At 44.6% G+C, this 253,845-nt stretch overlaps 1 protein-coding gene across 1 annotated transcript; it reads left to right on the forward strand.

Annotated features, from left to right (window-relative positions):
• The first annotated feature begins 122,043 nt into the window (after positions 1-122,043).
• On the forward strand, positions 122,044-232,430 carry c1ql4b (complement component 1, q subcomponent-like 4b). Its single transcript, XM_060920311.1, has 2 exons — positions 122,044-122,598; positions 232,251-232,430. The coding sequence occupies exons 1-2, from the start codon at positions 122,050-122,052 to the stop codon at positions 232,428-232,430; spliced, it is 729 nt and encodes a 242-aa protein (XP_060776294.1). The 5' UTR covers positions 122,044-122,049.
• Positions 232,431-253,845: the final 21,415 nt, after the last annotated feature.

Consider the following 253,845-nt stretch of genomic DNA (forward strand, 5'->3'; position numbering starts at 1 on the left):
TAAAAGTAAGAACAGCATTCAGAAATGTTATGTAGTCTCAATACTAATTGTAGAAACTTCAGACTATCTATGTTTTCTCCAAAGTCAGTTGCGCTTTCAAATGAATATTGATGAGGTAGGTGTAATTCACCTGTAATCCCCCCTGCCCCCTGTCACTGTCAATAGTCCATTTGTCAAAGACAAAGACCCTGGCCCTGGCCACTGTACCTCCCTGCCCCCACACCTCTCTGCTTGGAAAGTTACTGCAAAGAAAAGAAGCCCTCAAAGCCAAAGCTACATTTCATAATCTTATGCATAGACTTACAGTGGTGCTTGAAAGTTTGTGAACCCTTTAGAATTTTCTCTATTTCTGCATAAATATGACCTAAAACATCATCAGATTTTCACACAAGTCCTAAAAGTAGATAAAGAGAACCCAGTTAAACAAACAAGACAAAAATATTATACTTGGTCATTTATTAATTGAGGAAAATGATCCAATATTACATATCTGTGAGTGGCAAAAGTATGTGAACCTCTAGGATTAGCAGTTAATTTGAAGGTGAAATTAGAGTCAGGTGTTTTCACTCAATGGGATGAAAATCAGGTGTGAGTGGGCACCCTGTTTTATTTAAAGAACAGGGATCTATCAAAGTCTGATCTTCACAACACATGTTTGTGGAAGTGTATCATGGCACGAACAAAGGAGATTTCTGAGGACCTCAGAAAAAGCATTGTTGATGCTCATCAAGCTGGAAAAGGTTACAAAACCACCTCTAAAGAGTTTGGACTCCACCAATCCACAGTCAGACAGATTGTGTACAAATGGAGGAAATTCAAGACCATTGTTACCCTCCCTAGGAGTGGTCAACCAACAAAGATCACTTCAAGAACAAGGTGTGTCATAGTCGGTGAGGTCACAAAGTACCCCAGGGTAACTTCTAAGCAACTGAAGGCCTCTCTCACATTGACTAATGTTAATGTTCACGAGTCCACCATCAGGAGAACACTGAACAACAATGGTGTGCATGGCAGGGTTGCAAGGAGAAAGCCACTGCTCCCCAAAAAGAACATTGCTGCTCATCTGCAGTTTGCTAAAGATCATGTGGACAAGCCAGAAGGCTATTGGAAAAATGTTTTGTGGACGGATGAGACCAAAATAGAACTTTTTGGTTTAAATGAGAAGCGCTATGTTTGGAGAAAGGAAAACACTGCATTCCAGCATAAGAACCTTATCCCATTGGTGAAACATGGTGGTGGTAGTATCATGGTTTGGGCCTGTTTTGCTGCATCTGGGCCAGGACGGCTTGCCATCATTGATGGAACAATGAATTCTGAATTATACCAGCAAATTCTAAAGGAAAATGTCAGGACATCTGTCCATGAACTGAATCTCAAGAGAAAGTGAGTCATGCTGAAAGACAACGACCCTAAGCACACAAGTCATTCTACCAAAGAATGGTTAAAAAAGAATAAAGTTCATGTTTTGGAATGGCCAAGTCAAAGTCCTTACCCCAATCCAATTGAAATGTTGTGGAAGGACCTGAAGCGAGCAGTTCATGTGAGGAAACCCATCAACAACCCAGAGTTGAAGCTGTTCTGTACGGAGGAATGGGCTGAAATTCCTCCAAGCCGGTGTGCAGGACTGATCAACAGTTACCGGAAACGTTTAGTTGCAGTTATTGCTGCACAAGGGGGTCACACCAGATACTGAAAGCAAAGGTTCACATACTTTTGCCACTCACAGATATGCAATATTGGATCATTTTCCTCAATAAATAAATGACCAAGTATAATATTTTTGTCTCATTTGTTTAACTGGGTTCTCTTTATCTACTTTTAGGACTTGTGTGAAAATCTGATGATGTTTTAGGTCATATTTATGCAGAAATATAGAAAATTCTAAAGGGTTCACAAACCTTCAAGCACCACTGTATGCATGGACTATAATAAATCTAAAGTTAGCAATGAAGATAAACTATGACTATGCAGGGCATGTTGACTTAGGTAACTAATTACTGTAAATCAGTAATCAATAAATCAGTGAAACTTAGTTTGGCAACAGAAAATTTTTTCAAAACTTGACGAAAATAACACAGCACATTTTGATCAACTAGTTCTTTCTCTTCAAAGAGCACCTCCTATCCTAACAACCAACTAACCATCTAATGTGCACTCTCTTCTTCTTACTCTATGATTTCCTATGTTTTACTGTAGCTTGATTGTTTTTCTCAATTGTAAGTCGCTTTGGATAAAAGCGTCTGCCAAATGTAATGGAATGTATTTCTCCCTATATGCTAACTGAAAAAGCATGACAACAACCGCTAGTGAGACATCTTCCTTGCATTGGCCATTCCTCAAAGTTTCTCAGGTGGGGTTTGCATTAGACCGTCTCAGCGGATCATCAGATTAACGTTTTTAAAAACGATTCGCGTGCACACAGCAACGCCAATACACGGATACGCTAATCACATGACTAATTCGGCACGTAAGTTGAAATGTGTCAGTGCGGCTCATCGCTTCCTCCTCAGCGGCTGCGCTCCAAATCACTCCGCCCTGAACAGCGAGTGCCCTCTGGAGGGTGCGCACTCCGGCCCTGCGCAGCTCACAGAGCATGCGAGTGTAGTGCACGAGCAGTGATTCGGGACTGAGCCGCTGTGCGCAAGTCACTTACCACTTGCAAGTGGAAGGATGGCAAGCCTAAAGACAATCATAACTACACAATGGGCAGTATTTGCATCAGTATTTGCAGTATTTTCAGACTTTTATACTCTTTAATGAAAGGTGATACAAGGCGGAAGTCCACGCCATTTTTCAGCAGTCGCGTCACATGACCAACGCCAGTGCATCAAGAAGGTGGATGTCACAGTGACGTTGTCCAATGACGACGCCAGCTAGAGCTCAGCACAGCGTATTCGCGTATTTTCAATGTTTACACAGCACCGGATCAGACACGATCTGGATTGAATACGTGGACCCTGGCGGATTCCCGTTTCCCGGCGTTTCCAGGCTTTTTAATGTAAACGGACAGTGCATCCGCGAAGAAAACGAGACAGATACGGTCTAATGTAAACTTGGCCTCAGTTGGTATGGAAACAAGTGAACATGTGCACTTGTTTATACCAGTGAAATGGGGCGTGTTCTCACCTCCCCTTGCTATACAATGAGTGAATGACGACACTGATGTTCCATGTGCTTAACATGTGAATAGCTGATGGGTGTGTCGTTAAGAGGCTGCTGCTGGCTGAAGTACTGAAATTCGTAAGATTTATTTTTATTCTCTTTACAAAGTGCTAAAGATAAAGTTTGTTTAAAAAAATTTATATATATATATATATGAAAACTAGAAGATTCAAGGTTTCTAGTGGTGTTACTTGAATGTTTCTAGCACAAAAACTCGCGGAGCTTCAGACGTGTGTTTGGAACAGTCCAAAAAGTCCCCCCGGGGGGACCGCGACCTCAGAGTGTTAACCCATGCTGGCAAACAGATCTAGAACATTCTGCAATAACAGTGTTGAGAAACAGGCAATGATCAAGCAAGGCACAGAGAGGATATCAGAGATACAGATGAAGGGCAAAATCCAAGAACACAAATGCAAGTCAAATCCAGCAAAGCAATACAAAATACAAGACACAGGGTACAGAGCGTATACTTCAAAGTCTGTGTATTACTGAGAGTCCTTATATACATGCTGTGACTGCGCTCTGATCAGCAGCAGGTGTATGGCAATTAGTCCTAAAGAGCTTGAGCGTGATGCTGTGCACGAGTTACAGTCTGAGGTGTGCACTGTGTGCTCCAAGAGCTAATGTGTTCACAGGTGTGAACTACACACAGGTGACTTTAATAATCTGAATGAGGAGATCAGAAAATCCACTTCATCGTCTGTGTAACCCGACTCTAAACACCAGGAACTTTTCTCATGTGAAACTGCTAACTCTGAATACGACTCACAGTGGAGTGAAAAACACTCCGTCAAGGAGAAAATTAAGACTCAGAATTATTCTCTATCGCTCTCCATTTTGTTCATTTTAATCAGCAGACTTGAGCGTTATTAACAAGCTCAGCCATTTACACTTTAATTATTCTAATGTAGTCAATTTTTATTTTCTAAATTACACTTGTATGAGACAGAAACATGTGTAGGAATCTCTCATATTAAAATACTCTATTTTAGATATTATTCAAAATTATTTTAAAGTGGTTCCTTATAAAACATAGAATTATACTACAAATAACACACACTATCCTACACATTATTTTATTTCCATCTTTATCAAAGTTTCCTTTTTCTGTTCTGCTCCTGACTTTCTCTTTTTTTCTCTTTTGTCTCCGTCTGTCTCTGTGTGATCTGTCTCTCTGGACCTGCTGTGATGCGTTCAAGCGCTCAACTGCCACGCACTAATGAACCTCCAACATCTTGTCTCGTCACGGCAATTACACACACACACACACACACACACACACACACACACACACACACACGCAACCATGCTGCATTATGCAATACGCTACATAAATAAAATTATAAACAACGCAGACATTAAAATTAATTATCCATATATTACACACCTGAAATATCTCATTAGACCATGTTGTTCTAATAATTATTTGTGCATGCATGGTGGAATATCTTCTCTCTCTCTCTCTCTCTCTCTCTCTCTCTCTCTCTCTCAAACACACACTGATTGACAGTTTCATCACAGTGACATCACATCCCCTCCCTCTCTCTCTCTCTCTCTCTCTCACACACACACACACACACACACACACACACACACACACACACACACACACACAGTCTTAGGGTTAATCAAGGCCCAAACTTTAATCAGACATACTTAATCATTTATAGCCCCAGAGACTAGCCCAAACACCCCTCACACGCGCGCGCACACACACACACACACACACATGCATAATTCAGATATATTTTCCATTTTGCACTCCAATGCTAAGTTAGGAGATGGACAAGCAGAGCTTCGGCTGAGATTCTGTTCGAACAGGAAGTCGAATCGACAAATTCTCCTTCCCACTTCCTGCCTATATTTAACTGCCATTAACTCGCTATGTGAGTGCATACTCACACATGACCACATTCTGACTCTCTTAAACTGCAGTATTTTTTGGATACCACAGTGATTTTGAATTCTGGATTGTGATTGGTCAGAAGGTGTGACTATCATTAATGCACTCATTCTAATACGTTATGGTTTCTATAGTAACAGCTCATTCACATGGACATGTACAGCGGACACTCCACATGAACAGATTACAGGAGTGTGTAATCATTGATTTTTTTGTAAGATGTTTATTTAACATATGGAAGGAGTCTCCAGTGTCAGCAGTGTGTAAGAGTCAGAGGTAAACAGCTGGAACGTAAATGAGAACAGGAAGTAACTTTTTACAAAGTGTGTTTGTATGTGGGAATCATATTAAATCAATAAAAATGTGTCTTCCACATAAATTTATCAAGTTTTTTTCCAAGCATTCGGACCTACGGTTCATCATCAGGGACAGAATGGAATGTGTATTTACAAACATCAACAAAGTAATGTAGCTAAAAATAACAACAACAGTAACTAAACTATTGCACGTGCACTATAATGTTATGTTTGTAAATACACATTCCATTCTGTCCCTGATGATGGACTGGAGGTCCAAATGCTTGGAATAAAATTTTATAAATTGATGTAGAAGACATGTTTTTATTAATTTAGGAAGTACCCTGTATCACCAAAATTAAACATAAAATTAAATTGCTGTGGTATTAGAGAAATAAAACACTTGGGAGCATGCTGTTATGGGAAATTAATAAACTATAGGATGGTAACAGTAACGCTGATTCTCAGCATTAAATCAGTGTTTTACACACCCACATGCACACACACACATGGAGAGAGAGAGAGAGAGAGAGAGAGAGAGAGAGAGAGAGAGAGAGAATTAATGTATGAAAATGAAAAGAAAAGTCTATCTAAATCTCACAATAGCAGTAATAATCCAGTGAATGTGGTGTTAATGTGGTAAAGAACATTTAAATATACGTACAGTTTAATAGTGGAACTGTCTTTGGGAAAAAGTTCCAGAATATAAAATCACTCATAATAAATAAATGTATGTTAAAAGGTAAAGGTTTTGTTAATAAACAGCTGTATATTATAAACTCACAGCTCTGAAACCTTTCACCGGAATTCTGTTTCTCTTCCTCTGTAAAACTGATCAGCTGTGTTTCACACTTCATATGCATAAACTCATTAATATTCATGATGATTGATAGATTCTTTATGAATATTAATGAGTAGTGGGTGTGTCTCTGCATGCTGCAGAGGCAGAATAAGGTTTGTGACATTGGAAATAAGATTTTATTTGACATTGCTGTGACTGTACGAAGTTAATCTATAAACCTTTAAGGTTAAAGCAGATAAAATAGTTTTATTGAAAAAAAACTAGTGAGCTCCATTACCACATCAACAGCGTCCTCAGAATAATGTGTTCATTATGCTTCCATAAACACTGCATATTTACGTTTTATTCTTCTTCTGACAATTATATTAATATTTCAGGTATAACTCTACACTAACTGCATTTCTCATCGTGTGTGTCTGTGTGTGTGTGTGCGTGTGTGTGCGTGCTGCAGTAGAGTAATACTGCACAAAACAAAAATCACAAAAAGCCAAGAAATATTTAGGTCTCTCTCTCTCTCTCTCTCACACACACACACACACACACACACACAGTGAATTTATGAGGTGTGTCTCAACTGAAGGTAAACGAGTGCTTAGTGGCAGGATAAAGAACAGTATGTGTGTGAGTTTATATTTTTACTGTAGGTGTGTTCACTCGTCTTGTTTACAGATGATTAATGTGTGTGTGTGTGTGTGTGTGTGTGTGTGTGTGTGTGTGTGTGTGTGTGTGTGTGTGTGTGAATTATACAGTAGACTGGCATCAGTGTGTATTTCTGCCATAGTCAGTGTTCCCAGGACATACTCCAGATTCAGTTTTAGATATATATAAAATCAATCAGGGGTGGCTCGTATCACTGAGCTAGCGGGACGTGTCTTTCAAAGATAAAGGGAAAATCAATATAAGGTTTCATATTTTTGGCATCTACATCATCTTATCTTCAGTTAACAAACATTTTAAAGAGGATTATTTGATTGGAAAAAGGTTTTGGGAGAGGATTGGAGAGAGACTTGCCTATAAGTTTGGAGATAAGATTGGAGTTAGTGGTATGATTAGAGATCGGATTGAAAAAAGGGTGAGGGAGAGGATTGGAGATTGGATTGGTAAAGGTGTGAGGGAGAAGATTGGAAAATGGATTGGTAAGGGGTTAGGGAGAGGATTGGAGATTGGACTGAAAAAGGGGTTTGGGAGATGAATGGAGGCAGCATGGTGGTGTAGTGGTTAGCGCTGTCACCTCACAGCAAGAAGGTCCTGGGTTTGAGCCCAGTGGCTGGTGAGGGCCTTTCTGTATGGAGTTTGCATGTTCTCCCCATGTCTGCATGGGTGCTCCGGTTTCCCCCACAGTCCAAAGACATGCAGGTTAGGATAATTGGTGGCTCTAAGTTGACCGTAGGTGTGAATGTGAGTGTGAATGGTTGTTTGTCTCTGTGTCAGCCCTGCAATAACCTGGCAACTTGTCCAGGGTGTACCCCGCCTCTTGCTCATAGTCAGCTGGGATAGGCTCCAGCTTGCCTGCGACCCTGTAGAACAGGATAAGTGGCTACAGATAATGGATGGATGGATGGAGATGATTGGAGATGCGTTTAAAGTCAGTGCAGTGGTTTAGTTGTGCTTGTGGATCATCACCACCATGATCTGAGTTTGATTCCCATCCAGGGTCATCAACACTTACAACAGGACTGAGTGATCAAGATGGATACAGCTGAGCAGAACTCCCCAGAGACCACTGTTCTTGACCAGCTTAATGTTACAGTGGCCAGTCATGGGGCCATAATAGAAAGACATGAGACAGCACAGGCCAATTAAGGAACAGCTATACAGTGACATGAGCAGCTGCTGACCCAGATTGTGTGGGGTCTGTCTACACATATTGACCAACAGGCCTCAGCACCCTTTAACCCAGTCCCAATCTCCCAGACTCCTTCTAACATCCACAGCTGAGCCAAGCCTACCTGCCCCTCAAAGGTTCTATTTGAGTCCAGGAGGGTGCTGTGGGCTTCTGACCCAGTGTTCCCCTCACCTTTGAGCTCCAGGCATTCACCATCCCTTCTCACCAGTCAAAGATCATCATGCTCCTCACTGGGAAAGCATTGCCCTGGGCCACAGCCATGTGGAAGGGGCAGGGTCCTCTGTCTTTGGCCATCCAGTGAGAGAGGAAGATGAACACATTGCTTGACCTCTCAATTCGCTGGACACCTGGCTCTGTGAGAGATGAAGGGAATGCTATTCCTCTTGAGATCAGGTCCTGGACTTCACCTTGAGACAGCTCCCACACCTCCAATTCATCAGAGGATCCTATGCAGTTGGGAAGGACATGAATATACCAGATTGAGTGGAGCCAGGGCATGTGAGAAAAGTGTTGCTTCTACTGTGGGAAGCCAAACCACTTAATGTGCACTTGCCCAGAGTTATCAGGAAAAGCTCAAGTGGCATACAGTTCTTCCCCAGTTCATGTAGATCAATCCTACCTTCCATGTTTCTGGTCTCAAACCAGTGGTCACCAGCCCTGTTTACCCTGCAACATGCCTTCCCTTCACCCAGATCTCATCAAGGGCTAGCCTGTCTTCACTGTCTACTGCCTGCTGGACTCTCGGGTAGTCTGTGGGCACATCCAGTACCTGGTGGATTGGGATGATTTTGACCCAGAACAACACTTCTGGGTTCCTACCCAGAACATTCTTGACAAAATTAATTCAATATCTTTCATTCTTAAGTACTTAACTTTTGCTGTCTGCCTTTTTGACTTTTGGGATTTTTTTTCTGATTTTTGCCTTTTGGGGGATCTTTTGTGATTGTTGCCTTTTTGGAATCTGTTATTTTTGGACTCTTTTGATCATTTGTGAATTTTGCCCCACTTGATTTTTTGGAATTAGTACTGGTATCTGTTTTTTTACAGTTGGATTATTTTTGGATCTCTGTTTCCTCTTTTGGTGAAATTATCTGCAGTAAAAAAAATCCCTCTTTTATCCCACTATCTCTGTCTCCTGGAGTTTCTCTGCAGTTGAGTCCAGACTAGCCTGTGGAGCACCATGACCTGGATTTGACTTCAGTCCAGGATCACCAAGCATTTCAGAAAGAGGTTTAGGGAGAGGACTTGGGAGAGGATTGTAAAGAGGTTTAGGGACAGGATCAGAGAGAGAGAGAGAGAGAGAGAGAGGTGTTCAGGGAGGGGTTTAGGGATAGGATTTGGGAGAGGATTGGAGAGAGAACAGAGGGGTAAATTTTAATTTTATATCTGGACTTTCTGCACAGCTGCTTTGTGACAATGTCCATTGTTAAAAGCACTATATACAGTTGTGGTCAGAAGTATACATACATGGATATGAATGTGATGACAATTTTGGGCTTTCATTGATTTCACTGAACTGTTCTTTTTCTGTGGAAGAATAGAAAATAGAATAGAAAAAATAATTAGGTGCACTAGTTTTAATTTATTTTGGGTTTTCTGAAATCAACACAGTGTCTCAAATATACACACACCCACTTAGATTATTAATTCAGTTGTGATGAAAATTCCAAAAAAGAAGAAGCCTTTGACCTCTGGTCATTGTGGCCAAACAACTCAATCTTTGTCTCATCTGACCATAAAACTTTCCTTCAGATTTTCTTCTTCTTTGTCCATGTGGGTGGCATGGTGGTGTAGTGGTTACCATGGTTGTCTCACAGCAAGAAGGTTCTGGGTTCGAACCCAGTGGCCGTTGAGGGCCTTTCTGTGTGGAGTTTGCATATTCTCCCCATGTCTGCATGGGTTTCCTCAGGGTGCTCCGGTTTCCGCTACAGTCCAAAGACATGCAGGTTAGGTTGATATGGGATGGCCTTGGGCTGAGGTACCCTTGAGCGAGGCACCTAACTCCCAACTGCTCCCTGGGTGCTGTTAGCATGGCTGACTACTGCTCTGTGTGTGTGTTCATTGCTCGCATGTGTGTGCTTCAGATGGGTTAAATGCAGAGAGGAAATTTCACAAGTGTGTGATGAATAAAGTTGTGCTTTCTTTCTTTCTTTCTTTCTTTCTTTCTGTTCAGCTGCAAACTTTAGTCGAGCTTGAAGGTGTGGATTTTGAAGCAGGGGCTTCTTTCTTGGGTAGAAGCCTCTCAGTCCATGGTGATGTAAAACTCTCTTGACTGTAGTCAGTGTTCCAGCAGCTTCCAGTTCATGGCAGGTCTGTGCCTTGGTGGTTCCGAGGTTGTTCCTGACCATCTGAACCATTTGAATTTTCTCTCAGCTGATGGGGACAGTTTGGATCTTCTTCCAGCTAAGTGGCTTCACCTCCCAATAACTTGTGCTTATGTAAAATTGTTTGAACTGATGATCTTGGAATCTGCAGTTGTTTAGAAATGGCTCCAAGAGACATTCCTGAGTGTGTAAATCTATGATCCTCTTTCTCAGATCTGCACTGAACTCCTTGGACTTTCCCAATCCAATAAGTGCCAAACCCATTTTATGTTGGCACAGAGAAGCCAGCATATTCCAGTTTGTTGGAGTCAGAGCACAGGGTCATCCATAATATAGCACCCCTGGCATGGAGATGGTTAAGGGCCTTGCTCAAGGGCCCAACAGTGGCAGCTTGCTGGTGCTGTGGCTAAAATCCCTGACCTTCAGATTAGTAACCCAGAGCCTTAACCACTGAGCCACCACTGCGTCTTGTGGCTTTCAAAGGTGTAGCAATTCTTGATATGGGTGGAGCACAGAAGCACAGCAGGCAAGAGTTGATGGTCACACACAAACTCTTTATTCCGCTTATTTTAGATTTTCAGCATTCGTTCTTTCACTCACTCACTACATGCACACATGCGTTGTGGTCGGGAGGGAGCCTCTTTTCTCTGCTCTCCCCCTCCTTTTATGCTCTGTCCCTGTAACAAACACACACACGCACACACACTGACAGCAGGTGGAATGACTTAGCCACTTATCTTCCCCGACCCTACTCCACCCCACCCCACCCCACCCCACCCTCCATTCACAGACTGCTGTTTGGCCATGCCCCGGCTGCCACAAAAGGTCTTAAATGTATTTTAACATTCCAAGGCCAAGGTTGTTAGTTATGATGATTGACTGCAGCTGGTAGCTTCTCTGTGCCAACATAAAATGGGGTTGAATTGGGAAAGTCTAAGGAGCTCACTGCAGATCTGAGAAAAAGGATCTCCCTCAGGAAGAAATCCAAACCTGTCACAAAGAACATTAAAACCTGGCCTGAAAGGGTACTCTCCCAGCTTCAAGATTGCTTTGAGCGCACTGAGTGGAGCATATTTGAACATCTTGACCTACAGGAGCACACAGAGACTGTTCTGTTCGACATAAAGAACTGCACTGACAGTGTTACTGTGGAGAAGCGTATCCAGATCTGCCCCAACCAAAAACCATGGATGACCTCGGATGTCCGGACACTCCTGAGAACCCGAAACTTTGCCTTCAAGTCAGGTGACACGGAACAGTACAGCATGGTGAGGGCAGAGCTGCAGAGAGGCATCAAAGCTGCTAAGGCTGCTCATAAGAGGAAAGTGGAGGACCATCTCGCCAACAATAACCCACAGCTGGTGTGGCAGGGGCTACAGAGCATCACCAACTACAAAGGCTCCACACCCATCACTACCATCGCTGACGCATCGCTGACTGAGGAATTAAACAGTTTCTTCTCCCTCTTCGAAGCAGAGGCTCCACACACAGCTGCACAACCACCACAGACCTCCAGTCACAGCAAACTCACACTCCAGGAACACCAGGTGAGGCAGGTGCTGAAGACTGTGAACACCAGGAAAGCAGCCGGACCAGATAGGGTACTCGGAAAAGTACTCTGCGCCTGTGCTGACCAGCTGGGGGGAGTCCTGACCAGGTTGTTCAACCTCTCACTGTCACAGGTTACCATCTCCCAGTGCCTGAAATCAGCTACCATCATCCCTGCCCCAAAGACTCCTGCCCCAAAGTGTCCCAATGACTACAGACCTATTGCCTTAACATCAGTAGTCATGAAATACTTTGAGAGGCTCATCCTTCACCACATCAAGGCCTGTCTCCCCTCAAACCTGGACCCACATCAGTTCGCCTACAGAGCTAACAGATCAACGGAGGACGCCATCACTACAGGTCTGCACACAGCACTCAGCCACCTTGAGCAGCCAGGGAACTACGTCAGGATGCCATTCATAGACTTCAGCTCGGCATTTAACACCATTATTCCTGACATCTTGGTGGAAAAGCTGACCAACATCACTCTCTCCCCCTCCACCTGTACCTGAATCAAGGATTTCCTGACTGACTGCCCTCAAATGGTTAAGGTAGGCACCACCTGCCTACCACCTGCTTCTCCACCCTGACCCTCAGCACAGGCTCTCCTCAGGGACTGAGTCATATGCATGACTGCACACCCATCCACCCCTCCAATACCATCATTAAATTTGTGGATGATACCACAGTCAGCGGCTTCATCAGCAGAGGGGACAAGACTGTGTACAGGGACAAGGTCAACATGCTGGCAGGTTGGTGTTCTGCACACAACCTGCTGCTCAACACCAGCAAAACTAAGGAGATGGTGATTGACTTCAGGAAACACAGGGGGGATCCAGCCCCACTGAGCATCAATGGGGACTGTGTCCAGCGGGTGTCCTCCTTCAGGTTCCTTGGGATACACATAGCTGAGGACCTCTCCTGGACTGCTAACACATCTGCGGTGGTAAAAAAGGCCCCAAGTGACTCCACTTCCTAAGGATACTCAGAAGGAACCATCTGAAGGAGAAACTGTGAGTGGCCTTTTACCACAGCACCATCGAGAGCATCCTGACGTACTGCATTACAGCTTGGTATGCCAACTGCTCTGTGGCAGAAAGAAAGAACCTGCAGAGGGTCATTAAAACTGCACAAAACATTACTGGCAGTCCCCTACCCTCGCTAGAAGACATCGCCAGTACACAGTGTCTCAGGAGAGCGAAGGCAATCACTGCTGACCCCTCACACCCGGGACAGCACCTGTTCACCCTCATGCCTTCTGGCAGGAGATACAGGTGCCTCAAAAGCAGGACAAACAGACTTAAAAACAGTTTCTTTCCCTGGGCCATCAGGTCCCTGAACTCATAAAGAGAGTGTATGCTAGTGTATTGTGTAAATGATGTAAATATGCATTCCTTTCTTATTCCTATTTTACTGTTTTACTGTTTTCTTTTAATATTTTACTGTTTTGCTGCTTTCGTTTTATATTTATGCACTGGCCAGAGAAGCATTGCAATTTCATTGTATACCTGATGTGCAATGACAATAAAGATTCTATTCTATTCTATTCTATGATCATAGATTTACACACTCAGGAACGTCTCTTGGAGCCATTTCTAAACAACTGCAGATTCCAAGATCATCAGTTCAAACAATTTACATCAGGGGTGTCAAACCTGATCCATAAAGGGCCTTGTGGCTGCAGGTTTTCATTCCAGCCATGCAGCAGCACACCTGACTTGGCTCATTCAATCAACTGAACTGTCTTCACACAGTCAAATACTTGCAGCCACACCCACCCTTGATTAAAGGGTGGGTGTGTCAGTTGATTGAATAAGCCAAATCAGGGTGCTGCTGCATGGCTGGAATGAAAACCTGCAGCCACACGGCCCTTTATGGATCAGGTTTGACACCCCTGATTTACATGATGATGATGATGATGATGGATTCTCATGTCGAAGGTAAAGCATGAGTATCCGGCGATATTGGTGATGACTCTTTTCATGAGTGAAGAGAGCAATCCTAGCACCACAAGCCCTGTCACATATGCTACACTGGTACAAAGGGCTGGTAGTGGTGTTAGTGGCCTTCCTCTTGGCATGCTTCTCATTAAAGGAATAATCTGGAGTCATATGCTTTCTAGGTCTATTTTCGCATTATTGGGAGTGCATACGTTGAGTTGCTACCACAATCACGTCAATCAGATGTGTTTTGAGACAGTTCGTTTTTTGCAATTTCAACCGGAAAGTGCTAACACGGCAGTGAATGAATGAATGAACCCTTTATTATCACTGTACCAGTGAAACTGACCATCAGCCTGTCCTTACATACATACATACATACATACATACATACATACATACATACATACATACATACATACATACACATAAGTGACAGAGGGGGAGTAGACAGGACAGGAAGACAGGGATAAAAGAAAATTACAGAGTAACATGAGGAGAGGGGAGGAGAAAAAAAGCAACCCCCACACTATGCTCCTGTGAGGAGTACAGTGTGGGAACATTAAAATAAACCTCAGCACATAAGCACAAAATAACACAAGTACACTTTTTTTTACAACATGAAAACTCGGGACTTGGGGGGGTGATCAGGGGTGTGGGGTAAAAAAGGGGGAGGGGGGAGGGGAGGAGGTAGAGGTAACCCAGTGCAAGCAAGCAGCCGTCCGCTCCTGCAGCCATGATGGCGCTGGTCATGCACCCGCTTGTCACACTGGGGGTGAAGCAGTGACCGCAGGAAGAGGGGGGAGGAATACGAGAGAGTCTAACAGCAGTGTTCTCCAGGGGAATTGTTGTCCCAGCAATGACCTTGGCCAAGGCCAGTGCTGGCTAAGGGAGCTGAAAATAGATAAGATTGGAATTTGTTTGGTCTTGGTGAGCAGACGCATTCTTTTGCATGCCTACTCCATATGCCCATTTTGGTCTCTAAAATGAGCCAATTTCCTTTGCAAAGCCGAAAGCTTCTCCATGATGTTACCCATGTTGTGGTTCAAGTTCTGAATAGCCACAGTCTGAGTGCCGACAGCTCTGCCCACCGCTTCAATCATGTCGGGCAGCTTTACGGGGCTTTGAACAGCTGTCACCGTTTTCTGATTTCCTCGATAAACCCGGGCAATGCCTAATCCAATCAGCAAAAGTCCTGTAATCATGGTTCTAAATAGGTAGATGTCTTCAATGTCCTCCACAGAAAGAACCACCAGGCACATGACCCACCACCACTGGAAATGCACAATTGTGGTATGTTGTGCATTTCCAGTGGGATGGGCTCTGCACTCGGCACTCGACTTTTACGGACTTTCCCCTGAAGATGGCGTATGGAGAAGAACAACTTCAGGTAAGGTACTGGCTTTGTATTTACTCTTCTACAAACTCTGTCCGTACACTTGCAGAGCTAGGGACACTTTGTTTTGTTTGTAGGAACCCTCTACTCACTTCCACAGAACTGTCATGTTGTTTTGAGCTTTGCAATGGTTTTAAACCTAGCGTTTTGTATCGGCAAAAAGACATGCCCCTCGCATTGCTGTGCTAGCGCTTTCCGGTTGAAATCGCAAAAAACGAACTGTCTCAAAACACATCCGATTGACGTGATTGTGGTAGCAACTCAATGTATGCACTCCCAATAATGCAAAAATAGACCTAGAAAGCATATGACTCCAGATTATTCCTTTAATTAGACCAGTTCACTTCTCCTCAAAGACCTGGATGCACTTTCTGCAAGTGCTGTGCCATGTTGCACAGACTTTGGCAATGCTTTCTCAGGCATCAGGGTTGATTCCACATCTCTTGAGGTTGTGTTTGAGCATGCCCTTGTATCTCAACCTTGGCCTGCCCACTGATCTCTTTCCACAGCTCAGTTGACTGAAGAGAAGCACTTTAAGTATTCTCATGTCTTTCATTCTGGAGACATGTCCTACCCAGTGAAGCTGTGCCTTGATGATCTGGCTTTCCACACTGGGGACACTGTAATGCTCTAGGACCTCGACATTAAAAACCTTGTCCTGCCACTTAATGCCACAGATGGACCTCAGGCAGTGTTGTTGAAACTGCTCCAGAAGTTTGATGTGGTGACAGTAGGTTGTCCATGTCTCACAGCCATACAAGAACAAAGTGAGAACCACTGCTTTATACACATTGATTTTTGTACACAGCCTTACACTATGCTCATCCCACAGTCTACGTCTTAGCATTCCAAATGAGCTGCTTACTTTAGCGATGCTCTGTGTGAGCTCATCATCTATGGTTGCAGAGTTTGACAGAATACTGCCCAGATAACAAAATTTGTCTACAGACTTGAGAGGTGTGTTGTTGATGGTGATGACTGGACTGGTGTAACTCTTGTCTGAAGCTGGTTGGTACATGGCCTCAGTTTTCTTAATATTGATTGTCAAGCTGAATCCCTCTGATGCACGGGCAAACATGGATGTTATCAGCTGGATATCCTCCAAGGTATGGGCGGCTAAGGCACAATCATCTGCATAGAGCAGGTCATTGATCAGCATTGACATTATCTTTGTATGGGACTGGAGGCGTCTCAGGTTGAACAGGCCACCATCTGACTGAAACTGTATGTAAACACCCTTTTCTAAGCCCTGAAAAGCATCCAGCAGCATGAGAGAGAACACAATGGAAAAGAGGGTTGGAGCAAGAACACAACCTTGCTTTGTGCCATTGGTAACAGGAAATGGGTCAGATGACTCTCCAGACTCCTGTATTCTTGCCAGCATACCCTCATGAAAGGACCAGATGATTGTTATGAACCTGTCTGGACAACCAAGTTTTTGTAGGATTGTCCAAAGGCCATCGTGGTTGATGGTGTCAAACGCTTTAGTCAGGTCAATGAACACCATGTAGAGGTCCATGTTTTGCTCTCTACACTTCTCTTGAACCTGCCTTATGGCAAATATCATGTCTGCTGTTTCTCATCCTGGGCTGAAACTGCATTGTGATTCTGGATATATTGACTCAACAAGCTCCTCTAAACATCCTGTTTAGGACAACTTGTGCCAGTATCTTTCCTGCGATTGAAAGAAGAGATATGCCTCTGAGGTTGCCACAAATGGTCCAGTTACCTTTATGCTTGTAAAGGTGTACAATGGAGGCATCTTTGAAATCTTGGGGTACAGTTCCCTTGTCCCAGATCAGAACAAACAGTTTGGTAAGTTTCTTTGTCATGTAGGTACCCCCATACTTGTATATCTCAGCATGGATGCCATCTGCACCAGGGGACTTCCCTGTAGAGGTCTGTCTGATGGCTCTGGTGACCTTGTAACCTGGTGACAGTGGCAGATTTAACTTCTCCAATAATTGCCTTTGGGGAATCACTTCTAGAGCTTCCTCTGACATTGCTGAAGGGCAGTTGAGTAAGGTGTTGAAGTGCTCTGCTCAATGACTCAGTATTGCCACCTTGTCAGTGAGAAGTGTCTCGCCATCTGATGAACGAAATGGGTGCACTGCCATTTGCCTTTGGACCATACACAGCCCTAAGACCTTCATAAAACAGTTTGGTGTTTTTCTTGTCAGCTGCTTCTTGAAGCTCCCTGGCCTTTCTATCCCACCATGAGTCTTTCATCTGCTGAAGCTTTTTCTGGACAGTGCATTTTGCATGGAGGTATGATGACTTTTTTGCAGGAGATGTTTTATTTGCAGTATAGATTTTATGGGTACTGTACATCTTTTCTAATATCTCTGAGATCACATCGTCATTTTTGTCAAACCGGTCTTGATGTTTACATTTGACAAAGCCCAGGGCATCCGCACTAGCAGAGTAGGCAGCATGTCTGAGCTGCTTCCATGCTGCTTCAACATCAATGATCTCAAATTCCTCTGGAAGATCTGCTTCCTCAATCTTTTTCTGTAGTTCCACTTGAGTGGACATTTCCTTGATACCTGGAATGCTGAGCTTACGTAATGGTTTCACTCTAGTGTTCTGCCTCTTATGAGTCACATGGAGAGACATTTTTCTCCTGACCATCCTGTGATCAGTCCAGCACTTGGCCCCCCACAGTGCCCTTGTCAGCTTGACATCATGGACATCCCTCTGTCTAATAATGACATAGTCAAGTAAATGCCATTGCTTGGACTGGGGGTGGATCCAGGTAGTTTTAAACTTGTTGGCCTGTTGGAAGATGGTATTTGTAATTACCAGGTTGTAAGAGGAGAAGACCATTAGGATTAGTTTTACCTATGCCATGTTTGCCGACTATGTTTCTCCAAATGTTCAGCTCACAGTCAACATGGGCGTTAAAATCACCAAGAATGATGAGTTTGTCACTCCAAGGTGTTCCTTTGATACTCCTATCCAGATCCTCATAGAAGGCTTCTTTCACGTCATCACATCAGCGTGAGTCATAGTAGGAACATAGGCACTGAGTATAGTTGCATGTCGGCCCCCTGAGAGATTGATATGGATACTAATCAGTCTCTCGCTGATGACCTTTGGAAGCTTGTCTAGACTCCAAGCAATTGATGTATGGATAGCAAACCCAACACCTCCAGTCCTGATCTGACTCACAGGCTTACTGATCCAATAGAATGTGTACCCTGCACCGAGCTCCTCCAGAGTGGACTCTCCAGAGCATCTGGTTTTGCTGAGAGCTGCTATATCGATGTTATATTTGTTGAGCATTTTTGCCACTAGATTAGATTAGATTAGATTAGATTAGATTAGATTAGATAAAACTTTATTGATTCCTTTGGGTGGGTTCCCTCAGGGAAATTAAGATTCCAGCAGCATCATTACAGATAAACAGAGAAAAGAAATAGAGAAAACTTCTAGATAAATTAAAATAAATTAAGTATTTACATATACAAATATATAAAAAGAATAAGATATGGGGAAGAGAGGAAGGGGGGAGGAGGGGGAAGAAAAAAAAAGTGGGGAGAAGGGGGGGTGGCAGTAGGAGAGATATTGCACTTTACAGTATATTGCACATTGTCTGGTATTGCTTAGTGTTAGGCTAGGCTACTGCTCCTTCCCGTCCTCTGTCCTCCTGTTACCCCTCCTCCCCCCCAGAGAGGAGTTGTACAGTCTGATGGCGTGAGGGACAAAGGAGTTTTTAAGTCTGTTCGTCCTGCACTTGGGAAGGAGCATTCTGTCACTGAACAGGCTCCTCTGGTTGCTGATGACGGTGTGCAAAGGGTGACTGCAGGGGTGAAAGTAAGCCAGTCCTGGCTGGTCTGACATACCACTAAAAGATTTGGCCATGCCGGAAAGAAAAATATACTGTCTCTGAAAAAAAATGCACTTTCAGCATAACAACACACCTGCTAACATCAATTTACCAAAAGCAACACGTTTTCCTCAATATACATTGCATATAACTCATTCTGACCTGTCTCTGAATAATGTCTGAAGTGAATTCCTTCCGTGTTTCACTCAACAGACAACGTGCGAGATAGTGCGTGGAGCCCACTGCTTAACCATCTTGCGCCAACGTGCGCAGCTGGTATCCAAAGTGTTTTAGTAGACAGATGTTTGTTACAAAGTCACCCAAATAAAAACAACATATACAGAAACATATGTTGATGTTTCAATATTCTATTATGTGTGCAGTGTTTTGCTGGACAAACAACGAGCGAGCTACAGTGCGCGTATGGCTTAACCAGATCTTGTGCTATAACGTGCGCAGGTGGTAATCAAAGTGTTTTAGCAGACAGACGTTAGTTGCAAAGTCTCCCAAATAAAAAGGCATATAAAGAAACATGTTAATGTTTCATGATAGGCTATTTAAAAATTAGTTTGATCAGAATTCGTAAATTGAGTGGAAGTTGGAGCAAAGATTCTAGATTACTGTCTGGTTGGAGCGAGCAGAGTAACTAGGCTACCAATGCATGGCACACGCACTTACTGTTCAGCTAAAATAAATGTTATTAAAACGATTGTGTTGTTGAAATGATGTGTTTGCAATTTATTTATAATCAAAAACTGATACAGGTGGATGAAAGAGTGATAGTGTGATAAAAAAGTACTATGCTAGTACTACTGAGTGATAAGAAGTCCTAGTGAATGCTTGATAAGTAGACAATAATAAATAATTAGGTGTATTTTTCGGCGCGTGCTGTGTGCGCGCACTATGACTCAAAATAATAGTACCAGCAAGAAATAAAAGTTACTTTCACCCCTGGGTGACTGGCATCGTCCATGATGTTCAATAGTTTGTCCATAGACCTCTTCTCTGACACCGTCACCAGAGAGTCCAGCTTCATGCCATTAGGGCCATTTGTCATTCTGGCCTAGAATCACTATCCAGAAGGGTCCGGAAATTCCATGACACAAAGTTCATGATGTACTTCTGTGTAGTTTTTCGACCACAGATGTGGATGCCCAGCCAGGCGCGGTGAACTGGCAGGGTTCATATGGAGGAGGCATTATTTAGGGTCCTTTTTCAGTACCTTTCCCCATGTGGGGAGAGCATCGCTGTCCCTAAAAAGGGGTGCTGTGTTGCCTGTGCAGGATACGAGTGCCACATCTACCCCGGTCTACGGTAAACAACCATCACACATGGGCCGCCTGAGTGCAGGATTGTGGCTAGGGACTCCCAGCAGCATCCTCAGCCTGTCCCCATCATCCCTCACTTTGTCAAATAAATAAAAGGTCAGATGGATGGAAAGTCATCTAGTGTCGCAGGATAACCTGCACCTGAGTTGATTATAGTGAGAAAGGTGTGTGCACTCCCAGTCCCACTCTCTCTTCCAATATGACTGCAGATTCCAAGATCATCAAACAATTGTACATAAGCACAAGTTATTGGGAGGTGAAGCCACTTTGCTGGAAGAAGATCCAAACTGTCCCACTCAGCTGAGAGGAAATTCAGATGATTCAGATGGTCAGGAACAACCCAGGAACCACCAAGGCACAAACCTGCCATGAACTGGAAGCTGCTGGAACACTGACTACAGTCAAGAGAGTTTTACATCACCATGGACTGAGAAACTGCTGCCCAAGAAAGAAGCCCCTGCTCCAAAATCCACACCTTTAAGCCCGACTAAAGTTTACAGCTGAACACATGGACAAAGAAGAAGAAAGTATGAAGGAAAGTTTTATGATCAGATGAGACAAAGATTGAGTTGTTTGGCCACAATGACCAGAGGTACAGAAGGACACTGTACTAACTGTTAGGCATGGTGGTGGTGGTGGTAACATCAGGCTCTGAGGTTGTTTTTGCAAGAAATATAATATTGATATTTTGAGTAAAAGGCATATTTTGAGGGAAAGAAATATATATATCGAGAGACAGAGAGAGAGAGAGAGAGAGAGAGAGAGAGATTCGGGAAAAGAAAAAAACGTGAGAAAAAAGGACAGAAGGAGAAAACTTTATTGTGAATTGAGTTTATGAGCTGTTTATGTTAAGGACAAGTCACTTCCTTGTAATGTGTGGTTTTCAGTTTAGCTGGGCAGAGGGCCATTTTGAGTTGTTTCCCACCTCACTGCGGGGTTCTTTGTGTTGATCTCTATCCTTAAGTTAGTTTTTTAACAAAAATTATTCTTCGCCTTGGGCATGCATGCATGCGTGTGTGTGTGTGTGTGTGTGTGTGTGTGTATACATGCTACATATTGAAGACCGGAATATGTTTTGTTTTGTTTTTACCAGCAGTTTGAACATTTTTAGGAAGTGAGGACATTTTGTCTGGTCCTCACCTCTTCAAAGGGTTGTTTGAGGGTTAAGACTCAGTTTTAGGGTTCAGGTTAGAAAGAGGTTTAGGGGGGCGCTGCTGAGCAGTTAATGGAGTAGGACGTGAGTTTGAGGGCTCCTGCCGATTTCGAGTTAAATTGTAATTAATCTGCGCTTTTTGGTCACAAAATTTGTCTAGTCTCACTTCGTTTCATTTTTTATTTGCAAAGTTAATTTTGGACGACGGTAAAATGGCCGGGAAGAGCGTAAAAACTCGCAACACTATTCAGACGCAACTGAGGCCTAGCCCGCAAGCTTCGACCACAGCCTCGAGTGACCCATCCAACCCCGCCGAGTCCGTCCCGTCGCAGGCTGGCCCTGACGTCGCCGCTCTCAAGTTCGAGTTGTTGGCTTCGTTGAGGGCTGACATCGCTGATATTTTTAAGAAGGAGCTACAGGCGTCTCTTGGGGATGCTTTGTCAACTATCCAGCTCGACCTGCAAACCGTGAAAGCACAGTTGGCTAAGGATAAAGCTGATACGGATGCTAATGTGGCTACACTGAAAGGTACTGTTGTGGAGATGGAGAATGTACTCTCCGAGTGTACCGACGACATCGTCCAGATGAAAAGCGCCATCGAGTACCTCACTGCTCGCGTAGCCAAGCTGGAAGATAAGTGTGAGGATTTGGAGTCTAGGTCACGACGTAACAACGTGAGGATAATTGGAGTACCGGAGGGCCCCGACACTTGCACCACCACTGCTGTAGCTGCCATGCTAAAGGAAGCGTTCGCGTTGGAAAAGGAGCCGCTTTTGGACCGGTCCCACCGGACTCTTCAACCTAAGCCCAAGCCCGGAGATCGACCATGAGCTATTGTGTGCAGATTTCATTATTATAGTGATTGTGTGGACATTTTACGCCGCGCGAGAGAGCTTCGTGAAATTAAAGTCCAAGGTTTGACCATCTCAGTCTTCCCAGACCACACTGCAAAGATAGCCCGGGCTTGGGCTGCATTCAACGATGTCAGGCGGCAACTTCGTGGCATTGACGGTGTTCGATATGGGCTGTTTTACCCGGCGCGGCTTCGCATCACGTATAACGGAGTGGAGAAGGACTTTGTTTCAGCGGAGAAAGCCGGAGATTATGTCAAAAAGTTGACGGATGGGTGAGCTGTAATGACTCTTTTACACAGCCGATCTTTTTTACTCTTTATCGCACTCAGGCTTGATTTTTGCTCTATTGTTTACAGTTGTGGACTCACTTAATCTCAAATTTGTCATTGCATTAATGAGGGTTTTTCCGACTTGATGCACTAACTAGGTTAGTGTAGCTTTTGTTTGTTTGTAATATACGCCGTTTTTAAAAAAATGATTTATTTATATATATAATTTATTTTCTTAGGAGTTATACACACTATTTTGGTTATTTAAAGAGCAATGGAAATTACTGTATTTTCACTACTTTTTTGGAGACTTTCGCAGTGCTGTGTATAACTTGGTTTGTTATTTAGAATATTTTCCTTTGCTGCCATACTGCCTGTATTTCTCGTGATCTCTATGGAAACTTGACGGGATGTTTATCATTGGTATTTTGGTGGAATGTTTTCTATCGGACGAAACAAGTCTTCGTGTGAGTTTTTTTATATATATATTGTAATTGTCATTTTGCGCATGCTGTTAATCTGATTTGAAATCGGTAGGAGTTTTCGTTTTTTTTTTTTCTTATTGTACTCTTGGTTTTTTCTCTTACTCCTGTTTGTTCTGCTTACTCTCCGAGTCGTTTTCACTTTGTTGTGGACGACCTTTTGTCACTTTGGGGAACACCGCTGTCTCCTTTGTTCTGGGGTTATGTGGAGACTTTGGGTGTATGTGTGTTTAGGGGTGTGTTGGGGGGAGGGTGTCCCACCACGGCTTGTTATGACTATCTGTATTTTTTTTTCTTTATTTACTTAAATGGTTAACCACAATAAATCAGGCACATCTCTCAGATTTATTACTTGGAATATTAGAGGCATGGGTAATCCTGTTAAGAGATCTAAGGTTTTTACACACTTGAAACGTTTAAACTCTGATATAGTATTTTTACAGGAGACTCACCTTCAGGTTAAGGACCATCACAGACTACATTGCTCTTGGGTGAGTCAGGTCTTCCACTCAAACTTTAACTCAAAAGCAAGAGGAGTCGCCATCTTATTTAGCAAAAAAGTACAGTTTACATCCACTAATGTCATTGCTGATAAGAATGGCCGTTACCTCATAGTTGCCGGAACATTAATGCAAAAAAAGGTTTTGTTGGTAAATGTGTATGCACCAAACTTTGACGATGTTGAATTTGCTAACAGATTATTAAGCAACCTCCCCTTTTTAAATACTCACCTGTTGATTTTCGGTGGGGATTTAAATTGCGTGTTTGACCCAAAGTTGGATCGGTCTAACCTCCGTAATCTGGCTCAATCTGCTATGGCTAAAACATTCTTTGATTTTATGAGGCAGAATGGTCTTGTTGACCCATGGAGATCTCGTAACCTCTCCATTAAAAAATTCTCCTTTTTCTCTCAGGTGCATCAATCGTATTCAAGGATTGATTATTTTTTTATAGATAGCACTCTTAATTCATGTGTAGTTTCCTCTGATTATTTAGGCATCGTAATATCTGACCATGCACCTTTGTTATTAGATATTCAATTATCTACTTACAGACGTAGCCCCCCACTTTGGAGATTTAACCCTCTTCTTTTGTCAGATAAGGAATTTTGTGACTTCATTTCAAATTCTATTGATGAGTTCCTTTCTTTCAATCAGAATGACTCCACTTCATGTTCATTGTTATGGGAGACATTTAAATCTTATATTAGAGGACAGATTATTTCTTATTCTGCGCTTTCCAATAAAAGGCTTAATGCTAGGCTTAAAGTACTTACTTCTGCGATTGGTGACCTTGATCAAAGATGCGGTCTGAACCCTTCTCCAGAACTTCTTAAACAGCGTTTAGATTTACAGGCAGAATTTGCTCTTATGTCAACTAAAGAAGCAGAGCGCTTGTTATTATACAGCCGTAGCTCATACTATGAGCATGGTGACAAGGCCAGTCGATTACTGGCACATCAATTACGGCGACAGGCCACTTCCCGATTGATACTTAGTATTAAAAACACGACTGGTATAATTACTACAGACCCTCAGGAAATTAATGCTACTTTCAAATCATTTTACTCATCATTATACAAGGCTGACTTCCCTGCAGACAATACTAGAATGAATGAATTTCTTCAGAATCTTTCTAATTCTACGATTGATTCCGATACTGCCAAACAATTGGACTCCCCTCTCTCTGTTGAGGAAGTGTCCAATTCAATTAAAGCTATGCAATCCCATAAAGCCCCTGGCCCCGACGGGTTTCCAATTGAATTTTTTAAAACATTTATTGGAAAACTGGCACCACTACTCTTATCAGTTTTCAACGAATCCTTGGAATCTGGTTCTTTACCACCAACCCTGACACAAGCCACTATAGCTCTCCTTCTTAAAAAAGATAAAGATCCAACCAGCTGTGGTTCTTACAGACCGTTATCTCTGCTTAATGCTGATGTGAAGGTGCTGGCTAAAGTAATCGCATCTCGTTTAGAGAACGTGCTCCCTTCTATTATATCTGAAGAGCAAAATGGTTTTATAATAGGACGCCAACTGTTTTTTAATACCCGTACACTTTTTAATATAATCTACTCCAAGTATTCATCTAAACTTCCTGAGATTGTAATTTCATTAGATGCTGAAAAAGCTTTTGATAGGGTAGAGTGGGAGTACCTGTTTGCAGTTCTGAAGAAATTTGGATTCGGTGATAAATTTATTTCTTGGATTCGCCTTCTTTACTCATCCCCAAAAGCTAGTGTCCATACTAACGATATCTACTCTGATTATTTTGTCCTGGGTCGCGGATGTCGCCAAGGCTGTCCTTTGTCGCCCTTGTTCTTTGCAGTCGCTATTGAGCTTTTATCTATTATACTAAGGTCCTCCCCTTTATTTAGAGGAGTCGTTCGAAATGGGATTGAATATAAATTATCGTTGTATGCTGATGATTTGTTATTGTATGTAACTGATCCTGCAACTTCTGTCCCTCCCGTTTTAAATATTCTGGAGAACTTCAGTTCGTTTTCAGGTTATAAATTGAATTTGGAGAAAAGTGAATGTTTTCCCATTAACACTGCAGCATGTTGCCTCCAACAGTCAGACTTGCCTTTTCATTTTAATTTGGCGGGGTTCAAATACCTAGGTATAAACGTGACGCGTTCAATATCTGGCCTTGCAGCAGCTAATTTCACTCCTCTCATTTCAAAGATTACATCGGATATTCAAAGGTGGGGTAACCTACCCCTTTCGTTAATTGGCAGGATTAATGTTGTCAAAATGAATATTTTACCAAAATTCCTTTTCTTATTTCAGTCAATTCCTCTTTTTCTGCCAAAAAACTTTTTTGACTCCCTGGATAAGATAATTTCTTCTTTTATATGGGCTGGGAAATCACCAAGGGTTCGTAAATCTTTATTGCAGAGATGCAGACTTAGCGGTGGACTTGCATTACCCAGTTTTCAATCTTATTACTGGGCTGCTCACATTCATAAACTTTGCTACTGGTTACAATCTCCTGGAACCTGCTGGTGTAAATTAGAACTACCATCTTGTAGGGGATCCTCCATAGCCGCTTTACTCTATTCTTCTTTACCTACAAAACTCTCTTTATACACTGATAACCAAGTGGTTCTGAATACACTAAAGGTCTGGTATCAATTTAGACGACACTTTAAATTCACAGCCATATCTTCTTTGGGTCCTTTAAACAACAACCACTTATTTCCTTCATCACTCTTAGACTCAACATTCTCAGGGTGGTATGACAAGGGTATCAAACAATTTAAACACTTATATGTAGATGGCATTTTCGATAGTTTTGCCAACTTGTCATCTAATTTTGGACTCCCTGCTACTCATTTGTTTCGCTATTTTCAAATTCGTAATTTTGTTTCTAAGTGTTTCCCTAATTTTCCCTCTGTACCTCCAGAGCAACCTTGGGAAAGCTTGCTCTCACGTTCTCCACATCAGAGAGGAATGATTTCAAATATATATAACTTCATTTTGGCATTAAACAGTCAGTCAAATGACAAAATTAAGAATGCATGGGAAAGGGAACTGGGAATTCAATTAACTGGAGAGGTCTGGGAACGCGCTGTAGGTAGGATACAGTCTACTACTTCTTGTGCTCGTCTTGGACTTATCCAATTCAAAGTTTTACACAGGGTCCATTTTTCCAAGTCAAGACTTTCTGAAATATATCCAGAAGTAGAAGATACATGTGATAAGTGCCATGGCTCTCCCTGTCACCTCAGCCATATGTTTTTTCTTTGCCCTGAGCTGAATAGTTTTTGGACAGGCTATTTTTCCATTATGTCCACTGTTCTTGGTGTAAATCTGCAGGCTTGCCCGTTGGTTGCCATTTTTGGGATTCCTGATGCCTCACTTGCATTGAATTCTATACAAAAGGATATTATTGCTTATACATCCTTACTAGCAAGACGTTCTTTACTGTTGCATTGGAAATCTGCTAAATGTCCTTCCATTTTCAGGTGGCTTAAAGACACCATGTTTTTCCTAAAACTGGAGAAAATTAAGTATACATTGAGAGGATGTACGGACAAGTTTTTTCACAAATGGCAACCCTTTATTTCATATTTCACTAATTTGGAGGTACTGCCCAACTGAGTGTGTCTGTTGTACTCAGGAATGCATCGGTAACCAGTATCTTTTTTTTTTTTTGTCAGGACGAGCCGTGGGAGACGGGAGGGGCGGGGGGTGGTAGGGTAGTGTTTTTTTGTTCATTGTTCTTTTGTTTTTTGTTTTTTTTATATATATAATTGAAGTTTTCATGTGTATGTAAGTATGTATATATTATGTATATATATTTTGCTATATTGTATGTACATATGCATATACTGGTATGTACGTGTTTAACTATAAAAAATAAAAAAAGATTTAAAAAAAAAAAGAAAGAGGTTTAGGCTAGAGTTAGGGTAAGGGGTGGGGTTAGGCATTTAGTTGTGATGGTTAAGGTTAGGATAAGGGGCTCAGCAATGTATTGTGTCAATGAGAGTCTCCACAAAGATAGAAGTACAAGAGTGTGTGTGTGTGTGTGTTTCACTATGCCAACATGTCGTCTTCTAGTTTGGGGTAAAGAGAGGAGACAGGGTGCATCATGGGAGCTGCTCTATCGATTGTGAGGAAAAATGGCAGATAGTTCTCTGAGGATTCATCCTAATGAACTTTAAGCAGGAAAGAGACAGCATCTTACACACACACACACACACACACACACTCACTCGTTGACACCATGAACCTCAGCGCATGAGTGTGTGACAATAGTAAGAATATTTTTCCAATTTTAATCCATTCCACACATTCTGCTCTCTGATAAAATCACATCAACAATTTATTAATGATGATTTTATTCTAAAATTCTAAAACTTTTTTCAAAACTGTATTGTATATCAGTTCAATATTGTTCTCATTTACTTCCAGGTGATACTGTCTGACCTCAACACTGGATCCATATCAGTTCACCAACTGGTCCAACAGGTCACCAGTGTTCTCCATCACCACAGCACTCCACTCTGCCCTGACCCACCTGGATAAGAGCATCTCCTATGTTCAGATGCTATTCATCGACTCCAGCTTGGTCTTTAACATCTTTAACCCTTCCAAGCTTAGTGACCTTGGCATTAGTCCCTCCCTCTGTCCCTCTGTTATTGGACCCTGGACCTCCTCACTAACAGACTGCAGTCCGATAGGTTCAACAGCCACATGTCCAGCTTGAAGGTCCTGGCTTCCTGGCCACATCTCTGAGGGCCTCACCTGGGCCATGAACATCTCCACCCATATCAAGAAGGTGCATCAGCATCTTTCCTTATTGAAGAGATAAGGGAAACATCATCTGTCTACTCAGATACTAGTGATATTACATCTATCACTGTACCCTCAGGATCAAACTGATGAACTACAGCGTAGTGTGGAACCACAGCTGCTCAGTCTCCAAAGGTCCTCTAGAGAATGGTGAACACCACATACTGGTGTCTAGCTACCTTCCATCACAAACATCTACCACAGGTGTTATCTATGGAAGGTGAAAGGCATCATCATCACGGACATCTCTCACCCCAACCAGAAACCGTTCATCTGTGAAGTGTTCCAGGAACCTCCACTGCCGTACCAGCAGGCTGAAGATCACCATCTTCCCCTTGGCAATCAACATACTGAACTTCTCACAATTCAATTCAATTCAATTTTATTTGTGTAGCATTTTTAATAATGGACGTTATCATGAGACGAGCTGCGCTGGAGTCTCAGTTCAGTAACCAGCGTGCCATCCAGGAGTGTTTAGTGATCATTGAGGATCCCATTAAGACAATCTTATGGGATCAAACACTTAAAACAACACTGCTAATCCTTCACACAACTCCAACCCACTCACTGAAGTTTAAATTCTGCACACCTACACACACACACACACACACACCCTAACTTCTGCACCTTAATAAAATAGAATAGAATAGAATAGAATAGAATCTTTGTCACTGCACATCAGGTATACAATGAAATTGCAGTGCTTCTCTGGCCGGTGCATAATAAATATAAAAAGAAAACAGTAAAATAGGAATAAGAAAGGAGTAAAATAGGAATAAGAAAAGAATGCATATTTACCTCATTTACACAATACACTAGCATACACTCTTTTTATGAGTTCAGATACCTGATGGCCCAGGGAAAGAAACTGTTTTTAAGTCTGTTTGTCCTGCTTTTAAGGCACCTGTATCTCCTGCCAGAGGGCATGAAGGTGACAGGTGCTGTCCCAGGTGTGAGGGGTCAGCAATGATTGCCCTCGCTCTCCTGAGACACCGTGTGCTAGCGATGTCTTCTAGCGAGGGTAGGAGACTGCCAGTAATGTGTTGTGCAGTTTTAATGACCCTCTGCAGGTTCTTTCTTTCTGCCACAGAGCAGTTGGCGTACCAAGCTATAATGCAGTACATCAGGACACTCTTGATGGTGCTGTGGTAAAAGGCCACTAACAGTCTCTCCTTCAGATGGTTCCTTCTGAGTATCCTTAGGAAGTGGAGTCGCTTTCGGGCCTTTTTTTACCACTGCAGATGTGTTAGCAGTCCAGGAGAGGTCCTCAGCTATGTGTATCCCAAGGAACCTGAAGGAGGACACCCTCTGGACACAGTCCCTGTTGATGCTTAGTGGGGCTGGATCCCCCCTGTGTTTCCTGAAGTCAATCACCATCTCCTTAGCTTTGCTGGTGTTGAGCAGCAGGTTGTGTGCAGAACACCAACCTGCCAGCATGTTGACCTCGTCCCTGTACACAGTCTCGTCCCCACCGCTGATGAGGCCGATGACCATGGTGTCATCCGCAAATTTAATGATGGTATTGGAGGGGTGGATGGGTGAGCAGTCATGCGTATACAGGGAATACAGGAGAGGGCTCAGCACACAGCCCTGAGGAGAGCCTGTGCTGAGGGTCAGGGTGGAGGAGCAGGTGGTGCCTACCTTAACTGTTTGAAGGCGGTCAGTCAGGAAATCCTTGATCCAGGCACAGTTGGAGAGAGAGAGAGCGATGTTGGTCAGCTTTTCCACCAAGATATCAGGAATAATGGTGTTAAATGCCAAGCTGAAATCTATAAACAGCATCCTAACATAGCTCCCTGGCTGCTCAAGGTGGCTGAGTGCTGTATGCAGAGCTGTAGCGATAGCATCCTCTGTCGATCTGTTAGCTCTGTAGGTGAACTGATGTGGGTCCAGGTTTGAGGGGAGACAGTACTTGATGTGGTGAAGGATGAGCCTATCAAAGCATTTCATGACTACTGATGTTAAGGCAATAGGTCTGTAGTCATTGGGACACTTTGGGGCAGGAGTCTTTGGGACAGGGATGATGGTAGCTGATTTCAGGCACTGGGGGATGGTAGCCTGTGACAGTGAGAGGTTGAACAACCTGGTCAGGACTCCCCCCAGCTGGTCAGCACAGGCACAGAGTACTTTTCCGAGTACCCCATCTGGTCCGGCTGCTTTCCTGGTGTTCACAGTCTTCAGCACCTGCCTCACCTGGTGTTTCTGGAGTGTGAGTGCTGTAACTGGAGGTCTGTGGTGGCACTCCCAATAATGCGAAAATAGACCTAGAAAGCATATCACTCTGGATTATTCCTTTAAATATTAGATCTCTTGCATCTAAAGCACTAATTGTTAATGAAATTATTACTTATCAGGAGTTTAATGTAGTGTGTTTAACAGAAACATGGATTAAGCTAAATGAATATATAGCATTAAATGAAGCTAGTCCTCCTGGATACATTTATATACACCAGCCTCATCTAAGTGGCAGAGGAGGAGGCATCATGGTTATTTATAATGATTATCTAGGTGTAACGCACAAACCTAGTTATAATATAATGGTGGTCACACCCTCGATCTAATACTAACATTCGGATTAAACGTAGAAAATATAGTCACACTTCCACAGTCTGAAGTTCTCTCAGATCATTATCTCATCTCATTCAAAATATGTCTGACTAATGATATATGCACCTCACCACGCTACTGTATTAAATGTACATTCATGTCAACTACTGCACAGAGCTTTATAAATGATCTCCCAGAGCTGTCAACTTTGGGTCACTGTCAGCCCCTGCAGAACTTGATCAGGCAACTGAATGCTTAGAGTCAACGTTCCGCCATACTTTAGATAATGTACCTCCTCTTAAAAGGAAAATGGTCAGAGACAAAAAATTAGCACCCTGGTATAATGATGACACTCGCGCATTAAAACAGACCACTCGAAAATTGGAACGTAAATGGCGTCAAACAAAATTGGTAGTGTTCAAATTAGCTTGGAAGGAGAGCTTCCTGAAGTATAGAAAAGCTCTTAGTGCTGCAAGATCAACATATCTCTCCTCCCTAATAGAAGATAACAAAAATAATCCTAGCTTCCTATTTAATACTGTAGCAAAATTAACCAGGAATAAGTCCACTATAGACACATGCACACCTGCAGTATGTAGTAGCAACAACTTCATGAATTTTTTTTAATGACAAAATTGAGAATATCCGACAAAAAATTCAAACTACTAATTTAAGGTCAGACAATGTAAGTGACCCTGTAGTTAACAATATACAGTTAGGTCCATAAATATTTGGACAGAGACAACATTTTTCTAATTTTGGTTCTGTACATTACCACAATGAATTTTGAACAAAACAATTCAGATGCAGTTGAAGTTCAGACTTTCAGCTTTAATTTAGTGGGTTGAACAAAATGATTGCATAAAAATATGAGGATCTAAAGCATTTTTTTAAACACAATCCCTTCATTTCAGGGGCTCAAAAGTAATTGGACAAATTAAATAATTGTAAATAAAATGTTCATTTCTAGGGCGGCACGGTGGTGTAGTGGTTAGCGCTGTCGCCTCACAGCAAGAAAGTCCGGGTTCGAGCCCCGTGGCCGGCGAGGGCCTTTCTGTGTGGAGTTTGCATGTTCTCCCCGTGTCCATGTGGGTTTCCTCCGGGTGCTCCGGTTTCCCCCACAGTCCAAAGACATGCAGGTTAGGTTAACTGGTGACTCTAAATTGACTGTAGGTGTGAATGTGAGTGTGAATGGTTGTCTGTGTCTATGTGTCAGCCCTATGATGACCTGGCGACTTGTCCAGGGTGTACCCCGCCTTTCGCCCATAGTCAGCTGAGATAGGCTCCAGCTTGCCTGCGACCCTGTAGAAGGATAAAGCGGCTAGAGATAATGAGATGAGATGTTCATTTCTAATACTTGGTTGAAAACCCTTTGTTGGCAATGACTGCCTGAAGTTTTGAACTCATAGACATCACCAGACGCTGTGTTTCCTCCTTTTTAATGCTCTGCCAGGCCTTTACTGCAGCGGTTTTCAGTTGCTGTTTGTTTGTGGGCCTTTCTGTCTGAAGTTTAGTCTTTAACAAGTGAAATGCTGCACAATTGGGTTGAGATCAGGTGACTGACTTGGCCATTCAAGAATATTCCACTTCTTTGCTTTAATAAACTCCTGGGTTGCTTTGGCTTTATGTTTTGGGTCATTGTCCATCTGTATTATGAAACGTCGACCAATCAGTTTGGCAGGATTTGAGCACACAGTATGTCTCTGAATACCTCAGAATTCATCCGGCTGCTTCTGTCCTGTGTCACATCATCAATAAACACTAGTGACCCAGTGACACTGGCAGCCATGCATGCCCAAGCCATCACACTGCCTCCGCTGTGTTTTACAGATGATGTGGTATGCTTTGGATCATGAGCTGTACCACGCCTTCGCCATACTTTTTTCTTTCCATCATTCTGGTAGAGGTTGATCTTGGTTTCATCTGTCCAAAGAATGTTCTTCCAGAACTGTGCTGGCTTTTTTAGATGTTTTTTTAGCAAAGTCCAATCTAGCCTTTTTATTCTTGAGGCTTATGAGTGGCTTGCACCGTGCAGTGAACCCTCTGTATTTACTTTCATGCAGTCTTCTCTTTATGGTAGATTTGGATATTGATACGCCTACCTCCTGGAGAGTGATGTTCACTTGGTTGGCTGTTGTGAAGGGGTTTCTCTTCACCATGGAAATTATTCTGCGATCATCCACTACTGTTGTCTTCTGTGGGCATCCAGGTCTTTTTGCATTGATGAGTTCAACAGTGCTTTCTTTCTTTCTCAGGATGTACCAAACTGTAGATTTTGCCACTCCTAATATTGTAGCAATTTCTTGGATGGGTTTTTTTCTGTTTTTGCAGCTTAAGGATGGCTTGTTTCACCTGCATGGAGAGCTCCTTTGACCGCATGTTTTCTTCACAGCAAAATCTTCCAAATGCAAGCACCACACCTCAGATCAACTCCAGGCCTTTTATCTGCTTAATTGAGAATGACATAACGAAGGAATTGCCCACACCTGCCCATGAAATAGCTTTGGAGTCAATTGTCCAATTACTTTTGGTCCCTTTAAAAACAGGGTGGCACATGTTAAGGAGCTGAAACTCCTAAACCTTTCATCTAATTTTAATGTGGATACCCTCAAATGAAAGCTGAAAGTCTGGACTTTATGTCCATGTCCATTATATAAATATAACGTTTCAGTAAACAGGTAAAAAAAGAAAAATTGTGTCAGTGTCCGAATATATATGGACCTAACTGTAACTGTATCAGATCAGCAATTAGAATTTTTTACTCCCCTTAGAAAAACTGAATTACTTTCATTAATCTCAGCATCAAAAGCCTCAACTTGTGTACTAGATCCCTTACCTACATGTCTATTCAAACAGATAATACCTGAAGTAATTGAACCGCTTCTAAAAATAATAAATTCTTCTCTTACGATTGGCTATGTACCCAAATCCTTTAAACTAGCAGTTATCAAACCCCTGATTAAAAAACCTAACCTCAATCCCTGTCAGCTGTCCAATTATCGGCCAATATCAAACCTCCCGAGGCGGCACAGTGGTGTAGTGGTTAGCACTGTCGCCTCACAGCAAGAAGGTCCTGGGTTCGAGCCCCGGGGCCGGCGAGGGCCTTTCTGTGTGGAGTTTGCATGTTCTCCCCGTGTCCGCGTGGGTTTCCTCCGGGTGCTCCGGTTTTCCCCACAGTCCAAAGACATGCAGGTTAGGTTAACTGGTGACTCTAAATTGACCGTAGGTGTGAATGTGAGTGTGAATGGTTGTCTGTGTCTATGTGTCAGCCCTGTGATGACCTGGCGACTTGTCCAGGGTGAACCCCGCCTTTCACCCGTAGTCAGCTGGGATAGGCTCCAGCTTGCCTGCGACCCTGTAGAAGAATAAAGCGGCTTGAGATGATGAGATGAGATCAAACCTCCCCTTTATCCCCAAGATCCTTGAAAAAGCTGTGGCACAACAGTTATGCTCATATTTACATAGGAATAACATCCATGAAATGTATCAGTCAGGATTTAGACCTCATCATAGCACAGAGACAGCTCTGGTTAAAGTAGTAAATGACCTACTGTTGGTGTCGGATCAGGGCTCTGTCTCGCTGCTTGTGTTGCTTGACCTTAGTGCAGCATTTGATACCATTGATCATTCCATTCTTCTGGATAGACTAGAACATGTTGTGGGAGTTAAATTCACGTGGTTGAAGTCCCCAGCTATGATGTGTACAGCCTCTGGGTTGGTATCCAGGTGGGAGGTGATGGCGTTTAGTAGGTAGCCTTGTACTCTGCTAGCATTAGCGTCCGGTGGAAACAGCTGTGACAATTACAGCAGTAAATTCACTTGGAAGGTAGAAGGGCCTGCACTTAATCATCAGGAACTCCAGATTGGGAGAACAGTGCCTTCCTACGATGATGGCATTGGTGCACTAGTTGTTGTGTACGTAAATGCAGAGCCCGCCACCTTTGTTCTTACCAGAGTCTTTGTTTCTCTCCCAGCAAAACATTGTGCGGCCTGCTAGCTCCGTGGCAACATTGGGAATGTGTGGGTTTAGCCATGTCTCTCTTATTATGAGAATGCAGCAGTCTTTTATGAGGTTGTTCATGGAACTCTGGAGATGTAACTTGTCCATTTTGTTGGTGATGGAGCTGGTGTTGGTGAGGAAGATGCTGGGAAGAGGGGGTTTGTGTGGTTCTTTCTTTAGCCTAGCAAGTAGGCCCAATCAGCATCCACACTTTTGTTTCCTGTGTCTGCACCACCTTCGATGCTTGCCAGAGCCGATAACAATCCATGGAGAGCCCGGTGTTCTGGCTATCTCCTCTGGTATGTTGTGTGTCCACAGAAAATCATTTGTAACTGCTTGATTGCATCAATATCCGATGTTCAAAATATCCAATCGACTATAGATGGAATTCACCTGACTAAACTTCACATTAACGAGCAGACAAACAAGAACACACAAAAGAAGCACCAGACCAGAGAGGAAAGAGCCGCTGCATCCGTGTGCAACGCCATCTTGAAAGGAGTGCAGCTACTACATTCAGCTACTCATCTTTGACTTGTTCAGCATCATGCTAGCTGAATGGAATATATCTGATATACCACTCAATGTCAGACAATATTATTTAAATGTCACTCAGAGCCACAATGTATTTTGTATGAAAAATGTGAGCTTTTCAACACGAGAAGATAAACTTCATATCTTCAATCCAACATGTGATTTTCTTTTTATTATATCGACACATTCACAAACAAAAAGTCCCCAAATTTATCAAAACAATTCATTGATTTCCTCACAAATGACATATCGAGATTTATGTCACGGTTTTGGTTCTCCATGTCCCTGATGGAGCTCGGATGACAAATACAGTGGTGCTTGAAAGTTTGCGAACCCTATAGAATTTTCTATATTTCTGCATAAATATGACCTAAAACATCATCAGATTTTCACACAAGTCCTAAAAGTAGATAAAGAGAACCCAGTTAAACAAATGAGACAAAAATATTATACTTGGTCATTTATTTATTGAGGAAAATGATCCAATATTACATATCTGTCAGTGGCAAAAGTATGTGAACCTTTGCTTTCAGTATCTGGTGTGACCCCCTTGTGCAGCAATAACTGTAACTAAACATTTCCGGTAACTGTTGATCAGTCCTGCACACCGGCTTGGAGGAATTTTAGCCCGTTCCTCCGTACAGAACAGCTTCAACTCTGGGATGTTGGTGGGTTTCCTCACATGAACTGCTCACTTCAGGTCCTTCCACATTTTGATTGGATTAAGGTCAGGACTTTGACTTGGCCATTCCAAAACATTAACTTTATTCTTCTTTAACCATTCTTTGGTAGAATAACTTGTGTGCTTAGGGTCATTGTCTTGCTCCATGACCCACCTTCTCTTGAGATTCAGTTCATGGACAGATGTCCTGACATTTTCCTTTAGAATTCGCTGGTATAATTCAGAATTCATTGTTCCATCAATAATGGCAAGACGTCCTGGCCCAGATGCAGTAAAACAGGCCCAAACCATGATACTACCACCATCATGTTTCACAGATGGGATAAGGTTCTTATGCTGGAATGCAGTGTTTTCCTTTCTCCAAACATAACGCTTCTCATTTAAAACAAAAAGTTTTATTTTGGTCTCATCCAGCCACAAAACATTTTTCCAATAGCCTTCTGGCTTGTCCACGTGATCTTTAGCACCCTGCAGACGAGCACCAATGTTCTTTTTGGAGAGCAGTGGCTTTCTCCTTGCAACCATGCCATGCACACCATTGTTGTTCAGTGTTCTCCTGATGGTGGACTCATGAACATTAACATTAGCCAATGTGAGAGAGGCCTTCAGTTGCTTAGAAGTTACCCTGGGGTCCTTTGTGACCTCACCGACTATTACACGCCTTGCTCTTGGAGTGATCTTTGTTGGTCGACCTCTTCTGGGGAGGGTAACAATGGTCTTGAATTTCCTCCATTTGTACACGATGTGTCTGACTGTGGATTGGTGGAGTCCAAACTCTTTAGAGATGGTTTTGTAACCTTTTCCAGTCTGATGAGCATCAACAACGCTTTTTATGAGGTACTCAGAAATCTCCTTTGTTCATGCCATGATACACTTCCACAATCATGTGTTGTGAAGATCAAACTTTGATAAATCCCTGTTCTTTAAATAAAACAGGGTGCCCACTCACACCTGATTGTCATCCCATTGATTGGAAACACCTGACTCTAATTTCACCTTCAAATTAACTGCTAATCCTAGAGGTTCACATACTTTTGCCACTCACAGATATGTAATATTGGATCATTTTCCTCAATAAATAAATGACCAAGTATAATATTTTTGTCTCATTTGTTTAAACTGGGTTCTCTTTATCTCCTTTTAGGACTTGTGTGAAAATCTGATGATGTTTTAGGTCACATTTATGCAGAAATATAGAAAATTCTAAAGGGTTCACAAACTTTCAAGGACCACTGTACCAGTGGTCTATTTCCCACTAAAACACTTGTGACTGTGTAATATTATGCTTTATTTTGAATTAAGCTCACTAGTGTTCGAAAGAATGAGTCTGGAAGTTTAAGTGTCTGAACATGTGCATGTCTGCTTTTCATGGCCACTGTTTAATAAATGAGGAAAATAGAACCAAACTAAATAATAATTTCAGTGAGATTTCTGAGTCATTAACACTCAGTAGGATTGTTTATTTTAGTATGAACGAGTGCTAAAATATGCTGTACTCTTACACTGAGGGGGAAAAAAAAGTCTATCACTCTCTCTAACTACCCTGGGGGACTGGGGACCTCAGAGATCTCTTCACTTAAAAATCAACACAATTAGTGAGTTCATAAGTGAAGCTAGATAGAATAATAATATTATAACTGTGAATGAAGGTGATGTGGGTTTGTGTTTATTTGGACAGGAACATAAAACTCTATAATTGTAAAAATAAATAGGTAGATAGATAATTTTTAAAAATGAGAGAGAGAGAGAGAGAGAGTGTAATATCTCTGAAAAATGACTGAACTCAGTAAAACATGAAGAGTGCAGCTCCATTGTCAGGCTTCATGGTTCAAATCCCAGTTGTGCCATTTTACTGGTCATGGCCAAAAGCTCACGAGAGGACAATTGACTGCAATTCCGAGGAAGGACGGCCATGTCCTTGTCTCCTCTGTTACTAAGCGATGTAGCAGGACGACGGCTGTCTGTGTGCTCTCAGGGGCAGCCAAGACCAACAATCACAATCATTAATCTACATCACAGAACCATCATTCACTCAAATGCTCTGATCTTTATATTTGTACGAGTGATAATTAGCCCTGTAGTGAATGTGGAAGTGGGTTCTCCTGTGCATAGACACATCACAGCTCAGGTTCCTGAAAACACTGAAGATTATGTCATCTGAATTGGAGAGTGTTTAAAGTGATGCTCGTTTTATCATTTAGCAGGGACCTTTGTGCTAAGATGCCTTTAGGAAACAGACATGGAGAAAAACAGGAAATATTTTATTTATGAAACAGTTATGATCTGTGAAATTCTCTATGTACACCGTCAAATCATCATCATCTTTAACATTGGAAATTTAATGACAAACATCACCACTTTACTGTGATTAAATTTATGAATTTATTTTTTATTTTACATATCTCCCGTTGGTACACATAACAATTGGTCTTTAATGGGTCCTTTAATAATAATAATAATAATAATAATGTTTCATTTATATAGCACCTTTCAGTAAGACAGGACTTTAACATGTCTATTAATTTACTATGCAATGAAATGAAATACTTACCCTGTAGCACAGACTGTGCTGCTTTATCCGATAGTGTTACTGTACATATTTCTTGTTTTTCCTGGGTGGCACGGTGGTGTAAGTGGTTAGCATGGTCACATCACAGCAAGAAGGTTCTGGGTTTGAGCCCAGCGGCTAGGGAGGACTTTCTGTGTGGAGTTTGCATGTTCTCCCCGTGTCTGTGTGGGTTTCCTCTGGGTGCTCTGGTTTCCCCTATAGTTCAAAGACATGCGGTTAGGTTAATATGGGATGGCCTTGGGCTGAGGTGCCCTTGAGTCAAGTCAAGTTTATTTGTATAGCACTTTTAACAATAAGCATTGTCGCAAAGCAGCTTTACAGAATTTGAATGACTTAAAACATGGGCTAATTTTATCCCTAATCTATCCCCAATGATGAAGCCTGTGGCGACGTTGGCAAGGAAAAACTCCCTCAGATGACATGAGGAAGAAACCTCGAGAGGAGCCAGACACAAAAGGGAACCCATCTTCATTTGGGCAACAACAGACAACATGACGATAACATTAGCTTTTCCGTGCTCTCGCGGAAGGCAGTCGCATTCTCTGTCTCTCCCTTCCCTTATCTTTCCTGCTTTTGCTTCTGCTGTCTCGTCTGTCTAGTGTCTATACTTTTGAGAGATTCTCTCCACACTGCTCTCCAAACTAAAAACCATGGAATTGATAAACTGGTCTCTTCACGCAATTGACACAATCTTCTCGACGAGAAGCCTGGTGTAACAGTTCGTATGGGTGGGTGGAGCACAGAAGGACGGCAGGCCAGAACTGAGTTCCCAAAACTCTTTTTATTTCCACTTTTCAGTGCAAACTTATGACTCTCCCAGCCACACATGCATGCACACACACAAGTCATCTGGTTGGGGAGAAAGCTCCCTCTGCTCTCGCTCTCTCTCCTTAAATATGGCGCAGTCACTGGGGAAGACACACAAACATTAATTAACGTCAGGTGCAGTGATTCTGCCACTTACCTTCCCTGACTCCGCCCTCTGGTCACAGACTGACGCTTGACCACGCCCCCGCTGCCACATACTCCCACTGCCCAACTCAGGCCGGGCGGCCGTCCGGCCTGCAGCCGACTCCCCCCCCCCGACCTGTGGATCACCTTGAAGTTAAAGGGTTGGAGTGCCAGATACTAACGGGTGATCCGCGCGTTGGCATCCTTCATGCGGTGGAGCCACTGGAGGGGCGCATGGTCCGAACAGAGGGCGAAAGGGCATCCCAGCAGGTAGTAACGGAGGGCGAGGACCGCCCACTTGATTGCCAAGCACTCTTTTTCAATGGTGCTGTAGCGCCCCTCACGCACCGACAGCTTTCTACTGATGTACAACACTGGGTGGTCCTCCCCCTCCACCTCCTGGGACAAAACAGCCCCCAGCCCTCTGTCTGATGCATCCGTCTGTAACATAAAGGGGAGAGAAAAGTCAGGGGAGTGTAAAAGTGGCCTCCCACACAGTGCAGCCTTTACCTCAGAAAAAGCCCGCTGGCATTGCTCCGTCCACTGGACCGGATCTGGTGCCCCCTTTTTAGTCAGATCAGTCAGTGGGCTGATGACGTCCGAATAATTAGGTATAAACCTACGATAATAGCCAGCCAGCCCCAAGAACTGTCTCACCCCCTTTTTGGTCTTGGGCCTCGGGCAGGCCGCAATTGCTGCTGTCTTGTTAATTTGGGGACGCACCTACCCGTTGCCCAAGTGGAAGCCCAGATACCATACTTCCACCCGCCCAATCGCACACTTCTTCGGGTTGGCTGTGAGACTCGCTCGCCTCAGCGACCTAAGGACGGCCCTCAGATGTTGAAGGTACCTCGGCCAGTCATCACTATAGATAATAACGTCGTCGAGGTAGGTGGCCACATACGTGGCATGGGGGCGGAGGACCCTATCCATCAGCCGCTGAAACGTAGTGGGCGCCCCAAACAGCCCAAAAGGAAGTGTGACAAATTGGTGTAAGCCGAACGGTGTGGAAAAGGCCATTTTTTCTTGGGATAATGGAGTCAAGGGGATCTGCCAATAACCCTTTGTTAAATCCAGTGTCGAGTAAAAGCGAGCTGTGCCTAGTCGATCAAGCAACTCATCAATACAAGGCATTGGGTATGCGTTGAATTTAGACACCGCATTAACTTTCCTATAGTCTACACAGAACCGGACCGACCCGTCGGCCTTGGGAACCAAGACCACCAGGCTGCTCCAGTCACTGTGAGACTCCTCGACGATGCCCATTTCGAGCATGGCCTCGAGTTCTTCCCAAACCACTTTTTTCTTGTGTTCGGGTAGCTTGTAAGGGCGGCTACGCACTACCACCCCCGGGGGCGTCTCAATGTGGTGTTCTATGAGGTGGATGCGGCCGGGCAGGGGCGAGAACATGTCCGAAAACTCGGTCTGCAACTGGGCAACCTCCACGAGTTGGGTCGGGGAGAGGTGGTCTCCACAGGTGACCGGAGAGGTACATGATGCCAATGTTCCTTTTTGAACCTTTGGCCCCAGCTCCGCCTTCTCTGGAACCACTGACACCAACGCCATGGGGACCTCCTCGTTCCAGAGTTTGAGCAGATTGAGGTGGTAAATCTGTAGCGCCCCACCCATCTGTTCGCCTCACCTCATAGTCGACGTCCCCGACTCGCCGTGTGACCTCAAAGGGTCCTTGCCACTTGGCGACTAATTTGGAGCTTGATGTGGGCAAAAGTACGAGTACTTTATCTCCCGGTGCGAACTCTCTAAGGCGTGTACCCTTGTTGTACAGGCGGGTTTGTCGTTCTTGGGCCTGCCGCAAATTCTCCTGGGTTAGGTGGGTGAGGGTGTGGAGTTTTGCACGCAGGTCAATAATGTATTGGATTTCATTTTTACTTGGTGAAGGTCCCTCCTCCCAATTTTCCCACAGCACATCTAGAATGCCGCATGGCTTACGCCCATATAACAATTCAAATGGGGAGAACCCCGTGGAGGCTTGGGGGACCACTCACACTGCAAATAGCAAGGGTTCGAGCCATTTATCCCAATTACGTGCGTCCTCACTTACTAATTTTTTAATTATATTCTTGAGGGTGCGATTGAACCGTTCAACTAAACCGTCCGTTTGTGGGTGATACACGCTGGTGCGGATTGGCTTAATACCCAAAAACCCATACAGTTCGTTCGTGTACGTGACATAAACGAGGTGCCTTGGTCAGTCAGAATCTCTTTCAGGATTCCAACTCCGGAGATAACGCTGAAGAGTGCTTCCGCAATACTGCATGCTGAGATATTGCGAAGAGGCACCGCTTCCGGGTATCGCGTTGCATAGTCCGCCAGAACTAATATAAAGCGGTACCCTCATGTTGACCAATCTAATGGCCTGACGAGATCCATCCCAATTCTTTCGAACGGGGTCTCGATTAATGGGAGAGGGCGCAAAGGCGCTTTTGGAATGGACGCTGGATTTACTAACTGGCATTTGCGGCACGTCATACATCACTTACGGACATCGCCGCGAATCCCTGGCCAATAGAACCAAGCCATTATTCGGGCTCGTGTTTTATCCTGCCCTAAGTGTCCAGCCATGGGATTAAAGTGAGCCGCCTGGAATACCAATTCCCGGCGGCTCTTCTAAATCAAAAGCTGCGTGACTCACTCTTTAGTCTGAGTGTCCTGCGTCACTTGGTATAATCTATCCTTCATAATTGCGAAGTAGGGGAAGGACGGGGTGGCGTTTGGCTGGAGCGTTTGACCATCGATTACTCTCACTTGGTCAAACGCATGCCGCAGAGTCTCGTCTCGCAACTGCTCTAATGGAAAATCCGCGAGGGATTCCCCAATAGAGAGAGGAGGAGCCGGTGGCTCCTCACTCTGACGCGGAGATGACGTAGATGGCTCTGTGACAGCTGTTCCCACCAACGTGACACCGGGACCTCCCCCTACTAAACTATGGCAGGACCCACTCTTCACTAAGTGACTCATTAATTCCCCAAATCCCGGCCAATCCGTCCCCAAAATTATCGAGTGGGTAAGGCGAGGATTAACCGTCGCCTTTACTATAAATTTTTCCCCTCGAAAAAAAATGTGGACCGACACTAAAGGGTTGTTGTGAACATCCCTGTGCACACACAACACTTTCACCAATTGTGCTCCCCCCAATGCCTCATCTTGCACCAGGTTTTGGTGGATTGAGGTCTGATTACAACCAGAATCCACCAACGCCTGATATGTATCCCCTTGGACACTCACCGGTATGCAATACGCTCTGGCCCGATCGAGGGTGGCTCCTGGCGCATCAGGGATCTGAACCACCGTGCCCACCTCCATCACCAAGCACTGCTTGGACAGCCACCAAATGGTCCTCCGCCAGCTCGATTGCCTGATCCAGCAACGCCGGGCAGTGGCACTGGACCCACTCTGCGGCTCCTGCTGGTAAACGCATGATGAACTGCTCCAGTACCACCTGGTCGATGATTCCCTCGGCGTCGCGGTTGTCGGCCCTCAACCACTGACAGCAGGCGTCCTGGAGTTGCTGGCCAAACACGAACGGCTGGCCGACTTCCTCCAAGTGCAAAGCGCGGAAGCGCTGACGTTGTTACTCGGGGGTGCATCCCACACGCTGGATGATGGCCTGGCGAAGGTCCGCGTAGGCAAGCCGGCGGTCGGCGGGGAGCTGTAGCGCGGTCAGTTGCGCCTCTCCCGTTAGCAGGGGGAGGAGGCGTGCCGTGCGCTGTTCCACCAGCCACCCTGAGGTCTCTGCTACCTGCTCAAAGAGCGTGAGGAAAGCCTCGGGGTCGTCCTGCGGGCCCATCTTCGTTAGGGTGAGGGGGAAGGGCTCGCGGCGGTGGAGTTGGTGGACCCTGCCGACGCGAGGAGGTGCCGGAACACCTGACGATCTTCCTGTTGCGACAGCACCAGGGCCTCGAACCGTTGTTCTTGCTCCTTTCGGAGAGCGAGCAGCGCTTGGTGCTGGCTCTGTTGGGCCATGGTGAAGGCATGGATCAGGTCTGCGAAGGGGGAGGACTCCATGGGGCTGTTCTCTTCTGTGCTCGGCCCTGGGTTTTGGCACCACTGTGACAGTTCGTATGGTTGGGTGGAGCACAGAAGGATGGCAGGCCAGAACTGAGTTCCCAAAACTCTTTTTATTTTCACTTTTCAGTGCAAACTTATGACTCTCCCAGCCACACATGCACGCACACACACAAGTCGTCTGGTTGGGGAGAGAGCTCCCACTGCTCTCGCTCTCTCTCCTTAAATAGGGCGCGGTCACTGGGGAAGACACACAAACACATTAACCATCAGGTGCAGTGATTCTGCCACTTACCTTCCCTGACTCCGCCCTCCGGTCACAGACCGACGCTTGACCACGCCCCCGCTGCCACACCTGGGTTCGGGGGAACCAGCCTGTCCTGCCCGAATGTTCGCAGCTGGCTACACGATGGATGCGTGGGAGCGGTGGCAGGTCGTATGCCTGGCGGTTCTTTCTGTGGAGGACATTGAAGACATCTACCTATTCGGAACCATGATCACAGGACTTTTGCTGATTGGATTAGGCATTGCCCTGGTTTATCGAGGAAATCAGAAAATGGTGACAGCTGTTCAAAGCCCCATAAAGCTGCCTGACATGATTGACGCAGTGGGCAGAGCTGTCGGCACTCAGACTGTGGCTATTCAGAACTTGAACCGCAACATGGATAACATCATGGAGAAGCTTTCGGCTTTGCAGTGGAAAATGGATTTGAGAGACCAGTGTGGACAATCAGAGTAGTCGTGTAAAGGAATGCGTCTGCTTGACCCAAAGACCAAACAAGCTCAATCTTATCTGCTTTCGGCTCTCCCAGACAAGTCAAGTCAACTTTATTGTCAAATATGCTATACATGCTCGACATACAGCACAGATGAAATTTCAGTCCTCTCTGACCCACGGTGCAAACAGGCAATGCAATAAATAAAAATAAAAATATAATAATTGAAAAAACAAACAATATAAACAGTATAAACACTAGATAAGAACTAGACGTAGACTAAACACTCATATATATACACACACACACACACACACACACACGTAAATTGGTGCAAATAAACAAACAGTCAAGGGCACTTGAGGTATAGCAGGTAAACATGAAAAAAGCAGTATAAACAAACTAGCAGCTGTTAAGGTGAGGTAGTGCGGAATAGTGCAAATGAGCGAGGTAAAGTGAGATGTGCGGTCCCTGAGTTCAGTGTGTTAATGAACGATGAGATGTATGTATGTTTGTGTGTGTGTGTCTGTGCGTGTGTGTCTGTGTGTGTTTCAGGGGGGAAACTGTGAGGATGACATGTCAGATACTGAAGGGGGGCAGGGGGGTGTGCGAGCAGAATCTGTGGCAGGGGGCAGAGGGGGGAGGAGGGGCAGAACAGGGAGGGAGTTGAGCCTCCTGACTGCCTGGTGAAAGAAACTGCTCGAGCCTGCTGGTTTTGGCCCGGAGACTCCGCAGTCTCCTCCCCGATGGCAGCAGACTGAAGAGGCTGTGAGATGGGTGGGTGGGGTCACCTGCAATCCTGATGGCTTTGTGGGTGAGGCGGGAGTTATAAATATCCATTAGAGAAGGGAGAGAAACACCAATGATTCTCTCAGCTGCTCTCACGATGCGCTGCAGAGACTTGCAGCAGGACACGGTGCAGGCGCCGTACCACATGGTGATGCAGCTGCTCAGGATGTTCTCGATGGTGCCTCTGTAGAATGTGTGCATGATGGGTGCCGGGGCTCTTACTCTCCTCAGTTTGCAGAGGAAGTACAGATGCTGTTGGGCTTTTTTGGCCAGTGATGTGGTGTTGTTGCTCCAGGACAGGCCTTCAGAGATGTGCACACCCAGAAACTTGGTGCTGCTCACCCTCTCTACTGCAGCACCGTTGATAGATAGTGGAGCATGCTGGGTGTGCTCTCTCCTGAAGTCCACAACAATCTCCTTCGTCTTCTCCACGTTCAGATGTAGATTATTGTCCTTGCACCACATGGCCAAGCGGCTCACCTCACTCCTGTAGGTTGTCTCATCGCCATTGTTGATGAGACCCACCACAGTCATGTCATCCTCAAACTTAATGAAGAGATTTGAGCTGGATGTTGGTGTGCATTCGTGGGTCAGCAGAGTGAAGAGGAGGGGGCTTAGCACACATCCTTGGGGGGCCCCCGTGTTCAATGTGATGGTGCTGGAGGAGTTGCTGCCAACCCGTACAGTCTGTGGTCTCCCCGTCAGGAAGTCCAGCAGCCAGTTGCACAGGGAGGTGTTGAGTCCCAGCTGGTCCAGTTTATGAATGAGCTGCTGAGGAATGATTGTGTTGAATGCTGAGCTAAAGTCTATGAACAGCATTCTGACATACGAGTCTTTTGTCTCCAGGTGGGTGAGGGCTGAGTGGAGGGCAGTGGAGATGGCGTCATCGGTCGAATGGTTGGACTGATATGTAAACTGGAAAGGGTCCAGGGTGGGGGGGGGAGGGCAGACTTAATATGCCACATGACTAGCCGCTCAAAGCACTTCATGAGGATGCATTCATGAGACAGCACTGGCCTTGGCCAAGGCCATTGCTGGGAAAACCATTTCCCCCTGAGATCACTGCTGTTAGACTCTCTCATATTCCTCCCCCCTCTTCCCGCAGTTGCTGCTTCACCCCCAGTGTGACAAGCGGGTGCGTGACCAGCGCCATCATGGCTGCAGGAGCGGATGGCTGCTTGCTTGTGCTGGGTTACCTCTACCTCCTCCCTCCCCCCTTTTACCATACCCCTGATTGCCCCCCCCAAGTCCCGAGTTTTCATGTTGTAAAAAAGTGTACTTGTGTTATTTTGTGCTTATGTGCTGAGATTTTTTTTTAATTGTTCCCACACTGTACTCCTCACAGGAGCATAGTGTGGGGGTTGTTTTTTTCTCCTCCCCTCTCCTCATGTTACTCTATATTCTTTCTTTTTATCCCTGTCTTCCTGTCCTGTTAGTCCACCTCTGTCATTTGTGTGTATGTGTGTATGTAAGGACAAGTTGATGGTCAATTTCGCTGGTACTTGTGACTGGTGATAATAAAGGGTTCATTCATCAACATTAATAGTTTTAACATGAAGTCAGTTTCGTTGATGTTATAAACTCTTCATTGATGGAAACTTGAGTGCAAAACTGTTCATGACAACTGCAGTCCTAAAGTTAGCAAGTCAAATGTAGTCCTCAGCCATAAAAGCATTACTGTAAGTGTCCAGAGCGTCTTCCAAGTATGACTTTTAACTGTCCATATGGGGCCGTCCTCCACAGGAGCGATGCGATGAGACTCCAACCAGACACAGGGCACCAGGATGGATCAGGCAGGTCCAAGGAGCAGAAGAGGTCAGCATCTCAATCTCAGGATTGACATGTAACTCAGAGGGACAGATTTTTTTTGGGGGGGAGAGAGAGAGAGAAAAAAAAACACAGATTGTTAGGTATGCCCAATGTCACCTGAATAAGTAGGAACAGTATATATTTTGAGCCGAGTACAAGCAGGGACTCCGGCAAAACTAACTACCCAGGGCTCCTATTGATAGCAGGTTTGCTCTTGTGGCTACCTGATTGGACTACCCTGGGTGATTTATCTTTTATTTTTAAATAAAGGTGTTATCTATCTATCTATCTATCTATCTATCTATCTATCTATCTATCTATCTATCTATCTATGACAGCATAACTAAAAGGGGAGAGCCAGAAGGTAACACAGGCATGAGGGAGCCCTGGAACATAAAGCAGCCAGTCACTACATGGTCAATAAACTTGAGTGAGCAAGTGAGTGGGGGACTGACAGCATCCATACATCCCAGTTTACCAAAACACTATGTCTGAGGACCCTCCAGATCTACTCTTTCACCTCATAAAACACCATTAACAAAAGGCTTGACTAAACAGATATGTTTTCAGCCTAGACTTAAACGCTGAGACTGTGTCTGATTCCCGAACATTACTTGGAAGGCTGTTCCATAACTGTGGGGCTTTGTAAGAAAAGGCTCTGCCCCCTGATGTAGCCTTCACTATACGAGGTACCAGCAGATAGCCTGCACCTTTTGATCTAAGTAGGTGTGGCAGGTCATAAAGGACCAGAAGTTCACTCAGGTACTGTGGTTCAAGTCTCAAACAAAGTAAAGAAAACAATCTTTAACACCATTTTAAAACCAGGCCTTCTATATACAGTAGCTGTGAATCCTGGGTGTTAACCAAGAAAGACATCAGTAGACTACAAGCTGCGGAAATGAAAAGTGGTCCATACCATGCTAGGGAAGACAAGAGTGGACAGACTGAGAAATACCCACCTAAGAGGAATCCTTGGTATAACATCGATAGAAGAAGACATAGAAAGGGCAGCCCTTAGATGGCTAGGGCATGTCGAAAGAATGGAAGATGGAAGGATTCCAAAAATAGCATTTAAATACAAACCAAAGGGCAAGCGCCCTCTAGGCAGACCTAGGAAAAGGTGGAAGGACAATGTAGCATACCCTCTGAAAGATAGTGGACTCGACTGATGGTTTTCAATATTTATTTCCATAAAACCAATGTGAGAACTTGTAAAACACAGAAAATACAACAGTTACATTTTATTTCCACTTAGCACTATATATTAAGCAATACACTGAAGCTTCACTACACAGGTGAGCAAAAGAGTTAGCATAGCTTTCTGACACAAATCGTCAAAACAAATAAATATGACCATAAACAAACACACTAACCTTGTGCCTCCTCGGTGGGTTGCTATAAAACATTCATCCTCCGTCGCTTTGTTATTAAATTACCCTTACTGCTTTATTGCCTCATTTTCCTTTGTTTATCTTGAACCTTTACTGTTTTTACCGTTAGCTAGGTCATTCCGTGGCCAAGTCCCCTTTTTTATACCACAAAACTCAATGCAGCAAGGAAGTAGGAAGTCAATTAGCTGTCTTCAAAATAAAAGCTTATTATAACCTTAAGCTCCAAAACGGGCAATATACATATAAAAACAGATGAATTACATTTTCTTATAATAAACTCAATCATAAAATATATTTATATACAAAATCATATCAAAATGCATTTAAAATAACTATTCGTTTTTAAGATTTAACCTTACAAACAATACAAGCTGCCTTCTAATAAACAAAATGAGAGACAGCAATCATAAAATAAAAAAGGGGTTTGCTACACTCCCACCAAATTATTTGTGTTCCACATTAAATGCTGTGACTGTGAACTAAAAATAATTTTCTCAATACGAGTGTCATTGTCTTTGTGTAGCCACAGCTTAAGAAGCTTCAAACAGCAGAAATAAACTCTGCACTGGGCGTTCCAATATTGAAGGTTTGGCAAGACGCTCACCTTTCTTGCTCAAACTCTTATCTCCTACTAAGATGTTCACTCTCCTTACAAGTCCATCCTTACCACTGACAGTCTCTATGACTCTTGCGAGTCTCCATTCACCTCTGGGTAACAATTCATCTTTGTCCATCAGTATATCACCCACCATTAAATTCCTCCTCGGCGTGTGCCACCGCTGTCTTGTGGTGATATTGTGTAGATATTCTTATTTCCATCTACTCCAAAACTGTTCGAATAAAAACTGTACATGATGCCATCTTTTTACTCCGTATAGGTCCTCTCTAGGGAACCTGCCTGGTAGAGGGAGTGCTGTACTGGACTTCATGTTGAGAAGATGATTGGGGGTGAGAGGTTCAAGGCTGTCAGGGCAGTTCAAGTTATCCACAGTGAGGGGTCAACTGTTGACTATGGCCATAGCTTCATATAGTACAGTCCATAATGAAGCATCATTAAGTCTGCCTTGAGAAAGAGACAGGGTAGAGCTCAGAACACTTTTAACGGTCTTTATCTGGTGTTCCCACACGCCCCCTGCATGACTGGAGTGAGGTGCATTCATAATAAAATCACACTGTTTCTGTGACAGGGATGTACTCAGTCTCTGTGTGTCAAGCTCTTGTAAAGCTGTCTTGAATTCATTCTTAGCACCAACAAAATTAGTGCCCTGATTTTGATGAATTGAATTTGATGAATTCATCAAACAAATTCATCAAACACTGAATTTGATGAATTGCACCTCGAACAGCGATGAAACATCGCAGGGCGTTAATGAAGGTGTCCGTGGACATATCCTCTAACATCTCGATGTGAATGGCTCGTGAACAAAAACAGGTAAAGAGCAGGCCGTATCGTTTATGCTGTTTTCTTCCCTGTGTAGTTGTGAAAGGGCCAAAACAATCCATACCACAATATGTGAAAGGAAGGGAGGGCTCAATGCGTTCCACAGATAAGTCACTCATTCTTTGATTCTCTGTAGCTCTCCTGAGTTTACGACAGATCACACATTGATAGATGTATGATGCTACTACTCTGCTCATTCCAGGAATCCAGTATCCACTGGCTCTGATTTCATTTATTGTGAATCCTTTTCCTTGATGTTTTGTCTTTTCATGGTTATGAGCTATTATTAACTTTGTCACATGGTGCACTTTAGGAATGACAATTGGATGCTTGAAGGAATCAGTGAGTGACGAGTGGCGAAGTCGTCCTCCCACCTTGAGGAGACCGTCTGTGTCGAGGAAACCATCAAGGCAGTGCAATTTGTTACAACGCTGTAGTTGATTACCTTTCTCAATAATTTGATTTCCTCTTCATATACTTGTCTTTGCAGATCCCGGATTATGACACGCTCAGCACTTTCTCTTTCACTCACTGTTGAAAGAGCATGTGATGTGATCTTTTTAACTCGTCGAAGCAGAAGGGCTACGGCTCTGGTAGCCTGGGACCATGATGAGAACTTGGACAGGCAGTCGACAAGACTCATTATTTCTATGGTTTTTGTATGCAAGGCTTGTGTCTTTTTGACCTCTGGATCCCCTATGAACAGGTCTGGCACTGCATCATTTTCTATGGGTAACTCCTTTTCCCAAAGAAACATGGAGCCGGTGAACCAGTCAGAGGTAAGTAGTTCATTTACTGTTTTACCTCGGGATGCTCCATCTGCTGGATTCTCATCCGTAGGGACATAGCACCATTGCTGTGGGTTTGTACAGTGGTGGATCTTCTGGACCCGGTTGGCTACAAAGGTGTGAAATCACTGCGCATCGTTATTTATGTAGCCTAACACCACCTTTGAATCAGTCCAAAAGTATTCTTTCCCATCAACAATTCTCAATTCTTCTCGGAGCATGTTGCTGATGGCGACTGAAACCACTGCTGCAGTTAATTCGAGCCGTGGTATTGTAGTCACTTTTGTTGGAGAAACACGGGCCTTTCCTATCACTAGTGAGCAGTGAATCTCTCCTTTCTCGTTCTTGGCTCTTAGATAAGAACATTGCCCGTATCCGCTGGTGCTTGCATCTGAGAAGTGGTGTAATTCAGTTTCAACAACTTCTCCAAAGTCAACAGGTAAGTAACAGTGAGTGATGTTTATTTTCTGTAGGTTGGTGAAATCATGTTGCCAACTCTCCCACCATGGTTTTAGCCTCTCTGGCAGGGGTTCATCCCACCCAGTGCCCTGGTTACACATCTCTTGGAGGATTCTCTTTCCGTTAAGGACATATGGTGCGAGAAAGCCAAGAGGGTCATATATGGAAGCAACAGTAGATAATATGCCTCTCCGTGTGGCTGGTTGGTCTTTTAAGATGTTGTTAAATCTAAAGCTGTCCTCCTTTATACTCCATTGAATTCCTAAAGCTCGCTCCAGTGTGTCATTGAAGGTTAAGTCCTTTATGTTTGCCTCTATTGCACAATCTGATGAGGGCAAGCTCTGTAATACAGCATGGCTATTTGACACAAATTTGTGAAGACGGAGACCACCTTTGCTGCATATCTCCCTTGCTTCCTGTGCCAACTGAATGGCCCTTTCCACATTGTCAGTACTTGTCACTCCGTCGTCCACATAAAAGTCTTTTGCAACAAATTGGGCTTCTACTGGGTGTGAGTGACTGTGTTCTTTAGCTAAATATTTTAGTCCATAGTTCGCACACCCAGGGGATGACACTACACCGAAAAGATGTACTTTCATACGGTACTCCTAAAGTTGTGTTGTTGTATCTCCATCCTTCCACCAGAGGAACTGGAGGTAGTTGCGGTCTTCCTTTCGGACATGAAATTGGTGAAACATTTTCTCTATATCACATAGAAGAGCAATGGGATGCCATCTGAACCTTATAAGAATACCTGTTAAGTTATTGATCATGTCTGGCCCTGGAAGCAGGTGTTCATTTAAGCTTGTGCCACAGTATTTTGTTGAGCAGTCAAACACAATGTGTAATTTGTCAGGCTTCTGAGGGTGATATATGCCATGATGTGGAATATACCACTGCTCACCTTGAGTTCCATCTGTAGGCACCTTTTCCACATCACCCCTTTCTATGATTTCTTTTATGCATGTTGTATAGTCCTTTTTGTATTTCTCATCCCTGCTGAACTTCCGTCGAAGATGACTAAGCCTGATTTCAGCAAGCCTTTTGTTATCAGGTAGGGAGGGCCGTTTTTTAAATGGAAGAGGCATCTCATAATGTCCCTGGGCATTTTTCTTTATACCATCTTTGAGTTTGCTCAAGAACATGAGGTCTTCTTGTGAGACGGTTTTATCGTCTCCTTTCATGTCCTTAAAGTCTGACTCCAGGACGCTTATCACATCCATTGGCGTTACTGGAGGAAGTTCCTTTACTGTGACTCTGTGACACAAGCTGGATTGTCTTTCATTAAGGCCAGGTGTAGAGCAGCCCACAATGCTCCACCCCAAGTCTGTGAGGACGGCATAGGGCTCATTGTCTGCTCCATCAATCATTTGTCTGGGTTTTATACCGTAGCTCTCAGGCAGTTGTACCCAACGAGGAGTCCCACCTCACAGCTGAGGAGAGGTGGTATCTGATCTACGATTGCTGCTAGGTGAGGCCATTGTTTCACTGTTTGATGGGTAGGTAATGTTATCATGATTCATGGGGATACAGTCTTTTGTATACAAAGGAGGAAGATCAGTGTAAATACCTGAATTATAGCCTCTGACACGGAGTCCGTCTACTCTTTCACTTTTCATCATCATGCTCTCTCCCATCATAGTAGTGAGTTTCAGTTGTACAGGGAAAGCGTTTAACTGTAATTGATCACTTACTTCTCTCTCAATGAAGGTGCTGTCGCTCTGGGTGTCCAACAGTGCATAGACAAGCTGTTCTTTGGATGACTGGGTGGCAGAGGAGATCCACACAGGGATGATCATGGAGGTGCTGTATGACTGACCCTCTTTAACACAGAGTGGGCTAGCTGTCACGATTTCATTTGTACAGTTTGAAGCTGTGTTCACATAAGCTGTAGATTTCTTTCTTTCCGTGATTACAGGTCTGTCTTTCTCCTCATGCCCTTTGTAATTTTCATCATGTAAACAGGTGGGATGCCTTCCCTTACACAGCTCACAAGTGTGACAATGACAACATTCCTTGATGCTGTGACCTAGTTTGACACATCCATAGCACAGTTTATTGTCTTTTATGAATGTTCGTCATTCTTCGAGGGAATTTTCCTTGAATTTTGAGCACTTTGACAGTTGATGCTTGTCGTCTTTGCATCACATGCAGGGAGGCTTTTCTTTTCCATAGTTTGACCTTGTGTTTTCAGTGTTTGCATTTGTTTGAGTGCTGAAGACGCTTACTTTGCTTCCCTTTGTTTCATTTGTGCTTCTTTTGATGTAGGATGAGCTAGATGAGTGTAGAGCATGCAGGGAAGTGATTGGATTACATGCTATCTCCGCGTCTACTGACACAGACATGGCAAAATCTTCAAAAGTGGGGAAGTCTCTACCTTCCATAAGAGCTGTTGAGACTTGACGGTTCCAGCATGCTGCTAGCCAATCTGGGACTTTCTGTGTCAGCTTTTGATTCTCTTCACAATCATTCAAAAATTCTAAACCTCTCACATGAGGCATAGCTTGAAGACAGGCATTTAGGAAATCAGAGAAGGCCCTTAACCCTTCAGCGTCCTTGGTTTGCACTTTCGGCCATTTTGACAGTTTGTCCCTAAAGGCCCTTTGAATGAGAAATGGCTGCCTGTAGCATTGATTAAGTTTATTCCATGCATCTCTGTATACTTCATTATCATCTCGATAAAAGGTGCCTTCAATACATTTGTGAGCAGGGCCACTAACATATTTCTTTAGATAATAAAGTTTGTCAGCTGATGAAATGCCTTTTCTATCTATCAGTGACATGAATGAAACTCTCCATTCAATGTAGTGTATAGGGTCTCCTCCAAACACTGTGGGCATTGGCATGGGGAGTCTTAATAGTTATGCTGTCTTGTATTGCTTGAGCTAAAGAGGAAATGTCAGTGGAGGGATTTGGTGGAACTATGGAAGGGTTTTGATGATGCACAAAGGGGATGGCAGGATTCTGCCTGTTGTATCTAATGTCTCGTTGCTGTGTAGGCAGACTGTTCATTTGCTGTGAGGGCAGATTGTCAGATTCCTGTCTGATTTCTCTGTCGTAGCTTTCCAGTTTGACACGTGCTACTTCTCTATCCCTTTCTGCTTGCAAACGCTCTAATTCAGACTCCATCATCCTTATTTTTTCCTTCTGCTTTCTTTCTTCCTCCATTAGTTTACATTGAACCTCTTTTGCAGCGAGCTCTGCGACTGCTTCAGCCCTCTTTGCAGCCATGACAGATGCTTCAGTGAAATGACTACTAGCTGACTGAGAAGCAGTCCCATATATGGAGTGGGCGTAGTCATGAGCATGAAGCTCACGGAGTTTGCGCCTTTCGCTCTCTGCATCAAAGACATCATCTATTCTGGATAAGCATTCATTGATTATTTTCATAATGTCTTTAGTGACTGCCTCACAAGCATCTATTTTATGTCTTAAATCAGCAGATGGAGTAACACCCTCTTATTTCGTAGTAAATTTTCATAATGTCATCTTTTCGATTTTCAACAGTGTCTGCCATTTTAGCCAGTTCCATATCTGATGTGTTTTGCTTTAGGTTTTCTTTGGTTGATCTGATTTGAATTTTCCATTGTTCATAAAGACTAAACAGTCTCCTTTCTTTTTTACTTTGCTCCTCCTGTTGATAGGCAAGAAATTTCTCTGTGGGTACACTTTTGCGTTCTAAATGACGTGGTATTTTTATTTCCTCAGTGTCATTCATTTCGTATTGAAGCTCAACTAATAGTTTATTTTTGTTTTCAGTTAGCTCTTTTAATTCCTGCCATGACAAGCCTTCTTCATCCCTTTGATTTAATAATCCCCCACTTTCTTCAATATCTGCTTGTAGTTTATTTATCTGTTCCTTTAAGGTATCCATTTTTGACTGTATTTGTAGTCTTTACCGTCACTTTACCATACGATGCTATAGCGTAGCTCCATGCTGTGCTGTTTGACCGTGGCGTTCACAGACAGAGTGGTGATGCATGTGATAAAGTTGTCACTGGTCCCTTACTAGGTGAAGTTCTCACTGTAGCATACCCTCCGAAAGAGATTGGACTCAACTGATGGTTTTCAATATTTATTTCCATAAACCAATTCCATGAAACCAACATGAGAACTTGTAAAACACAGAAAATGCAACAGATACATTTTATTTCCACTTAGCACTATATATTAAGCAATACACCGAAGCTTCACTACACAGGTGAGCAAAAGAGTTAGCATAGCTTTCTGACACAAATCGTCAAAACAAATAAAGATGACCATAAGCAAACACACTAACCTTGTGCCTCCTCGGTGGGTTGCTATAAAACATTCATCCTCCGTCACTTTGTTATTAAATTACCATTACTGCTTTATTGCCTCGTTTTCCTTTGTTTATCTTGAACCTTTACTGTTTTTACCGTTAGATAGTTCATTCCGTGGTCAAATCCCCTTTTTTATACCACAAAACTCAATGTAGCAAGGAAGTAGGAAGTCAATTAGCTGTCTTCAAAATAAAAGCTTATTATAACCTTAAGCTCCAAAACAGGCAATATACATATAAAAACAGATGAATTACATTTTCTTATAATAAACTCAAATCATAAAATATATTTATATACAAAATCATATCAAAATGCATTTAAAATAACTATTCGTTTTTAAGATTTAACCTTACGAACAATACAAGCTGCCTTCTAATAAACAAAATGAGAGACAGCAATCATAAAAAAAAAGGGGTTTGCTACAGACAACATACAAGAAATATTAACAAAGTACAGACTGGGCAGACTAGACGGACTTGAGGAGGAGGGGGTCTTCCAAGACCAAGAGGAATGGAGAAGGCGATGCTCTCAACTGATAGGCCCTAAGGCCTATCTGGGAAGGATATAAGGATGTAAAGGCCCGGTCCCACTGCACTTACGGATGCAAAGAGGATGCAAAACATAAAAAAATCTTTGCCATCCGTTGGAAAACGCTATGCATCCATTGTGTACTCATTGCATACGTGCTTCATACGCTCTATCCATCGAGCATCCGTCCACTGTGATTTCATCCGCGCAAAAAGTTTTGAGCTGTACAAAACTTTTAGAACGGATGAACTTTCCGCCGTGTATGATGTAAATCCGCGACATATACGAGCAACAAACGTTCTATGTCCGTTATCATCCATTAAACGTCTGCTGTATCCTCTCTGCATCCTCTGGGCATCCTCGCAACTCACATCCGCTGCAGCTGAAAACGGAAAGAGGGAGGAAAGATAAGGTACATGAAACGTCTATTCATCGTTAGTAGCACGGAAATAGAAAGGATGTAAGCGTATGCATCTCGTATATAAAGTATTCAAAACGGACAAAGCGTTTATATCTGGGATGTATCTCGTATATTTAGGATGTCTGGAATATGTCTAGAGTATGTAGAAGGACACCTAGCGGACAATCGATATTTTGTATAAAAAGGGGAAGAAAATCATCTAGTAGTAGAGATGTATCGATGTAGCCGCCAGCACGACTTTCCGCTTTATGCTGACGGCGTGCGTGCTGCATCCCTTTATATCCGTGGAGCAGACGCAATTCATACCCCCCGCATGCGCAGTGAACGGTCTGCATCCGATATACATCCCCGCAACATCCCCTTTGTTTCCGTTAGGCGTACGTGATGCATCCCCTTCATCTGCTATGCATCCGCTCTTTCTGCTATGCGTCCGCTTCTCAGTTATCACCGGTAACCCCTTCGGAGCTATCATCCACTTCCATCCGCTTTCATCCGCTAGGCTTCCTATGAACATGCGTTTAACATCCCCGCTATATACTACCCACGTCCGTTCTTTTCCTTTCTGTTTTCGCAAATTTTCGCCAATTTTGTCCATTTCTGGAGCGGATGAAAATGGATAGAGCCACCCCCGAAATTTTGCTCGTCCGCTGTGTCCTTTTTGCATACGTTTTGTGTCCATCGGCCGTGGGACCGGGCCTTAACGATGTAAGTAACTGTGGTGCGAGACCATTCAGTACTTTAAAGGTCAATAGTAGTATTTTATAATCAATACAAAATTTGATTGGGAGCCAATGCAGTGTGGATAAGACAGGGGTGATGGGGTCATATTTTCTAGTTCTAGTAAGGACTCTTGCTGCTGCATTTTGAACTAACTGGAACTTGTTTATGCACTTATTGGGACATCCAGACAGTAAGGCATTACAATAATCCAACCTGGAGGTAACATAAGCATTAACTAGTTTTTCTGCATCGTGTAGTGACATTAAATTTCTTATCTTAGCAATATTTCTGAGATGAAAGAAAGCTGGCGGCACGGTGGTGTAGTGGTTAGCGCTGTCGCCTCTCAGCAAGAAGGTCCTGGGTTCGAGCCCCGGGGCCGGCGAGGGCCTTTCTGTGTGGAGTTTGCATGTTCTCCCCGTGTCCGCGTGGGTTTCCTCCGGGTGCTCCGGTTTCCCCCACAGTCCAAAGACATGCAGGTTAGGTTAACTGGTGACTCTAAATTGACCGTAGGTGTGAATGTGAGTGTGAATGGTTGTCTGTGTCTATGTGTCAGCCCTGTGATGACCTGGCAACTTGTCCAGGGTGTACCCCGCCTTTCGCCCGTAGTCAGCTGGGATAGGCTCCAGCTTGCCTGCGACCCTGTAGAAGGATAAAGCGGCTAGAGATAATGAATGAATGAATGAATGAATGAAAGAAAGCTATCCGGGTAATGTTATCAATGTGAGTTTTGAATGAAAGACTGGGGTCAATAATCACGCCGAGGTCTTTTACTGCTGCACGTGAAGAAACAGAAAGGCCATCCAGAGTTACTGTGGAATCAGAAAACTTACTTCTAGCTGTATGTGGTCCGAGTACAAGTACTTCAGTCTTGTCAGAGTTAAGCAGAAAGAAGTTAAAGTGCCATTCCACCATTGGATGTATTCTTTGGCATAAAATACAATATATTTTGACAACATATATAAATGGTATCACTAGATAGAGAAATCTTTTAGCTTCAAAATGATATATCAAACATAATTTTTTGACAACGACAAGTATATTAATTTTGCGACCAAAGTCACCTATCCTTTTAATTTCCGCGCGTGATGTCATCGGCAGGTTCCCCTTCTTGTGTACCATGTGACGTGTGACGTGGCACATATTATCAGCAATGGCGGATAGAACGCGATAAAAATAATACCAATAAATCTAGCTAATACCAATAAATCTAGCTAACTGAAAGATTAACTCAATTTTTTGCAATTTTTTTGGCCCCCATATACGAGGAGAAATGACTCTCTCACTTTGGGGGTTTCCTGGTCTAAAAATAGACCGACACGTGGTACACAAGGGGAACCTGCCGATATCATCACGTTTCACTACAGCGCGGAAATTTAAAGGGTAGGTGACTTTGGTCGCAAAATTAATATACTTGTCATTGTCAAAAAATTATGTTTGATATATCATTTTGAAGCTAAAAGATTTCTCTGTCTAGTCATGTTGTCATAAAATATATTGTATTTTATGCCAAAGAATACATCCAATGGTGGAATGGCACTTTAATAAGCATCCAGTGTCTAATGTCCTTCACACATTCCTCAATTCTATTGAGCTGGTGTCTCTCACGAGGTTTTGCAGAAACATACAACTGTGTGTCATCAGCATAACAGTAGAAACTAATACAATGTTTATGAATAAAATCACCCAGAGGGAACATATATAAAGAAAAAAGCAGTGGACTCAAGACAGAACCTTGTGGAACACCAAACTTTACTTCAGTATGTCTAGAAAAATCATCATTTACATCAACATACTGATAGCGATCAGTTATATAAGAGCTGAGCCAGGAGAGGGCTGTTCCCTTAACTCCCACAACATTTTCTAGTCTATCCAGAAGAATGGAATGATCAATGGTATCAAATGCTGCACTAAGGTCAAGCAACACAAGCAGCGAGACACAGCCCTGATCAGACGGCAACAGTAGGTCATTTACTACTTTAACCAGTGCTGTCTCTGTGCTATGATGAGGTCTAAATCCTGACTGATACATTTCATGGATGTTATTCCTATGTAAATATGAGCATAACTGCTGTGCCACAGCTTTTTCAAGGATCTTGGAGATAAAGGGGAGGTTTGATATTGGCCGATAATTGGACAGCTGACAGGGATCGAGGTCAGGTTTTTTAATCAGGGGTTTGATAACTGCTAGTTTAAAGGATTTGGGTACATAGCCAATCATAAGAGAATAATTTATTATTTTTAGAAGCGGTTCAATTACTTCAGGTATTATCTGTTTGAATACACATGTAGGTAAGGGATCTAATACGCAAGTTGAGGCTTTTGATGCCGAGATTAATGGAAGTAATTCAGTTTCTCTAAGGGGAGTAAAACATTCTAATTGCTGATCTGATACAGTCATATTATTAACTACAGGGTCACTTACATTGTCTGACCGTAAATTCGTAGTTTGAATTTTTTGTCGGATATTCTCAATTTTGTCATTAAAAAAATTAATGAAGTCGTTGCTTCTACATACTGCAGGTGTGCATGTGTCTATAGTGGACTTATTCCTGGTTAATTTTGCAACAGTATTAAATAGGAATCTAGGATTATTTTTGCTATTTTCTATTAGGGAGGAGAGATATGTTGATCTAGCAGTACAAAGAGCTTTTCTGTACACCAGGAAGCTGTCCTTCCATGCTAATTTGAACGCTACCAATTTTATTTGATGCTATTTACGTTCCAATTTTCGAGTGGTCTGTTTTAATGTGCGAGTGTCATCATTATACCAGGATGCTATTTTTTTTGTCTCTGATAATTTTCTTTTTAAGTGGAGCTACATTACCTAAAGTATAGCGGAACGTTGACTCTAAGCATTCAGTTGCCTGATCAAGTTCTGCAGGGGCTGACAGTGACCCAGTCAAAGTTGATAACTCTGGGAGATCATTTATAAAGCTCTGTGCAGTAGTTGACGTGAATGTACATTTAATACAGTAGCGTGGTGAGGTGCATATATTATTACTCTGACATATTTTGAATGAGATGAGATAATGATCTGAGATAACTTCAGACTGTGGAAGTGTGACTATATTTTCTATGTTTAACCCGAATGCTAGTATTAGATTGAGGGTGTGACCACCATTATGGGTCGGTCCTATGACAGTTTGATTAACCCCTACACAGCAAATTCCCCAGTGTTGAATTAACACTTTCAGAGTTCATTTGTATCCAACTGGACACATATAAACACAGTAGGGTGTTAAATCAACACTGAGTTTTAATTCAACACTGGGGAATTTGCTGTGTACTGGCCATATCTAACAACCTGTGTTTTCTCTCTCTCTCCCCTCCCCCCACCCCAATCTGTCCCTCTGAGTTACATGTTGGTCCTGGGATCAAGATGCTGACCTCTTCTGCTCCTCGGACCTGCCTGATCCATCCTGGTGCCCTGTGTCTGGTTGGAGTCTCATCACATCGCTCCTGTGGAGGACGGCCCCATGTGGACAGTTGAAAGTCACACTTGGAGGACTCTCTGGACTCTTACAGTAATGCTTTTATGGCTGAGGACTACAGTTGACTTGCTAACTTTAGGACTGTGGTTGTCATGAACAGTTTTGCACTCAAGTTTCCAACAATGAAGAGTTTATAACATCAACAAAACTGACTTCATGATATAACTGTTAATGATATAGTCATGTTGTCTGTTGTTGCCCAAATGAGGATGGGTTCCTGTTTGAGTCTGGTTCCTCTCAAGGTTTCTTCATGTTGTCTGAGGGAGTTTTTCCTTGCCACTGTTGCCACAGGCTTGCTCATTGGGGATAGATTAAGGATAAAATTAGCTCGTGTTTTAAGTCGTTCAAATTCTGTAAAGCTGCTTTGCGACAATGTTTATTGTTAAAACCGCTATACAAACAAACTTGACTTGAATCTAAAATGGACACAAACACTGTTTTCAAAGGGTCTTCTGGGTTATCGAAGTGAATATTAAAATCTCCGACAACTAAAGCTTTGTCTAAGGAAATAACCAGGTCTGAGATAAAATCTGCAAATTCAGAAAGAAACTCAGAATATGGCCCCGGGGGCCTGTAAATAATACAGTAAGTAATGGAATTAACTGGGTAGACTTATTTTTCGAGACTACATACATTATATGAGTATGAAGAACATCAAATGTATTAAATTTATAACCAGGTTTGTGTGTTACACCTAGATAATCATTATAAATAACCACAATGCCTCCTCCTCTGCCAGTTAGACGAGGCTGGTGTATATAACTGTATCCAGGAGGACTCGCTTCATTTAATGCTATATATTCATTTAGCTTAATCCATGTTTCTGTTAAACACAGTACATTAAACTCCTGATCAGTAATAAGTTTATTAACCATTAGTGCTTTAGATGTAAGAGATCTAATATTTAATAGCCCCACCTTTAGATCAAAGGTGCTGGCAGCGGCTGTACAGTCAGTCTGATCTAATTTTATATTGATTAGGTTACTGGAACAAACACTCTGAGTATTTCTACTTTTTTGTTGAGCTCGGGGAACAGACACAGTCTCGATGTAGTGGGCCTTGAGTGATGACTCTGTGCAGCTAGCAGACAGTCAGTTTGAGCGAGGCCCCTAACTCCCAACTGCTCCCCAGGCACTGTTAGCATGGCTGCCCACTGCTCTGGGTATGTGTGTGTTCACTGCTTCAGATGGGTTAAATGCAGAGAGGAATTTCACAAGCATGTGATGAATAAAATTGTTGTTGTTGTAAATATCTGGAAATATAAACATCTGGACATACAACTCTACATACTCTCTAATTCTGTCCACTTCCTCTCTGTAAATATGCTCTTAAATATTTACAAACATAATATTTGTGTACTGTAACTCTCCACTGTCCATCACTCTATATACTGTAACATACACTTGCTGGCCACTTTATTAGGTATACCCACCCATCCACCTGCTGTTTTCTGCAGTTCTCTCATCAGCTAATCCCTCAATGTCAGAATGCAGGCACTTACAGATGTAATTGCAGAGGAGAGCGCAGAACAAACAGTGACGAAGCCAAATCGTGAGACAAGAATTGTGGTCAAAGACAGGCAAGGGTCAGTCAATCGGCAAACAGGACAATGTAGACAAGGCAGTTAGAATAAATGAGGAAGGACAGCAAGAATCAGAATAACAGTATGCAGTCAGAAAGATAAGGCTCGGTATGCACCTACATGCACTGTTATATATATATATATATATATATATATATATATATGCACTGGAGAACACAGAACAATACTTCACAGTGAGTGTGTGAGAGGGGTTTAAGTCACGTAGTGCTGATTGATGATGAACTTCAGCTGTGTTCAATACTCCAGTGACAGGGGGCTCTGTGACTCATGGGCATTGTAGTCTTGGGCAGCCATGTTTGAAGTTTGTTCAGTGTTGTCATTCTCAATACTCATACTGACAGAAACAACCCCCCCCCCCCCCCCCCCCCCGAGGAGCTCCCTCTGGGAGCTACATTCTTCCTGGGGCCCCATCTCCCCCTAGGTGTGGGTTTATCTGGGTGTTGAGCATAGAATTCCTGCTTTAGCAAAGGGTCCAAGGTGTCCTTGGCCATCACCCAGCTTTGCCCCTCAGGCCCGTAGCCCTCCCAGTCTACCAAGTACTCAACTTGACCTCTTCTGCGTCTGGAGTTGAGTAACCTGTTGATTTGGTAGATGGGTTCACCTTCGAGGCTTAGTGCTGGGTACACTTGAATTAGGGAGTTTTCTGTGAGGGGACCTGGAATGGCAGGTTTTAGACAGAAGACATGAAATGTAGGGGAGGCCTAGCCACCTCAGCCCTTTTTTGATAAGGATATCCGCCATGGATGGTAGACCTGCTCGATTTAGGATGTCAATGTTGGTGATCTTGTCCTTCCATGTGACTCCCATGATTGCCCTCAGGTGTCGCATCATGAAGGCATGAAGTTTTTTGACTTGGTGGCAATAGTTGGTCCAGGTTTCTGCTCTGTAGAATAAGGTTGATAATACAATGGCCTTGTACACTTTGCATTTCGCTTTAGTAGAGACGTGTTTGTTGTTCCATAAACGATTTTGCAGTTTTGCGAAAGCAGCGCAGGCCTTCCCCATCCTATTTAGGATCTCTTTATTGATTTTGTTGTTGCTCGAGACGGTGCTTCCCAGGTATTTGAAATCTGAACATGAAGCAAGCGGTTTGTTGTTGACGGTGATGGTGTCATGTTCAGGTGGTGGATTGATCAATTTCACTGGCTGATAGAGGCACTCTGTCTTTTTAATGTTGATCTTCAAACTGAATTGTATGGCAGCTCTGGCAAATTTGTCAATCAGGTATTGCATGCCCTCGGAGCTGTGAGTCACGATCGCACTGTCATCAGCGAAGAGCATTTCTCTCACTAAGTTTTTAGTAGTAAGGGTTTGTGCTTTGAACTGGGATACCTTGAACAGGTCTGCATTTTGCCTTGTCTGGATGTAGATCCCTTCCTGGATGCCATCAAAAGCTACCTCTAGCATGGCCGCCAGGTACAATGAGAAAAGCAAGGGTGCTAGGACGCAGCCCTGTTTAACCCTGTTTGTCACTTTGAACTTTTCAGATGTGTTTCTTTCCTGTGCAACTTGCGCCTGCATTCCGTAAGGATTTCAGCAGATTAATGATTTTGTCCGTGCATCCGTATTTCTGAAGGACAGTCCAAAGCACTTCCCTGGAGACGGTGTCAAAAGCCTTTGCGAAGTCGATGAAGATAGCATACATTGGCATGTTTTGTTCCGTGCATTTCTCTTGTACTTGGTGAAGGCTGAATATCATGTCTATAGTACTTCTACCACTACGGAAGCCGCACTGTGTCTCTGGTAGTATGTTGGGGCCGAGCAAAGCATCTAACCTGTTGAGTAGTATCCAGGCCATAATTTTACTGGCAATTGACAGAAGCGATAATCCATGATAGTTTCCACAGTCCTTTCTGCTACCTTTCTTGAAGATAGGGACGATAGTTGCATCCTTCCAGTCTTGTGGCATTTCCACATTTTCCCAGATTTTCAGAACGAGTTTGTAAAGTTTCCTTTTCAACTTTGTTCTGCCGTACTTCCATATTTTGGTAGGTATTCCACAGACGCCTGGGGCCTTATTTTCTTTTGTTGCATTGATGGCTTTCAGCATTTCATCAAAGCTCAGTTTCTCGTCAAGTTCAAGTATCTTTGGTCTCTGGGTAATGCTGTTTAGTGCTTGATGGTCTATGTCACTCGGTATGTTTAGCAGCTGGCTGAAGTGTTGGGCAAATATGTTGTGAGTATTTGGTTTTTGTCATCTAAGATCGTTTCCCCATCTACATCCAACAGCTGTGTCGTACTCTTCTTTTGTGGTCCGTACACCTCTCTTAGGCTGACGTAAAAGGCCTTCATGTCGTTCTTGTCAGCAGCTAGTTGTAGTCCTTCAGCTTTCTTTTCCCACCACTGCGATTTAAGCTTTCTCATATGCTTTTGAAGCCTCCTTCGAGTTTCGATGAGTCTAGCTCTGTTCCTTCTTGTGCTTACTTGTACCGGTAGGTATTTCATCTTCACCATGTTATGTTCGTGATCAGTTTATTTAGCTCCTTGTCATCGTCATCGAACCAGTCTTGGGTTTTCCTTTCTGGTCTCCCAAGGTGTTCTTTGGCTGTATCAAGTACAGCAGTCTTAAGTGACTCCCATTCACCTTCTACGCTTGTGTCTGGGGTACTCAGTTCGTCCATTGTCTTGTCCATGTGTTCTGCGAAGCTCACCTGAAAAACCTTGTCTTTCAGCTTTTGAACGTTGAGTTTGGTCGGTGATCTGGCCCCAGTTTTTGAGCGCTGTTTTTTCAAGGAGAAGGCAAACTTTGATCTTATCATGTTATGGTCAGTTGAGCAGTCAGCACCCCTCATCACTCTTGCATCGAGGATATCTGAGCAGTCCTTTTGCTTTGTGATTATGTAATCTAGGAGGTGCCAATGCTTTGATTGTGGGGGCATCCATCTAACTTTATGGTGGGGTTTGTGCTTAAAGACTGTGTTGGAGATAACTAAGGAATGTTCTGAGCAAAAGGTTAATAGCAGTTCACCATTTGAATTGCACTTTCCTATTCCGTGTTGCCCAAGAACTCCAGGCCAGTTTCCAGTGTCTTTTCTGACCCTGGCATTGAAGTCACCTACTAGGATCAGTTTATCATTCTTTGGGACGTGTGTCATGGTCTCTCTAAGCTTGTTGTAAAATTCCTCCTTTGTCTCCTCAGGGTTTGTCATTGTAGGGGCATATGCACTGATGATGGTTGCAAAGGTATTTTTCTATAGAGGGAGTCTCATTAGCGTGAGTCTGTCATTTATCGGTACCGAATCTTGTTCAAGTTTCAAGGCAATTTCATTTCTCATTGCAAAGCCGACTCCCGAGTCACATTTTTCGTTTTCATTTCTTCCGCTCCAGAGAAATGTGTATCTGTGATCTACAAGGCTGCCATGACTAGCCTGTCTTGTTTCGCTTAGTGCTACTATGTCGATGTTGTATCTCTTTAACTCTTTGGCAACTAATGCTGTTTGTCATTCTGGTCTTTTAGAGCTATCAAGAAGTGTCCTGACATTCCATTCTGCGATATTGATCATTTTTCGTCTTCCTAGCTTACTTTTCGCTGGACACCGGAAAGTGGATGTACCAGCGTGAACCTTTTTGACCCGGGCAACGTTCGATCTGGTATGAGAAATAATATCGATGTCCATATCCATAAACTGCATGCAAGTTTGTTTTTAAGTGAGACTGGCTTTTGCATTAACAGAACCACTCTCTTGGCATGACTCAACTGTGGTCTAACTGGCAGGAAAGTTGACTGAGACTTGTTAGCAGTTTCAACATGCTGCAGTGGTTGGCCGGATGATAGGTATGTTTATCACCACCCTAAGTGCTACCACAGGGCACTGGCTAGGTTCAGCAGATGACATGTGTAGGTTTCGCGAAAGAAAAGCTTCGCTGTATCCCTAGCATAGGTGGCTGCTGGGTGCTATGCCTTGCCAAAGGGCAACCCAGGAATTTGGTCTGGGACAGCTTATTTCCATATTCACTGCTAACCTCATGGAGGCCATTTCCCTATCTGCCACCTGGGGACCCGGTGGATGGGTGTTATCTTCACCACACCATAAGTCCATAAGCATCAGATAAACTGGGGACCTCTGTCACTGACTATGTCCTCAGGGATACCATAGTATCTGAACACCTGTTGGAACAATAGTTCTGCTGCCTGGAGTGCAGCAGAAGTGGGAAGAGTTTCAGTGAACTGGAAGTGGGAAGAGTTTCAGTGCCTTGGAGAACCTGTTCACTATCACCATGATGGTGGTATTGCCCTGAGATGGTGGTAAGTTGGTGATATAGTCAATTGCTATGTGTGACCAAGGTCTCTGAGGTACTGGAAGTGGACAAAGTTTATCCGCTGGAGGAGTTCGTAGAACCTTTGCTTGTGCATACTCAGAGCATGATGTGATGAACTGGTTGATCTCTGTGAGCATGTTCTCCCATCAGTACTTGTTCTTAAGCATCTGATGAGTCCGATGGCTGCCAGGATGTCCTGTGGCAGGAGACGTGTGTGCCCAAGTGATGAGTCACCCTCAGAGATGCTTGGGTACATAGAGAAGGCCTAGTGGAAGACTGACTGGAAGTGTTCTGGGTTGAGACCTTCTTATTTCCTAAGTCCCACATAATGGACTGCAAGAAGCAGTTGGAAGGGAGAACTGGGTGGATGGCAGGATTTTGATGATCTGAGATGAAGGTGCAGGACAGGGTATCTGCTTTCATGTTCTTAGAGCCTGGATGAAATGAGATGGTGAAGTTAAAGTGTGTGAAGAACAGTGTCCATCTAGCTTGGCAAGGGTTTAGTCTTTTAGCCTTCTTAAGGTACTCCAGGTTCTTGTGGTCTGTGAGGATTACAAAGGGATGAATCGCTCCTTCTAGCCAGTGTCTCCACTCCTCAAGAGCAAGCTTGATGGCTAATCGGTTTCCAACATCATAATTTCTCTCTGCAACAGTGAGTTTTTAGGAAAAGAACACCACAGGGTGAAGTTTTTGTCATTGGGACAAGACCCCTGCTACTCCTGTGTCAGATGCGTCAACTTCCACTGTGAAGGGCTTGGTTAGGTCAGGATGTTGTAGAACCAGGGCCAATGTGAACTTGCTCTTGAGACAATTGAAGGCTTCCTCAGCAGACAGGTTCCATTGGAACTTTTTGGGTCCCTTCTTGAGCAGGGTCATTAGGGGAGCCATGATCATGCTGAAGCCTCTGATGAAGTGACGGTAGAAATTCACGAAGCCCAGAAACCATTGAAGCTCCTTTATGAATGTGGGAACTGGCCAAGACGTGATTGCAGTAACTTTGTAGGAGTCCATGCTGACTCCTTCTGAACTTATTATATATCACAGGAAGGAAATCCGTTTACAATGAAATTAGCATTTTTCTGCCTTGATGTAGAGGTGGTTTGCTAGTAGGCATTGGAGGACTGTTCTGACATGTTCCACGTGGCTCATCTCGACAGAGGAGTAGGTCAGAATATCATCTATGTATGCAATCATATACCTTCCTAGCATATCCCTTAATACGTCATTGATTAGGCACTGAAACACATTGGCATGGAAGCAAGACCATATGGCATTACCCAGTACTCAAAATGGCCAGTGGTAGTGCTAAATGCAGTCTTATATTCATCACCCTTCCTAATTCTAATCAAGTTGTAAGCACTACGTAAGTCGAGCTTGGAGAATATCTTGGCTGAACGAAACTGTTCTAGGGCAGATGGGACAAAAGGAAAAGGATGGGGTATTTGACTGTGACTTGACTGAGACCTCTGTAATCTACGTATGGTCAGAGCCCACCACCTTATTTCTCCACAAATAACAAGCCTGCTGAGGCTGGGGACTTGGATGGACAAATATAACTCTGGTTAAGGGCTTCTTGGATTTATTCCTCCATGGCAGCATGCTCCTTCTGAGAAAGAGGGTAGATTCGTCCCCACAGAGGTGACATACCTTTGCCCAAATGAGGATGGGTTCCCTTTTGAGTCTGGTTCCTCTCGAGGTTTCTTCCTCATGTCGTCTGAGGGAGTTTTTCCTTGCCACCGTCACCACAGGCTTGCTCATTGGGGATAGATTAGGGATAAAATTAGCTCATGTTTTAAGTCGTTCAAATTCTGTAAAGCTGCTTTGAGACAATGTTTATTGTTAAAAGCGCTGTACAAATAAACTTGATTTGATTTGATGATACCTGGTAGAAGGTATATGGCACAGTCATATGGTCTGTGGGGCGGTAGCCTGCAAGCTTTCCCCTTACTGAAGACTTCCTTCATGTCCTGCTAACACTTGGGGATCTGAACCATGGAATCTGGTTGAGGGCTCTCAACCAATGTTGATGCAATGCACAGTCATGGATGTGAAAGACAGTTCTGAAAGCATGTGGGAGACCATTGAAGAATTTCCTTATTCTGCCATGAGATCAGTGGGTCATGAAGTTGCAGCCAAATATAGCCAAGAATTATGTTGTGATGTAGCATTGTTGTGACATAGAGGGAGATATGTTCTGAATGGAGCACTCCCACCTGGATGTGAAGAGGAGCGGTTCGGGTGGTGATGAAACCATCACCTATGGGTCCTCCATCAATGGTTCAGATGCTAAGTGGACTCTGCAGAGGGATTGTGGGCAAGTCATACCTTTCGATGATCATGCTGCTGATGAATGTGGTGGCTCTCAAACTCTGCCTCATTGCGAAGTATCATTCTGCTTTCCAAGTCCATACCAAGTCTTTGTATTCTCTGTCTGATCTCTCATTATTTTGACTCTCGCTATCCTTCTCACATTTCTTCTTCATGGTTTTGTCTATGTTACTCTGTTTGCTGATCGACTGACCCTCGCCTGCCTACTGATTATGATTTCTGCGTTTCAATTTGGCTCTACACTGTTGGTTCATTGCTTCTTCCTGTGATTACATCTGTAAGTGCCTGCACTCTGACATGAAGCCTTTGCTGTAAATAAAATTTGACTGTTTTTAAAGGACTTTCACAGCTCCAGTGTATTCTGTCCTGCACACTTCATAGTTTAATTTTTTTTAAATCCATAGCACATGAGTAAGCATGGAGGGAGAAAATATTGGCACCTGCCCACAGAGATAGAAAACAAGGAGTCTGAGGATGATAGAGAGGCGAGGAGGCGGAGGGTGTAATGAAGAAATGAGGAATACGAGACGGTGAGGATGGATGGCACTGAGCTGTATGAGGTCTCACACACACACACACACACACACACACACACACACACACAAGGAATGACAGACAGTTTCGTGTTAGTTTCGAGGATGTATGTCAGTGTCTGTGTTTCTACTGCAGTTCGTTAGTGATGAGAGACGCCTTGTTCCTGATGGGTTCCTTGTTCTTCTGTATCTCCAACTCAACACTCACTCATTCATCATCCTGTATGACTCCCTCTGTGTGTGTGCGTGTGTATGTGTGTGTTCTTCTACAGCCTCTCACGCTGTCCACATCTGTCCTTCTGATTGACACAGAAACTCCTGTTTGAAAAGAAAGTTTAAATCTAGAACCCTTAATTATTCTTAAAGATGTTTTGTAAAATCCTGTAATGCAGTGTTTCCACAAACAAGACAAATCTCATTATCATCTCTGTTCCAGAGAAACATCAACATCTGCAGTTTTTCCACAGTAACACAAATAACAAATTGTCACTAAGATCACACTAACTATGGCAGACGTAAAATTTTTCTGGTTTCCCGTATACTGAATATTTTAACCGTTATTTTTATTTATTATTTATATTTGATCTTCTGCAGTCTTGCACTGTAATATATATATATATATATATATATATATATATATATATATATATATATATATATATATATATATATATATATATGCATGTAGGTGCAGACTGCAGAAGATCAAATATAATTTTATATATATATATATATATATATATATATATATATATATATATATAGTTGGGACAAAGTACAAATTGTAAATAAAAACGGAATGCAATGATGTGGAAGTTTCAAAATTCCATATTTTATTCAGAATGGAACATAGGTGACATATCAAATGTTTAAACTGAGAAAATTTATCATTTAAAGAGAAAAATTAGGTGATTTTAAATTTCATGACAACAACACATCTCAAAAAAGTTGGGACAAGGCCATGTTTCCCACTGTGAGACATCCCCTTTTCTCTTTACAACAGTCTGTAAACGTCTGGGGACTGAGGAGACAAGTTGCTCAAGTTTAGGGATAGGAATGTTAACCCATTCTTGTCTAATGTAGGATTCTACTTGCTCAACTGTCTTAGGTCTTTTTTGTCGTATCTTCCGTTTTATGATGCGCCAAATGTTTTCTATGGGTGAAAGATCTGGACTGCAGGCTGGTCAGTTCAGTACCAGGACCCTTCTTCTACGCAGCCATGATGCTGTAATTGATGCAGTATGTGGTTTGGCATTGTCATGTTGGAAAATGCAAGGTCTTCCCTGAAAGAGACGTCGTCTGGATGGGAGCATATGTTGCTCTAGAACCTGGATATACCTTTCAGCATTGATGGTGTCTTTCCAGATGTGTAAGCTGACCATGCCACATGCACTAATGCAACCCCATACCATCAGAGATGCAGGCTTCTGAACTGAGCGCTGATAACAACTTGGGTCGTCCTTCTCCTCTTTAGTCCGAATGACACGGCGTCCCTGATTTCCATAAAGAACTTCAAATTTTGATTCGTTTGACCACAGAACAGTTTTCCACTTTGCCACAGTCCATTTTAAATGAGCCTTGGCCCAGAGAAGACGTCTGCGCTTCTGGATCGTGTTTAGATACGGCTTCTTCTTTGAACTATAGAGTTTTAGCTGGCAACGGCGGATGGCACGGTGAATTGTGTTCACAAATAATGTTCTCTGGAAATATTCCTGAGCCCATTTTGTGATTTCCAATACAGAAGCATGCCTGTATGTGATGCAGTGCCATCTAAGGGCCCGAAGATCACGGGCACCCGGTATGGTTTTCCGGCCTTGACCCTTACGCACAGAGATTCTTCCAGATTCTCTGAATCTTTTGATGATATTACGCAGTGTAGATGATGATATGTTCAAACTCTTTGCAATTTTACACTGTCGAACTCCTTTCTGATATTGCTCCACTATTTGTCGGCGCAGAATTAGGGGGATTGGTGATCCTCTTCCCATCTTTACTTCTGAGAGCCGCTGCCACTCCAAGATGCTCTTTTTATACCCAGTCATGTTAATGACCTATTGCCAATTGACCTAATGAGTTGCAATTTGGTCCTCCAGCTGTTCCTTTTTTGTACCTTTATCTTTTCCAGCCTCTTATTGCCCCTGTCCCAACTTTTTTGAGATGTGTTGCTGTCATGAAATTTCAAATGAGCCAATATTTGGCATGAAATTTCAAAATGTCTCACTTTCGACATTTGATATGTTGTCTATGTTCTATTGTGAATACAATATCAGTTTTTGAGATTTGTAAATTATTGCATTCCATTTTTATTTACAATTTGTACTTTGTCCCAACTTTTTTGGAATCGGGGTTTTGTATATATATATATATATATATATATATATATATATATATATATATATATATATATATATAACAGTGCATGTAGGTGCATACCGAGCCTTATCTTTCTGACTGCATACTGTTATTCTGATTCTTGCTGTCCTTCCTCATTTATTCTAACTGCCTTGTCTACATTGTCCAGTTTGCCGATCGACTGGCCCTCGCCTGTCCTTGACCACAATTCTTGTCTCACGATTTGGCTTTGTTACTGTTTGTTCTCTGCTCTCTTCTGCAATTACATCTGTAAGTGCTTGCACCCTGACAGGATACTTCGCCTACAATGGATGTAGCCAAGGAGGCAAAACAAACCTCACTGAACGCTCAGGGACGTTTGTTGCGAGAACATCAAGAGATGCTTGCAGACCTCAACACACGGATGACACAGCTTGCAGCTGTTATGTCGCAGGCCCTCCTTCCACACCCTGAGACATCTCCCAGCTCCACGATCCAGCTCCCCATCCCAGAGAGATTCACCAGTGATGCTTGCGCATATATATATATCATAGGTTTTCTGCTTCAGTGTTCTATGTATTTCTCCACCATTCCTAATCTCTCAGACAAACATAAAATTGCAAAATTTCTCTCATTTCTCACTGGTAAGGTGCTACAGTGGGCAAGCGCCATGTGGATCAGTGGAGGAGATCACATGACTTTGTGGTGGTAATTGACCTTATGACAAACAGCTGAGTTCAGTATTCCGGTGACAGAGGGCACTGTGAATCTTGGTCATTGTACTCTTCTGTGTCCATGTTTCTAGTTTGATTAGTGCTGTTGGTTTCAATGCTCCTACTGATAGAACCAACCCCCTCCCCCCTTTTTCTTGGGATGCCCTCTGCCCCTAGATGCGGGTTTGTCAGGATTTTGAGTGTGGAACTCCTGTTTCATCAGGGGCTCAAGGACATCCTTAGCACATTCCCAGCTTCTCTCTTCAGGCCCACAGCCATCCCAATCTGCCAGATATTCAATCTGACCTTTTCTGCGTCTGGAGTCAAGCAATTGATTTATCTGGTCGATGGGTTCTCCCTCCAAACTCAGTGGTTGTGATTCTTGAATGAGGGGGTTGCATTACAGAGTGTTTCAAAGAATTTTGTGCATACTCAGCCCATGAAATGAAACATGCCCAGTCCCCTGGGTTCCTCATGCAATAGATCCTTAGGAAACATTTGATTTCTTGGTTGGCTCTTTCCACTTGTCTGTTAGACTGAGGGTGATACCCTGATGTGAGACTGATCAATACTCCAAGTTGTTCCATGAAACATGACCATAGATGGGAAATTAACTGAGGACCTCTGTCGCTGACTATGTCCTCGGGAATGCCAAAGTACCTGAATATGTACTGAAACAGAAGTTTGGTGGTCTGGAATGCAGTCAGGATGCCAGGTAATGGAAAGAGCTTTAGTGCCTTGGAGAATCGGTCTATGATCACAATGACAGTGGTGTTTCCCATAGAAGGAGGCAGGTCTGTGATAAAGTCAAGGGCTATGTGTGACCATGGTCTCTGTGATACAGGAAGTGGACAAAGCTTACTGACTGGCTGAGTATGAGGCACCTTGGCCTGGGCACATTCTGAGCAAGACGCAATGAACTGGTGGATCTCTGTGAGCATATTTTCCCACCAATACTTGTTACTTAGTAACTGGTGGGTTCGTCAGCTACCTGGATGTCCTGTAGCAGGAGACGTGTGGGCCCAGATGATGAGCCATCCTCTGAACTGCTTTGGGACATAAAGAAGACCAGATGGAAAGCTTACCAGAGCAGTTCTGGGCTGAGTGTTGCGTATTTGCTAGTCTAAGTCCCAAGTGATAGACTGAATGAAGCACTTGGGTGGAAGAATTGCAGAAGTGGTGGATTCTTGCTGTGAGGAAGTGAGAGTGTGTGACAGAGCATCTTCCTTCATATTTCTTGACCCTGGATGGAATAAGATGGTGAAATTGAATCAGGTGAAGAAGAGGGCCTATCTGGCTTGGCGCGGATTGAGACACTTAGCCTTTTTCAGATAGTCTAGGTTTTTGTGGTCTGTGAGTATTGTGAAAGGATGAGTGGCTCCCTCTAGCCAGTGTCACCACTCCTCAAGTGCAAGTTTGATGGCTAAGAGTTACCTACGTCATAATTCATTCTGCAGATGTGAGCTTTTTTTGAGAAGTAAGCCACGGGGTGAAGTTTGTGCTTCATTGGGACAAGATTCCTCCAACACCCGTGTCAGATGCATCAATTTCCATGACAAAAGGTTTGGTTGGGTCAGGATGCTGCAGAACTGGGGCTGAGATGAACATTTTCTTTAGCCAGTTGAAGGCTTCCTCCACAGAGGGGTTCCATTGCAGCTGTTTAGGTTCCTTCTTAAGCAAAGCCATCAATGATACTGCAATGGAGCTAAAACCTTGGATGAAGCGTCGATAGAAATTTGTGAATCCCAAGAAACGCTGAAGTTCTTTGATAGAGGTGGGTACTGGCCAAGACATAACTGCGTATACCTTGGAGGAGTCCATGCTGACTCCTTCAGAACTAATTATGTATCCTAGGAACGAGATTTGCTTCTTATGAAACTCACACTTTTCAGCTTTGACATAGAGGTGGTTCTCCAACAAACATTGGAGAACTGCACTGACATGTTCTTGATGGCTTTCTTCATTGGGGGAATATATGTCATCTATGTACGCTATGACGTGGCAGCCTAGCATGTCCCTCAGCAGCTCATTGATCAGACATTGGAATACACTGGGAGCCAAAGAAAGACCATATGGTATTACCCGGTATTCGAAGTGACCAGTGGTGGTGCTAAACGCAGTTTTCCATTCATCACCCTTCTTGATTCTTATCAAGTTGTATGCGCTGTGCAGGTCGAACTTGGAGAACATTTTTGTTGAGTGGATTTGTTCTAGCGCAGATGGAACAGGAGGCAAGGGATATGGGTATTTAACTGTGACTTGATTAAGCCTTCGATAATCAATACATGGCTTATGGCCGCCACCTCACTTCTCAACAAAAAAGAAGCCTGCCGATGCTGGCAACTTGGAGGGATGGATGTATCCCTGATTTAGGGCCTCCTGAATGTACTCTTCCATAACCATGTGTTCCTTCTGGAAGAGAGGGTAAATACACCCACGGGGAGGTGACATACCTGGAATAAGGTCGTACTTCTGGACGATCGTGTCGTTGATGAAATTCCCCTCTGCTCCCAAGTCTATGAATGCAAACGTGTGTGGAAGATACCAACTTTAACAAAACAGGCACTTTAAATGATTGTGCATTAAATCTTCGATCGGGACTCCCTGCCTGGGTGGTGGGTTCCACGGGCTTGGAGTGCACATGATGGAAGGGACATTGATTTATCTGATGAGTAGAACTTCCACAGTAGAAACAGAGACCCTTTTTCTTTCTCCTTTCTTGCTCTGATCTCTTCAGGTGAGTGTGAGAAACTTCCATGGGTGCACCTTCTTCAGTGCGTGGAGCAGACTTAGAGGTTTCTTTGATAGAGAGTCAGCTGGTAAGCAGATGGTCCAGCCAGATGGCAAGGTCTATCAGGGAATCCAGTGTCAGGTTGACATCCCTACATGTCATTTCACTCGGTATCTCAGGACGGAGGCCTTGACGAAAAACGGTTTTCAATGCTGGTTCATTCCATCCACTAGCTGCAGCAAGTGTCTGAAAGTATAGGGCATACTCCAAAACTTTTCTAGAGCCCTGCCTTAGATCTCCAAGATGGCGCTGGTGAGGCAGGCAGCCGTCGTACCTGCTCCGGTCATTTTTCTGTATTTAGCTTTAATTATTGTTATTTTCAGCTTTTTTTGCACAGCCTGCACTCTGTCTAACTACATACACCAGACAGACATTGGATAGAAGTGCAATGTTTCTTTATTTTTAAGGGAATTCAGCTCCACACTGCCGGACGAGATACTGCGGGGGTCCTACAACAACGGAGAACACGCCAAGTTCAGGCCGACGAAAAGACCCAGAGGCAAACGAGTGGGAACCAGGAACCAGCTGAGGAGAAGGGCACATAGTCCACCTCTGCCTAGCATTCTGCTAGCCAATGTCCAGTCCCTGGAAAACAAGCTCAACGACCTCTGGGCTAGACTCAAATACCAGCGGGATATATGAGACTGTAACATTATTTGTCTCACTGAGTCACGGCTGTCCCCCTCGGTCCCGGATCATGCTGTGCAACTGGCAGAGTTTCTATCAGTCTACTGTATGGACTGCACTGAGGAGTCGGGCAAGTTGAAAGGAGGCGGAGTGTGCTTAATGGTCAACAACAGATGGTGTGATCCCAGGAACATAACACCTTTAACCCGTTCCTGCTCACCCAACTTGGAGCTCCTAACTCTCAAAGGCCGGCCATTCTATCTCCCTTGAGAGTTCTCATCAGTCATCTTTAGCGCTGTTTATATTCCACCTTAAGAAGACACAGACACTGCCCTATCTGAACTCCACAAAGCCCTCTCCAGCTATGAGATTAATCACAGGGACACAGCTCTCATAATAGCTGGCGATTTCAATCGAGCCAACTTAAGGACGATAAGACCGGACTTCCGGCAACATATCATTTGTCCTACCAGAGGAAGCAAGACTCTAGACCACTGCTACTCGCCATTCAAAGAGGGGTATAAAGCTACATCTCTTCCCCCCTTCAGTAAGTCAGATCACTCCGCTATTTTCCTCATGCCTAAGTACATTAAAAAAATGAAAGTGGAAGCCCTGGCATGCAGGGAGGTGACGCGATGGTCTGACCAATCAGTGGCGATCCTACAAGGCAAGGCAAGTTTATTTATATAGCACATTTCATACACAGTGGCAGTTCAATGTGCTTTACAGAAGTAAAAGCAGAACAGTAAACAATAGAAAATAAAATTACATAAAATAATTGGGGAAGAAAAATAATAAGAATTAAACAATAGTAGAAATAAAATAATAAAATGAAATAAAAAAGGAATCAGCCTCGAGATTAATTATTATGGGTTTAACTCATAAAGCGCGCTCTTCCCGTGGCTCTTCCACGAGGATCACCAAAAATCGTCCCGCAGACAAAATCTACGAGGATCACCAAATAAAATCGTCCCGCAGACAAAATCTACGAGGATCACCAAAAATCGTCCAGCAGACAAAATCTACGAGGATCACATAAAGCGTGCGCTTCCCGTGGCTCTTCCACGAGGATCATCAAAAATCGTCCCGCAGACACAATCTACGAGGATCACCAAATAAAATCGTCCCGCAGACAAAATCTACGAGGATCACCAAAAATCGTCCCGCAGACAAAATCTACGAGGATCACAGCAACAAAGAATTAAAGTAAAAGTAAAATCATTAAAATCCAAGATTAAAAAGAAATTAAAATAAAGAAAGTAAAATCATTAAAATCAAAATTAAAAGAAATTATATTAAAGGAAATTAATTACAAGATGCACTGAACATCACCAATTGGGATTTGTTCCAGCACAGCTCAGGTGATGACATCAACGTGTTTACGGAAGTGGTGGTGGGATTAATTGGGAAGCTAGCGGAGGCCTGCGCTCCCAAAAGCATAGTCAGGACATTTCCCAGCCAGATGCCGTGGGTGGATAACACTGTTCGCGACGCTCTGAGAGCACGCACCGCTGCCTATAACACCGGGCTGTTAACTGGGAACTTGGAGGAATATAAGGCTGCTTCTTACAATGTTTGCAAAGCAGTGAAGGAGGCTAAACAGTGGTATGGGAGGAAGCTGGAGGATCATTTGTACCAGCAGGATCCCAGGGGGCTATGGCAAGGACTACAGATCATCACAGACTATAAATCAGCTCGTGCTCCTCTGATGAATGCTGACAAACCTCTCGCCGATGAACTGAACAACTTTTATGCCCGCTTCGAGACAACCTGCAAACGAGCCAACATAATCACCAGCAGAGAGGAGACGGCGCTCACCGTGACAGAGCACAACGTGAGGATGGCACTCAGGAGAGTGAATCCCAGGAGGGCAGCAGGTCCAGATGGGATCTCAGGTCATGTCCTTAAGGCATGTGCCAACCAGCTAGCAAGTGTCTTCACAGTAATATTCAACCTCTCCCTTTCTCAGTGCATTGTCCCCACCTGCTTTAAACAGTCTGTTATAGTTCCTGTGCCTAAGAAACCCCAGCCCAGCTGCCTGAACGACTATCACCCCATAGCCCTAACATCTGTGGTGATGAAGTGTTTTTCGAAAGGCTAGTCAAACCCCTCATCACCTCCTCCCTGCCTGCTACCCTGGATCCACTACAGTTTGCCTATCATCCCAGTGGATCCACAGATGATGCCATTTCTCACCTACTTCACACCACCTTGGCTCATCTGGACACCAAGAGGGGATCCTACGCTAGACTGCTATTCATTGACTACAGCTCAGCGTTTAACACCATAATCCCCTCCAGGCTCGTCCAAAAACTGTGTGATCTCAGCCTGCACCCCTCATTGTGCCGGTGGATCCACAGCTTCCTTACAGGCAGACCGCAGGTGGTACATGTAGGCCGCCACATTTCATCTCCCCTCACCCTCAACACTGGTTCCCCCCAAGGATGCGTTCTGAGCCCTTTGCTGTACTCCCTGTACACTCATGACTGCATGGCCACTTCAGACTCCAACACTATCATTAAGTTTGCTGATGATACAGTTGTAGTGAGCATCATCTCCAATAACGATGAGTCTGCCTACCAGACCGAGATTAAACATCTCATGGACTGGAGTGAGGAGAACAACATCACACTCAACACCAGCAAAATGAAGGAGCTGATAGTGGACTTCAGTAGGAAGCAGCAGAGGGATCTCCAACCCATCTGCATCAACGGGGCCCAGGTAGAGAGAGTGGACAATTTAAAATACCTGGGTGTCCACATCTCACAGGAACTCTCTTGGTCCTGTCATACCAACAGTCTGGTTAAGAAAGGCCGCCAGCGCCTCTACTTCTTAAGGAGACTGAAGGACTTCAAACTCCCACTCAGGGTACTAAGGAACTTTTACTCCTGCACTATTGAGAGTGTCCTGAGTGGGACCATCACTAACTGGATGGGAAGCACCACCAGGAGAGATCATCTGGCTCTCAGGAGGGTGGTTCACGCTGCTGAGAGAATCATCAGGACCACCCTCCCTAACCTACAGGACATTTATTCCAACTGCTACAGGGACAGAGCCAGGAAGATCGCCAGTGACCCCAGCCACCCAAATAATAGACTGTTCTCCCTGCTGCCTTCAGGGAGATGCTACTGACAGCTGAAGGCCAACACTGAGAGAATGAGGAGGAGCTTCTTCCCTCAGGCCATCAGACTGTTGAACTGTTCACAATGATAACAAGGTACACTACTATGCACTACTGCACTTTGGACTTTAAGGACTCATAACCGCACAATCATCACATCTCTGCCATGCTTCCACTCATTAATATAGTTTTTTTCTTTCCCCCTTCCCCTTTATTTCTATAGTTTTTAATTTACGTTATCTATATACTTTTACACTTGCAACGACCTAAGGTACATAAGAATTTCACTGTAATTACTTGTAATTATATGTGACCAATAAAACTTGAACTTCATGTTGAGGATACTCTCTCCAATTTCTATGCCCTCGGGTTCATGATCAAATACTCGTTTGAAACAGTGGAGAAATTTTTCATATGAAGTTATATATTTACCTCCTTTACTCCATACAGCACTGGACCATTGTAGTGCCTTACCAGTGAGGAAGGACAAAAACTTGGCAATCTTGTGTTCATCTGAGAGATGGGGCATAGTGGAGAAATATAGTGAACTTTGAAACAGAAATCCCTTACAGGCAGTGGTGTCTTCGACATACTTCTCGGGAACAGGAAGTTGTAGCACGGCATTCAAAGCTGTCTCAGGGTGTAGAAGGAGGGCCTGCGACATCACAGTTGCAAGTAGTGTCATCCACGTGTTGAGATCAGCAAACATCTGTTGATGTTCTCCTAACAATCTTCCCTGAGCATTAAGAGTGGTCTGTTTTGGCTTCTTCTGCTACATCCATTCTACAGTGAAGTATGCTGTCAGAGTGCAGGCATTTACAGATGTAATCACAGGAAGAAGCAATGAACCAATAGTGTAGAGTCAAATTGAAATTGCGAAATCATAGTCAGTAGGCGGACAAGGGTCAGTTGATCAGCAAATGGAGTAACATAGACAAAACCAGGAAGAAGAAACGTGAGAAGGATAGCGAGAGTCAAAATAAGGGGAGATCAGGCAGAGAATACAAAGGCTTGGTATGGACTGGGAAAGCAGAATGATACTTCGCAATGAGGCAGAGTTTGAGAGGGGCTTAAGTAGCGTGGTGGTAATAGACCTAATGACAAACAGCTGAGTTCAGTATTCCGCTGACAGGGGGCACTGTGAGTCTTGGTTGTTGTAGTCTTCGGCGGCCATGTTTGTACTTTGGTTAGCGCTGTTGGTTTCAGTGCTCTTACTGACACTTCATATGTAAATGCATGAATATTAATGAGGGAACATTAGTTAGGGAACGCTACAAGTTTTTTATAAGAAAGTGCCCATTGCACGCCATACATGCATGCTCACATACAATACAATTTTCTGACATCAAGGAGGAAGTAATTTTGACAAAACATTTTATATTAAAAGAAAAGAAAACCCATTTTTAAAATACAGTTATGAAGATAGATTATGATACAAACTAATAGCGAGTAAGACTTGAAGCTGCCCCTGGCTGGAGATTATTTCATTAAAAGTTTATATGAAAAAAATTGAAATTCCATTTCTCTAACAAAAAAGTGGAGTGGGGAAAGATAATACTGATATTGCTGATAAACAGCAAGGGAATAGTGAACAGCTGATCTACTCCTATGTGACTGAATGAGAGAGGTAACTTTTCATATTTATATCCCTGGTACAAGTAGTGCTGCCATGACAGCCTCATTCTGTGGACTGTAACCTCAAACAGATCTGCATACAATCTGACTTACCTAAATCTGTTGAAGAGGCAAGTGTGCAAGTTTTTGCATGTTCCTGGCAGCATAAGCATTTATTAGCACGCTTAGCATGCTCTCGACTTATTCATGAAAAACTTCCTCATCAAGACGTCACAAGGCTAGCCTACCAATAATTACTGTAGTAGACAGTCCAACCCCCACGGCAACGCAGAAAGAGGGTAAACAAACACTGCTTTATGCAGCTCGTGTGTTCGGAACATTTTGAAGAAAATTGTTTCACTCAAACAACTCGGATGCACTGGCATTAGGAATACCATACAAGCCAGCGTTGAATCCAGATGCGGTTCCCACAATCTTCAGCCAAAAAGCGGACAAGACAAACAAGACAACATGGTCAGTAGTCCACAAAAGAGAAGCTCAAAGGGTAAGAAAACACTTTTTATGGCTTCCCTAACTTTTTTATTAAGCGTGATATGTTATTTTGGTTTGCTCCAGTACTCAGCTGCAGATCTTCTCTGGCTACGTTTCCACCTGTCTGCGCCTCTGCCGGCTTTACTTCACCTTCATCCAGACATCGCCTCCCAGCCTCGCCGGAGATACATTCACCATGGATCCCGCCAGAGCCTTCATCAAGACACTTCAACAACAATAAAATCCATCTGGTCCATCTCTTGTCGCCCTCCACTAAACACCGGTAGAGTTGTTGACCACAGTGTGCTAGCCAACCCGGCTCGATTGGCTAACACTGCTGTCATAGGCGACAACACCACTGTCAACTTCGGTCTACTCAGCATCCGCTCCCTTACGAGCAAAGGGTCTCTCATCCAGGATCTCCTCATTGACCATACGTTTAACTTTCTCTGTTTAACCGAGACATGGCAACAACCTAATGACTTTTCCCAACTCAATGAATCAACTCCTCTGGAGTTTGTTTATATCTGTCAACCTCGTGGCTCCGGCCGGGGAGGTCTCGCGATAATTTACCACGATAAATGGAAAGTCTTGCCAGTGTCTCTACTTGCCTTCAGCTCCTTTGAATTTACTGTATGTCAACTGTCTGGATCTACTCCCACCATCATTGCAATTGTCTACCGCCCCCCCCAACCAAACAAAAACTTTTTAAATGATTTTGCTGCTCTGCTGACACACCTCTCCACTCTCTCACCAAACATTATTCTGTTGGGAGATTTCAACATCCACATGGACAATATCAACAACACTCTTACCAGAGACTTTTCATCCTGCCTTGAGAGTTTCGGTTTTCAGCAGCACGCCAATGTTCCCACTCACTCCAAAGGTCACATCTTGGACTTAATTTGTTGCTCTGGTATCTCCCCCCTTGACTGTACAGCAGATGAACTCCCTATAACTGACCACTTCCTCCTCTCATTTAATACCAAACTCTCTCTCTCCTCCTGCAAATCTCTCTCTCGCAATATAAAGGATATCAACTTGAATTCTCTCTCCTCTAGCATTGACTCCCTCTTGGACATTCACAATTTAACCACCCCGGAACAGCTGGTCTCACAGTACAACACTGGCCTTCACACCATCCTTAATTCCCTTGCTCCACTAAAAACCAGGTCTGTTTCCTTCTCTCATTCTGCTCCCTGGTTTACATCTGAACTTCAGCTCATGAAAGCCAAAGGCCGACAACTTGAGCGACTTTACAAGAAAACTGGACTATCTGTTCATAAAGACATGTACAACAATCATGTACTTCATTACAAGGACTGTATTGCTCAAGCCAAATCCAACTATTTCTCTGGTATAATCTGTTCTAAAGGCCCGGTCCCACTGGCCGATGGACACAAAATGTATGCAAAAAGGACACAGCGGACGAGCAAAATTTCGGGGGTGGCTCTATCCATTTTCATCCGCTCCAGAAATGGACAAAATTGGCGAAAATTTGCGAAAACAGAACGGAAAAGAACGGACGTGGGTAGTATATAGCGGGGATGTTAAACGCATGTTCATAGGAAGCCTAGCGGATGAAAGCGGATGGAAGTGGATGACAGCTCCGAAGGGGTTACCGGTGATAACTGAGAAGCGGACGCATAGCATAAAGAGCGGATGCATAGCGGATGAAGGGGATGCATCACGTACGCCTAACGGAAACAAAGGGGATGTTGCGCGGATGTATATCGGATGCAGACCGTTCATTGCGCATGCGGGGGGTATGAATTGCGTCTGCTCCGCGGATATAAAGGGATGCAGCACGCACGCCATCAGCATAAAGCGGAAAGACGTGCTGGCGGCTACATCGATACATCTCTACTGAGATCCAGATGATTTTCTCCCCCTTTTTATACAAAATATCGATTGTCCGCTAGGTGTCCTTCTACATACTCTAGACATACTCCAGACATCCTAAATATACGAGATACATCCCAGATATAAACGCTTTGTCCGTTTTGAATACTTTATATACGAGATGCATATGCTTACATCCTTTCTATTTCCGTGCTACTAACGATGAATAGACGTTTCATGTACCTTATCTTTCCTCCCTCTTTCCGTTTTCAGCTGCAGCGGATGTGAGTTGCGAGGATGCCCAGAGGATGCAGAGAGGATACAGCAGACGTTTAACGGATGATAACGGACATAGAACGTTTGTTGCTCGTATATGTCGCGGATTTACATCGTACACGGCGGAAAGTTCATCCGTTCTAAAAGTTTTGTGCAGCTCAAAACTTTTTGTGCGGATGAAATCACAGTGGACGGATGCTCGATGGATAGAGCGTATGAAGCACATATGCAATGAGTACACAACGGATGCATAGCGTTTTCCAACGGATGGCAAAGATTTTTTTACGTTTTACATCCTCTTTGCATCCGTAAGTGCAGTGGGACCGGGCCTTAACGAAGGTAACACCAAATCACTGTTTTCACTGCTCAAGAACTTCAGCCAACCCCCAGACTCCCTACCACCTCACCTGTATTCACCTGCTTTCTGTAACTCCCTCATGTTATTCTTTGCTGAAAAAATCCAAACAATTCACCAGCATCTCGGTTCACAATCCATCCCCATCAGTTTATCTGAACTTCCTCCACCCTCTCACTCCTTCTCCTCCTTCCAGCTTCCCACCGCCTCAGAAATCTCAGATCAAATCAAGTTTATTTGTACAGCGCTTTTAACAATAAACATTGTCGCAAAGCAGCTTTACAGAATTTGAACGACTTAAAACATGAGCTAATTTTATCCCTAATCTATCCCCAATGAGCAAGCCTGTGGCGACGGTGGCAAGGAAAAACTCCCTCAGACGACATGAGGAAGAAACCTCGAGAGGAACCAGACTCAAAAGGGAACCCATCCTCATTTGGGCAACAACAGACAGCCTGACTATAATATTAACAGTTTTAACAGGTATAACCCTCAACTGTCCTCATGGGGCCGTCCTTCACAGGAGTGGGGCGATAAAACTCCGACCAGACACAGGGCACCAGGATGGATCAAGCAGGTCCGAGGGGCAGAAGAGGCCAGCATCTCAATCCCAGGATCAACATGTAACTCAGAGGGACAGATGGGGGGGGAGAGAGAGAGAGAGAGAGAGAAAGAAAACACGTTGTTAGGTATGCCCTAAAAATGACAAGTATTAAATCTGTGTGGTAGGCTCGCAGAGACGAGAGTCTTTACATCAGGCATGACGCACAATGGCATGTTAATATGGTAAAAAATATATCATGACCTGCTCTGGCTGGATGCTTGATTGGGTGATGGGAGCACACTCCTCAGCAATGATGAGATGCAGATGGGACCCTTAGGCCTGGCCAAGACAATTCAGTTACATTTCACCGGGTCTGGGACATGCGACAGAATGTCTGACGGCCGATTCGATACGATAGCCAGTCGAGGTCCCCACCGTCTCCACCAAAAGATTTCCTGTTGACTCCATGTAACTCAGAGGGACAGATTTGGGGTGGGGGGGGGGGGAGAGAAAGAAAACACAGGTGGTTAGGTATGCCCAATGTCACCTGAATAAGTAGGAACAGTATACATATTGCACCGAGTACAAGCAGGGACTCCGGCAACTAACTATGACAGCATAACTAAAAGGAGAGAGCCAGAAGGTAACACAGGCATGAGGGAGCCCCGGGACATAAAGCAGCCAGCCACTGCACCGTCAACAAACTCGAGTGAGCAAGCGAGTGGGGACTGACAGCATCCATACATCCCAGTTTACCAAAACACTCTATGTCTGAGGACCCTCCAGTGACAGATCTCATCCGTAAGTCTAAGTCATCCACATGTCAGCTGGACCCCCTCCCTACTGTTCTTGTTAAAGCCTGCCTTCCTTCTCTGGTTCCTCTCATCTCTACCATCATCCATTCTTCTCTTTCCACTGGAACTGTTCCTACATCCTTTAAGACTGCAGCAATAACACCAATATTGAAAAAAAAACGGTGCAGAGCCTACCAACTTCAATAACCTACGCCCTATCTCTAATCTACCCTTCATTTCCAAAATTCTTATAAAAACAGTAGCTAATCAACTCCACTTCCATCTGTCTCACAATAACCTGTATGAACAGTTTCAGTCTGGTTTCCATCCCCTTCATAGCACAGGAACAGCTCTAATCAAAATCACCAACGATCTCCTCATGGCAGCTGATTCTGGCTTACTCACCATCCTCATCCTCCTTGACCTGAGTGCAGCCTTCAATACCATTTGTCACTTCACCCTCTTCAATAGATTACCATCCATTGGTATCATTCACACCCCCCTTGACTGGTTTAAATCTTATCTCTCCTGCCGCACTCAGTTCATTCAGCTTAAATCTTTCACATCCCACCCTTCCCCTGTCACTTCAGGTGTGCCCCAGGGCTCTGTCTTGGGGCCCCTCCTTTTCATCATTTATCTCCTTCCCCTTGGCAACATCTTCCATAAATATAACATCAGTTTCCACTGCTATGCGGATGACACCCAGCTCTACCTTTCCAATAAACCCACTTCCAACCTCCCACCCTCCTCCCTTACTGACTGCCTAGCAGAAATAAAAACCTGGTTCTCTTCCAACTTCCTCAAACTAAACAGTGACAAAACTGAGGTTCTCCTCATTGGCACCAAATCGTCACTATCCAAAATTGGCAGTTTCTCTCTTTATATTAACAATTGCTCTGTTTCCCCCTCCCCACAGGTTAAGAGTCTGGGTGTCATCCTCGACAGCACTCTTTCCTTCCAATCCCACATTAATAACATTACCCGGTCTGCGTATTTCCATTTACGCAATATCAACCGTCTCCGCCCCTCCCTTACTCCCCATGCCACTGCAATTCTTGTCCACAGCCTCGTCACTTCTCATCTGGATTATTGCAACTCCCTCCTCTCTGGTCTCCCTCACAAATCTGTCCATAAGATCCAACTGGTCCAGAATTCAGCTGCCCGCATCATCACCAGAACCCCTCCATCCACCACATCATGCCCATCCTGCAGCAGCTCCACTGGCTCCCAGTCAAGTTTCGAATTGAATTCAAAACCCTTCTGTTAACTTTGAAGGCCATCCACAACCTCGCTCCCCCATATCTGTCTGATCTCCTCCATGTTGCCACTCTCTCTCGCTCCCTCAGAGCTTCTTCTTCCATTCACTTGCCTAATTTCATCATGGCTCAGGTGGATAAGGCGCCATACCATAAATCCAGGGACCCGGGTTCGATTCCGACCCGAGGTCATTTCCTGATCCTTCCCCGTCTCTCTCCCGCTTGTTTCCTGTCTCTACACTGTCCTATCCAATAAAGGTGAAAAAAGCCCCCCAAAAATATCTTTAAAAAAACCACACCTGTTCAAACTTGCTTTTCAACTTTAATCACTGCATTGTCAAATTTTTCATTTTGAATTGTAACTTATTTTAATGTTTTTTTTTTCTTTTTTTATGTGTATTTTATGGTTTGTCTTTCATTTTTGTACGGTGTCCTTGGGTGCTAGAAAGGCGCCTTTGAATACAATTTATTATTATTATTATTATTATTATTATTATTATTATTATTTTGAGTTCCTTTGGGCATAAACATAATAATTGCTGATGCAGCTAAGCAGCTTGATGTTTGTTGGGTGTCTTCCTTTGATTCAGTGTTGTCAGAAAAGCCTCAGTAATGACTAACTAAAACAACTCTATAAATATTGTTCACTTGTGTGTAACCAATTGATATGGTAATGCTTGTTTATCATGACCATCATTGTTATTCGTGTCATTGTTCAAAATACTCGAGGAAATCAGTGAAGAAATGTCGTTGGTGCTGTGGTCCATTTTTTCGAATACGGCCACGTATTGTCAGTGACGTCACACTTTACGGAAACCATTCGGAGTTCTTTTAGGTAAACAGGAATTTGTTTGTGGAATAGCCGACCACGATCAGTGCAATCTAGTCAAACACGTGATCATTGCAGGTGTCATTGCATTGTTTTTTCATTAATTGTGTGGTGGTCTCTAGTATGAATGAATGCCCTGTGAGCCGGTTTTGGTGAAAAAAATGCTGTGGTGCTCCTGTTTCAGGCTGTTCTAGTTTGGTGGAGGAGTGGGTGGGGAAAGAACGACAGGATTTCAGCTCTTAGTCATGAATATTCATGACATGTAAAGATATTGCTTCTGATTGGTTAGCAGCACTGTGACACTACCTCCAGTGGGTTATGGGCGAGGCCATGAATACTAATTTTCAAAGTGACATAAGTTCATAGGGCTTTTTCTGATTTGCTCATTTTTCCATCTATTTTCTTTCATAGGCTAATACAGGGAATGGGGGTAGAAGAACATTTTCACGTGCAGCATGCATATGCAACTCGGAGTGACCTATGGTATTTCAAAAAGAGCAAGTATTAAACGGTTTGACATGGAATGACACCTTTAAGAAACAGGTGAAACAGTTTTTATGGAGTAAATTCCAAACTCAGTTTTATGACGTGTATATAACTAATTTTTAATCATTTTGGTGCCATTTCTGTAATCTAGTTGGACTCTGTGGTAATTACAGTTAGCATATTTTTTTTGTTTATGACTTTCATCATTGTTTATACAATTTTGTCAATTTATTATTGTCTCCTATATTTTATTGTTTCCTGTTGTCATCAAGAGGACCACATTGGCAATAAGTGTATTTTTGCATGTATGAATTTTACCAAATAAATCCATACTGTACCAGCAGCTCGGGTGTTTCTGGCAATATTTCCGCCTTTTTCATACAAGTGCATCTTCCTGTAATGTTCACATGAATCCTGTATAGTAAAGCAGTGTTTGTTTACCTTCTTTCTGTGTTGCCACAGGGGTTGGACTGCCTACTACAGTAATTACGGTAGGCTAGCCTGGGGATGTCTTGATGAGGAAGTTTTTAATGAATGAGTAGAGAGTATGCTAAGCATGCTAATGAGTAGTATAATGCATAGTTTCAGCCTTGTTTTACAGGTAGAGTTCAGGTTTGTCTCTAAGTCAGGGTTGCAGCTCATTAATACACTATTTCAGATGTATAGTGAAAAAATCGTCACTGTCACCTTAGTAGATCTTTCACGTTTCCTCTTCAGTACTGAAGTATATACTCAGCCTTGCACCCAAATGACGTCATGCATCGCCCTTCCAAGAGGCAACATGGCAGCCTCCTGGTGGCATTAGAGTAGTGATACAAAAACGCTCACAACTTTCTTATAAACGGTCAAACATGCCTGAAACTTTTCTTACAGGTTCTCAATATTACAAGCTACCCATGCATGTATTTACTTTACATTTTCTATTCCTTTAAATATTCAAAAAAGGACCTTTTGCTTTTTAAATATGTAAATATTATGTAAATTTGAAGCAAAATTAATTTTGATGACCCAAGATTATAGTTGATGTGAATGAATAAGTAAATAATGATTGAAATGTTCAGTGTGGTGTGTTTGTAAGAGCAGAGGTGTATCAGGGTTAAACACTGAAATGCTGCAGTGGTGTGTGTGTGTGTGTGTGTGTGTGTGTGTGTGTGTACATTCAACTCAGACTCAAGCTCCTCAGGGGAGATGCAGTGAAGCAAGACAGGGTTAAGAAGGAGAAAGAAACCAACAGCACAGTGGAGAGAGAGAGAGAGAGAGAGAGAGAGAGAGAGAGAGAAGCCTGGTGGATTTCTGGTTCTGGAGAAAGTGGGATGATGCAGAGTGAACTCCCCAGTGTTTAATTAACTCGTACACCGTTTATATCTCCAGCTGAATTCAGATCAGTTCTACAGGTATTCAATTTAATCCAGTAAAACACCTGAAACAGTAAAATGCCTGGAACAGCAGACAGACGTGACATTCTGTGATATGCAGGTTTTAATATCCACAGTTTTATTCTTTACTCTCTCACTCCTCCACCCAATGCTTCTGTTCTCCTGTACAGTGCTCACTGTATTGTGCTGCTCTGGATTAGATATTACCTTTACACATGTTACATTACAATGCAGTCCGAAGGAATTAATAAACATCAGCAATAATCTGTAGGACTCGTGTGTAATTCAGTCTGAGTTCATGAACTGTGGGTTTTACAGATAAACCACAACTGACACAGGGAGCCTGGTTCAATCTGCAGTTATTATAGAGTAGAAATAGTCAAGTCAAGTTTATTTGTATCGCGCTTTTAACAATAAACATTGTCGCAAAGCAGCTTTACAGAATTTGAACGACTTAAAACATGAGCTAATTTTATCCCTAATCTATCCCCAATGATGAAGCCTGTAATGACGGTGACAAGGAAAAACTCCCTCAGATGACATGATGAAGAAACCTCGAGAGGAACCAGACTCAAAAGGGAACCCATTCTCATTTGGGCAACAACAGACAACATGACTATAACATTAACAGTCCTAACATAAAGTCAGCTTTGTTGATGTTATAAACTCTTCATTGATGGAAACTTGAGTGCAAAACTGTTTATGACAACTGCAGTCCTAAAGTTAGCAAGCCAACTGTAGTCCTCAGCCATAAAAGCATTACTGTAATGCCGCTTTTCCACTACAAATGCGGCTGAGCCGTGCCGTGCTGAGTCGAGCTGAGTCGAGCTGAGCGGGGCTGTTGGAGTTGCATTTCGACTACAACCGCGCTGAACCGTGCTGGCTGGAAGTGGGTGGACACATTGGGTGGAGTTAGTGAAAGTGGGTGGACGTCACGTGATGTCGTTAAGCGGCGCAAACAGTGACATCAGTGAGCTTTTAAGCGGTAATCTCACGACCCGGATAGTAAACAATAAACATGGAGGACATGGAGTCATTAGTGTTGCTGGTCTTGGTGCTGTGGCTTGTTGTCACCGACAACGCCAACAGATACTGGCAAGAGCGTATAGATGAGGCGAGGCGCATAAGGCTTCAGAAATTCTCGTAATTCGTAATTATTATTCTTCTGGGTTTGCGGTGTTTACAGATCCCAGCGTGCTCGCGGGGCGTGTGTGGGCATGTGAGGACACTCCTCCTCACCAATCAGTGCACAGGGGAGTGTCTGCTCACGCCCCCAGCCTCAGTCGGCTCGCTTTGGCTCGCTTCAGCCCCACTCCAAAACGGTGCGAGTTTTAGGGGCTAAGCAGGGCTGAAGCGAGCCAAGTCGTGCTGTTTTTTGGTAGTCGAAACGCGAGCCGTGTTGGGCTGAAGTGAGCTGAAGTGAGCTGAAAAAGGGTAGTGGAAAAGGGCCATAAGAGTCCAGAGCGTCTTCCAAGTGTGACTTTCAACTGTCCTCATGGGGCTGTCCTCCACAGGAGTGATGCGATGAGACTCCAACCAGACACAGGGCACCAGGATGGATCAGGCAGGTCCGAGGAGCAGAAGAGGTTCAGCATCTCGATCCCAGGACCGACATGTAACTCAGAGGGACAGATTGGGGGGGTGGAGAGAGAGAAAACACAGGTTGTTAGGTATGGCCAATGTCACCTGAATAAGTAGGAACAGTATACATATTGCACTGAGTACAAGCAGGGACTCCGGCAAAACTAACTATGACAGCATAACTAAAAGGGGAGAGCCAGAAGGTAACACAGGCATGAGGGGCCCCGGGACATAAAGCAGCAGCCACTACACCATCAACAAACACGAGTGAGCAAGCAAGTGGGCTTGACTAAACAGATATGTTTTCAGCCTAGACTTAAACGCTGAGACTGTGTCTGATTCCTGAATATTACTTTGAAGGTTATTCCATCACTGTGGGGCTTTGTAAGAAAAGGCTCCACCCCCTGATGTAGCCTTCACTATACGAGGTACCACAGATAGCCTGCACCTTTTGATCTAACTAGGCGTGGCGGGTCATAGAGGATCAGAAGTTAACTCAGGTACTGTGGTGCGAGACCATTCAGTGCTTTAAAGGTCAATAGTAGTTGTTGCGGCGACCTGCCACAAGGAGTGCCTGAACGCAGGCTCACATGATTGACAGCTGCCTCCGCCACTTCCTGCTACGCTGAATCGCTGCGCTACCAGCGCACGCACGCTGCGCTGAACAGGCAGCCAATCACAACGCTAGTTAGCAGGGCAGCCAATCACAATGCTAGTTAGCAGGGCAGCGGTCGTTCTAGAACGATAGGCAGAATTGACATTCAGTTTGTAACGAAGCAGCAGCGCAGCAGTTGCAAAGAGAATTCGCTACTAACACAAACTTTACAGCACATCAGGGAAAAAAGGACAAAAAAGGCTACCGGTAAACCCACTGAACTTTTTTATATGCAAACGCTGCGCTCGCAGTAATCCGTGGGCATGAGAAATGTTTGTTCCTTACCTGTGATTGGTTTAATGGTTTAAACTTTCTTTCTCAGTGGCGTGTAGTAAAATATCTTCAGTTAAAGTGAACAAACTGCCTGTGAAAGGGCTAATGGTTAAAATGGTTCTTAGTTTAAAACTGGTTTTCTGTTCATTTATATTTGCTCAGCAACATATTACCTGAATGATTAAAAATGGTTAAAATATACTTAATTTACCTTATACACAAATATTTATATATTGTTGTCTAATTAACTTGGGTTTTGTTATAGAAAAACAAGCATTTATTCATACATGCTTTGTTGTAGAAAAACAGGCATTTATTCATACATTTATTTTATGTTTGTATGTTTAAAGGTTTTTCACCTTCTAGCTTCGGCTTCAAGCTCCAAGCTTCTAGCTTCTACTTCTGATTCTACCTCTGATTCTACTTCTGGCTCTAACGTCAGTTCCACTGAAAACCAATAAAATACAAGACGAGTGGAATCCTGTGTCCGAGTCCTTCCCTTTCAAGTGTGGGAAACCCTGATGCTCACATACACTTGACAGTGAAAAACCGATGCACCAGTGGAAACTGACGACTGCCAGACGACTGCCAGTGAATCACCGCTGCACCAGTGCATCAAGCCGAAACCAGTGACCAAGAAGCAAGACTCCACTCATGCCACAACCCAACAGAGAGGGAAGACACTTCACCTGGGGGCCTGGAGGATAAAGCTTGAAGTCATCTGGAAAAAAGAAACGAAATGGCGAAGTCATTAGAAGAACTGAAAACAGAGCAAACCACAGCCAAAAGACTTTTCTCCCGTCTTGCTAACTGCATTGCAAGAACACACTCAGAGATGACTGTGGAGGAGCTAAAGCAAAACTTCAACAAGCTTACAGCAGAAAGCTCGAGACTCATGGAGGCGAACGAAGAGATTGAGGCCGCCTACATGGCAGAAGCAGCCGCAGCCACTGTAGAGGACCTGGGCGCCGAGAAGAAAGCCGACCTGGAGAAGATAGAGGCATACTGTAAGCAGAGGACTAAAGAAGCAAAGCTCCTAATTCAACAAACACTCTGGGAATCGTATGGGGAGAAAGAGCTGCCCCTTGCCCTATACATCGCTGAAGCTGACTGCAAGAGCGTCTCCTCTGCCCAGCTTGACGTGACTCTGGAGGCATATGAGTTCATGTTGAAGCACTTTGAGATGTTGGTGCTGAAGGCAAAAGAAGCGCACCGTGACTGGAACCGCTGGGCTCCTGCTGCAGAGCAAAGAGACTTTGATCACCGCATGACAGAGATCGAAGTGCAACTTCCCCAGCTGGTGTCACGCAAGGCCGCCTTCATCAAAGCTGCAAAAATCAAGACAGAATCTGAAGAGCCCACTGTCCACCATACAGCTCCAGTGCCAGCAATAAAGCTGAAAGCCACAGCCCTTCCAAAGTTTGCTGGCAACCAGCGAAGTTACTACAGGTGGAAGAAGGAGTGGGAAGCTCTACAGAAGCAGGGTGAACCAACAGGGTCTAGAGAGGTCAAGAAATTCCAGCTGCTCGACAGCATCGATGAAAAGGTGGCCGGAAACCTACACCTGTCAACCTACAGCTCCTCAAACGAAATCTTCAGAGTCCTGGATAACCGGTTTGGGAACCAAGCCAACATTGCTCTCGAGATCATTGAAGATCTACAAGCAACTCCTCCAGTCAAAGCCAGCCAGCCAAGAAGAGTCATCGAGCTCATCCAAACAGTGGAAAAAGCTCTCTATGACTTAAATGAACTGGACAATGCCAAGGCCATAAAGAACCCCATTGTGACCAAATCCATTGAGGGCAAGCTTCCAGAAACTTTAAAGAAAGACTGGCTCACCTATGCTGCTGACGTGAGTAACGCTGTAGACTGTCATAACCGCTTTGACAAACTGCTGGCTTACCTAAAGTCACAGGAAGCCATATATGAGCAACTTGACCAGCTGCAAGATGGCGTTGAACCTGCCAAGGACAAGACCAAGTTCCTGAAGCAAGCCAGAACAAAAGCAACCAATAGTCCGGCAGTGTCATCCAACAGTGACGCAGCAGGCTGCATCGTCTGTGATGACCCAAAGCACAGAAGAAAACTGTACTTCTGCAGAAAGTTTAGAACCAACCTAAAGCCATCGGAGAAGAGGGATGCAGCACAACAACTTGGTGCCTGCAAAAGATGCCTCGAAGTCCACACTGGTGAAAGCTGCAAGAAAACCACTTACCTGTGCGGGAATCCAGAATGCAAAGATCAACACCACTTCCTCCTCTGTCCAGTTACCAGACCCCAGTCCCAAAGAACACCCAAGTTCAGTCCAGTGAGGGCTGAGGGCAGAAGACTCACTGACACCCAGGAGCAGTTCCTCTCCAAACTCACACCAGAGCTGGCACAACAGTGTCGAGATGCCTTCTGCAACATAGCGTCCAGGGCATTCAACTCCAGTGCTGCTGAGAGAGGTCTTCTAGATGAACACTGCCTCACCGAGTACCCAGTCATCCTAATGCTCCTCAATGTCACTGCTAATGACAGACAGAGTGTCGGGACCCTCATCGACCTGGCATCAGACACAAACTACATAACGCACAAAGCTGCAAGCAAGTTGAACCTGAGAAGTGAAGATGTTACGCTGGAGGTTCATGGCGTTGGAGGGATGAAGGTGTCTGTTGCAACCAAGCGCTATTTGCTTAAGATACGAGTCAGCACCCCAAGAGGGACACTCAAAGCACACCAACTCATCTGCTATGGACTTGACAAAATAGCGGAAGTCCACAGACATGTCCCGGTGAAAAAACTGCAGAAAATCTTCTCAGACATCTCTCTGGAAGATCTGGCAAGACCAAAGGAGATCCAACTCCTCATCAGCCACAAAGAAGGGCAGCTGGTACCCCAGAAGGTTCGTTCCGTCGGTGACCTGGTGCTCTGGGATGGCCCGCTTGGCAAAACCATTGGAGGCACACACCCGGACCTCTTTGAAGAAGCCACCTTAATGGCCCACACCTCCAAGACTCACTTTGCAAGATCCATGCGCACTGCAGCTGTCAGATACACCGAACTCACCTGCAAAGTCCCAGTTTCCCGCCAGTCTCCCAGACATCCCAGCTCCCAGTCCAACACAGCCACTAGCAACAGAGACTTCCTGAAGTGGTGGAAATGGGAAAGCATTGGAGCAGCTTGCGAACCGAGATGTGGAGGATGTCGCTGCGGGAACTGTCAGCCTGGTGGGAAAGAAATGACACTGGCCGAAGAAAGGGAGATGGAGATGGTGAGGGACAGCTTGACTTATGTGGCCGGAGACCACCACAGCCCTGAACCACACTGGCATGCCAAGTACCCATGGAAAGAAGACCCAGCATCTCTTCCCAACAACAAGAAAGCAGTTGAAGCCACGTTCCGCAGAACTGAGAGGCAGCTGGCGAAGGAACCGGAATGGAAAGTGGCCTACGCCTCACAAGTCCACGAAATGGTGAGCCGCAGAGCTGCAGTGAAGCTGTCCAAAGAGGTTCTGCAGAGCTGGACTGGGCCAGTGTGGTATATAAGTCACCTGATAGCCCCAAATCCACATTCAGTCTCCACCCCAGTGAGACTAGTATGGAACAGCAGCCAGAAGTACAGTGGCCTCAGCCTAAACGACATCCTGATCAAAGGCCCTGACGTCCTGAACCCGATCAGAGGTGTCCTGCTGAGGTTCCGCGCTGGTGTCTTCGCAGCTTTAGGGGACATCCGCAAAATGTACAACTCTGTCTGGCTTGAAGAAAGAGAAGTCCACCTGCACAGATTTCTGTGGCGTGACACAGAAGATGCAGAGGTCGAAGAATTCGCCATAACAAGAGTCAACATTGGAGACAAACCTGCTGGTTGCATAGCCCAAGTTGCCATGTGAGAGACCGCCAGCCTGCCTTCATTCAACCACTTCAAAGAGGAGAGACGTGTCCTCGAAGAGGATGCCTATGTAGGTATCATGCCGCCATCTTGTGTCAGGACTACAATTCCCAGGCAACTTCCGTGTGACCTACGTCACGTGTGGGCGGGATCACCTACGTCAGTCTGCCATGCACGCATAAATCCAAGCGGAAGCTCCACCATCTTTGTCTCTCGCGTCCGGACTTCAATGAGTTTAGACGCACAAAAGAGGCGCACTCTCCACCAAAAAGACGTCTTCTTTCTTGCAAGATCCATCACTCATCGCGATTTTCTTACTTACCCTTGGCAAAGGTAAACTCTAGAGTCGCGCGATCTTTAAACTCAACCTGAGTTACAACCGGTTTACTTGCATTAGAAGTGACGTCACGACTGCAGCCCAGGCAGTTAAAAGTTAAGAAGCGATTGAATCCTTTTTAACTCAAAAGCGCTGTGCATCTTATTCTGATCAGAGACTTTTCCTCACGAATGCTGAGGTTCGGACCAAGAATCCTCTGCTTTCCACGGGAACCACCCAAGTGCTCCGCTGGACCCGAAAGTTTTCTACGCCTCCATCACGAGCGGCTCACGTGCTCCCACGGCGAGGCCTGAAACTACACCGGCGAATAGTTCTTCATATCTTGCTAAAGGCAGGATTAAGTAAGATTTTGGCATTTGGGCATAATTAGGATAGTCTTAGGAATTTGCTTTTATCTGAAATAGTGTGAATTTAAACCCAGGTTTATCTGTTACACTGTTAGACACGCAGCGTGTTGATTTATTTTGGTTCTATGTTCTCTCAAGTGTTTAATAGATAGGCTGCGCATGCTTCTCTCTCTCTCTCTCTCTCTCTCTCTCTTATTCTGACTAACACTAATTTCTTTATCATACATTTTGACCTTATCAAGGTTTCAGTGAGTTTGGTAATGTTATGAGTGTGGAATCTTTTTTTTGTTACTGAGAGAACACGTGCTCACCAGGCCTGATACACTTTAGATAGCTTCCCTTTGTCTTTAGCAACACGTGCTCAGTAGGCCTCATAAGGCCTAACAAACACACTTTAGCTAGGCCATAGGGCCTTTAGCAAACTCACACTAGCAACACAAGGCTAAACACAGAGCTAATCCTTTGTTCTGTTTAGATAACATTCTTTTGTTTAGCTACCAACAAGCTAGGCCTCCACCACGTGTAGTTAGCTACACGAGGCTAAACACATGGTCAAGTCCTTCACACACACCTCACTGCTTGTATATATTGATTTATTATTTTATCTTTTTATCTTTGTATAATAAATTCATTTATTAAACAAACTGTGTTTATTTGTGTGAACAACAATATCTGAAGTCCCCAATCTTCTCAAAGAATTAAAAAAGGGTGCATATGTTATGTAATATGGTAAGTGATCGTAATAATTTGGAAATATACCATAATTTAGCCGTTTGGTAATTTATTATTAAGCACCAGGATTATGATTCATTGAACGATTCACTAAATGATTCACTAAATGATTCATTGAACGATTCACTAAATGATTCATTGAACGATTCACTGAATGATTCACTTCAAATGAGACTGATTCTATGGCATGATTCACTTCGAATGAGACTGATTCTATGGTAGGATTCACTTCAAGTGAGTCAAAGTAAATGATTCAATGGGATTGATTCATTTTAATTATTAACCTTCAAATTTAATGAGACTGATTTAACGAGATTGATCACTTAATTTCAATAATTAACTGATTGCACCCACACCTATGTCGATGACATATTGACTTCCCACAACAACCTCGACCACCTGAAATGCCTCACATCCAACATTGAGCAGATCCTTCAAGCAGGAGGGTTCTTCATGAAGCCCTGGATCTACTCGGATCAAAGTGGGAGGAGCGAGTTGAAAGGTGAGAAGATCGAGTCAAACACCATGATCCTGCCAAACCAACTCACCGAAGAGTATAACAAAGCCCTGGGCCTCGGCTACACCGTCGACGATGACAAGTTAAATGTCATGGTTGCAGTGAACTTCTCCAAGAAGAGGAAGAAAATGCGCCTCGGCCAGGACTTGTTGAAAGAACAAGTGAGAGAACAAACCCCTGACCCACTAACCAGAAGAGAGCTGTTAAGCCAAGTCTCTGGTCTCTATGACCCTCTCGGCCTTGTGGCCCCAGCAAAACAGAAGGGAGCCATCCTGATCCGCAGGGCCTTCCAAGAGGCAAAAGTCATGTACTGCGTAGAAGACACCTGGGATGCTGTCTTGTCCAGAGAGCTCAGAGACGATGCCATAAAGCTTCTCGAAGAGTACGCTGAGCTGAGCCAAGTTAGATTTCCCAGAGCTCTCACACTGCCAGATCCAGCTGAAAGACCATGTGCAATCACCTTCTCTGATGGCAGTGAGTGTGCATATGGTGCCGTGCTGTACCTGCGTTGGAGCTGCAGCCATGGTGTCGTAGTAAGGCTAGTTGAGGCCAAGGCTAAGCTGACCCCCCTTGACCATAAAGGTGACCCTGTGAAAGCAGAAATGTGCGGAGCAGTCTTTGCAGCACAGCTGAAGAATCAAGGTCAAGAGGTGGTATCATCTAGTCGACAGCCAGACCATCTTGGGTGCCATACAGCGTGAAAGTTATGGATACTAAACCTTCTACGCAAACAGAGTTGGTGAGATCCAGAGCAGCACTGACATCCGAGATTGGTGGTGGATTCCAGGTGCCGAGAACATTGCAGATATTATCACCCGAGGGACCAGTCCTGATGACCTAATCGAGAAATCCAAGTGGCAGTCAGGTCCGCAGTTCCTTCAGCTTCCTGAGAGTGAGTGGCCAAAAAAGTCAGCGAAAGATGTTGCTGCACAGGCAAGAGACAACGTCACAAAAATGCAGAAGAAAACATTCACTGCTGTACTCACCCGAAGTCAGCTGAAGACACAAAGCCCAATTGCAGTCCAGGACGAAGCACAATCCAAGTCCAGAAACCCGCCACCAACAGTAGCAGCAGTCCAAAATCTATTGGACGAAAGGCGCTTCAGCAGTCTAAGATGGCTGGTCGGGACAGTTGCATGGATTTGGAGGGTGGCTAAGAAGTTTTTGCATGCCAAGAGGGGAGATGAAGCAAAGTGGGAGGCAATACCTTCATCTGGCGTCATCACTGTCAGCGAAAGGAAAAACGTGTTCCTGAAACTATGTCTGGCAGCGCAAGAAGGTGTGAACTTCCCAAATACAAGTACTGACAGGCTTGTTGTATACAAAGACCAAGTAACTGGGATCCTGATGTGTGGAGGGTGGATACAGGCCTTCAAAGAGGACCATAATGCTGTTCCCCTGCTACCATACCAAGCCTGGGTCTCCACTCTCCTGGCCCGTGAAGCACACAGTGAGGGACATGACGGAGTGGCAGGAACTCTGCTGCGGATGCGAAAGAGAGCCTGGGTGATCAGAGGAAGAATTCTGGCCCAAAAAGTTGTCGACAACTGCATCATCTGCAAGAAGGAAAGAGCAAGAACCTGTCAGCAAATCATGGGTGACTTACCTGAAGAGCGTGTCAATCCAGCTGCGCCATTCCAGTTCACATCCGTCGACCTGTTCGGACCATATCAAGTGAAGGATGACGTCAGAAGGAGAGCAAGCATGAAAGTATGGGGCGTACTATTCTGCTGTATGTCAAGCCAAGCCATCCATGTCGAACTGGCAAACACTCTAACAACAGAGAGCTTCCTCCTTGCTTACCAGAGGTTCACTTCAATCCGTGGTCATCCGCAGAAGATCTGGTCCGATCCTGGAACAAACTTCATTGGAGTGAAACCTGTCCTGGAAGAAATGTATACTTACCTGAGACAACTGAACAAAGAATCACTTGAAGAGTATGTGGCCAAAAACGGTATCTGCTGGACGTGGAAAATCCTTCCAGCTGACTCACCCCACCAGAATGGTGCTGCCGAAGCTGCTGTCAAGGTCACCAAAAGAGTTCTGCAAAGTCTCGGTGGCGGAGGAGGCCTTACCTTCAGTGAGTTCCTGACAGTGCTTAAGCTAGCTGCTAACCTTGCCAACGAAAGGCCAATCGATGCCAGAGTTCAGAGCCGTGAGGACCGCATCAACTACGTAACCCCAAACACACTGTTGCTTGGCTGAGCCACACAAACTGGAGACTTCAAAACAGTAGACTACACCACCTACCCCTTCAAGAGACTGCAAGAAATGCAAACACAAGTTAGCCACTTCTGGAGGTACTGGAGCCAACTTGCAGGTCCGAACCTGTTCATCCGCAGCAAGTGGCACACTGCAAAAAGGAATGTTGCCGTCGGAGACATAGTGTGGCTCTGCGACCAAAACGCACTGAGGGGGCAATTCAAGCTTGCAAGAGTGGTCAGCGTGAATGCAGACTCCAAAGGCATTGTCCGGGATGTCCATGTGAAAATCCCCCTAGGTGGACGTGCTCAGGTGAAGACTCCAAAGCCAACCGAAAAGTCCTGAGACCCACAGGGTACCACACTGCATCGGGATGTGCGACAACTCATTGTCCTCCTCCCAGCGGAGGAACAAGTCAGCAGAGACCAGCTCGCCTGATGGGTGCGATCTTCCCGTGTCGCGCCACACCAAGATCGAGTGGGAGGTGTTGCGGCAACCTGCCACAAGGAGTGCCTGAACGCAGGCTCACATGATTGACAGCTGCCTCCGCCACTTCCTGCTATGCTGAATCGCTGTGCTACCAGCGCACGCACACTGCGCTGAACAGGCAGCCAATCACAACGCTAGTTAGCAGGGCAGCCAATCACAATGCTAGTTAGCAGGGCAGTGGTCATTCTAGAACGATAGGCAGAATTGACATTCAGTTTGTAACGAAGCAGCAGCGCAGCAGTTGCAAAGAGAATTCGCTACTAACACAAACTTTACAGCACATCAGGGAAAAAAGGACAAAAAAGGCTACCGGTAAACCCACTGAACTTTTTTATATGCAAACGCTGCGCTCGCAGTAATCCGTGGGCATGAGAAATGTTTGTTCCTTACCTGTGATTGGTTTAATGGTTTAAACTTTCTTTCTCAGTGGCGTGTAGTAAAATATCTTCAGTTAAAGTGAACAAACTGCCTGTGAAAGGGCTAATGGTTAAAATGGTTCTTAGTTTAAAACTGGTTTTCTGTTCATTTATATTTGTTCAGCAACATATTACCTGAATGATTAAAAATGGTTAAAATATACTTAATTTACCTTATACATAAATATTTATATATTGTTGCCTAATTAACTTGGGTTTTGTTATAGAAAAACAAGCATTTATTCATACATGCTTTGTTGTAGAAAAACAGGCATTTATTCATACATTTATTTTATGTTTGTATGTTTAAAGGTTTTTCACCTTCTAGCTTCGGCTTCAAGCTCCAAGCTTCTAGCTTCTACTTCTGATTCTACCTCTGATTCTACTTCTGGCTCTAACGTCAGTTCCACTGAAAACCAATAAAATACAAGACGAGTGGAATCCTGTGTCCGAGTCCTTCCCTTTCAAGTGTGGGAAACCCTGATGCTCACATACACTTGACAGTAGTATTTTATAATCAATATGAAATGTGATTGGGAGCCAATGCAGTGTGGATAAGATAGGGGTGATGTGGTCATATTTTCTAGTTCTAGTAAGGACTCTTGCTGCTGCAAATCGGAGGCTCCTGAAGACATCTGAGCTACCTGTGTGATGACAGGTGTATCAGGAGGACAGGTGTCACAGGTGAAGTGGCGTAACAGGTGGAGTGGGATAACAGGATGACAGGTGTAACAGGTGAAGCAGGTGAAGTGGTGTAACAGGTGGAGTGGTGTAACAGGTGTGACAGCCGTTGCTTCTTTTTTGTCATGCTTTTGTTGTGTCTGCTTCTCAGTGCTTAGGTGTGATTGTGGACAGGGCCACCCCTTTCCAGCTGATTGGCTACCTTGGCGCACAGATGTAGCCAAAGCGTATTAGAAGCGGTTCCCATGGGCTGAGAGGGGCTCTCTCTCTCTTTATTTCATTTTTGACTTTGCAACAGGCAAAATGCACACAGCGCACTCTATGGATTCCAACATCCCCCAACACTACCGATAACTGACTGTTTCTCTGCTGACCTACTTATATTTTTGTACTTGTGATCCAGCATGTTTGTTAAATAAACTATTATTATTATTATTGCTATTTGCTCGCCTCTGCCCTCCTTATTTTTCAGGCACCCTTTATAGTAGGAGGCTCATCAAGCCATACTTTTGTTTGTTTTTGTATTCCTTTGTTTGTTGGTCACCACACCAACTGGACTCAATACGTAAGTAACCTTGTTTATGCTACCTTGCTTAATTTGGAATAGAGCCAAATTCGATCGTCCTTTTTTTGTGGAGGGCAAGATTTGGTATTTTTAATTACAAGAAGTGCATTTGTAAGGTTAAAGTGTTTTTGTGGCACTGTACACTTATTGCTTTGATTGATAGTGAAATCTGATATCAGATCGTAACTTGAATTGCTGTTCATGATATAGACTTGCAGGTAACTTCTCTGTTAGTCAAAGGGTGCATCTTCGGACGCACCATTTATTATTTTAGTTTGTTGTTTTTGAACAGTGAAGGTGGATAGTAGCAGTTGTCTTGGGAGCATGTCCAGGGCTTCAGGTTTCTTCAATTTGGAGTCTCCTGTGCCCCTGTTTTTAGGTACTTAACAACCCCCCATCGTTAGCTTTCCGAAGAAACTTAGGATTTACATAATTTAGTTAAATTTTTTTGAGTTAGTTCAAGATGAGGTTGTGTACTCATGAGCCAATTGTTTGAACAGCTTAATTGGAGTGCCTGTTATTGGTAAACAACATTGAAATGCACTGTGTGTTAAATTTGAGTCTTAGTTGGTAATTACAGTATGTCTGCAATTTTTTTTCTTTTTGGCTTTTATTTTGCACTACATTGCCTTTATTGTATTATTTCTTCCACCTATTTATTTATTTTTATTTGTAATTGGCATTCATGGTGGACAGCAAACTAAGAATTTCATTGTGCAAGAGGACATGTCCTTACTGTGCATATGACAAACACTTTGAACTTGAATCTACAACTTTGTCCAGGCTCCCTTGGTGGAGGCCTTGGATGCGATGCATTTACTAAAGATCAATTATTGTTACTTGTCGAGCACTATGACATTACATTGACTAGCTCAGATAAAAAGAGTAAGGAAGTTATGAAAGCTCTTATTAAGACGGCCCTAGTGCAAAAAGAAATTTTGCCTGTAGATTCGGAACCTCTGGTAGAACCTCTTCCTGGTGATTCTCCTAGTGGCTTAACGTTTGAGCAGCAGAAGGAGCTCTTGCTTCTCCAATTAGACAAAAGCAAACTCGAGCATCAGAATCCAACTGAAAAGTGCAAAATTGAACACGATACTGAGCTCACAAGACAAGAGCTGGAATGTGAAATTTGGAGCTTGAACGCATGTGCTTAAAATTAATTGAAGAGGGGAGATTTGGTCTTTCTGGCCCTGTTGACCCTGGCAATTTTGGTGTGGCTGGAAACGTGGGGCTTCTGCCTGGATTTGAGGAGTCTAATGTGGAAACGTTTTTCAATTTGTTCAAGCACGTGGATGAAGTTTATAATTGGTCTGACTCGGTGCGCACATTGATGCTCCAGTGTACGCTGACTGGCCACGCCCAAGATACTTACTCAGCTCTCGACGTGCCTAAGTGTTGTACATATTTGTATGTGAAAAAAGCAGTACTGAAAGCTTCTGCGCTTGTGCCGGAGGCATATCACCAAAAGTTTTGTGGAATGTGTAAACACCCCGGTCAAAATTATACTGAATTTGCCAAAGAGTTGTGTGTTCAATTTAATCGTTGGTATTCTGCATTGGAAACTGAGTCGCAGGAGGGTTTGGCTAACCTGATCTTAGTCGAGCAATTTAAAATTGTTTTCCAGAGCAAATTGTGACTTATATTAGTGAACACCATGTTTTGACTATGTCTGAAGCCGCGACCTTGGCTGATGACTATGCTTTGATTCACAAAACTAAGTTTGTTGGAACACAGTCATTTTGTTATTATTGTGCATTTCGGAGTAGTCAATCACCCGGTAAAACTGCGTCAGAAGTGCCTTTTAACCTTTCTAGCAAGCCTGAGCCTAGTGCTCAGAGTAAATTAGACCCAAATAGAGTTTGCAATTACTGTTTGGGTAAGGGACATTGGAAATTCGAGTGTTTGGTGTTAAAAGGTAAAAACAAATCCTGTACTCCGGCTAAAGACACCACCTAGGGCTCTGCCTTGGCCATGTCTCTCCCTAAGTCAGCCTAGTGATGCGAACAAGCCCCGTTTTGATTTGAGTTTTTCTCCCTTTATTTTCAATGGGTTTGTGTCACTAAGCACTAATGGAGAAAAAGTGCCGATTAAAATACTCCGAGACACTGGTTTGATGGAATCATTCATTTTGCAATCAGTTTTACCCTTCTCGGCTTCATCCAATTCTAGTCAGACTATTTTTGCTCGTGGAATCAACCTAACTGTTTTATCTGTGTCACTGCATAAAGTGCACTTAGATTCCAAATTGGTCAGTGGAGAAGTGTTGCTTGGGGTGTGCCCTGCGCTTCCAATACACAATGCCTCCATGATTTTGGGAACTGGATTGGCCGGGGGCAGGGTGTGGGCTAATGTGTCGCCTAACTTTGACTGTGGCTTTGCATGTGAACATGATGCTCAATCTTTCTCTGACATGAGTGATATTCCCCGTGTGTGTCCTGTGTCTGCTGTAATGTGCTCTGCCAGTCATGCTGCCTCCAAAGCAGCTGATGGTGACAGTGTTGTGCTGCGTCTGATTCCCGAACAGCCTTCCAAGTAGTGTTCAGGAATCAGACACAGTCTCAGTGTTTAATAAGGTGACTGACCCCTTGAAAATGGTTCCTCCAGGAACGATGACTTTTCAGTTGTCAAGACAACGGAAAAACTAAAATACAAAAACAGAAAGATACGTCACAATGCTCTTGTGCACAAAACAAAATGCTCTTGTATTTTAGTTTTTCCGTTGTCTTGACAACTGAAACGTCATCGTTCCTGGAGGAACCATTTTCAAGGGGTCAGTCACCAAAGGGTTAAGTCTTGGCTGAAAACATATCTATTTAGTCAAGCCTTGTGTTAATGGTGTTCATGAGGTAAAGGTGTAGATCTGGAGTATCCTCAGACAGAGTGTTTTGGTAAACTGGGATGTATGGATGCTGTCAGTCCCCCACTTGCTTGCTCACTCAAGTTTGTTGACGGTGTAGTGGCTGGCTGCTTTATGTCCCGGGGCTCCCTCATGCCTGTGTTACCTTCTGGCTCTCCCCTTTTAGTTATGCTGTCATAGTTAGTTGTTGGAGTCCCTGCTTGTACTCAGTGCAATATGTATACTGTTCCTACTTATACAGGTGACATTGGGCATCCCTAACAACCTGTGTTTTCTCTCTCTCTCTCCCCCCCCCAAATCTGTCCCTCTGAGTTACAGGTCAATCCTGGGATCAAGATGCTGACCTCTTCTGCTCCTTGAACCTGCCTGATCCATCCTGGTGCCCTGTGTCTGGTTGGAGTCTCATCGCATCACTCCTGTGGAGGGCGGCCCCATGTGGACAGTTGGGGGTCGTGCCTAGAGGATGCTCTGGGCTCTTGCAGTGGTGCTTTTGTGGCTGGGGACTGCAGTTGACTTGCTGACTTTAGGACTGCAGTTGACTTGCTCACTTTGGGACTACGGTTGTCATGAACGGTTTTGCACTCGGGTTTCCGTCAGTGGGGGGTTTATAGCATCAACGAAGCTGACTTTATGTTAGGACTGTTAATGTTATAGTCATGTTGTCTGTTGTTGCCCGGATGGGGATGGGTTCCCTTTTGAGTCTGGTTCCTCTTGAGGTTTCTTCCTCATGTTGTCTGAGGGAGTTTTTCCTTGCCACCATTGCCTCAGGCATGCTCATTGGGGATAGATTAGGGATAAAATTAGCTCATATTTTAAGTCGTTCAAATTCTGTAAAGCTGCTTTGCGACAATGTTTATTGTTAAAAGCGCTATACAAATAAACTTGACTTGACTGCCACCATTGATTGGTTTGCCAGATTCGATCCCGCATAAGCAGTTGATTGATGCGCAACAGTCTGATTCTTCGCTGCAGCCTCTATTCGATAAAGTGCTTGACATTAAAAATGGTGATATAACTCAAGGTTATCTAGTGAAGGGTGATGTTCTAATGTGTAAATGCCCACCACATAGCAAAGTTCCCGATGAGCATGTATGGCAGGTGGTGGTGCCAATGTCATTGCACCCATTGGTTTTGAAGACTGCCCATGATGATGCTGATCATATGGGAGTCAAGAAAACATATGACAGAATCCTGCGTTACTGTTACTGGTCTCGAGTGAAAAGAGACGTAGTTTCTCATGTGAAAACCTGTCACATTTGCCAAATGACTGGTTAACCAAATCAGATGCCAAAACCTGTCTTTCTTCATCCAATAGCCCCCACGCCTAAACCATTCGAACATCTTGTGATTGATTGTGTGGGACCACCGCCCCAGTCGAAAACAGGTTGTTTTTATCTGCTTACAGTGATTTGTCAGACAATCTGTTATCCTGCAACATATATATATCCCCTTTGTTCAATTACGGCTAAATCCATTGTTAAAGATTTATCCCAGTTTATTTCGATATTCAGATTGCCTAAAATAATACAATCTAATTGGGGCATGAATTTCACATCCAAGACGTTCTCTCAGGTGTTGCGCTTATTAAAAATCCAGCATAATAAAGTGTGGCAGCGGGGGCGTGGTCAAGCGCCGGTCTGTGACAGGAGGGCGGAGTCAGGGAAGGTAAGTGGCAGAATCGCTTCACCTGAGTGTGATTAACCTATGTTTTGTGTGTGTTCTCCCCAGTAAACCGCGCCCTATTTAAGGAGGGAAAGTGAGAGCAGAGGGGAGTGATGTTCCAGAGGAGACGACAGTCTGTGTGTGCGCGTCAGCCTCTTAGACTGAATTCTGTGTGTTAGACTGAAAAGTTTGGCAATAAAACCCAGTTGTCATCCTGATCTCTGTCCTGCCGTCTTCTGTGCTCCACCCACACCTTGTACACGCCACAGTGGTGCCGAAACCCGGGAAAGGTGGAGCACCTGTCCTGCAGCCCCATGGAATCCTCCCCGTTCGCGGACTTGGTCCACACCCTCGCCATGGCTCAGCAGAGCCAGCACCAGGCACTTGTCACGCTCCGGAAGGAGCAGGAGCGCCGCTTCGAAGCCCTGGTGCTGGCTCAACAGGAAGACCGAGAGGCGTTCCGGCGCCTCCTCGCGTCGGTAGGATCCACCAGCGCCCCGGCCGCGGGCCCATCTCCCATCACCTTGACTAAGATGGGCCCGCAGGACGACCCCGAGGCGTTCATCGCGTTATTCGAACAGGTCGCCGAAGCCTCGGGGTGGCCGATGGAGCAGCGCGCGGCACGCCTCCTCCCCCTCCTGATGGGAGAGGCGCAGTTAGCCGCACTACAGCTCCCCGCCGACCACCGGCTGGCCTACGCCGACCTTCGCCGGGCTGTCCTCCAGCGCGTGGGGCGCACGCCGGAGCAGCAGCGCCAGCGCTTCCGCGCGCTACGAATGGAGGAAGTCGGCAGCCCGTTCGCGTTCGGCCAGCAGCTCCGGGACGCCTGCTGGCGGTGGCTGAGGGCCGAAGATCGCGACGCCGAGGGGATCATCGACCAGGTGGCGCTGGAACAGTTCATCACCCGCCTACCCGCCGGAACCGCGGAGTGGGTCCAGTGCCACCGCCCAGCGTCGCTGGATCAGGCCGTAGGACTGGCGGAGGATCATCTGGCAGCTGTCCCGGCGGCAGGACAACGGAGGATGTCAGCTTCTCTCTCCTCTTCTCTCTCTCCCTCTTCTCTCTCTCTCCCCCCTCCTCCTGTGTCCCGTCCTCGCCCCATTCCCCCACCTCGGAGGCGGGGGCCGGCTCCACCCTAGCCGGCCCGCCGCACCCATGGTGCCCTCCCATTTCTCCCTTCTGCGTCTGTCTCTCCCCCCCTCAGGTGAGTGACCCTCAATCCACAGCTGCAGAGGGGAGGCCCGGGCCGGTTTGCTGGCGCTGCGGGGAACCGGGCCACCTGCAGCAACAGTGTGCCGCGATGGAGGTGGGGGCAGTGGTGCGGATCCCCGATGCGCCAGAGGCTGCCCTCGATCAGGCCGGAGCGTATCGCATACCGGTAAGTGTACAAGGGGCGACATATCAGGCGTTGGTGGATTCAGGGTGCAACCAGACCTCGATCCGCCAAAGCCTGGTGCAAGACGAGGCATTGGGGGGAGCACAAGGGGTGAAGGTGTTGTGTGTGCACGGGGATGTTCACTGCTACCCGTTGGTGTCGGTCCACATATATTTCAGAGGGGAAAAATCTATAGTGAAGGCGGCGGGTAATCCTCGCCTTACCCACTCTTTGATCTTGGGGACTGATTGGCCGGGATTTCGGGGGTTGATGGCACACCTAGTAAAGAGTGGGTCCTGCCCGTTAACAGGGGGGGGCCCGGTGTCGTTTTGGCTGGAGCTGCGGTCGCAGAGCCGTCTACGTCATCTCCGCGACAGAGTGAGGAGCCCCCGGCCCCTCCTCTTTCTATTGGGGAATCCCTCGCGGATTTCCCACTGGAACAATCGCGAGACGAAACTCTGCGACACGCGTTTGACCAAGTGAGAGTAATCGATGGTCAAACGCTCCAGCCGAATGCCACCCCGACCTTCCCCTATTTTTCCATTTTAAAGGATAGGTTATACCGAGTGACGCAGGACACTCAGACGAAGGAGCGTGTCACCCAGTTGTTAATTCCAAAGAGCCGCCGGGAATTGGTATTCCAGGCGGCCCACTTTAATCCCATGGCAGGACACCTCGGGCAGGATAAAACACTCGCCCGGATAATGGCCCGATTCTATTGGCCGGGGATTCGCGGCGACGTCCGTAAGTGGTGTGCGGCGTGCCGCGAATGCCAGTTAGTAAATCCAGCGGCCATTCCAAAAGCGCCCTTGCGCCCCCTACCATTAATCGAGACCCCGTTTGAAAGAATTGGGATGGATCTCGTCGGGCCATTAGATCGGTCGACACGAGGGTACCGCTTTATATTGGTTCTGGTGGACTATGCAACGCGATACCCGGAAGCGGTGCCTCTTCGCAATATCTCCGCACGTAGTATTGCAGAGGCCCTCTTCCATGTCATCTCCCGGGTCGGAATCCCGAAAGAGATTCTGACGGACCAAGGCACCTCGTTTATGTCACGAACACTGGCTGAACTGTATGGGCTACTGGGTATTAAGCCGATCCGCACCAGCGTGTATCACCCACAGACGGATGGTTTAGTCGAACGGTTCAACCGCACCCTCAAGAATATTATCAAAAAATTCGTAAGTGAGGACGCACGTAACTGGGATAAGTGGCTCGAACCCTTGTTGTTTGCAGTGCGAGAGGTCCCCCAAGCCTCCACGGGGTTCTCCCCGTTTGAATTATTGTATGGGCGTAAGCCACGCGGCATCTTAGATGTACTGCGGGAAAATTGGGAGGAGGGACCTTCCCAAAGCAAAAATGAAATTCAATACGTTATGGATCTGCACGCAAAACTCCACACACTCACCCACTTAACTCAGGAGAATTTGCGGCAGGCCCAGGAACGCCAAACCCGCCTGTACAACAAGGGCACGTGCCTTAGAGAGTTCACTCCGGGAGATAAGGTACTCGTCCTGTTGCCCACGTCAAGCTCCAAATTAATCGCCAAGTGGCAAGGGCCCTTTGAAGTCACACGGCGAGTCGGGGACGTCGACTATGAGGTTAGGCGAACGGACAGGGAGGGGGCGCTACAGATCTACCACCTCAATCTGCTGAAGCTCTGGAACGAGGAGGTCCCCGTGGCATTGGTGTCAGTAGTTCCGGAGAAGGCGGAGCTGGGGCCGGAGGTTCACAAAGGGTCATTGGCATCTCGCACCTCTCCGGTCCCCTGTGGAGACCACCTCTCCCCGACCCAACTCACGGAGGTCGCCCAGTTGCAGGCCGAGTTTTCGGATGTGTTCTCGCCTCTGCCCGGTCGCACCAACCTCATAGAACACCACATAGAGACGCCCCCGGGGGTGGTAGTGCGTAGCCATCCTTATAGACTACCCGAACACAAAAAAAAGGTGGTTCGGGAAGAACTTCAGGCCATGCTCGAAATGGGCATCGTCGAGGAGTCCCACAGTGACTGGAGCAGCCCGGTGGTCTTGGTTCCCAAGGCCGACGGCTCGGTCCGGTTCTGTGTGGACTATAGAAAAGTCAATGCGGTGTCTAAATTCGACGCGTACCCAATGCCTCGTATTGATGAGCTGCTCGATCGACTAGGCACGGCTCGCTTTTACTCGACACTGGATTTGACGAAGGGATATTGGCAGATCCTCTTGACTCCATTATCCCGGGAAAAAACGGCCTTTTCCACACCGTTCGGCTTACACCAGTTCGTCACACTTCCGTTTGGGTTGTTTGGGGCGCCCGCTACGTTTCAGCGGCTGATGGACCGGGTCCTCCGGCCCCACGCCACCTATGCGGCCGCTTACTTGGATGATATCATCATTTATAGTAATGACTGGCAGCGGCACCTGCAACACCTGAGGGCCGTCCTTAGGTCGCTGAGGCGGGCGGGGCTCACTGCCAACCCAAAGAAGTGTGCGATTGGGTGGGTGGAAGTACGGTATCTGGGCTTCCACTTGGGTAACGGGCAGGTGCGTCCCCAAATTAATAAGACAGCAGCGATTGCGGCCTGCCCGAGGCCCAAGACCAAAAAGGGGGTGAAACAGTTCCTGGGGCTGGCTGGCTATTATCGTAGGTTTATACCTAATTATTCGGACGTCACCAGCCCGCTGACTGACCTCACTAAAAAGGGGGCGCCAGATCCGGTCCAGTGGACGGAGCAGTGCCAGCGGGCTTTCTCTGAGGTAAAGGCTGCACTGTGTGGGGGGCCACTTTTGCACTCCCCTGACTTCTCTCTCCCTTTTTTGTTACAGACGGATGCGTCGGACAGAGGGCTGGGGGCCGTTTTGTCCCAGCAGGTGGGGGGAGAGGATCGCCCAGTACTATACATCAGCCGAAAACTGTCGGTGCGCGAGGGGCGCTACAGCACCATCGAGAAAGAGTGTCTGGCGATCAAGTGGGCGGTCCTCGCCCTCCGTTACTACCTGCTGGGGCGCTCTTTCACCCTCTGTTCGGACCACGCGCCCCTCCAGTGGCTCCACCGCATGAAGGATGCCAACGCGCGGATCACCCGTTGGTATCTAGCGCTCCAACCTTTCAACTTCAAGGTGGTCCACAGGCCGGGGGCGCAAGGGGAGTCAAGGGGGGGGGGAGTCGGCTGCGGGCCGGACGGGCGCCTGGCCTGAGTCGGGCGGTGGGGGTATGTGGCAGCGGGGGCGTGGTCAAGCGCCGGTCTGTGACAGGAGGGCGGAGTCAGGGAAGGTAAGTGGCAGAATCGCTTCACCTGAGTGTGATTAACCTATGTTTTGTGTGTGTTCTCCCCAGTAAACCGCGCCCTATTTAAGGAGGGAAAGTGAGAGCAGAGGGGAGTGATGTTCCAGAGGAGACGACAGTCTGTGTGTGCGCGTCAGCCTCTTAGACTGAATTCTGTATGTTAGACTGAAAAGTTTGGCAATAAAACCCAGTTGTCATCCTGATCTCTGTCCTGCCGTCTTCTGTGCTCCACCCACACCTTGTACACGCCACATAAAGCTTCTGCGTATCACCCTCAAAGCCAAGGTGTCTTGGAGCACTTCCATCAGATGCTCAAGTCAATGTTGAGGGCATATTGTGTGGAATTAGGCAGGGACTGGGAAGACGGCCTTCCCAGTCCCAGGGAAGATGTCCCAGGGACAGGACAACAAGTGTAACAGGTGGACAGGTATAACAGGAGAACAGGTGTAACAGCAGAAATGGTGTAACAGGAGGACAGGTGTAACAGGTGAAGTGGTGTAACAGGTGGACAGGTGTAACAGGAGGACAGGTGTAACAGATGAAGTGCTAAATAGGTGGAGTGGTATAACAGGAGGACAGGTGTAACAGGTGAAGTGGTTGTGGCAGCAGGGGCATGGCCAAGCATCAGTTTGTGAATGGAGGGCAGGGTTAAGGAAGGTGAGACCTGTTGTCAATTAATGTGTGTGTGTGTGTGTGTGTGTGTGTGTGTGTGTGTGTGTGTGTGTGTGTGTGTGTTGCAGTGAAGGTGGAGCATAAAAGGAGTAGGAGAGCAAAGAAGAGTGCCTGGAACCAGAACACGACTATGTGTGTACGTGCGTGTCCTAGAATGAGCCAAGTAAAGCTGAAAAGCTGTCAATAAATGTGTGTGTGAACATTATCTCCTGCCTGCCATACTTCTGTACTGCACCCACATCAGGGAAACTATTACAGTGGTGCCGAAACCTGGGACTACTGAAGGGAGCCAGCCCATGGAGTCCTCGCCATTCAAGGACCTCATCCATGCCCTCGCAATCGCTCAGCAGAACCAGCATCAAGCGCTGACTGGAAGGAGCAGGAACAATGCTACGAAGCCTTGGTGCTGGCCCAGCAGGAAGCTTGCCAGGCGTTCTACCACCTGCTTGCATCAGCGGGGTCCTCAACCACCACCACAGAGGACCCTCCCCACCTCACCCTAATGAAGATGGGCCTGCATGACAATCCGGAAGCCTTCCTAGCGCTTTTCGAACAAGCAGCCGAAGTATGGGGGTGGCCGGTCGAGCAGCACGCAACACGCCTACTTCCACTGTTGACTGGCGAGGCGCAGCTCACCACGCTGCAGCTCCCTGCTGACAGCCAGCTCATATACACCGACTTGAAGCGAGCCGTCCTACAGCTTGTTGGCCGCTCCCCAGAACAAAGCATCAGTGCTTCCGGATGCTGAAGTTGGAGGAGGTCGGCTGGCCGTTCGCATTCGGCCAACAACTCTGGGACGCCTGCCAGCAGTGGCTGAGGGCGGATGACCGTGATGCCGAGGGAATCATTGATGTCGCCTCTTCTCCTTTTTTCTCTCCTTTCCCCTCCCTCTCTTCTTCCCTTCCCCACCCTGTTCCCCCAACGTGAAGGCATGGGCCAGCTCCCCCCCAGCCGGCCGGGCTCACCCATGGTTGTCCTCCCATTTTTCCCTTCCATGTCTGTCATCTCCCTTCAGGTGAGCGATGCCCAGAACACTGGTACAGAGGGAAAGCCTGGGCTGGTGTGTTGGTGCTGCAGGGAGCTGGGACATCTTCAAAGTCAGTGCTCTGCGATGGAGGTGGGAGTGGTGGTCTGGATCCCCAACACACCAGAGACTGCCCTCGATTGGGCCGGAGCATATCGTATACCGGTAAGTGTACAAGGGGATACGTATCATGCATTGGTGGATTCCTGCTGTAACCAGACCTCAATCCACCAAAGCCTGGTGCAAGGTGAGGCATTGGGGAGAGCACAAGTGGTGAAGGTGCTGTGTGTGCATGGGGATGTTCACAACTACCCATTAGTGTCCGTCCACATTCTATTTCGGGGAGAAAAGCATAGAATAAAGGCAGCGGTTCATCTTCGTCTCACCCACTCTCTGATTTTCAGAATAAGAATCAGAATAATTTATTTGTCATTCTAAAACACTGTAAAACACTGACATTGTCACAATGAAATTTAAAGTGCTACTCCTTCTGGTTCATACACTCACTCATGCCATACTCTCATACCAAACTCATACCGATACATACACATCATAGGACAGGTCACATAAGAAACAGTATAAAAATAGATATTAGGCAGTATAAAAATAGATTTTTTTCTTTTTCCCCGTTTCTTTTCTCCCTTTTCCTCTTTTTGAAAAAAAAATCACAGTACTGGAAAGTGCAAATGCAGTGCAACCAGGCAAGATAATCATTCAGCATGATGAAATCCTATTTCTGTAAGTGAATGTTTAGAGTTGTGATGGCTGTGGGGAAAAAGCTATCTCTGAATCTGGTTGTGCGGGTTCTGGCAGACCTGTAATGCCTTCCTGAGGGAAGTAACTGAAAGTGTTCATGGCCTGGGTGAGAGGAGTCCTTATGTTTTTTGCTCTGCTGAGGTAATGGGATGAGGCGATGCTGTCAAGTATGGGCAGGGAGCAGCCAATGATCTTTTCTGAAGACCTGATGACCCTTTGCAGTGATTTTTTTCTGTGCCACAGTGCAGCTTGCATACCACACTGTGATGCAGTATGTCAGTATGCTCTCTATAGCAGAGCGATAAAAGGTCACCAGCAGTGTCTCCCTTAGATTATTTCTCTTTAGCAGTCTCAGGAAGTAGAGATGCTGCTGTGCCCTTTTGATGATGGTAGTGGTGTTAGCTGTCTAGGAGAGGTTGTCGGCGATATGGACTCCCAGGAATTTGAAGGTGTGGACCCTCTTGACAATGGCACCTTCTATGAAGAATGGCGGTGAGTCCATATGCCACTTCCTCCTGAAGTCCAGGATCAGCTCCTTGGTCTTTGATATGTTGAGCTTGAGGTTGTTGTTATGGCACCATGCTGTCAGCCTCTTGATCTCAGCCCTGTAGTGTGTCTCATCATCTCCCTCTACTATGTGACTGATGACTGTGGTGTCATCTGCAAATTTGATGATGGTGTTGGAGGGATGAGCTGAGGAACAGTCACTCGTGTACAGGGAGTATAGCAAAAGGCTGAGAACACACCCTTGTGGTGCACCTGTACTGAGTGTGATAGTGGGGGAGAGGTGGGGGCCCAGTCGGACAACTTGTGAGCAGTTGGTGAGGAAATCACTTATCCAGGTGCAGATGGGGGTGGAGAGGCCCAGGTGGAGCAGCTTGTTGATGAGGATGTCCAGGATGATAGTGTTGAATGCTGAGCTGTAGTCCACAAAGACCATTCTCACATAGGTGTTGCTGTGTTCCAGATGGTTTAGCGCCGCATGCATCACTATGGTGATAGCATCCTCCGTGGACCTGTTTGACCGGTATGCAAACTGATGGGGATCAAAAGAGGCTGGGAGGCTAGATTTTATGTACCATAGCACCAGTTTCTCCAGGCATTTCATGACAACAGGTGTCAATACAACTGGTCTGTAGCCGTTAAGGTCCTCTGGAGCTGGCTTCTTTGGCACGGGGATGATGGTGGCTGATTTCAGACAAGATGGTACAATGGCCTGTGACAGGGAGCTGTTGAAGATTCTGGTGAAGACTCCTGCTAAGTGGTCAGCACAGGATTTAAGGACTCTGCCCGGCACTCCGTCAGGTCCTGTTGCCTTCCATGGGTTGACGGTCTTCAGTGAACATCTCACTTCATACTCCTGCAGAGTGAGAGTGTGACTGGTGAGAGCTGGTGGAGACAGCAGGTTGACTGCAGGTCTGTCAGCCTCAAACCTAGCAAAGAAGTGGTTCAGCTCCTCAGCCAGCGAGGCATCAGTGTTGGTGGTACTGTTGACAGTGCTGCCTTTGTAGTTGGTTAATTGTTGTATTCCCTGCCACACTCTGCGTGGATCGTTGTCTGTCAGGTAGGCCTCCACTCTCCTTTTATACGCCTCCTTTGGTTAATTGTTGTATTCCCTGCCACACTCTGCGTGGATCGTTGTCTGTCAGGTAGGCCTCCACTCTCCTTTTATACGCCTCCTTTGCCTCCTTGATGCCCCTCTTCATATCAGCTCTGGCAGAGCTCTTCTGTTCTTTATCCCCTGACCTGAAGGCGATATTACATTTCCTCAGGAGTCTCTTGACTTCCCTCGTCATCCAGGCTCTGTTTGGGATATGTCCTGATGCGACGTTCAACTGTGACATTGTCCATGCAGAATGTGATCTAATCCAGGACAACCTCTGTGTCACCATCTAAGTCACTTTGAAAGAGCAGGTCCCATTCCGTCTGTTGGAAGCAGTCCTGGAGCTGGGATAGGGCAGTGTCAGGCCAGGTTTTGATAGTCCTTCTACTTGGCTGTATAGTCCTTCTGACAGGGATGTATGCTGGGATCAGGAGTAGTTGGATGTGATCTGACTGGTCCAGATGAGGGAGAGGAGTAGTTCTGTATGCTTTCTTGATGTTAGAGCATATATGGTCTAGTGTGTTCTTCCCTCTAGTAGCACAACCTACATGCTGGAAAGAGCTGGGGAGTACAGTCTTTAAGGACGCCCTGTTAAAGTCCCCTGCTACAATATGAATTCCCTCTGGGTGGTCACACTGCAGTTTGTTGACTATGGTTAGCAGGTGAGCCAAACTTGTGCTAACGTTAGCATTGGGGGCTATATAGATGGCAGTAACAGTCACTACGGTGTGCTCTCTTGGTAAATAAAATGGTCTGCATATTACCGACAGGGCTTCCAGGTCAGGTGAGCAGTGCTGGGCAACAATCCTGCTGTTGGTGTACCATTCCTTATGCACAAAAATGCAAAGTCCTCCTCCTCTGGTCTTGCCGGAGTTCTTGTCTCGGTCCTGCTGGTAGCTAGCTTGGCCTGCTAGCTGCACGGTAGCATCCAGGATGAGGGGATTCAGCCAGGTTTCAGTGATAATCATCATGCAGCAGTTCCGTGTGTAGTTGTTCGTTGCTATACTGAGTTCCAACTCATCCATTTTGTGTGCTATGGATCTGGTGTTGGTGAGTCGTAGGCTTGGCAGTGGAGGTCTGTGTGGTAGTTTCCTTAGCCGGGCTAGCAGGCCTGACTGGCATCCTCACTTCTGCTTTCTCTCCTGTCATTGCCTGCCACTACCGACAACAATCCACGGAGCACCTGGAGGTCTGGCTATATCCTCCAGGATGTTATAAGCCTCCTGGAAGGCTCTTGTAATGGCTTTGTTGTATCGTAGTCCTATCTTGATTAGTTCAGTATGGCTATACTTGTTCGTAAGACCTTGACATGGGAACATTACGAAAAACATAAATATACACCAACAGGAGAGCTAGAAGCCGCTGCACAATCGCACGCTGCCATCTTGCACTGAATTGCACCAATTCGGTGCATGCGTTTGACCAATCAATTGGGGACTGATTGGCCACGGTTTAAAGAACTGATGGAACACATAGTAAGAGGTGGGTCCTGCATTAGTACATCATGGGAAGATCCCGGTGTGGCATCGACTGGGGAAGCTGTCACAGGGCCGTCTACATCAGCACCACATCAGGGTGATACGAGGAGTGAGGAGCAGCTCGCCCCTCCTCTCTCTCTCAGGGATTCCCTTGAGGATTTCCCTTTAGAGCAGTCGCAAGACGAGACTCTGGATCATGCGTTTGACCAAGTGAGAGTAATCGATGGTCAAACTCTCCAGCCATGCATGACACCGGCCTTCCCATATTTTGTTATTATTAAGGACAGGTTATACTGAGTGATGCAGGACACTCAAACCAGTGAACAAATAACCCAGTTGTTAATCCCAAAAAGCCGTAGGGAACTTGTATTCCATGTGGCTCACTTTAATCCCATGGCCGAACACTTAGGGCAGGATAAAACACTAGCCCAAATAATGGCCCGATTCTATTGGCCAGAGATTCGTGGGGATGTCTGTCGGTGGTGTGCGGTGTGCCGCGAATGCCAATTGGTAAATCCTGCGACCACTCCAAAGGCGCCTTTGTGCCCTCTCCCTCTAATCGAGATCCCTTTTGAGAGAACTGGTATGGATCTTGTCAGGCCATTAGAATGGTCATCATGGGGATATCACTTTATTTTAGTTCTGGTGGACTATGCAATGCGATAACCGGTGCCTCTCCGCAATATTGCGGAAGCGCTCTTCCGTATTATCTCCCGGGTCAGGATTCCGAAAGAAATCCTGACAAACCAAAGCACTACATTTAGTATGTCACGCACACTGCGTGAACTGTACGGGTTATTGGGAATTAAGTCTATCCGCACCAGTATCTATCACCCACAAACAGATGGCTTTGTGGAACGGTTTAATCAAACATTCAAAAACTTAATTTGGAAATTTGTAAGTGAGGATGTACGTCTCATCTCATTCATTATCTCTAGCCGCTTTATCCTGTTCTATAGGGTCGAGGATGTATGTAATTGGGATAAATGGCTCGAGGATGTATGTAATTGGGATAAATTGCTCGAGACCCTGTTATTTGCAGTACGAGAGGTCCCGCAAGCCTCCACAGGTTTTTCACTGTTTGAGTTATTATATGGGCATAAGCTGCCTGGCATTTTGGACATGCTACGAGAAAATTGGGAGCAGGAACCTTCGCCTAGCAAGAATGAAATTCAATATATTCTTAATCTGCATGCAAAACTCCATACCCTCATGCACTTAACCCAGGAGAATTTACGACAGGCACAAGAAAGTCAAGTCTGGCTGTACGACAGGGGCACACGCCTTAGAGAGTTCACACCAAGAGACAAAGTGCTCATATTATTGCCCATGTCGAGCTCCAAATTAATTGCCAAGTGGCAAGGGCCCTTCGAGGTCACACGGTGAGTTGGGGACATCGACTATGAGGTGAGGCGAACAGATAGGGGTGGGGCATTGCAAATTTACCACCTCAACCTGTTAAAACATTGGAACAAGGGGGTCCCCATGGCGTTGGCATCGGTAGTCCCAGAGAAGGCGGAGCTAGGGCCAGAGGTAAAAAAACATTTCAAGTCACTCCTGTCCCTTGTGGAGACCAGATCGCACTGGCCCAACTCACGGAGGCGGCCAAGTTGCAGAAGAAATTTTCTGACATGTTTTCGCCCCTTCCTGGCCACACCCACCTCATAGAACACTACATTGAGGTGTCCCCGGGGGTGGTGGTGCGTAGCCGCCCTTGCCACTTGCCTGAACACAAAAAAAAGGTGGTTCGGGATGAACTCAAGCCATGCTTCAAATGGGCATAATTGAGGAGTCCCACAGTAACTGGAGCAGCCCGGTGGTCCTGGTTCCCAAAACTGATGGGTTGGTCCAGTTCTGTGTGGACTATAGAAAGGTCAATGCAGTGTCTAAATTTGATGCATACCCAATGCCTTGCATTGATGAGTTGCTCAATTGGCTAGGTGCTGCTTGCTTTTATTCGACACTGGATCTAACAAAGGGATGTTGGCAGATCCCCTTGACTCCTCTATCCCAAGAGAAAATGTCCTTTTCCACACCATTTGGGTTACACCAATTTGTCACGCTTTCTTTTGGGTTATTTGGGGCTCCCGCTACATTCCAGCGGCTCATGGACAAGATCCTTCACCCTCTCGCCACCTACGCGGCAGCATACATCGACAATATCATTATTTATAGCAATGATTGGCTGCAGCACCTGGAACACCTTAGGATCATCCTAAAGTCACTGAGGCATGCAGGTCTCACAGCTAACCTGAAAAAGTGTGCAATTGGGCAGGTGGAAGTACAGTATCTGGGTTTCCACTTGGGTCATGGGCAGATGTGTCCCCAAATTAACAAGATTGCAGTGATTGTGGCCTGCCCAAAGCCCAAGACCAAAAAGGGGGTGAGACAGTTCCTGGGGCTGGCTGACTACTATTGTAGGTTCATGCCTAATTATTCAGAGGTCACCAGCCCAATAACTGATCCTACTAAAAAGGGAGCACCAGATCTGGTCCAGTGGATGGAGCAGTGCCAACAGGCTTTCTCTAAAGTAAAAGCTGCACTGTGTGGGGGGCCACTTTTACACTCCCCTGACTTCTCTCTCCCCTTTGTTTTACAGACAGACACATCAGACAGGGGTCTGGGGGCCGTTCTGTCCCAGAAGGTGGAGGGTGAGGAATGTCCCATGCTGTACACCAGCTGCAAGCTCTTGATGCTTGAAAGCAAGTACAGCACTATTGAAAAGGAGTCTGGCCATCAAGTGGGCAGTCCTTGCCCTCCGATACTACCTGTTGGGATGCCCTTTCACCCTCCGTTCGGATCACGCACCCCTCCAGTGGCTCCACTACATAAAGGATACTAATGCACGGATCACCTGTTGGTATCTCACCCTCCAGCCATTTAAATTTGAGGTGGTACGCAGGCCGGGGGCACAGATGGTGGTGGTGGATTTCCTGTCCTGTCGGGGGGCAGTCCTCTGCAGGGTGGACGGCTCCCCGGCCTGAGTTGGGTGGTGGGGGTATGTGGCAGTGGGGGCGTGGCCAAGCTTCAGTTTGTAAATGGAGGGTGAGGTCGGGTAAGGTGAGTGGCCAAGTCGTTACACCTGTTGTCAATTAATGTGTGTGTGTGTGTGTGTGTGTGTGTGTGTGTGTGTGTGTGTGTGTGTTGCAGTGATGGTGGAGCATAAAAGGAGTAGGAGAGCAGAGAAGAGTGCCTGGGACCAGAACATGACTGTGTGTGTATGTGTGTGTATATGTGTGTGTCTTAGAGTGAGCCAAGTGAAGCTGAAATGCTGTCAATAAACGTGTGTGTGAACATCATCTCCCACCTGCTGTACTTCTGTACTCCAACCCACATCAGGGAAACTATTACAGTGGTATAACAGGAGAACAGGTGTAACAGGTGAAGTGGTGTAACAGGAGGACAGGTGTAACAGGAGTACAGGTGTAACAGGTGAAGTGGTGTAACAGGAGGACAGGTGTAACAGGAGGACAGGTGTAACAAGTGAAGTGGTAAACAGGTGGAGTGCTATAAGAGGAGGACAGGTGTAACAGGAGGACAGGTGTAACAGGTGAAGTAGTGTAATAGGAGGACAGGTGCAACAGGTGGACAAGTGTAACAGGTGAATTGGTATAACAGGAGGACAGGTGCAACAGGTGAAGTGGTATAACAGGACAACGGGTGTAACAAGAGGACAGGTGTAACAGGTGGGGTGGTGTAACGGGGACAGGTGTAACATATGAACAGGTGTGACAGGTGAAGTGTATGTAACCCCTAACCCTTGCTGAAACGCACAGTCTTTCTCTGTTTATTTATATTCATCTCTGATGATGATGGTCTGTGTGTAATCTGGTCAGTGTTCATGAGCACTAAGTGGTGTTTGCTGGCGGACAGACAGACAGACAGACAGACAGAGGGATTTGATGCAGCAGCTTCCTCCGGGTTTCAGTGCGCTGTAGAGCTGAAAGCAGCGGGAGCGCTCGAGCCGGTGAATGCGGACCGGCAGGAATGCGCGAGACCAACCTGCCGTCGTGTGCGCGCGCATACTCACAAATCACACAAGTGACAAAACGGTTGTTTTTCGCGTTTTTATCCTGAAACACCACAGTAACGTTTCTCTAGTGTGTGTGTGTGTGTGTGTGTGTTCTCAGAGAGATGAACAGTAAGAAAAGATCTCACTGACCTGCAGCGCGCTGGGGGGGGGGGGGGGGGGGGGGGGGGATACTTTTAGTTTTTAAAAAAGGCGCTCCGAGGGAAGGGAGATTACAGGAGATGGAGGGATTTCCGACTGAAGGAAAACAATTAAACACAATCAGCTGATTTGTCGATGGCGCGCGCGACACAGTGAGGACCTCCTCCGGTGTGAACTGAGCTCGAGCTCCGGTTTAACGGAACTGCACTTTATTTCCTCACACTGTTTCAGGTAAGAGCTGAGTTTAGCTTTAATAATAATAATAATAATAATACCTTGATGACGGAGCTGTGAGTTAGCTGTAATTTGTTTGTGGAATAAGAGATTATCCTGGGAATAATGCGCGCGAGAGGGGAATACAGGATTGCAGGGATATTGGGTAATAATCCGAAAATTAAAATACAATATGTAATTAATATGCAAATCTGACAAGCAGTCCTTCTCTTATTAAGAAGTAAAAATTTTCTGTGTCGGTTGATTTACCACCAATTTACCAAAAACTCACCAGATTCTCAGAAATAAAGGTGACAAACTGCATGATTCGTTTCATTTGTCTTTTACCTGTGTGTGTGTGTGTGTGTGTGTGTGTGTGTGTTTAATTTACTTGTCGAGTAACACAGTGCTGTAAAGATATTAACTAAATGTATAAATCCTGCCACACTGATGCTCCATTTCAGTGAGCAGGACAGTTCATTTTTTATTTCTGAAGCTGTTTCCTGTGTTAATTATTAATTAATTAATTAATTAATTAATTAATTAATTAATTAATTAAACCTCTATATATTTAAGTTATATTATTATATTTTCAAATGCTTTACTTTAGATTATTATAGTAAACATTTAGACATAAATGCATGGACTCCTTTTCTAAAATATTTCTATAGTTTATTTATGAGCATTTTGTAAATCATAAAAAGAGAAGAAACACAATAAAGTATCTCTCAGAAATAAAGGGTACTAAACGGTACCTTTCCTGGTCACTAGGCTGGTACTCACCCTTACCTGTTTATCTTTCACCTGTTCGTGTGGACAGACGACAGTGCCCTTTAAACATAATTTAAAATACATTAGTTTTTAGAGTAAAGCTTTAAAGGTTTACTTCATGCATGCAATACACAATAAAGGTAATAAAGGTACTAAACTTTAATGGGTCGACACCAGTGACCAGGAAAAGTGAAACACTGAAAGCATTTCTGATTTCAAAGCAAAAATCTCCTGATGTGAGACTGTAGGGGAAAACGCCAATTTATTTTTGTGTATGTGAAAAAAATAAATGATGGAAAAGTGGACAGAGGAGAAAAGGAGTTTGTGAAGGATTGTGCATACACAGTGTTCTTCTGAACCAGTGGACTTCAAGAAGAAGAAGAAACTTTACATCAGTAACAGATCAAAGACACTTCTTTATCATGGCCTGATTTAATATCAGTTACAGACCATTTGTGAGAAACAGAAAAGACAAAGGAAAAATATTTGTGATGGACAAAAAGGATAATGTCACCGAGTTTATTTTATTTGTTTACCAATGAAGGTTACTTTTCCTAAAAATTTTAAACAACTTAATTATTAAACACACCTATATGTTCATGTTGTTTTTCCCCCTCCTCTGTCTCTCTCTAGTCCTCTCTTCCTCTTACACTTCATTCTGGCCGGCCCTGTGTCCTCTAAAGGAGAGGAGGACTTCCTCTCTATAGCGGCATCTCGACTCAGCCGCAGGAAGCGTGTGATTGGTGCAGCAGTGGGCGTGGCCATGGTGTTGGTCTTACTGATTGCCATCCCACTATTAGTCCACAGCACAAAGCTGGGTGGTGTTGGAGGTGGAGTTGGAGGGACGCATTACGAGATGCTGGGGAGCTGTAAGATGGTGTGTAATTCTCTCACACCCAGTAACGAATTCACGCCTGTTTCCCCGCCTCCACATGATATCCCCACACGCAGGGCTGGGGGGAAATCCAGTTTCCGTGGGATTCCAGGCCTACCAGGACCCCCAGGACCACAAGGGCCCCCTGGAGAGCCAGGTAAACCAGGTCCTCCGGGTCCACCAGGTCCAGGCCCAGGAGGATATGTCCCGTCATTCTACAGCCCTAAAATAGCATTTTATGCTGGTCTGCGCAAACAGCATGAGGGCAGCGAGGTCCTGAAGTTTGATGATGTGGTGACCAACGTGGGAAATTATTATGAGCCCACAACAGGAAAGTTCACCTGTCCTTTACCCGGGATCTACTTCTTCACTTACCATGTCCTCATGCGGGGAGGAGACGGGACCAGTATGTGGGCAGACCTCAAGAAGAACGGACAGGTAACATCTCTGTGTGTGTGTTCCAAAAAGAGATTCCAAGCACATTGTCTTTTTGTGATCCATCCCCTCTGTCTTCGATTGGTCTAAATATCATATTAAATATCACATGGCTGACAGCACTCCACAACCTGTACATATTGCTTGATTTCCATATCGTTTCTGTTAAATGTGTTGATGTTCTTTTTATATATATTATATTTATTTACTTATCATCTTTCTTCTCTCAGGTACTTGCTAGGTAAGGGTTTTGTTGTTGTTGTTGTTTGTCTTAATATTTTGCACCTTAACTTTTTGCCCCTTTGGGACCAACACAAAAGAAATTTCGTTGTGCCTTAACAATGACAAAGTGCTTGAACTTGAACAGAGCAACAATTTATATTCCATTTACACTCTACATGGGTTTGCTTTATAGACTGTACACAAGATAGAGACATAATATATATATATATATATATATATATATATATATATATATATATATATATATATATATATATATATATATATGCTCATACAGAGTGTACAATCAGCTCACAGTCATGAAAGCAGCATCAAGTTCAAGAAAAAACTCCAACACACCACTTCATTTTCCACATCTGCTTCACAAAATAAAAAGACACTCCAGCCGCCACGCCTCTCTAAGGCAGTTGTGTGTCTTTCACGGCATTTTTTTTTTCAGTTTGACTTGGTTGCTATGTCAATTTAAAAAAAAAAACATCCTACTTCTAAACTCTATACACTGACTTTTAAAGTCTTCTAACTTCTGCAAAACTTAACACACCCAGTATACTTTAATAAGATGAAATTAAAAATACAAACTGTCCTGTACCTCAGCACTGTAATGTTTTGAAATCTTGTCAACTCTTGGCTTCACAAGTCTTTCAGTGCCCCTTAACACTCTCCAGCTCTATTGAGACGGGGTGATTTTTCAGTGTGGAGACACGTAATGTAATTGTTCCTGGAATATTTCTGGAATTTTATTTCGAATCTGTCATGTCAGTAATGTTTGATGGACTGAACGTGCATGTTTCTGGAGAGATTACTCCTGATTTTACCTTCTATAAACTGAGCAATAGAAATAACTCTAGGTCAGAGCTATCAGTTATCCCATGGGAGTCCAGCAGGATTATGTTCCCTTACTACATTTATGAAGACACGCATCTGGAAAACTGAAAGACTAATCCTGTCTGCACAGCCCTCTAAAAACCAACAACACTTCTGACTCTCATGCATGTCTGTAACATAATGATAATCCTTCAACCCCCACCCCAACCTTAACCCTAACCTGAGGTTAACAAACGTTATAAAAGGATTATTTTGGATTTTCGTGAAACTCACCAGCAGTCATAATAAACACACAGAATGGTTTGAAGCAAGACTGTGGGTGAACTGTAACGTGCCCAGTGCTGTAGATTCGTATCCTACAGCCAATCAGTGACCGTCAGGTGATTACACAGAGTGATATGCCCCTAAGTTCTGAGTTCCAATAGGAAAATATATTCCACCCAGTTTCAGTGAAGCTTCTCTCCCACATTAGAAGGTGTGTTACTGACAATCATCATTTTTCCCTAAAGCGTGTTAGAAGAGAAATTCAAACTTAATAGTTTGAGCACACAAACTACACAGAAGAACGGACAACAAAACCATAAGTTTAATGGTTTTTGGTTTGAATTGAATGAATGAGTCACAGCTTTTTTGTTTACAGTGTTTACTATTTAGAGCAGGGGTGTCCAAACTGATCCATAAAGGGCCGTGTGGCTGCAGGTTTTCATTCCAGCCATGCAGCAGCACACCTGACTTGGCTCATTCAATCAACTGAACTCTCTTCACACAGTCAAATACTTGCAGCAACACCCACCCTTGATTAAAGGGTGGGTGTGTCAGTTGATTGAATAAGCCAAATCAGGTGTGCTGCTGCATGGCTGGAATGAAAACCTGCAGCCACACGGCCCTTTATGGATCAGTTTGGACACCCCTGATTTAGAGGAAATGCAGAATGAACCCAGTCCAGTATTCTGGGTTTAAAACGCACACAAAAATATTACAAATCACTAACTCAGACCCCCGTCTGGTTTTATGCAAGCAAACACACACAAAGTCCCCCATGAAAATTTTGGAGCACCCATCCATTATCTGTAACCACTTATCCTGTGCAGGGCCATGGGCAAGCTGGAGCCTATCCCAGCTGACTATGGGTGAGAGGCGGGGTACACCCTGGACAAGTCGCCAGGTCATCGCAGGACTAACACAGAGACAAACAACCATTCACACTTACATTCACACCTATGGTCAATTTAGAGCCTCCAATTAGCCTAACCTGCATGTCTTTGGACTGTGGGGGAAACCGGAGCACCCAGAGGAAACCCATGCAGACATGGGGAGAACATGCAAACTCCACACAGAAAGGCCCCCGTCAGCCACTGGGCTCAAACCCAGAGCCTTCTTGCTGTGAGGTGACCGTGCTAACCACCACACCACCGTGCTGCCTTAATTTTGGAACAGTAAGGCCAATTCTATTGTTTTTACTATACACTAAAGACATTTGGGTTTGAGAGTGATGGATGAATAGGAGATGATAGATCAGAGTTTCAGCTTTCATTTCCTGATATTTTCATATCCTGATATCTAGACGTGTTAAAGAACTTAGAACATGGCACCTTTTTTGTTTGAACCCTCCAATTTTTCAAGTGATCAAAGGTCGTGTCACATGTGACTAACAGGTGTTTCTTGTTGCCTGAGTGTATCCTGTACGATTGATTCTTTGAACAATATCTCTGAATGTATGTTCTTGCTTTGAGTCCTGGGTTTCAACTGTGAAGACTGCATTTGTTGTTATAAAGGATATACCAATATGAACAGAGAGCTGTCTATGGGATAAAAGTAAGCCATTTTGAAGCTGAGAAAAGAGAAAAAATTCAGAGCCATTGTTCAAGCACTGAGTATATCCAATACGACAATTTGGAACATCCTGACAAAAAAAGAAACCACTGGTATACTAACAACCAGACACTGAACAAGTGAGTCAAGGAAAACAACAACAACAACTCATGACAAACATTGTGAGAGCTGTGAAGAAAAGCCCAAGATTGAAGGTATCAAAGTCCACCTTTTGAAGAAGACTCCAAGAGCAGAAATATAGAGGAAATACCACAAGATGAAACCAGTCATCAGCAGTGAAATCAGAAGGCCAGATTGGAAATCACAAAGGAAGACAGAGATGATCCACAAAAGCTCTGGAACCAAGATGAACTTCTAGCAAAGAGATGGAAAGGCCAAAGTGTGGAGAAAGAAAGGATCTGCTCATGATCCAAACAAGAGGAGCTCATGGGTAAAGGATGGTGGAGGTTGTGTCATAGCTTGGGCTTCATGGCTGCTTCTGGAACAGACTCACTAATCCTTATTGATGGAATTCATGATGGTGTCAGTAGCAGACGTCTACAGAAACATTCTGTCCAACAATTTACAGACAAATGCATCCAATCTAATTGGGATGAACATCATGCAGCAAGACAATAACATTACATCTAACTGCCTAATATTGTGTAATTCTCACTTGTGCTACTAAAACAGCACTGACTCATCAAGGCGTGGACTCCACAAGACCTCTGAGGATGTACTGTGGTACCTGGCACCAAGATGTTAGTAGCAGATCCTTCAAGTCCTATAAGTTGCAAGGTGGGGCTTCCATGAATTAGATTTGTTTGCCCAGGACATCCCACAGATTCTTGATCAGATTGAGATCTGGGGAATTTGGAGAACAAGTCAACACCTTGAACTCTGTCATGCTCTTTAAACCATTTCAAACATTTTTGTAGTATGGCAGGGTGCATTATCCAGCTGAAAGAGGCCACTGCCATTAGGGAATACCTTTGCCAGGAAGGAGTGAATTTGGTCTGCACTAATGTTTAGGTAGGTGGTACGTGTCAAAGTAACATCCACATGGATGTCAGACTCTGACCAGTCTGCAGTTACACAGCCCCATATGCAGCGAGCTGTGATGCACTGTGTGTTCCAACACCTATCCATCATAACCAGCATTAACGTTTTCAGCAATTTGTGCTACAGTAGCTCTTCTGTGGGATCGGACCAGACCAGACGAGCTAGCCTTCACTCCCCATCACTCCCCATGTGTATCAGTGAACCTTGGGCACCCATGACTGGGTTCACCAGTCGTTCTTCCTTGGACCACTTTTGTTGGTACTAACCACTGCATACTGGGAATACCCCACAGGATGCGTCATTTTGGAGATGCTCAGACCCGGTCATCTAGCCATTACAATTTTGCCAAAAAGTCACTCAAATCCTTATGCTTGCCCATTTTTCATGCTTCCAACACATCAAGAACTGACTGTTCTCTTGCTGCCTAATATATCCCACCCCTCAACAGGGGTTGACCATTGACCCCAGGATTTCATTTGAAACTCATATCAATAACATTACCCAGATAGCTTTCTTTCATCTCAGAAATATTGCTAAGATAAGAAATGTCACTACACGACACAGAAAAACTAGTTCAGGCTTTTGTTCCCTCCAGGTTGGATTATTGTAATGCCTTACTGTCTGGATGTTCCAATAAGTGCATAAACAAGCTCCAGTTAGTTCAAAATGCAGCAGCACGAGTCTTTACTAGAACTAGAAAATATGACCACATCACCCCGTCATATCCACACTGCACTGGCTACCAGTCAAATTTCATATTGTTTATAAAATACTACTATTGACCTTTAAAGCACTGAATGGTCTCACGCCACAAGACCTGAGTGAACTTCTGATCCTTTATGACCCCCCACATCTACTTAGATCAAAAGGTGCAGGCTATCTGCTCATACCTCATATAGTGAAGGCTACATCAGGGGGTAGAGCCTTTTCTTACAAAGCCCCACAATTATGGAACAGCCTTCCAAGTAGTGTTCGGGACTCAGACACAGTCTCAGCGTTTAAGTCTAGACTGAAAACATATCTGTTTAGTCAAGCCCTTTGCTAATAGTGTTTATGAGGTAAAGGAGTAGATCTGGAGAGTCCTCAGACATAGAGAGTTTTGGTAAACTGGGATGTATGAATGCTGTCAGTCCCCCACTCACTTGCTCACTCGAGTTTGACGATGGTGTAGTGGCTGCTGCTTTATGTCCCGGGGCTCCCTCATGCCTGTGTTACCTTCTGGCTCTCCCCTTTTAGTTATGCTGTCATTGTTAGTTTTGCTGGAGTCCCTGCTTGCACTCAGTGCAAAATGTATACTGTTCCTACTCATCAGGTGACACTGGGCATGCCTAACAACTTGTGTTTTCTCGCTCTCTCTTTTTCTCCCCTTCCCCCCACTCTGTCTGCCTCTCTGAGTTACATGTCAATCCTGAGATTGAGATGCTGACGACTTCTGCTCCTCGGATCTGACTGATCCATCCTGGTGCCCTGTGTCTGGCTGGAGTCTCATCACATTGTTTCTGTGGAGGATGGCCTCATATGGACAGTTGAAAGTCACACTTGGAAGATGCTCTGGACACTTGCAGTAATGCTTTTATGACTGAGGACTACAGTTGACTTGCTAACTTCAGGACTGCAGTTGTCATGAACAGTTTTGCACTCAAGTTTCCATCAGTGAAGAATTATAATGTCAATGAAACAGACTTCATTTTAAAACTGTTAAAAATGTTATAATCATGTTATCACCCAAATAAGGGTGGATTCTCTTTTGAGTCTGATTCCTCACAAGGTTTCTTCCTCATGTCATCTGAGGGATTTTGTCCTTGCCACTGTCACCACAGACTTGCTCATTGGGGATAGATTAGGGATAAAATTAGCTCCTGTTTAAAGCCATTAAAATTCTGTAAAGCTGTTTTGCGACAATGTCTATTGTTTAAAAGTGCTATAAAAATAAACCTGACTGATAGGTGCCACTGCAATGAGACAATCACCATTATTCACTTCAGCTGACAGTGGTCATAATGTTATGGCTGATCAGTGTATGTAGTGTGTGTATGTGTGTGTGTGTGTGTGTGTGTGTGTATGAGAGAGAGAGAGAGAGAGAATTTGCCCCAATATTATTTATATTTACAGCATTTAAGAAATACACTTATGCACAGCAGCTTCCAAACCTTTTTACCAGGTTGTGGACTGTCCAGCAAGGAACAACAGGACAATTGCCTTGCTGTATGCTAATGTGAGGGATGCATACAGAGTCACACCCCTCCCCCCACTAGGGAAGTCTGACCACAATCTGGTTTGTCTGCAGCCGAAGTACACCCCCTTGGTCCAAAGGCAGCCTGCAACAACTAGTTCCATCAGGAGGTGGTCCCCTGAAATGGAAGATGCCCTCAGAGACTCCTATGACACCATGGACTGGGATGTGCTACTTAGCCCACACTGTGAGGACATGGAGGGGCTGACACACTGTCTGAGTGATTACCTCAACTTCTGTGCAGACGTGGTCTCTCCCACTAAGACTGTACAGTGTTATTCTAATAACAAGCCATGGGCAACACAGGAAGTCAAAGCTGTTCTCAACAGGAAGAAGGCCACCTTCAGGAGCAGGGATAGGGAGGCAATGAAAGCAGCACAGCAGGAGGTGAAATGCTGCGTGAGGGAAGCTAAGGACAGCTACAGGAGAAAGGTGGAGCAGAAGCTGAAGGAGAACAGCATGAGGGAGGTCAGGGAAGGTGTGAAAACCATCACAGGCCACAACACAAAGACCAGAGTCATTGAGGGGACAGTGGAGAGGGCGAATGAGTTGAATGAATTCTTCAACCGGCTCAACCAGCCCAAGTCCCCCCCACCCGCCCCCTCACTGCAGCCATCTCTCCTTCTTCCCTCAACACACCTCCCCCCCAGTCATTGCAGCAGCCCCCTCCTCAATACAGACTCCTCCATGCATTACTGCAGACCAGGTCAGAGGTCAACTGAGGAAGCTTCACCCCAGGAAAGCAGCAGGACCAGACAAGGTGTGTCCCCGACTACTGAAGACCTGCACTGCTGAACTGGGTGAACCACTCCAATGCATCTTCAACCTCAGCCTGCAGCTGGGGAGAGTGCCCACCCTCTGGAAGACATCATGCATCATTCCAGTTCCCAAGAAGAACCAGCCCAGTGAGCTGAACAACTTCAGACCAGTGGCACTCACTTCACATCTGATGAAGACATTAGAGCAGCTCTTCCTCAGCCTCCTCAGACCCCAGGTGCAACATGCCCAGGACTGTTTGCAGTTTGTGTACCGGCCAGGTGTTGGTGTGGAAGATGTCATTCTCTACCTGCTACACCGAGCCCACTCATATCTGGATAAGGGAAATGGCACAGTGAGGATCCTCTTCTTGGATTTCGAGTGCCTTCAACACCATCCAGCCCCTTATGCTTCAGGACAAACTGAACAGGATGTGAGTGGACCCCTGCCTGGTCACCTGGATCTCCAGCTACCTCACCGACAGGCCGCAGTACATCAGGCTGAAGGACATCATGTCTGACACTGATTAGCAGCACCGAAGCACCCCAGGGCATGGTGCTGGCCCCTCTTCTCTTCACCCTGTACACCGCGGACTTCTGCTACAACTCTGAGCTGTCTTACATTCAGAAGTTCACCGGTGACACAGCCATCGTGGGGTGTATCAGGGACAACAGAGAGGAGGAGTATAGGAGCCTGGTGAGGGACTTTGCCATCTGGTGCAACAGGACCCATCTGCAGCTCAACACTTCAAAGACCAAGGAGCTGGTCATTGACTTTGGGAGGTCCAGACCAAGGTCACGACCAGTTCTGATCGAGGGAGTCGAGGTGGAGGCTGTGGATTCCTACAAGTACCTCGGGCTGTGGCTGGACAGCAAGCTGAACTAGACTTGCAACACCAACCACTTGTACAGGAAGGGACAGAGCAGGCTATACTTCCTGAGGAGGCTCCGGTCCTTTAACATCTGCAGGAAACTCCTGTGGATGTTCTATCAGTCCATGGTCACCAGTGTCCTGTTTTACACCGTGGTGTGCTGGGGGGGCAGCACATCCAAGGAGGACACATCCAGGCTGGACAAACTGATCAGGCAGGCCGGCTCTGTGGTCAGCGTGAAGCTGGACTCTCTGGTGACAGTGGCAGAGAAGAGGACTATGGACAAACTACTGAACATCATGGATGATGCCAGTCACCCTCTGCACACTCATCAGCAACCAGAGGAGCCTGTTCAGTGACAGAATGCTCCTTCCCAAGTGCAGGACTAACAGACTTAAAAACTCCCTTGTCCCTCACACCATCAAACTGTACAACTCCTCTCTGGGGGGGGGGGGGGGTAACAGGAGGACAGAGGACAGGAAGGAGCAGTAACCTAGCCTAGCCTGACAAAAAGCAATACTGGACAAGGTGCAATATCTCTCCTGCTGGACTTTTTTTCTCTCTTTTTTCCATATCTTGTTCTTTTTTATATATGTAAATAATTTAATTTATCTAGAAGTTCCCTCTATTTTCTATTCTCTGTTTATCCTGTAATGATGCTGCTGGAATTTTAATTTCCCTGAGGGAACCTTCCCAAAGGGATCAATAAAGTTCTATCAATCAAATTATTACATTATTTTTATTCATAGTTTTATTATAAATGGGACCTCAGGGTATAAATGTATTGATTAACTGTTGAGCCATTGATGGATATTAAATTTTAGGCCTTCCATCGAATATCACCATCAGCTGCCACTGGTAGTAATTAATAATATTAATTTCTATGCAAAAAAGAAACTAATACCACATCAACTGCTTCCAGAAAAATAAATTTAATAAAAAGATAATCACAATAGGCCCTCAAAAAAAAAAGTATTATAAAAATAATTTATCACAATGTATAATCATATCACTCAGCCCTGATTTCAGGATTTCTTGAAATATTCAAATATTCTGGGTTACCTTTTTTTATAGTGGTGGAAATGTTTTAAATAAAAGTGCATCTCCGAAGATACACACAAAGTACATTTTAGAGTACCAGGGAATTCATTACAGTTTAATAGGAAGTATGTTTTGTTGAAATTGTAAACTGTTCATTGATGGAGACTTGAGTGCAAAACTGTTCAACTGCAGTCCTAAAGTTATCATGGTGGTTATAGTCCTAAACCATCAGAGCATCTTCCAAGTGCGTCTTTTGACTGTCCATCTGGGGCTGTCTTCCACAGGAGTGATGTGCTGAGATTCCAGCCAGAAGTAGGGCATCAGGATGGATCAGGCAGGTCTGAAGAGCAGGAGAGGTCAGCATCTCTGGTGTCTCAGGATCGACATGTAACTGAAAGAGAGAGAGAGCAGGGAAAAAACCCACAGGTTGTTAGGTATGCCCAGTGTCACCTAATAGTTAAGAACAGTGTACATTTTGTGCTGAGTGAAAGCAGGGACTCCAGCAAGACTAACTATGACAGCATAACTAAAAGGGAGAGCCAGTAGGTAAAACAGTCCTGAGGGAGCCCTGGGGCATAAAACAGCAGCCACTCCACCGTCAACAAACCCAAGTGAGCAAGTGAGAAGGGGGGGCAGCAGCATCCCTACATCCCAGTTTACCCAAACACTATGCCTGAGGACCCTCCAGATCTGCTCCTTTACCTCATAACTTAACAAAAAGCTTGACTAAACATACGTTTTCAGCCAAGACTTAAACATTGAGACTGTGTCAGAGTCCTGAGTGTCTGACCAGAGTATATTGTTCCAAAAGAGTTCTGATTTGTGTAAATGCTTTCAGGTGTACATTGCTGTGTTAACTTTATAGCAGAGGTTTAATGTGAGGTGGAGGAACATAAAATGATTGTGGTGAAGTTCACTGCTTATTGTTCAGTGTTACTGTAGTTTCTTCTGCTTTCAGGTCATCTAAAAACTATTTTCTAATGAATGCTTAACTTCCCTGTCATTAGTCTGAGACCATGTATGAAATATTGCAAGGTTCACCTGTCCAGAGACAATTAGTTGTTGTTCCATGAACTTTCCACCTGTATATTATGGAACAGACTGTCCTGGTAGGGATGTTTCAGGTCTTTGCTACCTGGCTCTGTAGCTTTTTCCATCTGAGTATTGATTAACAACATTGTTGTGGAGAACTTTTAAAAGCTCCTTTGCCTTCATATGATTGCTACTTTTTGTTTGCCATTGGTTGGCAAGATTTCAATGTCTTTTATAATCACAAATTGGGTTCAATTTGCACAAAAACATCTTTTTTGCAGCACTTGTATCAAGAACTTGATTTAGGACTACCTCTGGCCACTTCATATATTGCATAATGCCATATGGGCCATCATGTCTGGGCTACAGCATTGTACCAGAGAGGGTGCTCTTGGACAAAGACAAAATCTCAGCCATCATGAACCAGCCAGTCCCTCCCACAGTCAAAGAGCTACAACATTTTCTGGTGTTTGCCAACTTCTACCAGCAATTTATAAGAGGCTTTAGCATCATAGCATCTCCACTTACTGCCTTGCTGAAAAAGCGAAGCAAAATTATTTCAGTGGACCTTATCCAAAGAATATGCCCAACTCCCATACTGAAGCATCCAGATCCCTCCAAACCTTTTATCACAGAGGTAGATTAATCAGAAATGGTCTTGGGGCTATTCACTCACAGGAGGTTCTTAGAAAAACCCAAGCTGCATCCAGTGGCCTTCTTCTTGAGGAAGCAGACATTGGCAGTAGAGAGTGCCTCCCTGTTAAAACTAGTTGGAAGGGGCCCTTCACCAATTTACATCTGGACAGATCATAAAAACCTTGACTACGTCAATTCTACCAAGAGATTGAGCATTTGGCCCTGTTCTTCATGCATTTTGACTTTACCCTCTTGTAATCTCCCAGGTCCAAAAATGTCAAGGCGAGTTCTCCATCCTGCTTAAATCCATCTCCTCTCATGAAGCCTCAGAGGAGCATATCCTACCTGAGTCCTGCTTTGTAGGAGGCCTGACCTGGGACCTGAAATTGCCAAAAGTTGAGAATTCCCTAAGCGTGTACAGTGGGAAAAACATTTACATCCACTGCTTTCTGAGAAAAGTTAATCATGTGGGCCCACACCTCTTCCACCATGGGACACTCATAAGACACAAATTCTACAAGGAAAATACTGGTGGGAGAGCATGCACAAAGATATTCATTCATCTCTTCATGTTCCATTTGTGCTCAGGCCAAAGTACCACACACCTTGGTGGTGGGCATGTTACTGCCATTATAAACACCATTACAAACTGGTAACACCTAGCCAACAATATTACTCATCATACTGTAGCACAACAGTTATGCTGGTGATTATTGACCAGTTTAAGTTTGTTACAAAGTAAATGGTCCTTCCCTAAAGTACCTGCAGTTAGATCTAAACTGCCTGCCTCAGTGACGTGTTACTGCTGAGTTGGTGTGACCCAGGTCAAAGACATGTACAGGTTATTTGCATATGCCTGAAACAGAATAGTCCAAGTGTGTAAGGGTGTTAGGTTGCTTACGGTAAATCCTGTGTCTTTAGTTTAGGGATGCTGTGGCTTTAAACTGTCAGAGCCAATCAAAACTTGATTAGCAGCCTTAGTGGCAGTCTGAAAGTACAAAAGGGGATGGTTTTTTTTTAGTTTGAAACAGACACATTTTGGAAAGCAATGGGGTTGCTGTGCTGTTAGAGGTCTTCCAGACTGATTTGTATTTTGAAAGCTGAAGTTCAGTTATGCAGTCTGAGAAGTTAGCAGCTTATAACTTATGCCCAGCACTTGGAGAAATTCTGTCAAACTTGTGAATATTGAGCTGCAGATGTGCCTTTGTGGCTGCCTTTGCCATTTTTGTTGTGGCTCAGCCTACATAGATTGGAGTTATTGGACTGTATCTACTCAGGCTGCCAGATCATACACATTATGCGCATCATCTCGTGAGTGCACCCTGGATCATCATCATCTTCGCAGACCATCAGGATTTCATCTGGGACAGAGGTTTGGATCTTTTAAGACTGTGCGGTCTTTTTGTTTTGACAACTAAAAGTATTGGAGCTCCATAGCGTAAAATTATGACATTTCTTGTATAACTATGTTGAGTCATGTTATTGTAATATTTTATTATATATAACACACACAGTTAGGTCCATAAATATTTGGACAGACATTGATGACCTGGCGACTTGTCCAGGGTGTACCCCGCCTTTCGCCCGTAGTCAGCTGGGATAGGCTCCAGCTTGCCTGCGACCCTGTAGAACAGGATAAAGCGGCTAGAGATAATGAGATGAGATTTTTCTAATTTTGGTTCTGTACATTACCACAATGAATTTTGAACAAAACAATTCAGATGCAGTTGAAGTTCAGACTTTCAGCTTTAATTCAGTGGGTTGAACAAAATGATTACATAAAAAATGTGAGGAACTAAAGCATTTTTTAAACACAATCCCTTCATTTCAGGGGCTCAAAAGTAATTGGACAAATTAAATAATTGTAAATAAAATGTTCATTTCTAATACTTGGTTGAAAACCCTTCATTGGCAATGACTGCCTGAAGTCTTGAACTCATGGACATCACCAGACGCTGTGTTTCCTCCTTTTTAATGCTCTGCCAGGCCTTTACTGCAGCGGTTTTTAGTTGCTGTTTGTTTGTGGGCCTTTCTGTCTGAAGTTTAGTCTTTAACAAGTGAAATGCTGCTCAATTGGGTTGAGATCAGGTGACTGACTTGGCCATTCAAGAATATTCCACTTCTTTGCTTTAATAAACTCCTGGGTTGCTTTGGCTTTATGTTTTGGGTCATTGTCCATCTGTATTATGAAACGCCGACCAATCAGTTTGGCTGGATTTGGCTGCATTTGACTGGATTTGAGCACACAGTAAGTCTCTGAATACCTCAGAATTCATCCGGCTGCTTCTGTCCTGTGTCACATCAATAAACACTAGTGACCCAGTGCCACTGGCAGCCATGCATGCCCAAGCCATCACACTGCCTCCGCCATGTTTTACAGATGATGTGGTATGCGTTGGATCATGAGCTGTACCACGCCTTTGCCATACTTTTTTCTTTCCATCATTCTGGTAGAGGTTGATCTTGGTTTCATCTGTCCAAAGAATGTTCTTCCAGAACTGTGCTGGCTTGTTTAGATGTTTTTTTTTTAGCAAAGTCCAATCCAGCCTTTTTATTCTTGAGGCTTATGAGTGGCTTGCATCATGCAGTGAACCCTCTGTATTTACTTTCATGCAGTCTTCTCTTTATGGTAGATTTGGATATTGATACACCTACCTCCTGGAGAGTGTTGTTCACTTGGTTGGTTGTTGTGAAGGGGTTTCTCTTCACCATGGAAATTATTCTGCAATCATCCACCACTGACTTCTGTTGGTGTCCAGGCTTTTTTGCACTGATGAGTTCACCAGTGCTTTCTTTCTTTCTCAGGATGTACCAAACTGTAGATTTTGCCACTGCTAATATTGTAGCAATTTCTCGGATGGGTTTTTTCTGTTTTCGCAGCTTAAGGATAGCTTAGTTTTTTTTTTCTTTTTTATCAGACATCTAATTTATTGGGTTTGTTTACCTGACATGTTTCGACGTACAACTTCCGTCTTCCTCAGAGTGTCACCGGATGTTAATTGGTGACGCATCTTTTATCAGCTGCTGTTTCTGAAGGCGTGGCCTTCCTGTCTGGTTTGACAGGTCGGTCACGCCTTCTACTGTCTGTTTGTCCCCTGCAAGATGGCACTCCAGGTGTGGGAGAGCATGTATGCTCCCTCATCCCGGTTGATGGTCCTCGGGCTTCGCTTACGGATCTCCATGGCCTCCCTGATCCAGCGCTGATGTTTGTTATCTTCTGTGCGGATGACTCTGGCATTCCCCCAGTCCATAATGTGATTTTCCCTTTTACAGTGATCTGTTATAGCTGACTTATAATTTTCCTGTTGTGCCTTTTCTTTTATTGTTCGGGTTTGTCTTGTAGCTGTCTCCTTTTCGCACTCTTTCTTATGTTCATGTTTTCTTGTGCTGAAACTCCTTCCTGTCTCCCCAATATAAGTTTTATTGCATAATTTACATGGAATCTCATATATGGTGTTGCATCTGTTGTCCGGATGTATTCTGTCTTTGGGATGAACCAGGATCTGACGGAGTGTTGTGTGTGGTTTGACAGGTGTGTTAACATTGTGTTTCCTCATTACTCTTTGAATGCGTTCAGTTATTCCCCTGATGTATGGTAATGTAACTACTCCCCTGTGTTCTTGTTTGTTAGTTTGTTTTTTCTCTTTCTTCTGTGTTTTGTTGTTTTTAACCTGTTCCGCCCCTTTGGATATTGACATGCCTTCAGTGCGTGTTGTATATGTTGTTCCTCCTGTTCTTTGTCCTGTGGATCTGTAATTATTGCTGTGCGTTCATGTAATGTTCTAACTACGGATATTTTGTGCATTATGGGGTGTTCGGAAGTCCAGTTTAAATATTGGTCGGTGTGTGTGGGTTTTCTGTGTACTTTTATTTTGATATCCCCATCTTCTGTGTGTTGTATTTTTAAATCCAAAAATGCTATTGACTGCTCCGTTTCTTCTTCATGTGTGAATTTTATATTGCCGGTATTGTCTATGGTGTTAAGATGGTCGGTGAGTTGTTGAGTGTGTCCCCTCTTTACTTTTTCCAATATGTCGTCCACATACCAGAAACAGCAGCTGATAAAAGATGCGTCACCAATTAACATCCGGTGACACTCTGAGGAAGACGGAAGTTGTACGTCGAAACATGTCAGGTAAACAAACCCAATAAATTAGATGTCTGATAAAAAAGAAAAAAAAAACTAACTATATTTAATATAAGACATAATGAACGTAATCGAAAGATTAAGGATAGCTTGTTTCACCTGCATGGAGAGCTCCTTTGACCGCATGTTTTCTTCACAGCAAAATCTTCCAAATGCAAGCACCACACCTCAAATCAACTCCAGGCTTTTTATCTGCTTAATTGAGAATGACATAAAGGAATTGCCCACACCTGCCCATGAAATAGCCTTGGAGTCAATTGTCCAATTACTTTTGGTCCCTTTAAAAACAAGGTGGCACATGTTAGGGAGCTGAAACTCCTAAACTCTTCCTCCAATTTTAACGTGGATACCCTCAAATGAAAGCTGAAAGTCTGGACTTTATGTGCATGTCCATTATATAACTATAACTTGAATATGTTTCAGTAAACAGATTAAAAAAATAAATTGTGTCAGTGTCCAAATATATATGGACCTAACTGTATATACACACTTTTTTTTTTATTTCACATCACAGAATACCAGCTTTTGTTTGGGCTCTTTGATCCATTTTAGGGAGGTTGAATTTGGGACATAGGTTCTCTGACCTTGGGTTCCAGGATCCGTAATAAAGTTTCTGGTTTAATGCCTTTCCCCAGCCCACCATCAGCTTTTGAAACAGCCAAACTCCTTCAACTATGTCTTCAGGTACTTTGGCATCCTGGGGGATACTGTGAGTGACTTGGGGGGGGGGGGGGGGGGGGGGTTTGTTTAATTTACTTCTGGAGTCTGACAAGCTGGGTGTCTCTGGTGATCCTAAGATTTGGTAATAATCCTCAAGCCAATGGCCAAGTGGAGAGAGCTCATCAGGAGATTGGATACTGACTGCATACCTTGTGTGCCAACAAACAAGAGGACTGGGCATAATACAAGCAGAACTCCCTTTAGACACCCAGCAAGCATGCTTACTCTGTTCCAGTGCATCCTAGGATACCAGCTGCCTCTGTTTCCATGGAGTAATAGTCCCATAGATTTACCCACAGTACACAGTTGGTTCAAGAGTGAACAAGTGTGGTAACAGGCTCATCAGCACCTGGAAGAAACAGTCCAGTGTACCAGTGAATTTGCAGACAGACATTGTGGAGAGACATCAACAAACCTGATAATTGGGTGTGGCTGTCTGCCAAAAAACCTCTGCATCACAGTTCCATGCTTACCACCCAAATTGCCCAGGTCCATGGCCCAGTTGGAAGGTCTAGGAAGAACACCACTCCCAGAGAGAGAACTTGGAAGGAGGGGGTCTGTCATGTCAACACTGGAATTTCCAACTTCAATTCCCAGAGTACCCACAAACATGGCTGCCAAGGTTATATACAAGTTATTATAAAGTGCAATATCTCTCCTGCCGCTGCCCCCCTTCTCCCCACCTTTCCCCCTTCCTCTCTTCCCCATATCTTATTCTTTTTATACTTGTATATGTAAAAACTTAATTTATTTTAATTTACCTAGAAGTTCTCCATTTCTTTTCTCTGTAATGATGCTGCTGGAATCTTAATTTCCCTGAGGGAACCTGCCCAAAGGGATCAATAAAGTTTTATCTAATCTAATCTTTATCTAATCTAATCTAAGGACTACACTTCACAGCCATGATGGATACTCATGTTCACCCCACTACTGAGTGCACACACCTGGAGTCAATCACCTGAACACTCTTCCCCTCCTTTCTCTCCCTCCCCATCTGTCCCCTCTGAGTTACATGTCAATCCTGAGATCGAGATGCTGACCTCCTCTGCTCCTCGGACCTGCCCGAGCCATCCTGATTCCCTACGTCTGGTTGGAGTCTCATCACATCGCTCCTGTGGACAGTTGAAAGTCACACTTGGAAGATGCTCTGAACGCTTACAGTAATGCTTTTATAGCTGAGGACTACAGTTGACTTACTAACTTTAGGACTGCAGTTGTCATGAACAGTTGTGCACTCGAGTTTCCATCAGTGAAGAGTTATAACATCAACAAAACTGACTTCATGTTAAACTTTATTTTTAAAAAACACAACACGTTGTCTTATCACCCAAATGAGGATAGGTTCCCTTCGGAGTCTGGTTCCTCTTGAGGCTTCTTCCTCATGTTGTTGGAGGGAGTTTTTCCTTGCCACAGGCTTGCTCATTGGGGATAGATTAGGGATAAAATTAGCTCATGTTTAAAAAGTCACTTAAAAATTCTGTAAAGCTGTTTTGTGACAAATGTCTATATTGTTAAAAGCACTATAAAAATAAACTTGAACACTCATAAGCACACCTCACTGCAGCTTCACTTTACAAAGTATACAGTGTTGTGGTTAGTGCTGTCACCTCACAGCAAGGTGGTTCTGGGTTTGAGCCCAGTGGCTGATGGGGGGCCCTTCTGTGTGGAGTTTGCAAGTTCTCCCCGTGTCTGCATGGGTTTCCTTCAGGTGCTATGGTTTCCCCCCCACACACACACATGCACACACAGTCCAGACATGCAGTTAGGTTAACATGGGGTGGCCTTGGGCTGAAGTGCCCCGAGCAAGGCACTGAACCCCCAACTGCTCCCCGGGTGCTGTAGCATAGCTGCCCACTGCTCTTGGTACATGTACACACATCTGTGTTCCCTACTTCAGATGGGTTAAATGCAGAGAGGAATTTCACCATGCTCAAGTGCACAGGTGATAAAGTTGCTCATCTCTTCAGTGTTGCAGTACCAGTCTACACCAAGCCTTTTGTTCATTGTTATTCTGGTTTTGATCTCGTGTCTTGTTTTCCCATCTTGATCTTGCCTGCCTTTGTTTTTAGTAAAATATCTGCACCTTGACCTGGATTTTGGACTTGTCTTGTTCATAAAAAGTAAAATAAGGTGTTTTTTTGTTTTTTAATGGTGTTCATACCCACATACAGTACCAGACAGTGAAATGGGTATATTCACAGTCAGTAGATTGAATAAAGTGTCTAAACTCTTGTTTCCCCTCACTGTACACATTACATTTTTATTAACTAATAAAATTGGTTTCACTCTGATCACTTCAGCATCCATCCTTTTCTTGGTGAGTATCTATCCTATAGGAGTCATCCCACTGATCCCCTGACACTTGTACAGCAGAAACTGTTATGCTGCAGAATCTCAATCGCTTTTCACCTCATACAGCTACACAGTTTATCGATTTAACAGCCACTCTATTACAAAGCAGGAGGACAGTGAGGGGAGGGACGCTTTAACTTGCTGTCACACTGCTGCTTTCCATTTCTGCTCAATTATTTGTGTTTGAGAACGCACGCGCGCGCACACACACCCCTGTACGTTCAGATCATTGAGACCTGGGACTGGTAGAACACAAAGAACCAACATGTTTCAGCAGGAAATGTGAGAATTAGCCCACTATGCTCAGCTCTTGTATTAATACCAAGATTTTTTTTTGTCCAGGGTTGAAACTGCTAAAGACATTAACTGTAACCACATTAATCTGTAGTTCAGGCAGATAATCATAATTTACCAAAATATCCTATTTTTTTTAAGCCCAAAGAGAAGGTGCGAAAGCAGGAAATTCACAACACCGGTCTGAAGTTCTTTCCTGTCCAAGAAATGATCCCTCTTCTGTGCATCAGTGTGATTTTAGGTAAACTGTGTGAATAAATCCTGTTTCAAATAGGATTTGAAGGCGTAAGAGACATTTTTAGAGATTTATAGACAGTGTTTTGTCGAGCATGGTGTACTGAGGCAGTGGTAGAGAAAGGGATGATTGAGAAATGAGCAGAGGAGAGGAAGATGGATGGTTAATCAGAGGATAGCAGACACAGAGGTCGAGTGAGAGAGCTACAGCGAGGCCACAAGCACCAACTATCAGATCAGCGTAAGTAAGACAGATGAGCAGAAAAGGATGAGGACTCGATGTCTATCACACTACAGTGAGTTAAATTAATACAACACACTGCAGCATGAGGGATGACATTAGCCTCGTTAATATAAATTACTATTGTTTACGCTATGGGTCATTATTAATGATCAGTAATGATCATTTCACACCTAGTACAGTGTTTCAGTAAACAATACTGGTACAGAAATGAGAAACCTCAAGTATTAATCTGTGACATCACTGGATATTGTCTTTAGCATTGCAACTTTTTAAAATGGTGACCAAGAAATAGCACAAACGTGTACATGTGTGTGTTCATGCACCCACACTACTAGACTAATTCTTTATAAGAGAGTTGAATTTAAATAAAAGTGCATTCATTACTACATCAGTTTACTTGGATTGAGAGAAGAGTGGGGTTTTGTTTCTGTCCAGCTCCAAGTACATTTTTGTTTTCATCACATCAGAATTCCTTGTCGTTAACAAATGATCGTGAAGAACACACTGGAACATAAGCGCTATTATTTATTTTCACTAAACTAGCATAGGTATGTTTCCTCCCCGAGCCAGCTTTTGCTGCTCATGATAAACACAGAACTGTGTGTGCTGAGTTTAAGAATTTATCACCTCTATTGTAGAAAGTTGTAGTAATTTCTCCTCTTGATATTTTCACAGTTTGCAGTCTGTTGTGCTTTGATCATTAATCAAGATCTACCTCCAGATCGCTGTCATTTTGTGTCATCTATTCATCAGTCAGACAACAATCACATCGTACCACCTGGGGCCTCATTTATAAAGAGAGTGCGTACACAAAAATAGATCTGAAATGTGCCTACACAATGTCCAATGCAGAAACTGGGACAAAGAAATATTTGGCAGGAAATTGAGTGCATGTCTACAGAAGCTTTGACTCGTGTAGAGCCATCCACAAGTGCCAGTAAAAAGTCAAAGGGCAATCAGTAGAGTTCAAAACTCCACCAAGCTGCATATCAAAATCAAAAGTCACTTGAACCAAGGATAATACTAAAGCTGTTCACCAAATTTAATCAAAATCCATTCACTACTTTGAGTTACCTTGTGAATACACACACACACACACACACACACACACACACACACACACACAAAAAAAAAAAAAAAACACCTGGATTTGCATCAAAATCTAAATCAATTGTTCCTTGGCCCATGGCTCACCTTTCCTCAAAATTTCATCAAAATCCACTCACTATGAGTTACACTGGGAACAGAAACAAAGGCAGGCAAAAACAACCTCCAACAAATTTAGTGGAGATAAATAGTGATACCTTGAGGTTGGTTAAATTGAGTACACATGGTGTGTCAGCATTTGCATTCAATTTTGTCTTATTCAAAACTTTAATTCAGGCTTTGTAAAATAATTTTCCATTTGCTGAAACTAAATTTATGCAGTCAAAAATCAGTCGCCTCCAATAAATAAATTTCATTAATTACCCACACACCCTGCAAAGTGAGGCATGAGAGTCAGCTTTGGAAAAGACTCACCATTGAAGTTAGGCCCATCACTGTTCTGTTGCAGGCTCCTCACATCCCCCTTCTGTTAATGCAGACTTCAACCAATTTAACAGTTGTGTTATAACACAGACTTCATTTTCAGCAGTGCTGCCACCTGTTTTACATTGTGGAGTGCTGGACTTGCTACAATCACAGGATCCCATAGAGTTCGTATTCTTGCATTGTTTAAAATATTGTACATACCTGTTGTAGGAGCCATAGGAGGAATGCTTTGTTTATGCTTTGTTGACTTTACATATAATTTGCAACTTTATTTTGTTACATTAAGAACTGATTTAGTATTTCTATATCTAATACAAGTTCATGTTTTGAGTATGTGTGAGTATATATGAGTGAGTGTGTGAGCCCTCTATAGGTCAAAGGGGTGATATGCCAGAAGGTATATAGTGTGTCATCCTGACGCCAGGGGGAAGGTTTTCGGTGATGCGCATACCATCATAGACCGTGGTATGGCGTGCATGGAAAGGAAAAAGAACAATTAATGGACATTGCTAGAATTAAGGAACCTGGAACCATTTGAATAGTTTCTTTATTTTTGTATAATCAATTGTAACTAAGAAATCACCATTATACTTTATTTTCGTTTCCTGGACTATTTCCACGAGTCGAGTGATCACACCGAATCCCAGATGTAATGCTCAAACAAAGGTCAATGGGACTCATAAACATCATGGTTTTAAGCTTACAATAGTTGGCTCCCCATCAGGGAATCGAACCCCGGTCTTCCGCGTGACAGGCGGAGATACTGTCCACTATACAAAAAAAAAAAATTATATATATATATATATATATATATATATATATATATATATATATATATTAAAAAATATATATATAAGTTCATGTTTTGAGTATGTTTGAGCATTACATCTGGGATTCGGTGTGATCACTCGACTCGTGGAAATAGTCCAGGAAACGAAAATAAAGTATAATGGTGATTTATTAGTTACAATCGATTATACAAAAGAAAGAAAGAAACTTAAACTATTCAAACGGTTCCAGGTTCCTTAATTCTAGCAATGTCCATTAATTGTTCTTTTTCCTTTCCATGCACGCCATACCACGGTCTATGATGGTATGTGCATCACCAAAAACCTTCCCCCTGGCGTCAGGATGACACACTATATACCTTCTGGCATATCACCCCTTTAACCTATAGAGGGCTCACACACTCACTCATATATACTCACACATACTCAAAACATGAACTTATATTAGATATAGAAATACTAAATCAGTTCTTAATGTAACAAAATAAAGTTGCAAATTATATGTAAAGTCAACAAAGCATAAACAGAAATTCCTCCTATGGCTCCTACACACCGGCCCCTAATTGTGTGCAGAAGCAACAATTATCAAACAAACATTTTAAAGGAGCCATTTAATGTCTTTGTTAACTTAAAACTTGTAATCATAACTTAAGATACTCATCCTTCTGCACTCTCCAGTAGCAGACAGAGTTTAGTCACTGGTCTTTCATATACACCAGTCTTTGTCTTGATCTTCACTGTTCTCACAAGCCCTTTTGAGTCTGGCAGAACATCTTCAATTCTTCCAAGAACCCAGGATCCACGAGGGGCTATGTTGTCCACCACCATCACGATGTCTCCAACTTGGAATCCCCTTCTCAATCTTGTCCACTTCTGTCTTTCCTGTAGCAAGGTAAGTATTCCTTTGTCCATCTTCTCCAAAACAGATCGGCAAGATATTGAACTTGCTTCCAGCGGCGTCTGACATACATATCTGACTGTTCGAACAGCCCAGGAGGAAAAGAAGGATGGCCTTTGAGGAGCAAGAGGTGATTAGGTGTTAGTGCTTCCAAGTCACACTCATCTTCAGAGACTGTGCTGATGGGGCGGCTATTTAGAATTGCTTCCACTTCACAGAACAGTGTTTGTAAACTTTCGTCATCAAGTGTTTGTTCTTGAACTATTGAGAGGAGAATCTGTCTCACCATCCGGATGAGTCTCTCCCATACTCCACCATGGTGTGAGGCTGCAGGTGGATTGAAGGACCACTGGATGTCTTTCTGGAGCATTGCATTGTGGATCTTCTCAGAGTTCCAGGCTGAGATGGCATTTTGTAGCTCTTTCTTGGCTCCTACAAGATTGGTTCCGTTATCAGAGCGGATGTGTGTCACCTGACCTCTCCTGCTGATGAACCATCGTAGGGCGTTGATGCAGGAGTCTGTATCAAATGCATGCACCATCTCTAGATGCACAGCTCTGCTTGACATGCAGGTGAATGACACCATAGCGTTTGATGAGACTTCTTCCTCTTCTAGTTTCAAAAGGGCCAAAGTAGTCAACACCAACATTGCTGAAAGGTGGAAGATCAGCTTCAAGTCTTTCTTTTGGCAGGTCAGCCATCTTCTGTTCACCTCTCTTCCCCCTCACACACCTGCAGGTTACACATTTTGACAGGACTTTTCAAGTAGCTGAGTTGGCATTCACTATCCAATATCTTTTTCTGAGCTGAGAGAGCACATGATTTCTTCCAGCATGTCCAAGTTGCTCATGGATGTGTCGAAGAATAAGAGTGGAGACAAGGTCTTTGGGAAGCATCATTGGACGCTTGGCCTCATCAGGCATCGCTGCCCTCTTCAGTCTTCCTCCTACCCTCAAAACTCCATCTTCCAGCATAGGGTCCAGCTTGTAGATGGTGCTCTTTTGGCTTAGACCATTGTCGGAAGCAGGTTTTTGCAGCCTTGCAATTTCCTCTGGGTACCTCTGGTGTTGACAGAACACAATAATGGACTTCTCTGCCCTCCACAGGTCATCCAAGGAAATGCACTGTCCACCCAGTCTCTTCTTAAAAGCCTTCTCATCATCCAGGGTCTTGTTTTGGCTCCATGTCTGGGGGGAGACAACATGCTGCAACTGCTTTTTTCGTCTCATTTCGAATATAAGGAAATCTTTCAGCTTCAGATACCACACCACAGCTCTCTTCAACTTGTTCCAGCTTGAATAATGTTGCAGCAGCTGCCATGTGGGACTGTCACACTGCTGTATTACAGCACTGCATATGGCTGAACTCTTCACCTCAACGTCATCTTCAGAAAGTGACTGTGACCGCAAAGGATCCTGTGGCCACTCACTCTCTGACACCCATAGGAAGTCTGGTCCGTTGAGCCATTCACTGCTTTTCACAAAGGTGTCCGCCTTCACTCCTCTGCTTGCAACATCAGCTGGATTCAGTTTTGTTCCAATATATCTCCATTGTGAGACATCTGTATTTTCTTTAACAGCAGCAATCCTATTGGCCACAAATGTGCGAAATCTTGTATGTTCATTTCCAATGTATTTCAGCACTGACTGGCTGTCTGTCCAGAATGTTGAGCTGTTGAGCTTCATCTCCAGTTCTCTTCTAAGCATCATGTCCACTCTCACTGCCAAGACGGCCGCCACCAGCTCCATGCGGGGTATGGTCATCTGCTTCAATGGCGCCACCCTGGCCTTGCCAAGCATGAAGGCGACATGCACAGTGTGTGTTCCTGAATGAAGATGCAGGTAGCTCACTGTTCCATAGCCTTGTTCACTTGCGTCTGAGAAGTGATGAAGTTCAGCCTCCACAGATGCTCCAATTTCACTTGGCTTCACGCAGCGCACCACACTGAAGTCTTTCAGCTCCTCCAGACCAGCCACCCATCTTCTCCATCTCTCTGCAGAAGCATGAGGTATTGGATGGTCCCAGCTGCACTTCTGTCTGCAAAGATCCTGCAGGAGCAACTTGGCAGGTAGAGTTAGAGGAGACAAGAAACCAAGTGGGTCGTATATGGAACTGACCATTGATAAAATGTTTCTCCGTGTGGGTGCTTTGTCTGGGATAGAGATGTTAAATGTGAACATGTCACTTTCCACACACCATAACAGGCCTAATGCTCTTTCTAATGGCAGTTTATCTCTGTCCAAATTCAGCTCTTTCATTTCAGTGGCTCTATCTTCTTTTGGGATATGTGCAAGTACAGTGTGGCTGTTACTCACCCATTTGATCAGGTGAAATCCTCCCTTGTGGCAGACACAGGTAAGGTCTCTCATCAGCTCCACTGCTTGCACTTCTGTTTCAACAGACTTCAAACAGTCATCAACATAAAAGTTTGTTTCAATTGTGCTCACCACCTCTGGACTGCAAGTGCCTCTGTTGTCTTTAGCCGTCTGTCTCAGTGCAAAATTTGCACAGCTTGGAGAGGACACTGCACCAAAGATATGCACAGTCATGCGGTATTCAATAGGGAGCAGAGATACGTCACCTTTAGGCCACCACAGAAAACGTAAGAAGTCAACATCACCTCTGGACACTCTGACTTGGTGAAATATTGACTTAATGTCAGCCATCAAGGCTATTGGGTGTTGTCTGAACCTTGTGAGCACACCAATGAGTGTGCTCGTCAGATCTGGGCCTTGAAGGAGTGCAGCATTGAGAGATGTTCCATGGAATGTGGCACCACAGTCAAAAACCACTCTGATGGTGCCTTTCTTTGGATGGAAAACTCCATGGTGGGGTATGTACCACACTTTGCCATCCGCTCGTTGGACTTCAGCTTGTGGTACCACCTCTGCATGTCCTTTGTGTATTACATCCTCCATGAATCCTGTGTAATCAACTCTAAATTGTTCATTTCTTTCAAATTTCTTTTTAAGGCCTATTAGACGCTGTTCTGCAACCTGGTAGTTGTTGGGCATGACTGGACGGTCACTCCTGAATGGTAAGTCTAAGCTGTAATGTCCATTTTGCAGTTTGACTGACTGTTCAGCCATTTTAAGAAATCTTTGGTCTTCCATTGGCATTTCCTTGTCATCCAATGTCTCATTAAAATCATGATTGTACTGCTGTACAAGCAACTGTTCTAACTTTTCAACAGATATTCTGTTTACATTCACAGTAAGACACTCACCAACGTCTGCAATGGGAGTGGCTTCTAGGGGACCATTGATAACCCACCCCAATAGGGTTTTCACCGCGTATGGTCCATCTCCTTGGCTGTTGATTATGTTCCATGGTTCTATGGCCTTAGGAGCATTGTTCCCAATCAATAGCTCCACATCAGCATTCAGCGTTGAAATTCGCACTTCTTTCAGGCAAGTCCACTTCGATAGTTCCTCTGTTTTAAGAATGTTTTTTGTATCTACAGGCATGGAGGTCTGAGTGTATGCTTCTGGGAGTGCGATGAAGTTGCTCTCATCTAAAGCACTGACCTCCAGTCCTTTCACAAGGCAAGTATCCATAAGTGTTTCTTGATTCATTGTTTTTAACAGTATGTTGGTCTTTTTTCCAGGGATGTTCAATTTGTGCATGAGTTTTTCTGTGCAGAATGTTGCAGAGCTGCCAGAGTCTAAGAAGGCATATGTCTTGATTCTGCTACCCTTCGAACATTTCACCTGCACAGGTACAATAGACATGGCACAGTTGGAGGCCTTTTGTGTGCTACCGGCCCCAGCATGCTCACCCATGCCATTAGATGAAGCCTTTATGGTACTCACCACTGTCTGTTGTCGTGACTGTGGTGCTTTTGCACTGATGTGTAAAGCACTGGGGTGCCACTTGTCACAAATTGAGCACATAAGGCGCTGTGCGCAGTCTTTACTAATGTGACCAGCTTTGGTCAGGCATCCGAAACGGATTCCATTCTGCTTAAGGAAAGTGATTTTGTCCCTATGTGGCTGTGTAGTAAACTGGGAACATGTCCCCAGGTCATGCTGACCAGTGCAAAACAGACATGTGGTAGCTGATGGTACTGCAATGGATTGTGATAATGTAACATCCACATTGGTGGCAAAGCTTCCTTTTGCCGGCGGTTTCACTGATGTTTTTGATTTCATCTTAGTGCTTGATTCTTGGATGTCACCAAACACTGGGTCAGACACAATGGTGGCTTGTTTTTCAATAAAGTCAACCAAGTCCTTCATTCTGACTCTGATGTTTTGTTCTTGAATCTTGCAGGCTTTAACACGCCATCTTTCTCTCCATTTGTATGGTAGTTTTAACACTATGTTTTTCATATTAGAGATTGTATCCAGTTCCTCCATATATTCCACATTCTCCATAGCATTACAGCAACTCCTCAAAAACAATGCAAAGTCCTGCAGCACTTTGACATCTTCTGATTTGATTGCTGGCCATGAGAGTGCCTTTTCAATGTAAGCACATTAAATCCTATACTCATTCCCATAGTGTATTTCTAACAGCTGTCTAGCTTTTATGTATCCTATGCTGGCATCATCTATGAGCTGACAAATTTTGACGAGTTCTTGTGCCTTCCCCCTGGTGTATTGAATGAGGAACAGCAGTCTGTCATGGTAATTGTCTGTTTTAAATTCTATAATGTGGTCAAACCAGTGAATGAATGACATACTGTAAAATGTTTCCATCAAAAATTTCAATATTTCCTTTTGGCAAAGTTATTAGTAATTGTTGCTTTATGAGCAGACTGGTTAACTGATTGTCTTTCTAGAATTCTCCCGATATCATCAGAGCCCTGGTTTCTTCTTCTCGGTAACGGGGTTTGAGGAAAGGGAGTGCGAAGTGCTGGCCCATATAGCCCATGACTACCAATGGCTGTATGAGCAATGTGTGTTGTGTTCTGTCTGCTGGTCTAGCTGCAAGAGGCGTAAATGGGAACTGAACTGTAATGTTTTCTTTGGGCCTTACAGAGAGGTGTTCCTCAAGATATTCATTCATGGCATCTCCTGCACTGCTACCAAATGGTTTTACTTCTGCATCTCTAAAGTACTGAATTTTGGCTGAATTAGCATTCAGTTCTGCTTCCATTTCAAGTGTTTCTTTCTGTTTCCTTAGTTGTTCTTTCTGCAGTTGTAATTGAGCTTCTTCGTTTTCAATACTGTGCCTTTTCTCCAGGGCTGCAGCCTTTGCTAGTAATGCTGCCCTTTCAGCTTCAGCGCAAATGCGCGCCGACCTTACAGAGGATACTGATGATTGACTGCGCGTTGATGCATGACTGCGCGTTGATGTTACCGAAGCTCTGTCATCTTCATCAGGGACAGCAGCTGTTTGCAACTTTGAAAACATTGCAATATGCAAATGATCTGCGCAACTTTCAACTGAAGAGATCCACTTTGGCACGCTGGAAATAAAAACGTTAATCTCTTCCATTCTCGGGCCATACCAAGATTTCGTGTCATCACTCTTGTCCTTTGCATTTAACGTCTGCTGGTACGAGGCGTGCAATGCCTTAAACTCCTCTAATTGCACAGTAAACTTGTTCATATTTTCTTTGACCTCATCTATACATTCTCTATCAGCCATTAACGTGTTCACAATATTAATTCTTCTCGTCAGATGAGACATTTTGCCCTGTCGGGAAAAGCGCAACTTTGCTGACGTGTCCTCAATGTCTGAGGTTTCTTTATCAGAATCCGACGCCATTTCAGTTGCAAACAAGCAATTTTTCATTTCAATAAAAATAGATAATCCAAATCGTCCACCAAGTTTCAACAAAAAATGTCTTTCAAGCACGTAGACTAAATTTCATAAGAATAATGGCGTTTCTTCCACAGCCGTCAATTCAAACAAAGGTGGGGCTCAAAACTAAAATACTCCGTAATCCAGCTCTCAAAGGTTAATCCAAAAAAGGTATTCAAAAAAGCAGTTTTTGTAGGTTTAAATCTGACAGTTCAAGTAATTTAAATCCATCATACCTCCAAAGTTCCTTTGATTCAAATAGTTTGGTCTTCGCGCGTCCAGCGGCCTTTATTTCCAAGTTTGCATTGCAAAGTTTCCCAAGTTCGAACAATAATCCAAAAGATCATCTTCAGAATTCCATGAAGTGATTCTTTGTGCGGTCATCATAGACTATTGTAAGCTCAAAACCGTGATGTTTATGAGTCCCATTATACTTTATTTTCATTTCCTGGACTATTTCCACGAGTCGAGTGATCACACCGAATCCCAGATGTAATGCTCAAACAAATGTCAATGGGACTCAAACATCACAGTTTTAAGCTTACACCTGTTAACATGTCTGAACATGCCCCCAATCAGAGATCCTTCCAAGGGCCAGTGTAAAGATGTAGAAATTTCTTCTCACTGTATATTAAATAAGCAAAGTATTTTAAAAAGGTCTACGGTTAAAGTAATTTCAGGAAAGACTGTCTTTTTGGGTCCATTAAAAACCAAAAAGATCGATCCAGCTCCAATCCCCCTAGTCTCCACAGTAATGTACAGGCCAGAGGTTTCCACCCAAAGTCTCTTGGTCCATAAAGTAATCTTTGCAAAAACCAAAAGGTGAAAAGCTGCAACTCCACTCACCAGGTGCACTAGGCCTTGCCCCCCATCCTATTTAGGCAAAAACCAGATGCTCTGGGGTACCCAGTGCAGTTTCTCAGAAGTCATCCAGGGAAGCCATGGCCTAATGGTTAGAGAAGCAGCTTTGGGACCAAAAGGTCACTGGTTTGATTCCATGGACCAGCAGGAATGGCTGAAGTGCCCTTGAGCAAGGCACCAGACCCCCAAATGTTCCCTGGGTATCTTGCTCTGGATAAGAGCATCTGCTAAATGCCTGTAATGCAAGTCCAGCATTATTGCTTGGATACTGGAAAGTAGGCCTAAGGAGGATCTATGCACATTCCATGATGCCACCAGATTATTACAAACTAGTACACATCCCTAGTATGGCATACATGGTAGCAACCAAGACCATCCGTTAAGGTATCCACTAACAACTTTTTCAAAGATACCTTCCCAAATTTTTCCTTTCAGTTAGTTTGTCTCCCCCCCCCCCCAAAAAAAAAAAAAAAAAAAAAAAAAGCCAAGTTCTAGCCAAACTTAACCCTTGAGGTAGAAAAAGCCTCTCACCCTCCCATTTACCTTTTAAGAGGGTTTCACTCTTATTCCAATTAATCTTTGCTGAAGAGATTTTTCCAAAATTAGAAGAAACCTGTCACATGCACACTTCAAGCACAGTGAAACTCATCCTCTGCATTTAACTCCTCTGAAGCAGTGAAAAAAGAGGAAAAAAACAGCAGTGGGCAGCCACACCAGCACGCCCGGGGAGCAGTCAGGGGTTAGGTACCTTGCTCAAGGGCACCTCAGCCCAAGGCCACCCCATGTCAACCTAACTGCATGTCTTTGGATTGTGGGGGAAAACGGAGCACCTGGAGGAAACCCACACAGACAACATGCAAACTCCACACAGAAAGGCCCTCGCCGGCCGCTGGGTTCAAACCCGGAACCTTCTTGCTGTGAGGTGACCGTGCTAACCACTACACCACCATGCCCCCAAAATTTGAGACAGCTGAAATTTTCAATGCCCGAGTTTTGACAATTCCAACACCATCAGTATATGCAGATAGTTAGAGCCTAGATTCAAAATATAGCATGCTAAAACCAGAAATGGCTTTTCTGAGTTTATGTACAAAAAGCTTTACTGCCAAGCAATACAACATCCCTGAAAGAGCACAGCCCAGTCTTACTCCCCTTTGAATGGCGAGCATAAACCACCATTAATTTTTAATATACTTTCAGCATCACAGTACAAAACCTTTATCTTGGCAATAAGATCTGGGCTGAACCCAATCGCTACAAGAGTTCTCCAAACTTGCTCATGTTCAACTCAAATACTTTTTCCTGGTCTAGAGAAATCAGACCAACATTAAAGGCCAATAGTCATAAGACTCTTATACACACCATTTTAGGCAGGAATGTCAGAACTGCCCTCTTGTAGCTTGTAGGCAGCTGACCTTTGGCTATGCCGTCCTTCAGCATTTCCAACAGGTCCTTATCCATTACAAGCCAGAAACACCTGTAGAATTCTGCAGGGAGTCCATCACAGCATAAAACTTGACAGCATTTTTTCTAAAGGTCATCATGATGTTATAAAAGACTCCCAGACTCAAAACAGGGCATGTATATTTTGTTTCTGCCATTTTTCCTCCCTAAACAAAAGAAAAATTTGAACAAAAGCATCCATCTGCACTACATTTTGATAACATGATCAGGTCAAAGCTCCTTGTACTCTTATACCTAACAGGTCAGCCAATGCAACCCTCTTTGCCTTTGCTACCTCCATATAGGCACCAATTCCTTTGGATTCAGCTACATCCTGAAATTTCACTATTTATATCCCAGGACTGTTCATAGACCAAATCATGCTATTTACGATGTAAGCATACTGCTGCCAAAGCTGTTTGATTTGAACTTGATATGGTGCAACAAAAGCCCATCACTGCTGCAGAGCGTGAAATGGACAGGTCCAACTGAGTCCCTGGAGGTGGCACATGCCTGGCACAATAAACCCAGGACTGTTCATAGCGTTACAAAAACATTCCATAAATAAAACTCTTTAAAATGTACATCACTGAGTAAAGTTGTGTTGAGGTGCTAGTCTGTACTCATCGTCTTGATATGCCTCATGCCTATTACACTGAACCATACTGTGATCAGACAAGGTGACTGGACTAATGATGTGACTTCAAAAGTCATCAAGCTGATCCTTAAAACTGAGTCTGTCAAGCCTAACCAGAGGCAAACCGTTATCTGTTGCATATGCCCACTGGATTTGTCCGTTTATGAAAATGTTAGGAGTCATGAAGATGTGGTGGGATAAGGATCCACAAGCAGAACACAGACAGTAGTCAAATAGAGATTTAATCCAGGGAAAAGAGCGTGGCACAAGGGTAAACAAACGGGACAAAAGCAAATGGCAAAAATAATTCAGGTAAGAGACAGAAAACTAGACAAAAACACAAAACAGGCAAGGACAAAAATGCTAGGACAAGAAACCAAAAACAAGAGAAAAAAAAACATGAACTAGAATAAACCCTTAGTGCAAAAAACATGAAATAGAAAAATGAGCTTGAGCAAACAACCATGAAAACATAACAGAGGCACAGAAACGGCTAGAAGCAAAGCGAGACGTTCTGGCAAAGTTCCTGTCTGAGAATGGCGTTTTTATAACCGCAGAGAAAACCAGGAAGTGAATGCAGGCATGAAGGAATTCCTGTTCCGGATTCAGATCTGCACTGGCGTGAGAGATTCATAATCTCCAGCATGGATGTCTGGAGTGGAGCATGACAGAAAAATCCTCCAGATATCACCTCAATCATGTTTGTTGACTGAAGACTAAATATTCATCTTTATTGCAGCCAGCCATTCAACACACCACATTCAATCAACCCCTAAAGAAGAAATGCACAAAAAACACCTGTTCAAACACCGCTAACATTTATGTGGGCAGTGGCTAGACTTTGCTTGGAGCCGGTCTAGAATGGAGAAGTAAGGCGACTCCTTCCCTCCACTAGTCTGGGTGCACACCTTGGGCAAGTGTCAGTATGCCCCAAGTCTCCCTTAACCAGGGATAGGAGTTACACAAGGGGTAGATGGGACTCTTAGCCATAGTGAAGGCAATCCGTCTAGGTAAAGGAAACACTGATACAAAACCAATGGGTTGGGGAGGCTCTTAAGGTAATTGATCTTACCAGCTCTCCTAGGATGTATCCAGTAGCACGGAGCATTCGAAACAAAATCAGCCATTGAAAGGATAACTATGATGAAGTCTCTTATGAACACCAGGGTTCAAGTCCCTGCTATACCAGTTCCCAATTCAAGTCTTGCTTCTCAGGAAACCAATCAGGCTACTCTCAACTCCTCGGAGCAAGTACCCTGTGAAGGAAGAGATGAAGAAACACATTCAAAACCTTTTTCCAAATTCATGGGGTGCAAAAGACTAACCATCTATAGCACTCTGAACACAAGAACACCAAATTCAGTAGAAAACAAGAACTATCATTTTGCTCACAGCAACAAAAGATTGATATTCTTTGTATACAAGAGCATTGCTTCTTTCATCTGGAATCTGACAAAAGGTCACAGAATTGGGAAACTACCAACTAACCACTACTTCAGGGACTAAAAACATCCAAGGCTCTACAATAGGGGGCAGTGGCATTACATTATCCCCAAGAACAGCAGACAACTTTCTCACCACTGAAAAAAAAAAAAAAAAAAAATCTCCGATCACATACTCATCACTGAATTTAATAGCAACCCCAAAACCACCTTTGTTGCTTGTTACTCAGCAACAAATGTTAGCGATGAAAACCTGGTAGACAATTTTTACCTCAACCTCAAAAGGAGTAGTTGAGAATGTTCCACCCCACAACTTAGTAGTGGCAGGTGATTTCAATGGTCAGGTTGGTCTCCATGACACTTTTCCTATCAGAGAGACAAACAGAAACGGAGAAAAGATCTTGGACTTTGCCAATGAATTCTAACTCGAAATCACCAACACCAAATTCATGAAAAAAATCCTCAAAGTTGTGGACACGCCAACATCCTTGAGGGTCCCGAGCCCTGAATTGACTACATTCTTACTAGAAAGAAATGGAATAGTGTCAGAAATTCCCAAGCCTATTTGTCTCTCTTCAGTTAGCTCAGACCATCGAATCATTTCCATTCACGTCTATCTCAGCCTCAGATCATCTAAAAAGCCTCTGCCAAACCCAATGAAAAGTATTGATTGGAATCTTGTCATCTAGCCCAGGTCTTAGGCATTCATTTGCTCTTGAAGTCAAAAACCGATCTGATGCACCACCAGATCCCTCCGATGATCTTGAAACTAAATACAGCAATCTCATCAAATCCAATAAAGTAGCATTGTCTACATTACCAAAAAGGTTAGCATAAAGGAAAAGCTTAGTGCTGTGGATCTAGTTCAGAATACCAGGAACAAATCTCTTGAAAGTCCAGAAAGTATCCCACCATAAAAAATACAACCCAAGCTCAGAACAAGCTAGAAGCAGCAACATATACCACTGCTGAGGCAAAGTACATCCAAGGAAAAATTGACAAAGTAGCTCACCTTCACTCTGCCAGACAACACACAGCATCTTGGAAGGTTATCAACGAGCTGGCTAGATGCAAGGAAAAGCTGTCCACCAGGATTAAAGGTGGATCCTCAACTAAGTGTAAAGCAAACTGGCTTTCACACTAAATCCTTACTTGGCAATCCACCCAAACTGAAAGTCAACCCTCTGCCTAAAATTCAAGTTGAAGACAGACAACCTAAACATTAATATCGACCCATTCTCACTAGACAAAATCACTGCGGTCATAAATTCCTTCTCCAACAATAAATCCCCAGGGCTTGATAATATCCCAACTATTATCTGGAAAGACCCTATTTTTCACAGAGTTTTGCAACACCACCTTGTTAACCTTCACCTCACCTACATCCTGGTTATAGTGTGGCGCTGTGCGAGACGGCTACCTCTCCAATAGCTCTGTAAACCTCTTTTTTCCACCTTTTTACTTTTCTGCTCTTCTTACGAAGACAGTGTGCTTTTCTTCATATCACATGGATATTTTTAACTTTAAACATGCAACCAGGAGCCAGTTTTCTCACTTATTCGAGAGAGGAGCTGTTGGCCCTGAAAACAATGGGACGAGCCAGAATATGACACCCCATCCCAGCAGAGCTGAGGAGAAAACCCAGGGGCTGCAAAGCTGGGACAAAGCTAAAGGCTAGGCTAGTGGATAACCGGCAACGCTACAAACCATCCATTCCCTCCTTTATCATGGGGAATGTGAAAACTCTGCCAAACAAGGTCGATGAGCTAGCTGCACTAAACAACCAGCGGATTTACTGGGAGAGCAGCTTATTTATCTTTACGGAGACATGGCTAACACACCTCATGCCAGATGCTAACATGGACCTGCGGGGACTCTCTGCTATGAGAGCTGACAAACACTAAAGCATGCGGGAAAGGCAAAGGTGGGAGACTCCAATTATGTGAACAACCACTGGTGTAACATGGGACATATCTCCGTAAAGACAGTCTTATGTTGCCTGGACTTGGAGCTGCTAGCCATTAGCCTGCAGCCATATCTGCCGAGGGAGTTCAGTCACGTGATCACCTGTGTTTACATCCCTCTGAGGGCAGACGCAGCTGCTGCATGTGAGAGGATTCACTCTGTCACAGCAAGGCTGCAGACACAGCACCCTGAGGCATTTATGATAATTTCTGGGGACTTTAATCATGCTACTTTGGACTCCACTTTGGCTGCTTTTTTACCAGGCTGTGGACTGTCCAACAAGGAACAGGACAATTGACTTGCTGTATGCTAATGTGAGGGATGCATACAGAGTCACACCCCTCCCCCCACTAGGGATGTCTGACCACAACCTGGTTCTTCTACAGCCGAAGTACACCCCCCCGGTCCAAAGGCAGCCTGCAGCAACTAGCTCCATCAGGAGGTGGTCCCCTGAAATGGAAGATGCCCTCAGAGACTGCTATGACATCACAGACTGGGATGTGCTGCTTAGCCCACACCGTGAGGACATAGAGGGGCTGACACACTGTCTGACAGATTACCTCAACTTCTGTGCAGACATGGTCTCCCCCGCTAAGACTGTACGGTGTTACCCTAATAACAAGCCATGGGTAACACAGGAAGTCAAAGCTGTTCTCAACAGGAAGAAGGCCACCTTCAGGAGCAGAGATAGGGAGGCGATGAAAGCAGCACAGCAGGAGGTGAAACGTTGCATGAGGGAAGCTAAGGACACCTACAGGAGAAAAAGGTGGAGCAGAACCTGAAGAACAGCATGACGGAGGTCCGGGAAGGTGTGAAAACCATCACAGGCCACAACACAAAGACTAGAGTTGTGGGGGACAGTGGAGAGGGCAAATGAGTTGAATGACTTCAACCAGTCCACGTCCCCCCTCACTGCAGCCATCTCTCCTTCCCTCAAACACACCTCCCCCCCCCCAGTCATCGCAGCAGCCCCCTCCTCAACACAGACTTCTCCATGCATTACTGCAGACCAGGTCAGAGGTCAACTGAGGAAGCTTCACCCCAGGAAAGCAGCAGGCCCAAACAAGGTGTGTCCCCAACTACTGAAGCGCTGCTGAACTGGGTGAACCACTCCAACGCATCTTCAACCTCAGCCTGCAGCTGGGGAGAGAGTGCCCACCCTCTGGAAGACATCATGCATTGTTCCAGTTCCCAAGAAGAACCAGCCTAGTGAGCGGAACGACTTCCAACCAGTGGCACTCACTTCACATCTGATGACGTTAGAGCGGCTCTTCCTCAGCCTCCTCAGACCCCAGGTGCAACATGCCCAGGACTGTCTGCAGTTTGCGTACCGGGCAGGTGTTGGTGTGGAAGACGCCATCCTCTACCTCAGGGGTGGGCAATTATTTTTTCCATGGGGCCACATGAGAAACACAATTTTGTGGAGAGCCGGACCAAAAGGCTGAACTAAATTCTGCATAATATTAATTGTATTTCATTATATAAAGCAGTAAATAACATTGTTTTTACAAGCTGCTAAGACTGGTAAGAGTATGGAAAAAACAAGGTTGCCTTACAAAAAAAAAAAAAAAAAAGTCATTTATTCAATCAAATTTCCCCAAAATAATGGTTAACAAAATGTGAACGTTTGTACCATTTTTTTCAAATCACATTCACCCCAAAACACAATAAAAGACATCACAATATTTTCCTTCTACTCCAAGCATCAAGCAAGATGCATCATATAATGATGCCCACATTTGTAGTCTAATCACCTCATTTGGTGTTTCAGTTTATTTGTTCACAGAGAAATCTAGTCTCAGTTGGTCTTTAACGAGTGCATCAAAGTCAGGTTGAATGTCTGAGGTGGAGATGCGAAGCACAGCTGACAGATGATCATCGGTGAGAGAGGATCTATACCTGGATTTGTTAAACTTAAGCACTGAAAAATGTTTGTTCACATATGTACAGTAGGTAAAGCCAAAGAGAACAAATATCTGAGCATGTCTCATGTTTGGAAACAACTTCTCCTTGAGAGAAGAGTAAAAATCCAGCAGTGTTCCTGACAAAGTGCTCTGCCAGTATTGCATCAGACTGCAGGTCAAGGAGTTCCAGCTGAACATCACTGGGTGCATTATCCACATCACAGGTAAAGGGACAGGAAATCTGCATTTCACCCTCCATTGTTCTGAAATCTTCAAATTGCCTTGAAAACTCACCATGCAGTGCTCCTAACATAGTTGAGTACCTGTGGAGGCGGTCAGCTGATGGTGTGACTTCCTTCAGGGTTTGCATGTGAGTGAGTGAGATCGTTGCTCTCCAGTTGCCTTGAAAGAAACTGCAACTTTGTCATGAATGCCTTCACCAGGCTGTGCATTTTGTGGACAAAAAGGCCCTTGCCTTGCAGTTTGGTGTTCAGTGCAGTCACAACAGCAAATGCAAAATCTGCCATCCAGTCCTCATCCGAGAGCTCTGGGATGCCTTTGCCTTTCTTCTCACAAAACTCTCGGATCTCTGTCTTCAGGTCCCAAAATCTTTGTAGCAGTTTACCCAGGCTGAGCCATCTGACAGTTGTGTGGTAGCTGATGTCACTGTGTTCAGTCTCGTACTCCTAACAGTGCAACAAACTGCCTGTGATTTAGTGCTCGTGCCCTGATGAAGTTTGCTGTTTTTGTAACATTAATTACATGGTTAATTTTTAGCACTGACTTGCACAACACATCTTTCAATTACGTTCATTATGTCTTATATTAAATATAGTTAGGTTTTTTTTCTTTATCAGACATCTAGTTTTTAGGTTTGTTTACCTGACATGTTTCGACGTACGACTGTCATCTTCCTCAGAGTGTCACCGGATGTTATTGGTGACGCATCTTTTATCAGCTGATGTTGCCAGAGTCATCCGCACAGAAGATAACAGGACATCAGCGCTGGATCAGGGAGGCCATGGAGATCCATAAGCGAAGCCCGAGGACCATCAACCGGGATGAGGGAGCATACATGCTCTCCCATACCTGGAGTGCCATCTTGCAGGGGATGAACAGACAGTAGAAGGCATGACCGACCTGTCAAACCAGACAGGAAGGCCACGCCTTCGGAAACATCAGCTGATAAAAGATGCGTCACCAATAACATCCGGTGACACTCTGAGGAAGACGACAGTCATACGTCGAAACATGTCAGGTAAACAAACCTAAAAACTAGATGTCTGATAAAGAAAAAAAAAAAACTAACTATATTGCACAACACATGCTGATGTAAAATACAAGGCAAAAATACCACTTTCTGATCTGTGTTGACTTCACTTCATCTTGCAGACGTTTCAAAAGTCCGACATTTTTACTGTCATATTTGGACAACCGTCCATTATGACTCCTGCCAGTCCGTCCCATTTCAGTCCCGGTTTGTCCATGCACACATTTACCTCCATGAATAAAATTGCTCCCTGTCGTCATCCCTTTCAGTGAGCGCATTGCTGCCAGCTCCTCCGTAATCTTAAAGTCCATTATCCCACAGACGAATACGAGTAACTGGGCTGTGTCACAGACATCACAGCTCTCGTCCAAAGCCAAGGAAAAAAAAAAAAAAAAAAAAGTCAAAACTTGCCACTTCATGTTGCAGCTGAAGCTCCAGATTTCCCGCAATGTCCTCGATCCTTCTGGTCACGGTTCGCCTAGACAGCGGGACTTGCTCAAATGCTTGTTTTTTTTCAGGACATATTAGCGCTGCAGAGTCCACCAAGCACTCTTTCACAAATTCCCCCTCTGAGAATGGCTTACTGTTTTTAGCGATTTTGTGGGAAAGCACAAAGCTGGTCTTGGTTGCTGCATCCCTGGATGTGTGACGCTTGGTAAAAAAGCCTTGCTGCTTTTCTAGCTTAGCCAGCAAAACTTCCGATGTCCGCGCTATTTCAGCATCAGTCAAGTTTCGGTATTTCTCAGCGTGCTTCGTCTGGTAATGCCAACTCAAATTGTAGTCTTTGAACACGGCAATCTGCTCTCTGCAAACTAAACACACGGCTTTATCTTGGACTTCAGTAAATGAATACTTAGCAGTCCATGTTTTGTTGAAAGCCCTGCATTCGGCATCTACCTTTTTTCTTTTTGCGGACATTATGGGGGCTAAACTCTTCTTGTGACCTGCTCGCAACAACGTCGATTCGGTGTAGGCATCAGATGTACAGATCAGCTCAGGCTCCAGCGCCTGCTGGTGACGTCACACTATGATTGGCTGGACCGTTTGAAGGATGACGTACAAGTTTGTGGTTAGTCTGGACAAATTCCGGAAGTAGTTAATCGCGGGATTTCATGTCATGTTCATGTCGCTCGCATTGCGTTTTTGTTGAACACAACTTCACAATAAAAGCAATGCATATTCAGTCCATGCATGAGGTAAAATTAGAAAATAAATGTATTTTCTAACTTCCAATTAACCTTACACGGGCCGGTCAGAATGAACCAAAGGGCTGGATGCGGCCCGCGGGCTGTAAAATGCCCAGTTCTGCTCTACCTGCTATACAGAGCCCATTCACATCTGAATAAGGGAAATGGCACAGTGAGGATCCTCTTCTTGGACTTCGAGTGCCTTCAACACCATCCAGCCCCTATGCTTCAGGACAAACTGAACAGGATGCGGGTGGACTCCTGCCTGGTCACCTGGATCTCCAGCTACCTCACAGACAGGCCGCAGTACGTCAGGCTGAAGGATCTCATGTCTGACACTGATTAGCAGCACCAGGAGCACCCCAGGGCACAGTGCTGGCCCCTCTTCTCTTCACTCTGTACACCACGGACTTCTGCTGCAACTCCGAGCGGTCTCACATTCAGAAGATCGCCAATGACAGCCATTGTGGGGTGTATCAGTGACGACAGAGAGGAGGCATATAGGAATCTGGTGAGGGACTTTGTGTGGTGCAACAGGAACCATCTGCAGTTCAACACCTCGAAGACCAAGGAGCTGGTCATTGACACTGGGAGGTCCAGACCAAGGTCACAACCAGTTCTGATCGAGGGAGTTGAGGTGGAGGCTGTGGATTCCTACAAGTACCTCAGGCTGTGGCTGGACAGCAAGCTGGACTTGCAACACCAACCACCTGTACAGGAAGGGACAGAGCAGGCTATACTTCCTGAGGAGGCTCCGGTCCTTTAACATCTGCAGGAAACACCTATGGATGTTCTATCAGTCCGTTGTCACCAGTGTCCTGTTTTACACCGTGATGTGCTGGGGGGGCAGCACATCCAGACTGGACAAACTGATCAGGTGGGCCGGCTCTGTGGTCGGCGTGAAGCTGGACACTCTGGTGACGGTGGCAGAGAATAGGACTATGGACAAACTACTGAACATCATGGACAATGCCAGTCACCCTCTGCACACCATCATCAGCAACCAGAGGAGCCTGTTCAGTGACAGAATGCTCCTTCCCAAGTGCAGGACTAACAGACTTAAAAACTCCTTTGTCCCTCATGCCATCAGACTGTACAACTCCTCTCTGGGGGGGGGAGGGGCAACAGGAGGACAGAAGACAGGAAGGGAAGGAGCAGTAGCCTAGCCTGACAATAAGCAATATTGGAAAATGTGCAATACCTCTCCTGCTGGCTTTTTTTTCCACCTCCCCTTCCCCATATCTTATTCTTTATATTTGTATATGTAAATACTTAATTTATCTAGAAGTTTTTCTCCATTTTCTTTTCTCTGTTTATCCTGTAATGATGCTGCTGGAATTTTAATTTCCCTGAGGGAACCCACCGAAAGGGATCAATAAAAGTTCTATCTAATCTAATCTTGGCTGAAAGGGGGAAATCATACCTGTACCCAAGAAAGGTGATCTAACTTGTGCAGTTAACTATCATGGCATAACATCCCAATAGCTGCCAAAATTTTCAACAAACTCCTCCTTAAATTGCATTGTTCCTGTCCTTGATCCATTACTTCGCATGAATCAAAATGGGTTTAGAACTCTGAGCAATTGCAGTTCTATCAGCTGGCACATTCTTGAGGAGATCAAACAATGTCACTCTCTGCTTCGTTGACTTTTGCAAAGCCTTCAACTCCATCAGCAGAGAAGTTATGTTCAAGATTTTGCCTCTATATGGAATTCCATCACCCATCATTGCTGCAATTATAAAAAAAACACCACACCTGCTGTACACCAACACTTCAGCCACCATTACTTCACCTGATGGAGAAACGAGTCATTTAATATTACAGCAGGTGTCCTTCAAAGCAACACACTTGCCCCATTTCTTTCCATTGTTGTGCTCGATTACATCCTATGGATTTCGCTTGATAAAATGAAAGAAAAAAGGTCTTACAATCAAGCTAACAGAGCAGAAGACATCCCGCCAAATACCTTACAGATTTGGACTTTGCTGATGATCTAGTCTTGATCCCAGAATCCATAAAAGCTGCGGAGTTATTACTACAAATCACTAGAATATGCCACTAGTCAAGTAGGCATCTATTGTAATGAGGGAAAGAATTTTTATCTACATTTTCTTTACCATGCAATCTTGAATCCCTAAATGCCATCAACATTAAAAAAAAAGTAGATGATTTCAAAATACCTAGGATCGCATATCGCAGACTCACAAAAGGAATTCAAGCTCAGAAAAGCCTTAGCATGGGAAGCCTGTAATAAGCAAAAAAAAAAATCTGGCAGTCAGTCTTATAGTGCAATACAATAATGAGTACCCCCCCCCCCCCCCCCCGAAAAATGACATTTTTCACAGTATTAAAATGAACACAAACAATATGTCCCAAACAGTTCCTTGATGATGTTTACTGCACTATGTTCTTACATTATAACTCAAGCAGAAAGGTGAAAAGATGCCTTAAATTACATATTTCTGTTTCCGTGAAAGTGGGGTGGAGCAAAAGTGAGTACACCCCACAACAAACTCAATTACATCCAGTACATTTAGTACTTTGTATGGCCTCCATTATTTGCAATGACAGCCCCAAGTCTCCTTGGCATGGAGTGCACAAGTTGACAACATTTGGCTACATCAATCTTTTTCCATTCTTCAAGGATGACATCTTTCAGAGCCTGGATGTTGGATGGAGAGTGATGCTCAACCTGCCTCTTCAGTATTCCCCAAAGATGCTCTATAGGGTTCAGATCAGGTGACATACTTGGCCATGGAATCACTCTCACCCTGTTCCTCTTCAGAAAGTCAGCAGTGGCCTTAGATGTGTGCTTTGGGTCATTGTCATGTTGAAAAATGGCACGACGGCCAATGGCCCGAAATGATGGAAGCATCTTAGCTTTCAGTATAGAGCAATACATTTGAGAATTCATGATGCCATCAATGAAATGCAGTTCTCCAACACCTGCAGCACTCATGCAACCCCACATAAGAACACTACCCCCTCCATGTTTCACTGTGGGCACCATGCATTTTTCCTTGTACTCCTCACCCTTGCGACGCCAGACTGTTTTGAAGCCATCAGTTCCAAAAAGATTGATTTTGGTCTCATCACTCCAGAGTATAGAGTCCCAGTAGCCTTCATCCTTTTCAGCATGTGCCCTGGCAAACTCTAGACGGGCTTTTTTGTGACTAGGCTTTAGGAGAGGCTTCCTTCGGGGACGACACCCATGCATGCCATTCCGCTGCACTGTACGGCATATTGTGTCACGTGACACATTCACTCCAATTTCAGTCTCTACTTCCTTAGATACCTGTTGTGCACTTGCATGCCGATTTTCCTCAACTTCTCATTACAAGCCACTCCTGCCTGGGTGTCAATTTTCTTGGCCGGCCTGTACATCTCTGTACTTTGGCTGCAGTTCCGTCTGTCTTGAATTTTTGGATCACTTTTGCAACTGTGTTCTTACTGATAAGTAAGGCTTTACTGATCTTCTTGTAGCCCTCACCTCTCTTGTGTAAAGCAATAATCCGCTTTCTCAGATCCAGAGACATTTCCTGGCCATGAGGTGCCATTGCTGACAGCAGGAAATGGGAAAGGGTGGTTTGCTTTAGGTAACAGCCTTTTGTAGCCAACTGCCTAATTAACACCTGTGTAATGACTAATTAGACTCACCTGTGGTTAATTGTTTGTTCAGGTCCACATTGGTAGCCTAAAAGGTTGCTTTATTCAGAGCCCTTCAGTGGGGTGTACTCATTTCTGCACCACACAAATTTCACTAAAACTGAAATAAAAATAAGTTTTATTATTAGCCTTTGTTTTGAGTTCAAAAGCTCAACAGAACCTGTGTTTAACTTAGTCTGGGAACATTTTGGAAATATATTTGTGTTCCTTGTCATATTGTGTGAAATGTTACTTTTTAAAGAGGGTGTACTCATTATTGCATTGCACTGTATTTAACTAAGTCTATTAAGGCCCAGACACTTAGAACTTTAGTACAGTAGAGCCAGTTCTTCTGTATTGCTTAGAAACCTGGACCCTAACTACTAAAGCTTGAGAGTCATCTTGATGGATGCTATACAAACCTGTTAAGAAGAGCACAGAACATCAGCTGGAGGGACCGTGCCACTCTTGGCCAAATCTCCAGAGCATTACCCCGAGTATCCCAGACGCTTAAGCAAACGCGTCTACAGTTTGCTGGCCATTGCCTTCGTGCCACAGGTGAAGTAATTTCCTGTCTCCTTCTATGGTGCCCTTCTGGCAAAGATGTATCCAGAAAGTTAACATACCCAGACACCACTGTCAGACTCCAGCATCGATATTGAAGACCTGGGTTCAGCAATGCAGGACTGCTGTGCCTGGAGAGAGTTAGTCATGGGAATCTCGCCCACCCCCATGGTCGAAGGATGAATGTTTGAGGTCACCCCTCTATTATACCGTTGACAGAATAAGACTGGGGAATCCAGTTTCTAGAGAACAGCAGACCTACTCCTCTGCTCACAGGAATATTGTGACTAAGAAAATTTTCCTTCCCATTCTCTAATGCAGTCAGCAGCATTCTCCTCATCACTAGGTGTTTCTTACATAAACATCAATATGCTTTTGTTTTACCATCTCAAATAACTTCACCCTCTTCCCCATAAGTCAGTAAATTAAAGAGCAGAGGTAGAAGGAAAATTCTATGCTGGCCCACTATCATTTAGTTCAGGGGTTTTCAAAGTGTGGGAGAGTCAGCCCCCCCTCAGAGAGCAAATAAACAGTGCCCCCCCACAATTTTTGTTGCTATACTTAATGTTCCATTCATATTTAAAGTCGCTGTACACATTTTTCTTTTACACATTTTAAACATGAGCTTTTTTAAAACCTCTTTTTTACACATTTTAAACATCTGTGCTTTTTAAAACCTTTTTTTTTTTTTTACACATTTTAAACATCTGTGCATTTTTTTTTTTTTTTTACACACACATTTTAAACATCTGTGCTTTAACATCTTGTTTTACACATTTTAAACATCTCATAGCATCGTTAGCTAGCACCTCTTGGCAGACAACACACTGTGGCAGTGGAGCATCTTCAGATCCAGTCCATGAAAATCCAAACTTTAAATAATCATGGTCATACTTCCTTCTTTTTTTGCTTGGCCCAGACTCTGTCTCCTCACTCACTGTAGCTTTAGGTACTAAAAATCAATCCATTTTGTCTCTGGCAAAGGCTAGCTGAAGCTCGCTAAATGTCCACAATAGTAACATTCTGGTTTATTTTTCCTCATGTTGCACCCCCCCCGAAGAACTCTGGCGCCCCCTAGGGGAGGCGCGCCCCACACTTGAAAAGCCCCAATTTAGTTTACTGCAACTAAAATGGTGGTGCATACACATGCAGCGGCTCCTCTCTGTCCCAACAGAACGGCATTTTCATGTTTTAAAACAGCATGTATCTGTTCGTCTTTGTCACATCCATCAGTCTTAAAGTGCACATACTCCCATGGAGTAGTTCTGTGGATGTTGAGCAGAAATATTCACGGATATAAATCCAGTGGACACGGAAGTGCTATGCAACTACGGTTTGCTCTGGAGGCCTGCTCAACCACCGACCCCCACTCCTGCATCCAGCCCATAGTGGAGGGGCCACAGGCAGAACATGTGGAAGCAGAAGAGGAGCAAGCGAGGAGGTATCCAGGCTAGGCTAGCCCTCATCGGCTGGCTATCCCTACCATCACTCTGACCAACGAGCTTGATTATATCCGCCTACTCCGCTCATCTTTGAAGTCTGTGAATGAGTGTTGTGTCCTTGTGTTTGTGGAAACATGGCTTAATGACAGCATCCCGGACTGTGCCATTCAGCTAGCCCAGCTAACATGCTACCAGTCAGACAGGGCACTAGTCGGGGGGGGGGGGGGGGGGGGGCCTCACGGTGGAGGACTCTTTACATCAGTGATGCCTGGTGCCATGATGCTGTTGTGGTCTGCAGACACTGCTCACCACTGGTGGAGTTTATAATTATTAAGTGCTGGCCATTCTACCTGCCAAGAGAATTTACAGCCATATTGCTGGTAGCAATATACATCCCTCCTGGCTCCAATAACAGGAGTGAAGCACTGAATGAACTCTATCAGTGCATCAGTGAGCAGCAGACAGCCCACCCAGATGCTTTCCTCATCCTGGCTGGGGATTTAAACCATGCAAACCCCAAGAGCACGTTTCCAAAACTCTATGGACATATCAACTTTCCCCACACGTGGAAACAATACTCTGGACAATGTTTACACCATGCATAAAGATGCCTACAAAGCTCTTCTCCTCCCCCACCTTGGGGCCTCAGATCACTCCACTGTTATGCTAATGCCAGCATCCAGGCCACTGGTTAAAGTCACCAAACCAGCTACATGTGTGGCCAGAGGGGTCCTCAGAGGCACTCCAGGACTGTTTTTCCACCACTGACTGGAGCATGTTGAGACAGGCAGCCACCTACACCACCACCACAGATCTCCAGGAGTACACAGAGACCATCACTGCCTACATGAGGAAGTGCATGGACGACGTTACAGTCATCAGAACCATCTCCATTCGGGCAAATCAGAAGCCATGGCTGACGGGGGAAGTCCACAGTCTCCTGAGGCCTCGGAACACTGCCTTCAGAGCTGGGGATGAGGTGGGCCTGAGGACAGCTAGGGCCAACCTGTCATGAGGCATCAGGGTGGCCAAGAGACAGTATTCCAGGAACACTGCTGACTACTTTGACAGCAGAGACACCAGGAACCTGTGGCAGGGGATTCAGACCATCACAGACTACAAGCCCTCACCACAGACCTGTGATAACTCCACCTCTCTGCTGAATCAGTTGAACGATTTCACTCACTTTAAGGCAGACAACAGCACCGCGGCACAGAAGACCCCACCTCCTCCTGGCTACCAGGTGTTGACGCTGTCCCCAGACAGCGTGAGGAGAGCTCTCAGGATGACCAATGCACGGAAAGCCCCAGGTCCTGATAACATTCCTGGTCGTGTCCTGAGAGACTGCACCAAGGAGCTCACAGATGTCTTTACAGACATCAACATCTCATTGAGCCAGGCTGTTGTCCCCACGTGTCTCAAAGCCACAATCATCCCGGTCCTGAAGAAGCCGTCTCCCTCCTGCTTCAATGACTACCGCTCGGTCGCACTCACTCCCATCCTCATGAAGTGCTTCGAGCGGCTAGTCTTGCGGCATATCAAGTCTGCCCTCCCCCCGCCCTGGACCCTTTCCAGCTTGCATATCAGTGCAGCCGTTCAACCGATGACACCATTTCCACTGCCCCCCACTTAGCTCTCACCCACCTGGAGACAAAAGACTCATGTGTCAGAATGCTGTTCATAGACTTCAGCTCAGCATTCAATACAATCATTCCTCAGCAGCTCATTCATAAACTGGACCAGCTGGGACTCAACACCTCCCTGTGTAACTGGCTGCTGGACTTCCTGACGGGGAGACCACAGGTTGTACGGGTCAGCAGCAACTCCTCCAGCATCATCACATTGAACACGGGGGCCCCCCCAAGGATGTGTGCTGAGACCCCTCCTCTTCACTCTGCTGACCCATGACTGCATACCAACATCCAGCTCCAACCTCTTCATTAAGTTTGCAGACAACACAACTGTGGTGGGTCTCAACAATGGTGATGAGACAATCTACAGGAGTGAGGTGAGCCGCCTGGCCATGTGGTGCAAGGACAACAATCTCCGCCTGAACATGGAGAAGATGAAGGAGATTGTTGTGGACTTCAGGAGAGCGCACACCCAGCATGCTTCACTATCTATCAATGGTGCTGCAGTGGAGAGGGTGAGCAGCACCAAGTTTCTGGGTGTGCACAACTCTGAAGACCTGTCCTGGAGCTACAACACCGCATCACTGGCCAAAAAAAAGCCCAACAGCATCTGTAATTCCTCCGCAAACTGAGGAGAGCAAGAGCCCCGGCACCCATCATGCACACATTCTACAGAGGCACCATCGAGAACATCCTGACCAGCTGCATCACTGTGTGGTATGGCACCTGCACCATGTCCTGCTGCAAGACTCTGCAGCGCATCATGAGAGCAGCTGAGAGGATCATTGGTCTCTCTCTCCCTTCTCCTATGGAGATCTATAACTCCTGCCTCACCCACAAAGCCATCAGGATTGCAGGTGACCCCACCCACCCATCTCACAGCCTCTTCAGCCTGCTGCCATCAGTGAGGAGACTGCAGAGTCTCCGAGCCAAAACCCAGCAGGCTCAAGGACCGTTTCTTTCACCAGGTGGTCAGGAGGCTCAACTCCCTCCCTGTTCTCCCCCTCCTCCCCCCACCACAGATTCTGTCCGCACACCCCCTGCCCCCCCTTCAGCATCTGACATGTCACCCTCACAGTTCTTCTCCCCCCCCCCCAACACACATACTCAACATTCTTTCGCACACTGAACTCAGGGTCTGCCCATTTCACTTTACCTCGCTTATTTGCACTATTCCACACTACTTCACCTTAACAGCTATTAGTTTATACTGCTTATTTCCCATTTACCTGCTATACCTCAAGTGCCCTTTGTGCATATCTCACACACACGTGAGTGTTTAGTCCATGTCTATTTCTTATCTAGAGTGTTTATACCGTTTATATTGTTTCAGTTATTCTATTTTTATTTATTGCATTGCCTGTTTGCACCGTGGGTCAGGGAGGACTGAAATTTCATCTGTGCTGCATGTTGAGCATGTATAGCATATCTGGCAAAGTTGACTTGTTTGTTGATTTAACTTTGTTATAAACTTCTGAAGACGGAAGATCTCTTGTTCAGTAAAACCATCTCCTCCTGGATTATGCCTAAGAACTGGACTGATTCAAGAAAGCCCCTCACATTTGGAAAACGATCAACTCAAACCCCTTAGTTTTTTTTGCAGATTCCAGAAATGCTTTTATCATATTTCAGGAATATACACTCCCAATGCTAGGAGATAGGGAGCACATGAAAGAATCTGAGGAGTGATTCCCAATGGAGTGGTCACATCATCAATTTCATTCTGTACAATACTTGTACCTTTTTTTGCACCCCTCATGGGGTAATGCTGATTTGCCCTTTCCTTTTAATGACCAGACTTTCAAGAGGGATTGCTTTGTCCATCTCCTCTTCACCACACAAAACTAACTGACATCCATTGCAATCTTGCCATGTTGATGCATTAAATCATTTGTTTTCTCAGTCATATTTCCATCATTGTCACACCACAGATTGTTATGCCCAGTGTCACCAAATGGTGAACAGTGAACATTGTGCGCTGAGTGCAAGCAGGGACTCCAGCGAGATTGACAGCATAACTAAAAGGGAGAGTCAGAAGGTAAAACACTGACATGAGGAAGCCCTGGGACATAAAGCAGCAGCCACAACACAGTCAACAAACCCGAGTGAGTGAGTGAGTGCGTGCGGGGGGGGGGGGGGGGGGGGGGGGGGGGGGGGGGGACAGCATCCATACAGCTCAGTTTACCTAAACACTATGCCTGTGAACCCTCCAGATCTACTCCTTTACCAAATAAAACCATTAACCAAAGGCTTGACATGACACTCTCACTTTAAAACAGAGACCACTCAAAAATTGGAATGTAAATGGTGCCAAAATTGGTAGCGTTCAAATTAGCATGGAAGGAGAGCTTCCTGATGTATAGAAACGCTTTTAGTGCTGCTAGATCAACATCTCCCTCCTCCCTAATAGAAGTTGATAATCCTAGATTCCTATTTAATACTGTAGCAAAATTAACCAGGAATAAGTCCACTATAGACACATGCACACCTGCAGTATGTAGTAGCAACGACTTCATGAATTTTTTTAATGACAAAATTGAGAATATCCGACGACAAAAAAAAAAAAAAAACCTAATTTAAGGTCAGACAGTGCAAGTGACCCTGTAGTTAACAATATAACTGTATCAGATCAGCAATTCGAATGTTTTACACCCCTTAGAGAAACTGAATTACTTTCATTAATCTTGACATCAAAAGCCTCAACTTGTGTACTAGAGCCCTTACCTACACGTCTATTCAAACATAATACCTGAAGTAATTGAACCGCCTCTAAAAATAAATTCTTACGATTGGCTATATACCCAAATCCTTTAAACTAGCAGTTTTCAAACCCCTGATTAAAAAAAACCTGACCTTGATCCCTGTCAGCTGTCCAATTATCGGCCAATATCAAACCTCCCCTTTATCTCCAAGATCCTTGAAAAAGCTGTGGGACAGCAGTTATGCTCATATTTACAACCCCAATTCCAAAAAAAGTTGGGATGCTGTGTAAAACATAACTAAAAACAATGTGAAGATTTGCAAAATCATGGAAACCCTGTATTTCATTGAAAAATAGTACAAAGACGAGATATCAAATGTTGAAACTGAGAAATTTTATTTTTTTGAAAAATATCTGCTCATTTTAAATTTGATGTCAGCAACATGTTTCAAAAAAAGTTGGGACGGGGCAACAAAAGACTGAAAAAAAGTTATGCAATTTGGTGAGTTGGCAACAGGTCAGTAACATGATTGGGCATAAAAAGAGCATCCCAGAAAGGCGGAGTCTCTCAGAAGTAAAGATGGGGAGGAGTTCACTGCTCTGTGAAAGACTGCACTGCAAAAACTAGCCATCCTAATATAAGGAAAAACATAAGTTTGAGAACATTTAGACTATAATCAAGTGAAATAATCTGCCAGTGCAGTAAGATAATTACACTTGGTAAGACATCTTAGAATAAGTTGGTTGCAATCTAGAACTAGGTTTAATAATCTCAAAATTGGTGTCGTTTTCTTCTAATAAGAAATGTTAGATCGTTTCAACTATAAGATATTTTCACTTGCTATCATTTTTTGCAGTGTGAATGGGTGAACAGTGCAACAGTTTACGAATAACGTTCCTCAATGTAAAACTGCAAAGAATTTCACATCATCTATGGTACATATTAAAAGATCCAGAGAATCTGGAGAAATCTCTGTATGCAAAAGACAAGGCTGAAAACTGACATTGATTCCTGTGATCTTCAGGCCCTCAGGAGACACTGCATTAAAAGTAGACAAGTGTCTCTAGTGGAAAATATCACTGTATGGGCTCAGGAACACTTCAGAAAACCATCGTCTGTGAAAACAGGTCATTACTCCATGCACAAATGCAAGTTAAAACTAGATATAAATAATATCCAGAAACACTGCCACCTTCTCTGGGCCCGAGCTCTTTTACGATGGACTGAGGTGAAGTGGAAAACTGTCCCAAGGTCTGACGAATCAAAAGTAGAAATTCTTTTTAGAAATCATGGACACCACGTCCTCCAGGCTAAAGAGGAGAGGGACCATCCAGCTTGTTATCAGTGCACAGTTCAAAAGCAGCATCTCTGATGGTATGAGGGGGCATTAGTGCACAGGACATGGGTAGCTTGTACATCTGGGAAGGCATCATTAATGCTGAATGATATATACACACACGTTTCAGAGCAACATGCTGCCATCCAGATTAAATCTTTTTCAGGGAAGGCTTTCATTCCTTCAGCAAGACAATGCCAAACTGCTTTCTGCACATTAAAACTGCATGGCTCTGTAGTGTTTAAAAAAAGTCCAGGTGTTAAACTGGCCTGCCTGCAGTCCAGATCTCTCTCCCATTTAAAAAAAAAAAGATTTGGTGCATTATGAAGCTCAAAATACAACAAAGGAGACCCTGAACTGTTGAGCAACTGAAACTGTATATCAGGCAAGAATGGGACAACATTTCTCTTTCAAAACTACACAAATTGGTCTCCTCAGTTCCCAAACATTTACAGAGTGTTGTTAAAAAGTAGAGGTGATACAACACAGTGGTAAACATGACCCTATCCCAACTTTTCTGAAATGTGTTGCTGATATCAAACTCAAAATGAGCATATAATTTTCAAAAATAATAAAATCTCAGTTTCAAAATTTGATGTTGTCTTTGTACCATTTTTCATTGAAATATAGGGTTTCCATGATTTGCAAATTATCACTGTTATTTACAGTGAACACAGCGTCCTAACGCAGAACACAGACAGACGGAGTGTTTTGGTAAACTGGGATGTATGGATGCTGTCAGTCCCCACTCGCTTGCTCACTCGAGTTTGTTGACGGTGTAGTGGCTGCTGCTTTATGTCCCGGGGCTCCCTCATGCCTGCGTTACCTTCTGGCTCTCCCCTTTTAGTTATGCTGTCAGTTTTGCTGGAGTCCCTGCTTGTACTCAGCGTAATATGTATACTGTTCCTACTTATTCAGGTGACATTGGGCATACCTAACAATCTGTGTTTTCTCCCTCTTCTCTCCCTCCGAGTTACATGTCAATCCTGGGATCAAGATGCTGAACCTCTTCTGCTCCTCAGACCTGCCTGATCCATCCTGATGTCCCATATCTGGTTGGAGTCTCATCACATCGCTCCTGTGGAGGACTGCCCCCTATGGACAGTTGAAAGTCACACTTGGAAGACACTTACAGTAATGCTTGTCAAGTTTATTTGTATAGCACTTTTAACAATAAACATTGTTGCAAAGCAGCTTTACAGAATTTGAACAACTTTTGTGGCTGAGGACTACAGTTGGCTTGCTAACTTTAGGACTGCAGTTGTCATGAACAGTTTTGCACTCAAGTTTCCATCAACGAAGAGTTTATAACATCAACGAAACTGACTTCATGTTAAAACTGTTATAGTCATGTCTGTTGTCCAGGTGAGGATTGGTTCTCTTTTGGGTCCAGTTCCTCTCGATGTTTCTTCCTCGTGTTGTCGGAGGGAATTTTTCCTTGCCACAGTCGCCATGGGCTTGCTCATTGGGGATAGATTAGGGATAAAATTGGCTCATGTCTTGGGTCATTCAGATTCTGTAATGCTGCTTTGGGACAAATGTATTGTTAAAAGCACTATACAAACAAAAACAATCTTGACTTGCTGCTGCATTTTAAACTAACTAGAGCTTTTTTATGCTCCTCCTAGAACATCCAGACAATAAGGCATTACAATAATCCAACCTAGAGGTAACAAAAGCATGAACTATAGTGTCTTGCAGAAGTATTTATCCCCCTACGTGTTTGTCCTGTTTTGCTGCATTACAAGCTGGAATTAAAATGGATGGGGGGGGGGGGGGGGGGGGGGCTAGCACCATTCGATTTACACAACATGCCTACCACTTTCAAGGTGCAAATTGTTTTGTGACAAAATAGTTAAGATGAGAAAAAAAAAATCTGGAGTGTGCGTAGGTATTCACACACCCCAATGTCAATACTTTGTAGAGCCAACTTTTGTTGCAATTACAGCTGCAAGTGTCTTGTGGCATGTCTATCAGCTTAGCACATCTAGCCACTAGGATTTTTGCCCATTTCTCAAGGCAAAACTGTTCCAACTCCTTCAAGTTGGATGGGTTGCGTTGGTGTACAGCAATCTTCAAATTATGCCACAGATTATCAGTTGGATTGAGGTCTGGGCTTCGATTAGGCCATTCCAAGGCATTTAAATGTTTCCCTTTAAACCACTCCAGTGTAGCTTTAGCAGTAGGTTTAGGGTCATTGCCCTGCTGGAACGGGAACCTTCGTCCCAATTTCAAGCCTCTGGCCGACTCAAACAGGTTTTCTTCCAGAATTGCCTTGTATTTAGTGCCATCCATCTTTCCTGCAGTCTTGACCAGCTTTCCTGTCCTTGCAGATGAAAAATATCCCCACAGCATGTTGCCACCATGTTTCACTGTACAAATGGTGTTCTCAGGGTGTTGGGTTTGCGCCACACATGGCGTTTCCCATCATGGCCAAAAAGATAAATTTGAGTCTCATTTGACCAGAGAATCTTCTTCCATGTGTTTGGAGAATCTGCCACATGCTGTTGGGCAAACTCCAAATTGGTTCTTAAGCAATGGCTTTTTTCTGGCCACTCTTCCATAAAGCCCTGCTCTGTGGAGTATATGGCTTAAAGTGGTCCTATGGACAGATACTTCCATCTCTGCTGTGGATCTTTGCAGCTCCTTCAGTGTTATCTTTGGTGCATCTCTGATTAATGTCCTCCTTGCCTGGTCTGAGAGTTTTGGTGGGTGACCTCATCTTGTCAGGCTTGTAGTGGTGCCATATTCTTTCCATTTTGCTATAATGGATTTAATGGTGTTCCTAGGGATATTCAAAGTTTGGGATTTTTTTTTTTAATAACCCAACCCTCATCTATACTTCTCCACAACTTTGTCTCTGACCTGTTTGGAGGCTCCTTGGTTTTCATGTTGCTTGCTTAGTAGTGTAGCAGAGTCAGGGTCCTTCCGGAACAGGTTGATTTATACAGACATCATGTGACTGATCATGTGACACTGATTGCACAGAGGTGGATCTTAAAATCAACTAGTTATGTGACAAAGTGAATCGGTTGGACCAGCTCTTATTTAGGGGTTTCATACAAAAAGGTGTGAATAACTGCACTCCAGGTTTGTTTTTCTTCATCTTGTTTGTATCACAAAACAATTTTTCACCTTTAAAAGGATATATGCAGAACCTTTATTTTTAAAATACATCAAGTGTATAGCATATCCATCCTTGACTCTTGTATGCTGCATAAATGGGAATTTAAAGAGACTGCAAAGTTGGCATTTGAGCTGCCCTGCTGAGCCAGCCAGCCCCGAGTGCATGACGACACAGCAGTAACCAGTTTTAAGGCCAAGGCCTTTGATAGCTATAGACCAAAGCCAGACTCCGCAGGTAAGAGTGGTTGCAATGGCCTCTTCATTCAGATTCATTGGAGATTCTTCAGATAGTAATACAGCTGACTGTGATAGTCCTGAAATTGGAGTGTGATGTATATATTATATATAAATAGTGTGTGTGTGTGTGTGTGTGTGTGTGTGCGCACGCGCGCGCGCGCACGCACACACACACACGCTACTGCTATACATGGAGAACCATATCAGTTCGAACCCTTGGAAAGTGAACCCGATAGCAACACTGCCATGGAGGCCCCCCACCTTACAAACTAAAGCCGGAAAACAAAACCATCTAGAAAACTGGATGGAATTGAATTGACAGTCTCCTGTGGCTCTCCTTGAAACAGGATAGGCGTTATGCAACACACATGTACATGCATTCTCATTGATAAAATGTAAAAGGCTAATTAAGTCAGATGAACTGATAATCACATTCTGAAGCAAATTAAAAAAATCTTATACCGGTAACTTAAACACACAATACAAGTTACATGTATTAATCTAAATGCAAGTAAAACTAGTGTTGTGTAACCAAAGGAGAGTCACATCATCATCTGTATTCTCGCTTCTTGAAGGCTGATCGTGTAGCCAATTGTTTTGAAACAATCCAACTTTCAGTTCTTCGTTCATTCACTTCTTCCATGCAAGGGTGAAATATTGCTGCTCAGGCAAGCATATTCAGCAGGAGAGACACATATCCAGTAGAGAAATCTGACAACTGGTCCACTCATTCTCCATACGGAGTATGCCACCATTACTGCTCAGCTCACACTCCAGAAGAACTGGTGCAACTGGACTTATTTAACTTTTCTTGTAGTTTTAATTGTTGGTACTGCACCCTCTTTCAATAGAGGCTTATAGCCAATGCACGTCAACAGATCAGGAGGTTTCGTACAAGTCATCAGTAAAATGTGCCCATGAATTTCTCGCAAAACACATCAAAATCTTCACAGTTTGAACATTCTTGGACCATGAATGCAACATACAGTAAATCCACCTTCTGGCATGTTGATGCACCCGCCAGCAGCACATACACGTGGCAGTGATAAATTGGCTCAAAATGGTCCATTCAAATACTATCACCCAGAAGTAAAATATATAAATTCCATATAGATATGGAACTTCAGCACGCATATGCCAGCTTGCGTGCAGCCTGCAACAAACGTTCCTGATCCCTTTTCTCCATTTTTCCTACTTGTCTTATCTTCGCTTTTTTTCCCCCCTCCATTACCATAACACTAAATCAAGCTACCATGAGGGTTGCAAGAGTTTTGGTGTTTTTGCTCGCAGTTGCAAAACTTTTTCAGCACAGCGATGCAACACACCGCCTACATTGTTCACACCAGGGATCAGCTGATTGAACTGAAGCTGGCCACTCTAGCGACAAGACAGAGATCCCCCCCCATGGTAATTTGGCAGAAAACAGAGGAAATAAGAAGCTACAGAGGAAGAGGGTGGCTTTGAAGCAATGGAAGCTTAAGATTTTTCTATAAGCTGCGTCTCCCCTCCATCATCAGGGGGAACGTGAGGTCCCTCAGGAATAAAGCGGACGAGCTGATGGCACTGTCCCAGAATCAGATGGAGTATCGGGAGTGTAGTTTAATGTGCTTCATGGAGACACGGCTGCACCGGGCTGTTCCCGACGACAACGCTACAATCAAGGGCTTCCACACGATGCGTACAGACAGAGACTGCGCTAGGAGCGGTAAGCGCAAAGGGGGAGGGCTTGCCATTCTTGTGAACAACCGGTGGAGTAACCCAGCTCACGTCACCATGAAGGAGCGCATCTGCAGCCCAGATGTTGAACTGTGTGCTGTCAGACTTTGTCCATAATCATCTGCCCAGGGAGTTTTCTAAGGTCATCATGGTGGCCGTTTATGTTCCCCCCTGAAAACCCAAACACTGCTTGTGACACTATTCATGCTGCAATAGCCCGGCTACAGACTCAACACCCGAGTGCATTCATTGCCATCTCGGGTGACTTTAAATCATGTTAATTTGGACAAAGCACTTTCCACCTTCACCCAATTTGTGAACCATCCTACCAGAGAGGGAACAATAGACCTGCTGTATGTCATGTTAAAGAGGCTTACAGTTCTTTCCCCCCCCTCCCCCCCACTGGGCAGGTCAGACCACAACTTGATTTACCTCTCCTCCTGCTATGTGCCTCTGGTGAAGAGACTGCCCAGCACATCAAAGATAGCGAGATGGATAGATGAGGCTGTAGGTACAATGGGCTTACCAAATCAAATTCATTAACAAAATGGGTGAATGCAATTAGAGTTCTTTTCTTGATAGGAGGTTGGCACTTCAGTGAATATTGTGCCAATAGACAGGGCACAGTTTATTCCAAAAGATACCATTTATTGAAATAGCTGACAGGAATTAGCAAGCTAATACTGATCATATATAGCAACAATAGCAGCCAAGGAATAAATTCAAGGCAAGGCAAGTTTATTTATATAGCACATTTCATACACAGTGGCAGTTCAATGTGCTTTACAGAAGTAAAAGCAAAACAAACAATAGAAAATAAAATTACATAAAATAAATGGGGAAGAAAAATAAGAATTAAACAAACAATAGTAGAAATAAAATGAAGTAAAAATTCAGTTAAAAAACAGCAGAATAAAATAGAATAAGTTTAAAACATGCAGAGACTGTAAAAGTTAAGAAAGTTTAAAACATGTAAAGATGACATTCAATAGAAGTTGGAGATACATCTCAGTAGTGTGTATGATAATTGAGGCACTAATGGTGATCAGAAGTAATAGGGCGAGTGGATGTTAAAATGTGATAGGGGGAAAAAAAAAAATGGTTGTGTAGGTGTGGGGAACGCGAATGGAATGCACAAGCCATGCCAGGCCGCGCCTACAAGGAGAGCATGCGCCTACAAGGAGAGCATGCGCCTACAAGGAGAGCATGCGCGAAAATTAAGACACGGGAATCTGGAGTTTGAACTAGCCTCGGTTAAAAAGCAAGAAAGAGCATGCACAATCTAAACCAATAGTAAACAAAGTAAAAATCAACACACGGTCCAAGACCGTCTTTCATGTGAATAAATGCGTACATTTTAAATCATAAATGAATTCAAACAAACACTGTTCACGTTAACTAGCTACAAGTAAAACTAACAAACTTTGTCCAGATGCCAGCCTTACTCATTAGCGATTGGAAGGGAGCCTCCTCCGATTCGGGGAGAAGATGGTTTTGCTCCTTACTCAGGGTGATCGCTCTTATTAATGGTTGGAAGGGAGCCTTCTGTTATCCGGGATAGTGTGGGACACAGATCTGGGAAGACTTTTGTTCCTTCAGCTCGTCAGCTGGCGATCCTTGGTAATCCGATGATCTGGAAGGAATCGTTTATAATTTGTCGACAATGAAAAAGGGATCTGGTTGCCTTCTCTTTGGAATACTGTGTGGGCTGCAGTAGCTAACCAGTTCAGTTATTACTAAAACTCCGCAAAGGTCAAATACATTGAACTTTGGCTAAAGTCCAATATCAATAGCTGGTTCTTTGTTCTCTGCCCTTCTGTAGCACCAATGCATCAGCTTCCCTCTTTCACATGTGGAATCCACCAGAGAGCGGATCCACGGCCAGAGAGAGGGAAATGTTTCCCCTCACTGATTTAAAGCAGTCATGGCATCACTGTACCTGGTATTAGGTATCCTCTGTCCAATACAGTTACAGGAAGTCAGAGGAAGGGGAGGAGAAAGCATGGCCTCAAGTACAGAGATGGGAGTGTTTCAAACTGGTTGTGAAAGGGTTACCATGGTTACAGGCATGGCCACTGTCCCGACAAGGCCAACAAGACACTGCAGGGATGCTTCAAGGTGACAGACTGGTAGACACTGAGCCCCATGGAGAAGACAGTGATAGGCTCACAGAGTGCATCACGGGATACAGCAACTGCTGTGTGGACACCATTGTCCCAGCTAGGACTGTCAGCTGTTACCCCAACAACAAGCCATGGGTAACAAGGGACATCAAAGCCCTCTTAAACGAGAAGAGGGCTTTCAGAGCCGGCAACAAGGAGGAGGTGCGAGGAGTACAGCATGAACAGAGGGCAACAATCAAGGAGGCCAAGGAAATGTACAGGAGGAAGTTGGAGTGGAAACTCTCCAACAGAACAACATGAGAGGTGTGGAGTGGAATGAAGACCATCACTGGTTACAAGCCAACCAACAGTGAAGGAGTGGATGGCAATGTGGAAAGGGTGAATGAGCTGAACCTTTACTTCAACAGATTCGGTGGCATGACCCCAACCCACCACCACCACTCTGCAGGATAGCTACAACCACACACTTCATATTCTCTCCCCTCCCCCACCTCTTATTGCCAAATCTCATCCCCATTTCAGGACCTCCTCAACAGACCCCTTGACTAAGCACACACACCCTAACACACACCATCCCTCCCCCACCCGTCACTTCCCCACCGATCATCAGCGAGGAGCAAGTAAGAAGACAGCTGAAGAGACTTCATGCAGGAAAATCAGCAGGCCCGGATGGTGTTAGCCCCAGGGCCCTGAAGACCTGCACCCTCCAGCTAAGTGGAATACTTCAGCATGTCTTCAACATGAACCTGGGTCTTCAGAGGGTCCCCGTGCTGTGGAAGAGGTCATGCCTCATCCCTGTACCGAAGAAGCCACGTCCCAGTGACCTCAAAGACTATAGGCTCATGGCATTGACGTCACACATCATGAAATCCCTTGGGAGACTCATCCTGGAACAGATCCTGCCTATGGTCCAACCACTTCTTGACCCCCTTCAGTTCACCTACCAGCCCCGTCTTGGAATAAAGGATGCAATCATCTACCTGCTCAAAGTCTATGGCCACCTGGACAAGCCAGCCAACACTGAGGATCATGTTTTTTTATTTCTCCAGTGCTTTTGACACCATCTGGTCAGCTCTGCTGGGTGAGAAGTTGACAACGATGCAGGTGGATGCCCCACTGGTGTCCCAGATTGTGGATTATTTGACTGGCAGACCACAGTAGGTGCGCTTGCAATGCTGTGTGTCAGACAGTGATCAGCAACACCAGGGCTCTGCAAGGGACTGTCCCTTCTCCTTTCCTTTTCACTCTACACCACTGATTTTAGCTACTGCACAGAGACCTGCCACCTCCAGAAAATTTTCTGATGACTCTGCAGTGGTTGGACAGATTACTGGTGGTGATGAGTACAGGACGGTGGTGGACAACTTTGTCACATGGAGCAGGAAGAACCACCTACAGGTCAACATGAAGACGAAAGAACTGGTGGTTGATCTAAAGAGAATCAGGGCTCCGGTGAACCCTGTTAACATCCAAGGGGTCAGTGTGGATGAGGTGGAAGAATAAGTATATGGGGGTGTACTTGGATAATAAACTGGACTGGTCCAAAAATGTGGACACAGCCTACAAAAAGGGCCAGAGCAGTCTATTTTCTGAGACAGCTTAGGTCCTTCAACATCTGCCAAATGATGCGACTGGATGTTCCAAGAGTCTGTGGTGGCCAGTGCCATCCTGTACGCTGTCAGCTGCTGGGGCAGTGGCTTGAGGGTGAAGAACATGAACAGACTCGATAAATTCAACAGGAAGGCTGGCCATGTTGTAGGTGAGGAATTGGACTCTGACAGTGGTGTTGGAGAAGAGGACACTGTCCAAAATAAAGACAAATCTTAGACTGTCCTTCCCACCCTCTACATGAGGAGCTGATCAGCCACAGGAGCACGTTCAGTAAACAGCTTATTCTTCCACACTACACAACTGAGAGACCCAGGAAATCATTCCTACCTGCTGCAGTCAAGCTGTACAATGCCACTGTATAACTGTGGTACACTGTCTTACCATGTATACTGCATTAATTCAGATGCAATGTATATAGGAATCCTGTATATATCACTTAATTTTGCTTTTATTTGAAGTTTTTGAACTTTATTTTTATTCTTTTTTCAAACGATTTTATCTTCTATTTTTAGACACATTTACTTCTCTGATTCAGGAGCTTTGTAGCAAATTTGAATTTCCCTCCAGGGATTAAAGTAATTCTGAAGATATTATATATAGCAAGCAGTGGGCCTCAGACATAGCCTTGTAGAACACCAAACGTTTAGTATGCATAGAAAGAAAAAAAAAAAAATTTACATCAAACCAATAGCAATCAGTTAAATAAGAGCTGAGCCAGGAGAGGGCCATTCCTTTAACTCCCACAATATTTTCCAGTCTATTCAGGAGAACGGAATGATCAGTTGTGTCAAAGGTTGCACTAAGATCAAGCAATACAAGCAGGAAGACAGCCCTGATCAGATGCCAACAGTAGGTCATTTCCTACTTTAACCAGTGCCGTCTCTGTGCTATGATTAGGTCCAAGTCCTGACTGATACATTTCATGGATGTTATTCCTATGTAGATCTGAGCATAACTGCTGTACCACAGCATCTTCTAGGATCTTGGAGATAAAGGGGAGGTTTGATACTGGCCAATAATTGGACAGCTGACAGGAATCAAGGTCAGTTTTTTTTTTTTTTTTAAGTCAGGGGTTTGATACCTGCGTGAAAGAAAAATCAGAATATTAGTATTAGATACTAATAGTGACCACCATTGTGGGTAGGTCCCATTTCTAATTAACCCCTCCTGAATCTAAAATGGACATGAACACTTTTCAGAGGATAATCATGGTTCTTGAAATGAATATTAAAATCACTGACAACTAAAGCTTGTCTAAGGAAATAACCAGGTCTGAGATGAAAGCCACAAATTCAGAAAGAAACTCAGAATATGGCCCCAGGGGCCTGTAAATAAGCAGTATTGGAATTGACTGGGTAGACTTTTTTGAGGCTCTATACGTTATATTAGTATGAAGAACTTCAAACATTAAATTTATAACCAGGTTTGTGTTACACCTAGATAATCCTTATAAATAACCATGATGCCTTGTCCTCTGCCAGTGAGACGAGGCTGGTGTATATAACTGTATCCAGGAGGACTTGCTTCATTTAATGCTATATATTCATTTGGCTTAATCCATGTTTCAGTTAAACACAGTACATTAAACTCCTGATCAGTAATAAGTTCATTAACAATTAGTGCTTTAGACGCAAGAGATCTAAGAGTCCTACCCTTTGTTCAAAGGTGCTGGCAGTGGCTGTACAGAAGAACAACCCTTTATTCGTCACATGCACACTTCAAGCACAGTGAAATTCATCCTCTGCATTTAACCCATCTGAAGCAATGAACACATGCACACACCCAGAGCAGTGGGCAGCTCAGAGCGCCCGGGGAGCAGTCAGGGGTTCGGTACAGTCAGTATGATCTAACTTTATATTAATTAGGTTACTAGGGCAAACTGAGTATTTCTACTTTTTTGTTTGGCTCAGGGTAGCACGGTGGTGTAGTGGTTAGCACTGTCCCCTCACAGCAAGAAGGTTCTGGGTTTGAGCCCAATGGCCAACAGGGGCCTTTCTACATGGAGTTTGCATGTTCTCCCCACATCTGTGTCGGTTTCCTCTGGGTACTCAGATTTCTTCCATAGTCCAAAGAGGTGCAGGTTAGGTTAATTGGTGACTCTAAATTGACTATAGACCCTTTGTCACGTGACCTTCGTAAACGCAACCACCATTTTGGACATGTAGCGGACTTCGGCTCAAATTGGTTTGAATGCGAGGAAGGCGACAAACGGAGAACATACAAGAAAAAGGAGCGAGATGCAGAAAACACCTTCGCTATCCAGCGACGTAGGGCATTTACAGGGCGAGCAGAGGGAGAAATAACAGTAATGACACATTAGCAACGCCGTACAGAAATAACAGTTTATGGCACAGACCCTTTCGGTTCTTGCTCATCTAGCTGCTACAATGACTGCTTAGACTGCAACAATAATACCTAACACACATTTAAGTATCCGTCGTAAAGACGTGAAACTCGTCGAGTGACGAGTGTGTTCATTGATAAGCTAACACAATCTAAAAGTAGACATACCATCACACTGCCCTGGCGCTGTGTACAGTTTACCTTCTATGGTTTGTGCACTCACTATTTGCCATTACTTTCTCCAACCGTTGTTACAGATTACAGGGAACGGCCTGGATTTAAGAGACAAATACATGTTCCTCTTATTTTGAACACTTATTTGTAGGCAGTGCTTAATTTGTAAAGTGGGAGGTCCCGGAGCGCAGAGGATGAGCGGCTCCAGTGCGGAAAAAAAGAGGGGGGAGGGGGGGCGCAGTGCTGCGCTTCTGGGCATGTTTTGTAATAACACTGCAAATTAAGTTCATCTGCAGATATTTTGTGGATGTCGTTTCATGAGAGAAATCACCAACAAGACAGATATCAAAATCAGACATTAACACTAAATAAACTTGCATTTTTTTATTTAATTATTTGTTTGTTTGTTACATAGTCAAAAGAGGTGTCGGATCACCGGATCCAGTGTAAATAGCTGCCGGAGCCAACGCCCGAGGTTCCGGAGCGCGCTCCGGCTTGCTCCCCCTCAAATTAAGTGCTGTTTGTAGGACACTGCCTCTGATCTGTCCTACAGTCTACCAACAGCAAAGGAACACAACGCTAGCTAATGTCGTTAGCTAATAGCTACTACAGAAGAACAAAGAGGTTACAATGGGTTATTTTAGCCTATTTGGTTACACACTCGCCACCACAGAATGTTAACAGCAATGTAATGACTTTTCTGGCTAATTTTATTCGTCTTACCTCCAACAAAGTGGTCACTACACAAGCGTTGGTGTGCCGCTATCCATCTTCTCCGTCGGTCAGCATCTACTGGGATCCGATAAAATGATAACCCTTGCCTTGTTTGTTGATGGTTACTACATCCAGGTGCACAACAATATAGTGGCATGATGGAAGTCTTGCTGAAAATAAACAGTTTCTTTGCTGCCGTTCCTCAATGCTGGCTGTGGTAAACTACTGGTAGTACATGTCCAAAATGGCGGCCGCGTTTGTCGTGACGTCACGTGAAAAGGGTCTATAGGTATGAATGCGAGAGACAATTATTCACACCATATGTCAGCCCTGCGATGATCTAGCAACTTGTCCAGGGTGTACACTGCCTCTCACAGCTTGCCCATGACCCTGCACAGGATAAGCAGTTATGGGTAACGGATGGATGTTTAGCTCAGGGAACAGACATATAGTGGGCCTGGAGCGATTACTCTGTACAACTAGCAGACAGTTGGTTTAGCCTGTTCGTCTGCTCCCTGGCCTTGGTTCTGAATTGCCAGAAGTTAACTAGGCCTGTTTGGAGACTACGAGCTCTGCTGAAAGAAATGAGAGCAGCACCTTCCCAAGTGAGATGGATACTGTCCCGCCCTAACAGGCCAGCAGTGCCCTCAAAACTCCAGTTGTCTAAAGCCCACGTTGTTTTCAGAGCACCACCTGGACAACCAGCAGTTCAGTGACCATAAACTGCTTTAAAGGCGTCACGCAGTGGCAATAAAAGTTGCATTATTCTGCACCAGAATGCTTTCGAGATTCGAAATAAATTGACCGTCGATTTTTCAAAAGCTTCCCACGGTTGTAATCGGTCCTTATTTGATCATGCCCATCACTTGAAATTTCCCGCGTTCACAGTGCCCCCTCTCGGTCAATGGAACAGCTGCGTGACGTCATACCAGTAACCACTCGGTGCAGTTGCAATGACGGACACACCAGAAAATAGGAGCGATGCTGAGGAAATTAGCTTTGATTTTACCGATACAGAAGAAGAAAATGGCCCACAAGTAGAGATTTTGACAGCTGAATGTCCTGGTGGTATCCAGCCTTACAGATTTGAACCGGAGCGCTCATCTTCAGAAGAAAATGAGGACAGTTCTGACGACGACAGAAACGAAGACGAGAATGAAGACCAGCGACTTGAAGACTTGTTTTGGTTGGTTTCTCTGACTAAATCACTACTTGTGTGTATTTTTAAAGACCATTTTCACTTGAATTAGAATGCTGTGTGATTAATCTATGATTTATGTGTAATACTGATAGCTGTAGGGGGTGAAAGTATAGCTAGAAAGATTGAATTCTAGCAACTTGACAGCTTGCGATCTCGTGAAATGCAGTGGGCCTTCTGATACAGTAGACCCCTTGATATTCCAGTTTTCATCATTTTCCTTTTATTGCGGTTGATTTTAACTTGATATTCAGTATGTTATAGGCTGGGAGTATTGAGCTTTGTATTGTATTGTTTAGTAAACGTACAATCGTCAGTAATAAGTGATAATTATTAGTTAAAGGCAGCTCTGTGGCATAAATCTTTCAATTAATCTTCTGTCATCCATTTGCTAAAATTATGTGCCACATATGTTATCAAGACAACACTTCATGTGACAAAGATATGACAAATACATAAGTGTATGAAAATCATTTTGTACAATTAGTGATTGATACATAGAAACACTTAAAACATGTGTGTGGCAGCGGGGGCGTGGTCAAGCGCTGGTCTGTGACAGGAGGGCGGAGCCAGGGAAGGCGAGTGGCAGAAATCACTACACCTGACGGTAATTAACCTGTGTTTTGTGTGTTTTCCCAGTAACCGCGCCCTATTTAAGGAGGCAGAGCTCATCCTGGGACAAGAACACAGTGTGTGTTTCGCTATCAGATTAAAACTGGCGGTTATACTGAAAAGTCTGGCAATAAAAAGCCTATTTGCATCTGAAGCGTTGTCCTGCCGTCCTCTGTGCTCCACCCACACTTCAGAGAGCTCTACAGTGGTGCCAAAACCCGGGACAAGGTGGAGCACCAACCTCGCAGCCCCATGGAATCCTCCCCGTTCGCGGACCTGGTCGACGCCCTCGCCACGGCTCAGCAAAGCCAGCACCAGGCGCTCGTCACGCTCCGAAAGGAGCAAGAGCGGCGCTTCGAAGCCCTGGTGCTGGCCCAGCAGGAAGATCGTGAGGCGCTCCGGCATCTCCTCGCGTCGGCGGGGTCCACCAGCGCCCCGGCCGCGGGCCCGTCTCCCCTCACCGTGACCAAGATGGGCCCGCAGGATGACCCCGAGGCGTTTCTCACATTGTTCGAGCAGGTCGCCGAAGCCTCGGGGTGGCCGATGGAGCAGCGCGCGGCGCGCCTCCTCCCCCTCCTGATGGGAGAGGCGCAGCTGGCCGCGCTATAACTCCCCGCCAACCGCCGGCTGGCCTACGCGGACCTTCACCGAGCCGTCCTCCACGGCGGTTGGCGGGGAGTTATAGCGCGGCCAGCTGCGCCTCTCCCATCAGGAGGGGGAGGAGGCGCGCCGCGCGCTGCTCCATCGGCCACCCCGAGGCTTCGGCGACCTGCTCGAACAATGTGAGAAACGCCTCGGGGTCGTCCTGCGGGCCCATCTTGGTCACGGTGAGGGGAGACGGGCCCGCGGCCGGGGCGCTGGTGGACCCCGCCGACGCGAGGAGATGCCGGAGCGCCTCACGATCTTCCTGCTGGGCCAGCACCAGGGCTTCGAAGCGCCGCTCTTGCTCCTTTCGGAGCGTGACGAGCGCCTGGTGCTGGCTTTGCTGAGCCGTGGCGAGGGCGTCGACCAGGTCCGCGAACGGGGAGGATTCCATGGGGCTGCGAGGTTGGTGCTCCACCTTGTCCCGGGTTTTGGCACCACTGTAGAGCTCTCTGAAGTGTGGGTGGAGCACAGAGGACGGCAGGACAACGCTTCAGATGCAAACAGACTTTTCAGTATAACCGCCAGTTTTAATCTGATAGCGAAACACACACTGTGTTCTTGTCCCAGGATGAGCTCTGCCTCCTTAAATAGGGCGCGGTTACTGGGAAAACACACAAAACACAGGTTAATTACCGTCAGGTGTAGTGATTTCTGCCACTCGCCTTCCCTGGCTCCGCCCTCCTGTCACAGACCGGCGCTTGACCACGCCCCCGCTGCCACAATGTGTTTTTAAAAAAATAATTTTTTTCTATCAATACCTAGCCATGACCTTGAAATCAGATCCATTGATAACAAAAGTCACAAATAGTGTTCAGTGTTCGTTGTTACAGCCAAACACAACACACCGATTAGGCATTTTGTATCACAGAATATTAATACATTTCATAGTGTTTTGAGTATTCAAAACTATCCACAAACTGAATAAATCCACAAAATCCGCAATGAAAACAACTCTGGTAAACGCACGCTATAGAGAAAACATGGCGACAGGCCAGCATCACCCAAGGGAGGTTACTGGTATGACGTCACACACAAGTTGACCTAGTTAACGGCTGGCTGCCTAAATTTGGCTGTGCGCGTCAACTTTAAATGCTTGTAGCGGGCGCATCGTGACACTGAGATCGCGGGAAACAGAGGGGCTTGAATAACCCACCAAACCCGACATTTTGACACATGATATAGCCTGATTGCTGAAATTACCGCACGATGCCTTTAAGCTACATTGCCACACCACATTGGGATGGGGCCAGAGCATACTACAGCATCGGACATCGCCTTCAATCATTTGCACACCTCTACAAAGTTACTCTTAGTAACCTCAGACTGACAAAGGCATATTGTTAGCGCCTATGTAAATGCGTAACTATCTTGGAGAACCCATGTTTGCCTAGGACCCTAAGATTACCTGCCATGTCTGGTGCCCTGGTTCCTGGTATACATCGGACTAAAGCTGTCGGTGCGCTTAAAGGCTGAGCTAATTTCATGTGCCGTGTGATAGAAGATTCTATAACCAGAGCTCTTTCAGGTTTCTCAGCAAATACATCATTGAGGAAAGTGAACCTTTTCGACACGTGACGTGAGAAGAGTGGTGCTCCCATGGGTGAGCCTCAGTGGTAGCTTTGGTTCTGCAATTATACCACCAAGTCATCAACCATTTGCCCCACTGTGAGGGCTGTAATGCCAGAGGAGGAATTGAGTGAGTGAATATTCATCACACACTTGTGAAATTCCTCTCTACACTTAATCGATCTGAAGCAGTGAACACACACTGATAACTTTGTTAGCTTATCACTAATGGCAGAGGAAGAACGACTAAACATCTTGCACTCAACACACTGAACAAGCTGAAGGTGTGCCATGATAAAATGGCTTACATACCTTAGTTGAGGATTTGTTGATAGTCAGGCAGATCCAACATGGACAGCATCCGGTTTGGGGAAGCCATAGCCAAATGGTTAGAGAAACAGGTTTGGGACCAAAAAGGTCACTGGTTCAATTCCCTGAACCAGCAGGCTTCACTCAAGTGTCTTTGAGCAAGGCACTGAACCCCTTATTGCTCCAGCAAGTGTGGTGGTGTACTGTGTGTCTGATTAACCAAAGAAAAACTGACGACACAAATTATCAGTTCAGGCAAGAACCTGGCCAAAATAATGGCATCTTTAAACAGAAAAAAGGCATTCTTTGAGAAAATGAAAATGCAGCAAAAGGTAAAAAAAAATAAAATGGATTATGGACAATTATTGATTTAAAAAAAAAAAAAAGTTGTATTTTAAAAAAAGACAAAAAAAAAAGACTCTCAGCAAAACAATTCAAAAACAGGAATTATATCACACAAAACAGTCTTAGAATGTTAAGCTAAAGCGAAGATAAAGTCAGTTGTTAGGATGGCCGAATCACAGTTCCAGGACACTCCTACCATCACTGTTTGAGACAGCAGTGAAGGATAGATGAGGTCACTAGTAGAAGGGACTCCATTTTGTGGAGGATAAATCTCTGTGTGAGAAGAGCTCAAGTCAAGTAGCATACATAGGATACACCACCTAACCCTCACTATAACCAGAATAAGCCCCATATAGAACACATACCTTCAGGGAGGCTGAAATTATACACCTGAAACAGCCATTTGCCACAAAAGGCAAAGAGAACACCACCATTAGCAAATACACCGATGCTGGAGTCAAAGGAAACACCAAAGGGAAAAAAAAAACCAAGCAGATACATGTTACACTAAAACCAGCTTCCTACCTGAGCAGCAGAAAATAAATCCAAGATAAACCACTCACAGCACACACATTTTCTACTGACACCATATTCGAGCAAGAGTCGGCCTGGACACACTTCAGTTTATTCAGGAGAGAGTGTTGCTGGAGTGTTGATTGTGGACAGATGTGTTTGATTATCAGGCAGGAGTTGGTGAACTGATGTGCTGATTGTGATTGGTCATAGAATGTAGGTTGTAGTTTGTTAGATTTTCTGGTTCCAGCTTTCAACACTTTCATCACATTGTTGCAAGCTTAAAATAATTCAGTCTGTTGTATTTAGTTAGTATTTGTGTGAAGTCACTAATGACAGCAATGTTAAACATTAACAAAAAGAGGCTGTAAGAAATATATCAGTATTTTTAACACTGAGTTTGAAGTTAGAAAAATATTGAGGATTCTTTATGGACATTTTGGTGGAGCTTATGAACAGGGACGTTCATTTCTGGCCATAAAATTAAAGATTTTTTGTGAAAATTAAGATTATGTTTGTGGACAGTATGAAGTACTGAATGTGCAAAGTACTGTCATGTCAGGGTTAGATAAAATTAATTGTAATTAGTGATTTCTGTTTGAGGCGGCACGGTGGTGTAGTGGTTAGCGCTGTCGCCTCACAGCAAGAAGGTCCTGGGTTCGAGCCCCGTGGCCGGCGAGGGCCTTTCTGTGTGGAGTTTGCATGTTCTCCCCGTGTCCGCATGGGTTTCCTCCGGGTGCTCCGGTTTCCCCCACAGTCCAAAGACATGCAGGTTAGGTTAACTGGTGACTCTAAATTGACCGTAGGTGTGAATGTGAGTGTGAATGGTTGTCTGTGTCTATGTGTCAGCCCTGTGATGACCTGGCGACTTGTCCAGGGTGTACCCTGCCTTTCGCCCGTAGTCAGCTGGGATAGGATCCAGCTTGCCTGCGACCCTGTAGAACAGGATAAAGCGGCTAGAGATAATGAGATGAGATGAGATTTCTGTTTGTGAAAAAATAGAAAAACTGCTTCTACTTTTACATTCATTAGTCTCTCTCTCTGTGCCTCTTTCTCCATGTTTGTCTTTTACAGTTAATTACACTCTGATAGAGAGGAGGTGTTAACACACGCACTAACATCCTGTCAGTTAAACCACAGCTAATGAGTTTACATCCTCCAATTAAGTCATTCATTTAGTCCATGATATAACTCCACGTTAGAATGTGGGCCTCCTCCTGCCTCGTCTCTCTCTGTTCCCTCAGCCCTCAACTCATTATCGTTTTCTTCCTCACTTTCCGCCTCCCTCTGCTTCCTGTGTTTTTGTTGGCCTTTAAACAGAGCAGCCTAAAGGTCGAATCTGTACAAACGCAGAGACAAACATCAGTGTGGCTTTGTGAAGAGTCCTAGTGAAGGACAGCTGCTGTCTCACACACACATACACAAGCTAGGTGTATATTACATTCACACTACTGTCAAAATTGCAGATGTAGTTTTATCAAACTGGTGTCGGTACATGTTCAGTGGCCAATTAGTGAGCAGCAGATACCTGAACCACCAATTAGCCTTCAGAGAAAGAGAGAATTAAATTCAGGAGGAAATTTGTACATAATAGGTGCCATTTCATAGCATGGAACATTTCAGGAACTGCAGTTGTGTTTCTATAGGCCAGTCACCACACTGATTAGGAGAGGAGCTTGATATGCTGATCAGTTAATCCTGTGTTCTGTGTTTAAAAGTACAATGCTATAAATCAGAAACATTGACCTGCAGCCATTCCACAGGCAGAGTGTTAGTGTTCAGCAGAGACAAACCTGGGAGAAAATCTTCCCAAAGCTCTTCTTTTGGACTTTTATCTTTAAATTTCACACACTGCAGTACTACGGCATTTCCTGGAGGTCTTATATATATATATATATATATATATATATATATATATAAAACAAGTCCCTGATGTGGGTGGAGTACAGAAGCATGGCAGGCAGGAGTTGATGTTCATACACATGCTTTATTTTACCTATTTTCTTAGCTTTTCAGCATGCTCACTCACACACGTGTTCTGGTCGGGAGAGACCCTTCTTTCTGCTCTCTCCCTCCTTTTCTATCCTCCATTCCTGCAACACCACAAACACACAACATTTATTAGCCACAGGTGCATTGACTTTGCCACTCACCTTCCCTGGCACCCCCCCCATTCACAAATTGATGCTTGGCCACGCCCCCACTGCCACATACCCCCACCACCTGACTCAGGCCAGGGAGCTGTCCACCCTGCAGCAGACCTCCACCCCACCCCCAACAGGACAGGAAGTCCGCCACCACTATCTGCGCCCCTGGCCTGTGGACCACCTTGAATTCAAATGGCTGGAGGGCAAGATACCAACGGGTGATATGCACATTGGCATCCTTCATGCGATGGAGCCACTGGAGGGGCGCGTGGTCCAAGCAGAGGGTGAAAGGGCACCCCGAAGGTAGTATTGGAGGGCGAGGACCACCCACTTGATGGCCAGACACTCCTTTTCAATGGTGTGTCTTGCTTTCACTTGCTTTCACACATCAAGAGCTTGTGGCTGATGTACAGCACGGGACGCTCCTTGCCCTCCACTTTCTGGGACAAAACGGCCCCCAGCCCCATGTCCAATGCATCTGTCTGTAAAATAAAAGGGAGAGAGAAGTCAGGGGAGTGTAAAAGTGGCCCCCCACACAGTGCAGCTTTTACCCTAGTGAAAGCCTGTTGGCACTGCTCCGTCCATTGGACCAGATCTGGTGCTCCCTTATTAGTGAGATCAGTCAGTGGGCTGGTGACGTCCGAATAATTAGGTATGAACCTACGATAATAGCCAGCCAGCCAGCCCCAAGAACTGTCTCACCCCCTTTTTGGTCTTGGGCCTTGGGCAGGCCGCAATTGCTGCAGTCTTGTTAATTTGGGGACACACCTGCCCATGACCCAAGGGGAAATCCAGATACCATACTTCCACCCGCCCAGTTGCACACTTTTTTGGGTTAGCTGTGAGACCTGCATGGCTCAGCCACTCTAGGATGGCCCTAAGGTGTTCCAGGTGCCGCAGCCAATCGTTGCTATAAATGATTGTCAGGGAGATGTGTAATGGAAATTTCTAATAAACACTTCAGAACGCTTAACAGTTGTCTTTTCAGTCATTTATTATAGTAGATCATATAAAGATATATAAAATAGGAAAGGAAAGAGAAGAATAGAAGAAGACATCACTTCTGATGATGCCGAGAGTACGCACACTCTGAGTTGTGTTTAGGAATGTTATCTATTATACTCTGAAAGCATTCGCTCACTGCTTGTGTCTTCACATGATTGGCTCAAGATTTTCTATGAAGCTTTGTTAAAGCGTGCACCTGGCGTGCTCTGGTATGTGCAGGCAGATGCGAGTTAGGGAGAGCTCAAGCTCCCTGCTTATCACCACCGAGGTCAGGAAAGGTGGTTACATCATGAGAAGATGCGTAGTTAGGACGAACTCAAGCACCCTGCTCATTACCACCAAGGCCACAGAAAAGCGATTACAGCATGTGGAAAAACATCTCTTCTCAGTAACTCAGTAACAAACAGAAACACAGAGAATAATAATGTTCATCCATTAAGTCACTTGAGCTCAACATACAGAAACACAGAGAATAATAATGTTCATTCATTAAAATTCCCTCACATTCCCCCCTTTTTATCCTATAGGATAAATTGCTAAAAGGAAAGAAAAGAACTGTACACAGTTTCAGTGATAAGAGTTCTCAGAGAGATTCGACTTAACACGTCATTGAGTGTACAGGGATAATGCTAAGGCTGTTTTTATAAGACATAGACATCTTAAATGAATGCTAGCAAGCCATATACATAGATCAGGAATAATCTCATCTCATCTCATTATCTCTAGCCGCTTTATCCTTCTACAGGGTCGCAGGCAAGCTGGAGCCTATCCCAGCTGACTACGGGCGAAAGGCGGGGTACACCCTGGACAAGTCGCCAGGTCATCACAGGGCTGACACATAGACACAGACAACCATTCACACTCACAGTCAATTTAGAGTCACCAGTTAACCTAACCTGCATGTCTTTGGACTGTGGGGGAAACCGGAGCACCCGGAGGAAACCCACGCGGACACGGGGAGAACATGCAAACTCCACACAGAAAGGCCCTCGCCGGCCCTGGGGCTCGAACCCAGGACCTTCTTGCTGTGAGGCGACAGCGCTAACCACTACACCACCGTGCCGCCCAGATCAGGAATAATAGAACAGGAAACAATCATAATGAAAGTGTTTTAAGTTAGGGCTAATTTCATGTCAACTGTGCTGATGTCATCGAATGGTGGGTTATAGTCTTCGTGTGCGTTTGGAGGCCAGTCAGGTAAGTCGTCTGAGTCTATTTTCACCATCTGGTAACCAATATTTGTCAGCTGCCTCTGAAACACAGACATACAACATTGACAGAAAACAGGGAGCAAACATAGCATCACAATCACTAAGCCCAGGACCGGTATGGTGGATAGAATCAGAGTCTTCCATCCACTGAACTAACACGATCAGCTGTCTTCAACTCCTCCATGTTCATCTGCTCGTAATTGTTCAGCAACCTTGCGCATCTTGTTCAGTGCCTCAATGATGTTACCGAGTTAACCCTTGCCCTTCTTGACGTGTATTGGTGCTCAGAGGGCGGGCACACCCTATCAGCCCTCGTCCCACCTCACCGGGACTTGGAGGAAACTCAAAACCCTAAGACTTATCTATCAGCTAGACACTGAAATACTCTTCCCTATTGAGGGTGCGTGCGTGATTGATGTGATACTCGCACTGTTCCATGCAATGATGCCTTTCTTCCTCACGAGCTTTAGTCAGCGTCTGGTCACTTAGGCCTTCTTTTCCTCCTGCTCAGCCGGTTCAGGAACCCTCCTGCAGCGGCTAGCGTGGATCCACGTCACTCTGCCTGTGACCTTCACTGCCATTGGGGTCATGAGCAGGACCTGGAATGGGCCATTCCACCGTGGCTTGTTCCACTTGGTTCGTTGAAAGTCCTTCACCATGATCCAATCCCCTGGTTGTAGATCGTGCAGAGGTCCCTCAGCGGGTTTGGGAAGTGCTTCTTTACCTGTTTGGGGATAGATTTCAAAGCAGAGGACAATGTTGCACAGTAATTCAACATTGCATCATCACACAGTGTGGTGTCCAGCAGTGTTCCTTGAGCTGGCCCTATCCCTGTGTTGGGTACTCGTCCAAACAGAATTTCGAATGGGCTTAACCCATGTTTAGACCTAGTTTGCATCCTCATTTGTGTGAGTACTACAGGGAGGACCTTTGTCCATCCTAGCCCTGTTTCTGCACAAGCTTTGCTTAGTTTATTTTTAAGTGACCCATTTTCCCTCTCTAAGTGTCAGTTCAATGAAGTCCATTTGGAGGTGATCAAATGATTTGTCTGGTATTGGGTGTGCTGCTTGAGTTAGTTTGATACCTTGATCTGCATTATATTGTGCACATATCAAGCATTGCTTGCAAAATTTCGCAGCATAATTTGAAAACCCCTTTGTGAACCATCTCTTTGCTACTTCTGCTACCATCCCCCCTTTTTGACACATGGGTGAGCCCATGTGCCAATTTTGCATAGAAAGGGAACATGTATTTTGGTAGACAGGGACGGCCCGAGGGACAAACCCAGACCGAGTTTGCAAGGATACAGCCCGCCTGTTTCCAGACTCGTCTCTCGTCCTGGGTGGCAGTGCTCTGAAGGTCCGCTAGCTGTAAACAAGGGGTAGAAACCTGAGAAAAGGCAAGGTTAGAGAGTGAACTGGAAGCCGAGGCTGCACACTTAGCTGCCGCGTCTGCCCTGGCATTCCCTTGAGACACAAGATCAGTATTGTTAGTATGGGCAGCACACTTACACACAGCAATGGCTCTAGGGAGTAGAACAGCATCCAACAACTCAGAGACCAGTTTATGATGTGCAATGGGAGATCCTGTGCTAGTGAGAAAATTTCTGTGTTTCCAAATGGTGCCAAAATCGTGCACAACGCCAAATGCATACCTACTGTCCGTAAAAATATTGACAGATTGCCCTGCAGCCAATTTGCATGTCTCGATAAGGGCACAGAGCTCTGCGGCCTGTGCCGACAGGTTTGAGGGCAGACATGACGCCTTGAGGACCTCGTGATCTGAGACTACGGCAAAACCTACTTTGTTCTTTCCCGTCTCTGGGTCTCTGGAGGCTGAACCATCCACATAGAGGACCATGTCTGGATTTTCCAAAGGGTCGCTCTTTAAGTCTGCCCTGGGGGAACAAAAATCGTTAGTGAGAGCTACACAGTCATGTGGCTCTCCATCGTCCTCTGTAGGGAGAAGAGAGGCAGAATTCAGAACAGAACAATGTTTCACAGTGATGTTAGGCATATCAAGTATGACAGCGTTATACTTCAACCATCTCTGTGCTGACAAATGTGACATCTTTTTTCTTTTTTTTTCCAACAGAAGCAGGGAGACAGCATGTGGGACCAAAGGGTGAGGTTAGAATACCCCACAATATTTCTGGAGGCAGTTACCGCCTTTTCAGCTGCAGCAACTGCACGCAGTCAAACAGGAAGTCCAGCCGCCAATGGATCCACCCTGCTGGAGAAGTAAGCTACAGGTCTCAATCTATCCCCATGTTTCTGCAAAAGAACAGAGGTCATAAAACCCTTCTTTTCATCGACAGTTTGAACAAATGGTTTATTGGGGTCAGGCAGTCCCAGAGTGGGTGTGGTCTGTAGAGTGCTCTTTAGGGACATCAGGCACGCGCAGGACAGCCACAGCCTTGACTGCTTGCAGATCTTGGACAAACCTCCACTCATCGGGCTGGGACAGTTTTCTTGCCTTCTTAACTGGAAAAAATAGGAGTGCGCACTGGAGAGTCCTGGCAAGGGACAATTACATCTGCCTTCAGCAACGAATCAAAGACCGGTCTTATACCTGTGATTGCTTCTGGTTTGAGTGGGTACTGGGTCTGTTTAGGACTGAAATCTGATTTGGGGGTGATCACCACTGGTTCAGCATTCTTTATTAGGCCTACATCATGTTTACCCTTCGCCCAAACGGAATTTGGAACTCCCGCCAATTTGGGGTGCACCTCTGCTGGAGTTATGCCTGTGGAAACAGAGACAAGCAGGCCACTATGGCCGGGGTCCCCAGGACCCTGGTCATCAGTGGCTAATATTACGCTGCGCTTAACATACACACACATAGCATGACTTTGTTTGTAGACCCCAAGCCTTTGACAAAACAACACACTAGGTTCCTCTGTTTGGGACCATTCATTGCCATCGACTGCACACTTCCTGACCCACTTCCCCACGTCTTTCCAATGGGCGGCTCGTGGCCTTGGTAATGAGACATGGGATATAGAATTAATGATGTCAAAGAAATCATGTTGGCAGCAGCCGACCTCAAAGTCCTCTGACACAAGGCTGCGTATAACATGTTTGAGAACACTGCAATGAACATTGATGCAGCTGTTTGGACAACGAGTAAAATGGACCTGCACAGTGCAATAATGTTTAGACCAATACATAGTTTGAGGGTCAATCTTTCACATGCATGGGGGTCTGCAAACCAAGTCTTTTCAAACTCTACATCTTGACCTTGGTGAACATGTGCTGTGCAATGTAAATCTTCCTCTTTCATATAATCTGTGTCAACTGATGAGGTGTTCAAGTGTGCGAGCTGTACAAGGTGTTTTGGAGTTTGTGTGAGTTGATCTGAGCAGAGCCGCCAGACATACACATACAGGGGGCTTCCAAACCCATACTGCACACCGCACATTTCACTTACTTCAATAGTTAGCCCATCTGGAGTGGACGTGAGATTTACTCCTAATTTGCACATTAAATCACGTGCTAACAAGTTTACTGGACATGTATGTGAGATAAGAAATGAGTGGGACGTAACTATTCCTCCCTCGCTTTCACACGGGAGGTTGACTGAGAAAGTTTTGGTTACAGGTCATCCTGAGATGCCCATCATCTGAATAGAATTTGAGCTGAGCAGTGGGTCTACTGGAAGTACCCCATGTTGTATCACTGAGTGTCCTGCTCCAGAATCTACTAAAAGGTTAACACATGCCCACACACGGTGAGGGGCATACAAGGGAGTTTAGAGAAGGGAGTAGTTGTGTATTTTAACAAACTTAATGCAACTTCGGGTGCATCTATTTGGACTGGTGTATCGGGCGTTTCCGTGTAGTCTTGCTGTTGCATGCAGGTGCTGCTACTAATGTGTTTAACATTATGTGAATGCTCCTGTCTATGTGTATCTGCATCATCAGGTGTGTGTGTGTGTGTGTGTTACCTCCCCTGTTCTCTGTGTGGGGCCCGTTCCCGGAGTCCGCCCATCAGTCTGCTTTGCTGTACTCCTCATGGGGCTTCTGCCTGTTACTGTGGAGACAATTTTGAGCAATGTGTCCCTTTTGATTGCAGTTGTAGCAGGTTGCACCTTTTATCCAGGACGAGTCACTCCAGGTCGTCCTGTCTCGGCCCCTACCTCGACCTCTTCCTCTAGGTCCAGGCTGAGCAGTCTGGAGAAGAGTGAGAGTGGTGGCATGTAGGTCTTGGTCACTTTGTGCCGACTTTGTCTTCTCCTTCTCCTTCAGCAGCTTTTCTGCATGCACAGTGTACTGCTCGATCTTGGTGAGGCTCAGGAGTGCCCTCCACTGCAGCCAGGTTCACGGGTCTGGTCAGGCCACTGTGTTGTTTTGTTTTTTTCTCTCTCATGCACGGCGGTGAGACCGGCAAAAAACGCTGACACCACTTCACATCATCTTGCTTACACATACTGATCTTAGTAATGTCTATGTTCAAGGGAAAAGTACTGTCCAGACGAGCACAGAGAGCAGTGATGGTATCTCTATACTCACCATTGCCAGCCACGCTCCAGTCTGGTGTAGTCATTCGCTGGTCAGCTTCCGGCCACTCTTTTGAAACCTTGTTCCAATCTGTACTCATCTTGGTCATGATTAGGCGACAAAGCTCATGGGTGGTTGGTCGGAATTCTCTGCAAAATATCAACAGTTCGTTACCAAATCTCTTTCCTCCTACCTCTCTCACGTTGGGAAGAGAAGCCATGCTTTCCTTGATATCAGCTGTCATCCAGGGTCTGTGGACTAAAAGCACGCCATCAGCTCCAGCCACTTCCACAATTGGAAGATGAAGACTTTAGGTTACAGCCTTGTGGATCCACTGGTGAGCATGTGGTCAGGTCCAGGAGAGTGTCTTTTCCATCGCCATATGTAAGACCGGATCTCGTGTGTGATGGAGAAGCGCTGAGATGCGCTGATGCTGGAGGCAGCTGGTAGGCTGGGAGAGATTCCAGAGGCTCAGTATTTTTTTTTCTTCTTTGTCTCGACTTCTCCCCCTTTCTGTGGGTGAAGTGCTTGTGGGAATGATGTTCTGCCTTGCTGAGGAGGCAGTGTGGGTTGGGGTGGTGGGGCAGACTCCAGGTCAGGGTCCATCTGAAATTTCAAACACTGAGAAGAGGGTGAGAGCCCTGCCTGTTGTTTCTCTCTTTTGTACTCTCTCTTAAGTGTTTCTTCTTTCCATGCAGAAAACGCCCTCCAGTCCCCTAAGAACTTAACATTATCTGCAGACTCTTCTTTTTCCTTCTGTTTCAACTTTTCTTCTAACTGTCCTATCTGCCTGGGACTAAAACTGCCCTTCTCAGGGAATCCTACGTCCTTTACCCATATATCAAACTGTGCCAAATAATCCTCGCCATACGAGGTTTTCATAAACTGGATGTTTGAGCTGTCATAGGAACAGCCAATTCTTATTATAGCACATGTAGCTTCACACTTACTTGCTTTTTCTTTTCTTTCCCTAACTTACTGTTTCTGTTCCTCATTGTACACTATTATATCAATGGGTTATGACAACAATGGCTGAGTTTTTATTAGGATCACAAGAAAAGCAGGTTGGACTATGTCCAAAAATGCGACACAATAATCTTTTTAGTAGGGCAGCATAGCTAACCTATTGTGCATTTTGTGATACAAGCACCAAATTTGGCACAAATGTACATTGACATATGGCGAACATTTTCAGATATTGAGCCACTCGGAATTCTCTCTTCATGTCCGCCATATTGGAATTCAAAATGGCCGCCATTTGAAATCTACATTTGCGCTTATCTGACCTAAACTTCACTTCCCTGTTGTTTCCATTCTGTGGACTGTTACATGGAGAATATATATTTTTATATTCCAATTAAATTTAAGGTAATACTAGCACTGTGTTTGCCATCCAGACTGGTCCTATTGCAAGAGGATAGTGATGACCACATCAGTGGATTTTATACTTTTCCTCATTAAATAATATTTGGTGCAGGTGATGACCTAATCAATACCTCATTAAGTAAAATGAGATGTGTTGGAATCCCAGCACAGACACTGGAATGAAATGGCTGCCGTACACAGAGATGCTGATTTAAGAAAAGATTTAAGTGGTCTCTTATTTCTTTTTTTTTTCCAGAGCTGTATGTCATGTCTCTACACAAAATAGCCCATATTATTGAGAAATGGATTGATCAGTATAGTTGGCAAAATTATTTACAAATAAAAAAATTAATTTGTCAACTATTCACCCTCCATTGGTGTAAAACCCCTAAATTAGTTATGGTTAAATCAGCTGAAAGTTTCCAGAAACTATGAGGTGATTTCCATTCTAAAGACAGTGATTTGATTGTAGAAAGCTCCAGGGTTTATTAGAGAGCATACTTAAGCAAACAGCATCATGAAAACCAATAACCTATGAAAACACATGCAGGACAAGGTTCTGAAAAAGTGTCAATTAGGGTTTGGTTATTAAAAAAATATCCCAAACTTGGAGCACCCACAGAGCAATATTAAATCCATCATTTTAAAAAAAGGAAAAAATTTGGTACAATCATGAGGAAGTCATCCACCAAAAGTCAGTGACTGAGTAAGTAACCAAGAGGCAGAGGACGGAATAGATGCTCATTCTTGTTCATCAGCATTATCTAGTTGTTCCAGTTAAACTTTCAGGAACACACACCTTCTCCTGCTTGACAATGCAGTCACCTTCACCCTTCCATCCATCCATCCATCCATCCATTATCTGTAGCCACTTATCCTCTCCAACAGGGTCACAGGCAAGCTGGAGCCTATCCCAGCTGACTATGGGCGAAAGGCGGGGTACACCCTGGACAAGTTGCCAGGTCATCACAGGGCTGACACATAGACACAGACAACCATTCACACTCACATTCACACCTACGGTCAATTTAGAGTCACCAGTTAGCCTAACCTGCATGCCTTTGGACTGTGGGGGAAACTGGAGCACCAGGAGGAAACCCATGTAGACATGAGGAGAACATGCAAACTCCACACAGAAAGGCCCTCGTCGGCCGCTGGGCTCGAACCCAGGACCTTCTTGCTGTGAGGCGACAGTGCTAACCACTACACCACCGTGCTGCCCATCACCTTCACCTACTTTAGGATAATTAGCCTATTGCTTAACTGTTGGAACTCCTTCGGGTTCCATATCAAACCTAGAACAACACAGCATCTAATCAATAACTCAAACTTGTCAAAACAATTTTTACTTCACAGACTTTGAGTAAAATGTTGTCTTGTCAAAAATACATGATGATGAATATTCATCTCTCATGAATTAAGTGGAGTACTGTAATAAAGTATGCCATTTTGAAAAATGGATACCAGCAAATATTGTCATGTACTATAAAAATATTTGACCCAGAGGTAATCGCACATGTAGAATTCAAGTGGCGGCCATTTTGAAATCCAATATGTTGGCTAATTTATAAAGATACACAATGCAGATTGTAACCATCGGATTCCTTTCCTCCCAAAACATACATTTGGACACCAGAATCGAGTCAATAGCAGCATTAGACCCAAAGATAATCGAAAATGTAGATTTCAAACAACGGCCATTTTGAAATCCAATATGGCGGCTCATTGGTACAAAATATGCGATGCAGATTGTTACCATTGGATTCCTTGCCCCCCAAAACATACATTTAGACACCAGAATCGAGTCAATAGCAGCATTAGACCCAAATATAATCGAAAATGTAGATTTCAAATGGTGGCCATTTTGAATTCCAATATGGCGGACATGAAGGGAGAATTCCGAGTGGCTCAATATCTGAAAATGTTCGCCATATATCAATGTACATTTGTGCCAAATTTGATGCTTGTATCACAAAATGCACAATCCTTTTGAATATTCGAGCTAAACCGCCCCACTATTTAGGTGTGTTCTTATTAGTAAACAATTTATCTGACTTTTGCCTTAAATTAAAGTAGGTATCATTTAGCACAACAACCTCAAAGACAACTCACGCATGTGTACAAAAGCTGTTTCTCTGTTTCAGAATTTGGAGGAGGACAGTACTCTGTTAATTCATCAATATTTTGCGTGCACACCGGTGTGTCTTTGCGTTTTCGTGATCGAACCTCTCTATCCCATTCCCCAGACGGGCCAGTTGTTCACACAGAACAAAGGGAGCAAGATTCAATTCCCACGAATCGCTGAACGTGAATCCATAGAAACACGCACCCGTACTTCCCCTCCTCAAGTAGGCGAGCGATTACCCAGTCGTCACTTAGGCGGATAATTCTCTTACACAACCCAATAAACTACTCGCAGTTTATTGTCTCAAAATTGTGTTTTATCCGTTGTCTGCAAACATATTGATGGTATCACAGCTTAGCAGTCCTCCTGGGCTCGGACAAACTTCTGTCCGTCTCTTATATCAGTCTTCATTGACTAGGACAAATCTCTGTCCAATTCTTGTATTATTCTTTAAATAATGTTTCCACTAATTTCTTTACACAAGAATGCAAAGTTATCACTTACTGGTTCAGTGAGCCCTGATGGTCTGGTTTCTCGTCCAAGTTCTCAGCTCCGCACCGTAGCCTTGGGAGTGTTCCGTCGTCCGAGGATCAGACGCATAGGGCCCACCCAGGGGACGCCAAATTGTAATGGAAATTTCTAATAAACACTTCAGAATGCTTAACAGTTGTCTTTTCAGTCATTTATTATAGTAGATCATATAAAGATATATACAATTGGAAAGGAAAGAGAAGAATAGAAGAAGACACCACTTCTGATGATGCCGAGAGTACGCGCACTCTGAGTTGTGTTTAGGAATGTTATCTATTATACTCTGAAAGCATTCGCTCACTGCTTGTGTCTTCACGTGATTGGCTCAAGATTTTCTATGAAGCTTTGTTAAAGCGTGCACCTGGCGTGCTCTGGTATGTGCAGGCAGATGCGAGTTAGGGAGAGCTCAAGCTCCCTGCTTATCACCACCGAGGTCAGGAAAGGTGGTTACATCATGAGAAGATGCGTAGTTAGGACGAACTCAAGCACCCTGCTCATTACCACCAAGGCCACAGAAAAGCGATTATAGCATGTGGAAAAACATCTCTTCTCAGTAACTCAGTAACATACAGAAACACAGAGAATAATAATGTTCATCCATTAAGTCACTTGAGCTCAACATACAGAAACACAGAGAATAATAATGTTCATTCATTAAAATTCCCTCACAGATATGCGGCCGTGTAGGCAGCATAAGGGTGGAGGATCTTGTCCATGAGCCACTGAAACAGCAGGCGCCCCAAATAACCCAAAAGAAAGTGTGATGAATTGGTGTAACCCAAACGGTGTGTAAAAAGCCATTTTCTCTCAGGATAGAGGAGTCAAGGGGTCTGCCAATATCCCTTCATTAGATCCAGAGTTGAATAAAAGCGAGCAGCGCCTAACCGTTCAAGCAACTCATCAAAGCAAGGCATTGGGTATGCATCAAATTAAGATACCGCATTGACTTTTCTATAGTCCACACAGAACCAGACCAAAATGTCAGTCTTGGGAACCAGGCCCACTGGGCTGCTCCAGTCAATGTGGGACTCCTCAATTATGCCCATTTCGAGCATGGCCTTGAGTTCATCCCGAACCACCTTTTTTTTGTGTTTGGGCAAGTGGTAAGGGCGGCTACACACCACTACCCCCGGGGGCATCTCAATGTGGTGCTCTATGAGGTGGGTGCAGCTGGGAAGGGGCGAGAACACATCAGAAAATTCCTTCTGCATCTTAGCCACCTCCGTGAGTTGGACCGGTGAGAGGTGGTCTCCACAAGGGACCAGAGTGGTTTGAGATGTTACTTTTTTTTTTATCTCCGGCCCCAGCTCCATCTTCTCTGGAACTACTGACGCCGACGCCACAGGGACCCCCTCGTTCCAACCTTTTAACAGGTTGAGATGGTAGATTTGCAATGCCCCACCCCTATCCATTCACCTCACCTCATAGTCAATGTCCCCCACTCACCGTGTGACTTTGAAGGGCCCTTGCCACTTGGCGACTAATTTGGAGCTCAACGTGGGCAATAATAATAATAATAATAATAATAATAAGTTCAATTTATATAGCACCTTTCTCAAAACCCAAGGTTGCTTTACAATTATAGGGGAAAGAAAAGAAGAAGAAGAGTAGAAAAAAAGTCAACCAAATAAAGGTCAGGATGTCATTCCAATGGAGTAGCATTCACAGTCCCACCAAAAGGCGCACAAAAACAAGTCCCACACCGCCTGCACAGCTGGTGTGATGCCGCCGGGCGACATCACTCGGAACACCGCGCCATGGATCCACAAAGCAAGCACAAACGCACCGCCACGCAGAGCGCTGGTATGTCCCAAACTGCCTGCACAGCCACCGCTACGCCACTGAGGAACATCACTTGGAACATCATGCCAAGCACTAAAGCACTGCTGCACAGAGCACTGGACAACCACAATGTTAAAATGAGCAACGAGCTCACTGCAGTCTATAGCTAGGAGCACAGGCATCACCCATGGCGAACCAAGGCCTGGGGGGAAACAACGCCCAAAACTGGGTCTGGAACTACACCACAAATGGTGGACAAAACACTTAAACAAAAACAAACATCAAACTACACTAACACAAAAAATAAATAAATAAATAAATAAATAAATAAATAAAAATGGAAAAAAAGAGAAAATAAAAAGCTCCGGTGAGAAGCAGTAGCCAGAATGCACACGGCATACTCTCAACCGGAAATGGAAAAATGCCTCCTGGTGTGAACTCTCTAAGGTCTGTGCCCTGTCATACAGCCGGACTTGACTTTCTTGTGCCTGCTGTAAATTCTCCTGGGTTAAGTGCATGAGGGTGTGGAATTTTGCACACAGGTCAAGAACATACTGAATTTCATTTTTACCTGGTGAAGGTCCCTCCCAATTTTCTCATAGCACATCCAAAATGCCACATGGCTTATGCCCATGTAATAGCTCAAATGCTGAAAAACCTGTGGAGGCTTGCGGGACCTCTCATATTGCAAATCACAGGGACTCGAGCCATTTATCCCAATTTTGTGCATTCTCACTTACAAATTTCCAAATTAAGTTTTTGAGTGTCTGATTAAATCATTCCACTAAGCCATCTGTTTGTGGATGATGGACACTGGTGCAGATAGACTTAATTCCCAAAACCCATACAGTTCACACAGTGTGCATGACATAAATGCAGTGCCTTGGTCTGTCAGGATTTCTTTCAGAATCCCAACCCAGGAGATAATGCAGAAGAGCTTTTCCACAATACTGCGTGCTGAGATATTGCAGAGAGGCACCGCTTCCAGATATCGCGTTGCATAGTCCACCAGAACTAAAATAAAGTGATATCCTCATGTTTACCAATCTAATGGCCCAATGAGATCCATACCAATTATCTCAAAAGGGATCTTGATTAGTGGAAGAGGGTACAAAGGCACTTTTGGAGTGGCCGCGGGATTTACTAATTGGCATTTGTGGCATGCCGCACACCACTGACGAACATCCCCGTGAATCCCCAGCCAATAGAATCGGGCCATCATTCAGGCTACTGTTTTATCCTGCCCCAAGTGTCCGGCCATGGGATTAAAGTGAGCCGCATGGAATAAGAGTTCCCAACAGCTCTTTGGGATCAACAACTGGGTTATCTGTTCACTGGGTTGAATGTCCTGTGTCACTCAGTACAACTTATCCTTAATAATAGTGAAATATGGGAAGGCCGGTGTCACGTTTGGCTGAAGAGTTTGAGCGTCGATTACTTTCACTTGATCAAATGCATGATGCGGAGTCTTGTCTTGCAACTGCTCTAACGGGAAATCCTGAAGGGAGGAGGGGCAAGCTGCTCCTCACTCCTTGTATTGCCCTGATGCGGTGCTGTCATAGACGGCTCTGTGACAGCTTCCCCAGTCAATGCTACACCAGAATCTTCCTGTGACATGCTAGTGCAGGACCCACCTCCTACTATGTGTTCCATCAATTCTTTAAACCCTGGCCAATCAGTCCCCAAAATCAGCAAGTGGGTCAGACGAGGATTAACTGCCACCAGTAATCTATGCTTTTGGCCCCAGAATAGAATGTGGACAGGCACTAGAGGATAATTGTGAATATCCCTGTGCACACACAACACCTTCACTGCTTGTGCTCTCCCCAATGCCTCACCTTGCACCAGGCTTTGGTGAACTGAGGTCTGATTACAACCAGAATCCACCAACACATGATATGTATCCCCTTGAACACTTACCGGTATGCGATATGTTCCGGCCCAATTGGGGGCAGTCTCTGGTGCGTCGGGGATCCGGATCACAGCTCCCACCTCCATTGCGAAGCTATGACTCCAGTGATGCTCTGGCTTCCCGCCGTGCCAGCACACTGTCCAAGGCTTTCCCCCTGCACCGGCATTATGGGTGTCACTAACCTGACAGGGAGAAGACACAGACACGGAAGATGGAGATGGAAGGACACCATGGATGCGACAGGCCAGCTGGGAAGGAGCCGGCTGCCATCTCCATGGTGGGGGAACAGGGTGGGGAAGAGAGAGAGAGGGAGAGAGAAAAAGGAGAGAGAGAAAGGAAACGAGGAGAAGTGCCTCATCCGCCTGCTGTTGGAACCACCTCCAGATGGTCCTCTGCCAACTCGATGGCTCTTTCTAGTGACGCCAGGCGATGACGCCAGGCGATGACACTGGACCCATTCTGCCATTCCTTCCGGAAGTCGAGAGATGAACTTTTCCAGTGCCACCAGATCGATGATCCCGTCAGCGTTGTGGTCTTCCGCCCTCAGCCACCACCAGCAGGCGTCCCGGAGTTGCTGGCAGAATGCGAACAGCTGGCCAACCTCCTCTAATGTCAGTGTCCGGAAGCACTGGCGATGTTGTTCCGGGGAGCAGCCAACATGCTGCAGGATGGCTTTCTTTAGGTCGGCGTACATGAGCCGGCTGTCAGCAGGGAGCTGCAATGCTGCGAGCTGCGCCTTGCCAGTCAGAAGTGGGAGGAGGCGTGCCGCTTGCTGCTCAAGCGGCCACCCCCATGTTTTGGCCGCTTGCTCGAAGACAGCAAGGAAAACTTCCGAATCGTCCTGCGGGCCCATCTTCATGAGGGTGACGTGAGGAGGATCTGCTGTGGTGACAGTCGAAGCCCCTGCTGACGCGAGCAGATGCTGGAACGCCTGGTGATCTTCCTGTTGGGCCAGCATCAAGGCTTCAAAGCGTTGCTCTTGCTCCTTCCAGAGGGTGGTCAGTGCTTGATTCTGGTTCTGCTGGGCAGTAGCAAGGGCATGGATGAGCTCTTTGAATGGGGAGAACTCCATGTGGTGGTTCCCTTCTGTACTCCTGGGTTTCAGCACCACTGTAACAAGTCCCTGATGTGGGTGGAGTACAGAAGCACAACAGGCAGGAGTTGATGTTCTCACACACACTTTATTTTACCTATTTTCTTAGCTTTTGAGCTGGCTCACTCACACACAGTCGCACATGCAACACACATGCATGTGTTCTGGTCAGGAGAGCCCCTTCTCTCTGCTCTCTCCCTCCTTTTCTATCCTCCATTCCTGCAACACCACAAACACACAACATTAATTAGCCACAAGTGCATTTACTTTGCCACTCACCTTCCCTGGCCCAGCCATCCATTCACAAACTGACACTTGGCCATGCCCCCTTGACCGTAGGTGTAAATGTGAGTGTGAATGGTTGTTTGTCTCTATGTGTTAGCCCTGCGATGACCTGATGAGATCCTTCCATCCATCCATTATCTGTAGCTGCTTATCCTCTTCTACAGGGTCGCAGGCAAGCTGGCGCCTATCCCAGCTGACTATGGGCGGGAGGCGGGGTACACCCTGGACAAGTCGCCAGGTCATCGCAGGGCTAACACATTGAGACAAACAACCATTCACACTCACATTCACACCTATGGTCAATTTAGAGCCACCAATTATCCTAACCTACATGTCTTTGGACTGTGGGGGAAACCAGAGCACCCGGAGGAAACCCATGCAGACAAGGGGAGAGCATGCAAACTCCACACAGAAAGGCTCTTGTCGGCTGCTGGGCTCAAACCCAGGACCTTCTTGCTGTGAGGTGACAGTGTTAACCACTACACCGTGCCGCCCTAATTTTCATTATTATTTCAGATTATTTCTACTTTAAATAAACTGAAGCCCTTTAGTGATTCATTCAAAGACTATATATATATATATATATATATATATATATATATATATATATATATATATTCATTCTATCTGCATTCACTGGATATGAGCAATCGTGTGCTCTGACTGGCTACTCTGCTATGAGGCTATCAGGTCATATACCATCAGTAGAGAAAAATAAAATGGCAGAGCATTTTGCTGAATCAGCTGAAAACGAAATAAAAACTCTACTCAAAAACAAAACCAAAAAAACACCCCCTCCACCCAAAAAAGCAACAAAATATGGAATAAAATTATTTGATGGTAAGGATGTATCTTTGCTTGGATATTTCTCAAGAATTATTATTATCATCATCGCATTTTTCACAAATTGCTACTGTCATTTCACCGGTTTGTTTACATTCTAAGCGGAAATGATTTTGTCGGACATTTTATAGAAAGTTTTATTTTTCAAATTTGCAAAAAGTACGAATAAAAATGCTGTTTCTCAAAATCCTGTGAATGTGGATAGAATAAAACAGTTATTCCACTCAATCTCGTCATACATCTCGGTGCTATGCGCCTTGTCTACTATCAGCTCATGTATGACTCGATTTTGTGGAATAACTGTTAATTATATATATTTTCTATTATTTTCTATTATTTTGGACATCAAAAAGGCTCTGTAAGAGTTGAGACCAAAAGCATTGTTGACATATTTTTCGAAGTAATTTGCATGTTTTGTATTTGTTCTTAAAAAAAGGATATGTTTTATAAATAATTGATGCATGAAGAGTTCATAGATTTCCACACTTTCGTCTAGAGGTTTAGAGAATCACTGTTTCTCTGTGAAATTTTCACTTTAATATCAGTTCATTGTGTCGATGTTGTAATGGTTTGTTCTTTCTTTCTCTCTCTCTCTCTCTCTCTCTCTCCCCACATTCCCAATTCTCCACAGCAGCAGATTCGGAAGCTGCAGTATGTTATAACAGACAGAATCTCTCTCCCCTGTTGATGTACATCAGCTCTTTGGTGGATAATGAACCTGATCTGTTTCTTCTTTTTTTTCTCTCCATCCCTCAGTTCTGTTCTTTCTGTTTGTGATGTTTGTGCAGACTCGTCCTCTGGTCCTTCTTTTCTTCCCTCCCACCAGTGTGTGTGTGTGTGTGTGTGTGTGTGTGTGAATGTTTTTATATCTTGGTAAGGACCAAATGCCCCCACAAAGGTAGAAATATCTGACAGTTTTGACCTTGTGGAGACATTCTAAAGGTCCACATGAGGAAAACTTATGTTTTATTGAAAAAGAGCTGAAAGGTTTCCTTTAGGTTCCTGAGGTTCAGGTTTGAGTTTGACCCTGAGTGTAGCATGACCTTAATTGGCTGTATTTATGATGTATTTCAGTTATGCCAGTGGAAGGTCCTCATAAGGATAGCAAGACATGTGTGTGTGTGTGCATGTGTAAGAGAGAGAGAGAGAGAGAGAGAGAGAGAATGTACCTGCATGCCTCATTGTCAATCTCAGAGTCAGAATGGCTAAATGGACTCTACATCCTCAGCTCATGGTGAGATACATTTGATAATGTGTGTGTGTGTGTGTGTGTGTGTGTGTGTGTGTGTGTGTGTGTGTGTGTGTGTGTGTGTGTGAGAGAGAGAGAGAGAGAGAGAGAGAGAGAGAGCAGTGACTGAGCCACAAGTTAAGAATAATGAAGAAAAAACTCCATGATCAGATGTCACATCAGGAAGAGCAGCAGTGCTTTCCCAACAAAATAATCATCCTTTTAAACTGAAAACCCACACAGGACCTGGGACTGAGAACACAACATTGGTATAACTGTATACACTTATTAATACTTATACATAAGTATATGAACACCAATTAGTTATAACATTAAAACCACCTGCCTAATATAACATCAGTCCACCTTGGGCCACTGAAACAGCTCTGAAGTATGGAGGCATGGACTCCACAAGACCTCTGAAGGTGTGCTGTGGTATCTGGCACCAAGTCCTGTAAGGTACAAAGTGTTGACTTGTCCTCTGAATTCCCCAGATCTCTATGTGATCAGAATCTGTGGGATGTGATGGACAAACAAGTCTGATCCATGAAGGCTCTACCTCTCTGTGTACAGGACTTAAAGGATCTGCTGCTGATGTCTTGGTGCCAGATACCACAGCACACCTTCAGAGGTCTGGTGGAGTGGAGTCCAGGCCTCGACGGGTCACAGCTGCTTTTGGTGGCACAAGGAGACCTACACAATATTAGGAAGGTCATTTTAATGGTATGGCTGATCTGTGTGTGTGTGTGTGTGTGTGTGTGTGTGTGTGTGTGTGTGTGTGTGTGTGTGTGTGTATCTTTTGCATTAAAACAAATACAAACTTGAAAAGCACTGCTGCACATCTCTGTTGTTCACAGGGGAGAGTTTTTACACAAAGCCATATGGTCATTAGTTTGACAGTAACTCCAGAGTGTAATGCTGCTGCATGGCTCCATGTCAATATCAACACCTTCTCACTTCAGTACTGTCTCTTGTGGGTGGAGCAACATGATTGGCAGCAGATTGCAAAATGTACAGACATTCACACGCTGCTGTCTGTAACCCATGAATGTGTAAACTAAACTAAAATGTACAGGAAAGAATGTGTATTACTGTTACAGTAAAATACTGAGTGTGATGAAGCAGAGATACTGTTACCGCCCTGAAGTTGATTATTTTCCTACAACAACACATCCCCAAGTGTTTTATTCTTCTTATGCCACCACAATTTACCAATGATTAAAATTTTTATTTATCGCATCACACATCATACTTTTTATCAGTTTATACTGTAGTTACTTTGAAATGAGTTAGTTCCTGTTATCACTTTTGTTATAGCAGCTATAAACAATTGTTCCCTCACCAGCCTCTTTATTCTCTCTTAAAGTTAATAAGACAGAAAAACACAACTTGTTCCATCATGTTCCTGAGAAACTGTAAAGAAGTGTAAACTCTGCTGTCCTGAAGACATCAGAAAACATAAAGTTCCAGCTTCACCTCTGACTTTTACACAGTGCTGACACTGGAGACTCCTTCCATGTCATCGTTGGCAGTAGCACGTGTCTGTACTTCCAAATCCTCCTTAATTGGCCAATGCTCCTGGAGTGGTAGAGAGTAAGCAGCAATGACAATACTTAAGATGACTGTTAAGACCCAGATAAGATTGGAAGAGTTGAGGACAATGCAGGCAAGGAATCTGTGCAGGCTGCAGATTCTGAAGGCACTCCTTCCTTCATCACCGTCTCTATTTGTTGTTCCGTCTTCAGTCTTCCTCCAGCTTAACTCCATTGCTGATGATCTTGTTCCAGGTCAGGTGGTGTGAAGCCGAAGGCTCCCTTGTGGTTGATGCTGCAGAGGGCCATGGTCTTCTTCAGTTGGTCATGGTAGCGATGTTTTGGTGCACCTCTAAGCCTTGTTCCATGTTCCAATTTGCTAAAAAGGATGATCTTGGGAAGTCAGGTGTCCTCCATACAGCAGAAATGTCCTGCCCATTGCAGCTGATGCTTCGTGATGGTTGCTTTGCTGGGAGAAATACCAAGTGGAAGAGGAAAGCCATCTGCTGTGAATTGTTCAAGGTGATTCCCACTTTGCGAGAGCGGGACATACGCACTTTGCAGATGGGTCTTTCCTGGCAGCTTGGCAGTAGCTGAGACGTGTCGGGTCTGAGGTCCACTGCTGCACTGGGCTGGCAGATACTCCAAAATGTAGAGTCCGCCTTTCAAGCCAGGTACTCCAAGATATAGGGGCCACCTCATAGCCAGCCCAACTGGCATCTTCACGTGTATCCACTGGCCACAGGAATTGTGAGAGCATTTTAATTGCCTAGCTTCCAACCTGTGTTCACCTTCACACCATGATGAGGCACCTCCGAAGAGATGGGGAATTTTCAAAGAAGATTCCTGGATACTCCGACTTCATGGAAGTCCTTCCATAAATGTTACATAAATGTCTCTTACAGTTCATGTCAGTGACTGTAAGAAGCTAAGGGGGCTGGATCAATTAAACAACTCAACATATGAGGGGGTGGGGACAAATAAATAACTTTAGCAGACTGAAGAAGGTGGGCTAAGTGGATTACACAAGAAAGATGACAGGGTGATTTGCTTGACTCCAGGGCACTGGAGGCGGGGCCAAATGGATCAGGGACTAGTGGATGACTCAAGTCCAGACGGTTGAGTGGGCAGGACCAAGTAGTCATCTACAGAGAGCTGGTCAAGTGGAGAGAAAGAAAGAGGCAGGGCCAAGTGGACGGCAATGATGAACTGAGGAAATGGGTCCATGGATGGTTCCATAGAGCTGAGGGGGTGGGGCTAAGCAGACAGATTCTATCCATCTATCTATCCATAACAAATTAACAAAAATACATTTCCATTTCTGAGGTGCATCTACTGAAGTCTATAAATCATTTCCTTTTCTCTGGAGGATGAGCAAACACTGGAGAGAAAACACCATCATGTCAGTAAAATAGAACAATCTAAACACAGTTTACACACACACACACACACACACACACACACACACACACAGGAGTTATAGTAGAGTGTGTACCATTAGGAGCAGCACAGAGCTCTCATGAGCAGCAATTACAGAGCCCACGTTCCTCCCAGCCACAGTGCAGACTGGGACCCATGGGAGCTGCCACCTCACGCTGCTAATCAATCTGATTTAACACGGACAGGGACACACACACACACACACACACACGCCTGCAAAAGCCATACACCAGGGAGACACGCGTGACCTGCATCTCATTCACAGGCAACCGAAAGGGAAAAAAGGCCACACAGAGCAGCAGAGAAACACCGAGATAATTAATGAGAGGATGTGAAGAGAATTAGAGACTACAGGAAAAAAACATTCATACACTTTGAGACACAAGTCAAACACACACTGAAGTAAATTAGAGCTTATTTATTAAAAACAGCTCAGTCAAACGTATTATTACTATTTAAAACTACAAACATTATTATTATTATTATTATTATTATTATTATTATCAAAAACACCATCATTTTACTCAAACTATTCATGCAGTAATGTATTGGTGATGTACGAGACTCTTGTTCAGGTGGCACTGTGGTGTAGTGGTTAGCGCTGTCGCCTCACAGCAAGAAGGTCCTGGATTCAAGCCCAGCGGCCAACAGGGGCCTTTCTGTATGGAGTTTGCATGTTCTCCCTTGTGTCTGTGTGGGTTTCCTCTGGGTGCTCCGGTTTCCCCCACAGTCCAAAGACATGCAGGTTAGGATAATTGGTGGCTCTAAATTGACTGTAGGTGTGAATGGTTGTTTGTCTCTATGTGTCAGCCCTGTGATGATCTGGTGACTTGTCCAGGGTCTACCCTGCCTCTCGCCCATAATCAGCTGAGATAGGCTACTGCTTACCTGTGACCCTGCACAGGATAAGCGGTTATGGATAATGGATGGATGGAAACTCCTGTTCGATTTATTTCAACACTTACCGTCTTCTCATTCTGAGATTCTGCTCCATGTTCACTTGGTCACATCACACAATTCCTGCTGATTTTTCAGGAGCACTTTCATGCTGTGGATCTCCTGTTTTCCCATATCCCAAAGGCGATCTCCTGGATTCTGATCCAGTGACTGGAATGTTCCCTGAAGAACTCTGAACTCATTGTCATGTTCATGGAACCAGATTGAGATGACTTTTGCTTTGTGGCAACAATACTCAAATACGTTGTGGCATTCACGCCATGATTGATTTCATATTAATGGCCCAAAGTGGACCAAGAAAACATTCCCCACACCATTACACCACTTCTACCAGCCTGGACTGGTGCCAAATTCTTGCCCTACCATTAGCATGTCTTAGGAGAAATGGAGCTCCATCACCAGGTTATGTTTGTCCAGTCCTCAGCTGTCCAGTTTGGGAGTCTGTGCCCACTGCAGGATCAGCTTCTGTTCTTGGGTGACAGAAGAGCAACCTGATGTGGTCTTCTGCTGTTGTACGGTGGTGCTTGAAAGTTTGTGAACCCTTTAGAATGTTCTATATTTCTGCATAAATATGACCTAAAACATAATCAGATTTTCACACAAGTCCTAAAAGTAGATAAAGAGAACCCAGTTAAACAAATGAGACAAAAATATTATACTTGGTCTGATGATTCTGATGATTAATGTGAACTTTACCTGAAGCTGTTGGCCTGTATTGCACTGCTGTGTGTATATATCATCATCCATCCATCAGGGTCATGGAGGAAGCTGGAGCCAATCCCACATGACTCCAGTCAAGAGGTGGGGTTCACCCAGGGCAGATCACCAATCTATTGCCAACCATCACGCTCACACCTCTGGGTAATTTAGAGGAGCAAGTTGACTGAATCCACATGTGGGAGGAAACTGGAGCACCCAGAGGAAACCCACACAGACACAAGGAGAACATGCAAACTCCACACAGAAAGACCCCAGCCAGCCATGAGGTTCAAACCCAGAACCTTCTTGCTGTGAGGCGACAGTGATAACCACTGCACCACCATGCTGCCTGTATATCATCATATTAGTGTTTTTATTTTTCAGTTTTAAATTCTCTCTCGGCGGCACGATGGTGTAGTGGTTAGTGCTGTCGCCTCACAGCAAGAAGGTCTGGGTTCGAGCCCCGTGGCTGGCGAGGGCCTTTCTGTGTGGAGTTTGCATGTTCTCCCCATGTCCGCGTGGGTTTCCTCTGGGTGTTCCGGTTTCCCCCACAGTCCAAAGACATGCAGGTTAGGTTAACTGGTGACTCTAAATTGAGCGTAGGTGTGAATGTGAGTGTGAATGGTTGTCTGTCTCTATGTGTCAGCCCTGTGATGACCTGGCGACTTGTCCAGGGTGTACCCCGCCTTTCGCCCATAGTCAGCTGGGATAGGCTCCAGCTTGCCTGCGACCCAGTAGAACAGGATAAAGCGGCTAGAGATAATGAGATGAGAAATTCTCTCTCATTTTTATGCTGCATCATATTATATTTGTCAGAAAAGGAAAAACAATTCAGAGTACTTCAGTTTTGTTCCTCAGTCCACATTTTCTACTTTTGATTATTTTCAGGTTTATAGGTGAATGTTTTTGTTTAAAGGTGGTAGTCTAGATGATATTGTAAAACTGTATCAGCCACTTCTATTTGAGAAACATTTGGTAAAATCAGAGGTGTGAAATACACACAGGTGACTTTAATATTCTGAATGTGGAGTTCAGAGAAGATACCCAAGTAGCTGCATAACCCAACTCTGAATACAAGTAACTTTCCCCATGTAAATACCAATGTAACTTTTGGTCATGCCTGATTCAATCCCATCATCTTCATTTTTTAACTTCTTGTGCAGAACCACCCCTTTTCCACCAACAGGGAACAGGTTCCATTTTGATTCTTGCACCAAATTTTGACCTGTTCTGAGCATTTCAACCAAAAATAAATTGGTTCGGAAGCTGAAAAGTTGGCTCCCAGGTGGAACCAAAATATAGCTGTTTTTTCCAGCACGAACTGTGATGACATCAGTGGGCATGTCATTAGTTTGGAGAGGAAGCAGAATGCAGTGATGAAGAATGCAACAGAAAAGGACACATCATTCTGTCCCTCTGAGTTACATGTCAGTCCTGGGATCGAGATGCTGACCTCTTCTGCTCCTCAGACCTGCCTGATCCATTCTGGTGCCTTGTGTCTGGTTGGAGTCTCATCGCATAGCTCCTGTGGAGGGCGGCCCCATGTGGGCAGTTGGGGGTTGCGCCTGGAGGACGCTCTGGACTCTTGCAGTGGTGCTTTTGTGGCTGGGGACTGCAGTTGACTTGTTGACTTTAGGACTGCAGTTGACTTGCTGACTTTAGGGCTGCAGTTGACTTGCTGACTTTGGGACTGCGGTTGTCGTGAACGGTTTTGCGCTCAGGTTTTCATCGGTGGGGGGTTTATAGCATCAACAAAGCTGACTTTATGTTAGGACTGTTAATGTTATAGTCATGTTGTCTGTTGTTGTCCAAATGAGGATGGGTTTCCTTTTGAGTCTGGTTCCTCTCGAGGTTTCTTCCTCATGTCATCTGAGGGAGTTTTTCCTTGCCACCGTTGCCACAGGCTTGCTCATTGGGGATAGAGTAGGGATAAAATTAGCTCATATTTTAAGTCATTCAAATTCTGTAAAGCTGCTTTGCGACAATGTTTATTGTTAAAAGCGCTATACAAATAAATTTGACTTGACTTGACATCATCGGAAAAAAATGGACCAAAAACAAATATCTGCAATAACAGAAGAAAACTTGCAAGTAATCAATGCACACCACCATCTTGCTACCACTGTTTGCTCCCATTGTGCCATGCCCTCTGTTCATGACACATCCTTGTTTCCAATGGTTCTGCTCAAAACTGGTGAAAACCAGTGAGTTTACACTGATGGTGTGACAATAATAATTTTTGTGCCATCTGTGATGTTCTTTCATAGGAAAATCAATTTTGCTAGTTCTTAAAAACAATGAGTAGCATGGCAAAAGGCTAGTTTGGCAGGAACCTAGATCTTTGATGAGCATCTCTCCTCCACAGGTGGAGATTTACTACTGAACAAATGTTAGACTTTTCATTTCTACCATTTTATTTGTATTGTGTTTTCAGCTAAACCTAAGTGGGAGCACAGGTAGAGAATGACCTGCTGGGAATTGCTGCCTGTTGCACCTCTGACGGTGCCTTAGGGACAGCTGCTGGGTCATCAGCCAGGAGCTATCCTTTACTGATGTTTCACTCCATTAATTCTGGAACATTTTGTGGAGGTGGAGCAATGATAGGGACATCTCCCTACCATCCCAGAGCTGCTTTTATTTTATTTTTATTTTATTTCTTTTTCTATTTTCATTTTATTTATTTTTTTCTGTGTTTGTGTAGTTTGATGTTTGTTTGAGTGTTTTGTCCACTGGTGGTGGTGTAGCTCCAGACCTAGTTTTGGGCATCGGTTCCCTCCAGGCCTTGGTTAGCTGCAGGTGATGCCTGTGCTCCCAGCTATGGACTGCAGTGAGCTCGTTGCTCATTTAACATCGTGGTTGTCCAGCGCTCTGTGCTTTAATGCTTGGAATGATGTTCCGAGCGATGTTGCTCGGTGGTGTTGCGGCGGCTGTGCAGGCGGTTTGGGACACACCAGCACTCTGCATGGCAGTGCTTCTGTGCTCGCTTTGTGGATCCATGGCATGGTGTTCGAGCAATGTTGCTGACAGCATCACGGCGGCTGTGCTGGAGATGTGGGACTCATTTTCATGCGCCTTTTGGTGGGACTGTGGCTGCTACACCACTGGAATTATATCCTGACCCCTACTTGGTGGACTTTTTTATTTTTATTTGTATTTTTTTATTTATTATTTTTATTATTATTTTTATTTTTTTCCTTGTCTATAATTGTAAAGCGTCCTTGGGTTTCTTGAAAGGTGCTATATAAATTTAACGTATTATTATTATTATTATTATTATTATTATTATTATTATACATGGAAATGGCTACTCTTCCATCCGCTTGTTCTTCTGGAGCCTCAACACAGTGTGATTTGCCTTCTACCCTTCCTACTCCTGAAAAAACATTTGGAACACTAGCTTTGTAGGCTTTGGGCCATACAGATGATTGGTCAATGGTTTTTGAGAAAATAGACAAGCAGAGCAGTAACCTTAGTAATCTGTCTGAACAAATGGCACAGAGTCATTTTGATTTAGAGGCCAAACTTAAGTCTTTTGCTAAAAAAAGAAACAGAAGAACAATTTAAAAAACTTAATACGATTGTTTCAGAAAACAAAGACAAACTGGAAACTGAAATGGGCAACATGTTAAATGGCATGAAAACAATGATTGCTGAGGAGGTGAAAATCAAGATCTTGCACAGCCCTGTGAAGTCCATTTCATGGTGGAGTAATTGCAGAGTGAAGCCCAGCAGGACATTCATGTCCATCATCAAACTTCCCTTGCCACCCATAGAACTCTGTCAAAAAAAAAAAAGATCATTGCATTACCATGTTGGCCCAATTATGTATTTCTATAGGCAACTTACAGACATGTTTCACAGCAAAATAGTGAACAAAACAATAAATGTCATGCTCTTGAGAAAAAGATTGAAGACAGCTTTACCAATAATAATTCTCTTCTTTCTCATTCAAGGCCTTTGCCCAATCCTACTGTGCCTCTGATACCAGTACAACCCAGTGGCATTAAAACAGACCATCTTAAACCATCTTCTCCGATATATGGCAGACCAAATGACAATCCAAACACTGTTTTGTAGTTATCTATGTGTTGTGACTTTCTGGCTGTTCACCCACTGTCTGACCAAGAGATTTTTGCTACCTTTAGAACAGTTCTTCATGGACCAGCCCACGATTGGTGGGAAATTACCAGGGCTTAGTTTGTAACTTGGGCTGATTTCCAAAAAGATTTCCTTTCTGCTTTCTTGTCCGAGGACTATGAAGAAGAACTAGCTGAGCATGTGAGGAATTGAAGACAGGGAGTGCATGAGCCCATTCAGGACTTTGCTTTCTCTTACTGAGCTCTTTGCAGACACTGGAATTCCAACATCACTGATTCAGAGATTGTTAAGATGATCCTAAAAAATGCCAAGCTGCAGCTTGCAAGTCATCTCTGTGGACAGGTCAACTCTGTGGATGACCTGGTGAGACTCAGTCACCAGCTGGAGAGAGACCTGGAACAGCAATTACAGTATGAACAGCGCCTAGCATACAGTGAGAACCCTCAACAGCAGAAGGTAACTTCCAGTAAACCCATGGAGAAACTCCCTGTGACATGCTGGTGGTGCAAAGGTCAACATGCACCTGGGTTGTGTCCTCAATATTGCAGCTCTGCTGGAGATCATCAGTGTTCCCAATCATCATCAAAAAGCATGCAAAAACCCTTTAAGCCTGGACCACAAGGTGGTGGCAAAGTGTCTGTGACGTCTGCTTTCCATGGTTCTACAAAGAAACAGCCAATGGATAGAGCTACATGAACAAACAAGGGCCTGGTAATTGCAACACACCTCAACAGCTGGTGGTTCCTGTTAGCATTGGCACATGGAACAGCAAAGCCATTGGAGATACAGGTTACATGCTTGTTCATGATAGTGTTTGGAGGGCATTGAACAGGCCTAAGCAAGACTTGAAGCCTTGGACAAATGGTCCACTCTTTTTAGCTAATGGGGAAACAGAGATGCCTCTAGGCTGGGCTGAAGTAACCATTGATTTAAGTAACAATGCATGTACCTTGCCAGTGGCAGTGTTGTCTCCAAAAGCATTGGCCTATAGAGTAGTCCTTGGTCTGGATTACCTGTTTCACAGTGGGCTGCAAATTCATGCATCTGACCACCAGTATAGTTTTAAAAACAAACCAGAGACTTACCTTTTTCAACAGAGTAATGATCAAGCAGGGTGGCATGTTGGTGTAGTGGTTAGCACAGTCGCCTCACAGCAAGAAGGTTCCGGGTTCGAACCCAGCGGCTGGTGAGGGCCTTTCTGTGTGGAGTTTGCATGTTCTCCCCGTGTCTGTGTGGGTTTCCTCCGGGTGCTCTGGTTTCCCCCAAAGACATGCAGTTAGGTTAATGTGGGGTGGCCTTGGGCTGAAGTGCCCTTGAGCAAGGTACTTAACCCCGGGTGCTGTAGTATGGCTGCCCACTGCTCTGGGTGTGTGTGCGTGTGTTCACTGCTTCAGATGGGTTAAATGCAGAGGATGAATTTCACTGTGCTTGAAGTGTACATGTGACAAATAAAGGTTTCTTCCAAGCACTCAAATGCAGTGTACCCTTGAGGCTCACTCTCTTGTCCTCTGTTCCTCCACCTTCTGCATTGACTTCCCAGAACTACATTGACCTTGACATAGCAAATTCTGACCTGCAGGAATGGGAAAAATCGAGCTTGAGACAACTGTTGGAGTCCCAACCCAAACTTCATTCTTTGAAACCAGGGAAAACTAGCCTGTTACAACATCACATATATACCTACACCGAGGTTCCCATCAAGTAGAAACCTTATTGGATGTCTGCCGAAAAACAAATGATTGTAGAGCAACAGTTGAAGGAAATGCTCGATGAAGGGATAATTGAACCATCATATTCTGGTTTGGCCTCTCCAGTTGTCTTAGTTCCTAAAAAAGATGGAGGTCTAAGATTCTGTGTTGATTATAGGAAACTAAATGCAGTGACAGAAACAGATGCTTACCCTTTGCCTAACATCAATGAGCTGCTGGAGTCACTGGCTGGCTGTTCCATCTTTTCCACCTTGGACCTTAATAGTGGTTATTGGCAGGTTGCCACGGATGATTCAAGCAAAGTGAAAACTGCCTTTGTGACCCCTGCTGGCCTTTTTCAGTTCAAGATCATGCTATTTGGCCTCAAGAATGTCCTTGCGACCATCCAACATTTAATGGAGCATGTGTTGGCTGACCTCAAAGGAATGGTTTGCTTAGTTTATTTGGATGACATAGTCATCTACTCCGCTACAGTCCAACAGCACTTCCATGACCTGTATGCAGTACTTGAGAAACTTCAAGCTGTGGGGCTTACCTTAAATTTCAAGAAGTCCAAGTTCTGTCTTAGGCAAATCAAATACCTGGGCCACATAATTTCTGCCAAGCAAATAGCCACAGACCCAGTCAAAGTTGAGGCTGTTAAAGCCTACCCAGTACCAGCAAATATTAAAGAAGTCCAGCATTTCATGTGTTTAGCCAGCTGGTACCACCACTTTTTACCAAGGTTTTCACAACTGGCAGAACCTATCAATGCCCTAAAAAGAAAAGAACGAGCATTCAAATGGAGTGATGAGTGTCAGAAGTCATTTGAAACACTAAAGAACCATCTTACCTCAGCTCCCATTCTAGGCCACCCTGACCTAAGCCTCCCTTTCCTTGTTTACACCAACACCAGTGACATGGGACTGGGTGCAGTCCTGGCCCAAAAGAAGGGCGTCAGTCATGAGGAAGTAATTGTTTATGCCAGTCGAACCCTAAATAAAGCAGAGTGTAATTACTCCATAACAGAGAGAGAGAGAGAGTATCTGACAGTCATCTGGGCTCTGGAGAAATGGCAACATTATCTAGAACCAAAATTCTTTACCATGGTGACCGATCATGCCTCCTTACAATGGGTGATGAATGGCACCAAAATGTCCAGTTGCCTCCTTAGATGGGCACTTCGGCTCCAAAAATTTATCACTAAATACAGGAAGAGCAAACTCAACATGGCACCGGATGCTCCTTCCAGGAGTGGACCTACTTGTATGATGACTGTGAGTCAGAAGGAGACAGAGGACCTCCCATTCTCAGTTAATACTTTGTGGGAAGAACAATATAATAATTCTGAGATACAAAACATTATCAAAACCTTAGCAGGAGACCCTAAAGTCACAGAGTCAAAATATGCCATGAATGAGGATATGCTTTACAGGAAAATTGACCTGTCTGACAATAAATATCATTATAAACTTTGGGTGCTGAAGACACGTATACCCTCCATTCTGCAGGCTTGTCAAACTTCCCCCTTGTGTGGCCATCAAGGCATGTTTAAAACCTATAAACATCTCCACGATGTAGTCTTTTGGACTAAAATATGGGATGACGTTAAGAGTTTCATATGATCCTGCGTGAAATGTCAGACCTACAAAGGGAAAAATAAAAGGCCTAGTAGCAAACTCCAACAGACAGAGGTAAAGTATCCAAACAAAAATGGTGGGATTCTATATCATGGGGCCTTTTCCCTCTAGCCCAAATCATAATGAGTACTTACTTGCCTTTGTAGACTACTACATCCACTGGGTAGATTTATTCCCCATGCACTCAGCCATTGCACCAGTCATTGCCCGGTTGTTCCACAGAGAAATTCTCACCCGCTGAGGAGTTCCAGACTTCCTATTGTCCTACAGAGGATCTCAGTTTGTTTCCACCTTATTTAGAGAGATCTGTAAAACATGGACAGTGGTCCCTAAGCTCACTACAGCTTACTATCCCCAAACAAACATGACAGAACAGGCGAATAGGAACTTAAAGTGCATGATCTCATCATTTGTGGATGACAATCACAGAAAATGGAACCAGTGCCTACTAGTAGAGCAGATAAGCAGATGAATCGTGCACAAGATGATAAAAGCATGAAACTTTCAGGGTTTGTTCTTGAGGGCATAACAATTAATTTAAGATCTGGAGGCACTCTCAGTTTGACCTTGGAGGTCAATTAGAGGTCATTGAGGTCATCAATAGGACATTTCTATGCATGAGAGCTGAAATGGGTGTGTTTTTGGGAGCAATTTTGCTAAAAATGTACAGTAAGTATAAATATGCATGTATTAAGGCATAATCAAGTAAATAAACATAAATAGATATACACCCATAGAGGTAAATGAATGAAATAAACAAAAAACGTAATGATAATAAGGAAAATTGGGAAATGGCAGATGAACTGTAACTAATAGATACCCAGGTAAACTACATAAATTTAATCATTATTTTTATCATATAGATAGATAGATAGATAGATAGATAGATAGATAGATAGATAGATAGATAGATAGATAGATAGATTCAAATCATGACTTAAACTTTCATTGCCATATCATGGCAATGCTTTATTCCCTCGAATCCTCCCACTCATATCCATGTTCCATGTGCAAGCTGTTATTTTCCCGCACTTCTGTTGGGCATAGTGAGCAAAAAGGGGTGTGGCCTGGCATGTTCCCACACTTGGGGTCCTAAAGTGTGTGTGCTTCTCTCACTCTCACACATTCTCTCTCGACTGTCTGACAGCAGAGCAGGAGCAATAGAAAGCAAAATCAGCACTACTGTGGTCTTGTGTTTAGTCATCTAATAATTTGTATAATTAACTATTTGTATTATATTTCTAATAAGTATTTACTACTTCACCCTTCCTATTAACTATTCCATTGTTTTCCTTTTTATTTACTTTGCTCATTTTGCTCTTTGTCACAGCTGGAACGCTTTGTTGTTCTTATTTATGACAGAACAAGTGCATGTGTAGGTGTCAATGAGGCACGGAAACATCTTTTCACACGAAAGTCAAGATCGTTGGAAAACATCCCCCCTACACAAGCTGCTTTGAGACAACACATCAAACGAGCCATGTATCAGGCTCATGTATGGAACCTTGCCTTGGTTATTAGGCCCCAGTTGCCAAGTCCTTCAGACTGGGGATGGGTTAACAGTGACGATGGATGGCAGCCACTTTGGACAACACTACCTGAGGCCTCACAGTCGTGCTATGAGCTTTTGCATTGTGGTTGCAAAAAGGGCTGTTGTGGTCACTGCAAATGCAAAAAGGCAGAATTGAAGTGTACTGCCCTTTGTGCATGTTCTGGAGACTGCAATGATTAGAATACTCACATTAGGCCTGTATCACTTGTATCACTCATTTGGAAGTCATTTTACAATTACAAAGTATATACTCCTTGGCAATATGCTACAAAATCATAAAAGTTGTTGAAATTGACATAACACATCATATATTTTAGAGTGACCTTCATCTTAACCTTGACTTCTAAGTGTAATATCACTATAAATGGACCCTCATGACCTAGAAAAATGGAAATCCACATGTAATTACAATTTTTGTCACACTTATATGATAAAATGCCCCAATTTTTAATCCTGTCCATTGAAATTGCACATAACAAGGGTCGATGACCTCTAAATGACCTCCAAGGTCAAACTGAGAGTGCCTCCAGATCTTAAATTAATTGTTATGCCCTGGAGAACAAACCCTGAAAGTTTCATGCTTTTATCATGTTGTGCACAATTCTTATGTTTATAGGGCCTTAACAGCTCTACTATACCAGAATTCCGCTTTGTCCTAAATTCTTCTGTGCACAAAACCACTGGGGTGTCTCCAGCTGAGTTACATCTTGGGCAGAAACTCAGATGTCCAATGGACAAACTGTTGCAGGGACAAAATCTACTATCTGACGACTCCTACTATGAAGTGGTGTGGCACATCAAAGACCTGCAAGCCAAAGCACAGATTAGCAGTAAAAAAGCAAAAGCTATACAATTGAGAAATTATAATAAGAAAAGGAATGATGTGACTTACCAACCAAAAAATAGAGTGTGGGTTAGAAACTATCCCCAGTCATCAGCAGCAAGGCATTTTTCCACCAAGTTGGCACCCAAATGTAAAGGACCTTACCACATCTTACAGCAGATAGGCCCTGTGAATTTCCAAATCATTAGAAAAGACATGGGAGAGGACCTGTGTACTGTCCATGTGACTAACTTAAGCCCTGTTTTCCCACTGCTGCTGAGATTGATGCACAGGAAAAGCAGACAATACTCAACATTTTATTAAAGGAGTCTGATTATGATGACTTTCTTGGCTTTGCTGATTAGATTACCTTTTTCCAACCATGAGTTGTCTTTCCATGGGGGGGAGAGAACCTATTTTTTATTAATTAAAAAAATAATTAATAATCATAATACCATCACATTCATTTCTGTCCTCATTCAGTCCCTGCTTTTTGCCACCGGGGTGGTTTTTGGCACTGTCTAACATTCAGTGTCTTTTGACATCTACTAGTCTGACGACGTTTTGTCAACAGGCGGGCTCTGTTTTTTATGAATGAGCACAGAGAATCAGTAGTGGGCCGATGGTGGAAGAGTCTGTGGGGGAGTATCCGAACAATTCACGAAAGAAGTGAAGTGTAGTTTTGTTTGTTTCTCTGGTGGTCTGCCTGAAAGATTACCCTGAGAGGAATCAAGCAACTCGCGGACACTGACAATGTCATTTTCTGGAGTAACGGAATACCGACCCTTTCTGAGAAGCCGACTGAGACAAATAGCACTGGAGGAGATGGTGAAAAGGAGTTTTTCTGTTTCCCTGTCCTGTCCAAAAGCCTGTTGACTAACTCTCTAAAAACTTTAATTCTCTCCCCATCTGCTTGCCTCTCACTAGACTTTCTCCTGGTTTGATTTTTCTTTTCTTTTTGATTTTCCTGGTTTGATTTTTCTTCCAAAATTGTTCTCAAGCTCTGGTCTCTCTTTTTTTCTAAAATAAAAATGCTGTCATGATTGAAAGGATTTGAGCATCCTGGTTCTAGTCATGCTACAGTGCCACCTGTACCAACCCTGGGCCAGTGCTATTTTGCAGCTGGAGAGGATGTGCTGCAGGGTTGGGCTCAGGGCACCACAGACCTGGCAATTTTCATCTGTACCATACCACAGGCACACGTTGCTGGGACTTGGAAGCATATCATAAATGGATCTGATGAGGAAGCTTAGTTTGGCTTGAGGGATTCTCCACATTTCAATCCAACTTATGCTCCTGGTGACAACTGCTTCCCACATAGTCCAGCCTCCTTGCTGCTGATAGCTAAGTGCTTTGATCTTATATTGCTCATCCTCTGTCCTGACCACTTCTGAAATCACCAGCTCCCTTCTTTCCTTCCTTGTGGCTTTGGACCACATCTTGGGAGCTGTACCCCACCCTCGGCCAGCTCTCCCTGACTGTGACCTGCCAATGATCTCGAGGTGTTTCAGCCAGCTGATGGCCTGGTCAACTGCTTGCTTGGCTCTCCACTTTCTCCCCATTCAAACTGGGGCCTTGGAGCGCTGAACAGATGAATGGGATGAGTCTCTAAGATCTGACATGAGCTTTGCTTTCTGCTGTCTGTAGCTCTGGGTAATTGATGTCAGTGGCAGCTGGAGAACATTCCTTCCAAAGACGGCTGTGCTGGAGAGGCTCTGAGGTAGGCCCAGCCATTTGCAGATGTAGCTGTTGGCTTTGCAGTCCATGTGCTTTACTGTGGAGGTGTTGATTTCGCATAGTTTGAAGGGCCACATGAGACGCCTGAATACTGTGAACTGGTAGCACCAGACTTTGAACTTCCCCAGTAGATGGCTTCTGTCAATCCCCTCTAGGCCATCAGATAGCTGTTTGGTGACAGAGGCAGCTGTGTGCTTGTCAGACAGGTCGGCTGTGTGCAGCCTCCCTAAGCTCTGGATAGGTTGTTCCACCAACAAAGGGATCCTCTCTCTGCCTGTTATGAAAGAGATCTGATCTTTCCTGACTCCTTTCCAGACTGAGAAGCTGCAAGACTTGGAAGGTTTGTTTCTCATCCTGGCCCATGTGAGGAGTTCTTCCAGTCTTTTAAGGAGCCTTGCAGTACAAGCCACTGTTTGTAGAATGCTTGTAACATCATTTATATAACTCTGCAGTAGAGCTGGGCGATATGGCCTAAAAAAAAAAAATCTTTGATTTTTTCACAAAAAATCCGATTTTCGATTTTAATCGATTTCCCCCACACACACACTAAAAATCAAACTACAGATGACAAAGAAATGGTTCAAAACAAGTTTTACCTTTATTGTGTTTTCACTTAAATTTCCCCTTTGGGGTTAAAGTGCAACCAGAAACCAAAAACAAGCCAAAAAACAAGCTTGTAGATGAGATAGCATCGCGATAGCATCTGTGATTGCCTTCCACCATGCCCCATTCTTATCATAAGAGACACAGTTCAAAAATGTGTCCGGGACAGTTGCTTGCTTTACTTTGGATGGTGTACTCATGCTGCGGCTGTTTTCATTCCGCTGGGAGCAGCACTTCTCCCACTCTGCTGCATGCTTCTGTTTAAGGTGTTGGAATAAATTCATCATGCTGCTTCCTTTGGAAGCAACCATTTTCAAACACACCTTACAACGTGAACTTGTTTGGTCTGCGTCTGACACTGCAAAACCGAACCAATTCCACATCACGGAGGAAGTTACTCCTTTCTTGGGCACAAGTTGCAGCTTTCCCTCAATCGCTGCCATGTTGTTTGTGTGTGTCTATGGCAAGCGCACGGGAGGAGGGCTATTGTGTCAGTGCCCGATCCATTCTGCACATGCGCAGAGGGAAGCGTCGGTGATGGAAGTTAAAACTGAGAGAAAACTGATTTTCATAAAAACACATCGTCCTTAACTGTAAATTCTAATTAATTAATTAAACACTGTTATCTCCAATAACAGTGCAAACAGCACGTAGAGAGAGAGGAAGGGGAAAAATAGAAAAAAAGGAGAAAAAAGGGGGGAGGGTGTAAGGGGGTAAAGGTGCACAGTCCTGAGGTGTATGTGTTGTGTTACACATTATGGAGTGAGGTATTGCTCATTGCACATATAAAGTATTGCACAGAGAGAGTCACATTATAAATTATTGCTCAAGAGAGTCACATTATAAATAAAATATTACACATTATGAAATATTGCAAGGTAAGGTAAGGAGCACAGACTTGAGGTGTATGTGCTGTGTGTAAGGTGCACAGTCCTGAGGTGTATGTGCTGTGCGTAAGGTACACAGTCCTGAGGTGTATATGCTGTATGTAAGGTGCACAGTCCTGAGGTGTATGTGTTATGTGTAAGGTGCACAGTCCTGAGGTGAGGTGAATGTGTTGTGTTTCACATTATGGAGTGAGGTATTGCACATTATAAAAGTATTGCACAGAGAGAGTCACCTTATAAAGTACTGCACATTATAGGTTATTGCATGAGAAGAGTCACATAGTAAAATAAATAGACTATAAAGTCAGAGCATATCCGAGTTCAGGGTGGTTATGGCTTTTGGAAAGAAGCTGTTTTGAATTGATTTGTCTTTGTCCTGATGCACCTGTAGTGCCTCCCTGAGGGCAACAGGTCGAACAGATCAAAGCCAGGGTGGGAGCTGTCCTTGATAATGTTCTTAGCTCTCCTAAGGCAGCAGGAGGTGTAAATGTCCATCAGGGAGGGGAGAGGGCAGCCAATGATCTTCTGTGCTGCCTTAACTACCCTCTGGAGCCTCTCCCTGTCTACAGCAGTGGAGCTGCCGTACCATACTATAATACAGTATGTCAGCAGGCTATCGATGGATGAGTGGTAGAAGGTCAGCAGCAGGTTGGAGTTTAGGTTGTACTTCCTGAGGACTCTCAGAAAGTGTAGCCACTGCTGAGCCTTCTTAATGACTGCTGTAATGTTTACTGACCAGGAGATGTCAGCGGAGATGAGGACACCAAGAAACCGGAAGGTGCGGACCCTCTCCACATACACATTGTTGATGTAGAGGGGGGCTAGGTCAGTGCTGTGCTTCCTGAAGTCAACAATGAGCTCTTTGGTTTTCTTGATGTTCAAAGCAAGGTTATTTTCTGAAAACCAGGCTGCCAACTTCAAGACCTCCTCTCTGTAGGCTGCCTCGTCTCCCTTTGAGATGAGTCCAACCACTGTGGTGTCGTCAGCAAACTTGAGGATAAGGTTGTTGTTGTTGTGGGTCGGACTACAGTCGTGGGTGTAGAGGCAGTACAGGAGGGGGCTCAGCACACAGCCCTGTAGAGAGCCGGTGCTCAACATGCGGGTGGAGGAGAAGTGGGGGCCAAGTCTCACAGTCTGGGGCCAGTTAGTAAGAAAGTCCTTTATCCAGGCACATGTGAGAGGGGGGAGGCCGAGAGTGTCCAGTTTACTGATAAGGATGTCCGGGATTATTGTGTTGAGAGCAGAACTGTAATCCACAAAGAGTATGCGGACGTAGCTCTGCTGCTGCTCCAGGTGGTTCAGTACAGAGTGTAGAGCTACGGCAATGGTGTCCTCTGTGGATCTGTTTGCATGATATACGAACTGGTAGGGGTCAAAGTCTGGGGAGAGGTGGTCCTTGATGTGCTGAAGAACTAGTCTCTCAAAGCACTTCATGATTACCGGGGTGAGGGCCACAGGACGGTAATCATTCAGGCTGGTGACGGGAGACTTCTTCGGCACCAGGATTATTGTAGCTAATTTTAGGCAGGGCGGGATGACTGCCTGAGCCAGGGAGAGGTTAAAGATCCTGGTGAAGGTAGGAGCGAGCTGGTGGGCACACACTCTGATCACCTTACCAGGTACTCCATCTGGGCTGGCAGCTTTCTTGGGGTTCACTGCCAGGAACACCCGTCTGACATCATGCTCCTGTACAGTGAATGGGGTGATGTACGAACTGTGTGGTGGTGAGGGCGGGGCTGGAGCAGATGAGTGCTGCTGAGATGTTTCAAAGAGGGCAAAGAAGCAATTTAGCTCCTCTGCCAGTGGCGCACTCCAGTCTTCTGTTGACGCATCACAGTCCCTGAAGTTTGTGATGGCTTGTATGCCCCACCACACCTCCCGTATGTTGTTGCTGGACAGGTGGGACTCTATACGCAGCCTATGGTCCACCTTGGCTTTTTTAATTTCTCTTTTCAGATCAGCTCGAGCAGCACTGTACAGAGCTCTGTCACCTGACCTGAAGGCAGCGTCGCAGGCCCTGAGGAGTGAGCAGACCTGGCTGGTCATCCAGGGTTTCTGGTTTGGGAAAACCCGGATGTTTTTATCCACCATCACATTTCCGATACAGAACTTGATAAAGTCCATTACTATTCCTGTGAATGTCTCCAGCTCCTGGTGTTCAAATAAGTCCCAATCTGTCCATTTAAAGCAGTCCTGTAGTTTGGAGAGTGCGTTGTCAGGCCAGGTTGTGATAGTCCTTGTGGTGGGCGTGGCTCTGTGTCTGAGGGGGGTGTAAGCTGGGGAGAGCAGGAGGGAAAGATGGTCTGACTGGCCGAGGTGGGGGAGGGGTATGGCTCTGTACGCGTGCTTGATGTTAGAATAAACATGATCCAGAGTGTTCTCCCCTCTAGTAGAACACTTAACATGTTGGTAAAACTTTGGCAGTACAGTCTTCAATTGGCCTTATTAAAGTCTCCTGCGATTATGTGAACACCGTCAGGGTGGGCCCGCTGCTGTTTGTTAATGGTGTTCAGCAGGAGAGAGAGCGCTGTGTTTACACAGGCGTCAGGTGGAATATACACAGCTGTGACAATCACTACAGTTAGCTCTCTCGGTAGAAAAAAAGGCCGGCATCTTACAGACATGTACTCGAGGTCTGGGGAACAGTGTTTATCTATAATTGTTCCGTTGTTACACCAATTATCATGCACATAAATACAGAGCCCCCCTCCTCTGCTCTTACTGGAGTCCTCATTCCTGTCCCAGCGGAGCGGCGTGCAGCCTGCTAGCTGCAAGCTAGCATCGGGTATTTCCGGATGAAGCCAGGTTTCAGTGATAATTAAAACACAGCAGTCCCGAACATAGCGATTTCCAGCGAATTGTAATTCCAGATCATCCGTTTTATGCACCAGGGATCTGGCATTGGAGAGATACAGGCTCGGTAGAGGTGGCTTGTGTGGTTGTTTTCTTAGCCTTAGCATAGCACCGGACCTGCGGCCCCACTTCTGCTTCCTCTCCCTCCTCCGTCTGTGCTGCCTCCTAGACCCGACAACAATCCACGGAGAGCCCGGGGGTCTCGCTATGTCATCTGGGATGTTATGCATGAAGTGAAAGTCGCTCGAAACAGATATCTGGTGTTGGTCACCAATGGCTAAAAGTGTCTGGCGGGTGTACTGGATGTTCACAGAACTGATGGTGCACAAACAAACAAGAAAGAAATACAAAAACAAACAAATAAAAGAGCACTGAAAAGGAGAGCCGTAAGCCGCTGCAACCACGTGCGCCGCCATCTTTAAGTAGCCATTTTGAGTTCTCTATTTCATTGTACTTTGTATGGTTGGTTTATTTCCTTGGCTGTTTGGTGATTGTTGGTACTTCAACAGAATATCACACTATGTATTGCTGTCACTTGTTCATTTAGCACTATAACTTTCTTGTCTAAGAAAGCTTAGCACTTCATGTTCCTGACTTTTGCACTCATTGTATGTCATACTGGATGACAGCATCTGCTAAAGCTCTGTAATGTCATGTATTGTAATATTGTTTCTTTCCAAACACACTAAGATGGGGTGGAGTGAAGGGGTGTGTCTGGGGCATGTCTATATTATGATTAACAGGAGGCCCTTCCAAACACAAACAAGCTTTCTGGGCCATAAAGCAGTTTTCCAAACTGATTTTCTCAACCATATAATGCACTTGTTCAATATGTTTGTGAGTCTGTGGAAGTTTCAGCTTATTTTGAAATTCAGCAGGTGCACAAATCAGTTGTTACAGGAAAGATTTCGTTTAAATTACACACAACATGTGGATCGATAAGGTCTTCCCTCAGGACACAAACACACTGTTTCTACCACCACCTTCTCCTAACTCTTTCTTCTCTCTCTCACACACACACACACACACACACACACACACACACACAGAGTTGTCAAAGATCCGGTGTAAGGTCACTGCCCATCTCATCTGTTCGAGGCAAGGCAAGTTCAGTGGACAGGAAGAAACCGATGAAGAGAGAGGCAGAGAGAGGGGAACTCAGAGATGTTTTCATTTGATCAACTTTGTGACTGCAGTTGTTCATCTCTCACTCACTGTATCGTGTGTGTCAATATTTGAAGAAGTGAATAGAATTTAAATGAATTCACATGGGTAGGGTGTAGAAAGCTAAAATGAACATATCCATTTCAATATCTTCATTTTAACCCATTAGAATCTAAAGCTATAGAATAAAAATCAGGTAAGTTCAGAAGAAATGAATAAAACTTCAGAGGAACATCTCTATACATCACTCATTAAAAATGCAAGGGTATATGAATATACACGAATATGCTAATTAGAGCTGCATGCATGTCATCCTGCCTTCTCTTTTAGTTTAATATCAGTAACATTCACTGATGTATCTAATTTAACGAGCTCACATTAGTAAGGGTGGGATCAGTCTCAGAGTCTCAATTTACACTTTCAGTTTCTCACTCATTTATTTAACCTCAAAGCCTTTGAGTCTACAATTTAGTGACATCACAAACTGAGATCAAATAGGTTCTGGGTTCGAGCCCAGTGGCTGACAGGGGTCTTTCTGTGTGGAGTTTGCATGTTCTCTCCGTGTCTGCATGAGTTTTCTCCAGGTGCTCCGGTTTCCTCCACAGTTCAGAGACATGTAGTTTAGGTAAAATGCCCACCAACTGGGGTTGTGCAAGCCAGTACATACTTAGTGCTGGTCCCAAGCTCAGATAGATTGGGGAGGGTTGCATCAGGAAGGACAGCCAGTGTAAAACCTATGCCAAATCAAATATGCAGATCATGACAATCTGCGGGGTGGCACGGTGGTGTAGTGGTTAGCGCTGTCGCCTCACAGCAAGAAGGTTCTGGGTTCGAGCCCCGTGGCCGGCGAGGGCCTTTCTGTGTGGAGTTTGCATGTTCTCCCTGTGGGTTTCCTCCGGGTGCTCCGGTTTCCCCCACAGTCCAAAGACATGCAGGTTAGGTTAACTGGTGACTCTAAATTGAGCGTAGGTGTGAATGTGAGTGTGAATGGTTGTCTGTGTCTATGTGTCAGCCCTGTGATGACCTGGCGACTTGTCCAGGGTGTACCCCGCCTTTCACCCGTAGTCACCTGGGATAGGATCCAGCTTGCCTACGACCCTGTAGAAGGATAAAGCGGCTAGAGATGATGAGATGAGATGAATTTAGTAATATTGTTGTAACTTATTTGATGCAAACACCCAAGTCTATAAGCCCTACTGCATGTGTGTGTGTGTGTGTTTCAGGTGCGGGCGAGCGCCATTGCTCAGGACGCAGATCAGAATTACGACTATGCCTCCAACAGCGTGATCCTGCACTTAGACGTGGGGGACGAAGTGTGTGTGCAGCTGGATGGAGGGAAAGTTCATGGAGGAAACACCAACAAATACAGCACCTTCAGCGGGTTTCTCATCTACCCTGATTAACACACACACACACACACATGTACACACCTGATGTGTTCATACCCTGAGGATTCTGTGAGTTGCTGCATGTTTGTTCCTGTGGTTCATTCAGAAGGATCAGTTTCAAACTACACACACACACACACACAGTCCTATACTGTACAGATTAATCTTTATAATTGTATGTATTTTATTGCATGATGATGAATATGTACTATATTACACTTATTTACAGTTGTCTTCTTAATATGTACATTATATTTATCTATATTTATAACAAATGCTCAATGACAAATCAACACGTGTGTGTGTGTGTGTGTGTGTGTGTGTGTGTGTGTGTGTGTGTGTGTGTGTTATATAACACTGAGGATAAACGTGGAGTGTTAATGTTAAAGTACCTCTAAACAGTGTGTTGTGAGCTCAGTTTGTGATGTCATTGAATTACAGCATCAACAGATTTGGACCAACCACATCAGATATGCAAATGAGCAGACCTTCACATTAAACAATTTATTAGTCACTGTGTAGAAAATATTACAGGTTTAAAAGAACATGTTCAAGAGTATATTTGTGTGTGTGTGTGTGTGTGTGTGTGTGTGTGTGTGTGTGTGTGTGTGTGTGTGTGTAAGAGAGAGGTGTGTGTGTGTGTGTGTGTGTGTGTGTGTAAGAGAGAGAGGTGTGTGTGTGTGTGTGTGTGTGTGTGTGTGTGTGTGTGTGTAATAATGTGTGAATTGTGTATTTAAAGTGTTCACAGTGATGGACTGAATGTTGTCTTTATTTATTCTGTATATTAAAGTGTGAGAACTGAAACCATCGAAAATCTACATTTAGTTTATTTTTATTTCCTTTTACACCACTGGGGAAAGAAACAGCTCCTGATCCACAACATCCTGATTTACATTTTATGGTTTTACATTGTGCTCTGACAGTTAACCGAGCACAGATTAATGATGAGGTGATGAAATGGTTTTGTGTGTGTGTGTGTGTGTGTGTGTGTGTGTGTGTGTGTGTGTGTGTGTGTGTGTGTGCTGGAGATTTTTATCTCCCATAATGTTTACTGTGTTAATTCAATGTTCTATGGTAAAGCAAATGTGTGTCATCAGCATAACAGTGGAAACTAATAACATGCTTTATCACCCAGAGGTAACATACATAAAGAAAAAAGCAGTGGACCCAAGACAGAACCTTGTGGAACACCAAACTTTACCTCAGTATGTCTAGAAAAATCACCATTTACATCAACATACTGATAGCGATCAGTTAAATAAGAGCTGAGCCAGGAGAGGGCCGTTCCCTTAACTCCCTTAACTCCCACAACATTTTCTAATCTATCCAGAAGAATGGAATGATCAGTGGTATCAAATGCTGCACTAAGATCAAGCAACACAAGCAGCGAGACACAGCCCTGATCAGACGCCAACAGTAGGTCGTTTACTACTTTAACCAGAGCTGTCTCTGTGCTATGATGAGGTCTAAATCCTGACTGATACATTTCATGGATGTTATTTCTATGTAAATATGAGCATAACTGCTGTGTGACAGCTTTTTCAAGGATCTTGGAGATAAAGGGGAGGTTTGATACAGGCAGGAAAAGTAATCTCATCGCCCCCTACTGGATGCATTCCAACCTCTATGGCAAAATGAATGGGAATATCTTTTCAAAAAATTACATTTCGGGTTACACTTCAAAGTTAAGACAATGGCTTCCATATGTTGTGCATGTCGGGCAGCTCTATCGATCCTGGTGATCATACTTTATTTTTTCCACTGATTTGAATTGTTTTGAATGTTTTTTAATAAGCTGATCAAAGACTACACGGACCCAACGTCGCATATGTGATGTCACCGCAAGTCTAGCGCCTTTCCAAATCTGTAGCAGGTAGCGGCCGGCGAGTAGCCTACATCAACATGCCGATTTGTATAGCGTGGTTGGCGGAGTATTTCTGTACCAATAAGAAATGCATCCCTCGTGGGGATAACCATTACAGATCAGGGCATGTAGTCAACTGCCGTTATTCACAGGAAGAGCTGTCAGCACTCGGAAGGGCTAGTATGAAGAACAAAACTTATCAAGCCTACTGCTGACGTAATATGAGCGACTCTGACTAGACAGTTTGGTTGTAGTCCGTTTCTGACAGGTTAGGCGCAATTTCGATCTTTTAAAAGACAGCGAAATTTCACCTGATACTTTCACAGTTAGTAGATAATCCCAACATATACAACATATTTTTTGGGGGTGTACAAGTTCCACATCATAACTTCGTGGGATTTTTTTAAAAATCGGGTCTATGGGATTTTCAGTAGTCTGGCTCTCGGCTTAGGAATGCTACCACTAGGAGCGCTGTGTTTCACTTTCCCTCCCTATTGGCTGATAATTGGACAGCTGACAGGGGTCAAGGTCAGGTTTTTTAATCAGGGGTTTGATAACTGCTAGTTTAAAGGATTTGGGTACATAGCCAATTCTAAGGGAAGAATGTATTATTTTTAGAAGTGGTTAACCCTTTGGCTGCCACCCATAATTAATTGTAATGTGCTGGGCATATAGGACAAAAATAGGTCAAAATTGGGATATTTTGATAATCTTTCTCTAACTTGTTCTGAACTTTATATTTTTAATATTTGTATAGAAAAATCACAAAAAACACTGTTGTAGAGTAAAAATAACTTTAGTAATCAAAAACAAGACAACGGGTCTTGTCAATGAGAACCTGTCCATAAACATGAATTACTAGCACTTGAAAACACAATATACACCAGGGGTCCATGTATTCCAAGTAACTGGGTACCATTTTTATGATGGTCTTTGGTATGACCGTTGTGTGAATAGAACCCACACTCTCCTGATCAAGAGGCGGACATGTTAACTACTAGGCCAATTCACGGTAATGTGCCACTGTAAAGTAAAAGTAATGTGCTATGTAAAGTACATAAAAGGAGGTGCTTATGACAAGGAGCGTATGTCATAAGGTACAGCAGTAAAAGATTTCATGACATACGTGACTTGTCCAAGGGCACTGACAGGGTTAAACTGCTTCTGGTATTATCTGTTTGAAGAATTGTGTTGGTAAGGGATCTAGTACACAAGTTGAGGATTTTGATGCGGAGATTAATGAAATTAGTTTGATTTCTCTAAGGGAGGTAAAACATTCTAATTGCTGATCTGATACAGTTATTGTTAACTACAGGGTTACTTAAATTGTCTGGCCTTAAATTAGTAGTTTGAATTTTCTGTCAGATATTTTCAATTTTGTCATTGAAAAATTCATGAAGTCATTGCTACTACATACTGCAGGTGTGCACGTGTCCATCAGAGAAAATAAATTTACACCAGTCCTCTGCAGTCTGCAAAAAGTCCTACAAAAAGTTATTTTCTCTGATAAAGCCCCCTTCAGACTGTTTGGGACATCTGAAAAAATGACTGGCCGGAGAATAAAAGATGAGCACTACCATGAGTCCTGTATCATGCCAACAGTAAAGCATCCTGAGACTATTCATGTGTGGTGTTGCTTCTCATCCAAGGGAGTGGGCTCACTCACAATTTTGTCTAAGAACACTGCCATAATAAAGAATGGTATCAAAACATCCTCCAAGAGCAACTTCTCCCAACGATCCAGGAGCAATCTGGTGAAGAACAATGCTCTTTCCAGCATGATGGAGCACCATGTCACAAGGCAAAAGTGATAACTAAGTGGCTTGGGGAGCAAAATATTTAAATTTTGGGTCCATGGCCAGGAAACTCCCCAGATCTTAATCCCATCGAGAATGTGTGGTCAATCCTCAAAAAGCAGGTGGACAAACAAAAACTCCAAAATTGTGATAAACTCCAAGCACTGATTATGCAAGAATGGGTTGCCATCAGTCAGGATTTGGCCCAGAAGCTGATATCCAGCATGCCAGGGTGAATTGTAGGAGTCTTGAAAAAGAAGGGTTGACACTGATTCTTTGTGTTATTGACTCTTTGCATAAACTTGATGCATTTATCAATAAAAGTCTTTGAAACTTATGAAATCCATATAATTGTACTTCAGTATACCATAGAAACATCTGACAAAAAGATCTAAAAATACTGAAGCAGCAACTTTGTGAAAACCAAAATTTGTGTGTCTCAAAACTTTTAGCCACAACTGTAAAGTATAGCGGAACATTGACTCTGAGCATTCAGTTGCCTGATCAAGTTCTGTGGGGGCTGAGAGTGATCCCATCAAAGTTGGTAACTCTGGGAGATTATTGATAAAACTCTGTGCAGTAGTTGACATGAATGTACATTATATACAGTAGAGTGGTGAGGTGCATATAGTATTATTGCTCAGACATATTTTGAATAAGATGAGATAATGATCTGAGGTAACTTCAGACTGTAGAAGTGTGACTATATTTTCTATATTTAACTGGAATGTTAGTATTAGATCACGAGTGTGACCACCATTATGGGTCAGTCCTATGGCATTCTGATTAATCCCTATTGAATCTAAAATGGACATGAATGCTGTTTTCAGAGGATCTTCTGGGTTATAGAAGTGAATATTAAAATCTCCGACAACTACAGCTTGGTCTCAGGAAATAATCAGGTCTGAGATAAAATCCGCAAATTCAGAAAGAAACTCAGAATATGGCCCAGGGGGCCTGTAAATAATAAGCAATGGAATTGACTGGGTAGACTTATTTTTCAAGGCTACATACATTATATTAGTATGAAGAAATTTAAATGTATTAAATTTATAACCAGGTTTTTGTGTTACACCAAGATAATCATTATAATTAACCGCGACACCTCCTTCTCTGCCAGTTAGACGAGGCTGGTGTATATAACTGTAATCAGGAGGATTAGCTTCATTTAATGTTCCATACTCATTTGGCTTAATCCATGTTTCTGTTAAACACAGTACATTAAATTCCTGATCTGTAATAAGTTCATTAACAATGAGTGCTTTAGATGTAAGAGATCTAAAATTTAATATCCCTACCTTTAGATCAAAGGTGCTGGCAGTGGCTGTACAGTCAGTATGATCCAATTTTATATTAATTAGGTTACTAGAACAAACTTTATGATTGTTTCTACTTTTTTGTTTAGCTTGGGGAACAGTCTTGATATAGTGGACCCTGAGTGACCACTCTGTGCAGCTAGCAGACAGTCGGTTTAGCCTGTTTGTCTGTTCCCTGGCCTTGGCTCTGGATTGTCAAAAGCTAACTAGGCCTGTTCTGAGACTATGAGCTATGCTGCAAGAAATGAGAGCAGCACCTTCCCGAGTGGGATGGATATTGTCCCACCCTAACAGGTCAGCAGTGCCCTCAAAACTACTACAATTATCTATAAAGTCCACACTGTTTTCAGAGCACTACCTGGACAGCCAGCAATTCAGCAACCATAAGCTGCTGTAAGCTACATCGCCACACCGCATTGGGATGGGGCCAGAGCATACTAGAGCATCGGGCATCGTCTTCACTAATTTAAACACCTCTACAAAGTTAATTTTAGTAACCTCAGACTGACGAAGGCATATATCATTAGCTACTACATGGATAACTATCTTTAAGAACCTGTGCTTGCCTAGAACCCTAAGATTACCTGCTATGTCTGGCACTCTCTCTCCCGGTATACACCTGACTAAAGCTGCTGGTGTCCCTAAAGGCCTCGCTAATTTCATGTGCCGTAAGATAGTCTCCTATAACCAGAGCTCTTTCAGGTTTCTCAGTGGGTGCATCACTGAGGAGAACGAACCTGTTCGACATGTGAAGTGGAGAGGAGTGGTGCTCCCATGGACGAGTCTCAGAGGTAACTTTGGCTCTGCAATTATGCTGCCAAGTTGTCACCCATTCGCCCTGCTGTGAGGGCTCTAATGCCGGAGTTGGGGGATTGCTAACTCCACCGAGGGCATCCAGACTTTCCCCTGCAGAAACTACACTGCTCTCATTTTCACTAACCCTCTCTAGAGTCTGGATGCAAACCTCTAAAGCTGCAATCTTCTCCATCAGAGCATCAACTTACCTACACATCACAAATAAAGCTATCACTAATGATGGAGGGAGAATGATTAAACATCCTGCACTCAGCACACGGAACAAGCTGAATGTGTGCCATGATGAATGATTTATGTACCTTAATCAAAGATCTGTTGATATTAAAGCAGATCCAATGTGGATGGCCTCCACTTGCAGTCTTTGCGTGGGAGGAAAAAAACTTCCAGTCTTGGTGTTCTTCCAAAAAGATTTAAAATGCGGAAAGGGGAAAGTAAAAGTACAATCAAAAATGAAAAGGATACTGGAAAATTATTTATAGAGAATATAAAAAAAGATTAGTGATTAACGCCAACACTCGTGGAAAAAAGACTCGTCACAAACAACTCAGAAAACAGGAAGTATGTCACACAGAATGCACATGCCAAATATTAAATTCGAGTGAAGACTGTGTGAAGCCCAAATTGATGGCAATGAAAAACAAACGCTAATTTGTGCAGATTTAAAAAAAATACAGTGGTGCTTGAAAGTTTGTGAACCCTTTAGAATTTTCTATATTTCTGCATAAATATGACCTAAAACATCATCAGATTTTCACACAAGTCCTAAAAGTAGATAAAGAGAACCCAGTTAAACAAATGAGACAAAAATATTACACTTGGTCATTTATTTATTGAGGAAAATGATCCAATATTACATATCTGTCAGTGGCAAAAGTATGTGAACCTTTGCTTTCAATATCTGGCGTGACCCCCTTGTGTAGCAATAACTGCAACAAAACATTTCCGGTAACTGTTGATCAGTCCTGCACACCGGCTTGGAGGAATTTTAGCCCACTCCGCCATACAGAACAGCTTCAGCTCTGGGATGTTGGTGGGTTTCCTCACATGAACTGCTTGCTTCAGGTCCTTCCACAACATTTCCATTGGATTAAGGTCAGGACTTTGACTTGGCCATTCCAAAACATTAACTTTATTCTTCTTTAACCATTCTTTGGTAGAACGACTTGTGTGCTTAGGGTCGTTGTCTTACTGCATGACCCACCTTCTCTTGAGATTCAGTTCATGGACAGATGTCCTGACATTTTCCTTTAGAATTTGCTGGTATAATTCAGAATTCATTGCTCCATCAATGATGACAAGCCATCCTGGCCCAGATGCAGCAAAACAGGCCCAAACCATGATACTACCACCACCATGTTTCACAGATGGGAGAAGGTTCTTATGCTGGAATACAGTGTTTTCCTTTCTCCAAACAAAACGCTTCTCATTTAAACCAAAACATTCTATTTTGGTCTCATCCATCCACAAAACATTTTTCCAATAGCCTTCTGGCTTGTCCACGTGATCTTTAGCAAACTGCAGACAAGCAGCAATGTTCTTTTTGGAGAGCAGTGGCTTTCTCCTTGCAACCCTGCCATGCACACCATTGTTGTTCAGTGTTCTCCTGATGGTGGACTCATGAACATTAACATTAGCCAATGTGAGAGAGGCCTTCAGTTGCTTAGAAGTTACCCTGGGGTCCTTTGTGACCTCACCGACTATTACACACCTTGCTCTTGGAGTGATCTTTGTTTGTCGACCACTCCTGGGGAGGGTAACAATGGTCTTGAATTTCTTCCATTTGTACACAATTTGTCTGACTGTGGATTGGTGGAGTCCAGACTTTTTAGAGATGGTTTTGTAACCTTTGCCAGCCTGATAAGCATTAACAACACTTTTTCTGAAGTCCTCAGAAATCTCCTTTGTTCATCCCATAATACACTTCCACAAACATGTGTTGTGAAGATCAGACTTTGATAGATCCCTGTTCTTTAAATACAACAGGGTGCCCACTCACACCTGATTGTCATCCCATTGATTGAAAACACCTGACTCTAATTTCACCTTCTAATTAACTGCTAATCCTAGAGGTTCACATACTTTTGCCACTCACAGATATGCAATATTGGATCATTTTCCTCAATAAATAAATAACCAAGTATAATATTTTTGTCTCATTTGTTTAATTGGGTTCTCTTTATTTACTTTTAGGACTTGTGTGAAAATCTGATGATGTTTTTGGTCATATTTATGCAGAAATATAGAAAATTCTAAAGGGTTCACAAACATTCAAGCACCACTGTATATTAATGTTAAGTTCAATATTGACAGTATCAGAACAGTGTAAAACCATACAGTGTTGTTCATGAACATGTTAATTGAGTGCTGGTCTTTGAACAATTAATTTTGCAACTCATGAATGTGAATGTGAGTATAGCTCACCAGTGAGAGTGAACGATGCTCACTGAACAGAAGCAGAGATAATCAGCAAAAATTATCTTTCATATTGTGAAATGAATAAGGGCGGCACAGTGGTGTAGTGGTTATCATTGTCGCCTCACAGCAAGAAGGTTTTGGGTTTGAACCCCATGGCTGATGGGGGCCTTTCTGTGTGGAGTTTGTGTGTTCTCCACATGTCTGCATGGGTTTCCTCAGGGTGCTCTGTTTTCCTCCACAGTTCAAAAGCATGCAGATTTGGTAAAATCCCCAGCCACTGGGGCTGCACAAGTTAGCGCATGCTGAGTGCCGGTCCCAAGCTCGGACAGATTGTGGAGGGTTGTGTCAGGAAGGGAATCCAGTGTAAAACCTATGCCCAATCAAATATATGGAATGAAGCAGCTGAAAGAAGAAGCATATTATGATATGAAATACAGTATGATGTCTCAGGATCTCACCTTGGAAAACGATTACATGATCATCTCGATTTTCTCATCCTTTCCGTGTCTTGATCAGTGTTGTATCTTCCAGCGATGTGCTCTGATGTGCTGGTCGTAACACTACTGATCTGTTTATATCAATAAAGTCGACTCCATGAACGTTCTGAAAGTCAGTGAAAAGTGAAATTTTAATTGATGATCAAAAAATGTACTTTGGTTTCAGTGCAGCTCATCAATCAAATTCAGAAGGAATGAATGTAAACCAGTTCATTTTGGGGGACTGAACGTTACAAATTCTACACTAATGTGTGTATCTCACTCATGTCAAGCGCGCACACACACACGCACACACACACACACACACACACAGTTTTTTTCTCTTTCTCAGGTGCTGCATCACTCAAGTTGACAGGTACAACAGTGTAAAGTTGTATTAGTAATAATTTCACTGAAGGGGGAGGGGTGAGCTGGTGTAGGCGGGAAGGAGAAGGAGGGGGAACCCCTTCAGCTTGGGACGGAAATCTCCAGAATTCTAGTGTTAACTCACCGAACTCAACTTAAACAATACAGCTCAAAATCAGAAAAATGTGAGTTTCATTCCAGATCAGGAAATCAAGTGTTAAGTTTAACATAAATTTGACAGAACTAAACTATTTTCACATATTTTTATTTTCACTTTTTTTTACAATTGTGTAGAATTAATATAATTAATACTTTTGACTGAGTATAAAATTTAATGACAAAAGTTACTGGGGGAAAAGATTAGATTGCATTAGATAAAACTTTTTTGATCCCTGTGGGAGGGTTCCCTCAGGGAAATTAAGATTCCAGCAGCATCATTACAGATAAACAGAGAAAAGAAATAGAAAAAAACTTCTAGATAAATTAAAATAAATTAAGTATTTACATATACAAATATAAAAGAATAAGATATGGGGAAGGGGGGAGGAGGGAAAGATATTGCACTTTATATTGCACATTATATTGCACTTTGTCCGGTATTGCTTTTTGTCAGGCTGGGCTACTGCTCCTTCCCGTCCTCTGTCCTCCTGTTACCCCTCCTCCCCCCAGAGAGGAGTTGTACCATAACAGCCATTGAATTTTTTCCACGTTTCCATGACTGGCCCTCTGCAGGCCCTTGGCCGTCCCCTGACTGGTTCTTGACTGGTTCTTGACTGTCTGCCAATTGGCAGACACAATGACGTAGTCAATGCAGTCCTGACTGGTGACGCCCCTAAACAACTTGTGTGAAAACCAGCTGCTATCCCTCATTTGTCCACTGGGAGGAGCAGTGATTGTCCGTTTCACAAAGCAGGTTTATCAAACGCTGAGAACAGCTGATTTCAGTTAGTTAATTCAACCCGGAGGACTTTCACCGTGAGTTAAAAAGCCAGAAGATTTTAATGCGCTCATACAGCGAGTTTGAATATGTTTTCTGAAAGAAGCGCAACACTGCTGCAGCTGCCAATCACACTGAGAAATCCTAATAGAAATGAAATTACTCATCGGTTACAGCACAATGACAATATAATTAAAAATTAATTCAACAGATCTGACAGGTGATTTATGTACGGTATGTGAAGGGAAAACGGCAGGGACTATGTGCCTTGGTAGCCCAGGGGTCACACTGCATGCCTCATGATAGTGTGGTACGTAGTTCGATTCCGACTCGGGACCTACAGCCTACTGCAATTTACTCCCCTCTCAGGATAGAAGACCATGTACCGGTACAGTCTGATGGCGTGAGGGACAAAGGAGTTTTTGAGTCTGTTCATCCTGCACTTGGGAAGGAGCATTCTGTCACTGAGCAGACTCCTCTGGTTGCTGATGACGGTGTGCAGAGGGTGACTGGCATCGTCCATGATGTTCAATAGTTTGTCCATAGACCTCTTCTCTGTCACTGTCACCAGAGAGTCCAGCTTCATGCTGACTACAGAGCCGGCCCACCTGATCAGTTTGTCCAGCCTGGATGTGTCCTTCTTGGATGTGCTGTCCCCCCAGCACACCACGGTGTAAAACAGGACACTGGCAACCACAGACTGATAGAACATCCACAGGAGTTTCCTGCAGATGTTAAAGGACTGCAGCCTCTTCAGGAAGTATAGCCTGCTCTGTCCCTTTCTGTATAAGGGATTGGTGTTGCAAGTCCAGTCCAGCTTGCTGTCCAGCCACAGCCCGAGGTACTTGTAGGAATCCACAGCCTCCACCTTGACTCCCTTGATCAGAACTGGTTGTGACCTTGGTCTGGACCTCCCAAAGTCAATGACCAGCTCCTTGGTCTTCGAGGTGTTGAGCTGCAGATGGTTTCTGTTGCACCACACAGCAAAGTCCCTCACCAGGCTCCTATACTCCTCCTCTCTGTCCTCACTGATACACCCAACGATGGCTGTGTCATCGGCAAACTTCTGAATGTGGCACAGCTCCGAGTTGTAGCAGAAGTCCACGGTGTACAGGGTGAAGAGAAGAGGGGCCAGCACTATGCCCTGGGCTGCTCCGGTGCTGCTAATTACAGTGTCAGATGTGATGTCCTTCAGCCTGATGTACTGCGGCCTGTCAGTGAGGTAGCTGGAGATCCAGGTGACCAGACGGGGTCCATTCGCATCCTGTTCAGTTTGTCCTGAAGCATAAGGGGCTGGATGGTGTTGAAGGCACTCGAGAAGTCCAAGAAGAGGATCCTCACTGTGCCATTTCCCTTATCCAGATGCAAGTGGGCTCGGTGTAGCAGGTAGAGGATGGCGTCTTCCACACCAACACCTGCCCGGTACGCAAACTGCAGACAGTCCTGGGCATGTTGTACCTGGGGTCTGAGGAGGCTGAGGAAGAGCCACTCCAACATCTTCATCAGATGTGAAGTGAGTGCCACCGGTCGGAAGTCATTCAGCTCACTGGGCCGATTCTTTTTGGGAACTGGAATGATGCATGATGTCTTCCAGAGGGTTGGCACTCTCCCCAGCTGCAGGCTGAGGTTGAAGATATGTTGGAGTGGTTCACCCAGTTCGGCAGTGCAGGTCTTCAGTAGTCATAGACACACCTTGTCCGGGCCTGCTGCTTTCCTGGGGTGAAGCTTCCTCAGTTGACCTCTGACCTGGTCTGCAGTAATGCATAGAGGAGTCTGTGTTGAGGTGGGGGAGGAGGGGGAGGAGGGGACTGCTGTGATGACTGGGGGGAGGTGTGTTGAGGGAAGAAGGCGAGATGGCTGCAGTGAGGGAGAGGGTGGGGGGACGTGGGCTGGTTGAACCGATTGAAGAAGTCATTCAACTCGTTCACCCTCTCCACTGTCCCCTCAACGACTCTGGTCTTTGTGTTGTGGCCTGTGATGGTTTTCACACCTTCCCAGACCTCCCTCATGCTGTTCTTCTTCAGCTTCTGCTCCACCTTCCTCCTGTAGCTGTCCTTAGCTTCCCTCATGCAGCGTTTCACCTCCTGCTGTGCTGCTCTCATTGCCTCCCTATCCCTGCTCCTGAAGGCGGCCTTCTTCCTGTTGAGGACAGCTTTGACTTCCTGTTTTACCCATGGCTTTTTATTAGGGTAACACCGTACAGTCTTAGCGGGGGAGACTATGTCTGCACAGAAGTTGAGGTAATCTGTCAGACAGTGTGTCAGACCCTCTATGTCCTCACAGTGTGGGCTAAGCAGCACATCCCAGTCCGTGATGTCATAGCAGTCTCTGAGGGCATCTTCCATTTCAGGGGACCACCTCCTGATGGAGCTAGTTGTTGCAGGCTGCCTTTGAACCAGGGGGGTGTACTTCGGCTGTAGAAGAACCAGGTTGTTGTCAGACATCCCTAGTGGGGGGAGGGGTGTGGCTCTGTATGCATCCCTCACATTAGCATACAGCAAGTCAATTGTCCTGTTGTTCCTTGTTGGACAGTCCACAGCCTGGTAAAAAGCAGCCAAAGTAGAGTCCAAAGTAGCATGATTAAAGTCCCCAGAAATGATCATAAATGCCTCAGGGTGCTGTGTCTGCAGCCTTCTGTGACAGTGTGAATCCTGCATGCAGCGGCTGTATCTGCCTTCGGAGGGATGTAAACACAGATGGTGATCACATGACTGAACTCCCTCGGCAGATAATATGGCCGCAGGCTAATGGCTAGCAGCTCCAAGTCCGGGCAACATAAAACTGTCTTTACAGAGATATGTCCCGGGTTACACCAGCGGTTGTTAACATAAATGATGAGTCCCCCACCTTTGCTTTTCCCGCATGTGTTAGTGTCTCTGTTGGCTCTCACAGCAGTGAATCCCCGCAGGTCCACGTTAGCATCTGGTACAAGGTGTGTTAGTTATGTCTCCATGTTTTTTTTCTCTACGTGCTTCCACGGAAGGCGGTTGCATTCTCTCTGCTCTCCCTCTCCCTCCTTTTTTTTCCCTGCTTGTGCTTTCTTTGTCTTGTCTCGTCTGCTGTACTTTTTGAAGAGACTTTCCCCACATTACTTTCTAAACTAAAAAAAGCATGGAATTGATAAACTGGTCTCCTAACGAAATTGACACAGTTTTCTCGACGAGAAGCCTGTGTTCGGGGGAACCCGCCTGTCCTGCCGGAACATTTGTGGCTGGTTATGTGATGGACGCGTGGGAGAGGTGGCGAGTCATGTGCCTGGCAATTCTTTCTGTGGAGGACATTGAAGATATCTACCTATTCAGAACCATGATTACAGGACTTTTGCTGATTGGATTAGGCATTGCCCTGGTATATCAAGGAAATCAGACAATGGTGACAGCTGTTCAAAGCCCCACAAAGCTACCCGATATGATTGAAGAGTTGGGCAAAGCTGTCGGCACTCAGACTGTGGATATTCAGAACTTGAACCACAATATGGTTGTTATCTTGGAGAAGCTTTTGGCTTTGCAAGGAATACGTTTTTCGGAGACCAATTTGAACAGAATGGACGAAATGGACAGATATGGACGAGCGGTGTGGACGTGCAAAGACTGTGTCTGGAAAGACCAAACAATTTATATCTTATCGACATTTGGCTCCCTGAGACAGCACCAGCCTCGGTTAAGGCTGTTGCTGAGACAACATTTCCCCCTGAAGGTCACTGCTGGGAGACGCTCTCGTATTCCTCGCATTCCTTCTTCAACTTTCCACGGTCGCCATTTTCACCCCCAGTGTGACAAGCAGGTGCGTGACCAGTGCCTTCATGGCTGCAGGAGCGGACGGCTGCTTGCTTGCGCTGGATTACCTCTACCTCCTCCCCTTCCCCCCTCCCCCACCCCTTACCCCCACCCCTGATTGCCCCCTCCTCCCCCCCAAGTCGCGTTTTTTAAAGTGTACTTGTGTTATTGTGTGCTTATGTGCAGAGGTTTATAATGTTCCCACACTGTACTTGTTTTGCGCACTGTCATTTTGGTGGAGGGTAGAAAACGTCAACACATGGGTGATCACAAGTAATGTTGCTCAGCTGATTAGGTGGGTGGGGACACTCACCTGGTTTGGTGTTTTGGCTTGCCGTTGGCTGGTAATATTCCGTGAAATGTGTTGATAAACGGGAGCGAGCACGCACAGAGACAAAAATCCAATTGCATGCTGGAAGAGCGACGCACATCACCGGTAAGGTGCTGGGTTTAATATTCTCTCGCTGGTTTGTTGTTAACTGCTTGATCGTCAGCTGCTGTTTTTCAACTGGTCAGAAGTTAATGACTTTGTCACTGTGGTCGCTTGGCTAGTGCGTTGTTTTAATCCTCCGATTAATGCTTAAGTTTACTTGTCTGAGATGACGGGACAAACTTTTGAATGGAAGCGCTATTGCACTTTGCTTCCTGATTCGCGTTGCATTCTGGGGGCTGTAGTCGTAGTTATTTCCAGTAGTGCATGATGGGAGATGTGGTTCACTTACTCGGCTTTGTAAATGGGTTCTTGTCTCTGCTACTTTGAACGTGAAAATTGTAGTAATGGCTCTGGTGTTGTGTATGTAACGAAATGGATTAAGTGTAATGTCTGTTGTTTGTTATACAAATTAGCTGTTGTGCATTCTAATGTTGATGTTTATGGATCTTGTTGGTAATGCTTTAAAGATTAATTATTTATACAAGCTGCAGATATTTATACAGTAATTTGCTGATGCTTTAAGGATGCATTTGTGTGTATTTATATGGATTGCTCATTTATATTATAATGACTTTCTATTTGTTATTTATATAATTATGGCATCTAATGCATAGCACAACTTCGGTGTTTTCCACAGGTTTATAACCTGCTGCCGTGTCACAAGTAAAGAGAGAAAAATAAACAAAACATTTTGGACACTGAGTTATACCCAAGTCTCGCTCTTCTAGCGCCCTCTTCGGTGGGGACAAAACCACAGAAAACCGAACAGTTATAAACCGAGGTGCCGTAAAGAAAGAAGAGGAAGACAAAAAGTCAAATATCCCTCTAAATAAACTTCACCTCAACAAACATTAAAATCATCAAACAAAAGGAAAATGGATTCCGCTGAAATAACAGAACTAAAAGGGAAACGATCCTCTGCTCAAGCAGCATTCACCAGACGCGCTAATAAGCTTTCTCTCACTGCGACCATCATGGAAAAGGGAGCAATTATTGATGAGATGCGTGCACTCAGTGCTGATTTCAACAGGATGCACGACACTGCACTAGCTTTCTTGGAGGCCGTGGAAGATGTGGAGGGCAGTGAAGAGGAGGCGAGGAGGACAAAAACAAAAGTTGAGCAGTGTGTCTCTGTCTATGGTGACTCAATGCAGCTGGCCAGGGATATCTTGTACGACAAGTTTGCAAAGTCCGAAATTCAGCTCCACATAGAAGGAACCGAGGAGACATGCAAAGAAGTGGAACATGCTAATATTGCAGAGATGCTAGAGCATGAATTTGACGCCCTGCGTGATGGCCTTCTCGAAGGAATCCATGAATTGGAGCAGAAAGTCCTAACCTGGGAACGGCTCGTCTCTGACAAAGTGACTCCCCACAAGCAGACAATCTTCAAACTCAAAAGCAGAGCACGGGAGTGGGAGCTGAATTGGAAAAAACTTAGCCGCAAGCCCAAATCAGAGCCCCCGCCATCGCCTAGCATGCCGACCATCTCCAAGCCACAAATCAGCCTCGAACGAACCCGGCTGCCTGTCTTCTCAGGAGATATGACGGATTATTATCGTTGGAAGGCCGAGTGGGCAGAGCTGGAACAGCTAGGAAATCCAATGAGAACGGCTGGAGTAACACGGTTCCACCTGCTGGCAAGTCTGAGTGAAAGAGTCAAAAAGGACTTGGTTCTGTCCAGCTGTTCAAGCCCTGAAGAGATGTTCAAGCGCCTTGACAATCGTTTCGGAAATAAGGCAAGAATTGTCCTTAAAATTGTTGAGGATATTGAAAGCCTACCCCCCGTGAAGGGAAATGATCCCCGGAAGGCGATTGAACTGATCCAGGCCGTGGAGAGGGCCTTGAGCAACCTGGTCATACTTGGAGAGGAGGACATCTTGAAGAACAGGCTTGTCGCGCAGTCACTGGAACGGAAGCTACCCAGCTCACTCAAAGAAAAGTGGATCGAGTATAAGGCGGAGCCCTTGCATGGATTCACCCCCCAAACTCACTTTGACTGTCTGCTGCTGTACCTCCAGAAACAGGAGGCGGTACTGGAGGAGCTCGACCAGCTTGATGAGAGCCTGAGAGAAGGAACCCCCCCGGCAAAATCATATGTGGACAAATCTGCCAAAAAGGCTTTCTCCAAAGCCACCTCTGGCCAGAAGGGGTACCAGCCGCAAGCGTGCACGGCCTGCTCTGATTCATCCCACGCAGGTAGGCTCTTTGCATGCACCGCGTTCCGAGAAATGGATCTGCCGAGCAAGAAAAGCCATCTTAATGCAAACAAGCTGTGCTCTCAGTGTCTTGGACCCCACTCTCAACCTGTCTGCGGCAACAAAAAATTTGTCTGCACAAAGGCAGACTGCAGAGCTGAAGAGCCCCACCATTATCTGTTGTGCTCCAGATCAGTGCCCCTGGAAAGTGCCAGGAAAAAATCAAATGGCAAAGGCCTTGGCCTGACCAGCCACCAGGAGGAGCTATTGGCAAAAGTTACCCCTGAGCTCAGGGAGGAATTCCGGAAGGCCTTCTCAAATAAGACTACCTCTGCTATAACCTGCTCTGCTGGGAAAGCGCCCTTAGAGCATCCAGTGGTGATGATGCTCCTGGAAGTCACGACCAACTCCGGTCAGCTTATCGGGGCATTGCTAGATCTTGCCTCCGACACCAACTATATCACTCATTGTGCCGCCCAAAGGCTTGGGTTGAGTGGTGAGAGCATTCGCCTAATAGTGCATGGTGTCGGAGGCATGACCAAAACGGTCAAAACCAGCAGATATTCCCTTCGGCTGCGAGTGAAGACTGCTAAAGGCACAGTAGCTGAACACAGGCTACTCTGTTATGGGCTAGAGAGCATTGCCGAGGTTAGCCACCCAGTCACCCCAGCACAACTCCAGAAAATCTTCCCTGGTGTTGCTGCGGCAGATCTTGCTCGGCCTGAGACCATTGACCTCCTAATCAGCCACAGGGAGGGTCGTCTGGTTCCTCAACCGTTAAAGAGGGAGGGTGATCTTGTCCTTTGGGATGGGCCACTCGGCAAAACAGTTGGTGGCACTCACCCCGACCTTTTCGAGTCCGTGGACTTAACACTCCATCAGTCCGAGACCCACTTCGCACGAACAATGAGGACCTCGTCAAGGCTTTACCAAGAGATTCTTGTCCCAGCCGAAGAGCTTCCACCGACTGCTTTCAGCAACACCGCTGCCACGAACAAAGAAGTGTTCGAATGGTTCAAGTGGGATAGCATCGGGGCAGCATGCAGCCCAAAGTGCGGGAGCTGCAAGTGCGGCAAGTGCTCTCCGGGTGGCCAAGAAATGACCCTTGGAGAAGAAAGGGAACTTGAGAAGATCAAAGGCTGTCTCTCGTATGTATTGACTGATAAGCACAGTGATACTCCTCACTGGGATGCAGCTTACCCGTGGAAGGTCAACCCTGCAAGTCTGCCAAATAACCGCCAAGCTGTGGAAGCAACGTTCAGAAACGCTGAGGCCCGGCTAGCTAAAGAACCACTGTGGAAAGCTGCATATGGAGACCAAATCAATGACATGGTGGCAAGAGGAGCCGCTGTCAAACTCACCACGGAACAGATCAAAGCTTGGAACGGGCCAGTGTGGTACATCAGCCACCTGGTCGCGCCCAATCCCCACTCCAGCTCCACGCCAGTGAGGATAGTCTGGAACAGCAGCCAGGAGTTCAAAGGGATGAGTTTGAACAACCTACTCCATAAAGGCCCTGATGTTCTTAATCCCATCCGAGGAGTCCTGTTGAGATTTAGGAGTGGTCTCTACGCAGCCCTCGGCGACGTCAGAAAAATGTACAACTCGGTGTGGCTGAAAGATCAGGAGGTACACCTCCACCGATTCCTCTGGAGAGATGACCCCAAGGAAGAGATTGGCGATTTTGCAGTGGTAAGAGTTAATATTGGTGACAAACCTGCTGGTTGTATCGCCCAGGTAGCCATGAGAGAGACCGCCAACCTGCCCCAGTTTGAATCCATGATCCCAGAGCGCCGCATTCTGACAGAGGACTGCTACGTTGATGATATCTTGACGTCTTATAATGACCTCCAAGCTCTTACCAAGATGACTGAGGGAGTCGAGGAGATACTCAAAGCGGGTGGCTTCTCACTCAAGCCGTGGGTCCTCACTGGCCGAAGTGGGAGGGGGGAAGAGCCTGACTGTCCCAGAGCAACAGAGCCCAAGACCCTGGTACTCCCCAATCAGATGCGAGACGAGGAAAGTAAGGCACTCGGTCTAGGTTACGAGCCAGACTCCGACAAGCTCCGCCTGCTCACCTCTGTAAATTTTTCAAAACGAAGAGGAAAAATGAGAACAGGGCTGGACTTACAAGAGGAAGAGGTTCGTGCTAACACCCCTGACCCCCTCACCCGCCGAGTACTGCTAAGCCAAGTCGCTGGGCTTTACGACCCTATTGGCTTAGCCTCACCCATCAAGCAAAGGGGTGTGATGCTGGTGAGGGAGTCCTTTCAGGAGGCCGGGAAAGACCGTCCTGTCAAAGATACCTGGGATGACCCCCTCTCACCGCATCTCAGGGAGGCTGCAATAACCCTCTTCGAGCAGTGCGTAAGACTCGGCAAGGTGAGGTTCACTAGAAGCCTCACTCCCCCTGGAGCCATGGGCCGCCCCATGGGCATCACTTTCTCTGACGGCAGTGAAGCTTCATATGGAGCCGTTCTATACCTCCGCTGGGAGACCGCTGATGGAATCATTGTCAGGTTAGTCGAGTCAAAGGCCAAACTAACTCCTCTAGACCAAAAGGGTGATGCCATCAAAGCAGAGCTGTGTGGGGCTGTCTTCGCAACTCGCCTGAGGTCCTACTTCGAAAAGCACTGCTACATCCAAGTCGACAAGTGGGTCCACATAGTCGATAGCCAGACCATTCTTGGAGCCATCCAGAAGGATAGCTATGGCTATCAATCCTTCTTTGCAAATCGAGTAGGGGAAATCCAAAAAGCCGGGCCCGTCGACAGCTGGAGATGGGTTGAAGGGAAGGCAAATATTGCTGACCTCATCACAAGGGGTGCAACCCCTGAGGACCTTGCAGAAGGATCTGCATGGCAGGAAGGCCCTGGATTCCTAAAACTCCCCTTTGAAGAATGGCCTGTGAAAACAGCTGGAGAAGTTATCTCCTCAGTCACTGGAGATGTTTCAGCGCTTCAAAGGAAGGCATTTTCAGCAACAGTCTTGTCCGCCACAGCTCAGCCCTTGAAATGGCCCGCCCAAAACATCATCGCTCTCGTGAAACTAGTTGAACCAAAAAGATTCAGCTCTCTGACACGTCTGTGTGGAGCTCTTGGCTGGCTGAAGAGAGCAGTTGACATCTGGCTGAGCAAACGCACCCAGACCTCAGGAGCCCTAAAGTGGGAGGCAAAAACATGCCTCTCAACTGATGAAAGAGCTACCGCCTTCAACTTCTTGGCCCTTGAGGCCCAATACAACGTCAAGTTCCAAGACTCAACACTTGATCGCCTGGTCGTTCAAAAACATCCCACCACGGGTCTACTTGTCTGTGGAGGAAGAGTCCAGTCGTTGGATGAGGATAAAGTGACTGTACCACTGATCCCATACCAGTCATGGCTCGCAGCTCTTCTGGTCAACGAAGCTCATGAAGAACTGCAAATCTGCATCATGCACTGGAAAAAAAAAAAAAAAAAAAAAAAAAAAAAGGGACTCTGAAAGGGAGAAATTAGTAGAAATTGTGACTTCATTGGATCTTGCGATCATTCAGTCAAGTGGGAGGTGTTTTGCGCACTGTCATTTTGGTGGAGGGTAGAAAACGTCAACACATGGGTGATCACAAGTAATGTTGCTCAGCTGATTAGGTGGGTGGGGACACTCACCTGGTTTGGTGTTTTGGCTTGCCGTTGGCTGGTAATATTCCGTGAAATGTGTTGATAAACGGGAGCGAGCACGCACAGAGACAAAAATCCAATTGCATGCTGGAAGAGCGACGCACATCACCGGTAAGGTGCTGGGTTTAATATTCTCTCGCTGGTTTGTTGTTAACTGCTTGATCGTCAGCTGCTGTTTTTCAACTGGTCAGAAGTTAATGACTTTGTCACTGTGGTCGCTTGGCTAGTGCGTTGTTTTAATCCTCCGATTAATGCTTAAGTTTACTTGTCTGAGATGACGGGACAAACTTTTGAATGGAAGCGCTATTGCACTTTGCTTCCTGATTCGCGTTGCATTCTGGGGGCTGTAGTCGTAGTTATTTCCAGTAGTGCATGATGGGAGATGTGGTTCACTTACTCGGCTTTGTAAATGGGTTCTTGTCTCTGCTACTTTGAACGTGAAAATTGTAGTAATGGCTCTGGTGTTGTGTATGTAACGAAATGGATTAAGTGTAATGTCTGTTGTTTGTTATACAAATTAGCTGTTGTGCATTCTAATGTTGATGTTTATGGATCTTGTTGGTAATGCTTTAAAGATTAATTATTTATACAAGCTGCAGATATTTATACAGTAATTTGCTGATGCTTTAAGGATGCATTTGTGTGTATTTATATGGATTGCTCATTTATATTATAATGACTTTCTATTTGTTATTTATATAATTATGGCATCTAATGCATAGCACAACTTCGGTGTTTTCCACAGGTTTATAACCTGCTGCCGTGTCACAAGTAAAGAGAGAAAAATAAACAAAACATTTTGGACACTGAGTTATACCCAAGTCTCGCTCTTCTAGCGCCCTCTTCGGTGGGGACAAAACCACAGAAAACCGAACAGTACTCCTGACAGGAGCATAGTGGGGGGGGGGGTGTTCTTTTTTCCTCATCTCTCCTCATGTTATTATTGTGTTTCCTTTTCTTTTATCCCTGTCTTCCTGTCCTGTTCCCTCTCTGTAAGGACAGGTTGATGGTCAATTTCACTGGCAACAGTGATAATAAAGGGTTCATTCATTCATTCATTCATTCATAAAGATAAATAAGCTACTCTCCTGATAAATCCGCTGGTTGTTCAGAGCGGAAAGCTTGTCGACTTTATTTGGCAGTGAGTTCACATTCCCCATGATAATGGAGGGAATGGATGGTTTGTAGCGCCACCGGTTGTCCGCTAGCCTAGCCTTTAGCTTAGCTCCAGCTTTGCAGCCCCTGGGTTTCCTCCTCAACTCGGCCGGGATGGGATGTCATATCCCGGCTCGTCCCATTGTTTTCAGGTCCAGCAGCTCCTCTCTTGAATAAGTGAGAAAACTGGCTCCTGGTTGCATGTTAAAGTTAAATATATCCATGT

Source organism: Neoarius graeffei, chromosome 4, assembly GCF_027579695.1.
Source record: "Neoarius graeffei isolate fNeoGra1 chromosome 4, fNeoGra1.pri, whole genome shotgun sequence".
In the NCBI taxonomy this organism is placed as follows: domain Eukaryota; kingdom Metazoa; phylum Chordata; class Actinopteri; order Siluriformes; family Ariidae; genus Neoarius; species Neoarius graeffei.

Coding starts and splice junctions, on each gene's coding strand:
- c1ql4b (XM_060920311.1), top strand. CDS start 122,050: ATGGTGTTGGTCTTACTGATTGCCATCCCACTATTAGTCCACAGCACA. Junction 122,599..232,250: donor ACCTCAAGAAGAACGGACAG/GTAACATCTCTG, acceptor TGTGTGTTTCAG/GTGCGGGCGAGCGCCATTGC.